The 219183-nt window shown below is 49.5% G+C and overlaps 1 protein-coding gene and 1 long non-coding RNA gene across 13 annotated transcripts; both read left to right on the top strand.

Annotated features, from left to right (window-relative positions):
* Positions 1–44899: 44899 nt before the first annotated feature.
* LOC141411416 (uncharacterized) lies at positions 44900–57084 on the top strand. 5 transcript variants are annotated; one of them, XR_012436129.1, is made up of 7 exons: positions 44900–45079; positions 48680–48819; positions 50173–50280; positions 53569–53725; positions 55185–55297; positions 55646–56000; positions 56474–57084. It is a non-coding gene; the product is annotated as an uncharacterized lncRNA (long non-coding RNA). The 5 variants fall into 5 exon arrangements; XR_012436128.1 differs by having other exon boundaries at positions 44901–45079; positions 55185–55721; positions 55862–56000; XR_012436127.1 differs by having other exon boundaries at positions 44902–45079; positions 55185–56000; positions 56474–56561; positions 56807–57084.
* Positions 57085–86046: 28962 nt separating this feature from the next.
* Positions 86047–216284, top strand: Atp11a (ATPase phospholipid transporting 11A). Of its 8 annotated transcripts, none has more exons than XM_074042964.1 (30): positions 86047–86182; positions 151470–151592; positions 159223–159312; positions 160005–160085; positions 161982–162089; positions 165011–165139; positions 167275–167378; positions 167729–167779; positions 170939–171003; positions 171587–171668; positions 172867–173017; positions 173962–174159; positions 178284–178457; positions 179714–179886; positions 181242–181313; positions 182295–182368; positions 187182–187285; positions 191634–191815; positions 193401–193652; positions 194977–195151; positions 196994–197096; positions 197286–197431; positions 197954–198013; positions 198455–198582; positions 200060–200195; positions 205545–205610; positions 206154–206257; positions 208099–208264; positions 212757–212860; positions 213843–213982. In XM_074042964.1, the coding sequence occupies exons 1-29, from the start codon at positions 86144–86146 to the stop codon at positions 212847–212849; spliced, it is 3429 nt and encodes a 1142-aa protein (XP_073899065.1). In that variant the 5' UTR covers positions 86047–86143; the 3' UTR covers positions 212850–212860; positions 213843–213982. The 8 variants fall into 8 exon arrangements, 7 of the variants coding, with proteins under 7 accessions (XP_073899065.1, XP_073899067.1, XP_073899069.1 ...); XM_074042966.1 differs by lacking the exon at positions 212757–212860 and adding an exon at positions 210365–210449 and having other exon boundaries at positions 213843–213979; XM_074042968.1 differs by lacking the exon at positions 212757–212860 and adding an exon at positions 210365–210449 and having other exon boundaries at positions 213840–213974.
* The last annotated feature ends 2899 nt before the right edge of the window (positions 216285–219183 follow it).

Below are 219183 nucleotides of genomic sequence, written 5' to 3'. Positions count from 1 at the left end.
TTGGATGGGGAGTCTAAGGCGATCACGAGCTTTTAAGGTTTGTGACAGTGGCATAAGGTGACACCTGCTGCTTCTGCGGTACTCGCTTCGTCAAGGGTGTGGTGCTCGCCGGCAGGAGTTTGGCGGCTCCGAACCTCCAGCCCCAGGTAACCGTGAGGTCATCCGAGAGCATTGGCGGCACCTCGTTTCAGATGCAGTGTAGACGCTTGCCCTCGGCACTTTCTGGCGGGAGCCGCAGCGTTCAAAGTCCAGCAGCTTGCAGGAAAGCTGATGAGAACCGGCCACATGGACAAGGAAAGCCTGCGAGATGCCGCGGGGGGACAGGGCAGGGTCCCCGCGTCCCAGCCGCCCACCTGCCGGGGAATGGCTGCCCAGAGCACGCAAGGCCCTCCTGAGTGTGACCCAGGATGCAGAGTAGTCACAAATAAAATGCGTGTTCTCGGGCCGGCCGTCCAGATGGGGGTGATTGTGACAACAGTAGGTAGCAAATGCAAACTGTCTTGCTTGGAGAGGTTCGGGCACAACCTCTCAGATCCCACAGCCACTCTTCCCTGACCTGCTCTGTGCAGCAGAGAAGATGGTAAAGCTCCCTGAATAACCAGTACCTGGTGGGTTCAGTCATTGGGGGCCAATGGTAGAAAACTAGAGGGAGGAGGAGACAGCCTTGGTTTTCAGCCCATTACACTGTGGGCTATTTGTGCTGGAACCCTGGTCTCCATGGCAACACCTCTGAGGTCAGCCCCTTCATGGCTTCAGTCTGCTCTGTACAGACTTGTGGATGGTACTCTATCAGAAGCTTCCAGAATATGGCTACAGTGACTAAGGTTACCTCTTCCTGCTTCTCCACCCTGTGGGCAGTACCACTTTTGCACTGCTACTCTCTGAGGGCCCTGCTCTCCTGCTGCCATCACCCAAGTAGCCAATAGTTTCTGCCTTGCTGACTGGTCCCAGATCTAAAGCGAGGAAAACATTTTGAGGGTGGCCTGTGAGGCGGTAGAAACCCACGCATATGAGACCACCAGAGTGGTTTATGATATTAGATGTGGCTGCTTGAAACACAGTGCTGGCTGATAGCAAGACTTCAGAAAATTAAGTACCTGCTCCATCCAGGTGTTTGGGTCGTGACTGTTAGGACCCGGAATCCTATTCCCCCGAGAGACAGAGAGCCAGGCGTGAATGCAATCAACAAAGCAGAGTTTATTGGACTGGCTAGCCAGGGTCGAGCTCCCACACGGACACGCAGGACCGGTTAGGAAAACACGACCCTGAGCCTCTTTAGGGGAAATCTTATATAGACCGCGGTGGCATGCATATTTTCGTTATCAACATTGGGCAAGCAGGCAGAGCACATCTTGCGCGTACCTCACATCTTGCACGTACTTCACATCTTGCATGTACCCCCCGCTCACATTTCCCACATTCTATATGCCCTAACTGAGCCCTGCCGCATTGCTTATCTTATCTACATGAGGTGTTTGGTACTGGTTTCTCCAACAAGGGGGTTGGGGCCCGCTGAGACCTCCTATTCCTTTCATTCCCCCCTTTTCTTACGGCCTAAATTGAGGAATTATTCTCAAGGGGATGAAGAGCCTGATATTGTTGGCGGAGGACCAGAAGTTGGATAGTATTAATTCGACTTTTGACAAAAGTCATAAGTCGGTTTAGAATCCAGGGTCCTATGGTAACAAGTAATAGGATGATTATTATTGGCCCTGCCAATGCAGATAAAAGGGTAGCCAACCATGGGGACTGGTTAAACCAAGACTCGAACCAGCTTTCCCCGGCCTCTCTTTCTCGTTTTTTTTGTTTTAGGCTCTTTCGAAGTTTAGACATGGAGTCACGAACAACTCCAGTATGGTCAGCGTAAAAACAACATTCTTCCCCTAGAGCAACACATAGTCCCCCCTTTTGGAGGAACAACAAGTCCAGACCTCGTCGGTTTTGAAGTACTACCTCAGACAGGGAAGTGAGGGATTTTTCTAGGTGGCTAATGGAGGTTTCTATTTTCTCTATATCTTTGTCTATGGCTGCACGCAGCGAAGACATCCCTTTCTGCTGGGTGGCCAAAGAAGCTATGCCGGTTTCTGCTCCCGCTAACCCTAGGCTGAGTAGGGTAGCAATAGTTACTGTGGAAATAGGTTTTTTTTTTCCTTTTTTTAACCATTTTTGTATTCCAGTATGAATATAGACTCTCTTCCGAATGATAGAGGATGCGGGGCAGCACAGTCACTATAACACAGAATTCTTTAGAGCTGTTAAACACCTTAGTTGATAGGCACGGGGTGAGTCCAGACCGCGAGCATAGCCACCACCCATTGTCCTTTGGAATTACCCATTTAATAGCATTTTCCCAGGTAGAACTGGCGTTAATAACAGTACATAAGTCCCGTCTGTTCTTTGGCACTTTTCCTAAGCAGGTTCCTTGGCTGCTTACCTGCTGTATGGTCAGACCTCTCTTACGGTCTCCCCAGGAACATTGAGTAGGGTTTTCCTCAGATGAGGTATCGTGAGTGGTGTTTAGCCCTATTGCCTCATAGAATGGGGGCCTCACATCATAACATAACCAACAGGAGTTAGTCATGTTAGGGTTGGTGTGGTTTAACGTCAGGAAGGCAGCACCCACTAGCTCCCAGAGGGGGGTCTTTAGATGCGGTCATGAGACTGGGCCTCACCAGGGGAGGGCTGGTTTCTGATGGTCTTGGAGTTGTAACATTAGCCCGGGCTATGGTTGAGGGAAGGTGATGAGCGAGGTCCAGTATGAAGTTTGAGTTTGAAAAAATTTTCCTTGTGGTGGGACACCCTTCTTGTTGGCAGGAAGCCTTTCTTTATAGCTACCGGATCTGTCGGTCTGATGTGGGTGTAGTGGACCCAGGTGATAATCCCATTCTAGGAGGGCTGCGGAGCATCTGGAGTGTTTTCGTTTTTCGGAGCATCCCGTATTAGCCGGAGCTTGAGTGGGTTTGTTGGATGCTTCCGTGCGGACCAATTTTCCTGTTTTTTCTCCGGAGGGTGAGCCCGTCTTACATGGGAATGGTGTACCCATGCTGCAATCCCGTCGACCTTGAGGGCGGTAGGGGTAGTAAACAGTACAACATAAGGTCCTTTCCATCTAGGCTCTAGGGTTTTGGACTGATGCCTTTTAACCCATACCATGTCACCCGGGACTATGCCATGTTCTGGAGCCGGGTCCCTCTTAACAGCGTGGTATGCTTGAATTAAGGGCCAAATCCGTTGTTGCACTTTAGCTAAAGCCTGCAACATGGTCAGGTAATTTGGGGCCAGATCACCTAGTTCTGGGCTTAAGGTCCTCTGAATGATGGGGGGTGGAGCCCCATACAGGATCTCAAAGGGAGTTAGCCCATGGACATAGGGGGAGTTCCGGACTCGGAAGATGGCCAAGGGAAGGAGCGTCACCCAATCACCGCCAGTCTCCAGGGCCAATTTGGCTAAAGTCTCCTTTAGTGTCCTATTCATCCTTTCTACTTGCCCTGAGCTCTGGGGGTTATATTCACAATGTAGCTTTCAATTGGCCCCCATAGTCTGGGCTAGTCCCTGCAGGACTTTACTAACGAAAGCCGGACCGTTATCTGACCCAATTGCCTCGGGCACCCCATATCTGGGTATGATTTCCTCTAGCAAAGCCTTTGCCACTACCTGACTCGTCTCCTTCTTTGTAGGAAAAGCCTCCACCCAGCCTGAAAAGGTATCTATGAATACCAGCAAATATTTGTACCCAAACTTTTTCGGTTTTACCTCAGTAAAATCCACTTCCCAACTTCTTTCCGGAGCCCTCCCCCGTTCCCGAGTACCTGTATGGTGCCCCTCCCTTCGTCCTGGTTTTATGATTGTGCAGCTGGCACAATCTTTCACAATTTGGCGGACTGCTATGGTCTGGTTTGGAAATCGGAGCTGCGCAGATGTCAACAAGTCTAGTAATTTTTTCCGCCCCAAATGGGTGGACTTATGTAAGTTAGCCAACAGGAATCGTCCGAGTTTTTCAGGCAGAATTAACTTGCCTTCCAAGTCGCTTTTCCATCCGTCTTCCCCTTCTCTAAAGGGGGAGTGGGCTCTCATCCAAGTGAAATCCTCTGTGGAGTATTCTGGTCGGGGGGGTAGCGGAGGGAGCTCTGGGACCGGCACGTCTATTGCCGCAACCGTGGAAGGTTGCCCTGTCTCCATGGGAGGACTCTCCATTGCTACTCTCTTTGCTTCTTGATCTGCTCTGTTGTTACCGACAGCTTCCGGCGTCTTGGCAGACTGGTGGCCTGGGACATACATCACTGCCACTGCCTTCGGTTTTTCCACTGCCATTAATAGACGCTGGACTTCGGCTAGGTTCTTTAGATGTTTTTCTTCTGCTGTGCGGAATCCTCTTTCGCGATAGATGGCCCCGTGGACATGGATGGTACCGAAAGCATAGCGGCTATCAGTGTAGATATTGACTCGCTTTCCTTTTGCCCTCTCCAGGGCCTCTGCCAAGGCAATTAATTCCGCTTTTTGGGCTGATGTTCCGGGTGGGAGGGCGCTGCTCCATACCGTATTTCCTTCTTGGTCGACTACAGCTGCCCCTGCCCTTCGGGCTCCATCTTGGAAAAAACTGCTTCCATCCGTGTACCAGTTTAATTTGCAGCCGGACGGGGGGTATCCTTTAGGTCAGCCCGTACCTGTGTAACTTCAGAGAGGAATTCTTTGCAGTTATGGACAGGTGTCTGCAGTTCCGGGTTAGGCAACAAGGTGGCAGGGTTTAGGATTACGGGATCTGTGAATGTGATCCGAGGGGAATCCAACAAGAGCCCCTGGTAGTGGGTGAGCCTGGCATTCGTCATCCATTTCCCAGGGGGTTGTTTAAGGATTCCCTCCACCGGGTGAGGGGCCGTTACCCAGAGGGCCTGTCCAAAGGTTAGTTTATCGGCTTTTTTCACCAGCACGGCAATGGCCGCTATGATGCGGAGGCAGGGGGGCCATCCTGCCGCTACTGCGTCTAATTTCTTGGAAAAGTATGCCACTGGTCTCTTCCAGGGACCTAGCTGTTGGGTCAAGACTCCTTTGGCTACCCCCTTTTTCTCATCTACAAACAGAGTGAATGGTCTTGTAGGATCTGGCAAGGCTAAGGCAGGGGCCTGCAAAAGAGCGTCTTTTAGCTGATCAAAGGCCTGTTGTTCTCTCTCTCCCCAACTCCAATCTGGAGCTTCTTTGGTGGCCTCATATAGGGGTCTGGCTATTTCCGCAAATCCTGGAATCCAGAGTCTACAGAACCCCGCGGAGCCCAGGAATTCTCTCACCCCCCTAGTGGATGTCGGGGATGGGATAGCCAGAATAGTCTGTTTCATAGCATCAGTCAGCCATCTTGCCCCATCTGTAATCCGATAACCCAAATATGTCACTGACCTTTTATAGATGTGAGTTTTCTTGGCACTTGCCCGATACCCCAGCTCACCTAATTCCGTTAGCAGGTGTTTAGTAGCCTTGATGCACTCCTCTCAGGTTTCTGCTGCTAACAGTAAGTCATCAACATACTGTAATAGAGTGACTCGTGGGTGGCTCCGACGAAAAGGTTCCAGGTCCTGGCTCAGGGCCTCATTAAACAGGGTGGGAGAGTTTTTAAATCCTTGCGGCAGTCTGGTCCAAGTGAGCTGTCCGGATTGGCCCCCATCTTCTTGCCATTTGAAAGCAAATAGCGGCTGACTAATTTTTGACAATGGAATGCTGAAGAAAGCATCTTTCAAATCAAGGGTTGTATACCATACTTGCGAGGGGGGTAGGTGGCTGAGCAAGGTATAGGGATTCGGAACGGTGGGATGAATGTCCTCCGTCCGCTCGTTTACCTTTCGTAGGTCTTGCACAGGCCTATAGTCCCCGCTTCCCGGCTTTTGGACAGGGAGCAGAGGAGTATTCCAGGCAGACTGACAAGGTCGCAGTACTCCTTCCTTTATTAGCCTGTGGATATGAGGGGCTATGCCTTTTCGGGCCTCCTCAGGCATAGGATACTGTTTCACCCGAATGGGGAGAGCAGAAGCCTTTAATTGTATAACTACGGGCGGGAGGTGTTTGGCGAGGCCGGTTCCCGCAGTCTCCGCCCAGGCCGTGGGAAATCTTTTTACCCAATGAGTCATGTCCCCTCCTGGTTCCTGTTGACTTTCAAACAGACGATGCTCGTCAGCCAATGATAGGGACAAGACATGAATCGGGCTCCCTTCTCGATCAGTCACAATTATTCCATCTGGTTTAAAATGGATATGGGCCCCTATTTTGGTGAGTAGGTCCCGTCCGAGCAGGGGAGCGGGGCTCTCAGGGACGACCAAGAAGGAGTGTGTGACCTGGTGTTTTCCTAAGTTCACCTTTCTTTTGGTAGTCCATGTACATAACTGCGTACCGGTGGCCCCCTGAACAACACTTGTTCGTGCCTTGTTTAAAGGTCCATGTGCCTTGTTTAAAACCGAATATTGGGCGCCGGTATCCACCATGAACCCCATCGGCTTCCCCTCCACATGCATTGTTACCCAGGACTCGGGGAGGGGGTCTGAGCCCCGTCTCCTTCAGTCCTCTTCTCCGGCTAGGAGGACTCTGGCCTGCTCTACTGCTCGTTCCATTTTCCTGTTTTTCCCCGGTCTCCTTTCAAACCCTCTTTTTCCCTTTAACTTAGGACATTCTCTCTTCCAATGCCCCGTTTTCTTACAGTAAAAACAGTGTTTCTTATCCGGGGTCCTGGCGTGGCCCCCTCCCCTGGGTTGGTCCCGGACACCCGCTAGGAAAATACGAGCCATTTCTCTCTGTTGCTTTCGGTTTTCCTTAGCCTGGAACTCCCGGTCCTCCTTTCTCAATTTCTCCTGGGCCTCCCTGTCTTCCTTTCTCTGTCTTTTCTCTCTTTCTTTTGGAGTTTCCCTAGCGGTAAAGACCTTTTTCGCTACCTGCAGCATTTTCCTTATAGTCATCTCCCCTAAGTTTTTCTGTTTATTGAGTTTTCTCCTAATGTCTGGAGCTGCCTGATTAATGAATGAGAGTACCACAGCAGACCGGTGGAGGTCCGCCTCAGGGTCAATAGGGGTGTACTGACGGTATGCCTCATAGAGGCGCTCTAAGAAACCGGCTGGGCTTTCGTTTTCCCTTTGAACGACTGCTTTTACTTTTGCAAAATTGGTGGGCCTTCTGGCGGCCGCTCGGAGACCGGCCATAAGAGTCTGGCGGTAGATCCGAAGACGCTCCCTACCTTCTGCGGTCCCGAAATCCCAATTAGGGCGGCGTAGGGGAAAAGCCTCGTCTATGGCCGGTTGGAGAGTTGTGGGTCTCCCATTATCCCCCAAGACGTTCTTCCTCGCTTCGTTGAGGATGCGCTCTCGTTCCTCCGTCGTAAAAAGAGTATTGAGCAGCTGATGACAGTCATCCCAAGTGGGACGGTGTGTATGCATGATGGACTCCAGGAGATCTATGAGACACTTGGGGTCTTCAGAAAAGGGCGGGTTCTGCGTCCTCCAGTTATATAGATCACTGGAGGAGAAGGGCCAGTACTGAAACTGTTGCCCTCCTCCCGGTCCCCCTTGGCCCACCATCCGGACTGGAAGTGTAGGGACAGTTTCCTCCCCCTGTGTTGATGAGGAGGGCCCGTCTTCCCCCTCCCTTTCCCGGATCCCTCGGGGGCGAAGTCTTCGACCCATTCCTCCTCCTGCTGCCAGTCCTGTTGAGGAGGATGAGGAAATTTCCTCCTCCGGGGCACTGGCTTGGCCAGGGGGAGTCACGTATGGAGGCGGCCGATCTTCCTCTGCCCCTGCGAGGGATGGGTAGAGGGGGGAACTCTCTGGTAAGACCGGAGATGGTGAAGGAGATGCCCTAATTTGAGGACCGGTCAAGGTGGGAAGAGGAAGTTTTTCCTCCTCCTTTATGACCAAGGCGGGCGTGACTGGGGTTTTAGCCCCGGGGGCCGAACTGGAGGGGTGGGTCAGAAAAACTGTTAACCAAGGGGGAGGGTTCCTCACCAGATCCTCCCAAACCAAAATGTAAGGAACTTGGTCTGGATGGCCTCGATTGTCTGGCTGAAAAATGACTGCTTTAACCTTAGTGATCAGGTCTAGGGAGAGGGAACCTTGAATGGGCCACCCGACTCCAAAGGTGGGCCACTCTGCAGAACAAAAGGTGTCGAACTTACCTTTCTTGATGACCAGACCCGCATTTAAGGCCCTTTCTTTAACTTCTGGAAAGTGAGAAAGGATCAGAGACTTTGGGGTTGTTTGTCCCTGTCCCATTGTGGAAGGAGACTCAAACACCAAGAGAGATAGAACAAAAAGGGTAAAGGCAACAATAATTCCACACACACACAACACTCTCCAGCACTCGCTCGGACCGGTCCTTCTCTCACACTGGTGCGCACCCCATTCAACCTCCTCACCGTCCAACTGGGATATCAGGCCGAAAGGCGTCCACTTGACGGGTGGTCGGTCGACTAGCTCAATTAGTTCTTCACCTGGCGCCAGGGTTCCTAAAATGCTCGAGCCCAAATGAGAGGAAAGCCTCTCCCAATAGGACCCTGTGGTCCTCCTTGCGAGATTCCCAGAATGAATCTCCCTGGGGATTGGCCGAATCCCCGCCGCGGCCCAAATGGAACACTCAAGTTCCTCCAAATGAGGGTCTGGGATCCCCTCCCAACGCCTAGGACTTGGGATCGCCCCTGCTTTCTCGCAGGCAGGTTTTGTCTCTCAAGAAAATGAAATCTCGGTGGAACCTCCAAATGTTAGGACCCGGAATCCTATTCCCCCGAGAGACAGAGAGCCAGGCGTGAATGCAATCAACAAAGCAGAGTTTATTGGGCTGGCTAGCCAGGGTCGAGCTCCCACACGGACACGCAGGACCGGTTAGGAAAACACGACCCTGAGCCTCTTTAGGGGAAATCTTATATAGACCGCGGTGGCATGCATATTTTCGTTATCAACATTGGGCAAGCAGGCAGAGCACATCTTGCGCGTACCTCACATCTTGCACGTACTTCACATCTTGCATGTACCCCCCGCTCACATTCCCCACATTCTATATGCCCTAACTGAGCCCTGCCGCATTGCTTATCTTATCTACATGGGATGTTTGGTACTGGTTTCTCCAACAAGGGGGTTGGGGCCCGCTGAGACCTCCTATTCCTTTCAGTGACCTGACTAGAAGATAATGGGTTAGCCTGGACTGTATAGAGTGCACTCAGGAGGCTTGGGTCTTTATACTTGTAGCTCCAAGTGCAGTCATGTAGCCAGGGAGCTCCCACAGCAGCCCTAAAAGGGCCTCTCATTCTTGCACCTCACAAATGATAACCTTACCTATACCAGTAAAGTATGAGGCAGGGTGAACACCCAGTCCTGCCACATCTCTTAAATTAAGGCAAATAATTACCTGAGAAGATGAGGGACCCTGAGAATTGATGGAAACCTTTGGGTAAAACCTGATGTCCTAACTAACCCAACCCTCTTAAATGTAGCATGCAGCTGTCCTTTCTCTGTTCCAGGACACTGGCCTTTCCTTGATTTCCAGGAGCAACCAATTACAAAGCAATTACAGTGAAATTCTAAAGGAGTCAAATAATCCAGCAAGAGAGAGAGGACAGAGGAACAAAAATCAAAGCAGACAAGCAGAAAATCAATTTTTAAAGTAGTATACGTGGACTGGAGGTGTGGCTCAAGTACACCTGCCTGGCAAGTGTGAGGTCCCAAGTTCAGAGTTTAAACCCAGGACCACAAAAAAAAAAAAGGTATATGCAACCCCAGGCATACTGATCGCTACAAAAAATGTCAGTGAGTGAAACATTCAAATTAAAACAGAGATTGTCAGATTAGATTAAAAAAAAAAAAACCTGAACATAATCAGATGCTGATACAGCATAAAAAAAAAAAGTCTAAAAAAAAAAGACACAAGTGGATTAAAAGTCAAACCAGGAGTGCGGACAAGGTTAGCAGGAGACACATTAGCTAGACTCCGAGACAGGAGTCTTTCCAGAGATGAAGGAGCACATCCCATAATGATGACAGGGTCAGTCCATCGGGAAGACACAACAGTTACAAATGCAACGTGTGTAATGACAGAGCTTCCGAGTGCACAAGCATGGACTTCCAAACACAACCACACACACACAGACCATAAACCATGCACCACAACACACGACACATCCACCACACAGACACCACACATGTACACAACACATCCACCACACACACAGAGACCACACATGTACACACACACCCCACATGCACACACCCTACGTACACCCCATGCACACTCCATACATACACCACACACACACCACACATGTACACACCATATGTACACCACACGCACACAGCATAAAACTAAAAACCGAGTAAAAGTCAAAGACAGTCAATCAGCGCACTAGGAATGAAGCAGACATGACAAACTGGCAGAAGTGATGGAGCCTGGGAGCCTGCAGCCCTCTTGCTCCAGCCCTGGCCCGTGGCCACCCAGCCAGAGCCACAGTGTCCCCCGGCCAGTGACACAATAAGCAGGCACCAACGACCAAGAGGTTAAAAGCCATGATTGCCACAGAAGGAGGGTTTGTTAGGAAATGAGCAAAGGACACTCCAGCCACACCACACCACACTGAGGGCAGGGCCACTTGGTGCTAGTGACAGCCAAGGAGAATGTCAGTGCTGTGATGGGTCATTCTTGGCTGGGCCACCGTGCCCAGACACCTGCTAAGGTGATCTGGGTGCATCTTTGAGGGGCGTTTTGGACAACGGTAACATTTGAATCAGTGGGTAAGTTAGTCATCGTTCCATCACTGTGACAAAATACCTGAGGGAAGCAATTTAAAAGAAGGAAAGGTTTACTGCAGCTCATGGTCTCAGAGGTTTCAGTCCACATTGACTTGGCCAGTTGCTGTTAGGCCTGTGAAGACGCAATACATCACAGCGGGAAAGTGTGACGGAGGAAGACTGCTCACTTCATGGCAGCCAGAGAAGAGAGAAAGGGACTTGAGACACCCTGCAAGAACACACCACCAATAACCTACTTCCTCCAACTGCACGCCACCTCCTAAAGTGTCCACCACCTCCCAAAAGCCCACTAAGCTAAGACGCCATCAACAGATCAACGCACACATGACCCAGTCACCTCTGAACACTGCTGCATTGGGCACCATGCTTTCAACACATGAGCTTTGGGGACAAAGCCAATTGCACTCCCTACTGGGGTTGAGCCTCATCCAGCCCAGTAAAGGCCTGAGTGGAACAAAAAGATTGACCTTCCTAAGCAAGAAGGTCTCTGCAGAGCCAGCTCCTCTTGGGGTCTCCAACCTGACAGCCCACCCTGCAGATCTCACCCCTGCCAGCTCCTCGGTTGTGGAGACGTTTTTCAAAGTAACCTCCTGTCTCACATGTACAAACACAAAAATGTCCAAGGGGAGCTTCCCATAAATGTCTGGCCGACAAGGAAACCATGTGAAAGGCCCTGACAGAACAGCAAACCCAAGAGAAGACACGAGACTAGTTTGAATGTATTTCCATCCCACACAGGTCCATCAGTGGAGGTGGAAGTCTGACAGGCCTTACCGGTGGCATGTGTTATGCAGACACAAAGACAGGTCCTAAGAACCCACACTTAAAAAATCAAAGTGAGAATTTTAAAGCAGAAATACCAATGGTTACACGTGATCAGGAGACCATTTCCAGAAAAATGCACAATTTGCACACACAGAAAGAGAGATGATGTCACTACAGGACCCACGAAACCCAAAAGGATGCAAATAAATGTTACCGGCAAAATTATGGAAACAAATTTTACAATGTGGATGACAAGTGCCAGTCCCTTCAGAGATACACCTTAATGAAGTGCAAGAAATGGATACTGGAATAACCCTGTATCTATTAAGTTTAGGAAAAAAGTTTTCCTTCCAACAAGGAAAACCGCAGGCCTGCCTGGCAAATTCTCTCTTAATATTACAGGAAGAAGTAATATCAATTCACTCAAACTCTTCCAGAAAATTTAGGTGGGGAATTTTCTGCTGTGGTTTAAATGTGTCCCCCAGAGGTCCATATGCTAAAGGATTGCTCACCAGACTGTGGCACCTGGGGAAGTGATGGAACTTTCTGCAGGTGGGGCCTCGAGGAAGGAAGTTGGGTCACTGAGGGGGATATTTGGGCCCTGCGTCCTCATTGTTTCTGATGGCTCCTCGGCTGCAATGAGCCAAGCAGCCTCCTCCAGCTCACCATGGGTTCCACCTCACCACAACCCAGAGCAACAGTGCCAGCCAACCATGGACAGAAACCATGAACCAAAATAAACATTTCCTCCTTTTAAGTTATCTCGGGTATCTGCTCACAGTGACGAGAGCCAGCTAAACTTCCTAACTCATTCCATGAAGGCAGAATTATTGTATCAAAATCTGAAAAAGACAGGGAGTCATCACCCAGCCCCAACATCTCTGCGCGCTTACAGGAGAAGTGAACTTGGAGGGGTGCCTATAGTAAAGGCTCATAATGAACACAAGAAGAGCTCTGATAGCATTTGACGGTGCCCTGAGGATGCTCGGCTCCTGTCTGAGTCCCAGGGAGAGGTGGGCACCTTCCCTCTGTCTGCAGTGGTTATGGTGCCTACTGTACTGTTGCACACAGTGGATTTACCATGTTGCAAATAGTGCATCAAGAGTGTGGTGCCCAAGGAGCTGAGACAACCAAGAATGGTCAACAACGGATTTAGAGAATCAAAAGAAGGGAATGACTGTAGAATTGAGAAAATATAGCTGGAAGTATATTTTCTCAAATCGAAGGGTGGGCTCAAGAGCACTTTTGATGCAACCATAGGTAAGGAAGGGAAAAGAGAAGAAAACACAACAGAGAAAAAGGACTGAGAATACGGGAAAGATGCCTGGGACAAGGGTGGGGAAAACGCAGCATTTGCATAATTGGGATCCAGGAGGAGAGGAAAAGAAGTAGGGTTAATGCTGAGAGCACCCCACAAAGACGTCACCACGCCCAGGAGAGAAGTGCTGGAAGCTACCACCACACAGCTGCAAGGAAAACCGTTCCCGAGCAAGGCACGCAAAATCCCTGAGAACCAATGCCGGAGAAATCTTAATAGCCAGGAGGAAAAGAGACAGTGAGTAGCCTGACAGCCAGCGTTTCAGTGTGTAAGGATTCTTCCTCTAGTCTTCAAAATTGGGATTGATTTGCAAAGGCTGACATTTGACAAGACTCTTCTTAAACATCACTGCTTTTTGCCAGTCTCTCCAGGTTAGCAAGCTACTCCCCCTTTTCTAGACTTCTTTGCCTGCATTCTGCTCAGTTCTAGGGGTACAGCTTGTGAAGTATACTGAGCTCTTTAGTATGGCTCAGTTGGACCATTTCTTCTTGGATTCTCAAAGTACTTTAACTTTAAAATGCTGTTTTTAAAAGGATGCACGTGGCGTTTCATAATGGCCATGAAATACCTTTGTTAGGACACAGAACTCTGTGACTAACCTTTTCATCTTCTCTCGCTCATTTTCTCAGTTAATAACCATCTTCCTGTGAAGTCTGAATCCATTGTTAATTCATTACCGGTGGTGGTGGTCTCCTGGTGTCTGGGCAGGTGGTGGGGACAGGTGAATTCTCTTGGTAGATTCAACAACTTCCTGGAGTTTTTTTGACACTGATGAGTGCTGTTGCAAGGAGTAGCTCAGGTCATGTGAGAGCATATCTGTGCTCTTCTAGGTGGACGTCAGGTCCTGGGGTCAGATGGGACATTGAGGAGTCTGTTTTGCCAGGATGATTACAACACCTTCTTGGTCAGGTTCAAGGTGATCGCTGGGCAGGCCTCATCTGTCAGCCCTCCCCAACATTCATCTCCAGGCAGATGTGGTGACTTTGATGTCCCTAGGCTTATAAAATTTTCAAAAGCCTGTCCCTGAACCAGGCCCGAACTGGTGACCATTCAAGTCTTTGAAGCCTCTGGGAGCCAGATATGGGTTGTCTGAATTCATGAAGGCCAAGCCCCTGGGGCCACAGCCACAGGAAATGCTGCGGACTGGAGGTCAAGGTGACCTTGCTCCCTTACACCACTGTAGCCACCTAGGACATCATTGCTCTTTCCACACAAATTGTGACACCTGCCATACCACCCTTGGTGTCAGCACTTTACAGTTATACAGCTGACTTCACACAGCTTCCTCAGGCCAGCCTCACTCTCCCCATTTCACAGAAGTGCAAACCACAATCTGAAATGTCAAGTAACATGTCCAAGTTCACAGGTAGGGGAAAACCCAGGGCTCAAACCACAAAGCAAGACCCTCGGACCTGCACATTCCAGCTCAACAGCAGGGTCTCTCATTGACAGACACGTCTGATCGCTGAATATATTTACATAGTAAATATACTTTCAAATGTCTTCAGTTTTCAGCCCCAAGGAATCAAGGAATGAAAGAAGTTAGTTAGCTTCCGGTGATAAGAACACTCCCTCCCCATTTGCTTGAGCAAACGTTTCACGAGTGAATAATGGAAGGCAGGCTGCCCTTTTCAGCACAGAACCTTCAGCTACACCTGGCCGACCAGCCCGAGCAATCAGAGGGCAGGCACCGTGAATAGCACTCGTCTCTCCGCATTTTCCTCGGATTGATCCGAAGCACACGAATGACGAGATGGATCATTTACTTCTATAATCACCGGGGGTCACCGTCAGTTCCTCCCTGCATAGCAGACAAAAACAGTTGTTCTGTCACCCTTTCATACCTAAGGTGCCTCGCAAAAACAATCGAGGGGACCAGTGACCGGCCACGCATGACCACCACGGTTAGTCATTTTTCTTCACGTGACGGGGCTGTATGATTAAAGGTACAGCTGGAATTTACAGGCGAGTCTGTGACATGGGGCACAGAACCAAGGACACGCCCCAGCAGTGCCTCACACATAACACTTCATTTGCAAAGTTGTTTTCTTCCTGATTCCACTTAGTTGGATGATATAAACATAAATCACTTTGTGGATATTCCCCAAGCAAAGTCTGCACTCCAGAATTCCCGTGTGCAAACTCCAGTTGCAGTCAAAAGACTCCAAGACCAGAGGCCAGTGGCTCTGCTGCTTGGGGCAGCAGATCACATGGTGTCTTCAGATTCTAAAAAGAATAGTAAAGTTTATTAAGAAAGAAATTTAGTGTAACAGAATAAAAGTGGGGGGAAAAAAGGAAGAGACATTTCCTGTTCCCATGCAGGAAATGGGAAAAGAGACTCCTAATTTCACATCCTTGTTGGAAGACCCAAACGGATCCATCCTATAAATGGTGACCTCACCTGTGTTACACTCCCTCAGCAATCATGGATTTGCACACCAGGGACCACTGCCGTTACCTTTGCAGCTTCTAAGGCTGTCTTTGGGTATGAGGGGGTTTCCATGTAAAGACTATATTCCACCCAAAACTGGGAGAGCCTCGGTTCTCTCACGATAGATTTCCTTAATTACTAAATCTGCAGTCTTTGGTAGATTTGTCCCTTTGGTTTTCTTTTTCTTTAATTCAGAAGATGTGAAGAATTCCCCAAGCATGGTGGCACCACCTGTAACCACAGCACTTGGGAGGCAGAGGCAGGAGGATTAAAAGTTTGAGGCCCACCTGGGCTACATAGCGAGAACTGTCTCTGAAGAAGGAGAGGGAGGAGAAGAAGCCCTGAATTCTGAATCCCAATACGAGGAGGTGGAAGAGGAGGAGGAGGAGGAGGAGGAGAGGAAGAGGAAGAAGAAGAAGAAGAGGAGGAGGAGAAGAGGAGGAAGAGAGGAAGAAGAGGAGGAGGAGAGGAAGAGGAAGAAAAAGAGGAGGAGAGGAAGAAGAAGAGGAGGAGGAGGAGAGGAGGAGGAGGAGGAGGAGGAGGCAGGAAGAGGTATTGAGAATTCAATGTAACAGTGCTAACATTCATGAATTTGACACTTAACTTTTCTATCTCTGGCTTCCAGAATGGGACCAAAGTTAACACATACAGAAAGAAAGGAACCAAGGGCAAGAAAAGGGAGGCGAGGAAGTGGGGAGGACCAGGAGCTGCTCTCACTCACCTGACATTGGGACTTCTCTCCTTCTCTGCAAATCGACACCCCGGTTCTCCTGCTGTAACTGAAAGTGTCCTCCTTCAGTCCCGTCTCGCGGCAAATGCGGCAAATGCGGCACATGCACAGGTGAAAGAGGCTGCCTCTGTTCTATTGCCAGGATTTCCAAAGCTACGCGAGGGGTCAGCTAGGACCCCGCCATGTCCCTACATCTAAGCAACTCAGGCCGGCCAAACGCTCTGCGCACTGACCCACTGCTTCCTGGTTCCACTCCACTTTCTTTTCCTCTTTTGCTTTTTTTATTTTTATTTTTTGGCAGGGGTGGGGGAGGGAAGGTGGTAGTAGAATTGGAACCCAGGGCCTCCGGTTTGCTAGGCAGGCATTCGTTTTGAGCCACATTTCCTTTTCTGCTTTAGTTATTTTTGGATAGAGTCTTGAGTTTTTGCCTGTGAGCCGGGCTCAGATCCGAATCCTCCTACCTCCACCCCCTGCCCTGCTGGAGTTATAGTGTGAACTACCATGCCCAGTTTCTTTGTTGAGATGAGGTCTGGACAACTTTTTTGCAGGGGCTGCCTTGAAATGCAATCCTCCTGATCTCATCCTCCTGAGTAGCTGAGATTACAGGCATGGACCCCCAGGCTGGGCCCTCCATTTTCTTTAATGCCTTGGCATCATGATTGTTTATTTTAAATTCACACATTCTTTTCACATTTTCAAGGTTTTCTTTTGATATCTTTCAGTTTGGAAAAACATCTTAACATATTCGCCTGCAAACTTGCTTTTATTTTATTAGCAATGTTATCGACACACAATTCTTTATGTTTGGTGGTGCTGGGTTTGAACTCAGAGCCTGGTGCTTGCTAGACAGGTAACTCTACCTCCAGATTTTTTGGCTTTTACTTGTTTTTTAAATAGGGTCTCAAATTTATGCCCCAGCTGGCCTGGACTAGGATCTTCCTAGTTATATTTCCCAAGTAACCGGGATGACAGGAGGGCACCACCACTGCCAGCCTTTTATTGGTTGAGATGGGGTCTCATGAACTTTTTACCCAAGCTGACTTCCAGTTTTAATCCTCCCAATTTCCACTTTCCAAGTAGCTGGGATGACAGGCATGAGCCTTCACACCGGCGTACACACGATTCTTTAAAAATACCTTTTCTGCTCCTGAGATAACAAATGTAAAGTAAAGAAACTACAAAAACCCTAAAGGGTAAAACTCAGGCTTTGCACCCACAGAGAGCCACGGTTAGCGTTTTGGTGTGTGCACACCCAGTCTTTCTCTACACACTTATGTAATTGTCCACGCACCGTATTTCTAACCTCTCTTTTCATTCAAGATGGTGTCTCGTCTCTTCCTGGGTCATAACCTAGGCTAAGGCCCTGACAGTTAAAGGTTGAGTAGTATCCTAATGTATGAATATACAGAAACTTATGTGATTCGTTTCCTTCTTCACGTTCTTTTTAAATTTTATTTATTGTTTTATTATTCATATGTGCATACAAGGCTTGGGTTATTTCTCCCCCCTGCCCCCACCCCCTCCCTTACCACCCACTCCACCCCCTCCCTCTCCCCCCACCCCCTCAATACCCAGCAGAAACTATTTTGCCCTTATTTCTAATTTTCTTGTAGAGAGAGTATAAGCAATAATAGGAAGGAACAAGGGATTTTGCTGGTTGAGATAAGGATAGCTATACAGGGCATTGACTCACATTGATTTCCTGTGCGTGGGTGTTACCTTCTAGGTTAATTCTTTTTGATCTAACCTTTTCTCTGGTTCCTGCTCCCCTTTTCCTATTGGCCTCAGTTGCTTTTAAGGTATCTGCTTTAGTTTCTCTGCGTTAAGGGCAACAAATGCTAGCTAGTTTTTTAGGTGTCTTACCTATCCTCACCCCTCCCTTGTGTGCTCTTGCTTTTATCATGTGCTCAAAGTCCAATCCCATTGTTGTGTTTGCCCTTGATCTAATGTCTGCATATGAGGGAAAACATACGATTTTTGGTCTTTTGGGCCAGGCTAACCTCACTCAGAAAGATGTTCTCCAATTCCATCCATTTACCAGCGAATGATAACATTTTGTTCTTCTTCATGGCTGCATAAAATTCCATTGTGTATAGATACCACATTTTCTTAATCCATTCGTCGGTGCTGGGGCATCTTGGCTGTTTCCATAACTTGGCTATTGTGAATAGCGCTGCAATAAACATGGGTGTGCAGGTGCCTCTGGAGTAACAGTCTTTTGGGTATATCCCCAAGAGTGGTATTGCTGGATCAAATGGTAGATCAATGTCTAGCTTTTTAAGTAGCCTCCAAATTTTTTTTCCAGAGTGGTTGTACTAGTTTACATTCCCACCAGCAGTGTAAGAGGGTTCCTTTTTCCCCGCATCCTCGCCAACACCTGTTGTTGGTGGTGTTGCTGATGATGGCTGTTCTAACAGGGGTGAGGTGGAATCTTAGTGTGGTTTTAATTTGCATTTCCTTTATTGCTAGAGATGGTGAGCATTTTTTCATGTGTTTTTTTGCCATTTGAATTTCTTCTTTTGAGAAAGTTCTGTTTCGTTCACATGCCCATTTCTTTATTGGTTCATTAGTTTTGAGAGAATTTAGTTTTTTAAGTTCCCTATATATTCTGGTTATCAGTCCTTTGTCTGATGTATAGGTGGCAAATATTTTCTCTCACTCTGTGGGTGTTCTCTTCAGTTTAGAGACCATTTCTTTTGATGAACAGAAGCTTTTTAGTTTTATGAGGTCCCATTTATCTATGCTCTCTCTTAGTTGCTGTGCTGCTGGGGTTTCATTGAGAAAGTTCTTACCTATACCTACTAACTCCAGAGTATTTCCTACTCTTTCCTGTATCAACTTTAGAGTTTGGGGTCTGATATTAAGATCCTTGATCCATTTTGAGTTAATATTGGTATAGGGTGATATACATGGATCTAGTTTCAGTTTTTTGCAGACTGCTAACCAGTTTTCCCAGCAGTTTTTGTTGAAGAGGCTGCTATTTCTCCATCGTATATTTTTAGCACCTTTGTCAAAGACAAGTTGGTTTTAGTTGTGTGGCTTCATATCTGGGTCCTCTATTCTGTTCCACTGGTCTTCATGTCTGTTTTTGTGCCAGTACCATGCTGTTTTTGTTGTTATTGCTTTGTAATATAGTTTGAAGTCAGGTATTGTGATACCTCCTGCATTGTTCTTTTGACTGAGTATTGCCTTGGCTATTTGTGGCCTCTTCTGTTTCCATATAAATTTCATGGTAGATTTTTCAATCTCTTTAATGAATGTCATCGGAATTTTGATGGGAATTGCATTAAACATGTAGATTACTTTTGGGAGTATCGACATTTTTACTATGTTGATTCTACCAATCCATGAGCATGGGAGATCTCTCCACTTTCTATAGTCTTCCTCAATCTCTTTCTTCAGAAGTGTATAGTTTTCCTTGTAGAGGTCGTTCACATCTTTTGTTAGGTTTACACCTAGGTATTTGATTTTGTTTGAGGCTATTGTAAATGGAATTGTTTTCACACATTCTTTTTCCGTTTGCTCATTGTTAGTGTATAGAAATGCTAATGATTTTTCTATGTTGATTTTATATCCTGCTACCTTGCTGTAGCTATTGATGGTGTCTAGGAGCTTCTGAGTAGAGTTTTTTGGGTCTTTAAGGTATAGGATCATATCGTCTGCAAATAGGGATATTTTGACAGTTTCTGTACCTATCTGTATTCCTTTTATTCCTTCTTCTTGCCTAATTGCTCTGGCTGGAATTCCAGTACTATGTTGAATAGGAGTGGAGATAGTGGGCATCCTTGTCTGGTTCCTGATTTTAGAGGGAATGGTTTTAATTTTTCTCCATTAAGTATAATGCTGGCTGTAGGTTTGTCATATATAGCTTTTATAATGTTGAGGAACTTTCCTTCTATTCCCAGTTTTCTTAGAGCTTTTATCATGAAATGGTGTTGGATCTTATCAAAGGCTTTTTCTGCATCTATTGAGATGATCAAGTGGTTTTTGTCTGTGCTTCTGTTAATGTGGTTTATTACGTTTATTGATTTTCGTATGTTGAACCACCCCTGCATCCCTGGGATGAAGCCTACTTGGTCGTGGTGAATAATCTTTTTGATGTGTTGCTGAATTCCGTTTGCCATTATTTTATTGAGGATTTTTGTGTCAATGTTCATGAAGGAGATTGGCCTGTAGTTCTCCTTTTTGGAGGTGTCTTTGCCTGGTTTTGGGATAAGTGTAATACTGGCTTCATAAAATGTGTTTGGCAGTTTTCCTTCCCTTTCTATTTCGTGGAACAGTTTAAGGAGGGTTGGTATCAGTTCTTCTTTAAAGGTCTGATAGAATTCAGCAGAGAATCCATCAGGTCCTGGACTTTTCTTTTTAGGGAGACTCTTGATTGCTGCTTCAATTTCATTTTGTGTTATAGGTCTATTCAGGTGATTAATTTCCTCTTGGTTCAGTTTTGGATGATCATATGTATCTAGAAATCTGTCCATTTCTTTAAGATTTTCAAATTTATTTGAATATAGGTTCTCGAAGTAGTCTCTGATGATTTCCTGGACTTCCATGGTGTTTGTTGTTATCTCCCCTTTTGCATTCCTGATTCTACTAGTTTGGGTTTTTTCTCTCCTCATTTTAGTCAGGTTTGCCAGGGGTCTATCGATCTTGTTTATTTTTTCAAAGAACCAACTTTTTGTTTCATTAATTCTTTGTATGGTTTTTTTGGTTTTTATTTCATTGATTTCAGCTCTTATTTTTATTATTTCTCTCCTTCTATTTGTTTTGGGATTTGCTTGTTCTTGTTTTTCTAGGAGTTTGAGATGTATCATTAGGTCATTGATTTGGGAGCTTTCAGTCTTTTTAATATATGCACTCATGGCTATAAACTTTCCTCTCAGGACTGCCTTAGCTGTGTCCCATAGTTTCCGGTAGGTTGTGTTTTCATTTTCATTGACTTCCAGGAACTTTTTAATTTCCTCTTTTATTTCATTGATGATCCATTCTTCATTAAGTAATGAGTTATTTAGTTTCCAGCTGTTTGCATGTTTTTTGTCTTTACTTTTGTTGTTGAGTTCTACTTTTACTGCATTGTGATCAGATAGTATGCACGGTATAATTTCTATTTTCTTATATCTGCTGAGACTTGCTTTGTGTCCTAGGATATGATCTATTTTGGAGAAGGTTCCATGGACTGCTGAGAAGAATGTATATTGTGTAGAAGTTGGATGAAATGTTCTGTAGACATCAAGTAGGTCCATTTGATCTATTGCATATTTTAGATCTTGGATTTCTTTATTGATTTTTTGTTTGGATGACCTATCTATTGATGATAATGGGGTGTTAAAGTCTCCCACAACCACTGTGTTGGCGTTAATGTATTCTTTTAGGTCTTTCAGGGTATATTTGATGAAATTGGGTGCATTGACATTGGGTGCGTACAGGTTGATAATTATTATTTCCTTTTGGTCTATTTCCCCTTTTATTAGTGTGGAATGTCCTTCTTTATCTCGTTTGATCAATGTAGGTTTGAAGTCTACTTTGTTGGAGATAAGTATTGCTATTCCTGCCTGTTTTCGGGGGCCATTGGCTTGGTAAATCTTCTTCCAGCCTTTCATCCTAAGCCTATGCTTATTTCTGTCGGTGAGATGGGTCTCTTGTAAGCAACAAATGGTTAGATCTTCCTTTTTAATCCATTTCATCAAGCGGTGCCTTTTGATGGGTGAATTAAGTCCGTTAACATTAAGCATTAGTACTGATAGGTAGGTGGTGATTCCTGTCATTTAGTTGTCTTAGTTGTTTGAAGGTTTGATTGTGTGTACCTAACTTGATGTTACTCTCTACTGTCTTGCTTTTTCTTTTCCTGTGGTTTGGTGCTGCCTGTCTTTTCATGGTTAAGTTGGGTTTCACTTTCTGTGTGCAGAATCCCTTGCAGAATCTTTTGTAGTGGTGGCTTTGTGGTCACATATTGTTTTAGTTTCTGCTTATCATGCAAGACTTTTATTGCTCCATCTATTTTGAATGATAGCTTTGCTGGGTAGAGTATCCTGGGGTTGAAGTTATTTTCATTCAGTGCCCGGAAGATCTCACCCCACGCTCTTCTTGCTTTTAAGGTTTCTGTTGAGAAGTCTGCTGTAATTTTGATGGGTTTACCTTTGTATGTTATTTGTTTTTTCTCTCTTACAGCCTTCAATATTCTTTCCTTAGTTTCTGAACTTGTTGTTTTAATGATGATATGTCGTGGAGTAGTTCTATTTTGATCTGGTCTGTTTGGTGTCCTGGAGGCCTCTTGCATTTGTATGGGAATATCTTTCTCTAGATTTGGGAAATTTTCCGTTATTATTTTGTTGAATATATTACGTATTCCCTTCGCTTGCACCTCTTCTCCTTCTTCGATGCCCATGATTCTCAAGTTTGGTCTTTTGATGGAGTCAGTGAGTTCTTGCATTTTCTTTTCACAGGTCTTGAGTTGTTAAATTAATAGTTCTTCGGTTTTTCCTTTAATTACCATTTCATCTTCAAGTTCTGAGATTCTGTCTTCTGTTAGTTCTATTCTGCTGGATTGGCCTTCCGTTTTGTTTTGCAATTCTCTTTCATTCTTTTTTCTGCGGTTTTCCATATCCTGGGTTGTTTCCTCTTTAATGTTGTCTATTTTTGTCCTGAGTTCATTTATCTCTTTATTAATTGTGTTCTCTGTTTCACTTTGGTGTTTATACAGTGCTTCTATGGTTTCCTTTATTTCTTCTTTTGCTTTTTCAAATTCTCTATTTTTGTTGTCTTGGAATTTCTTGAGTGTCTCCTGTACATTTTGGTTGACCCTATCCAGTATCATCTCTATAAAATTCTCATTGAGTACTTGTAGTATGTCTTCTTTTAGATTATTCTTGTGGGCTTCATTGGGTTCTTTGGCATAGTTAATCTTCATTTTGTTGGAGTCTGGATCTGAGTATCTGTTCTCTTCATTCCCCTCTGGTTCCTGTACTAATTTTTTGCTGTGGGGAAACTGGTTTCCCTGTTTTTTCTGTCTTCCCGTCATTGCCCTTGGTGTTGTTATTGTCCCTGTACTGTGTGCAATTAAGTATTTTCTGGCTTGTAATAATAGCACTATCCTTCTTCACGTTCTTGGATACCCAGTTTGTTCTCAAGCTTTTTGTGTCATGCATAAAGAACATGAAAGCCAGCCTAAGCATGGCTTGGGCTGCAAACCACTGGCTGAAGCCACTCATGAATTCAGTCACGAATCATGGTGATGGTGAACTCACTCCAGCTCTTCTCAGGATGTCTCTCTGAAGACAGAGTTCTTCTCTATTGCAATAACAGGGGCCAGCCCTATCCCCGGTTCAGCTGTGCCTTGGGTCTTTGTCCTCCCCATGTCTGCCAGGCTGGACTGGGACCTGGAGAGGGCAGGACTTGCAGCCAGGCCAGCCTGAATCCTAGCTGTGCCTCACCCTCTGTGTTACTGTCACAAAGCACAGCCAACCCTCCGAAACATGACTAACTGGTCAGTAAAGTGATGGCAGCAGAACCTCGAGGTAAATAGAAGGTGACGTAAACTGCACTCTTTGTTGAGGGGAGCTGGGATTTGAACTCAGGACTTTGCACTTGCAAAGCAGGCGCTCTACCCTTTAAGCCACACCTCCTCTCCAGTTTGCTCTGGTTATTTTGGAGATGAGGGCCTTGCGAACTATTTGCCAAAGCTAGCCTCAAACCTCCATCCTCCTGATCTCAGCCTCCCAAATAGCAAGGATTGCAGGCGTGAGGCCCCTGCACTCCTATTAACAAGCCTGAGCCCTGTGAATGGATTCATTCCCTGAAGAAGAGCTACAGATGAGTGCTTTTGCTCACCCAATGCCGTGACATGGCCTGGGTGACCCCAGCGCAGGGCCCAGGGATGCTGGGAGCTTTCCTGAAGCTCACAACAGCAGTGAATGACCATGCACAGCTGGCCAGGTCCACACTGCCACTGCAGATTCCCAGCCCATGGTGACCGTGTTACGGACAGGAACTGAATTCTAAATGTGCGTTCAAATCATGAGTGCAGTCAGATGCATTCACACTGCTTATTTTAACACTATCAGTAAATTAGGAGCTGAAGAATGATACAAAGAAGAATATTTTTAAAGTCTTGCAGGCAACTTCTGTCACGTCACCAACTGCTGTTTACGTTATGTTACCTCCTGTGTTCTGTAAAAGGCAGCATTGCCATCGTCCCAAAATCGCAGGTGTGCTGCCTGGAAAGTCAAGTTCCCTGAGTCTCTTTCTCTAGCTCCCAGGAAGTCATTTAACACTCTTGGCACAGTCAGAAACATTTTGTAGGGTGAAGTTTTGCACGTTTGCTGCAGGGAACCCCACGCTCACAGCTATCAACAGGCCCCATGTGGAATGAGTGAGGTGCTTAAGAAAACTTGCACTTGGTTCAGAATTTTCCCAACTTTTCTCTTTCCTCCAGGGGAAGCTAGAGAAAGGATGGAAAGAAAGAAGGCCCTCTTCTCCCCTAGCCTGAGCCCTTGCACCTGGGCACCCAGCTTGTCAGTTAGGCCAGCAGGTGCTGCTGTGCCCACATGGGCCTTTCCTCCAGGTGGCTGAGTGAAGAGGCCACTGCAGGGCCATCCGTACCCCAGCCTGTGCTGCCCTCTGCTGGCCGTGTGGCTGAACTGCCACCCTAATTTATGGCTTCAGAGAATAAACCCAGGGAGAATTTGATCATTAATGGAGCGTTCTCACAGCTCTCTTCCGTACCGGGCCCCAGTCTTGACCTTGCTGAGGAAAGGTAAGGCCGGGTGACGTGTCTGGATTTCAGAAGTCTGTCAGACCCTTCCACTCTGTCCTTGGGACGGGAGACTTAGAGGAAGCAGAGTGATCTGCAAAGTTCTTTAGAGGCCTTGGGTTCGAATCCTGAACCAGCTGTGTGACTCCCACAGTAGCTGGGAGAAATTAGAAACAGCAGCTGTGAAAGAGGCTGTGCAATTGCTACTAGACTTCAGCATGTGAAATTTCTCAAATTACATCAGAGACCAATGGAGAGGCCACTTAAAAATAGGCTTAGCATTACACAAGTGTGGACATGGTATTATTTCATGCATAAAATAGATCAAACATGAAAAGTAGCAGCACTCAGGGGGCTGAGACAGGAGGACCAAGAATCGCGGGCTAGCCCAGGCTATGTAGTGAAATGCTGTCTCAAAAAAAAAAAAAAAGAATTATGTTGAAACAAATGAAAAGTAGAAAATCTTAGCAAAAAAAGGAAGTTATTTAAAAAGGACCAAGTGCCAATTGTAAAATTGAAAAGCATAATAACAGAAATGAAAACACAGAGGGGGTGAAAGAAGACAGACCAGTGCCTTGGTCACGGTCAACAATATTCACTGAAGCTGGACACTAGACGGAGCAAGTGAACTGGGCTTCACTTGCACAGTGAGAGAGCTGACATTCATGTCACCAGAGTCCTGTAAGGCGGGGAGGAGGGAAACTGTAGCTGAAAACTTCCTGAGATTGGCAAAAGACAGAAACCTACAGATTCCAGAAGCCAGGTGAGCACTACTAGGAAGAACAAGAGAAACCCCTCCAGGACGCACCACAGTGAACGTCTTCAAAGCAGGGACAAAGAAACAGCCCAGAAACACCAGAGAGGAGGGTGTGCTTCAGAGGAAGCCCAGGCCAGCTCCTACCCCAGGCCAGGTCCAGGAGGAACGAGCACTGGGAGGAAATCGCTGCCAGCCACACCAGGACAGACAGCAGGGACACAGGCCACCGACCCCAGGTGTAAGACAGCAAACACAGCCCCAGGCCCTGCAGCCATCAGGGCTGCAGCGATGCTCTGAACAACTGAGATTCATTAGTCAATGAAATCGTCAATCCTCAAGGAGCATGAACTAAAACCAATGTGCAATCACTAGAGAGGCCAAAACTTCTGTTTCTTTGCAACAAGGTCTCACTATGTAGCCCAGGCTAGCCTTGAATTTGAGCTCTTCCTGCCTCAGCCTCCTATGTGCTGGGATTACAGGTGTGAACTACCATGCCTAGTTTCTAAGACATTTTACTTATTTATTCATTTATTCAGGTGGAACTGGGGTTTGAACTCCAGGCCTCATGCTTTTGAGGCAGGCACTCTCTCTTGAGCCACACTTACAGCCTAGGAAACAGCCAAAATTTTAAAGACTGACAACATTACATGTTGACAAAGGGTGCAGAGCAGCTGGAACTGTTGCTTGGAAAAGGTGTCAGAGATTGTTATGAAGCAAGACATCCACCTGCCCTGAGAGAGCTGCTCTACTCCCAGAGGAATAAAAACAGGGCCACAAAGACTGACCACAATGCTTAGAGCAGCTGTATTTACAGAAGCACCAAACTGAAAACATGCAAACTCCCACAAACAGAGCAGAAAACCAAACTGTGGTGTCATCAAACACCAGGATTCTATTCTGCCACTAAAAAAGGAAAAACTACCAGAAAGCACAAACACATCTCAAAGGTTTTATATTGAGCAAAAGAAGCCAAACACAGTGACATGTTGTCACCTTTAAGGTTGAAGATAACACAAATTTAATCAACAGTGACAGAAATCAGAGGTGTGGATGCCCATGGGGGGGCGGGGAGAGGGGCGGGTAGGGGCTTGGCCAAAAGCAGACGAGAGAGGAGAGAGGAGAGGGCCTTCCCTGGTGACTAGGTGTCTGTCTCTGGATTGCAGCTGGCTTTATGGGGACATGCATTTGACAAACCACGGGATAAGACACTACGAATTGTGCATGTCACCAGGGGCAAACTTTACCTCATTAAAAGAAAGTAGACGCACTTGACTCTAAAGCAAATGTTTGTAAATATCATTAAATATATTCTTAAGGGGACACTTGCATAAAATCCTTACATCGGGAACAGAGCAAAGATGCCCCTATTGCAGCTGCTGATCTACAGGTGACCGGAGCCCTGAAAAGCTGCAGGAAAAGAACACAAGAAGGAAGACACTTCACTCACTTGCTATCAAGTTTGTAACTATTGGGGTTTTCACGGAGGGGTCTCACACTGACCTGTGCTGACGGTGTTCCATGCTGGCGGCTCTGAGGACCTTGGACCCGGGCTCCTGAGCCAGCCAATCAAAATGAAGTCACGCGTGACGAGCAGGCCACAGTGCCCTTGGGTTTACTGCTATGATTTAGAGCCTGCTGCCTCTTAACACACAGTTACACACAGATGATAGAGGACAGATAGACAGATAGACAGACAGACTGACAGACAGATACATGAGAGATAGATAGATAGATAGATAGATGATAGATAATCTCCAGGTAATTCAAAGGTCTTTTCTTTTAGGTTGGTGAGGGATCGCTTGCTCAGGGCACGTCCTTGCTGTCCACCTCAGGTTCCTTTTAGCGTCTGGTTGAGATGAAGGGGAAATGGTCCTCTGATATTAAATCAATATCCGAGCAGGATGGAGGACGGGTTTCTGTCAGCTCTCCACTGTGCCAATGTCGGCTCAGCGATGATGCTTAAAATGATGCTGCCACTCTGCCAACAATAGACTGAAAAGTGCAATTTTGGCAAAATAAATAAAAAGATGGTTTAAAAAATGATTTTCTTTTAGAGTGACCTCATAGGACACAACCATTGAGAAACAAGGACAAATTTCTTGCAAGGCTTGGAGAATTTGGGGACACTGTTGAAAAGAAAGTCCCTACTGTGTATTTAGATAGTGTGAAGGAAGGTAACAGATGGAGGGCGACAGAAACTCTGTGTGCCTACTAAGTGCAGGCACTGCCAACACCTGACCCCGGGGCAACCCTGCCCACACCTTAGTCCAGTGGGTCCAGTCCTGGCTGCGTTTGCAACACATTGGGCTCTCTGGGCCCAGGACCGGTTCTGAAAACCCCCAAGGGATTTTACTATGCATGCAAGGGTTGTCTCTTGGGACAGCATTAAGTCCCCCGTCCCCCAGGTTAAGCTTCCGGCTCTGCGTCCCCCCTCTCCCAGCTCTGACTCAGGCTTCCTTCAAGAACCTAAGGCACTTCCCACATGCACTGCAGGCCAGTGTCCCAGGTCAGCCCCTCCCTGCCCCCCAGGGCCAGCCTCCCCAGCCCCACCACCCTCCCCAAGTGACTGCAGCAAATCTCAAGGGCACACGGGTCCCCACCATCTCTTCCTAAACAGATCCCGGGCATTCAACCAGGAGAGGAGGGCAAAATGCAACTAACGTCACAGCACTGCCTCTTTTCTGTGATGGACCACCTCCCAGAACCGGGGCATCAATGGCTTTCTGGTCTCCTCGCAGAGTTGTGACAAGTGTGCGGTAGGGGTCAGTGCAAACCACTGTCATGTGCAGAGCTGCTGACTGGCCACTCCCAGAGATGCCCAGTTTCTGGCGCACTTCGCGCGCTTTCTCTTTTCTCATCCTCTGACAGTCACTGCTGGCTCTGCCCCAGGTCACTGTGCTCTCTAATGGCCCAGAACAAAAGCTCATGCTTCGTCCTCACCCAGCTCGAGTGCCCCTCAGCCCTAGACCATGCCATACCTCTCTGTCCTTGCCATGGAGAGCCTCGTTTTCCAGTTGATCAATGGCTCCTTCTGTCAATCATCCCTGGAAACCTGGCTTCTGGGTTCCCATCCTGGGGCATGGTTTGTCTTTTATCTGCTCCCCCGGACTGGCTGGAGTGATGAGGATCTGGGGTGATTACCCACCAACCCTCAGTCCCCTCAGGCTGCTGTCAGGGACTGAGTGGCAGTGACAGCCAGCGTGCCCTCAGGAGGGAGCCCAGGGCCTGCAGCAGCACCCACACCCGCTGACTAACTCCCCGGGGGGGTGGGGGCTCACTGTGAGGCAGAGCCCAAGGTGCCACCGTGTCACTTACCCATTGATTATGAGCTCCTTGAGGGCAGGGCCACGTTTTATTAATACCTGTATCTCAATGTCAATATTTTGCCATTCAGTAAGTGTGGCTATGAATAAATAAATGAAGGCTTAGCACACGTGATTCTAAGGGTGCCTAGGGAAAGACTCAGAGAACTATAAGTGTTTAGAAGAGAGAACAAATGAGTGTGTACTTCAGCACTTTATGAGGCTAAGAAAAGACGTTTTACCCCCCAAAAATAACCGAAGCGGTGTGGGATATCCATTTATTGGACATAAAACAATTATCTAGAAAGTTATTTCTTCAAATTGGAAAAGCCCTCAGTCTACATAAACACTGCTTCCATGGAGATGGTGGTGGCCTCTCATCTCAGGTCATCCCTGCAGTGACCTGGGGTCACCCTGTGCTCACAAGATAACCAAAGAGCACAAGTGTCCTCACTGCTGGCATCAGAGCATGAAAAATCCCAGCTCTCCTTCATGGCATTCTGTCCATGGGCCACCAGGTAACTTACTCGATTCTTTTAACTAGTTACAGAGCAAGGAGTTCCATGGATTTGCGTACGGTGAAAAACACATGCCTTCCTGCAAATCAGATAATTTGTCTCCTCCAAACTAAAGGAAGATCCTGACATTTCTGGGGTCCTGAGTTGAGTAAGCAGCCTGTGTGCGCTCTGCTGTGGTCTTCAGGACGTCACAGAATTCAGCCCTGCCCTGAAGGCTTCCACCTCCACACTGGTAGCTCCTTCCCTGCGCTCTGTCTCTCTCTTTTCTCTCTTCTCTCCCTCTCTCTCTCTCTCTCTCTCTCTCTCTCTCTCTCTCTCTCTCTTCTCTCCTCTCTCTCTCTCTTCTCTCTTCTCTTTCTCTCTCTTCTCTCTGTCTGTCTCTCTGTCTGTCTCTCTCTCTCTTGCTCTCTCTCTCTCTCTCTCTCTCTCTCTCTCTCTCTCACCTCCGCCCGTCCCTCACAGGCATGGAGTTTTAGCTCTTAGGAGTTACCGTCATTGCCTTTTTGAACAACCTAAAGCATTCGGATTTCATCATAAATTGGCATTTGTAACCGACCAAATGCAGACCATCTTGTGTTACCTGAGTGACCTCAACGACAGATGCAGACGGATCACACAGGTCTTGCCAAAGCCCAGCCATACTTTTCCGCTTTACAGAATGCGTTCTGAGTGGAGCCTTCTTTCTTCCGAGAGGTGGAGAAAACAGTGTCTTGGGGAGATGAGGGCCTTAGCCTTCACTTTGACGCACCCTCTATTTGACTGACCTCGGCAGTGGAAATTAATCCTGTCTTTAAAGACCTTGGGGAAAGTGACTCCACACCCTTCCCCAGCCATCAATTCTTACTGGAACGTCTCTTCTGTGCGACCTGAATACCTCAAGCCTATCTTGAAGAACTTTCTTTGCCAGAAAATTTCTCCTCACCTGTAGCCTAAATCCCACGTGGGCATTTTCTCTCACTGTTTTTTTAAATTGAGGTGGTAACCATCCAGTCCAGAGGCCGGGAGTCCATGTCTGTTGTTGGGCTTGTCACTGTCGGTTCATCTTTGCTGGAAGGCACGGGCTACAGACAGGGCTGACAGTGTGTACAACAGTCCTGCTCCAAAGTGGACTCCGCTCTTAGGCCTCCAGATGAAGGTAGAAAAGCCAGACCTTCCCGCAGGCCCCCTGCCCTTCCAGGAGCTGAAGCAGATGGGAGGACAAGGGAGAGCAGAGGCTGCCCATCACACCTTTACTAAGGTGTAGACCCAGGAGCTGAATGGGCAGTTAATGATTCTGAGTTCCCACCCAGGGTCAGCTTGGCCCTTTAGAGGAGTCTGGCATGGTCAGAGCCCTGGGAGGACTGCTCCAGGTCTTAGAGTTTGCCCCAAGTCTCCTTCTCCTCTGATGACTCCAAAAGCTACCCTGGAGTCTGGAACTGGCCTCCTTCACAGGAGGGTGTGGGGTTCTCCCCGTGCACCAAGCCTTTGATCTGGCCGCTTGGCCCTCTGTCTCCTGAGCAGCATGGTATGAAAAGAGCCAGGGATTTGTGGCCATTTGGTCCACACCCATCTTGTAGTCATCCAGCCCTGACTGAGTTACTGGACCTTCCAGAACTTCAGTATCCTCAACATGAAGCTCCATGTCACAGGTTGTGACAACTTAGTGACTTCTACTGTTAGGGAAAGATTCCTTTCCCTGCCGGTCACCACCAGTGAACACCATTGGTTTGGGTCAACACTGGGGTTGTCTTTCTGTGTGCGTCGCCATCACCAAACATGGGTTTTCCTAAACCTTCAGGGTTTATGATCAATGGGCTAGCTGCCTTATAAAATCACCAAGATAATTGAATTAAATAAAAACAATAAAGTGAACATAACCTTCTGACATGTCCATATTTTAACAGAGTCATTTTAACTAATGTATGCACAATAACCATTCTGTATTGTTTATTGCTGAAAAGTAAAGGATAAAAATTCAGCTGGGCCCAGTGATACTCACCTATAATCCCAGCTACTCAGGAGGTAGAGACAGGAGGGTGGAGGTCCGAGGTGGCCCCAGGCAAAAACACAAAAGTAAAAAGGGCTGGGAGTGTGGTTCAAGTAGTAAAGCACTTGCCCAGCAAGCTCGAGGCTCTGAGTTCAAGCCCCAACACCATCAAAAAGATAAAAAACCTCTTTTTTGTGAGAATGCATAAGTAGTCACAGCTAGGCACAAAATCCTGAATGCTTTGCATATATTAGCTTACAGATCCTCACAACAATCATACAAGTGCTATCATTGTCTCTGCTTGCTTTCATTTATTATTTTTCAGTACTAGGGATTGAACTTAGGGCCTCATGCTCGCCAGGCAAGTGCTTTACCACTTCAGCCACACCTCCACTCCTGTCCCCATTTTATTTTACTTTTATTTATTTTTTGGTGGCACTGGGGTTTGAACTCAGGGCCTCACACTTGCTAGGCAGGTGCTGTACTACTTGAGCCACTCTGCCAGCCCGTCTCCATCTTAAAGATAACAACTGGGGCTCAGAGAAGTTAGAGTGCCCCAGATCAGGCCGCCGGGATGAGCCAAGGCTGGGCAGGTGGCCCCGCTCCATGGAGGTAATCAACACCCCTACTTAGAATCTTGAGTAAGACCCACTCCTAAGAAGGTTCTATACAGAAATGAGAGAGACAGAGTGGAGGGGGGAGGAAACGAGACAGAGAGAGGGCGGGGAGAGAGTCACAGAGAGACAGAGATAGAGAAGAGAAAGAGGGAAGAGAGAGAGGGGGAGGGAGAAGACAGAGAAAAGAGAGAGGGAGGGAAGCAGGGTGAGAGACAGAATGTGGGGAGACAGAGAGACAGAGGTGAAAGAGAGAGACAGAGATAGAGAAGAGAAAGAGAGGGAGGAGAGAGACAGAGAGAGGAGAGACAGGGAGAAAGAAGACAGAGCGAGAAAGAAGAGAGAGAGGAAGGGAAACAGAGAGAGAGAGAGAGAGTCTACTACACCTACACAATGTGCTCCTTGCCCCACTTCTTGTTAAGCTGAGAGCCCGCTGCACCCCTGGCTCATTTTTGCTGCACCTTAGAAGCAGGGCCTCCGCAGCCTGTCTCTACCCAGGACAAGCCTTGTATCAAGCCCTCTACAGGGAGCACCCAAGAGACGCTGTCCAGCCTCTGTGGAGTAAGGGGGTCTTTCCTTCTCCAGCTTGATGTGTCTTGAGTTCAGGTGAGGGTTCCCCATTTCCAATGTACATGGGAACACCTTTGACCAGTGTGGAGTCAAAACTTTTTGTGGTGAAAGACATTTTCCTAGAGTTGTCATTTATTAAACAACTTTCATTTGACACCATGAAGACAACTGTCATGTGCAAAGTGTCGAGAGATGGAAGTGAAAACTTAACACCCAGTGAGATGGATGCCACAAAGACCAAGTGCCACAAAGTACTCCACACAAAAGATGGCTCCCAGGAATTTGAATGGAGCCCTGTGTGCTGTTTTTAAAAAGTGCATCTTGGTTGCATGGCACACTCACTTTACGAGTAGTCGTTTTGTGTGGATGGTTTTTGCTTGGACCGGCATCCTTGAAGCAGTTGCTTTTATTTTTCAACATTGTGCTCTAACAGTGCATGGTTAAATTGATTAGCTCGTCTAAAGAATGAATCCGTGGTTAAAATGAACTCGTTGAAACAAAAGGAAAATGCTCATGACAACTGAAATGACGACACCTCGTGCTCACAAACAAGCAGATTGTCAGTGTTTTAGGTAAACCCACACAGCTTGTCACCATGAGGACTGCTGTCCATCAGGATTGCCGATTGCAGTTTGACTTATTTGACTAGTTGTAAAAGGCATCCACACAAGTTTTTTACTGGCTTTTATTTAATTACGGCATCATTGCATCTTGATTATTTTAAAAGGAATCCCTTTTTTTTGGCCTGCAAAAAGTAACATAAAGTAGCTTGAAATATTGATTCCAATCTATCATTTGGGGTTAATAAATTTCATTCTTTTCTGCTGAATTGTATTAAATAATACTTCTTTTGTTTTAAAAGCTCTGCCTGCCTCCACTGGGGTGGCCGGGGTAACTTTGGCTCTCTAGGGCTCGGTCTACCCAGAGTTACACTGAGACAATACACATCTCCTTACGGGATCTGGTGAGCACTTCATTTACGCTGTGCAGGACGGTAGGTATCCCTGAGACGTGGCATGAAGTGAGCTCTCTGCATGGGCACCCGTGTGCATTCTTTTCCTGCATTCATCCATGTTGAGCTTATGACTTCTGGCCTGCTCTCCACTGTACCCACGCAGTATTCAGTGCCAGGGGCCCACTCCCACAGGTTCCTAAGGACACCTTCTCTCTTGTCCATTCCAAGGGAAAAGTCAAATCTTCCCCCCATTCGTCTTTTCACAAAGATCCCTGTGTTCTTGAGAGCACTAATTGCTATCTGGACTTTTCCTGGCTCTCAAGGTCGGCTATCAAAAGAATGTATAGATTTCCGGGTGCAGAAACTGGTCGGAGGCTATTCTCTGTCTGTTTCCAGCGTCCTTCCTGATGATACTCAGCAATATTTGTGGCATTTCGTTGACCACAGCAGTCCACAGGGTTCGATTTCTCTGCCTGAGCTGGAATGCATCACTCAAATGCTTCTTTTGACCTCCCCCCAGCCCATCTGGAATGAGTCCCATCTCTCCCCGACCTGCCTTCCTGCAGCCGTGTCTTGGCCCTTCCTCTCCCCAGTCCAGAGCTCGTAGGTCTGCCTTTGATCCCTCTTTGCTCAATTACTGTCATCCAATTTATCCATCCTTCCTTTGAGTCCCTTCCAAGTCCCCTTTCCTGTCCCCTTCTGTTGGCACACCCAACTCCTTCACCCGTTCATTCAGAGTGTCATTTATTTATGCCCACAGCACGCCAGCATTCCGCCAGAGCTAGGGTCCAAACAGAACTGAGCCACAGTCCTGCCCTCCAGGGCTCACAAGTTGGGCTCAGTGACACACAGCTGCTGGCTAACAGGACAGCTGTTTTATACTGTGGAAACTAAGGTCGAGCACCAGTTCCGATCACAGGGCTCTACACTGCCTCCTCATCTCCGACTGTAGAGACCCTACTTGGGAGCAAGCCACCTCCTGCCCCTTCCCCAATGTCACCAGATGGTTTCAGCAGATGTCACCACCCTGGGTGGACACATGGACAGGACATAGTCCTGAGGGGGAGGGTGCCTTATGCACTCCACGCTGGCCTGGCTCCCTGGTAAAGGACACAAGCACCACTCCTAAAGCCTATGACACACTGGGTTCTGCAGAGTCAGAACAGTGGGTGGCCCTGTCACCAGGAGGGGGGATTCAGAAGGCAAGTTAGTCACGTGAGCGATGATGGATGCTGAAGGAGGAAGGTAGGCAGGGCAGCAGTCAGGCTGACGTGGGACCAGGTCACCACAGACAGAGCACAAGGCTGTGTTCCTCAGGGTGTGTAGTCGCAGGGAGGGAACAGGGCTCTGTCAGGACTGGGGGCAGGCAGCTGGGCTCTCATGGGCCAGTCATACCCTTGTGTGGAGGAGCACAGACGGAGCCATCGTGGTGCCTCTGTCCTCCTCGGATACCACCTCTCAGGAGGGCCCTCGCTCCACTCAGCCAGTCCTGAAACCACGGTCACCTTCCCAGCCCTGTCCTCTACCTCCTGGGACTGGTCAGGGCCTTGGCGTCAGGATGGTGGAGGTGGAGGATGCCAGGCCTCCTCTGGGCTTGGGATCAGCCCCCACCCCTCTACTGCCTATTTCTGCCCACCAGATACTACTCACCTCTTTTATAAAGATTAAGAACCCACCTTCCTGACTTAGGGTGGGAAAAAGACATTTTGGGGTATATACGACCAGGGACAGCCAGTACATCACCCCAGAAGAACACCTTCCTAAAGAAGGGTCCAGTCCCAAACCAGATGTCCCCTGAGCAGAACTGAGCCAAAGGCAGCAGACATAGCTGAGCATCTTCAGCAGGGAGGAATTCTGGGAGGCTCCCCTTCCCTGGGAGGGCTGGGCAGTGCGGGATTTGCTCTGAGTGGTAAGGGCTGAGCCAGATGAACCGTCTGTCCGAGGACGGATCAGTGGTGTACCGCACAGCACCAGACAGGCTGGGGCTCAATGAACCCTCCCTTTGTCGGCTTTCTGAACCTTCTTCAATCTATAATTCTGATACTGGGCTAATAAGGCTCACTCCTGAGTGGGTGGGTGGGATGCTCGTGTCTGAGAATGGGCTTGGAGAATCAACAAGCAGGTGGGTAGGGAATCTGTGGGGGTGGCAGTGGGAAGCACTGAGAACTTAGTACACTGAGAACTTTTAAAAATGGAGGAGTCTGGGTGTCAGGGAATGACAGGTGTCTTAAAGAAGCAGAAGAAGAAATAAAAAATACAAGTCAGGAAGGAAATTATTTTTAGCTCTCCCAAAATAAAAATAGCTTTGGACAGAAGAGCTTTGCCAAAAATAGCCAGGGTATTGGTGAGGGAGATTGCCCACATCTCACTTGGTTGGAGACATAGCAATGGTGGTGCCACTGGCCCTCAAGGGTCCATGTCTCTGAGGAGCCCCCCAGCATATGGGCAGCTGGCCATGGGGCATGACCGAGGGTTAGGGCTTCCAGAATGGTGCTCTCATGGACAGTTTTGGTTTTGTTGTTGTTTGGGGAGGTACTGGACTTTGAATTCAGGGCTTCACACTTCCAAGGTAGGCGTTCTACCACTTGAGCCACTCCACCCGTCCTCATGGATGGTTGAACATGAGAGAATAATCTGGTAATCAGCCACTCACCAGTTCTTTTTTATGTTGGGTATTTTCAAGATAGGGTTTCGTGAACTGTGTGTATGGGATGGGCCTCAAACCGTGATCCTCCTGATTTCAGCCTTCCAAGTAGCTAGGATTATAGGCACCTGGCTCTGTATTCTGCTTTTATCATCATTCTATCATAAAATCATTTCCATCCTCAAATATGAAGAAAAGTGTTGGGAAAAGGCAGGGCTTCCCCAGAAAGGATGGCGGCACAGCCGTGGAACACAGCGCACTAAGCACAGCACTTGGTTGTTTGCACTTTGCCATGGGCCTTCAGAAGCATGAGAGACAACCCTGAGAGTAGAAGGAAGCACAAAAGAACTGGGTCCAGACCCAGCCATGGCTGTCCCTTCCTGTGCAGCACTGAGCTCATCATTTGTATTTCCAAATGTCCTGTGTGAGATGAAAATACTAACACCCACCCTGCCCTTTCTGGGAATTGTGTTGAAAGTCAGCTGAAGTCCTTGGCCTAAGTGTCCTCTGTTCTCTGAGCACACACAGCACAATGAGCAGGACTCAATGCCCTGTGTGCCAAGAGGGTGAGCAGAAGAGGGGAAGCTCAAACAGGATGCCAGGACCCTGGCTAGAACACGGCCCAGCCGATGAGCCTCACTGTGTGTTTTGAAGATGTTTGTTTATAGGGAGTGGGGGGGAGCTGGCAAAGTCACTCTGGAAGTCGGTGTTTTGTCTAGAAATGTACGTCCAGAGGAAGGGTGCATGAGCGTGGCACTGTAGCCAATGCCTTTGCTTCCATGGGACGTGGGGAGCAATTCTGAGTCTGCTGCATGCACACTCTGGGGTTGAACACGAAAGTGTGCGGTGCACAGTGGAGCCTGGTTCCCACTGTGGAGTGTGCAGGGATGAGAAAGGAAATGCTAGAATGAGCCAGGTGGCACCGGATTAGTGTCAAAGACATCAGCCTGATCTCATGTGTTTGTTAGTCAGGTTTTCCCCACTGTGACAAATATCAGAGGGAACCAATTAAAAAGAAGAAAGGTTTATTTTGGAGCACAGTTTCAACTGTTTCAGTCCACGATCAGCTGGCCCCACTGCTGTGGGCTTTTGGAGATGCTAACCTGATGGTAGCAAGTGTGTGTGTCAGGGAAAACTCGCTCACCTCATGGTGGCTAGGAAGGAGAGAGAGAGAGAGAGAGAGAGAGAGAGAGAGAGAGACTGCCTACTCTACAGTCTTCCTTCTTCTTACTCTTTTATTCCATCTGGATCCCTAGCCTAAAGGATGATGGGTGCTGCCCACATTCAGGGTGGGTCATCCCCCCCCTTAGTTAATCCTCTCTGCAAACACCTCACATACACACCCACAAGTGTCTTCTCAATCCAGTCGGTCAAACTGACAAACAAGATGAACTATCACAAGTCGTCACTTGTCAACTGGACACTGAAATACATTTCCTTAAGTCATATTTAACCTCCAAATGAAGACAATGAGGTCCTAACTCTGCCTAACATGATGTAACTACCTTGTACAATTACAGACACACCAACCCCATCCCTGAAATTTTGGCAGTTTTAGCGTTACTCAAAAGTCCATGTCCAAAGTCTCTACTAAGAATCAAGTTGTGATCCCTTGTACAAAAAATAAATAGATAAAAACAATCTACACACTCCCAAAATACAAAGTCAAATAAACATCACCATTCCAAAGGGGAGAACAGGGGCATAGAAAAGAAAGATTGAACCAAACCAAGACCAAACCCAGCAGGACAAACACTGTATCATGTGGTTCCACGTTGGACACCCAGGGCTCACGTCATCGTGACGTGAGCTCCGAGGGCTTGGGCAGCACCACCCTAGGCCTTGCCGTTTGCAGCACATGGCCCCTCTCATGAGCTGACTCTGCTCGCTGCTTACAGCTTCCCTCGGTAGACGTTCTGCATTCCTGGTATTGCTGACTTCCTGGGGTCTCCATTGCATCTTTAGCTTCAGCCTCAGTTTTACATAAGACACTCTCAGGTGCTCCCTTCAGGATCCCGACCCTGCCACACCTTGCCTGGCCTCCCAGACTGTCCTTTGAAATCTGGGTGGAAGCCTCCATGACCCCCCACAACCCTTGCATTCCACATGCCTGCAAATCCAGCATCATGTGGATGACACAACCGTCTGCTGACCCACTTGGTGCATGGCTGCAGCAGCCAGTGTGTGCCTGGGCAGCTGGGCACAGTGAAATAAACACTGGGGGAAAACCTGCTAAACAGCCCATGAGAGCAGAGCAGCCGTGATGCTCTCTACCCAAGGAATCTTTCAATTGAGTTTACACCTCTGTATCCTTGAGCCTGGATGGGTGGGGCCTTGCTGATTGCTGAGATGTCCTCAAGGCATTTTTCCTATTGCCCCATGCAATCTCTTCAATTCTTTCTAATGGGGTTAATCACCTTAGCAACCACACTGTCCATGACCCCTATTTAAATAGGCTCCAGTTTGTCTTCTGCTTTGCTTTTTGCTCACAATTCTCACTGTAAATCTGGCTAAATGCAGCTAGCAATATCCATGCCACAGCCTGAATGCTGGGCTGGTCTGTATCTCCTCCAGCCGATTAATTAGTCCATCACCTTGAAATCTAATCTCACACAAAGTCTCAGGGCACGGACAAAATGTAGACAAGTTCTTTGCCAGAATGTACACAAATAGCACCTGGTCCAACTCCCAATAGAGCCCTCATTCCCATCTGGAGCCTCATGAGCACCGTCTTCACTGTCTGTGATCCTATCAGCATTCTGGTCTCTGAGCTTCCCATTAACCTCTAGGTACAGCATTCTAGGCTTTCTCTAACGTGCTTCTCCAAGCTTTCCCAATTTTTTTCCCCACAAACCAGTTCCAAAGGCTTCTGAAGCATGTGATCAAGTAGTCACAGCAACAATCCCACTTCTCTGGTACCAGTTTTCTGTATTAGTCAGCTTCTCATCACTGTGACAGAATGCCTGACACAAACAACTTAAATTAGGGAAGATTTACTTTGGCTCTTGACTTCAGAGGGTTCAGTCCATGGTTGGCTGTCTCCATTGCTATGAGCCTGTGATGAGGCAAAGCATCATGGTGGCAGGCAGATCAGGTGTGGTGGAGCAAAGCTGTTCACCTTGTGGTGTCCAGGACACAGACAGGGAGAAGCAATACCTGCACTAGCAGGTCTCCTCTTCTTCCATCTTGGCCTCCAGCCAATTAGATGGTGCTACCAACATTCAGGGGAGATCTTCCTCCCTTTATTAATAATGCTTTCTGGAAATAACCCCACAGTCACACCCAGATATGTGCTCTACTAATCTCCTAGGAAGTTCTCAATCCAATCAATGACCATGTGCCTTTGTGTGTATACCCATGGGTGAATTTGGAAACAATCACAGGTGGTGTGTGTGTACAGGAGTCAGTAAGCACACACATATTTACTTGCTCCATTGGCTGAGGCCTCGAGCAGGGAAACCCCTGTAGCACAAGGATACCCCAAACCCAGGTTGCAGTTTCTGACACTACACCTGATGAGAGGAGGCAGGGCTCCTGGAAGAGACAGTTCGTCTCCCACGCCAGGGCTTGGAAACACAGCATGAGCGTCCTGCAGCACCAAAAACTAAGGAATTGATCTGTAAAGAGTGGGGCAGATCCAAGAGAAATTGCAGGAGCCCATGGGAGCCCCCGGGATTAGAGCCAGAGCCTGCGAGCAACACAGAAACTGGCCTTCACTCAAAACAAAGTTAACACGCACTGATCTACATGATACAAATAGCTGACAAGTAAGTAAATAATGGAGTAACAGCTGTTCCTCACAGATCACCGGACAATGTGTGAGGTACTGCTCCACCCGGGTCGGGCAGATCAACCCCAGACCTTGAATGCGAACTAGACCTTGGATCACTTCCAAAGAACATAGCATGGAGAAAGACAGACAGAAGCTCTCTAGCCGAGGAAGCTGGCAGGCACCACCTTAGCCAGGTGAAGAAAGTTGAATTCTAGAAAATCAGGTGCCCCTGACATGATGTGATGGGGGGGTACATTTCCTTCTGAAATCCATTAGAACCCCATCTAATCATGGAAAATACAACGGATGACCCCCAGGAGAAGACATTCCTCAGAACATACGCGGAACACACCTCGAAATTCCCAAGGTCGTGAAAGGCCAGAGGACACTGTAGTCATGACAACTAAATGCAGTGTTATTCTTCGGCTGGGATTCTAGAACAGAAAAAGAACCTTTGTGGGAAAACTGGTGAACTCCATGTGAAGTTGGGCTTCAGAGCACACTTGTGCATGGAAACCCCTGATTTCGTCCTCTGCTTCCAGAGCTAACCTTTCCCTTTGGGTTTCTGTTGCACACGGCCCCACCCAGCGAGCCCAAGGGCCTGGCCTGGGGAGAAGGGCTTTTAGAACATGTGTCAATTCCACAGGCAGCAGTATTTGATGCTATTGGGGTGGACATGACCCCTCAGTGGTTAAGATGGGGTGCAGTGTCAATGCTAATGTTGAGTGCCACCAGGAAGTAATCAGCAATGACTCCGGCCATTGTCCAACAGTTGCCAGCCAACAAGAGGATTTGGGTAGGCCTGGAGGCATGGCATAAGTGGTAGACTGCCTGCCTGAGAAGTGAAAAGCCCTAAGTTCAAACCCCAGGACTGCCAAAAAAGAAAACCTGTCCTGAGTGGCTCGCACCTGGCTGGCAAGCTGCACATACCCTTTCTCCCCACATTCCTTCTGGGGACATACGTGTTCTTCCTCGTTCACATGGAGTCAGCCCATGCTCAGCTGAAGGCCCATGGAGTTAGGGTTCTGGAGTTACAAAAGGCTGAATGCCTGCTGTAGAGCCTCGAGTCACAGCCAGGGCCTCAGACAGACACTCCACCCCTGTGCAGTGCACAAAACACCTCAGTCTCACAACAGGGACGTTCTGTGGAGTAAACAGGGCTCAGTGTCACCCCACAGGAAGAAGCAAGGCAGGTGGGAGCTGCCGCAGCAGTGAGTAGGGCACGTTGAAACTCCACCATGCTGTGGACTCACAGAACGCTGGGTAACGCAATTCAACACAAGGCTCTGGCGAGATGAACTTGAGGAAACAGACAGTAAAGCAGCAAACAGGTGTAATTACAAACATGAAAACTGGTAAGAAGGAAGTGCCCCAAAGAGGAAGGGCAGGGCCCCTGTGGGGCTGGGTGGTCAACTTGCTGAGACCTGCAAAGAGAACAGAAGCCAGCAGGTGAATGGTGACCTCTGCCACCTGCCTCACAGCCCCTCGTTCTCCTTCAAGTTCTCCTCCTGGATCTGCTGTCATGTCTCAGCCCCAGTTGCCTGTACCTCTCCTCTGTCCTGTGGGCCTCCTGACTCAGAGCCACGGGGTGGCAGCCCAGACACGTGAGGGCACCAATGCTCTCTGCAGCAACCGTTGACAACGGGGATGGGAGCTGGAGGCCCAGAGCGCTCCTCCAGCCCATCCTACAGTGGAGGACTCGGTAGCCCACTCTACAGGGCTCCTCAGAGCTGCCAGCTAATCTGACTGCTTCCTTGCCTGCTTCGTTCCCCCACTTTCCTCTCCTCCACCAAAGAAACTGCCTTCCGGTTGAGCCGTGACCACCAGTTCTACTCTCTGGGAACCCCAGGGTGAGAGACAGTGCTGGAATGGCCCTAAAAACTATGTCCTTGGGATAGGCTTGAGTGACTGAGTGGACTCAGACTGCTGTGACAAAATGGCACACCTGGCTTGGTTTATTTCTCAGTGTTCTGGAGGAAAACCTTCACGCCGAGGGTCCTCTTGCTAGCTTCATCCTCACATGGAAATGAGGGAAAGTGGAAAGAGAAAGAGAGAGAGAGACTGAGCTCTGGCTTCCTCTTCTTTGGGGACGCTAATCCCATCAGGTGGACCTACTGTCATTATACATCTCAACCTAATTACATCCCAAAGGCCTCACCATCCCACGGGGACGAGGGCACCAGCGTGAACTTGGAGGGAAGCAAGCATCCAGTCCATAACAGGGGTGATGTGCACCGATATCAACTGTAGCACAAACCTCAGCTCCCCCCAAGGTGTGGCGGGAAGGATGCATTAGCGTCTGCGGCCACGATGGTGGTGGACAGAGGGGAAGACAGCATTAAGGAGAGTGTGCGGTCAGCTGGCTTTTAGAAGCCCTAAAAAAGGAAACAAAGGGCTGAGGCTAGCCAACCTCCACTCAAGGCCACTGTGAAGGTCAGGAGGTTCCAGAACTGTTTACAGAGGCTTTGTCTCCTGCAGCTGCAGTTCAGACTGCACAGGACACCGGCACCAGGATGGACAGCAGAGACCAGACCCACAAGGAGAACAGCTCCAGCCTTGATGGGCCGCCCACCCAGGGACCAGCCCTGAGACCTGGGAAAGGACCCAACTATTCATGCACTGAGACTCCTTAGGGTCAGATGTCCCCCAGTCCCCAGACTGGGCAGAGAAGCACCCTCCTCTGCTAGAGGCCTCCAGAGTGGACAGAGGCCCCAAAGTGCGTGTCGTGTTAACACACTCCAGAGAAGAACGCCACTGCTGTCTTTGAACATCTGTGCCCCTCAAACTCAAATGCTAAAATTCTGCCTCCAAGGGGATGGAATCAGGAGGGAGCCTCTAGGAGGTGACTTTCTATAGGATGAGTGCTGTTGTAAAAAGGACCCTAGAGAACTTTGTCTCCCTGTTTCCACCATGGGAGGACGCACGAAGTTGGCGTCACCAGACGCCAATGTGCCAGCACGCTCACCTCAGGCTTCCCGCCTTCAGCACTGAAAGCAACAAATTTCTCCTGTCGATAAACCACCCAGTCTAAGGTATTTCTTATGGGGCCCAACTGGACAGACACCAGGAACACAGAATGGCAGCTGGGGATGTCACCGGGCCCTCTCCGTCACTGGTGCCCAGTAGCATGTGAGCAGCTGCAGTGGTAGCAGGAAGGAGGTCACATGTGGGCCCAGCAGCCACGGTTCCCTCTCCCTGAGCCACGCCAGGTTCTGCTCCAGGTGAAGGACGCCTGCCAGTAGCAGAAACCAACACCTATCCCTGATGTGCCCGTCTGAAAGAGTCATCCATCCATCAGCGTGCAAGGACCAGCCTCTCTGACCAGAGCTGATGCCCCCAACGTGAGGGCTCTGCCAGTCATGGCCTCGGGGTGCACATGCCGTCCTGCAGGCTGGCCCCTCGGCTTGGGAACCTCCACAGGCACCACACTGGCCGTGTCACCCAGAAGCGGTTGGCGGTGCTCTGGGGAGAAAAGTGTCCTGAGGCCCTTGCACTGTGTGGGAGGGGTACGGTGTCACTTGTGCAGGCGTCCTGTGAACCTCGGGAGAAACACGAGAGAGTGAAAGAAACTAAGAAAGCATGTAGAGAAATTTTCTTAATCAAACCAGCATCAATAAAAGAGAGTGTGAAAAGCAGGAAGCAGAGGGAATGAGGGGTTTAAACTCAGCTGAGCACACAGAGCAAAAACCAGCCAGCTAGCTACAGCCCGAAGGAAAACACCACAACAGCTGTCTGTATCTTCCTTAAAAAGATAGACCATAAAAATAAGGACCAAGGATGAAGCAGAAAAAGAGAAAAGGCACAGAATGGAAACCCGGCCCCAGGAGAGCTGGTGCAGTCCCTCGCCCGTCACGTGCTCAGAGCTCAGCCAAGACACTCTGCTGGAAGAAAGGGGTCACGCGATGACCCTGTTAAGATCTGAAACAATGGTGCATTCTGCCTCCTACCGACATGAGAGCAGCAGGAGAGGATTCTTCAACAGCTCATGTAAGAACGTTTGAGCCGGGCACTGTGGCTCACATCTATAGTCCCAGCTACTCAGGAGGCAGAGATCAGGAGGATCTCAGCCCCAGGCAAATAGTTCACAAGACCCTATCTCAAAAAAACCCATCACCAAAAAGGGCTGGTAGAGTGGCTCTAGGTGTAAACCTTGAGTTCAAACTCCACCACTACAAAAAAAAAAAAAAAAGAAAGTGTGACAACTGAGTTGTCACCCATAATTTAAATTTTTCTCATAAAGTCCAAACACAAATATGGCTTCTCCAGAAATTCTTCCAAAAATTTAAGGAATCACAACAATATCTCCTATGCTCACGGAGAGCAAGGAGGAAGAGAGAAACATTCACCAGTCCACTTTTGAAGTCAGGATTTGTGTCACCCTCTTAGAGACACTGACAAAAACAAACAACAAACAACCAAACTGTCTTGTAAACATAGGTGTTAAAGTAATGAAACCACGTGTAGCAATTCTTGAAAAAGTGACAGAACATAACCATGGGCTTTCAGATTAGTCTCAGAATTGCAAAGTTGGTTCAGCGTTAGAATTCAACGTAACCCACAACAGTAAGAGAATAAAGGAGTCAAGTCATCTCAAAAGATGGAAAACATCTTTTGAAAAAATTCAACATCTCATGATAAAAATTCTTGGTAATTAAAAATACAAAGAAGCTGGGGATTACACCTGTAATCCCAGCACTCAGGAGATGGAAGCAGGGGAAGATTGCAAGTTTGAGGCCAGCCCAGCCTACGTGGTGAGACCTTACCTCAAAAAAAAAAAAAAAAGGAACATTTTTTAATCCAAAAAATACAGTTTAAAGACCAACCATAGCCTTACACTTAATGATAAAATAGAAGAAGCCTTCATTTGATCTGAGAACAGAAACAAGCTACTTACAGCTGACTTTTGACAGGAAGTCCTAGTCAGGGAAATAAGGGAGTTAATAGTGAGAAATTGAGGATTGAGATGAAGAAATAAAACTGAGATTATTCACAGAGAATTGATTTTGCATATAAAAGTCCAATCATCTACAAACTATTAGAGTTGGTAAGAGGTGACCAGAGGTCAACATTTCAAAACAGGCTTTGAAGGCCTGCGCCCAGCGCTGACCTCGTGAGCTCCACCAAGCCGGCCCTCGTACAGAAAATCACTACACCCCCAAGACAGCTTTCCAAAACATCACTGCCCAAGGAGTCTGAAGATGGACTCAAACCAGGAGTCTTCTAGAAGGAAGGTGAGGCTGAGGAAGGGAGGGGCTCCTGGGTGAAGGGTTTGCAGGGGCCTCACTAACACAGTGCCCAGCTGGGGGTGTGAGGACAGGAGCCCCCCTCACAGGCCAGCTCAGGGCAGGGTCTCTCCTGGGCTTTGAGCTGGCCATCTTGCCCTGTGTCCTCCCCGGTTCTCCTGGACTTTGCGTTGTGAACGACAGTGGGTGGGAAGATTGCCACTTCCCCCCAGGGACAACAGACACCAAAGGGACTCCGAGAAATGACCCTTCCTGTTTTGTTAGGAAGCAGAACCTTGCTATTGGTGGATTAAAGCGTTTCTGCTGTTTTTAATCACTGAGAACTTTCCTCACGAAATGTGGACTCCTTTAAGCAGCTGGAAGAGAAGCAAATGCGGGGCTGTCTGTCTGGTGAAAGGACCTGTACCAGCGAGGTCGATGTCAAGTGTAAAGTCCAAATGCACAGATTTCCAGCATAACTCTTTTGCAGAAGTCCTATACTCCAGGACTTTGACAGCAAAGAAATCATATCAGATGGAACCTCAACCCCCAAGAAATAGTGAGAAGCCCTTGAAAAACTCGGTACCGGAGTAGTCCGTTATCATCCCCCTGTCTTACTGGAACTCTCATGACACATTGAGTACCATGGTTTGCATTGGGCGCGCCTGCAGGACCTGAGGCAATCCAGCCAGAGCAGCTGGGGCGGAGGTGGCTCATGGTTCTACACAGTGTCACCACCGTCACCGCTTCTTTCTACATTTACACGAAGTGCTACAGTATTACCTCTAAGTACACCTGAAATTTTGTGTATTTAGTCCCTAAAACAACTACTAGAAAAATTCAGATCTAGATGGAAAGCTAATAGGTGATTTGAAATGAAATTCCTTATTAAATTGAAATATTCCAAAAGAAGATGGGAAGAGGGGAGAGAAACAACCAAAAAAATACTGACTCCCCAACTCCAGTCTAATACGGGTACCCTCGCTGCTGAGCCACGCCTCCAGTCCACTGTGCTCGGGAATTTTGGAGATGGGTCGTGCAAACTATTTGCCTGGGCTGGTCCTGAACCACAGTTTTCTCCATCTCAGTCTCCCAAGTAGCTGGCATTACAGGCATGAGCCACCATAGCCCAGCTTAAAGCAAATCTTGACAGAATGAAAGGGAGAAGCAGACAATTGCAAAATCGTGGCTGGAGATTTCAACAGCTGGTATCAGTGAGAGGTTGAACAACTGGACCCAAAGAATGGTAATAATCCTGCAAATAAGAAAATGTGCCAAAGACTGAGGCAAAATATTTACAAAAATATGTGTGGTACAGGACCATTATCCGAAGTATACAAAGAACCCTTAAAAGTTGACACAAGAAAATGAAAATCCTGTTGGTAGCTGGGGGCTCAGGCCTGTAATCCTAAGCTATTTGGGAGGCAGCAATCAGGAGGATTGTGGTTTGAGCCCAGCCCCGGGGCAAATACTTCACAAGACCCTATCTCAAAAATACCCAACACATAAAAGGGCTGGTGGAGTGGCTCAAGAAGAGCACCTGCCTAGCAAGCATGAGGCCCTGAGTTCAAATCCCAGTACACCCAAAAAAAGATGGCAGATCCTTAATGTACACTGCTAAGAGGAAGAGGAAAGAAGCCAGTCTGGAAAGGCTGCATTGTGTGAGATTCCAACGAGAGGGCAGCTTAGAAGAGGCACTGAGCACATTTGAAGTCCCTAGGAGCATGAAGAGAGAGTGTCTGCCGAGGTCTCTCTGGCTGTTCTGACTGATGACCTGTGTGTGCAAAGTTCTCACCTATTTCCCCAGCGAAGTACTTTCCATACTATCAAAGACCCTCAAAAAGACAGGGCTATGACCCGATTGAGAGATATATGACACCTTCTGCACCCATCTACCCAAGTCTCAGAGAAAAGCTCCTGCATCAGACATCACACGTGTTTTTACCTCCATCAACCAGCTCTCCAAAGCTCCAGACACCAGCAGTCAGCACAGATGTCACAAGTTGAGGTCTCAGTCCCAAGATGCTCCCTTCACACACCAACAACAAGTTCCCAGGTGACCCCCACTTCTGTACAACTTGGCTACAAACTGGGGGCTCCCTGACCCCTTTCTCGGGCTTGGTAATTTGCTATGATGGCTCAGAGAACTCGGGGAAACATGCACGACTGCTGGTTTGATACAAAGCGTATAGGTGAACAGCAGAGGAATAGGACAGAGGACAAGGTCTCAGTTCCACGGAGCTGAGAGGTGCATCTTCCCAGCATGTGGACAAAGCTACCTAGCCCCGAAGCGCCTCGAACCCTGTGGTGCAGGGGAGGCTGTGGAGGCTTTACCTGTGGGTCTGACTGATTAACTTCCTCTCAAGCCCCTCTCTGCTCCCCAGAGGATGGGATGGAGCTGAAAGAAGTCCCAAGCTTCTGACCATGGTTTGGACTTCTCAGTGGCCAGCCCCATTCAGGTGCCACCAACATCCACCTCATGAAAGCAAAAGATGCTCAGATCACCCGTGTAGGAGGTCTGTGTCAAGAACCAGGGACCCCATATCTACTTTTGTTATTTCACCACATCACGTCTCAAACTAACTTTGCAAGTGGAACACTCACGAGACACCTGCCTTGTCACGTGTTAGAATCAGACCTGGAGGTATCACTGAAGGAGAAAAATGCCGTGGGCGGTGGCTGAGGCAGAGTTTGCTCCACTGACAAGTCACCATTCAGCCCAGAGACTTCAAACTTTTTATTCATAAAACTTGGAAACTTACAGAAGATTTTCAAGGAAAGCACAAAGGACTGGACACCAGTGACTCACACCTACAATCCTAGCTACTTGGGAGGCTGGGATCAGGAGGATCATGGTTTGAGGTCAGCCCAGACAAATAATTTATTTTTTTCTTTTATTATTCCTATGTGCACACAAGGCTTGGGTCATTTCTCCCCCCTGCCCCCACCCCCTCCCTTACCACCCACTCCACCCCCTCCCTCTCCCCCTCACTCCCTCAATACCCAGCAGAAACTATTTTGCCCTTATTTCTAATTTTGTTGAAGAGAGAGTATAAGCAATAACAGGAAGGGACAAGGGTTTTTGCTGGTTGAGATAAGGATAGCTATACAGGGCATTGACTCACATTGATTTCCTGTGTGTGGGTGTTACCTTCTAGGTTAATTCTTTTTGATCTAACCTTTTCTCTAGTTCCTGGTCCCCTTTTCCTATTGGCCTCAGTTGCTTTAAGGTATCTGCTTTAGTTTCTCTGCGTTAAGGGCAACAAATGCTAGCTAATTTTTTAGGTGTCTTACCTATCCTCACCCCTCCCTTGTGTGCTCTCGCTTTTATCATGTGCTCAAAGTCCAATCCCCTTGTTGTGTTTGCCCTTGATCTAATGTCCACATATGAGGGAGAACATACGATTTTTGGCCAGACAAATAATTTGTGAGACCCCCATCTCCAAAATAATCAGAGCAAAATGGACTGAAGGCGTGGCTCAAGCAGCAGAGCACTGAGTTCACACCCCAGTTCCACCAGAGAGAGAACAAAGAATATCCAAATATCCTTTGTCAGGTTTACTATCGTTTGCTTCCTAAACTCTCTAATGGATGTACACTTTCCCCCAGATTGTCAGAGAGTGAGCTGCACACATGGCAGCTTGTGAATACTTCGTCTGCCCTCTAACCTTTCACCTTCGAAACGCTTCAGTGTGTTTCCGAAGACCAAGGACACGCTGCGACCTCACTGCGGCACACCCTCCGTTCCAGTAAGTGACTGCACTCCACGCTCATCCCTGACCCACGCGCCCTCCAGTGCGGGATCTATTCTAGCCTGTTTCCTTGGTTTTTAATCCTCAGCTCTTCTCTGGCTTTGGTGACATTGACAGAGTGCTGGCTCTAAGGGTCACAAAAACGCAATTATACTGCAGCTATTCCCGTGAGAAGGGAGTGGCCGGCACAAAGCTGCCGGGGCTTTGGTGTGGACATGAGCCTCCACACCTCACCGGTGTCTCTTCCCTAATGCTTTCCTGACGAATGCAGGATGTGCCATATGACAGAGCCCTCAGGACACCTGACCTGCAGTCACAGGGCCTGTCTTGTACCCTGGACCAGCTAAGCTCTCTTTTGCCTCCCTTTTCTGCCCTTGGTGGACAGAAGGGAAAGAAAGTGAACTTCTTAGGGACCCTAAGTCCCTGACGCAAGCTCAGAGGAGACAGGACTCAGCCATGTCATACCCGTCAGTCAAAGTGTCAGAGAGAAACACAGAGAAAGACGAGGAACCGACCTTGCCCTTGTCTACGCACTGTGTTTTCTGTGTCCTGCAGCCACCTGGCCTCCCGCCATCGAGGGAGACGTGGGGTGCAGGCCAACTGCTGGGCTGAGCTGAAAGAGTCCGAGAGAACTGCAGGCGATCTGTGGATGAAAACATGCAGTCTTCAGGGAATATTTAAGTTATTTCAGGCTATCTGAGCTCAGACAAATTTTAGAATTAAAAATCTCCAAATCACATGACAGAACGTGCTAATAGAACACAAGTGACTTTAGCTGAGATAATGTTCAAGAAACCAGGTCTTCAAAAGAAGTCACTGGGTGTACACCTGTGCTGGGGTCAAAGTCAATTCTGCTTTTACGTTCCTCTGACGGGAAAATCAATGCTTCCTGAATTTAGTGCTCAGATCACTGTCCTGCCCAGACAAGCTTTTTCTGTCATGCAGCAGCCTTTTCCTCTCCTGCAGCACTTGTGTGTTTCTGGTGCTCAATGGTTCTCAGTTACGTGCGCAAATTAACCGAGTTGCCAGTGCAGAATCAGAGCTGGGGCTCCCTTTTTATTTTGAGATGGTGATAGAGAAAGCCAGCTGTCTGTCCACATGCTTTCAGACACACGAGTAGAAAATCAGCTGGGGCTGGGCAACAGCTCTCCATCCTACATGGCAGGTCGAGAGCAGGCTGGGAATGAAGCCAGTGCTGGCTAATTGGGTGACTTCAGACCTCCAAACTCTTGTCTCCACTCTGGGTGTCAGCTCCCCATTTCTTGGGGATTTACAGGGGAACTTAGAGACAAACTCATACAGTGGCCTTGAAGCCGGAGGCAAAGTTCTGCTCTAACCTTTGTCCTGCAGTTTGGGGCAGAAACATCCATTGAATTCAGGTGAGCACCACTTCTGAGACCCCCTCGCTGTTCCTGGCATATTTATACCGGGCCTGGGAATTGTGAACAACTCCACCAGGTAAGTCAGCATCTGCCAGGGCTGAGAGCCACCACACCTGGGAAACATCTCATCTCTTCCCACCAGGGGTTCCTGGCCCATCTACCTCTTCAGCCGGCCCATAAACTAAACACGCGGCTTGTTTGGGGAAGGGAGGACTTTCACAGGAAAGGGAGAGTTTAAAGCCCCAAGCCGACTCACCTGGATGTCAGGCAGCCTGGCTCTGCCCTGGCAGATCAAGCAATATTTTCTTTCCGAGAACCACGGTCCCTTTACCCGGTCCCCTCGTGGTTGCTGAGTCAGCACTGCATAAAAATTCTATCAAATCAATTAATTGCTGCTCTGTGCTATGGCCATGGGTGGGCAGGGGCCTCCATCCATTCAGACACATGGTCACGGTCACTCCAGGACAAAACTGCCCAATAAGCAATGCTAAGAGCAGCTTAGCCGTCTCTCCTTGCAGCTCTCTCTCCTTATCCCACAACTCAGAAGCCAAAGCCCTCCTCCTTCCCTTGCCCACATCTTAGCTTAACTCAGCTAACTCCAGTGGAAAAATCAGACCAATTAATTTTCTTTAAGCTATAGATGGATTGATAGAACTTTGTCTTTCCACTCCATTACAACCTTATGTTGGAGGGCTTGGGTGATCTGTAGGGTGTCAGGAGACAGCACGCCACAGGCCTCTCACTTCTCTGCACATCTCACAAGCCAGGCCTGATGCCTTCTGTCTTTCCCAGACGATTCCACAGCAAAGAGTGATGAAGGGCAGATGTGTCTCCTCTGGTGCAAAGGGTCGGCATGCTCCCTGCCTGTCTTATGCGATCCTGGTACCCAAATCTCAGTTCTTCTCAATAATGCCCTCTGTGTGTCCAGGCCTCCCCCAGGCCCGTCCACACCACCGTGGGATGTGCGGGTGATGATGTTCGAGACCATGCTGCCTGTTCCGCCATGCTAAAAAAGTCCTTCCCCTCTGACCTGGGTCTCAGGCCTCCCACCAGCTCTCTGTGAGCCAGAGCTGGGCCGCCGCCAGCTTGCAAATAGACCAAGTCTTGGTCACTCCCAGTCCCACAGCACCTGCACTCACACATGGCAGTCAAAGTGATGCTCTGTGGCACAACACCTCAGCATGGTGAAACTTGGCAATTTTTTTTTTTGTGGTAATGGGGATTAAACTCAGGACATCCCATCTCTACCCCCAGTCCATTTGGGATTTCTTTGTTTTTTCTTCCCCTTTTCTCCAGTTGCTTCATTTCTAGCAATACTATTTTTTAATGTTTCATTAGCATAAATCATTAGTACAAGGGGTCTCATTATGATATTTGTATCTATGCACACAGTGTAGTTGATCAAACTCACATGTCTGTGTTCCTCTTTCTTAGCCGCCCCCTCCCCGCCCCTCTTTTTACACCATTTTTGGTATTTTCACTATTCTAGTCTCATAATACATACAATGACTTTCAACTGTATTCACCCATCACCTCCTCCCTCCCTCCTCCCCTGCTGGTTCCCCCAAATAGTTCCCTTTTACAATCATGTCTTATTTATTTATTTATTCCTAGATCCCTCATATGAGTGAAAACAAGCAATACTTGTCTTAAATGTCAGAGCTTTGCTTTGGTTTTCAATTTCTTTTTCAGGTTGGGTCTTTGCTCTAACTTTGCTTAGGCTGGCCTCGAACCTTGATCCTCCTTCTGCTGCCTCCCGAGTAGCTAGGATTACAGAGATGGGCCACACGCCCAGTCCCTGAAACTTACAACGTAATAAATGAGAAAGCTTAAACTGACTACAGCAAATGCAGTGCCCCTGAAGGAAGTTAAACACACCTGGACTCACACACACACTTGTGAGGAGTGCAAAACCATACACAAACATAGAAAAGAGAAAGCACTGAACAACCAACCTGAGATTTAGGATGCTGGTTGCTCAGGGTGGGAAGAGGGAAGAATCTAGGTGGGGTGAGGTGCAACTGTACAGATAAACGAGGTTGTGCCAAAGCCTCACCTTTCTGTTTGGGCTGGCAGGATTGTAGATGTTCAGTGTATTATCAAAAAATGACCAATGAGTAGCTGACATCGTGGCCAGTGACTGCCACCCAAGACTGCTCAGTCCAGTGTGCTCCCAGGAGATGGGCACTGGTTTAAAAGGACTGAGTTCCAGGGCAGGCAGAGCAGCCTTTGTGCAGACCCCTGTGGTAGTGTGTATTGTGTCTTATGCTTCGGTGCCCAGAGACCCCCTCCCTGCCCCCAGCCTAGGCTCTCTCGTGTGGCCATGGGCTGGTAGACCCATGCTCCACATTGGAAAAACTTCTGGGAAGGCAGTCCCAAAGAGGCTGAGAGGACCTAGACATGACCCAGAACTGGGGCCCTTTATTCAGGGTTCTCTAGGCCCGTGCATGATCTCATGAAAAACAGGCGGCCAGCAGGGGGAAGCCAAGGTGGGGTCACCAGATGCCCTGGTACAGTCCCAGGCCTCATGGTGTCGGGCTTTGCATCCTGAGCTGTGCTCATTCCATGCCCCCAGAGCAAGTTCCATCTGTGCCAACTTCCCCAGAGGAGGGATGCAAACTTAGACTTTCCTGGGCCTGGAGGCAAAGTAAATCTCCAGAATTAATTTCCCTGAAAGGCACAACTGCCCTGAGCTGAGAAGCGAGGAATTAGGTGTGTGGTTTAGAATGAGCTAATGAGACATAAAATATTAAGTATCGCAAGGGGCTTTTCAAGACTCCATGCAACCCAGGACCTTGCTGGGGGATTTGCCACTGTGTAACTCAGCTGTCACTACAGTGAAACACCTGAGGCAATTACCTTATAAACAGAAAAGGGCCAGGTGGGCGCTCAGTTCTGGAGGTTCCACTCCAGTGTCCAGTGGTTCCGTGGTTTTGGGACTAGGGTAAGGCAGAACTTCACAGCAAAGACTGTGGTGCAGCAGAACTCCACCTCATGGCCAGGGAGAGAAGAGAGGCCGAGGAAGGGGCCAGGGTCCCACCTCGCCTTCAAGGACACATCCCAATCACCTAAAGACTTTCTACCACAGCACCACCCTGGGGACCAAGCCTTGAGCACATAGACCTGTGGGGAGTCGTCATCTAAACCACAGCAGCCACTGGTAAGCCTCGTGACCCCAGAGAGGCCTGGACTGCTCTCAGCTTCCTTCTGTGTACATGGGAGGCCGCAGAGTTGCCTCCTGATGTTGCAATGCTGTCTCTTGGGTGGAAGTCGGTATCCATTTCCCAGGCTTCACCAAGAGGAATCAGGTGCGCTGATTTACTTCAGGTGTGCTGACCACGTTCTTCTCTCCTCATCCATCCAGAAATCACACTTATGTCATGGAAGCTCTCCCAGGCTGCTGATTTTCATCTGTGGCCTCTGGTTCATGATACCCAGCACCCACCAGTCTGGAAGGATTCCTTAGACGATATTTGTGAAGTGCCTGACCTCATCAAAGGAAAGTGCTATAGGAGCCCAAGGTATTAAAAATAGAAGTGAAACCAGAAGATGTTTAAACTCAAGGGTAAAAATTTCCCGTGCGGCTCCTCCTGTGCACTCAGAGAGGAAGGAGTGTGAGCATGCCTGAAGGTGAGGGGCAGGTTCCACCGTGGCAGCTGGAAAGATGGCTAGGGCGGCATCAGAAGGAAGACAGAGTGGTAATCAGACGCCAACCGTTGACAGGAAGGTCTCAGGCCAGGCGTGGGTGGCTCACGTCTGTAATCCTAGCTACTTGGGAAGCTGAGATAGGAGGGTCATGTTTTGTGGCCAACCCAGCGAAATAGTTTGGGAGACCCTCATCTCTAAAATAACCAGGGCAAAATGCACCAGAGTTGTGGCTCAAGCGGTAGAGTGCCTGCTTTGCAAAGCAGGAAGCCCTGAGTTCAAAGCCCAGTTATGCCAAAAACAAAAAAAGCCTCAGGATCACGCATCACGCAGAAGGGACATGGATGGCACATCACCAGATCTTCCATGGGTCACCTTGCATGGTGGATGTATTCTGCAACAGAGCCACTGAGGACCAGGTCTAACCCTGCCCAAGACCCTGGGCAAGTCAGCTCCCCTTGGGATGTCCTGTCAGAGGGGAGGGCTGACCAGGTGACTTCTTAGTGTCCAGGGAGGCCTCTGGTAATTTTGCAGCATGAGTTTGGTTGAACACTGTGAGGGAGCCACTGCTTGGGCTCAATCCTGTCATGGAACAATGTTGTTCAGTGAGCAGTCACATGTCCTCCCCCACAATCGCCACTCCGTGCACTTCTGTCCCCTGTCCATCCTCGGCTCATAACGAACCTGAGTTCGTTATTTCAAAATGAACTTCAGACACCAGCATCCCCTTTTCTTCTGCAGCTTTGTGTGGCGTTTCGGGTGTGTGATCCTGGACAAGGTCACCTCGCTTTGCCGGCCCCTCGTCTTTACCGGCACGTTGTCTTTCACAACAGCGGCTGGTGTGTAAACCACTGCTAAAGCTTTGGTGACAGAGGCTGTGCAGTGAGCCCTGGAGGTGGGACTGGGGTGTCAGGAAAATGCAGGCCTTGTGGAGCTCGACTCACTGCTCCAAACCCCCTCTCTCAGGAAGGAGCAGAGTTGATGGGCTTCGCTTTGCTCTGAGGATTCTAGATTAGGGAATGGGGAAGTCACAGGCTCTCCCCATGTGCCCAAGTGCTGTCACTGAGTGGCTAAGGCATGTGTTTCCAGGGCCCAGTCCAGGGCCTCCAAGGGACAGGGCCTTTTTGCGCCGCAGGCAAGCCTGACAGGACCCCTGAGACGGTGGTCTTCTGTCTGCACCAGGGAAACAAGGTCCAGCTCCCTGATCAAGTGCTCTCTGGATACTTTTATTTGTCAGACTATTTTTTCAATGTTTCGCCATAACAGCCTTGCACTTACTGGAAGATTGGCAAACATAACTGATTGCCTAACTGCATTTCCTTTTCTTTGTGGCAGATCCACTTTGTGTAGACATCACGGGAATTCACCCCAGGGAACCTGAATGTGTCTCTGGAAAATAAGGACCTTCTCCACACCATCAAAACCCATCGTCACACCTGGGAAAATGAGTAACATTCCTTTGTGCTAACTCCTGTCCAGTCCAAACTCACACTGCCTCCTATGCCCAGTCTTTCCTTACATAGCAGCCAAGGTTCATATTGTATTTTGTTTTTCTATTTCTGTGTCTCCTCCAATCCAAAACATTCTCCCAAACTTCTCTCCTTCCCCTCCTTTCATGGGGTTGGCATTTGGAGAGATCAGGCCAGTTCCCGAGGAAGGTCCTGCCTTTCCTACATTCACCAAGTGTTTCCTTCTGTCTTCCTTTGTCCCTGCCCTGCATTTCCTGTGAGCCAGGGATAAGCTGTGGATTATGTCTGAGGGTTGGATATAACAACATATTTTCTTTTTGCTTTTAGTTTTTAGTACTTGAAGATTTTTTTTTTCTCTTCTCATGAGAAAATTCAAGTAAGGTTTTAAAAATGCAAGTATGAGGTGAGTGGAGAGGCATGGCTACGAATTAATTTACCTGTTCACAGATGCAAAAGCGCCTGTGTTCATATAGCACAGTTATTCTATTTCCAGTAAGTGGGATCTTGATTGTCCCCCCAAAATCTCACTTTGGTGTTACTCAGAGCTGCCAGGACTGCATTCCTCCCTGCGTGAGACACTGGGCAGTAGGGAGAACCTCCCCCACCGGGCAGAGGACTGACCAGAGCCAACTTCACCTTCAGGCAGACGGGATATCCCCAGCATGTCCTCTCTCTTTAAAAGGTCTTTTTTCTTTCGTCGTCCTACTTTACAGATTATTCTTCCTCATTATTTTTGACCTGTATGCCCTTGAAACAAGAGGAAAAGAAACAGTTCATAGGAGCTGAAAACCATGGAGCTGTGAGCAACAGGCCAGCCACTGCCCAGGCTGGAGATCATGTCCCCTGGGTTTCTTTCAGTCACTGATAAAGCAGGTCCCTCCAGGGGTGGCTGTTATTAACAGTTCCCCAACACCTCCTTCATGAAACGTAAAGTCACCGTTCACTAGGAAATTTAGCAAATTGTTTGAATGTTGCTGTGTCTTCTGCTGATATTTTGAATTTGCCTTTCATTATGTAAACCCTACCTTTATTTAAAAATGAAAAACGCTATTTAAATTTACCCAACGTAATTCTATTAAGGATACATTGTGTGACTGCAAATGGCTCCCTCAGTCCACGTCTAGTGGCTAGGAGCAACCCCCTTCTTTTGACCAGGCCCCACCTCGGAAATACGCTCAGGTACCTCTGCGGTGACGGGAGCCAGAGGCAGTGGACTGCACCAGCGTTGACAGAAGCAGATCAAGTGAGGATTCCTTTCCGGCTCTCCCATGCCCTGTCAGCATCTCTCCCTTCAGCCTCTCTCGGCTCTCCAGAGAAAACATCTGCTTTTCCTCCCCAAGCACAGTCCCCTGCCCTGAGCCCACCTCCTGCCCTCAGGACTGAGTCATGTCCTCTGGCTCCAGGCTGCTAAGACTGGGAGGTACACAGCCCAAAATCATGCCCACCAGAAACTGTGACTGACCTTATTTGGAAACTGGGTTTTTACAGATGTTGCCAAGTTAGGCTGAGGTCACACTGTGACCAGGGTCCTTCTCAGAAGAGGGAAATTTGGACACAGTCATACAGAGGGGAAGACAGCCATGTGACATGGAGGCAAAGGTTGGAGTGATATGTCCTCAAGTCAAGGACACCAAGGATATCCAGAGGCCACCAGAGGTTGCAGAGGACCGGGAAAGATTTTCTTCTGTGTTGCCTTCAGACAATGAAGGTTCTGCTGACACCTTGATCCTGGGTTTCTGTGATTAAATAAATATTTGTTGTTTACCCCCCAGTCTCTGCTACTTCAGTATGGAGGCCCAGGAAGCCTACATGGGAGGTGTGGGTGACAGGTGACAGAGCCCTTTTAAGAACGTTTTAAAGCAAGACACTGGCTCCACACAGGAGAGGGTCTCAGATGGTGGGAGGAGGTGTCAACCTCAGACCAGAAGAGGAACACTTGAGGAAGCTGTCTCCATTTGCACATTTTGAAGCAGCCACAGATTTTTTTGTGTGTGTGGTACTGGGGTTTGAACTCTGGGCCTCACACTTCCTGGGCAGGCACCCTACCACTAGAGCCACTCCTCCAGCCCTCAAATATCAATGTCCCTGTTGGGAGCAGGGGTGTCAGAAGTGGCCATGTAGAAAAGTGACATCATAGCTTTCTAGACAGGTACTGTTCACCATAGACCTTCCCTGGTCTTTCTTTGCCCTCACTCTGCCTTGTACCTCCACAGTGAGGAAGGAATGGTCACAGAGGGGGCAAATCCACTCGGTCAGGCAGTGACTGACCAGTCAATAACTTTAACAGGCAAATAAATATCTTCCCCTTGCTTTGGTCTCCTTGCTGACATGCTAAATCTGAAAAACAGGGCGCACATTTCTTTCAATGCTTAGCAAAGACCACTCTCTGGCAAATTGTTAATTTACAACTAACTTGCAAACGAAGTAATCCTATCTATATTTTTTTGAAAGGGCAGGGAGAGGAAAAAAACAAGTGAAAAGCTCTTTTACTTTACCCTTTCCCATTGGAGTAGGCCTTTTAAAATTACTGCCCACCAAACCCAGATTCTGTACTGGGGTGTCATCCTCTGTGGTGTGACCACGTAATGCAAGCCACGGTTTGTGGGAACCTGGAATCTACATTTTCTAATGACCTACCAGTTTGAGCTGGATTAAATATTGAAAGGAACTCCAGAAATATCTGAAAGGAAACGCACGGCAACATTGTATCGATCGCGCTAGACTGTTTAATAATTGATGCTCCTGCTTGGTGTTTGAATGTCACTGTTTATTCTTTCCTCTGCGCCAGAAACGCCCCAAACAGTTGAGCGAGGGGCTGCTGCTGGCTCCTGTCTCCACCTGGTGCTTCCAGCTCTGAGTAGGGCACTGTCTGGCCTTTGTCTGTCTACACTGCCTACTAGCGAGGCCCGAGCACTTAACCGGAGCTCTCTGCAAAGCAATGGCAGTCCCCCAGGATTAGCTGGAGACGGCTGCCCTTTCACACACGCTCAGAGCTGGGGATGAACGCCAGAGGGGACAGTATGAGTGTCCTGGCTGATTCTGTGTGGCCTTGCTACCTGCTGATCAGCACTGTGGCCGATAGAAGAAGGTGAGCCCGGGTCTGAGGCCCTGCCACATCAATGCTGAGTCTGTCTGGCTTGCACACATGGCTTCAAAGTGCTAAAGCCAGAAATGCAGGTTTCATGTCCACGGTTCTGCTCTACTGCAGAAGTGACCCGTGTCACCCCAGCACACTGTGGACCTAGCGAACAGACCCCAAGGAAGAGAAAGGCAACTCCTGTGCACACGCCGGGATTCACAGTCAACCCCGAGCCCTCAGAAGAGCTCTGGGAGGCCCAGGGAGGCTCTGTTTCCTGGGGACTTACTCAGTTCTTAAATGGCCTCATGGAATTACAAACTCCACAATTTAAAATTACAGAAACAGCTGAACTAGAGAAAAAGGATCTCACTAAAGGACTCTGCCAACAGGAAGGGCACTGGATGATGCCACAACTTTGTCCTGTTTCCTCAACACATACGAAGAGATGGTGGCTTCCTCATTCCCTGGATACTGTGGGGGAGGACTGGCCTCCTCTTCCCTCTCTGTGGGTCTCACAGTGGCACACAGGTCCTCAGGGTACCTCCTGCCCCAGGCTGGGAACAGGGCTCAGCACCCAGCTCTATTTCAGGGACTCACGGGGATCACAACACACCCAACAAAGGACTCAGGTCAGGGTGCACCCGAGATCACTCTCAGATGACTTAGATTACTGGAGAAGCGTGGGAATGGGGAGCAGAGGTGCGGATTTATAAGCAGAGATTAGAGGTGTGGGAGTGGAGGTGAGCAGCAGGACCTCCAAGATACAGGGGCCAGACATGGCCAGCTTGGGCCAAGAGGAAGAGGGTCTTGTTCCGTTTCTCTAACCTTTGTTAGTGCCAGATTAAGTATCATAAATGTTAAATTTGAGGTCCTTGTGTTACCTGGGATTTGGGGGGTTATGCAATCAGAATGTAGAATACAGGCCAGGAGACCAAGGAAAGCAACAGCTTGTACCTTCATCTGTCCATCCATTTAGTGCATATTTCTCTGGCGCTAGGCAGGAGACTAACACTGTATTAAGTGTTCAGATTCCAGGAGTGTAGCACTGACAGCACACGTAGGGTCTGAGCCCTGGTCTCTATGGCTTCGGCACTTGTCTCCATTGCCCCAGCCTAATGCTGCCTCAGCTGACACACCTCCAATGTCTGCGTCTCACAGGAGGAAGAACGTGAGACCTCAGGAGCAGGAGCTGTGTGTTGATTTCCCCATCTTATGGCAAGTAGAACCCCAGGAAGGTAGAGCACCAGTCAACCAGCCTTGGGAAGGCAGGGGTGGGGTTGGAAGATAAGGTCTGGTTTATTCCGAACCCTGTGTGCTCTATCTGCTGCGTGGTCCTGACAGTAAATGTCATGAGGTACTTAGAAACTCTGGGGGACTTGCTACAAACCTGCACACAACACTTTTGGCAGTCCTGATTTTCACACTTGTCAAGCAGATCAGGCCTTGAGGAAAATAGGGACAATGAGTGACATTTTCCCTTTCCAAACCTCAAGTGAACTCCAATCTTCAGACAGCAGTCTTTGAAGTTTATTGTCATCAGGCAGCCTCTTCAGCTGCAAAGCTTAATGTCCTGAAATCTCAGACTTTACAAGGCGCACCGTGAAGGCACAGCTTTTGTGGAAAGAGAATCAGAGGAGCAAAAATGCGTATGAAAATGGCCTCAAAGTACCCTCTTTACCGTCATGTCTTATTCATGGTGCAACTCATCAGCATTCAGACCACAAAGAAATTTGTGCTCTAAGTAGAAATTTTAGAGAAAATGGCTAACTTAAAATTTCTTCTTTAACCAGCTCTATGAATAATGCATTGCGTATCATCCAATATGCTTACCAAGTTTGACTTAGAAAATGAGAAAGTAAATTTAGTGAACTAAAAAGGAAATGGAGAGCACCCAACCAAGTACTCTATATCACAAGCACTTAAAACACTGACCAGGAGAAATTCCTCTCCTTAAGTCCTGTACCATGTGGGGAAAATTGTTGTCATTTATGTAGAATGTCACTTAGGGAAACTGGCTTTCTGTGTGTGAAGCACCCTTCTTTTCTTGGTCCATGCACAAAATAAAAATAAAATTCCTTCCTGACACCAGATGCCGGGAGACCCTGCAGCCCTTCTTTCAGCTGGCCAATAGCACTGTGCAGAAATTCTCCTCCAAGAAATGGAGAAGAATCTGAGAGACCAACAACATTCTGCTTCGGAAAATAAGGATCTGCAATTCTCTCAAGGCAAATGGGGATTTGGGAGCCAATCTTCTGACATATCAGAAGGATTATATCCCTTGCTTCATGTGATTGGGCCAGGATGCAAGGTCTGTCTAACATCCAAAAAATGAAATAAATGTTTACGCCTTGTCAATAGAACAAAGGACACAATCACCTGACCACCTCAGTGGACACTTCAGACAGGCATTGGACACACTCCAGTATTCTTACAGGACAAAAACACTTAGCAACCAGCTAAGTGTGTGGGTGTGCTCAACCTGATAAAAGGCACCTATGAAAACACATAGCTAACGTCGTGCTTAGCAGCAAAAGGCAGTACACTTCCTCAAGATCAGGAACAACAACACAAGGTGTCTACTCTTGCCACTCATACTCAGTTTGTACTGGAGGCACAATCTAGGCTGATTAGCCAAGGGAAAAAAGGTATCCCAAATTGAAAGAAAGAAGTAAAGTTATCTGCATTTGCAGATGACATTATATTGCACGTATAGAATCCTAAGGAACCTACAATAAAGGATTAGAACTAAGCAATCAGGAAGCAAGGTTGCTAGGTATAATTATGAATTATATATTGCATTTTAGAACAGTTGAAATATGAAACTAAAACAATTACATCAAAAATCAGCCGGGCACTGGAGGCTCACCATCTGTAATCCTAGCTACCCAGGAGGCAGAGATCAGGAAGATCACAGTTCGAAGCCAGTCCCAGGTAAACAGTTCATGAGACCCTATCTGAAAAAAAAACCTTCACAAAAAAGGGCTGGTAGAGTGGCTCAGGTGGTAAGGTGCCTGCCTAGCAAGGGTCAGGCCCTGAGTTCAAACCCCAGAACCACCAAAATAATACTTAAGACCTAACTAATGAGAAGGCACCCATGTCCATAAGCTGAAAGACTTACTATTGCTGTTTGCCTTGAGATGGGATTTCCCTATGCTGCCCAGGCTGGTCTAACCTCCTGGGCTCAAACAACCCTCCTGCCTCAGCCTCCCAAGTAGCTGGGATGACAGGTGTGTGTCCAGTTTATTATTAAAATAGTAATAATCGAGATAGCAATAATTCCCCATTTGAAGTATAGACAGCATGATCTTAATAAAAAATACTCAGCTGGCTTTTTTGCAAAAGCTGCAAAGTTAATCCTAAAATTGAGAATAGCCAATGTTGAAAAGAGAAGAACCAGATCCGAGCGCCAATACTTGACCGTTCCTAAACTACTACAAAGAGGCCGAAATCAGGACTGTGTGGAGCCAGCACAAAGATAGCCACATAGATTAGAGGAGTAGAATTGAGACTCCAGAGTGAACTCAGATTTACTGCTCATTCCAGCAGCAGTGTCCCTGTGTCAACAGGGAAGGGATAGTCTTTTCAGAAAACGGCGTTGGAACAGATATCCACATACAAAAGAATGAAGGTGTACCTCCTGCCTCACGTGAAGTGCACCAGTTAACTCCCACTGTATTGAGATGTAGGAATTGAAACTATAAAGTGCAGAAGAAAAGTAAGAATGAACTTGACTCCCGAGTTGTAGAATCCCCAAGGAGTAGCATGCATTGTGGGTTCTCATCACATATTTCCCTGCTTACCCACACCCCCATTTCAGTAGTGGATTTGGGGATCAGTGACAGGTTTCTTAGGTTCTTCTGGATGTGTGTGTGTGTGTGTGTGTGTGTGGTACTGGGGCTTGATCTCAGAGCCTACACATTGAGCCACTCCACCAGCCCTTTTTTTTGTCTTTAAAGAAAACATTTTATTTTCCATTTAAATAATTTGATCACAGGATGTTATTTTACAGAAATGGAAGTAATTTGTAAAATCTCCACTTAAAAGGCCTGTGTCCGAGTCTGAGGTGGTAAAAGAACACGAGTTTAGCTCACAGTCTCCAGCCCACCAGCCCTTTTTTGTGAAGGGTTTTTTCGAGATAGGGTCTCTCAAACTTTGCCTAGGCTGGCTTTGAACCGCGATGCTCCTGATCTCTGCCTCCTGAGTAGCAAGGATTACAGAATGAGCCACCAGCGCCCAGCTCCTTCTGGACTCTTATGAAAAAACAAAACATAATAAACTGCACCTAACTCCAGACTTGGAGACGTTGTCCTCACCGACAAGGAGTAGATAGGCAATTGCCCCCACCCCCACCCCAGTGCTCTTTGAACGAAAGCGTGTCTGTGTCACATTCAGGAGCAGCAGGTACCTTTCCCCAGGGCCAGGCCTGATGGCACAGGTGGCCTTTCCTGGGCTCAGCTGACAGCACTGGGAGGATTTTAAAGGTGGCGCTTGCGGAGGCTCACCTCACGTTGTGAAAAGCACTTTCTATATATGAATTCGCTTCTTTGTTCCAGAACCCCATGGTAACAGTATTGTCTTCATCACACAGAGGAGGAAATGGTGACTGGTTGGTGTCTCTCAGGGAAGGATGGGGGTCAGAATCCCGGCTTCGGACCCCATATTCACACCACATCAACATGTGTTCACCCCATTCTCCTACCTCCAGAATTCTCATGCCTCTTGGGATAAAACTCAGCCTTGCCCACCACCACCACCCCTCCTCTCTGCCTCTGCCTGGCAGCCCGGTGTCCTCACACAGTGGCAAGTGATGAAGATTCACAAAACAGTGCAGATTGGGGGATTCTTCTCTGCAGTGGGGGGCAGAGGGGCAGGGAAAGGCCTCAGCTTAGGGGTCTGTCTTCAGCTTCAAGGACTCAGTGGCACCTTCATCTGAACACAGGGGACCAGCCTTCCCCATTTGCCTCCAACCAAGGGTCTCAGCAGGATGACATTTGCAGTACTAAAACAGGAATATTCCAGGGAGGTCAGGACGAGCAGGTCACCCAGGGTCCAAGCCTCCAGCCCTTGCGTCCCTCAAGTCTCACCTCAGTAGCTTTTGGACTTACTCCAGCCAGCATGAGGGGAGCATTTCCAGCTGTGGTTTCATCCTCTATGTGCTGCTGGGCCCTCCCTGTGGTGCCAGGGGACTCAGTCACACTGGATTCATACCATTCACCTAAAAGGGGTAAGCCTCAAATCCCACTGTCATTTGGGGGTGTTTATGGCAGAAGTGCATCTTGGAATGTGCACGAGCAGACCCAAACACTGACATAACTTTGCTATCAACTTATTGGTGCTTGTGTGACTAGAGCTCCCAGGTTCCACGTGTGAAATAACTCACAGCACTGGCACCCAACGAAAACACTGCATTTGAAGTGCCACTGGCTCTAGTTTAGGGATTTTTCAGACTTTGGTTTGAAAGAATAGTTTGAAAAAGTTTCTTCTTCCCTCAGTTAATGGTTTTCCCTCAGGTGGCCTGAGGGACATTGCTTGAAGTCAGGTGCAAGAAATAAAGTGGGAATTTGACACTTGTAGTTGTTTTGGAGAAAAAGAACAGGAAGGAGAATGGGAGGGAGAGAGAGAAAATGTAGAAAAAAGGAGAGGAAGGAAGGAGGGAAGCAAGGGAGGGAAGAAAGGAAGTAAGGAGGGAAGAGGGAGGAGGAAGGAAGGAGGGAACATAGGTCACAGATTTATGATACGTGAATATGCATGTACACTCCCCTGGTATGTCCAGAAATACAGAGGTACTGAGACCCAGTGGACAAGATTCACTGGTGTGAGACCCACATTTTATACTTGGAAATAACAGAGAACATGATATGAGTTGTATTTATGTGATGTCGTGTCCCAAGGCGACAATATACGACATACACGAGTGACAGGAATGTGAAGCGTAATACTGATGAGCTGCTTCTCCAGTTATGGGTGGACTTGGCAGATCACAGCTCTTCAGCCCTCTGAGACCACTCTGTATTTTGTCCAACCCATTCTGTAGGAAAATTCCAGCACGCTCCCTGAGCCACTGCTTTCTTGGGGGATGTCAACCCTGGAGGACCCATGTAGATCCCACTTGCCTCAGGGGCCTGTCCACCCCTGTGACTTCCAGGGTTCCTGTCCCAGCCCCTCCAGACCAGATAGACTGACCATTTCCTCCCAGCCAGGGAAGCGCACCACCTCTCGATTTTCCCTTGATTCCTCCCCTCCTTAGTTGTCCCGTCATTGCTCTCTGCAAATCTCCTGGTTTGGTTGTGCAACTGTGATACCTGCTTTCTGACCAAGGAGAAATATGGCCAATAACTGAGGACCATGCATTTCAATATTGTTGAGAGTGTGAAGTTCAAGTGCTCTCGTTACAAAAAATGTTGAATATTGAAGGTGATGGATATGTTAATCAGGCTGATTTAATTATTCCACGTTGTATTAAAATCACAACACCACTTCGTACCCCATCAATCATACAACTAGCTGGGCACCTGTAGAGTCCATGCCTGTAATCCCAGCTACTCAGGAGGCAGAGATCAGGAGGATCGTGGTTGGAAGCCAGCCCAGGCAAATAGTTCACCACACCCTATCTTGAAAATCTCTTCACCAAAAAGGGCTCAAGGTGTAGGCTCTGAGTTCAAGCTCCAGCACCACACACACAAAACAAACAAACAAACAAATGCAACTATGTCAACATAGGAGAAAGAAACGAACGAACAAGGACAGAGGAGTTCTGTGGGGACATTGGGAAGTCCCGTTTCCAGAAGGAGAGAGCTCTAGGAAGGAACAGGCCCTCTTCCCCTCTCCTCTCACCTACAGCCCAGTCCTGTAGGACAAGATGCTGGGAGCTTTGCATTCCTTGCAGAAGCCTGAGGAGGGACCTGATGTGGGCGGAGCAGAAAAATACAAACAGATCTCAGAGCACAGGCAGCTGTTGTGAGGCAGGATGGATTAGAGGAATGGACGTGGGACTAATCAAAAGCCAGGAACTAAACAAACGCTGTATTTAGGACCAGTTTGATTAAAATCACACAGCCATTGCTTGCTTAGCTTTAAGCTTTACACTGCCTCACTGAGATGCACCGTGTAACCGACAAGCGCATCCTCCCCTCTTTCCTTGCCTGTTGATAAAGTTGATAAATGACCTCCGAGAAGATGCACAAGCCAAGAAAACCGGCTGGTACAGCCCCTCCTTCATCTAGGGGCTGCTCATTAAAGTTACAGGAAGCAATGTCTACGTGCAAGGACCCCCACAGGGAAGGCTGACCAAGACACAGAATCGCAGGCCTGTCCAGTGAGGATGAAACCCTGTAGCAGCAGGAATGACCACAATGTGTCAGTCTGGCCTGAGCCTTGAGGTGAGCTGCTTACTGAAAGGTTAGTCCACTTTTGCTAAGATTAAGCTACATTCTAAACTTCAGCCAGGTCCAGCACTGAGCGTGTACTTGACAAGACAGTGGCCCAAGCCTCGCAGCTGGGTAGAGCAGAGGTTGGGAATTTCAGACAGAAAATCTCTATCAATTACAGCAGAACTGGTAGTTTGCATGGGCAATCTGTCTCTCAAAGACCCCAAACCCAGGAGATCATGCTAGGGCCCAAAACCCCCAAAGCTTTAACAAACATTCCAATCTTAAAGTGTAACCCCATCTTCCCTCCCTTGAAGCCACCTGCCCCCAGCCTGCTGAAAGTGCATTTCTTTCTCAATTAACTCCACCACTATTTTTATTGTAATCTGTGTGTCTTGCTTGAATTCTCCTGTTGGACCCAAGAACTCCAGGTATTTACCAGTGCTATTTTTCCGGTAAGATACTGGCTGACTTCAATCACTCCTTTATGGCCCCAGCCCTAACCGCCTGAGATCACACTAACTCCTAACAGCGGGACACCTTTGAAGCGGTCAGTATATCATAGATCTTCCCTGACGTTGCAGGACACTGAGAATCAGTTTTAATAAATACTGTTATAAAGAAGATTAACGTGTGATTTTTGGTTCCTTTAGAAACTATTAGAACAGTTTATCAGATAATCAGTCAATATAAACAAACCTTACTGGGAACAAAATAATCACTAGCTTATGTAATACAAATGTAATTAACTTATATTTGTTGTTTTAAGTGAATGGATAATTTGTTGGAGTTAAATATTTATAGTTTCAACTTTAAAAATGTGATCTCTACTTTTCGTACTCTAAACCTGAGAAGATGGGTATACTTGCCCCACCTCATTCTAGAAAAATAGCTGTGTGCTACCTGGCACAGTATGTTTGTTTAGTGCTTTGTGTTTTCCCAATTGTATTGCTGCTTTTAAGTTTGGACATGATTTCTTCCTATACATATTTTCTTTTCAGCCTGTTCTGAGACACCTAACCAGGATTTAACTGATAGAGTCAGAGGCAGGGCAGCGGCAGCATTTCCACATTAAAGAGGCAAGTGGTGCCAGGTCTGCAAATCCCGTTCCCTGCCTAGGCATTTCTTACTGCCACCTTATGTTTATTGGTCTTCCATCTTACCAAAAGGAAGCTGAGGCTCAAAAAAGTGAAGTGGTTTCCCCTCAGAATCCACAGGCATGTACAACAAACCCACAGGACAAGGTATTTCCAGTGTCCCAAGATGTGACCAAGTGGGAATTCCGACCAGCAACTGGAAGCCCTCCTCTGTCAGCATTTGTTTAATAACAGAGGGAAGATAGGGGACATGTGATGACGTGAGAACAGGGGATGCCTAAAGTAGCTGGAGGTCACTAACTGAAGGCCAAATCGGACAAGCAGGAGAGCCCATGGGGGACAGGACTGCAGATGCCCAGGTGACTGTGTCTGACTGGGCAGGACTGTTTTGCAGACTGGGGGAGGGGGGCCCCGATGAGCAGAGCTCTGCCCTGAGGAAGAGAGGCTGAGGGCAGAATGCACACTGAGCAGGACAGAGACACTGGGGCCAAGGAAAGATAAGGCCCAGGTAGGAGGGAGGGAAAAACAGGAGGCTGAGCTCAGAACACACACACACCATCTTTGTCTTTCCACTCTGAGAACAGAAGTAACAGGAGATAAGTACAAGAAGACAACTTGCATGAGATGGCCAGTTTCCCAGAAAACAGAAACTGCTAGAAGTGACTAAAGAAGGAATGGGAACTCCACATAAACTACGTCTTTGGTTAGTCATGAAAACTTCTCGAGTTAGTAGTGAAAACATCGCAAGCTGAGGCCCAGATGGCTTCACGGGTGAACTCTACAAAACATTTATTTAAAGAAGAATTAGTGCCAAACCTTGACAAACTCTTCCAAAAAAAAAAAAAATAGAACAGGAAGAAACATTTCCTTACTCATTCTATGAGGTATTACCCCAACACCAAAGAACAAGAAAACCACAGATTAATATCTTTAATTAGTATAAATGCAAAAACCTCAAGAAAATGCTAGCAAAGGAACATATAACAAGGATCATACAACCATGAGCAAGAGTGCAAGAATGCTTCAACATTCAAAACTGAGTGCAAGAGGTCGCTCTCATAGAATAAGAGAGAAAACCAACGCGGTCGTGTCAATAGACACAGAGAAAGCATCCGACAAAATCCAGCGCCCGTTCGTGAAGAGAAAACCAGGAACAGATGCTACAGCTAGCATCATCTGCAGTGGTGAAGTCAGAACACTGTCCCTCTAAGATCAAGAAGACAAGGACAATCTTTTTCTTGACAATTCTGTTCATCGTCGTAGTGGAGGTTCTAACCAAAATTAGTCAGAGGATCAGAGAGAGGGAGGGAATGTGGGGGGGAGCAAAGGGGTGAAAAGAGAGAGAGAGAGAGAGAGACCCATGCTGAAAGTAAAGAAGTAAAATTATCTGTGTTTGAAATTTCCTGAGAGTAGCGCGTGGCTGTGGGAGGGTGATGAGGCAGGGACAGGTGAACAGGACAGGATCGGTCATCATTGTTGACATTGGCTATGAATTCATATTTGCTCTCATTTTTTATATGTTTCAAATTGTGTGCTTTCTTTTTTAAAAAAATTCTCACCTATCATTATCAATGGAAGAATGTTGAAAAGTAAAAAGGATAACAAACATCAAAGAGCAAATGGACATTTGATACATCACTTATCCTTGTCCTTTTTGTGGCAGTTTAGACCTAAGTAACAATTTCATTATTACACCTTCATTACTTAAAGCAAATCAGAATTCATTCACTTTTTATTTAACCTGGGCTTATCACAAGATAGCTAATAGAACAGTTACTGATTTTATTTTATTAGTAGAGAAAAACTCAGTAGTTCATATTTAGAACAAACATAATTTTTATTTTTTAAAGTTTTTTTTGGCAGGACTGGGGTTTGAACTCAGGGCTTCACAGTTGCAAAGCAGGTGCTTTACCTCTTGAGCCACGCCCCCAGCCCATTTTTCTCTGGTTATTTTGGAGATGGGCTCTCATGAACTATTTGCCTGGGCTGATCTTGAACCTTGATTCTTCCAATCTCAGCCTCCTGAGTAGTTAGGTTTACAGACATGAGTCACCAGCACCCAGCAGAACAAACACTTGTAAAGATCTAAGTTATTTCTACTTTTTTCCAAGTCATTCTGCCTTAGGAAATATGAGCGGTTCACCAATTCGTTCCCTCTCCTTTTCACCCAGGTTGGCTGTACTTAACCTAATTAATTCCCTAGAATCTCAGTCCACAAATCCCTCTTCTCAGGGTCAGCTTCTGGCCCTCCACACTGGGTTGCATCCCTCTGTGACACATGGGGGACAATATCACTTCCAGTCTGGGCTGTGTCCCTCTGGTGTATGGGGACAATATTACATTCTTCTGGGATTGACTGCATCTCGCCGACGTGTGGGGGACAATGTCACTTCCTTCCAGTTCCCACCCTAGTGTGTACAGCAATTTTGTTTCACTGCTCACGACAAGGCTTGATGGGCACAGCTTGGTGTCTGTCCTTACCCCAAGCCCACCCTTGCACAGTCACATGCTGAGTGCTGACCACGCAGCTGTGGTGAAAGTGGACGTAAGGATCAATGAGTGCTGTTATGGACTGGTGCCTGGCCACTTGTTATTTTAAACTTCAGAGTATAAAAAATGGGAAATTTTGACTTTTTTAGTAGCTTCTCAGTATCTTTATGAACAATATCAAATTTAGCCATTTAAATGAGTCTCTTTGGGTTATGATTCGTCTGTAATCTCTAGTATACTCTAGTATACTCTGTACAGTTCTGACATCTCATATCTTCATCAAAGATATGAGTTCCTCGCTTATATCAGGGATAATTTTCGTATTTATACATTTATTTATTAAAATGGCCCTTTATCAAAGCAGCCTTACTGAGACACTGAATAGAAACTTAAAAGCACCCTTATTTGTTTGTTGTATTTATTTCATCAAATTGGTTTGCATTTAAGAAATTCTCATTCTTGGCAATAGTGCCATCCTCTTAGACACTTCTGCAACATGAGAGCCAAGTGGAGGACGAAGTGAATGTGCAAGCTGAAGTGCAAAAGAAGAAAGATGAGGCAGAAGTCCAAGCAAACAACTGTGCCCATGGAGACCAGAGGAGCAGGAATAAGGGATGGTGGAGGCCGGGATGCTGGTTCAAGTTGTTGGACTCCATGCTTCTGTCTGCAGTTTGTCTCAGTAGATCTGGTGCTTCCATCGCCAGGACCTGCTCTGAGAGACCCACCTTGCTCATGACCAAACTGTTCCTTTTGGTCGTTTGTCCTGGACCTGTGGCATTCTGGACTAGTTCCGTTCTTGGTTGTGGCCGAAGTTGACATGTGTACAATAATCCATGTCTTCTGTCTCAGCTAAAGACACAAACAAACAAACAAACAAAAAATCCTCTCTGAAGCTGAGGATTTACTTCATTTGTAAGATAGAGATCAGTGACTTTGCCAGAAAAAAACAAACTTGTGCTGTTACTACATGAGTGAGCAGCAAAAGATTAAAGATACTACATAATTAATGCACACAGCTATTAACACATAGCCATCTGTGCTTCTCACAGTCTTAGTGTGTTAATAATGCATTAGGAATTGTTTGTATCTCAAATAAGTTGCAGCCAAGAAAGAAGATCAGAGCTCACGCCTGTAATTCTAGCTACTTGGAAGGCTGAAATCAGGAAAAGCATGGTTCCAGACCAGCTCAGGCAAAAATTCTCCCTCCAGACCTCATCTCAATAGAAAAAGCTGGATGGACGGTGCATACTTGTCATCTCAGCAACAGCAGGAAGCTTAAATTAGGAGGATCACAGTCCAGGCCAGCCCAGACAAAAAGCATGACCTTATCTCCAAAATAACCAGAGCAAAAGGGTTGGAAGCATGGTTCAAGCTGGAGAGCACCCACCTAGCAAGCATGAAGCCCTGAGTTCAAATCCCAGAACTGTCAAGAGATCAGAATATGCACTCTGTTTCATGCAGTCTCTGCTGCTGTTGGGTATGGATAACAAGGAACTTGTTGGCCCATTTATTAGGAGGCTTAGGCCTGGGTCAGAGTGACACAGCTCCAAACCCAGGGTTTCTAATAAGAGGAGCTTTTATAACTCCTGTCATTATGTCACAGAGTCTGCAAATCAGCAGCCCAGGCCAGGAGCCAGCTTACCCCATACTGTGCCAGATCTTGCGCTCATGGGACAGAAAGCCCCACTCCACCTCCCTGGGCAAAGCTCCTGGGACCAGCCAAGCCACAGCTCAACAGCATCCTCTTGGCCAGAACACCAGTGCATAGCCACCAGCTGCTAGGCACACCTGAGGATTGTCACCACCGTGTGGAAAAGGAAGCCAGGACGAGCCACTTTGTCAACCCCAGCCTAACTGTGACCAGGATGGAGGTTCCATAGAAGGGGCTGAGCTCAATGCTTTGTGGCAGCCAGAGGTCAAGGAGAGCCTGATGGTCAGCCTCCAGGAACAAGCCTGGAGGCACAGGCGGGGTCAGTGATGCTCACCCATTGCACCAACACAGATGCACAGGTCCCACATTCAACACACCAAGGTACGTAAAGGATGGCCACCATCCCAGCTGCAGGCACAGGCTGAAGATCTGCCAGCCAGGGGTCACCAAAGCTGGTAACAATCACCAGATCCAGCTGTTCCAGGCCAGCAGGGATCTGGGGACCAAGGAGACGAAGCAGCTTAAGATGTGGTGGCAAGCAAAGTGATAATGAGGGCTGACAGTGACTCTCACGTCCTTATTCTGTACAGATGCTGTTCAACCCTATAAGCCCAAACCACTGGCGCTGGGAGCCTGGCACACAGACTCAGTGTGGATTCCATGAGCACTGCATTGGGACCCTGAGTGAGCCTAGCCCGGGGCAGAGGCCACTGAACTGTAGGAACTAGTGTAAGTACCAAGTGCAAGTGTGGCAGAGAGCTGATGCCAGGTCCTCTTGGCAAGGTTCAAGAAGATATGTTTGTGTGTACTGCCCCCGCCCCCACCCAGTGCCGGGGCGCAAACCCAGGGCCTGCTTGTGCTGGGCAAGCGCTCTATCACTGCTCACCAATACTGCCTTTAACATGGCGTTAGCTTTCCTGTTGAAAAATGGGGAGTGGGAGGTAAAGGGGTAAGGGAGAGTAATGGAAGGGGTTGAATGGACCAAAGTAGAGTATACCCTCAGAAAGCACTCATTGAGAAACCTCTTTGAACATGGACTTAAACCTTAATAATGAAAGACGGGACTGCAAAATACGCAGTGTGTGGGGGGATTGTGGGAAGTGGGGAGGAGGGTGAATGGAGGAGATGAAGGTGAGGGGATATGGTTGATGGACTTCTTATACGTAAATGAAATAGAACAAAGAGACCTCCTGCAACTACTTTAAGCGGAGCAGAGAGGGGGTTGAGGGGGAGAGACGGTGGTGGTGATGTAACCGAGGAACAATAGAAGTTATTTAAAATTGTCACTTTGAGTCCCCCTTGTACAATGAATATCTACTAATTTTTAAAAATGTAGAAAAAAATTTTAAAAAGAAAAGGAAAAAACCAATGGTGTTAGCTTTCCATCACTGTGAGAAATACCTGTGATGACGTACAAGTTTCAGTCCATGGTCACTTGACCCCGTTGCTTTGGGCCTGAGGTGAGACTGCACATCATGGCGGGAGGGTGGTGGAGCAGAGCTGCTCACATTGGGCCGGCGGCGGAGGGTAAAGGGGGGTAGCAGTGAGGGGGAGCAAGGGACAAAATAACAGCCTTCAAGAACATGCCTGCGGTGACCTACTTCCTCCAACCGGGTCTCACCTCCCAAGAGCCCATTAAGTTATGGGTCCATCCGTGGATGAATCCATTAATAAGGTCAGAGGCTTTGTGATCCTATCATCTCCTGAAAGCCGCATCACTGGACACTGCTGCGCTGGGGACTCATGAGCTTTGTCTCTTACTGGTCACCTGGCTCCTAAGCAGCCTTTGGCGAATTTTCTCACCAGTCCCTTAGTGTTGCCCTCACACAGTATAAGACCTGTTTTTTCACCCACCAGATTTCAATCCTTGCCTCTACCTTCTCTAAGATACCCCTGCTTCCAGCTCCTCCGACCATGTGGGAGTTCCTCATGGGATCTCATTTCCTCCAATTGCTGCATGGAACCCCCAGTCATGGGGTGACTCAAAAGTCTGGCAGGTCCAAAAGAGTGACAGGTTGCTGTCTGCCTCTATGCTGCCAACCCTCTCGTGGAAGTTCTTGTCCCAGCTGGCCATGGCTGTGACCTGCTCTCTGCTTTTATTAAGCCATCCTGAACCCCTGACATCACTGTCCTTTTCCACTGTTCTACTCCCCTCTGTCCATCCCCTCTGTCCATCTCATCCCCTCCCTTCTATTCTTGGCAACATTAGCCAAACTTCTGTTCTTCAAAGTGCCTCTGTCACCATTGCATTCACTTATTACGTGAAGGTCAAACTTAATCATTTATGATCCTTTAATTTCCTTGTTCCACTCTGGCTGAAGTGCTGTACTCAGTCCAGCTGATGGGCGATGACATCTGTTGTTGCTCTGACGCTGTTCTGCTGTTCCATGTTTTGAATCTCTCTCCAGCTATGTTAATTGGCCCCTAACTGTGCTCCTAATAGATTCGCAGTCCTGCTTTCCCCAGTCAAAGGGGACAGCTGTCCGTCTGTGTGTGAGTCACCTGTGCTGAGGACAGCCTGAGAGGTGATTTGGTGTGGGGCAGGGAGGGTGCACCGGGCTGTGAGGCAGAGTAGCCAGTGAAGACCACGTAACCCAGCAGAATGCAGGAAAACGTGCAGGTCAGAATCTGCAGGAGCCGAGCCTTCTCCAGAAGAAAACGCGGACTGCACAGAGCACGTGCGTGTCGGTGGCAACCTCCCAGGAGAATCTCTGGGAGGGTTCTGAGGTCCCCGGGTGGGTGTGACCGGTCGTGGACTCCATGACACCGGTCCTATTCACTCTGAAGGGAGTGTGGAGAACAGGCCTTACTCAAAGTCCCTTACCACTTAGTTGGGGAAAATAAGAATACGATGGGAGTCACGTGTGCGTAATCAAACAGGACGGGGGAAACAGTAACAGTTACCTGACGGCAGTTTTGAGAGCTTCACTTATGCCAATCATGCGATTCACTTCAAGGCTCTGAGAGCACGCTCTTAGTCAAAACCAACCAAAACAAATGTTCCGTCTTTTCGCAATTATTAATGCGCGTTAATCGTACACATCATGGGGTTTTCCCTGACATCTCCATCCATGCCTGAATCACTGTGTCTTATCCACACCCAACTACCCTTTCTTACCCTCCCCCAGTCCCCTTGCCCTTCCACAGTACCTCTACAAGCAGTTCTTCTCTTATGCTTTTTATTCCAGCTTCCACGTACGAGAAAATACGCAATACTTCTCTTCCCTATTTTGCTCCACATGAATCTCAGTTGCATCCCTTTTCCTGTAAATGACATGATTTCCTTCTTTATGGCTGAATAAAACTCCACATTCTTATAATCCATTCATCCGTTGACATGGCCTAGGCCGATTGCCTAACTCGGCTGTTGTGAATAGGGTTTTGATAGTCACAGGTGTGTAGGGAACTTTACTGTGTGCAGACTCCATTTCCTTCAGGTGTGTTCCCAGAAGTGGCATCTCTGGCTCCTGTGCCGGTTCCGTGCTTAGTTTTTTTTTGAGTTCTATGCTTAGCTTTTCAGTTTTCCACAGCACCTGTACGAATTTACTTTAATAAATTGTTGGTGTTTTTCAACAACAATGTATAAGGGCTCTACGCCCCCATCCTCAATATTTGTTATTTTTTGTTTTGGGTTTTTTATTATACCCGAGATGGAAATTCATGCATTTTTTATTTGCATTTCCCTGATGAGGTTTAGCCTCATGTTTCCTAGGCAGGTGCTCCTTTCTTTGTGATGGGTGATTTCCAGATAGGGTCTCACAAAATATTTGCCTAATCTGGCTTCAAACCTCGACCCTCGATCCCCCTGATCTCTGCTTTCTGAGTAGCTAGGATTACAGGCATGAGCCCCCAGCACTTGGCTTTGGTTTTTTTTTTTTTTTTGGTAGTGCTGGGGTTTGAACTCAGGGCCTCACGCTTGCTAGGCAGGTGCTCTACCATTCGAACCACTCCACCAGCCCCATGTTGGGCATTTTTGTATCTTCATCACCCATTCCCACTTCTTTTGAGAACTGTCTGTTTTGACCATTCGCCCATCTATTAATTGGATTTCTTTTGTTGTTAATTTTCTGAGTTCTTTATATATTCTGGATATTAATCCTCCATCAGATAATCGGCTGGCAAAGATTATTTTCCCATTCTGTAGGCCATCTCTTTATTTTGTTGGTTGTTTCCTTTGCTGTGCAGAAGCTTCTTAATTTGATGCCATCCCATTTGTCAATTCCTGCTTTTGTTTCCTTGGGAAGGGAATCCTGTTCAAGAAATCATTGCTTGTACCAAAATCTTGAAGACTTTCCCCATGTTTTCATCTAGTGGCTTCAGAGTTTTGAGTCATACATTAAGGTCTTTGATCCATTTGGAGTTGATTTTTGTATAGGGGAAACAAATGGTGCTGGGAAAACTGGGTAACAGCAGTTAGAAGACAGAAACTATGTCCCTGTCTCTCACTCTGAACAAAAATCAACTCAAAATCATTCAGTCTTAAGAGACAACAGGAATTAATGGTGAGGATAGAGGGGCTCACAGAATTGGAGGCTACAAGGCCTGTATTAAAAAATGAGCTTAGGCCCACATGACCGTACCAAGGGTAGGTTGACCTGAGACTGGACTGCAAATGCCCCCTCTAAATGCTCCCTCTGCCTTTGGGACACTCGTTCAAGAACAAAAGTTACACACTCTGGCCAAACACCACCCATTATCTGTTCCAGGAGCCAGCGGGAGTAAACTCACATTATGCTGGTTCCACACTAGTCCCCTCCCACTGCAGGTGAGAGGAAGGAATGAACTAATCTGAAGTTAAGAATTCCTGAGGCAGTAAGAGGTGCATGACAACAAGGACTTACCTCCTCCCTAGACCTTGCACAACGGAAGAGGGAGATTAGGGCTTGCAGGAAGGAGGCAGGTGTTTGTGATCATTGCTAAGCTGCCCAAACCAGCCTCCAGCCCCTACAACACCTCACTACCACCTTTGGCCCTGTGAGGGAGGCTGAGCCCAGGCTGGCGGGTAGAGGGCAGGCCTTCCAGTCCTCAGGTGAGCAGGGAGGGCGTGAAAGGCCATGGAAGGCCACCAGACAGGTCTGTCTGCACCCTGGCCTTTATTCCCAGGTGCTGCTTGCAAGATGGTGGTGATGTCCCCTCACCGAAGGAAGATGTTATGAGAAGGCCATACTGAGGCAGGCTAGGGACAGAGAAAGTAACCCACATGGGACTCCATCTTCTTGAGTAAAAGGTTGACTCTCATACCCACAATTAAAGACCTTATCAATCACACTTGTCGCTCACTCTAGCCCCTCCTGCAAACACGGCCCAGATTTTCCCCACCATTTGCCATTACAACTTATAAATTGCTCTTTGAACAAAGATATGTGCCTCTGTCCCACTGCTTTTTTTTTTTTTTTTTTTTGCTGTGCCTATGCTTTCCTTTTCCTTTCACTAAAACTACTATGAATTTGCAATCTGTGCCTCCATCCAGTTCTCTGTTATGGAGTTGTAAGAGCCGGAGATCTTTGGACCGGGGTCTTCTGAAGACCACCCATCTGGTAACAATACCAAGAGCCATCAGCACCTGCTCTGGTTTGTTACTTCTGCATAGCGAATGATCACACACTTAGGTGCTTAAAACAACACACATATGTCATTCACGGTTTCCAAGGGTGGAGAGTCTGACTTCGGCCAATGGGTCCTGCTCAGGAGCTCCCAAGGCTGACATCAGGGTGCTTCTGAGCCCAGGGCAAGCTCACTGAATACTGACAGGATTTGGTGTCTTGTAGCTGTAGGACTGAGGCTGCTGTTTCTTGCTGCCTGCAAAGTGGGGACCATTCTCACATGTAGGGGCTATCTGATATTCCCTGCCAGGTCCTCCCCATGACGTGGCCATTTGCTCCTTCAAGGCCAGGAGGAGGAGCGCGTCTCTGCTGCTCACATCCCTCTGCCTGCTTCCATTGTAACAGGCACTTGAAACTGCTTTTACTGAAAAGCACTGACTCTTTAGTTGGGTCCACAAATTAACTAGAAGCAGGAAAAAGGCTTGGTATCGCTCCTCCATTTTGCATCTGTATTTGTCTAAGCCATTCACCTTACAGTCATCTTGGAATCCAGGAAGGAGAGGACTTGTCAACAGCACGTTCACAAGGAGATGTGGAGCAAACTGCCCCAAAGGAAGGGAGCAGCAGAGCCTCCCCAGAACAGGTGATACAACTTCTCCAGAACTCCCAAAAAAGGACTGAGATAATGACCACCAGGCCACACTTGTCACTGGGACTGTAACTGTGCATACCTTTTGTCTCCTGCCCTAATTCTTTATCTATTTAAACTAAAGCTCATGCCTGTCATTGCATGTCCCAAGCTGTGTGATAAACCTTTCTCTGCCTTCACCCTGCCTCTTTATATAGGGGCAGGTGGCTGACCTGACATGTGGAAGCCCAGGAGTTTGGGTCTGGGTCCAAAATTCTGGTTATGTCATCTTTGATCTAGACCACCCAGGAGCATCTTCCCCTCAAAGTCAACAGATGAGGGGCCTTAATTACATCCTGTAACTCCTCCACCTTTGCAATATAAAATAACCAATGCGGGGGAGAGGATCTCTCCCACCTAAGGAAGTGACTGCATGGGTGGGGGTCAGGTACAGCAGAGTGTGATTCTCCAGAGCTACTTTAGGATTCTGCCCCCTTCAACACCAGAGGAAGAAGCAAATGACTAACAGAGGGGTCTCAAAGACTGCAAGGGGTTTGCCCAGGGTACAGGAGGAAAGAAGTTCCTGGGGGAGAAGAGAGCTGAACAGGGAGTTGTTGACCAGACTGTGAGAGGCTGTGAAAACTTGGTGGAAGAGTTTGTATTTCCTGTTATAAAAAGACAATCAGAACTAGCCAGGTGCCAGTGGCTCACACCTGTAATCCTAGCTCCTTGGGAGGCTAAGATCGGGAGGCTCACCGTTCTAAGCCAGCCCAGGCAATTAGTTCAAGAAACCCCATCTCAATAGGAAAAAAAGCTGGGTGTGGTGACATGTACCTGTCATCCCAGTGAAGGTGGAAAGAAGAAAGAAAGAGGATTGCAGTCCAGGCCAGCCTGAGCAAAAAGTGATGCCCTATGTGCAAAATAACCAGAAAAAAATGGCTGAAGGTATGATTCAAGCAGTAGATACCTACCTAGCAAGTGCAAAACCTTGGGTTCAAACATCAGTACCACCAAAACCAAACCACAACAACAAAAACTAGCAACCAGATCTAATTACTATTTTACCACTGATATGGTGATCCTAAAGCCAGTAATAGTATCAGATTTTTATAATAAAATGCAGAAGAGCAATGTAACAAATAATATGGTTGAAAAATAGCTCTCCCCCAAACAAACAAACAAACCTGGGCCTTAAAACTAAGAGGCCACCTTATATTCTGAGGGGCCAGAAAGCCACAGTGCTCTGACACTCAATTGCCCACACTCAGGAAGCCTGGTGGCATTGGTTCTCTTGACACACAGAACAATGTAACCTAAAGCCCCTGTTTCTCTCTGCCTGCCTCCCACACAGACTGAACCTAAAGTGGCCCTTCACCCTGCCCCGTTTGTTCTGTGACTTGACACAGGCCTTCAACGGGTCAGCCAGGCAGAGAGAGAAATGGAGGAGAGGAAGAAGCAGGGGAGGGCGGAAATGAGGTGGATCAGGGCAGAGAGAAAGCACATGACATCCTGCCACTGTGGGATTCAAGGGACCAAGAGGTCCTGAGCACTGCATGCTGAGGCCCAGGGTTCACATGGTGACCTGTCTCTGCTAGGTCTCAACTTTTTATCAGTGACCACAACGGAGAGTTAAATCATTCTGTCGTCCACTACTAATTTACATGGGACTCTGAGCCATGGAAAGCCAATGCCTCTGTGGTAACAGGGAGCTCAGGAAGCATCACAGACCCGAAAGCACCTTCCAGGTCACCTGTGCTCCCCTGGTCACAGGCAGGGTGTCAGCAGAGTTCCTGTGTACATGACCATCTTGTCCTTCCTGCTTAGTAAACGTCCCCTCCAAGGGTTGGACAAAACTGTGTGTATGAATGACCTTGCAGATGGAAATTCAATGTGGAATCAGCCCAATGCCCATCAGCAGATGGACGGATAAAGAAAATGAGGTCTACATACATAGCAGAGTATTATGCAGCTACAAAGAAGAGTGAAATGCTGTCATTTGCAGCAAAATGGACAGCGTGGAGGACAGTATGTGAAGTGAAATAAGCCAGACACAGAAGACAAGTGCCACGGGTTCTCTCTTATGTGGGGCCTAAAAAAAGTTGAGCTGAAAGTGGCACAGTGATTACCAGGGGTTGGGAAGGGTGCGGGGGTGGGGGTGGGAAAGGAGGGTGGCATGGATCCATGCATGGTGTGCATGTCTGGAATTTCACACTGAACCCTATGAATATGTGCAATGTACTAAAAAAGTCTTCTTCACAAACTTGGTCTTCTGAGACTGAGTCAAAACTACTAAAGGTTAACACATGAAGTCATCTCTGGTTCTGGAACCACTGAATTTTTCCCCATTTGCTTTTGTTAATGTGGTAAACAATTGTATACCATAAACTTGACCATTTTAGTCATTTTTTGTTGTTTTTCTGGGGGTATGTTGTGATATTTACAAAAGTTCTCACAATTTATCAAATATATCTTAGCTGGTTTCACCATTTTAGTCATTTTGAATGTCAGTATCATTAAGTACAGTCACACTGTGACACAGCTGCTGCCACCACTGCCGTCTCCAGGGCCTTCCCATCTTCCCCCCACCCCGAGACTGTCCCCATTGAACAACTGTCTAGTTCCCCTCCCCCACTCCAGCACCATGTCCCCTTTTTGTTTCTGTGACCACTCCAGGCTCTCAGGTAAGTGGGATCGTATTGTATTTCTCCTTTTGCATCAGGGTCTTTTTACTCACCATAATGTCTTTAAAATCTTTTCCTTTTTTTTTGGCAGTACTCTGGTTTGAACTCAGAGCTTCACACTAATGAGGCAGGCATGCTACGGCTTGAGCCTTGCCTCCCAGTCCTTTTTGCTCTGGTTATTTTGGAGGTAGGATTTTACTTTTTGTCCAGGTCTCCCTGGACTGCAATCCTGTTTTATTTATTTATTTATGGTCCTGGGGCTTGAACTTAGGGCCTCTACCTTGAGCCACTCCACCAGCTCTTATTGTGAAGGGTTTTTCAAGATAGGGTCTCTCCAACTATTTGCCTGGGCTGGCTCTGAACTGCGATCCTCCTGATCTCTGCCTCCTAACTGGGATTACAGGTGCCTGGCTAGATAAAAGCCGTTATGTGCACAGTTGCCATGGGCTGGTCCTTTCTGGGCCCCTCCCTTGCCCCTGGAGTTTCTGCTTCTTCACCCTCTCTTGAAATACCCCCACCAATTCTGGGAGCTCAGCTCTCCCCACTTTACACTTTTCTATCTCAATAAACTCTCCCACTTCACTTGCTCTCACTGTCTGTGAAGTTCATTCTTCAATGTCTTAAGACAAGAACCTGATCTTCCCTCTGGCTAAATACCTAAATTAAGTGGATTTTCTTGGCCCCACACAAATCCCCTGTTTTTTAGCCAGGCACTAGTGGCTCATGCCTGTAATCCTAGCTACTCAGGAGGCACAGATCAGGAAGGTCCCAATTTGAAGCCAGCCCGGGCAAAGAGTTCGTGAGACCCTATCTCAAAAAAAAAAAAAAAGCATATACGAATATAATAAAAAAAGAAAAAAAAAAAAGATGGTAGTAGTGAGAGGGGTCCAGCTTGGATGGAGGGGGCCAGGGTCTGGGGAAAGGGACATTGCAAAAAAAAAAAAATCACAAAAAAGGGCTGGCGAAGTACCTCCAAGTATAGACCCTAAGTTCAAATCTCAGTACTGCAAAACTAAACAAAACAAAAAATAACAAAAATAAAAAATCCTTCATTTCAGGGGTATCAGTCATTGTGGTCATCCTCTCGCATGGGAGACAGACATCCAGACTAGTGGGCCTCAAACCTGCTGTGTATGGGAGCCTTACTCCAAACCAACAGGGCCAAAATGTCTGGCAGGGAAGAGCCCTGGAGAAGCACTATTTTCTTTTTTTAATCCCTAGGTGATTGTAAATCTAACAGGGCTTAGACATGCTGTTTTGAACAAACAACCAAGTTTTACTCAGCTAAGGGAGGGAGTAACTAATGGCCACTGCAGAGAACTGAGGAAGATGGAGAGACAGCATTTATGCCTAAACAGAATGAACAAGACCTTCTTGGAGACATGGGGGAGAAGATTACAGAGAAAAAGGACCAGGAAGTGGAGGGGCTGTGGGAGGCATAGGATACAGTTTCTCCCACTGAAGAATTTCTAGGACCAACCCAAGGAGACGTGGCCACTTCAATAATTCTGGGCCTGTGGAAACAGCCACTCTGGAGAGGTGTGTGCACAATGTCCCAGAAGCTTGGGGCGGGGGACTGTCCAACTCCCGGCTATGTGGCGATAGCTCTTTCTGCCCAGTCAACAAGTCACGCTTCTCTTTCTGTTCCACGGTCAGCTTACCCAGGTTTGTCATTTTGAGGCAGGCTGCACTTAGGAAAAGCTCAGGACTTAATATTGTATTTCATAAGACTTAACATCGTATTTCAGGTTGAACGTATTTCTCTTTCTCTGAGCCTTCTTTTCAATTGCAAATGTGTGTAGGTTATTCACACCCAAGCCCCTTCCCACTCATTGATTTATTGATGGTTAGGAATTACCAGGTTTTTCCTTTCCCGTAGGTCACCATAAATTTTAAAAGCAGCTGGTAAGAGAAAGATCCTCTCTCTGCTTCCGGCTTCCACCTAGCCCACCGTTTTGTAACTCCTTTCCTTCATCTTTAATAAACTTCATCACCTTCCTTACTACACCCACGTGTACTGCCTGGATGCTTTGTGTCCAACTGGACACATAGAATTTGGGAATCTTCAGACAACAATTTGAGGTCTCAATGACAATTTTTTTTTAACTAGGTCTCTTTTTAAATTGTGCTGGCTGTGGGTACATTGTAGCATTTACAAAGGTTCTTACAATGTATCAAATATATCATCCTTGAATTGCCCCACAATATTGTTTTGAACTATCTTTACAGTTCAAGACCTCATCCTGCCCCTCCTATTTCCCAAAGCCTCTCCGCTTAGGAGTCAGCGAGTCCACAGCACTTGTTCTCCAGCTCCCAGGTGTGGGTGTGGGAATGGGCACGGCCTGGGACATCTGGCCACAAACCCACAATTTCATTTAAGTTTTGAGGTCTGCTGCCTCTGCCTCCTCCTCGTTCATGCCCCTCCTCTGCCATTGTGAAGCAGCCACCGCACTGCTCGTCGGTCGGGTAGCCTAATCATTCCCCTCAGACACTTATTAGCTCCATGATTAGAACCTAACCCAGGCCCAAGTCAATCATCTCCTGGATTCCACCACCCCGTGACAGGTTTCCCAGGAATAGGTCAGTGCCTTGGCTGACCCAAACAAAGGGAAGCTTTTCTTTCCGCATGGAAAATCATTTCACTTTTGACAATCATTTCACTTTCTGGCAATCATTTCACTTTTAAACTTACAGTGGTAAGTGCCAACACATTCCTACATTGTTTGAGCCAGTAGATGTTGCCCAAAGATGAGTTCTTTCATCCCTGTCTGCTATGCACACGGCCCTCCTACTGAAGCCCCAAAAGTGTTAGGGTGTCCATCTTGACCCTCTGGGGATCCCGCTACCTTGTGAAGAAGCTCAGAACAGGCCAGAGTTCAGAGCATCCATGTGAAGAGAGGAGCCAAGCTGCCCCCGGCTCTTTGTTAGCCTGTTGGGACACTGAACATGTGACTCACAGCCACAGGAACAACCCCAGCCAACATGGGAGGGGCCAAACCACCGCCCCATCACACAGCCCCAGGGCACAATGACTTCCTGCTGTCTAAGCACCTGTTTGTGCTGGTTTGTTACCCAGCAATGCCTAACCAGCTCAAGGGTGACATGGATTTTCCATTTTAATAGAGTCGTCATTGATTTGTTTACACAGGTTTATTGTTAGGATGCTGACATCCCTTGGTAACAGAAAATTCCGCTGGCCTGGTTTAAGTGCATTTTATTACTGGCCATATAACAAGAACTGCCAGGTTAGGGCAGCAGCAGAACGGATGGGATGGCTGTATTGTTACGAGCTTGTGGAGTCTGTGATCAGAAGACTTTCAAATTCTTTGTGTGCCTTGAGGAAGAATCCATGGCAGGACACAGGGGTGCAAATGGAGTTTATTAAAAGTGAAGAAAGAGAAATATAAAGGGAGCATGTTGAGCACAGGTGGCGTCTGGAGGCTGAGAGAGCGAGCTTCTCTTTTTTTGGTACTTTTAAAACTTACGCTAACCTATGCGAAAGGGGAACCAGCTGATTCCCATCAAACGATCAGTGAGTGGGGAAGGGCATGGGTGGACCCTGAGCCACAGCACAGTCAATTTAAAATGTAATATTAAGTTTCTATGAGTCCTGAACTTTCCCTAATTTTAGCCTGCCTCAATATGGTGTCACCAAGGACCTACACTCTTCCAGCGTGAAGATGTTCCTCTTTGCCTCTGCAAGAAGGCTGAAAAGAACAGACATCACCTCCACACAAAACATCTAGCAGAAGAGCATCTAGCATTTCCTCTTTCCTTCTTTTTCTTTTCTTTTGGCAGCACTGGGATTTGAACTCAGGGTCTTGTGTACAGCCTTGCTAGGCAGGTGCTCTGCCACCTGAGCCACACCCCCAGACCTGTTTTGCTTTATTTTTCAGGACTTGAGCTTTTGCACAGGGCCAGCCTCAGACCACGATCCTCCTACCTACTACCTCTGAAGTAGTGGAATTAAAGATAGACACCACCACACCCGCTTACTGAGTGAGATTGGGGTGGAGGGTCTCACTATCTTTTTGCCTGGGCTGGCCTCAAACCATAATCCTCCTGATTTTCACTTCCTGAGTAGCTAGGATTGTAGGCATAAACCACCATACCCAGTTCCTCTTTTATTTGATAAGAATGAGAAAATCGTTTCCAAACAACCCCCTGCCAGGTTTCTTCTTAGTTTTCATCAGTTTGAATGTTTTAAACCAGTGGTTGGAAAAAAGAACGGAGCTGCCAGGATTAAGCCAGAGTTCATTCCTTGCTCACAGAGGATGGAGACCTGGGTGAAGATGGGTTTCCCCCAGTAAGGGTAAAGAAGGCATTCTTGCTGCACTGGCAACCAAGTGTCTGTCACAGTTTGAAAAATGATTAACACTTAACTCTGAATCCAGTGGCCTTGGACAAGGTCTGCTGTGCTCCCACTCCACCCTAAATGTCACAGCTCACACAGTGGAAGCTTAAAGTCTTGCTCTAGCAGTCAGGAACCTGGCAGGAAACAAGCATATGGGGTGGGGTCTGGAAGAACCAGCTGGGGGGACTATGGCTACAGTATGGTCAGTCCAGGACCAGCAAAAGGACAATATGAAGGATAAAGTGGGATGCTGCCCTACTCTAGGGTTAGACACACGGAGGTGTGTCATTCCCAGCACTGAGATTGAGTCCACGCAAAGAAAAGGGATGACCAACAAGAACCACAGTCCCCGAAGGACACGGGCACTGCTGGGTCCAGAGCAAGGCTGGGAAGGAGAGGGAAGAACCACCCCAGCCTCACCCTCTGCCTGAACTGCAGCTGGTGGGGACCCTCCACCACTGGCACATAGAGCAACACTGACAAGGGGAGGAGATTTGGGTGGAAAATGGACAGTGAGTTAGCTGACAGAAAAGGGCACATTACTGTTGTCACTACTTATTAACTACTGCTGCTCCCTCGTGCTCCATCTGGTCATCTGTGCTGATCCAGAAGTCGTCCGATACCACTTCTCTTCTGCACCCAGACAGGACCTTCATGGTACACTGTATTCCTAAACCCGGGCTCCCCGGGCTCCAGCGGGCCACTGAGGGCGTTGTCATCACTTGAGGCAGAAGCAGGGGAACTGGAGCCAAAGCACACCAGCTAAATCAGGGCTGAGAGCAGAGAGGAGACACTTTGCAGTCTGCCTGCAAGCCTGACGCGAGGGAAAGCAGAAACACTCCCCCGAATTGGGGCTGCTTGTGTGGTGACAGTTCTGTGCTGTTGGAAGCTAGCGGCATGAAGCACTTGCCAGGGAGCCTGCCCGGGGCTCCTCTCCCTGGGCTGGGACCGCCCTGTAGCCTTGGCCTTGAAGCTGGGGAGGCCCCAGCTGGACGAAGAGAGGAGCATCTAGGCTGGCGGAACAGGTCGAAGGGCAGATGCTAACCCCTGCCCCCACTGGTTAAAACTGCTTTTGACTGTCACAGTTCTGGGGACCTAGGCCAGGAGGACGGGCCTTAGGGAACCGCTGGCTTTCCAAGGGAGCGGGAGAGACCCTGCCTGTGCCTTCTCCCAGCCGCCTAAAGGCTGCGCTCCAGGGCAGCCACCTGAGGAACGCGTCTTCTGTCCACGCGTCCCGTGCCGGGCCGAGACCCACACCCAGCTTCTTGGGGGCTTCCCGCTCCCATCGCGCCGCCGGGCAGCCCTGGGGCGCCCAGTGAAGTTTTCCTGCGGAGTTCCGAGAGGGAGGCTGCGTGGCTGCAGGGTGCACGCGCCCTCCCGTGGGGCCCCAGGTGCCGAGCGCGCGGCTCCGCCCCGCCCGGGAGGCGGAAGCAACAGGGCGGCGACCGCGGCGCCTCCGCGCCCCGCCCCGAGGGCCCAGCCGGCCGCGCGGGGACGCGAGACGGGAGCGGGCCTGGCGAGCGCGCGCGCGGGTGTGCGCGCGTGTGCCCGGGGCGGGGGCTGCGGGCCGGGGCGCATGCTCACACGCGCCCGTGACGCGCCGGGCGGAGCGGGCAGAGTAGGCTCCAGAGGCGCGGCGGCGGCCGGGAGGAGGAGGCAGCGGAGCAGCGGAGCGCAGGCCGCGCCGGTCCGACGGGAGCAGCGCCGGGTCCCGGTGCACCGCCGCCGAGCCTCCGCCTCCGCCTCCGCCTCCGCCTCCGCCAACGCGCGGCCCGCGTCCCCTCGGCCGCCGGCCGAACGGGCATGAGCGCAGAGGGGCCGCGGCCGCCCCCCGCGCCGCCCAGGCCGTGACCGGGCGGGGGGCGGCCGCACGCGCGCCCGGAGCCCATGGGCGCGCCGAGCCGGGCGCAGCGGCGGTGAGCGGCGGGAGCAACCATGGACTGCAGCCTCGCGCGGACGCTCGTGCGCAGATACGTGAGTGGGGCCCGGGGGCGGGAGGCCACACTAGGCTCGGCGCCCCGCTCGTCCGGTGCTTGGGACGGGAGCCCCGTCCTCCTGCGCGCGGCCCGGCTCGCCCCTCCTCGGTGGGCAGGCGCGGTGGGCAGCGGGAGGCGTGGGACCGGAGATGGTGTTGGCGCCACTGGGTTCAGAAGTGAACTTTGCAAGCTTCGCTGCCTGACAGTGGCCAGTCCAGCGGGAGGGGCAGAGTTCGGTTCACCGCGTCGGTGGTGACCCGGTGGACACTGGGAGGCAAGACTAGGGAGTTGATTTTGTCTCACCCAGGGGAGGGAAAGCGGAGCCCCGAGAGTGGCGCCATCCGGATGTAGGTACCAAAGGGGTGTGTGCAGAAGAGGAGGAGAACTGTCCCGGGCAGCCTCCTTCCTGTGTCCCGCACAAGGCACTATTGTCCCCGCAGCTGGCGGCCCCTGGCAGTCACAGGTTTGGCAAAGCGCGGCCGGGCTCCACGCAGAGGCGACCGTGGGCTCTGCGCTCTTCCTGGCGCGGAATTGCCTTAGGCGGCCTCCTTTGAGTGGGAGACCAGGTGCAGGACTGTCCCCTAGGGGAACGCCACACCTGCGCGGTTCCCCTGCTTGTATCCACTGACCCGAAGACCGGAGTCAGGGCACTGTGTGCGCTCTGGGCAGCCACCCGATGGCCAGGAAGCTGGGGAGTTCGACCCGCGCCACGTGCCTCCCATGCGTCTGTGACTCTGGCGGGGAAGGGGACTTAGCAGGCCCAGGTTGGCCCATAAGTTTTGTATGTAATGTGAGTGGGTGGTGAATGACATGACACCCATGTTGTGGAAGACCCCATAGGTGATGGTAGGGACCAGGTAAGTGAAAGAGGAGATTTTATTGGGCAGGGGTCTTATGGTCTCAGTCCTGCCCCTCAGGCGGTGAGGTCTTCCGGCAGGGGAAGTGGAGAAAGTGAAGTAGCATTGCTGAAGATGTACTCGGTGTTCCTAGTTGATTCCATTCCCTTCCAGGAGTAACGGCAATAAAAGAGAGCCCAACTGTGGGAAATCCTTGAGAGGTGATGGGTGGTCTTCTTGGCTCCTGTAGACTCCCTCCCTGTGGTCCTCTCTTCCCACCAGCCTGACTACTGAGCAGACTTGTAGCCCATGGCGGGGAGGGGGCCGTGCTGTCTTCCTTGCTTCCTCCAGGCCTCTGCCGTTTTATGTGTATCGATCTAGATAAACTGTCATGTTGTGTACACTTTTAATTCGCTTTTGCTAAATTCTTACGCCCATGAAATCACATTTTCTCTTGAACCTAGCAGGTAAATACTCTTTCGTGAGCTTTTCTGGCACATGAATTATCTGGTGATGTTCCGGAATGTGAGTTATTCTGTCTTCTCATTGCACATTGTTACTTGCATCTGGCTCCTTCAACATACACACTTGCACAACCATTCATATCTATGACTTTAAACTGATGTCTGTGCTATTAAACTAATTTGACTTTTTCCAGAAACAATCATGATCTGTTTTCTGGTAATTTGGTTATCTTAATACGTTGAACTAACTAAATCATATTTCCCTTTGCTAGAGAAAAAAAGTCTAGGATTCATGGCCTCAGGGTTTCCTTAGGCAGCTTGTTTTATAAAAACGAGTGAGTACACCTCCTTCCCTCCACTGTTGGCATCGGCAGTCCTGGGATGGAGGGAGCTCCCCAGCTCCCTGTGAGCCCCAGGGTCGCAGAAGACAAAGGAGTTGTTGGAAAAATTTTCTAGGTGCTTGGTTCTGGGTTTATCCAGAGCACCAGAACATATAGAGCATTCTGCTCTGGTTAGGCCGTTGTCCTCCAGAGCCGGTGTCACTGGTGTTTGTTGGACATAGGCTGCACAGAACTGTTTGCACTGATCAGTGAACTGTGCTTATGTGCTAGGAAGTAGTTTACGTGCCCTGAGGTAGTTTATCCACAGTGTAACTTTTTAAAAACACGTAAAGGGCACGATGGAGAGCGAGTGCTGTCTCCTTTTTAGAGACTTGAGGAGGAAAGGGCGGTTCAGGCAGTGGGGGACATCCTGAGAGGAAGCAGCCTGGCCTCGTGAGTTACCAGCAGATCCTGGGGGAGGCTGCCTGACGCCAGCCTGTGTCTCACTGCAGCCGTGTGGTGGGGACAGGTAGCGAACACTTGTGCTGCCTCAGTGCTCTTGTCTGAGGATAATAGGGACCCTTGTGGAGTTATAGTGAGGATTGAGTTAGTACAGGAGAGGAGTCTGGCTCCGAGGAGAGTGTTCAGCCAGTTTATCACCACGGGTGCTCATGGGGTGCAGTACCTCTACGGGATCTCTTGGTGGACTCCGGCCACCAGCAGAGCCTGGGCTATGGTGAGAGATAAACTGAGCCCCCTGTATTGAGCAGTGTGTAGGGCTCAGGTGGGGTTCGAATTCTTTAAAGCAAGGTGTGGTGTTGTAGCGTAGGCCAAGCAGAAACATTTGGCCATAAACTCTATTTGGGGCTAGGTGCTAGTGGCTAGTGCCTCACGCCTATAATCCTACTTACTCAGGAGGCAGAGATCAGGAGGAGCATGGTTCGAAGTCAGCTCAGGCAAATAGTTGGTGATCTCCTGTCTTGAAAAACTCTATCACAAAAAAGGACTGGTAAAGTGGCTGAAGTGATAGAGCACCTGCCCAGCAAGCATGAGGCCCTGAGTTCAAACTCCAGTACCACCAAAAAAAAAAAAAAACAAAAAACAAAAAAAAAACATCGTAGTTCAGGCCCCTTTCTTGGATGACACGCATCTCTCCCTCGTCCTTCATGCTTCACATGAAGGGGATTTGATTTTTCTCCACATTTCCGTAGGTCAAGAGCGTCATTCTGTTGTGTCTGTAATTTGTGTTGTGTTCACCCTGGGTGCAGTTCCTTCTGTTTTGTTGCTTCTCAAGAGTTCCTGCCTCTACCCTCTCAAGTGTTGTTTTCCTGAACATTTTTATCATTCTGAGAGAGCAAACTTTGAAAAAAATCTGAAGGCTTTCCTTGCTGACAGTAGATACTTATTTTTGGAACAAGCTGTGTGTTCCACTAGAATTTCTTTATAATAAATAGAAAAACATTTTTAGTTCCTGAGGACATCAAGCAAACAGTGCCTTACTCCTCCTACAAGTTTAACCCTACGTGAAGATGTTCCTGCTTCTCTTTATTTTTTATTATCAAATGGTTTGTAACAGCGGACATCCGTGTGCGGCTGTGAGCTCGCCCGTGCTAATACACTTCTTTGTTTGATGCAGTTGTGCCAGTCCTTCATGGTTTGGAGTTGCTTCTCCTAATCTATCATTAGGTGACACAGGGTCTGCCTGTTGTCATTCTCCCAGAGTCTGCACTCCAGGACACGGAGTGAAACCACTTTAACCACCAAGGCCTTCAGGTGTTAGAAATAAGTGAATCCTTAGGCAGATACCCTCAGACTAATGGCTGGTCTGTCTCCGGCAGGCAGAGAAGACTTGTAAAGTTTATAATTAACACACGTTTAACTAGGCAGCAGTCAGACGAGTTTGTCGAGTGCCTGCCTGTTTTCAGGGGCTCGGCTTATGTGTTTCAGAGCTGTGTAATTGAACCTTTAGGTTCTAGCTGCTGCCATAAATCCTTCCCTTTGTCCTGCACCTCTCCAGTGAATGCGTGTTCATTAGAGCAGTTGATCCTCAGGTGTTTTTATTTTGTGCCAGAGACTAAATTTAATAACCTAGGGGAAAGAGGTTTATATAATTACAGCCAGTTGTATTTCTGGGGATGAGGGCACTGTCCTCAGTTTACAGTTAGTTAAAATGACATTGTATTCGCCAGGAAACACACAGTATCCCACTACCCAGATGTGCTGGGCTCTCGAACTCAAGTACAAATTGTTCTTTGGTGCTTGGGCCCTGCAAAAGCAAGGCTAATGCAAGCTTCCTGAGTCCCACTTGCAAATGCTTTCTTGTCTAAGGTAAACGCAGGTAAAAGTGCTGTTTATTTGCAATACAAATCAATAGAGAGCCATTTTTACAGTATAGGAGTTCAGCAAGATTGAATCAAGGACTGTTTTTGCTTTCCCTTGGATGCTGCTGCTGTCTGAGAAGTGCAGTTTTGGATCACTGGTTCAGGCATTGGGCTGGTGGAGTGGCTCAAGTGGTACAGTGTTTGCTTAGCAAGCATGAGGCCCTGAGTTCAAACACCAGTACCAACAAAAAGAAAGAGTTCAGGCATCAGAGACCGATGGAGCTGTGCTCACATCCTCCCTGGGCCACCACCTGCAGTGTGTCTTGGGCAAGCTGGTTGATGTCCCTACATTGGGGTCCTCTTTGTAGAGCTGGATCATTAATTGTGCCTGAGTGTTGGACTGAGACACAGCACCTGCATGTGGCAGTGCTTAGCCGGTGGGATACTTTGTTGCCAGTGTGGCCACTCTGCAGTGCTTCTCAGGACACTATTGCCTCTCAGACCTCCCTTCTGCCTCTGCACCTGGCAGACAGGGACCCACCTGGACTTTTGCAGAGAGCAGCAGTCAACAGCATGCCCCTGCCATGTACCCCACAGCCCTGCTCTGTTCTGGTGGGGGCAGTTGATAGAGGCCAGTCCTGCAGCATGTACTGTGGAGGTGACATGGTCTGCCTGGTACACAGTCCTGTCTTCACATCTGCTTTTCCTTATGGCTTATTGAATGTAGCTGACCAGCCTTTCTCTTCTCCCACTTCATCTTTATCCCACTCAGGGTTGCTTTTCTCAGGGTCTCTGTGACCTCCTCCAGGGCCCCTCTGCCTCACACTTGACCTCAGCAGCATCCATTGAGGTTCACATATTCACAGCTTATCTGCAGTGAGTGTACATGAGCACATGGACACATCAGCAATCCCATCCCGAGGAGCTCACCCTGCAGGGACAGGCAGGCAGAGAGCGAGTAAAACAAGCAAACATCGGTGTTGGCAGGAACTAGAAAGTGTTGAGCACTGAGGAAACAGTGGGATGGATGAAGTCAGAATGGGGGTGGGGGTGTTAGTTTTTTACCACTGTAACAAATACCTGAGAGAAACAGATATTTCCCTCTTTAGAGGAGGAAAGACTTACTTTGGCTCATGGTTTTAGAGGTTTTAACCTGTGGTCCTAGCTTTACTGTTTCTCAGCTGTGGAGAGGCAGGACATCATGGTGGAAGGAAGAGCATGGAGGAACAGAGTTGCTCACCTCATGGTGACTAGAATGAATAGAAGCACAGGGAGGGATGGGAACAAGATTACTCTTTCCAGGTCAATCACCCAGTGACCTGTTTCCTCCAACGAGGCTCTACCTTCTGGTTTGTTTCTGCCTTCTCTCAATAATCCATCAAGTCGTGAACTCATGAGTGCATCAGTCCACTAATCGATCCCATGACACAATCACTTCTCAGTGATTGGCTCCATCAGTGGGGGGCCAAGCTTTCTTTGAGCCTGTTTGGGGCGACACTTCATAGCCAGACCATCACATTGGGATGGCACCCCTGGCTAAGCAGTGTCCTGAGGACTGAGGGATAGACTAGACCAGTATTGGGTGATGCGTCCAGTGGAAAGAAAGGCAAATGAGGGGTGTGGTGGTGGCCCTGGGTCTTCTCCAGTGACTTTCCGGCTTTCTGCTGCATGCCACTGCCCCTTTTGGGTCTTTGTGGGCTCTCTGCCCTCACCAGGGTCATGGCCTCAGCACTGGTGGGCTTCTGCCTTCTACATGGACACCCTTATCCTCGGATATCTCACATTCACTCCTCTGCCCAGTTCACTCCCCATGTGCCTGAGCACTTCCTGTATAGTTGGAACCCTGTGACATTTGATAAGAGTCACAAGGACCAGGACCATCATGCCTGTGGCCCCAAGGAAGCTGCCCCAGGGCTATTTGATGTAAGCCTCGTGGTATTTCCAGGGACTTGAATGGTTAACATCTTTTAACACCGCTTCAAACTTCTGGATTCTCTTTCCTTGTTTCACTTCATAGAGTCATGGGAATGGAGAGGTGGATGGAGCTCTGTCTGATGCTCTGGTGCTTCAGGCTAAGGACCCAACCCATGGCCTCTGCTCTGCGCCAGTGACCTACTGCAAAGCCTTTCTGTGCTCAAGACAGCTGCCCTTCCTGGGGACCCTCGCTGGTCCTGCCATGACCGCTCTTCCTGGGCTTTGTTTCTGTTTTTTTTTGCATGCGTTCCTTGGACCTCAGAGCCCCAGAGCGGGGGAAGAGCAACGACGCCCCTCTGCTGAGCCTGGTAGATAGAGTGAAGCTGTGACATCCAGATCGAGGCAGTTTAAAATTATGAGTTCTTCAGAACTGGCCTCGGCAATCCCTTGGAACACTGTAGACACTTACAGTTCTCCTTAGCCTCTTCCAGTGCCGGGTTCTGGCACAGCAGGGAACTGGTCCTGGTGTGGTTGCCTTGGCCACCCAGTGGCTTTAAGAGCAGTTGAGTTTCTTGTCAGTACTTAAACACAGGCTAGTGCCCATTAATATCCACATTTCCCAATTCTTTCAGGGTCACCCTCTGGCAGTACTGGCCAAGTTGTTTGTTTCCCTGTTGACCCAGCGATGGAGGGGGTGGCTGTTTAGGGACATCCAGTGCTGTTCCCCTGAGTGTGTTGGCTGCATGTGACCTGTTCCTCTCCACCCCCCCCCCAAAAAAAAAATGGGGATACAGGCTTTTCTGGTTTGGGCCTACATCTAAGGAATCTAAAGTTGTTTTTCGAGTTCTTAATTGTGCTTTTCTGCATCTTGCTTTGTCTCTCTGTGTATGCTTCACAAGATAGAGGAAAGGAGCAATAGGGAAGAGTTCTGCTCATCACACATCCTAAGAAGGGAGGGCACTGAGACCCACCAGGTTGGGACTCAGTAGGGAGGACTTGGGCTTTCTCTGTCCACTCCTCCTAAAGGCCTGGGCTCATGCTGGACCTCAGCATCAAGCTAATTGCTAGCTGTCTCTTCACATCAATCCTTTAAACATTTTCAACACTTCTGGATGGAGTGGGAGGGAAGCTGGGTTTATGAATGACAGTCGTGTGCTCCCTCTCATGTGACATCCAGGGACTTGTCAGTGACATGTGTTTACTTATTTTCAGTTGCCTTTCCTTGAAGTTCTCATCACTCCTAAGAGCTGAGCTGGTAGGGTAAAGGTGACTTAGAGACATGTTTTCAGTTCTCATTCCAAATGTGTTTAATAACCACCTTCCCCCTTCCTGATTTTTTGTCCTTGCAAAATGCTTATCTGTCAGTTCTCATTCCAAATGTGTTTAATAACCACCTTCCCCCTTCCTGATTTTTTGTCCTTGCAAAATGCTTATCTGTTCTTCACTTTTGTGGTTATCAGGAATGAGACCACTTCTCGGAAGGCATAGTGAAAGGTTTCTGTTGGAACCACGGACTTGGCCACTTTTCCTGGGAGGTCGCATTGTGGCTGTATTGCTGGGCATCATGGTTCTGTGGCTGTGGCTGGTTGCACGAGGGGCTGGTGGCTCACTTAGAGATCAGAAAGTCCAATTCGTGTTTTGAGGGCAGAGAATTTTCACAAAGGTAGGCTGACACGGGTAAGAAAGGTCTGGCCCTGCACGCGCTTTGCTTTGCCAGATCGCGATCTGACACATCTGGCAGCCCCGTGTGTGATTGGCGCCCTCTGTGGTCTTTGGTGCTGGGCAACCTGGTGGGTGGCACCTACTGTTGCCTTCTGTGGCCAGCACCCTCCTGGGTGGTGCCTGACGTGGTCTTTGGAGGCCAGGCAGCCTACTGGGTGGCACCTACCTGTGGCCTTCTGGTGGCCAGGCAGTGAGCTGGGTGGTGCCTTCTCTGATCTTTGGAGGCCAGGCAGCCTGCTGGGTGGTGCCTATCGTGGTCTTCTGTGGCCAGGCACCCTGCTGGGGGGTGCCACATCAAGCACTCAGAGGCAGTTGAAAAACGAGTTCAGTGGTCTCTGCCGACTTGTCCCTGGGTAGTGAGGATCAGATGCACTGTGTACACGAACACAGTCTGTACATTGTAAAGTGCTATAAAAATAACTCAGCCGAGGGCTGTTGATTTCTTGTGTCTCTCATGTGACAAAGGTAATTTTTTTTTCTTTCCGACCTGAGGGGAGTGAAGATAATTTTTTTTTTTCTGGTTGGAGGATGAGAAAAGCCTTGAAAGAAGTTTCGCTACTTGTGAAAAAGACAACTAGATGGAAAGCCAGTGAGTTATGCATTCTGCAGAGCTGGGAAGAGCTGGGGTTGGAGGTTCTCCATGCTCTGTGCAGCTGATCCCGAGCCCAAAGAAATTAGAGGGAAGGGCCACCATGAGAGGGTGTGGACAGACTGTCCCAGAGGTCCTCCCCAGAGCAGCCCGAGCCATGCTGGTGGCATCTCAGCGGAGGGGGACTGGATTCCCTGCTGTCTGGTACAAGGGTTTGCCCGCATCTCCCACTCAATCTAGGATGGAGCACTGTGTCCTTCTGCCACAAGAAAACTGGGTTTTGTCCAGGTCACCACAGTCAGGATTGTGGTTAGCTGAGTGGGTCTTTTGATAGCAGTGATGCCTGCTCTCACCCTGCGAGGTTTCTCTAAGGTAAGGGGTGGTCATTCACCCACTTTGCCCCAGTGATGCCCACCCTAGGATAGTAGTCACAGCATCCCTGTCTCTCACAAAAGTGTCACATTTGCATAGAAAGTTATGCGCCCTCTCCCCAGGTGGGGCGTGACCACACAGGACCTGCGCCTCTGCCTTGAGTTCAGGGCGACCCTCCACTAACATCCTTCTCCCTCACTTTGTTGGAGAATTTACCTTCATGCATGTCTACTTTCCTTGCATTCTTGTGAAGTCCAGCACTGTGAGACCTCTGGCCTTGGGTTTGGAGAAGAGCTCATGTCTGACTGTGAGGAGTGCCGGCCCCTGCCAGGGCTGCAGCCTCTTGGGTGTCTGTGGAGGCAGGGACAGGTCAGGACTGGAGGGTGTGGCTGTGCATAGGCAAGGCACAGAGAGATTACCATCCCTACCATCACCATAGGCCTTGGTGCCCTGATCCCCGTGCCTTCTCCTTGAACAGACCCATGAGGAGGAGAACCTTAGGGTGTTGTTCAGAAATCACAAATGTGTCAAGTGTATTTTGTCTGCCTATTTAAAGTCTCATATGGCTACCGAGAGGGTGCCTGGTGTTTGGTGTACAGCTAGAGCTGTGTTTAGTTTTCCCTTGAAGGTGAAGAGTCGGGGTTGTAAGCAGCAAGATGGTCCTCTACCCCCAAGAGCACACTCTGAGCTTGCCTGGCTGAACTGCAGAGAGCTACCGAGACACTGAAGGCAGAACCAGAGTAGGAAGCAGCAGGTGTCTGGGCAGAGAGCACAGCCATGACACGTGGCTGAGGCACAGGACAGCATCACCACGGCAGGGAGTCGTCTGGGGCTGCCCTCGTGTCATCCATTTGTTGCCCCAGCCTCATTTGTGTTCAGAGCCTGGCAGACTGCTGACCTGGTCCAATGTCATCACCTGTAGTGATGCTTGAAGTCTCAATGGCAGCCCTCTGTGGTGTGTTCAGACACCTTGTGAAAGTGACCGGGGAGCCCTGCAGAGCCTGGCTTTCTCCTGCTGTTGCCCTCCATTGTGGTTACAGTGGAAGCAGTGCTGGGCATCTCCTCCAACCACCCGTGCGTCTGGCCCCCATCCCCATCCCATGCCCCTCCTGGGTGTGTGCCCTTTTCTCTGAGTCTTTGCACTCATTTTGCAGCAATTTCTCCCACCTGCCTGCATCTGTCTCCTCACAGTGAACACAGTGTCTGAGAGCTGACTAAACTTGTCAGATTGGTGCAGGAAGCGCAGAAGGGCCGGAGGCAGATTGAGGGGTTTGTCTACGCCTGCTAGTTTGTGGACTCTGGGTGCCTCTGCTTCAGGTTCAGGCTCTTCCCTGAGTCCTGGTAGATGGGACCAGCAGCTTGACTTTCTGAAGTGGCGATCTGGTGAGTGTGCAAGTTGGATTGTCCAGAAGACTGGTGTTAGGAATGTGACCAAGGGAAGAACAGTCCTCACTGTGGAAACAGCCGTGTTGCAGTGTTACTCGCTAAGACACCTGGGGTGGGTCTGAGTGCACCTGGCGGTGGTTGCTGGTGCCCTAGCACCTCAGATGTGAAGCTGAGACAGTGCACCTGTACCTCAGTGACCTTGGCGCCATCAGGACCCCTTGGCGGGAGTTAATCAAGGCTGGATGTGTGAGCTCGGTGTCCACAGGGCTGGGCTTTGACTGGGTGCTTTTTTGTGTCCTCATGGGACTAGGAGACACTTCTTCTGCCTCTTGTGAGGACACCAGTCCTCTCCATTTAGGACCCACCTGGACCTTGGTTGCATCTTTAAAGTCCAGTCTTCAAGTCCAGAGGACCAGGGCTTCAGCACATGAATGTGAGACATTGCATTTGGAACAGTTCACCATTGAAGGTAGTGTTCACAAAGATGGGAATTTCAGAGGAAATCCACTTTGCTCATGATTTATTTATCAGATTTAACATGTTCTACACATCTGGAAACACTCGGCTTAAATGAATACTTACTGGGTATTTTTTCAAATTTCGAAACAGGTGGGAATAAGCCAGTTTCTGCGAATTAGTCTGACTGATTCTTTTCTTTTTTCCTTCCTGGAGGGATGGGCAGGGAAAGGTGGGTGGTGGTAAGACAGGGCTGCAAAGCACTGTAGTCCAGGTACTCGGCATCTGGCTGATTGAGGGGACAGATGTTATGGCTTATGTCATGAAAGTGAATTGAGCATGGCTGTGCAGAAGGTAGCAGGCTGCTGGCTGGTGAGCCAGGTCTCCGAGAATGGAATTGCTCTTCTGGGATGCACAGGACCACTGTTACCTGCGTCAGTCCTATAGTGGTCCTATAGTGGAGCCTCAGGGGGTCTAGTAGCACCCACTCTGCCCTCCAGGCCAGCAGAAAGTCCCTGCTCCGCTAGCTGCTGTCTCACTTTCAGTGGGAGGTTTTTTTGTTTATTTGTTTTTTAAAATAACCCAAGCTTTCTTATCAGTCATTATTTGCTGAAGTTAGGTCAGAATGACATACAGTCTCTGGTGTAGCCGGAACAATTCTGGAGACTTCTCACTGTTCTTACTCACTGGCTGAGAGGGCCCATGCTAAGCAGAACCCCCATCAAGTTTGGTATTAAACCCCAGACTGCAGAGACTGATGCCCGGTGGCCTGGAACTTCTGTGCAGTGTGGACTGAGGCCCAGGAGCCACCGCTGCAGATCTCAGGCTCCGCTGACGTGGGGTCTGGCAGTCTTGCCCTCCTGCCCTCTGTCCTTGCTTCAGATACGGGACCGCTTGACTGTCCCCTTCATTCTCGCTGCACCTTCCTCCTGCCTGGGGAGGAGGCGGTGTTAAACAGTTAAATAATCTCCTGCCTCAGAGAAAAGAGGATTTCCACTGACCTACTTTGAGCAGAGGATTGGGGACAGTGAGGTCCTGCAACAGGACATCGTCTAGGTTTCGTGTAATTTTTCAAGATTGCCCCCACACAGAGTTGCTGATGATGTCGTGGGATGGTCGTTGTGACTGGAGGGCAAAGCCGACCTAGGCCTGTCCCTCACCTTCAGAAAAAACACGTCAAATGCCGGTAGCACACTGCAGCTGCCTTCCCTCTTTACAAAGGGAATCGACGTGTTCGCTTCGATACAGACGAACGTAAACCGTTAAAACACTAGGTAACCCTGAATTTATTTTTTCAGTAACTCGAGCGTTTTTTCAGTAATGATCGATGCTGATGTGAATCTGAAACATCAGGCATGTCCAGAGGACATGGCTGGAGTCATGTAGTCCTCGTTTCTGATGTTATTCAACTCATTTCACCATTCCTCAGATGCAAAATAAAAACAAAATGTCTTGGAGATGTGTCAGAGGCAACCAATGTACAGTCCTGTAAAGAATCCTGTGGGTTTAGCACGTGCCACCTGCTTCACACTTGGTGTCCCTTGGACCCTTACTGGGCACCTGTCGTAGCACTGGGACTCAGTTAGCAAAGGGGATAGAAATGGGGGGAGCACAGGGGTGAAAAGAGAGGGAAGGGTGAAGCAGGGGATGGGATGGGAGGATGGTTGGAGATGCTGTGTTGGGAAGGGGCTGGGCCAGTGGAGGAGGACTGAGGGCACGTGGACAGGCCAGGTGACTGGTGCCCACTGGGTCTGGAGGAGGAGCCGTGGTGGGAAGAAGTGGACACCAGATTGCCCCTGATGTGGCTGCACTTCACAGGGTTCGTGTTGGCTGCCCCTCAAGTTTTATGGTCTAAGATTGGAATAGATGTGTTGCACTTTGATAAAGTTTTAGACTTGTTTTAAAATAATATGGCCACCGAGAGAAAGTGTTGCATAATATTAACATTACAAGTGTTAATGTTTTCTGTTAACGTTCTTCTCAGTGGACACATAGAGATTGCAGGTGTGTTTGTGGGGCACAGTAGGACATCTTAGTACTTTTATAAATTGTGTAGTGATGTGATCAGGACGGGTGGCCTGTCTCTCACCTCAGACTGGGAAGCTGTTTTGAAATATCCAATCAGTTATTGTCAACTCTAGTTTCCCATCCGTGCTGTGGGACTTAAGTCATTCCTCCTCTCAGTGGCATCTCTGTGCTTCTAACCTTCCCTTCCCCCAACCCCCCAGGCCCTGCCACCTCTGCTCCATTCTCCACTCTGGTTCTCCAAGGTCAGTTTTCAGCTTCCAGGTGTACTTTCTGAGTGTGACTTACCTCACTTAAACAATGCTTAGCATTGTGAAGCGTGTGAGGATTTACTGAAGAAACAGCGATTGATTCTGCAGTTTTTTTTAATTGCAAAATTATATGTGTGACATAAAATTTACTTTGTACTTGCCATTTTATGTATGTGACGTAAAATTTGTCATTTACCGTAAGCTCATAGGATTAAATGCCCTCACCGTGTTCTAAGACCATCACTACCATCTACTTCTAGGACTTTTTCAGCATCCCCAACTAAAATTGATTTATGGGCAGTTTTAAGTACGGAATTTATTTTGGGTTTGATATTGTATATCTTGCTTTTTTGGGAACATTGTTTTTAATCAATAAAAAGACTGTAGCGGGGTAAGGAGATAAGTTACTGAAACCTAAGCATCAATTAAATTTTAATAGAAAATGGACCCAGGTAGGAGGATTTTTTTTTTTCCTTTTAAATGGTTGGCAGTGGCTTTTTAGGAGGGTAAATGCTTGGGTGAGAGGATTGATGTGAACCTCACGTTCTGCCAGCTGAGGACTGAGGTCCAGGAGTTGAGATGATTATCCACAGAGAAATCCTGAGTTTATCTTAGCGCAAATAATCCTTTAGTAATAAGAGAAAAGGATCAGGGAAGTCATGCTCATCAGGGAGGACATCAGAGTCACCGCGCAGGACAAGTTCTAGTTATCACTGTAGCATTATGACGTGAGGTGGTTGCCTGCCCTTTTCCTAAGTTGCATTTATGGAAATTGAAATGATGGGTTTTGTGTGAGCCTGCACTCCAGAAGCTCTGTTCTGCTAATCGTTTGGCTTGAACAAGTTTTCGCTTTTCATCTATAACATTGATTCTTTTATTATTGAAAACATCCCTAAGAAATGGGCTGATTCAAATAACATCTGAGTGCTTTCCTGCAGAAGTATTGGTTCCGTGAGAACAATTTCCTGTTGTTTCTTCTCAACGGTGGTCTGAAATGTTTCGTTCTTAAGTTGACGGTGATTCTGTGAGTAAACTGCTGTTGCTTTTTAAGGCAAGGCGTGGTTTCAGAAGTGAAACCCGCTTCTTATTCCTGCTTGCTTTGTGAGTGAGCAGCGTCCATTGTAACGCTGAACAACTGTGTCTGTTGAACATTGGGCTCATCTAGAGCCATGTTGTAACATCAAGCTGGCCAGCTGCCTTTGAAATCTTTGGAATTGATGGGAGAGTAAAGGTGAAGGTGCAGAAGTCTGTGGCTTTTCCTTAGCACCGTGATTTTACTTCCTGCAGCAGTAGGATGAGGTGCTCAGCAGGTTGTCACCTTGCACATCTGGTGGGCAGTTTCCATACAAGCCAAGAAGACTCTACAGCCCAGATGGGGCTTTCCCAGTGTGGGGTTGGCATGTGGTCTCGAGGACTTGTCACGACCTTGCCGTGGTCAGGTCACATTGAGTTTGAGTTTACATTTAGGATTATTTTATTTGTTAATGGGCCTGACCAAAGGAGAGAGTTTGGTTCATGTCTTAGTGTCACAGGGCTGAGCTCTCCAGAGCAGCTTGGGGGGCAGGGTGCCAAGTGTTTATCAGGGATCCAGTTCACGGAGGGCGGTCACAGGAAACAGGACGGGACAGTGGGAACCCACCATCACCATCAGTCCCATAGGGAGCAAGAATTGCCTGTCGTGGGCCTCTCCTGGCTCCTTCACAGGCTGGAAATGGGTTGTGACTGAGATGGGCTGGGGAGCTGGGCAACAGGGGCCCTGAGCTGGGCAACAGGGGCCAACAGTGTGTGTCCACTGTGGCCCACGATTGCCACAGGTGCTTGGTGCCTCCTATTCTCCAGCCCCTTACAGTTCCTTAGAGCTGAGATCAGAGTTGTGGGGAGCACCAGACCTCAGACAGCCTGCTCACATAGTTTTCAGAGCACCCCTGGGCAAGGTGGGCCAGCCAGTCGGATGATAGCATTGGTACTTAGTTCTGTAGGTTGTTTGTGGTTTTCTTTACAGACATTTGGTGGGCATGACTTTCAAGTTATACCCACTAGCCTCATGGGCCCTTCTGGGAGAGAATAAAGGACAGCACATGGTCCTGAACACTCAAACTCTGAACAGGCATCACACCATGAGCAAGGGTGTCAGCATTTGGCATTACTGATGGAGTTGGTCTTGGACCTCATGAGCATAACTCTTACTCACATGTGCATCTAGAATTTGGTCTGAATGCATCTGGAATGCACCTGCTATTGCGCAGTTGCCACCCCTGTGGCTACTCAGTGCAAAATTAGCTTTTTCCAACAGGATGTAATGAACTTAGAAGAGGCAGGGCACAGCCACGCCCCAGCAAAACAGCCGTAGGGGATTTTCCTGTCTCCTCCCCATGCCTGCCCTGCGGGAGCTTTCCACTCTGTCAACTCAATGCTGTAATTTTAGCAATCAGGAAGGAACCCAAGGGAGGAAGGAGGGCTCCAGGAGGAACGGGGAGGCCCTTCGTGGTCAGCATCAGATGCAGGGACTGGCAGGGCTGCTGCGGCAAGGTGGTCATGTGCAGGCTTCCTCCGGCCAATGGCAGCAGCTTCCTCCAGTTCTCAGGAGCTGTGACTCTGACTCCTTGGTTTGCATGGTGTTCTCCGAACCCAGCCAGTTGTTAAACGTCACCAGGAGTGACAAGGGAGGTTGTTCATGGGTGGCTAGCATGGACAGTGAAGGGAAGAAAGAGGCCAGGTCCAAACAGAATAGGACAAGTCACAGCCATCTACTGCTTACATCTGCTGTTGCTGAGTGGTGTGGCTCCCTGGGGGGCTCCCAGTCCCCTTGTTATGTGACTGGTGGAGTTCGGACAAGACAAGGCTCCAGGGGAGGGAAGCCTGCGAACCATTGTGCAGGGCCTGCAGGTCAGAGCCTCTTCTGCTGTGGCTGCAGATGAGCTCTGAGAGCTCTCGGTGCTGGTCATCTGTCATCACGTGGCGCAGTGGGTGGGTGGTGGGCACTCTGTGGGCTCTTTTTTCTTGTCCCAAGGACACTTGTTGAAATTTGGAATTTAGTATTCAGTGTGCAGTGTGGTGGCTTAAAAACATGAGTTGGAGTAATAAGGGGAGAATTGTCCCAAGTCACAAATAAATCTGTTAACAGTAAAAACTCAGAGGGGAAGAGCCTGAGTCAGGTCAAGTTCTAAATCTGTCTGGCGAGAAGAGAGGAAGGAAAGGAAGAGGAAGTCATCACCAGGGCTGCCTTCTGGGGTGCCGTGCTCTGACTGCGGTGGTCCTCACGTGCTTTCAGTTTACAAGCTGTCAGAGCTGTGCTCTGCAGCTCAAACCCCAGTTCTTTGGGGAGCTGTGTCTGCAGGACTGGAGGCTGCCATCATTCACCTCCAGGTGAGTTTAACTTCTACCTTGAAGTGAACAGGCTGGTGGGGAGGCCCACCACTCTGCAGGGAACGGAAGGAGCCTCATGACTCACGGTGGGAGTCCCATGTGGACTCGGGGGAGCCTTGGCTGACAGCACGGTTCTGTAGCCTCTGACTGCGCCCTGGAGACACAAGCCCTCCTGTTGATAGTTCTAAACCATGCACAGAACAATCGTGCACGGCACAGGCTTGCTCTTGCTTTCAGGTGCTCTGACCCCCCCATCCCCCCAGTCTGGCCTGAGTGGCACAAATTGAATATACTGCAGTTGCATTCTGCTTCTCATAGGCCTGTGGCCCCCAGGCGTAAACAGTGTAGTGGTGCCCACAGGTAAAGATTAAGCATCGTTTCCCTGAATGTAGAGCAGTCCGTTCATGGCTTGGAATTACTGGGAATAAGGGAGCGAGGGCTTGTTTCCTGCAGCCCTGTGGGATCTGGGTGGTGTCATATAAGTGGTCCTGAGATGGAGGCACAGTGGAGGAGGGATGGCAGCTGGGCCATTGTACCACCACCACTCAAACCCTTACCAGTGGACAATCTTGAAATGATTTTTAAAAGTTTTATGGTTCTCATGCATGTAAAAATTTGTATCATTGAACATGTTTAAAATAAAAAGGAATGTTCACTGCATGAATGATGGGTCATTTTACAGGATTTTTAAGTGCCATTGTTTGACTGGGGATCCTGGTCAGTTTTTAGCTCGTGTGAATGCTGACTTTGGAATCTCCAGTTCCAGGCAGAAGAGAAGTGTCCCTGGTTTAGTGCGTGCAAAGGTCATGCGGTGCCATTTAGTCTTCTGATGACAGATAGCTGACTGCTGATAATGGCACAGTAAGGCCAGTGTCAGTTGGTTCCTGTCCACTTGGGGGATGGCAGGGAGGCTGATGAGCACCTGTGCAGAGAGAAGTGGTCACGGGAAGGTCCCCCCACTGCACCGCGCTGTCTGCTTCTCTAGCTCACGCCTTTCTCCATGATCAGCCTGGCCTCTCTCACCCTCCCCTCCCCCTCTAGCTTCACCCACTGCCCCAGGGAGTGTCTCCTGGCTTGGGGTGTCCAGCAGGAGCCATGGGAGCCTGCAGAGAGACAAGACCCTTATGTTTGCTGTGACTTTCCTATGTGTTGGGATGGAATGGAGGTGACCTCTCAGTGGGCATCCCTGACCTCTTGCTGCCCCACCCAGTTCTGGCCCCTAGTGTGGAGGCCAGGTGGCCATCCCTGGTCCACATTGCTGGCCTCGTAAAGCCTCTTGCACTCAGCATGCTCGAGGTGCCCCATGCTGACAGTCGCCTCGGTTTCTGCTGGGTTGGTGAGGTGGTGATGCTCAAAGCTTGACTATAAAATATGCATATCACAGTTTTTCATCTCAGCCGCTCCTGAGCTGTGCTCTCAGAGGCCTTAGCACACTCACGTTGTTGTGTCACCATCTCCAGAACTCTCATCTGCCCAAACTCGGCTCTGACTCCAGTCCTCACCGAGCACTGACTCCTCCGACTCCTCCCTCAGTCCCTGACACCCACCATTCTACTTTCTGTCTGTTACTTTGGTGACCCATGGACTCCAGTGAGTGGAACCAAGCAGGTGTGTCCTTTTATGTCCAGCTGACTCCTCAGCACAGCTTCCTTTGCTCACCCATGTTGTTGTACAGTGTCAGAGCCCCTGCCTTTTTAAGGCTGGGTAACTCTGTTTAGGTAACACTGTCCTCTGCTTTCCTGCTCATCCAGGGTGGACACTTGGGCTGATTCCTGCAGCAAAGGACCAGCGCCCCTGTGTTGCTCCAGACTCCATCCCAGAGTGGGCTAGCCCACTTCACATAGTGGAGAGCTGCAGCACGTACATTGTCAGCTCTGCAAAGTGTCTAGGCTGATGCCTCCCACACCTGCCCTGTTCCCCCATACCTGGCTGGTCCCTCTCACCTGGCAGGTTTCCCCACATCTGCCTTGTTCCCCCACACCTAGTCAATCCCCCCCATGGCTGGTCAGTCCCGCACACATTCCCCCACACCTTGCTGTTCCCCTTCACCTGACCAATCCTGTCACACCTAGTCAGTCCTCCTACACCTGGTCTGTTCATCCACATCTGGCAGGTCCTCCCACACCTAAGGGGGTTCCTCTATGCCTGGTTCCCTCCATATCTGGTGGGTTCCTACCACCTGGTTGGGTCCTCCCACACCTGGCTTGTTCTCCTTCACCACCACCTGGCTGGTTCTCTCCATACCTGATGGGTCCCCCAACACCTGGCTTGATCCCCCCCACCCCCACACCACCTGGCTAGTTCCCTCCATACTGGGCAGGTCTTCTCCACACCTAGGCAGATCCTCCAACACTGTCACTTCTCCCAGTGTCACCCCATCTCTTCTTATACTTTGTGAAACTGTCCTTTCTCAGGAATTCTTACAGCATATTCTTCCTCTAAAGGCAGCTTTCCTTGGTGCCATTTTGGCACAGGTGTGGCTGCGCTGCATAGTGTTCATTGCACCTGTCTGTTGCTTGTGAATTCCCCAGGTAACTTCAGGGTGGCGCCTTGACTGGTCTGAGGACTTCAGCCCCAGGGCATTCCTCCTGAGCATCCCCAGGCCAGAAGGAGGGTGTCCACCTGTGAGAGGCAGAAGAATGGTTTTGAAGGATCGTTCCTTAGAAGCACTGTGTGCCTTCTTTTCCCCTCCATCTCCAGTTGATATGGACGGCAGTGTGGAGTGGGGTTTTTGTTTCTCCCCAGCAGCCCTGGTGCAAGGTATGGGGGGGAGCTCCATGTGGGCTTGAGAGTTGGAACACGACACAGACACTTGGGGGACAGATTCCAATTCAATTCCCAGTGGCTGTTTGTGTTTTCTGGGCCTGGTTCCCCTGGTTTCTGTAGGTGTCGTGAGCCATGATGCCCTGAGGTAGGTTGTCTGCCAGAGCTCATAGTATGAGGTTCTAACCTAGCAGCCTGGCCCAAACCACAGCATAGTCGCCATGCAGTACAGGGCCTGACACGTTCTGTTTATGGGGAGGGAATTTAGGAGGGGGTGCTGGCCCTATTCCCCTGATGTGGTCAGTCCCCTTGGGCTCCTGTGAGCCCACTGGAGCTGCTGATCCGGTGCCTATGACCCCATTTCACTTCTCAGGACTCAGAGAGACTCAGTGGAGCCACCAAACTGTGGCCTGTGGCTGATGCTGCAGGTTCAAATCTAACTACAGGGCAGGGGTGTCCAGTGTTGGGGTTCCCCCCCCCCACCCAGGACCCAGGTAGACAGATTGTACTGCCTTCATGTAGTTCAGGATCCAGCGGGGAGCAGGGTTGACCTAGGTTGGCTCTTAACTCCTGTGTACTGTGTTAGAGGCTGTGCCCAGGTGTTGGGAAGTGAGAGCTGGGGTGGGTAGAAGTCCAGAGCCTTTACCCTTTATGGGGAGTGGGCTTTGTCCTCTGCAGGTTCTGGTGTTGGAGCCCAGCAGAATTCTGGGTGGACCTGAGAAACTCCTGTGGGAACCTTGACCCTAGGTTCTTCCCCCTTTGTGCATTCTAAACAAGGTTACAAGCAAAATAAAGGCACAATGACAGACATAGTGCAGTTCAGGAAGACACTTGGGCTAGGGCCTGTGCATCTGACCTTTTGGGGTGGAGGAGAGTGGGGATGTCCTCAGTACAGAAGTGGCACCCACCGCACCTGTGGCCTGCTGGTCTGCAGATGACCACAGAGGCTCTTGTCTGCCTGGGGGTCAAGGGCACAGCATCACACATCTAGATGAGAAAGGTGGAGGCTTCTGTTGATACTTCTACCACAGCAAGACTGGGAAACAACCAAGAGCAGGTGCTTCTGCTTTGAGGAAGATGCTTTTCAAGTATAAAAAATGGAGTGATCAGATCAGAATTAAATGCAAGAAATAGCTTCATTTGGTTGTACCAAATGAAGGCTGGTAAAATCATTGACGAGCAGGTCAAAGCTAAAATAACACCTGTCTCCCAAGCCACATCTGGAAAAGCTGCCTCTTTTCCAGAATAATACCTGAAAGCCAGGGTAGCCTCTTCTTTTTTCCCTCCTCTCTCTTCTCCCCTCCATCCTCTTTTCTTTCTCCTTTCCTTTCTTCACTCTCACCTCTCTCTTCTTTCCCCTTTCCTCTCTCTGCATCTCTAGAATCTGCAAGCTGCAGTCTCAGTCAGAGGTACCCAGGATTCTTTTGCAGACACATTTTTGGAAAGCACCAAACATGGTTTGGTTGAGCATAAATGTCCCCAGGCACTCAGGTGGTGTGTGTTTTAGATTTGGAGCTGCTGGTCCGTGTGCTCCACCCTTATATCACTGTGCATTTCCAACACTACTGTGAAGTTTGCAGATTCGGGGTTGATTTATCTGTTCATTTTCAGCTTCTCTGTGCTGCTTGTCATCAGGCAGACTGATTACCTTTCTAATATCCATTGATACTGAATTGATGAAATAATGTTGGTAGGTGACAAAACAACACACGTGAAAGGTTTGTCACCAGCTCCCTCAAGCTATGGACAGGAGCCATGTCTGCCTGGTGACTGAATATGTGAAGGGACGAGGGAGCTTCAGATGCAGATGCTGGTGCTCACAGAGGAGAAGGCGTTGTACTGAGGGCCAGCCCAGCTGAGAGCTCTCTTTCCTGTCCAGCCCTCCATCCCGCACACAGACCAGCCTGCTCAGCTCAAGGGACCCTACTCAGATCCAGCCACCTTTGCTGTGTGTTTCTGACTTGTGGCCCTTCACGAACCCTTGTGTCACTTACCTGGTGACAGACTGTGTCTCCAGGTGCTTACTATATCCACCAGGGTACCTCAAGTCCTGAAGCAAGTGCATGGTGTAGTCACTGACACTGAGGGCCCGGGGCAGCTTTCCGTCCATGGGAACTTAGAGGCACTGTCGGGGTAACCGAGCAGCTGAGATGTGAGGTAGAGCAGGTATGCTCCCCACCGCCCCAGTGCTCAACAGGTAAAGGGTGCGGGTCCAGGTAATGGACCTCATAACCCCTCAAGGGGTCCCTGTCCCTTGAGACCCTCCAGGATTGTGGAGGGTGCAGCCTGTCTCCCTGAGGATGGACCTTTGATTATGAAGGTCTGAGGTCCTGCTGTGAGGAAGGTGAAAAAGGGGGGTAAAGGGTCAGCAGAGACACAGGACCCCCAACTGTGGGGGAGGCATGTCCAGCTGCAGGGCACCAGGAGGGAAAAAGCCCTGTTCCCAGGGTCTCTCACTGCCCTGCCACCAGAGCCTCATGCCTTTTAGTCTTGGTCAGCTCTGCCACTGTGACCCCTGAAGAAGGAGAAGGTATCTCCAGGGGACCATGTCTGTCAGCAGAGTTGAGAGCTGGCGGGGGGTGGGCTCTGTCTTCTGTCTGTGGGGGTGTGGGTGGGCATTGCAGGAGGGAAGCAACCCAATGGTAGTGACACTTCCAGGATCTCTTCCAAGCAGAGTCTCAGATCTGCCCAGTAAATGAGCACAGACTGGTCATTAGTCTGGCCCCTGGCGGGAACTCGTCTCCCTCAGTCTGTGTTGCCTGCATGCCTTCACTAATCCCTTAGTGACCCCTACCTTATCCTTGTAAACTGGAAGAAACATCCATTTTGGGGAAGGGAGGGGTGCGATTTGAAGGGCTAAGAGGAGCAGAGAATCCGTGGCAAAGTGTGTTAAAAGTGTATGTTTTGCAGTGTGGGCTCAAAGCTTAGAGTTTATGCCAAGGGAAAAGACTATTCTGAGCAGAATGAAAACTGCAACCCCTAACTCTGCATCCTCAGACTTCCAGCTCTAATGCCTTTTCCTGCAGACATGGCAGGGAAAATCTCATGAAGACTTGGGAGACCTTGCACACTTTTTATTTGATGTACAGCTTTCAAACTCATGCATGTGTTCTGTGAGTTCCTGAATGTAGCTTGTTACTGGCCTCTGTAGCATCTGTGCTGCTCCTAGTGAGAACCTCCTCTTAGCAATGTAACCACTGTGCTCATTTGCTTTTTTCAGCCCGTAATTACCGCGCACCCTCTAGAGATCGGGTGTTGTGCTCGATGCATGCTGGGAATACAGAAACAAAACAACAAAAGCGGGAATTGCTCCCTTCCTGCTAGAGTTTAAAATCTAGTGGGAGAATCGGGTGCCATCCAAAAACTATGAGAAGTGTTAGGATCCCACAGGGCAGCTTTCTTCTTTCTGCTCTTTGTGTGAGAAGGATTCGGGTGCCCAGTGGAAGGCCTTGAGCTGCCTGTTTCCTGAGGCCCACTGGCCACGTGGAGAGCTTTCCTGGCCTTGGTCTGCTTCTAGAACTAAACTGGACTACAGGTGGTCAGTAGCTGGAGCAGCCAGGGCAAGTGGGTAAGGTGGAGTCCATGGTTCTCATTGTGTTCATGGAGTTGTTTTGACTCAGTGGTGGGGAGGCCTGAGCTTGAGGCTCCAGACAGAACCTTTCTCTGATAAGCAAAGGAAACACTTGTCTCCTAGACTGGGGGAGGGTGGGGTGCAAACTTGCTCTGGAAAGTGAAGGATAGTAAGTTTAGTAGGGGGCCACACGGCCCATGCAGGAATGCAGTGGCTGGGAGCCAAAAAGCTTGGTTTACGACGTAGTTCACTGATGTGGCCCATGCGAGAGGTATGGCCAAGGGGCCATGAGACTGTGCCCCTGGGCTCTGTGTGTTACCTGTGTCACACTGTCAGCATCCACTTAGCTCTTGTTAAAATGTCGCCAATGGCCTCCAGTGTTCCTTTCCTCCACCACCATTCACCCTTTGGATTTAGTGAACAGATAAATGTACACACAAAAGCCCCAGGTAAGCAAGGACTATACAGTGACATCTCCCTTTGCCTGGGCCTCCCGTGCTCTTCCGTGCAGGGCCAAGGTGGCTGCCTGCATGCCGATGACTAGTGCATGCACACTGACCTCAGCTTGGCTGAAGCGGGTCTGACCCAGGAGGTTTTCAGAATACTTTGTTTTGTGATGAGTGGAGAGCTTAGGTTGGTCCAAGGCAGGGGCCAGACATCTTCAGAACCTGAGCAATAAATCTTGAGACTGGACGGTTCTTAGCATAGCATCCAGGGTAGTCCTGCATATGGGAGTGTCCAGCAGGACTGGTGATCCTCCAGGCTTGGAGTACAGCGTCCTGTGACTGCCACCCCGATATGACCAGAGGCTGTGTTTATGACCCCTCACCAAGTTTGCACCTTCCTCCCCATGGCTCTTGGGGCCCTTCTGACTGCTTCCTGAAGAACGCCCAAGCCAGGCTGGCTCTTCCTTTTGCGTGTCTGTGTAGCTAGCGTGCCTGTGCATGAGTGATGTCAGGAGGGGCCGCCACCATGCTTGGCTATTTTTTACTGACCCTGCTATCTTTAGCTGATGTCGTCAGGGCCGGCAGAGCCAGCAACTGCTGTGATTCATGGGAGCTGTAAGAAGATGGCGACGCTGGTCCTTGATCCTTCTGAAGCCAGCAAAGGAGACCTGGGCACTATCGCTGTTATTTGGAGATTCTTGCGGACTGTTACTCTGGTCAATCTGATGAGACCAGAGAAATGATTGCTTTTCAGTCTCTCATGATAAGGGTTTGGTAAATACCTACAGTAACAGTAATATATGCTTCTCTAATAGCCAAAATTTACACTTAAGAAAATTAAAAGCATAGTTTTCAGTTACAGATGTGGAGATTGGAGCAGCTGTGGAGTTGTCATTTTTCAGTGTCTGTGTCCACACTCAGTGTGTGCTCCTGGTGGCTGTAGACAGGTGTATTTCTTTGTGGGAAATAGAAAACTTCAGTACCAATAAATGTAGATTGAGGGCCATGCGGTACCTTGGCTGGATGTCCTTGGGTGGAGGCCATCGTGTGCGGAGGGGTCCAGGCGACGGGATGTCTCTGCACTGCCAGCAGTGCAGGCAGCCACAGATGTTCTTCTCCTGGATTGCCTGGATCTGTGATGGCTGCTGAAGCCTAGTTGAGGGAAGACTTGGGTGGGGAAGATGAAGACAGCAGGTTCCTAAGGCAGGGCAGTGTGTTCTTAGAGCGGGGTCATGGGGCATGGTTTGCCACCGCTGTCTAGCAGAGATGGAGATTAGGTAGAAGACACTCCGGGACTGGGCTGAATGGGATCAGTGAGGTGGATTCACAGCGGGAGGATGGAGGTGACTCACAGGGAAGGTGGAGATCGCGCACGGCATCATCACAGAAGTGGGCTTAAAGTTGGGGACTTCACAGGCAGGCTCACTGTAGGTTTAGCAAGGCAGCTCAAAGTGGTGTTGGGGCCCACATTGAGATCTGAGAGGCGGGTCACAGTGCAGGTGGCCTCCCCAGGCACCCATCTGGTGACTAGCTGCAGCTCTGCCTCCCACATGGACTTGCGAAACGCAGGCACTCTGGGGAGGATTGCTGAATAAACACCCCTGGATTTGCTTGCACAGATGTGATTAGCCACACACACACCGCACCCTTCACTTTGGGGTTTTACCCAGTGCCAGAGACAACTGAGGCTTCTAACGAGTCACCCACAATAGAGTTTCTTTTGAAAGTATCTAACGTGTCACATGATGTTGGTTAATGGACAGGAGTCCAGGGTGGCTGTGGAGAAGGACTCTGACTTGGCCGCCAGGCTCACACAAAGGCATTGTATGCGGCTTTGAACCATATTTTCCTAGCAGAGGGCTGTTTGTTGTACAGTGTGTCTTACACAGAATGTGCAACTTTGTCTTGAATGGGTTCTGCCGATTATGAAGTGGGGAAGTGTGTAGCGCTCAGCTAAGCTGGGTTTCAGACTCCTGTGATGGCTGTACGATGTGTGTGCACACTGCGCTCTGTTCTCGGCCAGGAGTTCCAGCTCAGCTCAGTCCAACTAGCTGAGGTTTCTCCGGTTTGCAGCCAGTTGCCTAGCATCTACAGGGTTTTTCTTACTTACTAGATAAGTTTAAGGAACCACTTAAGTGTGAAAATACATGTGAGAATTTGTGAGCATCTGCTCATTGCCTGTCCATGTGCGGCCAGGCAGGGCCAGCTCTGCCCAGGGGCACACAGAGAGGGAAGTGGCTTGACTCAGATTCACATCTGTCCTATAAGTGTTACCATGTTGTAAGACTTGGAGCGGGTAGAAGTGCAGGTGGGGAAGAAAGACAGCTCATAGGTATCCAGGGAGCTGCATAGAGTCAGGGTGGTGCCTCACAGTTGGAGAAGTATAGAGGACAAATGGACACCAGTATGAGGAAGTGTGGGTTACAAGCACTGTCCGCACCCCCAGAGCAAGGCAGTGGCAGGGGTGACCTCCTCTGGGGGCAGCTGTACCGAGGTGCATGTGGCAGTTAAAGACTCCAGCAGAGCGACAGATCCTATCAGAAGGGTTGGTATGCAGTTTTGGGTACACAGTAGTAATCACCCTTGAACTGTTGCTTATGGAGGTGTGAGGGTAAGGAGCGGGTGGTAAAAGCCACAAGACAAGTCTCTGTGTCTTCTGATGATCCCAGCTTATTCAGAGGTCAGCAATTTTAGCATTTTAAAATTACGTCAAATTCTGATTTTTTGCAGAACAGAAAGAAAGTTTGCACAAGAATGTAAGAGTGCACACAAATGAAAAAGAAGGGTGTGTTGTAGTGGATGGTGGGAGAACCGGCAGCGGGGGCTTCCTCCCTGCCTGCCTCCCTCCCGCCCTCTCTCTTCACTCCACTCTCTTCCATGTGGACCCTGGGAGATGAGAACACGTTGGAGTTCAGATCGGAGCACATCTCCCTTCGGTTTGTGTTCACGTCTGATTTGGGTGGCGGATGTGATTAGAACCTTCTGTGCTGGGGATGGAGCAGTAGACACCTTGTGTTTACATTACATAAAGATTTCTGTGCACATTTGCTTCTAAAAATACCTTTCATTGTTGAAACTGAGCATTCGGAACACCGTGGTCGTTTCCTAAGTAGCTGGCTGTACAGGTGAGCACAGTTTTGAAGCAGACCTAGTCCAGAGTCCACACATCTGCACGCAAATGCTGAGAGCACGGCCCTGAGGGTCTGGGAGCTGGCGTAGGGCAGGGCACTTGCTTAAGATAGTGAGGACAGCTCCGGGTGCAGGTGCAGCCAGCACACAGGGCACAGCCTTCTAGACACAGGACTACTGTCCTGTGCGGGAGGAAGCCCAGACAACGAGCTTGTTCTCAGGGAGAGGTTGTAGGCAGGACACAGGAACCCCACCCCCCCACCTCATCCTGGGTGAGCATGTCCCGGGCAGCTCCTCACACTGGCCCTCCCAGTTACCTGCAGATGTGTCTTGTGAAATTTCGTATTCACTCAGCAGTTCTGGATGACATGCATTCGTGGTTGATTTAGTGATTCTGTTGCACATTAGGTTTGTTTCCGTTTTGGGGCTGTAATAAATTTTGGTGTAGCAGCACTTGTGTACTTTAAGGTAGCTTCTCAAAGGGAGAATTAATTTCTGAGAGAGAACGGTTTGAAGGCCATGACTCCCCAGTTTCTTGCAGGGTTCCTTTTGTGTAGCAGCCCACAGGTAGGTGTCAGGTTCTATTCTTTTCCTGCTAGCATTGAATATTGACATTTTTAACTTGAAAATAATATCTTTATTGTATCTGTTATACATAGACTATTATCGGACTATTGAAAATATTATCTTTGTTGTGTCTGTATTATACACACATTGTGTGAAAACTGGAAAATCTTCTAAAGGGAAGTGCATTTTTCTTTTTTTTTTTTTTTAATTATTGTTATACTGGGGGTACATTGTGACCTTCACTAAAGTTCTTATAGTATATCATAGTTAAATTCACCCCCTCCATCATTCTCCTTTCTCCTCTTGCTCCCTTTCCTGGAACAGTTTCAACAGGTCCCATTTTTCCGTTTTCACACTTGAGTACATTATATTTCACCATATTCACCCCCTACACCCTTTCCTTGTATCCTCCCCCTTCCCACTGGTACCATTCTTCACAGTTGGGTATTGAGCCTAATCTTACTGTTGACTGGCTTTGTGCTGAAATGCCTGCAGGTGGAATGGCTTATCCAGGACTTTTCCTGCCCGGCCCCCTTGTCACTCTAGACCCTCAAGCGTGCATTGTGGAAGAGCGTTGCTCTTTTCTTCCTAAAATGCAGAATGTACAATTGGAGCCTACTTTAGAAAAGGATAGCTGTTAAGTATAGTCATAAAAGTTATGTATTTATACTTATGTGTATTTCAGTTCTCTGTACCAGAGTCAGTGGAGAGCCAAGCACCCTCCTGACTGCTGTGATTTGTTTCTTCAGTTTTCTGGGCTGCACAGCAGTGTTCTGTCTTTTACTTTCTTTCCAAATCCCACATTAGCAATTCTGTGTTTCAGTGAGAAACACAGCTAAATACTCATCGAGTTCCCACCATTAAGCCAGGCTGTTGTGTGATTTGGTGATCCGGGAAATCATTTTATACAGATTAATGAGTTAAAATGGCTCTTAGGAAATCAAGTCACCAGGAGAGCAGGGACATGGGGCATCAGGAGCTGTACCACGAGGCAGCCACGTGTGCTTTGGGCTCAGAGCATAGCACACTGAGCGGGACCAGCCACGGGTGCACTGTGGCTCCCGGGCATGGCTGATGAAAGAAGAGAACTGCTTATTAGGAGGTCTGGCCTTGCCATCTTCCAGGAAGGATTTGAAGTCACTTAGCAATTAAGTGTGACATAAAAGGGGATCTTTTTTTTTTTTTTTTTTTTGAGGAAAATGTTAGGAGACTTCTGTAATGAATTTAACTAAAGTAAAAGAAATTTCCATCTGGGCCTGATAAAAACACTTGCATATTTGTTTGGGGAAACAAACTTTTATTATTATTATTATTATTATTATTATAGGGTGAATCAGCCATAAAAGGACACTAAGAAATCTAAATTGCACAAGTTTTGGTTTTGCTCATGTTTCGAAAATGTTCAGATTGTGATTATTTTCTTCTTTAAATAACAAGTTGATTTCTCTGAAGTTCTGAGCAGCATTCTTGTGTGTAGGAGACCAAGGGCCTGGTTTGCTGACTGTCAGAACTCACACAGGGCTGGAAAGTAGAGAGGCCCCAGTGGTGGTGACAGAGGCGTCATTCAGTGTCTGTGTTGGCCCCGTGCATCCTCAGCAAGTCCATGGCAGGCAAGCACCTTGCACCTTGCTGGGCCTGGCTGGCACACCAGGACAGTGGCCAAGACAGAGGTCAGACCTGGAGTTCCGTCCAGCTACCCCAATTTGAATTTGACCCTGTCACTTAACAGGCGTCTGACCTTTGGGATGTTACCTAATTTTCCTGAAGCCTGGTTTCCTTGTCTCTAAAAATGAGTATTACAGCAGTGCCTTTTTGGTGGTACTCCCCTGGTGATGACTAAGAGATGCACATTCAGCGGGAGGCAGGGTCTGACGTACAGCAAAGACACTGGAGTCTTAGCTGATTTTATAGGAAGAATGGTATCAAAGTGTTTGACAGGACACATGGCACTTCCTCCTACAATGGTGGCCCCCCTGCTGTCAGGCATTCTGTGAAACCTGCCTCAGTTCTAGGTTATAGGAGGAGGCAGCTCACCGGGAGGGCCTGTCTTCCTTACACAGGACCAGGATGGCCCAGAGGTAGCCAACGGGGTTTTTAGAAGCAATGTGGAGCAGTCAGCAGTGGAGGAAGTTCTGTTCCAAGGCGAGGCTGCATTTAAAATGCACCCAGCTAGTGATAGGCTCCGGGCTCAGTGGTTCCTGGCACATGGGCGTGTCGGCACCATCAGCATCGCCTGACCAGTTCACATGCCCGGACACCTGAGGCGTTCACCTCAGCAAGTATTCCCCAGCACACAGCACGTGGACCGGTGCCATCCACAGTGGGTTGTGGGGCTGAGCCCTGCTGGTGCCACAGACACAGGTTCTGTAGAGAAGGCATAACAGTATAGAGAGCCACAGGACACCGTGGATAAACCAGCTTCATGAAAGGTTAGGACAGCACTGAGAAAGTGAAAAGGCAGCCCGCAGGGTGGAGAGGGCATTTTCAAAGCCTAGATCCCGTAAGGGATTACTATCCAGTATACATAAAGAGTTCTTCCACCCCAATGCGTAACTGGGCAAAGAATCCAGCAGACATTTCCAAAGAGGAGCACCTCTGTCAGGGAGCACACGAAGATGTTTGACGTCACCATCATCAGGGAATGCAGGTGGTGACCACAGTGAGAACATTCTGTGTACTGGGAGGCTGCGGTGAAGAAGACAGATGCTAAACTGGGGAGGACGTGGGGAAGTTGGAAGCCTCCTGCAGTGGTGTGGGGTCTCTGGAAAACAGAACCACATGGAGTTACCACGGTGATCCAGCAGTTCCACTCTTTTGGTACCCAAAATGGCACACAAATGTCTGTGACAGCATCTTTAACTGTTGCCCAAGGTGGAAACCTCTCCCTTCCTTATCAGGGGATGAGGGCGGGGCAAAGTGTGACTTTTCCTCACTGTGGGGTACCATGCAACCGAGCAGTTCCGAGTCAGGCTATAGTGCAGATGAACCTTGAAAAAAGTATGTTAGTGGGAAGAAACTGGAAATAAAAGCTGGAATGAAGGTGGACATGTCCAGAGCAGGCAAATCCACAGAGACAGGAAGTAGTTTGATCTGGGGCTGGAGAGGGGAGGTGGGGTGGAGGGGAGAAGCTGCTCATGGTGCTGTGTGCCTTTTTGGGGGTGATAAAAGCATTCTGGAATTAGTGGTGATGATTGCACAACTCTGCAAAATAATAAAAACGCTAAATGGTACATTTTGAAGGTGAATCTTACAGTATGTGGATTATAGCTTACTATTTGAAGAAGGTAAGGGGGTGTGATGAGATTTTTTTGGTAGCATTTTGAAGCTCTGTCAGTTGCTAAGAGGTTGGATGTAATTGGTAGCCAGGTACAGTGACACATGTTTGTAATTCCAGCTACTCAGGAAGTAGAGCTTGAGAGGATCAATGTTTAAAGCCAGCCTGGGCATAGTTAGTGAGACCCCATCTCAACAAAAAACGTTGAGGGTCATGGTATACATCTGTGATCCCAGCCATGTAGGAGGCAGAAGCAGGTGGATCTCGGTTCAGGTTGGCCCAGGCAAAAAAAAAAAAAACAAAAAAGCAAGATCTATTTAAAATAATTGAAAAGCGAAAAGGGCTGGGAGGGAGTCGCTTGAGTGGCAAAGCACCTGCCGGGAAGCACAAAGCCCTGAACTGCCAAAAAAAAGTAAGTGATTTGTGCCAGCTGGTTCCTAATGTGTGTGTTGAGACTGCAGACAGTGCTGTACTCAGTTCCAGGATGGAGCTGTCTTTAGGGGATCAAAATCTTTCCTTGTTACTGAGCTTCTAAAAACTTAGCCTGGCTAGCAGAGGTACCACATTCTCGAAGGAGGTGGTGTCAGGGCTTCCATGTGCAAGCCCTGCGCTGACTGACCCAAGGCAGATCAAGCATGGAGACTCTGGGTCACTCTGTTCTCAGCTTGGAAGGGCAGATGGAGGCTGGTGGCCTTAGGACAGGACAGGAAGCTGGTGAAAAGACCCCTGTTCCTCCTGCAGTGGCTCAGGAGAGGATGAGTGAATGCTCGATGCTGGTTGGGAGGAGGCAGGTGTGTGTGTGACCATGAAATAGTGCTCAGCAGGAAGTGGGATGTGGGCTGGACAAGCCTTCCCTGGGACTGGGCTGCACAGCTGCTGGACAGTCCAGTCCAGTCCAGCCCATGGGGAAGCCTCGCAGCTTTAGGTAAGATGGATTTGCTTCCCATCCTGAACGTGGGCAGCAGGAGACCTGTGCACCATCCACGCTGCCTCCCAGGCTCTTATCATAGCCCGTTGGCATTGTTTGATGTACTAGAAACTCAGACCAAACCTACACTGTGGCCATCCCCAAACAACCACTGCCACATTTCAGCAGCAGGGAGACAGCGAGTGCTCAACCATGGTAGTCCAGGTCTTCACTCTTCAGCCTCTGGCTGATGGATACTGTAGGGGACATTGCTGGTTTTTAACTTCTATGTGGTGGACACCTGTGGACTGTGGCAAGTTCCCGAGTGGACAGAGCATTCTATAGGTGACAGGAGACACCGCACACAGAAGGGTTGTTCTGAGACATGGAGGTGCTTTTGCAATTAATCATATATAAAACTTAAGTTTAATCAAGTCAGTGAATTCAGAAACTTTGCTCAGGCAGCTGGAGCTTGAGCAATAACTCACCTTTATCTTCTGCAGATTTTTGGCACCACAGAGGCCTGTTTAAAAGTCATATGAACCACCAATTTACATCAAGAGAGTGTGTGACACCACGTGGCTTGGCTTCATGGAAAAAGCCAAGACTCTGTAGCTTTAATTGATCAAACAGAATTCTTTTGTGGCCTCTAAGTTATGCTGACACAATTTTTAAAATCACACGTTATTTCAAGTTGATAAAAAGTGATGGAGGGCACTTGTAATGACCTGTCAGGTCTGTCAGCATGGGTGACACTGCAGGCCTGACCTGGTTCCCGCCCAGCTGCCTGCAGAAGGCAGGAAGGCAGGAAGGGTGGCAGCCATGGTGGTGTCTCCCTGGTTGTGAGGTGAGCTGTGGGCTGGGTGGAGCTGTTGCATCTCAGGCAGAGCAAAGCACAGTGGGCTGTGCACAGAACTCGGGGTCCGGGGTCTGCCAGCTCAGGTTCTGTGCTCTGCGAGCCATGGGGTCTGAAGTGGTCTTACCGATTCTGTTTTGTGCCTCAGGTTTATGATCTGCAAAAGGGAAATCTTAATGGTACAAATAACTGTTTAAAAATAACTTCCATAGTCACAAGGCTTGGCCGAGTCACACTCAGAGTGCTTAGCCCTTTGCACTCAGCTGTATTGATGATATTACTGTTTCCGTTATTTATAAGGGGTGCTCTTGAGATTTTGTTTTCTCCCCCATGGAAATGCAAGTTGTGGTAAAATGAATGTTCTTTAATAATGTCAAATAAAACTGCCTTTAATAGAATCTTTCCTGAGTTGTCAGTTTCTGGTCCTCAGCAGAAGTGGCTTAAGGCCTAGGTAAAGACCTGTGGTCCTTCACGTGTCTGTGGTATGTGGCTTTTAAGGTGACTCCCACAGAGGGCGTTCAGCCTGGGAAGCAGGCTGCTTCCCAGGGAGCTCATTCACCTTGAAATGGGTCCTGCACCTCCCATCCTTGTCCCTGCATATGGCAGGGTGACTTCCTCTTGTCTCTCTGCATCACAGGGTGACTTTCTGTTGCCCCTTAGTATTGCAGGATGACTTTCTGTAGTCTGAGTAACACATTTGATGTCCTTCCCATTAGTGGGTGGAGCCAGACGCTGCAGGTGCCCATCCTACAGACTCCAACACCGTTACACACTCTCACTGTCACCCCAGTCGGGCCCTGCCACCCCACCCTGAACCCTGAGCTTAGGGGTGGTAGCCAGCTACCAAATGTAGTCCAAATGTGACCCCATTTGGACTGTGTTCTGCCTCTGCCACAGCACTGCAGGGCACAGACTTAATGGCTGCCTTGGGACCCAGCTGTAACACCAAGCAGCATCATGAGCTGGTGTCCCCAGGCATTTCCAGAAGGAAATGAAGCTGACCCTGTCCCTGCAGGGGGCTCCCCACAGTTGTGCTGCGAACAAGGTGGTGGGCTCCTTGTCAGGAAGCCCCCTAGCCCTGGCCCTGGCAGCAGCAGGAATGCTGATTCCTGGAGTAAGCAGCATCAGGAATGCTGGGGTAAGCCTCATCCCCTTAAAGTAAATGTGGGGTTGAGGCTGAGTGGTGGATTGCTTGCCTAGTGTGCACCAGGCCCAGGGTTTAGTCCCCTGCCCCAAAAGAAATGATTAAAAATAATGCAGGTGCAGTCTCCATTAGAGAAGGCACTCAAGGTGGACTGGGACAGGTGTAGGGCCAGAGGACGGCCCAGGGTGTCCACAGCGCCAGCCTCTGCCCTGCGTGAGGCCCTGAATGTGGTCAGTAGGAGCACGGCTGAGGGGGGCTATCCCTGGGAGGCCCTTGAGCCCTAGCATTGAATTACCTTGGGGTCCCCTGTGTGAGGTTCAATAGGTGGGACTTGACTTGAAAGTCTGTGGAATATTGGGGTAAAATTGCCATTAGCACTAATTTTTAGGTTCTAGAGAATCAAAAGGAGAAAAGGGGCAACTAAATCTTGCTGTCTGTAAAAACGACGCTAACCCCAATCGTTTGTATGACGCTTGTTCATGCCTGTTGTCCATGCAGCATGGCCGTGCCATGTTTTCTGTGGGCCCTGTAACCCCACATGACCTGGCCTTCAGACAACACCCCACAGGGCCGGGGAGTCTCGGGGCTTCAGAGCATCCTCGGCTGAGAGAAAGCACAGTGTGGGAGCCTGCCCCTGGAGAGCTCTGGCTTTCTATTTACGGAGCCTGTGTTTCTCAGCTCTCCCCGTGTCTGGAGGAGGGGAGGCCTCCCCTGGGAGCTGAAAGGTCTGCGTGCACCTTCTCAGGGTCACCTGACCAGCAACTGGACATGCCCTAGGAATTTATGGAGAAGGGACTCACAGTCGTGCCTTGCCTGCCACCCCACATGAGCGTGGGTTTCATGAGCTGTGCGTGTCCACCACCGTGAAAGGGACACAGCTCCAGGAAGGTGCAAGGGCAGACCACGGGCCCTGGCCGAAGCAGGCTATCAACACCTGCTGTTCGGATGTGGCAGGCGAATGGCCGCTGGTGTCAATGTTTATACCCTGTGCGCAGGGGATAAAGTGACACAGGAGGCAGTGTCCCCACCTTAAGAGACACTTAAGTTTGGCTTGGTAGTCTGTGGGTGGCCCTAGCTGCAGCTAAACGTTGGAGTCTCGTAAGAAGCTTAGGAAGCAAAGAGGCCCAGTCCTGCCCCAAGTAAACGAGAAGAGTCAAGGGCTGTGCTACACTGTTGCTTTATTTTTAATAACTTTTAAAATTTTTAAGTTGTGTTTAAACAAAGACATAACATAAAATTTACCATCTTAACCTTTTTTTTTTTGACAGGCCTTGGGTTTTGACCTCAGGCATCGTGCCACTGCTTGAGCCACACCTTCAGCCTTGCTTTTAGTTTGTCAGATAGGGTCTTGCTCTTTTTTCCTGTAAATGGCCCCAGACTGTGATCCTCTTACCTCTGCCTCCCGAATAGCTAGAATTATAAGCTGCCAACACATCTGGCTTGTGAGATAGGGTCTCAGTAACTTTTTTTTTTTCCTGGGACCCTCCTCTCTCTGTCTCAAAGTGGCCATCTTAACATTTTTAAGTGTGCAGTTCAGCTGTGTTAAGTAAGAGAGCTCCAAAACTTCCATCTCGGCACCCTTAAGCCAAGAGTGCTCTATTCCTCTGCCCTTTACCCCTGTGACACCCCCCCACTCCAGCCTTCAGTTCTGTCTCCATGATTTTGGTCGTTCTAGAGGTATCTCATCCAGGAGAATCTCACAGTGTTTGTCTGAACAATATTCTGTCTCATGGCTAGGCCACATTTTGTTACCTGATCACCTGTTGGTGGACACAGGGCTTCCGTCACTGGGGCAGTGACCAGTGAGTGACCGTGAGTGTGCCTGGGTCTCCACGGCCTGACTTCAGTTCCTTTGGGTAAATACCTAGAGGCAGGGTTGCTGGATCACACAGTAGTTCTGTTTTTAATTTTTGTCTTGTTTTGTTTGTCTCATTATTAGTTCAGGCTAGCCTCAGTCTCTCGGTCTTCTTGCCTCTGCCTCCCAAGTGCTGGAATCACAGGCCCATGTGAACATGCCGACTCTTTTTAATTCTTTGAGGAAGCTCCGTGCCGTCTTCCTCAATGGTTGCACCATTTTTCATTCCTAAAAGCAGCACACGGTGACCTGTGTTTTCTCTGTATCCTCCTCATCCTGGTTATTCTCTGTGTTTTTGGTGCTCAGGGGTGCAGATAGCATCATGGTGGTTTTGGTTTGCATCTCTAATTATTACTGATAATGGAGCATTTGCTTGACCATTCGTGCATCGTCCTTGTAGAAATGTCTGTTCAAGTCTTGCCCATTTTTCATCTGGTAATTTATTTTTTTTGTTGGGCTTCTGTCTTTTAAAAGCTCCCCAAGCAGTACTGGTGCACAGTAGCGGGGGGGGGGGGGATGTCCCTGCTTGTTTTGCGGTGCCAGCTGTGCGGAGGGCGCTGGGGGCTGGGTGGAGAAGCTGCTGTGGGAGGAGGGAGCCTGGTGCCAGGGCTCTTGAGATGAAGCAGATGGGGGTTAGAAAGTGCTGCCCAAGGTCAGGCCAGGTGGGGCAGGGACACACAGGTATGACAGAGCCTTGCTGGAGCCTATTTAGGGAGTCGGGGAAGGACTGTTGAGTGTCCCCAGTACCTGAGCTAGGTTTGGGAAAGAAAGTTGGTACTGAGGGAGGTGGTGGCCCTGGGAGCCTGCAGCCTTGACAGGTGCTTGTGCAGCTCCCTGGAGCACAGCAGCATTGCTCCATATGACTCCTTTCCACTCAGGGGTAAACCCCATCCATGCCAAGAGACTGCAAAGGCAAAACAGACTTTGGGCAGGTTTTCAAAGAAACAATCCATTTCTTAGAGCATCGTGTGTGTTTTTTAAAACACTTCGTGTAGTTTTTTGCAAATACAAAAAGGTAACAGGACTGTGTGTGCAAATAGAAAGGTGAAATTGAAGAGATGAGATGAATGTCTAAAGTGTTTATAGACAGAGGTTGGAAGGTCTCCTGAACTGAGATGATTTGATGACTATGAATCAGATGTATTTATTCTATGAGGTGGTTGTAAATATGGATGCAACTTTTAAAATTTTGGGGATATTTGTGATTTCTGTTAGGGCAAACAAGCAATTGTGGTGTTTGCTGGGTAGCTCCAGAGACTGTATAAGGAGTGTCCTGCATGGTGGTACCAGGCAGCAAGCCTGTCGTAGGTCAGTACCTCTGATCTTGCCCTTCAGTGTGCACTTGGCCTTGCTAAAACAGCATCCAGATTGGGCAGGTGTCTGCCACCAAATACTGCTGTCCCTGTCCACTGCTGTGACCACCATCCCTGCCTTCGCTGTGGGCCCTATAGTTTTTCTGTTGCAGATTGGCATTTGAACTGTACGTGGTGAATGGTCAGGCAGGCTGTGCCTCAAACACTGGCTTGAGGCTAAACTAGCCCAGCTGGCCCCTGCCCTGGGACTGGTAGCCCCAGCACACCGTGCCCCTCCCTCTGGCATGCCACCTGCACACCCTCTGCTTGTGTGAAGGCTCAGTGCCCCTTTGCGGAGCTCGTCCAGTGCCCCAAACCCCCAGGCTCTGCTTAAATCCCGCAGCATCGACTGGCCAGGGTTGGAATTGACCTCATCCTAGCCGTTCATTTCTGATGGTGTGCTGGTTTTCTTTTCTTTCTTTTAAGGAGACTTTCACAATATTTTTAAATACTCACTTTGAAGTCTTTTACTACTGAATAACTCTTCTTGCCTTACCAGTTCTCATAAGATAGACCCAGCATCAGTCAAAGTCTTAAGCATTTTTTCATGAAAAGAATCACAACTTTTTGAGTAAGAGAAGTCCTACAGGAAGAAATAGGCAGAGGAAATCTTCCAAAGCTAGAAGAGCCACAAGCACCTTTCAGTAGACAATCAAGCCTGGAGATTCACCTGGTTCTGGGAAAGCAGGTTCTGTGTAGTAAGAGCAATGGAGAGTTGTCTGCGTCCACCCAGGGGCATGGCGAGGACTGGCTGGGGAAGAGGCAGGCGACTGTGCTGCCAGTGAGCTGTGGGTCACCCCTTACTTTTTCAGCACATCAGGCAGTGTTGCTTACCAGTGCTGCGTGGATGAGGTTTTCTTCTGGGAGCATGGCAAGGCCTACTTATGCGTGGGGGGAAGTGAAAAGGGAGCCACCAGTCCCAGAGAGCCGACTTCCCGTGTGCCAGGCCACCTGGTCTGGCTTCCCTCTCTTGTAACAATTAGGGTTAGGGTTATAATTTCTCACTGTTACCATCCAACCAACGTTTATGGAAAGTTAATTCTACACTGTAGTTCCAGCACTGAGTCTTCACGTCACCCCTGAAGGTGGAGTGACACTGTGTTTTCCATTCCGCAGATGGGAATTGGGGCACAAAACGTAGAAAGTTGCCAGATGCGGAGACTCTTGAGCCATGGCCGTGGGGTTCCAGAGTCTCACTGACCGTTGTAGTGAGGCTCAGCATTCCCTTCTCTGGACAGGACATCCCTTCCCCAGCAAGACGAACCCGTCTGTGTGTGCCTGTGATCCTCCCATGGCTGTGTCTGCCCAGGACGTCTAAGGCGCTTCTGCAGCTCACGCCCGCAGAGGACATTTGGAGCGTCGGTCTGTTGTGTCAGAAGGCATGCTGTGTTGTTATTTGTTTACTGCTAACGGTTTACACACCCACCACTGCTGGGCAAGGCTGCTCCATCATCCTTTACAGCTCCATGTAGGGAACCGGCTGACTTTTCTTTTCCAGTGTCCTGGGCGGAATACGGCGTTGCACTCACGTGACTTAGCATTTCTGTATTTGGGAGGCATGTTGACCTCTTTTCTTTACTGTTGACTCGGTGTTTCTTTCCCTTGAACAACCTGTGAATGTGGTTTGGCATTTGCTAGGTAGGAGCTGTTCCTTTTTTCTCTCCATTTGTGAGAGGTCCTTTTATGTTGGAGAGATTAGGCCTTTGGGCTGGAAGTGTGGCTCAGTGAGCACTTGCCTACCACGTGCAAGGCCCTGGGTTCCATCCCAGCACCACAAACAAATGAAAAAGGCATCAAACCTTTGAATAATATGCATGCTGCAAATATTTCCTTCACCTTTTTTTGGGGGGGATGATGCTGGGCTTTGAATTCAGGGCTTCACACTTGCTAGCCTGGTCTACTGCTTGAGCCACACCTCAATCCTGGTTATTCTGGAGATAGGTGGGGGGTGTCCTCACTTTTTTGCCCGGGTCTGCCTGGACCTTGAATCGCCTATCTTATGTTTCCCGCAGTCACTGGGATGACAGGTACATGCCACCACACCCAGCTTTTTTCCATCAAGATAGTGTCTTGGAAACATTTTTTCCCAGGCTGGCCTGGAATTGTGATCCTTCATCTCAGCCTCCCAAGTAACTGGGGTGACAGTTGCACACCACTGTGCCCAACTGTTGGTTGAGATGGGGTCTCCTGAAGTTTTTGCCTGAGTTTGCTCTTTCTCAGCCTCCCTAGTAGCTAGGATTACACCCTTGAGCCACTAGTAGCTGGCTTGGCAGTTTTTCATTAGAGTATTAGAGTATGCACAGTTTATGTATATGTGTTTCAGAAAACACACTTATCTCTCCTTGATCTCTGGGAGGGTCTTTAAAGGCACCACTCCCCACCCCCAACAGATCAGCCCCTCTTAGAACTGATCTGTTGTGGTTACCCCATATCACTCTTCCCTGGGCCTTTCACTTTGCTAATTGTGCTGTGCAGTGCTGGCCTCCTTCAAAGGGATTTTGTGTTTGTAGCGTGAATGACCAATCGAGGCTAAGGTCCTCTGTGCCCTCCTGGTGGTGTTGGCTGTCCCTGTTTTGCTGTCGCCATGCATACCTTATCGGTGGCTGTGGCCAAGGCGGTTATCTAGGCTGTGCACTGTGTGCAGAATCCCTGGTGTTAGCCTGGGGGACTGTGGACCCTGACAATTGCCTGTGGTGCTTGTGAGAGGGGAAGAAGTGTTAGAGATGAGTACAGTGTCAAATGTGAAGAGGGTTGTCACTAGCAACAGTAGTTCCTGTGGTTCATTATGGCAGCAGTGAGCCTCCATTTCTGTTTTGACCTCGTTTTAGCAAATATGAACTAAGTGGTCACCCTACCCACTGTGTACCTGGCCTCTGGGAGAAACTGAGGCCTCCCCCCTGACCCATAGCTGTATGGGGTCGTATTTGACAGCAGCAGGAGGAAGAAAGTTGGCAGGGCAGTGAGGGGCGGGCTGGCAGGAGGCCACTGACGTGTGAAGTGGTAGGATATCTGAGAAGATGCTCACTGGCCCTACAGGCCCCTCATGGCCCTAGGCAGAGATGTGGGGCTGGAGGAGGTCTCTGTGGTACCACGAGAGCCTGGTACCACCACCCTGGTTGGCATGAAGCCCGTCTGACTGATTGCATCCTCCTGTGAGCACTCTGACCACGTGCATCCGTCCCTCTAGAGGAGTGCATGGTGTGCAGCTGTCGTCAAGACCATAACCCCAAGGGTCAGCAGGGTGCCACAGCTCCCGCTCCCTCCTAGATGCTGGAGCATCAGATGTTCAAGGGAGAACGCCTTCCACCTGCTGAGGGGCAACTGAGCATTTCCTGTGGGGTCTGTTTATGTCCATGTGCTGGGGTCTCCTTGGCCGCATAGGCACCAGAGGTTCCTGCAGAGTGGAAGGTGGAAACACAAGGACCCGGTGAGGTAATGAGGTTCCTTGTTTACTGCTTACCCAGCAGTACAGGCTGTCCACCCTACAGTGTGCTTTCTTCCACCACCACACCCCGCGGGCGCTCTCATGGGGTCACGTGTGGCCGCTTCTGCCCTGGCACGGCTGAGTCTGCTCAGCTGTGGGTTCAGGAAGCGCCGTACTCCACACACTGATGCCCACCTTGTCACTACGATCACAGAAGTCACCGGCCCTGTGAGTGCAGCAGGTGCTGTGTTGTTACCAGAATAGTTTGGAGATAGATTTGTGGGTGGGGGATTTCCGAGAAAGGGGAAAAACATGGTACTTTCACTCTTTTGCTTGGGACCACACGAGGACACCTGTTCCTCACCACCTCTAGAGCTCAGACTCATGGGCCTCTCTCCAGTGCTGGATGGAGCTGTGTCGCATGGGGCTTATTTTTGTTTCTCCTGAGCATCAGAGGTGGAGACTCTGTGTTCAAGTCCCTTTGCTGTCATATTTTAGCAGCCTGTTTACATTTTTGCCCAGTTTTCATTTGGGTTATAGGTCTTTTTGCTGCCTAGTATTAAGGAGGCGTTTATATATTTATGTAGCCTCAATGTTTTTGTGTACCTTTACATTTCATTATTAGTAATGACAAAGGAGACTGATTCTAAAACCGAAGCTGTAAATGCTGAACGGCAATCAAACAAGCTTATCTTATGAACACTTTCTTTGTTCAAAAATCCAGTATGGAACTATCTAAATTTTTAGCTGGGCACCATGGTTCACACCTGTAATACTAGCTACACAGGAGGCAGAGATCAGGAGGATTGAGGTTCAAAGCCAGCCCAGGCAAATAGTTCAAGAGACCCTATCTCAAAAAACCCATCACAAAAAAGGGCTGGCGGAGTCGTTCAAGTGGTAGAGGCCCTAAGTTCAAATCCTAGTGCTGCCCCCAAAAAAGAATTACCTAAGTTTTAAACATGCTTGAAAATTAAAGGAAGATAAAGTGTGTAGTATTCCTCGGAGTTGTTTGTGATTCCTTGCCAGGCCTATGCATTTAAAATATGTTACCTGTTGTGGTTCCTGGTCACTGGCTGATCTTGGTTGGGACCTGTACATTCATAGGTTGGAGTCTTAATGACTCGTGGTCACAGGTGGAGACCCTGTGGGCGACTGTCTCATTTGCCAAACCTGGAAAATTCCTCTTTGCTCATTTCAGTTTGGAGACTTTTATCCTGAGCCTTGTCTGGCCCCATCCTTCAAATCCTCAAAACATGAAAAGACCTGTGGTAGGTTCTGGGAGAGTTGTTTTCTTGCAGAGAATGACAGCGAAGGCTTTTTGTGATGGGCTTTATTTTATTCTTCTGCACACCGTCCACCTCTGTGATCAGATCCTCTGCACCCTTGGCTGATCTGACCTGGACTGCTATGGCGAGTGCCATGTGTCTGGCACCTCGCCTCAGAGTGCCTCCTGAGCAGGTATTACCTATCAGTTGCTCCATTTTTCAGAGGAAGAACCTGTGCACCCGGTCCCTCAGCCCAGTGCAGAGTTCCCGGGCACCTTCTATAGGACCTGTGGGGAGCGCGTGCCGCCCCCCCATGCTCCATCTCTTGGGCAGACCCTCTTCTGAAGCCTCAGGTCTCACTTGCTGGAATACCCCAATTTGAGGGCATCAAAACTAGCTGTATGTCACAATTGAAGTTGTGGGCCCTGTTTCCGGGAGGCTCTCCAGTGTTCTTAACCATGCTGTCCTCAGCTCTGCTCAGGCAAATGGCCACAACCTCCTCGTGACAGGGTCACAGACTGTCGAGGACCACCAAGGAGGGTTCCAGACTTCACTGCCTCAGTCCTGACTGCTCAACAGTGCTCTTACATGCTAATGGCCATAGACCACCCACAGATGGAGGCCACTGCGGGCCAGTAGCACTTGGTTCTGGACACTGTAAATTTTCACATCACGAAGTAAACTTTTGATGTTTTTCAATCCTTTAAGAATGTGAAAAATTTGTTATGGTGGGCCACGCTAAAACAAACAAACAAACAAAATGCAGGTCGTGGGGATTTGGGCTTCAGGTCATGTTGGTCAAAGGTCACTGGGCTCAGGCTCTTCTGAATCTGTCGCACGGCCCGTCCTTTCCTCAGATCCGACAAACTGTTCTGCTGTCGTTGTCTTGTCGTTGTGATGACAAGGGACTGAGTCCCTGCTCTGGATCTGACCCTTGTGCCCTCGTCCACGCTGGCACTATGGGTAGACTGCTCACCACTGCCTGTGGATAGCCAGGGCCTCTCTGGGCTCCCAAGGGGTCACAAAGGTTAGAACTTGAGGCTTCTGCTGCTGACCAGGTGTTCAGAAACGGCAACCACACTGCTGTAGTTCCAGATTTCGGTCTGTTTTTCAGAGCTGGGCTGGAAGGGACTTGCTGTCCACATGGCTACTGTTCTGGGTTCTGCTTCAGACATCAGCTGAGCAGCAGTTCCGAAGGCGCCATGGGACAGCCTAACCACGGGACTCACAGAGGTCATTGGCTGGTCCTCCTGAATATTTCTCAGTTGCCTCTCTGGGGCAAACTTCATGTATTTTTAATTATGTAGAGTGTTTTTTTGTTAAGACTTTTTGGACAGCAAAACATCAGATGCATGCTTCTAGTAGAGAGAAATTTCTAAACAGATTCTCTGTGCTTTGGGGGGCTTTTTAGTCATTAATAATAAGAAACATTAAAAACCATGACTGTTGGTGGAGGTCTGTAAATATCCTTCATCGGGGAAATTTTCACTTGCAATCCAGCCCTGGCATTGCTCAGCAGCCAGCAACAGCATCACAGTCACTGTGCTCCGTTGAGGTCCAGAGAACAGACAGAGGGAGGGGACTTGGGGCTTTTCCCAGTCTGGTGACAGAACAGAGAAGAGGAGGGGTGTCCCAAGAGTGGAAGGATGGTCCCCAAATCTTTTCTTTTCAAAATACCAGCTTCCAGAAGTCTCTGTGGGCCAGGTGACAGATGAGGACGTTATCTGACTATTGAGTCCCTGATGGAGAATTTTTAAATATGCCGAGGAGATGGCGTCAAGAATGAGAACTGAGTATCTTTAAGGGAAAAGTGGAAGGTAAAAGGTAGCCATGGTCAGTGTGGGCAACTCTGATGTTCATTAGTTCCCTCAATTATTGTGTACCATTTTTTTAAAGAAAATGATTACATTTCACAAATTAGCTTTATGTCGATTGACTCCACAGCCATGTGAGCACCACTGTATACCAGCTAGTGTGCCAAATTGCCTGCTGTTTATTTTGGCAAAAGATGAAAGTTACTGAAGTTATTTGATTGTCAGTTATTTAAATGACGTGGGGACCTTAGTCCCTGAGCTGACGGTTCTCACACCAGAAGAGGCAGGGTCACACAGATCAGAGGAACCAGAGCTGTGTTTTCTGTCCCTGTGTCTCACATTCAAAGAATAGGCAGGTGAGAGATTCCTGACACCACTCAGTATGGCCTAGAAGGGAACGTGTCCTATCCTGTCTACTGAGTGTCACCATCCTTGTCTTCTGTTTTTCCTCACATCTGTGTAACGACCCTAACAGGTGTTTGTGAAAACTGGAAGGTGTATTCAGATCAAAACTGGTTTCTCTGTTCCTTCATGTTTTTATTTGGCGTTTTTCCAAAACCATCTGAATTTTTTAGATGCTCAGAGGAGAATTGACTTGAATCAGGAAAGGCCAAGGTCCCCACATGGAGCTGGACCAGAACATGGTACCTGTTCCCTCTTCCATCACTGCGACAAATCCAACTTAAACCACTTAATAAGAGAAAAAGTTTATCTTGGCTCCTGAGCTCAGAGGATTCAGTCCATGGCTGGTTAGCCCTGTTGTTTTGGACCTGTGGAGAGACAGAACATCATGGTGTGGAGCACATGGTAGAGGAGGTAGCTGAAAGGAAAGAAAAAGACAGGAAGTGGCCAGGTTCCAGAGTCTCATCAAAGTCACCAGTGACCTACTTCCTCTACTTGGCCCCACCTCCTGAAGGTTCCACCACCTCCCAATTGCCAGTGGCAGGGGCCTAGAGGGGCATTCCAGATTCTGACCAAAACAGGTCCCAGCCCGGACTGCCCTCCACCTGGCCCGTGGCCAGCTGGGAAGCGCCAGCTGTGCCTTAGAGCCTGGCTCACCAGGCAGTTGCTGAATGTCCAAGTCTACCCCTGAATAGCTCAGTGAGTTTCGTTGAGAACAAAGGTGACAGACTTACTACTCCTACTCAAGTTCCAGCATTCACTCATCTCTGCTTCTGAGCTAAGGAGGTCCTTCTGGTCCATAAGGTAGGAGAATATCCCCTACTGTGACTACGAGTGTCCTCACTGTGTGCATATGGAGAGCTAGAAACCAGCTGGTGGCCTTCAGAAGACAAGCGTTAGACCCTCCTGGTGTAGCCCGGCCATATTTCCCAAAGTGAACCCAAGGCTTGCATCACTTACTGATCAGAGCTGGACAGACAGTGCCCACTGATCATATTTCACTCAAATCTCAGCCGTAGTTAAAGGTCCTTGAAATAGAAAGGATTGATCGATATATACTGCACACCTCTTAAGCCTGTCCTGCTAGCTTCCCTCACACTTAATCAGAGAATCCAGTAGAACCTGTAGGGCATTTCCAGATTTTTACCTACGCAGCCAGCCTCAGATTAAACCAAGCACAGCTCAGACCATTGAAAAGAAAAAGATGGTGCCTGTACTGGAGGTTTCCCTGTCGTCCCTGAAGTAGTAGTGAAATAGATTAACATACACAGGAGTTAAGCACAGAGACTGTGCCATTTTATACAAGGGACCAGGGCATTCCTAGACCACCCCTGGGGGCGAGGGACACTTGTATCTGAGAGTGGCTCCTTACGTTAGGTGTGCTCTCTTAAGTGCACAGATGCAGCATTTAGAGGGAAAATTGCCTTTAGAATTTTGTTTTGTAGTTTTTGGTTTTTTTTTTTTAAGTTTACATTTTGAACAACAATGTAAACAAAATCATCAGACAAATTAGCAAAACATTGAGAACATTCATGCTTTGTGCTTCAGTGAGTAACTGATGTCAAGTGTGTCCCTTGTAAAATGGCAACATGTGGACTGGGGATATGGCCCAAGTGGTAGAGCATCTGTCTGCCCAGTGGACTCAACACTGAGTTCAAACCCCAGTACCACCAAAAACAACAAAACTGGCCAGTACAGCGCTTATGCCTTTAATCCCAGCTACTTGGGAGGGAGAGATAAGGAGGACTGTGGTTGGAGGCCAGTTGGGCAAAAAGTTGGTGAGATCCCGTCTTACCTAATAAGACTGGCAGTGGTGGCGCACCTGTTGTCCTAGCTCCTGGGAGGCATAGGTAGGAAGATCCCAGTTCCAGGCCAACTTGGGGCAGAAATCCAAGACCCTGTCTGAAAAACAACTAATCACCTTGTGTTGAGAGGTCATTGAACTTGTCACATGCTAACCAAACTTCTGCATCACAAGTGGCCCAGCACATTTACTTCCTGTATCGAGACAAGAATCGGAGATGGTACTAAAGATGTTTCTAAGATTACCTGGCAGGGGTGCATTGACTGCTTTATAAACTATTATTTTTGTCAATTGAACTTCTTTTTTTTTTTCTGTTTTGCAAAACGGACAGAAGGAAGTCAACTCTGAAATGGAGAGTTCCTAACTGAGTATTAGCACATCAGTTTTACAAAGCCTCCTGTGCATTGTAGGGAACTGTCGTAACCTGCTCTGTAATAGGTTATGCATTTTTCATGTGAGTTGCTCCTCAGTTAAAAAAAAAAAAAGATAAACGTACAGTGGAATGCATAACCTCATCCAATCGATGTGCTGTGCTGATTCCTGTCCTCTTTGTCCTGGCGGGACTTGCAGGCAGCCTCCATCGTTACAGAGATCGGAAGACGTCGGGCAATGGGACGTCCCCAAGCTGGGCCCCATTCAGTATGCCTCCATCAAAACCTCAGGCTCCTAGTGTCTCAGTCTCGTCTACTTCAGAAACCCAGAAACTGGGGCTTGTTTAACCCGCTGGGAGCAAAGTCAAAGGAAAGGCCATTGGATGGGAGGGCCTGCTGTGTGCAGGCCCCGTCTCCTGGGGGATGGCCAAGACTGTCACAGAAACTCCAAGAGGCTGGAATTGTAGCTGAGCTGAGGGACAGGGAGGGAGAAGAGGCTTTGGTAATGCAAGTAAAAAAGATCTTTTCATACACCACAAAGAAACATGCACAAATGCTATGAATATGGTTTTAAGGTCAGGTTATTGAGTTGTCCTTTAAATACTCCTTTTATTTATTTACTTGTTTGCAGTGCTAGGGATTGAAACATTCCTTTTTTATAATACTGTATCAAGCACCAGTGGCTCACACCTGTAATCCCAGCTACTCAGGAGGCAGAGATCTAGAGGATCATGGTTCGAAGCCAGCCCAGGCAAATAGTTCGAGAAATCTTATCTCAAAAAAAACCCCTTCACATAAAAGGGATGGTGTTGGCTCAAGGTGCAGGCCCTGAGTTCAAACCCCAGTACCTCAAAAATAAATAAATAAAAGACAATACTATATTAACTTCAACACATCTACCCACTTTTCTTTCAGGCAGTTCACCCAGACGTGAATACGTGTTCACGGACTGTTCTTTCCTTGCTCAGAGACCAGGGCGCCTGGCACACTCGCTCACGGTTATTTAAATACAGTTATGAGTGCAGGAGGTTATTCACAGTATTGCCAGTCAATATTGCCTTACCGAGTTTGATAGGAACTCAGCTGAGATGTGAAATATCGTGGCCTGGGGAGGACCAGAGGATTTTCTCTAGGAAAGTTTTTATTTGTGCATTCTTCAGGCCTTTTCTTAGTTGCTGGTGTGGTACGAAGCCCATCCCACACATGCTCATCAGCTGGACGCCATGGCTGGTTCTAGGTGTGATTTTAGTTAAAAGCCGGGGGATACAGCTTAGCTGGGTGGATGGCAGCTGGCTCGGGGATGGCTCAGGACTGCAGGGTGACCTGCTACTCTCTGTGTGGCCCTGTGTGTGGAAAGATCCTGATTTCATCTTTTTTAAGGGCACGAATGCCCATTTTATGGGAGCTCTTTAATCTACCCTAGATCTGTTTTCATTGCACCCTGGCTCCTTGCAGTTTTTCTTCAGCTTCCCTTGGTCCTGGTCAGCCCAAGCAGCATCTCGCCTACCCTCTAGGTTCTGCTCTCCCATGCCGGGCTGGACAGGACAGAGACAGGGACAGAGCTCTGGGTTTGCCTGGACCCTGCTTCTGCTGAGGCATTCAGCTTGCTGCTTTTACCTTCATTGATCATCTCAGGTGGTTGGGGTGGTCATCTGGCTGGACAGTCAGCCATTAAGTCCATGTCCTCTGAGAATGGGGCATTGGAGGCCTGGTAACATTTCCTGAGAAGTATCGAGGTATGCTGAGTGTTTTCAGAAAGACTGGTGGAGTCTCCTGCAGCAGACATGAAACTGCTGTGATGGACCTGCGGAAACTGAGAATTTAAGGCTGTTGTGCTTTGCAGAGAGAGCTGTACTGTGTGCGCTATCAATTGTCCATCGCCCATTAGGACCTCTAGACTCTGGGAGAAGAGGAAGCCCACTGTTCAGAGACCTAAGTCAAGTAGAACAAGAGTAATGTTTTCGTCTGGATCTGGGTAGCTGGTAGCAGGTGTGGGGGACACATGGACAAGTGACCTATGTGGAGGACATCTTAGTCACCTGTAATTCACCATGCCATTGGTTCACAACCGCAAATCTCCTGGCCAGAGGTAGCCTGGAGGTGACCAGTGCAGATGCACAGGGAGGGGCCAGGTCTTCCCAGTAGTGTTGGTAAATGACAAAGTTAGGGGGACAATCTCCTTTTGTACACACGAGCAAACTGTACACTCACCTGATGGAACACTGACCACGGGTGAAGAGAGTGGCCTTGTGTCTGTCTGTCAGTGCACACAAAACTGTTGTAACTGTGATGCTACGTGAAAACAGCCGGCGGAAAGTTGTTGCAGCTTTCCTGCAACGTGGTCATTTTCTCCCCATGTTTGCCCCATCTGCGGTGAGTCCTGGAAGAGAAGATGAGAGGAGGGGCTGCGGTCAGCAGAAATCCTGTGCTTTGTGCCTCCTGGCAGGGGAGGCTCTCTGTCCTTTTCCGTTATCATCCATTTTTAGGGCATCAGAGGGTCAAGTGCTGACTGTCCACTGCAGGTGCTCTCAGCAGGGCCAGGAGTGTTGTTTGGGGTGCTTGGGTGTCATAGCTGGTGGCATTTAGTGGCCAGGCAGAGACGTTTGGCATCCTGCAGTGAAGAGACAGCTCATGAACCTCGTCCTCAACTCCACACAGGTGCCACCTGGTTTTTTTTGCACTGTGTGTGGCTGTATTTGTCATTTTTCTCCTGTGTTTCCATTCTGATGTGGTGGGCAGGGCTGCTAAGGCTCAGACAGCTACTCCAGGGCCTCTTCTGAGCATGCCCTGCGTAAGCAAATCCACGGTCCAGAGCCCTCAGCCTGCCACTCTTCCCTTCTCTACCCATCAGGGCAGCACAGACCCCTAGGACAGCCCCTGAACCCGTGCTGAGTTAGCCAAACCAGCCACTCCCAGGCTTCATGTTCTTCCCCTGGAAACTGCCATGAAGGTGCTTGCCGGGCAACCTCCCTTTACCCTTGATCAAGTCCGTGCTTCCCGGTGGCCTGTGTAGCAGCTGTGCCTCCTATTTCTAGGGAGCAGAAAAAATGAAAACCTTTTTGCTTCATGACAGTAATTTCCATGTGCACATATCTTATCACACCTGATTAAAACAGATCCCAGGCACATTCAAAACAACAGCTGCTGGGTACTTTGTGGGGATGTTACACGTTTTATTCGGACTCTACCAGAAGTTGCTATTTTTGGATGACAAGACGTACATCCTGCAGTGGTGCGTTCAGTGGCATGTGTCGAGCAGAAGTGGGAGCGTCAGTATGGGTCGTAGCTCAGCACACTCAGGGATGTCGTGGGCAGTGGCGCCCACGTTCATACTGACATCCCTTCTAGGATGCCATGCCTCCTGCGGTCATCAGGGAACCTCGCCTATTTTCAGGGTGCCCCTGGCCGGGCATCTTAATCTAAGCTAGGGCTCTATCATAGCTAAGATCCAGGAGCAGCTAGATCCCATCCTCAGAAGGAAGGCGTGACTACCATCACCCTGCTGTGCCTGGCTGTTCCACTTTGTGCAGGCATTTCCAGTCACCAAAGAAAGACCAGACAAAACCGAGGCACGGTGGGTGGGAGAACTAACTTTGGCCTCCCGCCCGGGAGGGTTTTCTTGAACACTGTTCAGTTGCCTTCCTTTCCTGCCTGGTTCTTTGTCTATCTGTGAGTGGTCCAGTATTTCCCTCACTACAGTGTGAAGTTAAGTGAAGTTACCATCTTCTCCCTCTTGTTGGCCTTACCTCAGGCAGAGATGCACCTGGGCCATTCAGTTTGAGGGTCAGTGCCACGTTGGAGAGGTGGAGAAGGGCAGGGTGGGAGGGGGCTGGCAGGCAGCCTGGGCTGCACGTGACTTGGAGGAGCATCCTGTGAGGCCCACACGGTGCTTCAGGGCACTTTCAGATTCTTTTGTGACCAGGCTGGGCCAGGATTCCCTGGTAGGCGTGTCTTTCTCGCTATTATCCCATTCTCATTCCCCTCCACCGCCCCCGCTTGGCCCTTTCCTTGTGTCATTAGCATTCCTCTCAGTGTGTTTGTGTGGCACAGTTAGGATTAAGAAACAGCCTGGAGAATGAAAAAGAAAATACTGGAATTTCTTAAGTAAAGTTCAAACACAGGAAGAAACATCTTGTTCTAGTTTCATGGTGAGCCTTCAAGGGAGGAAAGAACCACTCGTTCTGAAAGGTGGCCTCACTTCAACACAGACCCTGGGTGAACTTTTCCACCTGGGCACCATTGGATTCCATCCAGATAAGAGAAACTCGTGGCAGCTTACAGCCAAAAGGTCCCATTTCCTAGTGCTGAGTCTCATGAGCCAAAATCAAGGGTTATTTTGTTTTAGGGGCTGATGGGATCACCCCCTTTTCCTCACAGGAGCTATGAGGACCTTCCATTCTGGGGGGCTGGTTTCTGGTGCTGATCCCCTAGCCTGTGGTGCCTTGTGGTCAGTGTTTGCTCATGAATGTGGATTTTAGGGATACACCATTAGGGTTTACAGACACTGACAGGTTTTCTGATGTGTCTGCCCAGGAGTGAGGGGTGGAGATGGGTCTCCCTGACAAGAGCCCACCTGGTCTCCTTGGTAGTATGTATGGGGCTTTCTTGTACTAGACATCCCCTCCTCAGGTCAGTGTCCAGAGGGATACCTGTCTGAACTGCCCCAGCATCACCTGAGGTTAGGGTCTGGGGTCAGGGTGGCCGCTGCAACAAGACTCAGGCTCTTCCTCCGGTGGTGGCCGTCAGCACTGGGCTCTGCCTCCTCCTCCCTCCTCTCTGCAGTGTGCCCAGAGTCTGAGTCCCTGTCTGCAGGGACAGAGGGCAAGGGTGTGAGTGCAGGGAGGTCATGGTGCTTGATGCACATGTCAGGAGATGTTGGGCTGTGATGCTGTCACCACAAAGGCCCACGTTAAGGCCCAGGGCCCACCTTTCAGAACCCCTGTGAGGAGCGTTTGAAGGTTGGCAGCCCCAGTGTGGAGTGACGTGTAACCACAAGCCAGCTGCTCCCTTCCAGAGTCTAGAGGAGGCTTTGCTGTGAACTGTGAGCAGTCCCAGTGTCCACTGCAGGACCCAGGAGGCTGCAGGGCCTTCCCTGTCCAGGAGGACCCCTGCGAGGGCTCCAGTGTGTGCATGTGTGCCTTTATACATCCTAGCATCACGGTTAGAGTAAAAACAAACACAGAAAGTAGACCTCAGTTTACCTGAAATACCATTTCAGCACGCAGTCGTAAAGGGTCATTAGTGAGGTATGTTCCCTCAAGAGGACTCCATCTCAGTGGCGTGTCTCACGCAGGCACATCTCCACCGGGTCACTCTGCCTGGGGTCCAGCCCAGCCCTGAGCAGTGTCCAGCAATAATGGCCTCTCCCCTCGCTGAGCCATTTCCTCAGCTGTCAGCCCCCTATACCTGGCTGGGGAGGTGTGGAAGTGTGCCCACTTCACTGCTATGAGGCCTCTGCACCCCGTGGCCCCCTCAGCCCCGCCCTGGGCCCCTCCTGCCTCCCATGTGCCCCCAGCTGCTGCAGTGGGTCCTGACTGTGCTTTTCCGTGTGAGCTCTGAGTTTGGTGGTGACTCAGTAGACGTGTGAACCTGAGGGGTGGCGGTTGTGGACCGACGAGTGACGTGGAGTGACAGGTGGTGATGACTGAACCCTGAAGGGAACAGCATGCAGCGAGGAAGGGTGGCGGGAGGTCTGGCTGTGGGATGGGGTGCCCCACAGGCTTTGATGTTCTGCCATTTGAAAGATGTCACTGAGGGAGCCTTGTTTGCCTGAACTCAGAATTCCCAAGCTTCTGTCCCAGCCACCCCTCATATTTGGCTTTAAGAATGAGTCTGTTGTTCTGAAGAGAGGCAATTTTTCCTTACATCCTATTCTCAATAAAAGGCTGGGGTCCTACCTGACCCCCAACTTGGCCAGTGGTAGCAACAAATTCTGAAATCCTTCAGAGCCCTGGACTAGAACCCATGGCAAGGGGTGACTTTGACAGCTGTTGACAGCTGTTAGGTGGCTGTACATGTGGGTGAACATGTGTGTGTCTGTGCATGTGTGTGCATGATCTCTGTGTGCATATTGTGTGGATGTGTGTCTGCATGTGTGTGCATGCTCTTGTTTGCATATTCTGTGTGCGTGTGTACATGTCTGTGCATGTGTGTGTGTACACCCTCTGTGTGCATGTGTTCGACCACCTTGCAGCTTGATCTTAGGTTCTTGGCTTGTAGTTTCCCTGCAGGGCTAGGACCTTTCCAGTCCTCCACTGGGCGTAGGACAGACACTTCAGAAAGACACATCTGTGGTCAACAGAGGAGTAACTGCAGCCCTGTGGAGGTGTGGGGAGAAGTTAGCACCAGCTGAGAATCCCCTGGGGCATGGGGGGGGTGTTCTGTGAGTCCCACCCTCTTCCTCCTTCTGTACCCCGGGGCAGTAGTGGGTTTCCCCTCCATCCGAGTCTCAGGGCTGGGCCTGAATGGCAGTGTATGCAGGGGAGAAGAATGGTGTTTGCAGACCAGACACTTCTTCCGTACGCTCAGTGTACTGCCCCTTCGTCCAGGGCGAAGGGTCAGTTCAGACTTTGCTGCATTTTTAAAGGGGGAGAAAGCCAAGTTGTGTGAACGGGAGTCATTAAATGCAAAGTGCAAAGAGTGGACCCACACCAGAGCCTGGTGTCATAGCCACTGAGACTCAGTAGCTGGGAGGAGAGGAAGACATGAGTCAGTGAGCAGGTGCACTTTAGAAATCCACAGAGCACACTGCCTGATGGTCCTGTGCTCCTTACCAGGTCATCACCATGAGCAAAAGCACAGAGTCCAAGGGCTGGCCTGACCTCCCAGGCCTTTGTTCTCTGTTCCAGCTTGGCCCTGGCTCTGGTCACCTCTTCCTCCCAAGGCTTTGCCAAGCAATGTTGCTTTTGGGGTTTCCCTCTCCACCTTCATCCCATGTCCTCTTTGCTTGTCCTCCCAAGGTGGTATTTGTCCTGTGCTGTCAGCACAGCCCCACAGTGAGATGATCAGGGGTGGGGGATAGCAGGGGTGGGGGATAGCGGGGGGCTGGGGGGGTGGGAAGGAAGCCCCAGTCCCTCTGCCAGACCATCTGTCTGTTCAGCCTGGCCTGCTGCCTGTGATGTAGCCAGCTGACGCTGCTTGGCGGTGACGGTCAGCGCTGGGGCTAAGCCCTAACTCCAACGCTGTTATTGTCCCCAGGTGGAGTCTCAGGCTTGGGGTTTCAGGAACTCACACCCATCACAGGCAACTTGATCCCTGAGCCGTAGCCCGCCAGCTGAACTGAGGTTTCTGAAGTCATTCTGTGTGTGTTGTCACCCAATTTGTCAGTATTTTCACTAAACAGTGTGTGTAATTACTGACTCAGCCCTGCACTTGCTTTCATTAGATATATATTCAATATTTTGCAAATATGCCTGCAGTGCAGTTGGAAGGTATGTAATTTCAGCTTTTAAAAGCCCACATGTACACTGACATGGTTTTGTTTGCGATTTCAGACATGTTTGCGTGGTGTTCTGGCTAATTCATTTCCAGTACACAGAGATAAATATAGATATCACTTGCTTTCCATGCCTGGCTTCTGTGACTGTTTCTGGTAGTGCCTCTGGAGAATTTGGGGGCTGGAGGCCTGGTGTGGGGCGTCTGTCCTGAGCCGGGCAGCATCCACCGCCTCTGTACTGCGTCTCCCGCCGGGTGGACATGTGCCCGGCTTGTTGTCAGTGCTGTGTTCTGTTGTCTTCACCCATGTTTTGCTCTTGGGGCATGACTGGAGACATGTTGTAATTGTAACAACTGGGACAGGGTCTGTTTCTGTCAGGATGAGTGGGCGCATGGGGAGAGGTCTGTGGTGACCAGTGACAGTGGATTCGGGAGCAGGACAGCAGGGGCACTGGTAGCTCCCCGTCCTTCTCTGAGCTCCTGGCCTTCCCCTCCTTCATAGAACAGCACTGCCTTCCGCGCCTACGTTGGCAGTGAACTGACCACACGCTGTGGGCCACAAGGTGCGGCACCAACCTTCCGGACTCCAGCCCCGTTCGTGGGAAATACAGAAGTCACAGTGCTGTGCTGTCTGGGGCTTGACAGCCAGGAGGGCTCTGCCTGCCACTGAGGCACCAGGGATCTTAGGGTGGAATGAAGGAGCTGGCCTAGGACCTGTGGCTGGCGGTTGGGCACCGGGGCCTCCAGTCCTTTCTGGCCAGTGTCAGACTGGACTCTCTCTTGATACTGAGGAGGGGAGCCTGGCCCCAAAGCTGACACTGGGTTCACAGTCCTCCAGTGTCCCCCACCAGTGCAGGGCTCAGCAAAGTGAGGCACAGTGTCCCAGGGTTTGGGGAGAGTCGAGTTCTTGTGTAACAGAGGTGTATAACGGATGTGTTACTTCCAGTATCCTAGCATGACTTTAATCTGACTGCCACATACAGATGGCTATAGTACTTTCACCAGCACAGGTGAAGGAAAGTTGCTAACATTTAGGCATCTGCATGGATGTTCGAGCCCTCTGTGAACCGTGGTTAGGGGGAGTTCTGTCCCTGTCTCTACAGGTGTGATCATTACACTCTATTTAAAATCATTCAGAGGGCCAGGCACAATGGCCCACGCCTATAATCCCAGCTACTTGGGATGCAGACATCAGGAGGATCGTGGTTTGAGGCAGCCACCAGCAAAAGGTTAGCAAAACCCCTGCTGAACAAACAAGCCAGGCATGGGGCACATGTCTGCAGTCCTAGCTCTGCTGGAGAAACAGACGGAAAGATCGCCATCCAAGACCAGGCCCCAGTCAAAAAGCTACTAAAGCAGAAAGGCCTGGGAGCATGGCTCAAGCGGTAGAGTGCTCGTTAGGCCAATGCAAGGCTCTGAGTTCAAACTTCAGTACCACCAAAATAAAAGAGGCTGTCAGAGCCATTGCGGGAGACTGGGTGGAAACCAGGTCTGTGGTCACTTCCCTGCTGTCTTTGCCTGCTTTCCACGCGAGGTTGGCCGGACCTCCACCAGCCCAACCGTTTTCACATATGTCTGTGAAACAGGCTGTGAGCCGTGGTTATTCTGGCCCGCCTGTCCATAGTGTGCTCACTGCCCTTCTCTACCTGCCTCACTCACCCCGGTACCTGAACCCTCAGGCCCACTTCTCGTCCCTGCTGTGGACTCTGGGGACTGAGGCAAGTCAGGAAAGCAATGTCCTTTCTGTTTCCAGTCCAGCTCTGGATCAAGTAAGTTTTGACTTAGGTCAGCCAGTGTTCGTGGTTTCCGAGTCAAGTGGACAATCAATGCTCTTTTGTGATCTTAACGGTCTTGGGTTTAAAAATACCCACACGGCAGAAAGATGCCACCGAGAGCCTTACAAATACCCAGGACTTTTAGGGGAAGGAGAAAAACTCCATTCCTACCATTGAATATGGTGACAGCAGCAAGCAGGGTGTAGTTTTGACCCTGAACTCTAGCAGAGGCTGACTCTGGCAGAAGACTGTACAGATCTATGAAGAAGTGAAGGGGTGGGCTTGTCAGGGGTCCCGTCCCACCCCTGGAGCCTCCGCTGGGCCTTGGCCATGAGTCCAGAGCCACCCCCAGGAACTCCCTAGGCAAGGATGCTGGTCTCCTTAAGACCACTGATGGCTGGCATTCCATATAGGAGCATTCATTTTTACTTCTTATACCTGAGCCTGTCCTGCAACCCAGCAGTGAAGACAGGGGGGTGGAGGGGCCCTGAGATGCTGGCCCTGGGCTCAGTGGCTTCATCACTGGAAGTGAATGGAGAAGGGTCAGGAGGCAGGAGGGTACTCATCTTAATGATACCTCAGTGCATGCTGCCTTGTGATGCATGAGACGGGAACTTTGCAGACATCACAGCAGGGGCTCTCTGTCATCCGATGCCTGTAAATTTGAGCATTGTCCTCTGGGGGAACCACCTCAATAACAATTGATCTGTAATTGCGGCTTGATGACATGCTGGTTCTCTCCCCGCAGTCTAATTCGGTTAGTGGGTTTTGCTTGTTTCAGCTGAAACTTAAAACTGCCATTAGGTGACCAACACCGGATAAGATTTCCAGTTTCTCTTATAAAGCTGGCTTTTGTCCTTTGTACTTCTAACCCCACCCTAACTGGTCAGCTGCTGACGGGACTGCTGGGGAAATGAGGTGACTTTCAGTAACTCGGCCATTTTCTGGTTGAAGTTGGAATTTGGGAACGTCTTGTCCCCCTGGTGCAGGAAGGGATGGCCATGCAAGCATGGCAGGGGCCACTGTGACATTCCCTGTTCCTGTTGACCTTGGGTTTGAGGGGAGGCTAGAAAGCGACTGCCACCTTTTAACCTGCCTCACTCCACCGTGGTCTCTGCTTTCCCATTGTCTCCCTACGGGCACCTGCTGAATTCCGTTCCATGCACTGTGAATTACTTTATTAAAAACTGTAGAAATGTTACTTCTAAATGTTCTACTGAAAACCGAGCTCTGTTTTGCTGGAAGGGGTGGGAAGGCAAAGGTAGTTCTAGCAAAGAAAGGGCGATAGTGCAAGACTGACTGCAGGGCTGCACTGATTGAGGACCAAAACCATGGTGGTGTTTGGATCCGATGGGACAGGGGCGAGGTGTTGGTTGAGATGGGACCTGTGTGTCCTAAGATCCACTGGTCTGAAGGGTCCAGTTCAGGACCTTTGTGTATTTACCAAGATATACAATCTAATTTGGAAACACATCTCCCCCAAAAGGAACCCTGTGCCCATCCTCACTCACTGTTCTCTCTCCCCCGTTGTCCTCCCAGCCCTGGGCAGGTGCTGACCTCGTCTGTGACTGGATTTGCCTGTGCCTGTAAATGGTGTCCGACAGCCCTGGCACTTAGGGGTGTGGCTCCACCTTGACTAGTGATGGTGCACAGCCTTCCTCTGCCTCTTAACTATTTGTGGATCTTTGGAGAAACATCTGTTCAAGTCCTCACTGTCTTGTCTTTTTAATTTTTCATTAAAGGTGTTTGGTAGTACAGAAGTTTGAATTCAAGGCTTGTGCTTGCCAGGCAAGCGCTCTCTACCACTTGAGCCCTTTTTGCTTTAATTTGTTTTTCAGATAGGGTATTGATAACTTTTCCCTGGACTGGGGTTAAACCACAGGCGTTCTATCAATGCCTCCCTGGTAGCCAGGATCACAGTGTACACTCAGCCTGTCTTTATTTTTGAGTTGGGATGGCTCTTCCTATGTCCTAGGTACCCATCTGTTATCAGACAGATGATTGCCAGTGTTTTTGAAGGGCTCCAGTAAAACCCTAACAGCCTTGGCTGTGTCCATGCTGGTTGCACAGGCAGACTAGACCCAAAGCCACATGAGTCTCATGGACTGTGACCCTATGGGAGCAAAAGGGGCGGTGGCCTGGGAGGTGCTGTTCAAACCTTCTCCAGCCGCCTCCTTCCTTCCCTGGGGTCCCATGAGTTGCTTGTCATCACCCCGGATTCTGATGAGGTGAGACGTCCTGCTCCTCTAGCCCCAGAGCAGAGCTGCAGACTGCGACCTCTCAGTCGTATCTGGACGGGCCTTGGTAATGAGGGGTCTCACCGTCCCCATGACATCCCTGCCCCTTGGTTTTGGGCTCAGGGACATAACACCACATGGACTTACTCACTTATATGAGCAGAGGACCCTCCACTGTCCTCCCACTGACCTGTGCCTCTCACCTTTCTCCCTCCATGGCTTGTTGTTTCTCTGAGCCCTGGGGTCCAGCAATGACCGGGAGATTCTGGTTTGCCTTTCTTCCCTCTGAGGAGAGCAAACCCTTTTTGCTTTAATTTGTTTTGCTTTAATTTGGAGCTTCTGGCCATCGTGACATGTGCGTTTGCTGCCTTCAGATGGCTGACATCATTGAGGGTTAATTGTACCTCCTTCTAGAGAGTAGATAGACCCTTTCCTGATCTGGCCCCTCCTTACCCCTGAAGAGAGATGACAGGCTATGGAACCAAGCAGAATTGGAACACTGTCCCCCCAGTCATGTCCCCCCCCCTGCCGTGTGTGTCTTGAGAACCACCAGGAGAGAAGGGCTGGCTGCACACCTCAGGGACCTCTGCCCTGAAGCTCAGCTGGCTCTCTACCTGCAGGGAGCCCTCCACACCTGAGTTGGGTCCAGGAATCACTTCTGCCTGGTGCAGGACACTACTGTTGGGACAAACAGGTGAGTGGACAGGTTCATCTAGGGAGTTTATAATTTAAATTTAGTGGAAGCACAGAAACTCCCCACGGGAAATTGGTAAACGTCATCTTGCATTTTCTGGGCTCAGCTTCAGGATGTAGGTGCCCATGGGATGCTGAGGTTCCGAGCTGACTTCCCTCACTGTGAGCCCATGGTGGGTGCATTAGGAACCTCAGGCTGCCAAGGCCCTGCTCTCCAGCTTGTCCCCCTGTTCAGCTCCAGAGGGTCCAGAACTCTCCACCAGAGAGGAAGGAACCCATCCAAGAATTGCACTGAGCATTGAAGGCGTCCAAGATGTGCCTGCTCAAAGATCAGGGCACAGAAGATTCCAGTTTTGTTAGCTTTGTAAAAGAACTTTTATGAGCAACTCTCCCATGACTGTGGCTCTAAGACCTTCCTTCCCTTTTCAAAATTGCTGGCTGCTGTTTCCCATCTTGTCTGCCCCAAAACTAGAAGTCGACGTCCTAAAATCACAGCTCTGGTGACTCCGGCTCACAGGTGGGCAGACCATGCAGGGAACTGACTTCCCCATGTGACGTCCTGAGACACTGTGGGCGTCTTGGCTCTGTTGTTACATCTGGTGAGATGGAGACAATGACAGTTGGGGAGAGTGGAGCCCTGTTTCAGAAGCTATTCTAGTCAGGCACTCGGGGGAGGCTGAAATTTTGGTATTCAGGTTGCAAGCATAAGGTCATTCTGTACCCCACTCACCTAAACAAACAAAAGCCACCTGAGCCCTGGAGGACACCGCAGGCCAGGGCTTTCTCTTCCAGTCACCAGTGCAGCTCATTCGGGGAAAACCAGCACAGCAAAACAAAAAACCAGTGCAGGAAGCAGAGTGTCGCCCCCCAGCAAGGGCTCTGAGTACCCATATCTCTGTGTGGGTCCTGGGTTGCAATTTTTTTTTCCTGTGATATTGGGGTTTGAACTCAGGGCCTCATACTGCTAGGCAGGCACCCTTAATGCTTGCACAACTCCGTCAGCCCTTTTTTATTATAGGCTTTTTCAAGATAGGGTCTTGCAAACTATTTGCTCAAGACTGGCTTCCTCCTGATCTCTGCCTCCTGAGTAGCTAGGCGTGAGCCACTGGTTGTGGATTTTTTGTGCCGGGCTCTGGGTTGCGATTTTTGAAAAGTGCTTCTCACTTCAGGTCACAGTGGAAAGGTTTGAAGACCATGATTTCTTGTTTGCTCTAAATCAGCGTTCTTGTCTCTTCTTAGCGCTCTCTGGTCTTGTTAGATTGGCCAGCCGGCACAGGTGCACTGGCTTCTGTTGACTGTGTGATGCAGGCCTTAGGTGGCACACAACCATTCTGTCTCCCCCATCACCTGAGGCCTTGGCATTTTTGTCACTGGGGTTCACCTGTCATTGTGGGGTGCTGTGCCAGTAGGGATTGTGGCATGGAGTAGGGGTCAGAGGAGAGAGCAGAGGGGTCAGAGCAAGGGGAGAGTCTTGGACAGAGCTCTGGCCTGACGTGTCACTGCAGACGTTTGCGTGTTGAGTGCTCAGGGGATGTCACATGGCTCTCCTGAATTTCCTATTGAAGTGGGGTTCACAGAGCCCTCTCTGCTGGGCCAGCATTTGTGGGGAAGCTCGTTACCAGTATTCAGGATTTTCATTGCATTATTCGTGTTTATTTATGGCTCCCCTCCTCCCACAAAGACTGGAGGACATGTGCCTGTGACCTGCTCTCACTTGACAGTCTCGGACAGCATTGGCAACCTCACACGCACAGTGACACTTTTGTTGAGGAAATGTGTTGATCTGTCTGGGTGCACAGGGGAACCTGTGTGGCAGAGGTCATCGCTGTCACCACAGCCCACTGCACAGTTGGTGGCTGGATCTGCTCCCTGATTCCTGACCCAGGCATTTGGCGAGGCCCCTCCAGCCTGGAAAGTTCAGGTCTTAGTGAGGAAATGGGGTATCATGGCGATTGGAAGGAAAATAGAAAAGCACGAGCTTACATGGGGTGAGGGAATGTTAGAAGGGGTGTGCCTGTCAGCTGGGTACAATGGTACATGCCTGTAATCCCAACTGCTTGGAAGGTAAAGGTGGGAAGATCACAGTTCCTGGCCAGCCGGCAAAGTTAGTGAGCCTTCATCTCAAAATAAACTAAAAGCAGCCAGGTGCCGGTGGCTCACGCCTGTAATCAGAGCGGCTCAAGACCCTATCTCGAAAAACCCTTCACAAAAATAGGGCTGGTGGAGTGGATCAAGGTGAAGGCCCTGAGTTCAAGCTCCAGTACTGCAAAAAGCAAAACAGAACAGCAAAAAAGCTAGGAAGTTGTTCAAGTGATAACCCTGAATTTAATCTCTAGTACTATTAAAAAAAAAAAGTGTGCTGCTCCACTGGGGCGAGGAGGGAATGGATGGGGTGTCCACTAGGAGGATGGGACTTGGCACCCGTGACCTTCCCAGCACCACCAGAGATAGCACAGCTCCAGAGCAGCCTCGTTCTCCCTGAGGCCTCTGACCACCGTGGTCTGGCCGTCCTACCTTGGGTGGAGACTAAAGAGACCACACTGGGAGTGAAGCGGGGATGACACACTGCTTTTCTCCGGCTCATGCGGTCAGCACTGGTGACAAGGGAGTCCACTCCTGAGCTGTGGAGTCGACTGGGTGATCGCGCTGGGCCTTTCTTCTCTTGTGAATTAATGTGTCCAGGGGTGCCTTGCCCCTTACAGCACATCATGGGTTTTTTCTCTCATCCTCCTTACCTACTGCCCAAACTTTTTAAAAGAGAGAGGAGGTGAATACTGTTAAATGACTTTATAAGAAAAGTCTGCATTTTGAATTAATTTCCATCAGAGAATTTCTGAAATCTGGGTGGCTTATTCTGAGCTCCGGTTTTCTGTAGGTGAGTTGTTTCATGACATCCCTCCTCCAATCTGAGTGGAAGAATTTAAAGAAGCGTGGAAGTGATCAGGGTTGGTGGCCAGACCTCAAGAGATCATGGCTCCTGCCAAAGCCTTGGCTGCCCGGGGCAGGGGACAGTCAGGACTGACCAAATGACCACCTATTTTGGGTCCCCACTACCACCTTGGAACCAGCTCAGGAAGCCAGATGCTCTTCCCACGCCCACCACAGGCTGCCGAGCTTCTGGAACCACTGGCTTCCCAGGCAGCCCCTCACGGAGGCTGTGCTGCTGTGCTGCCGACCCCATGGACTCTGCTTGCCTTGGGGTCTTCACCTGATCCATCGGTCTGCGTCAGAGCACGCCTCCCGCTATCCCGTCACCTCAACGCTGCACAGGAAGTAAAGGCGCAGGACAGAGCCGGGGTCCTTGGTGCTGTTCATGAGCTCATTGATTTTGGCCTTGTCTGTTGAAGTTCATTCCTTGGTGCTGCCACTTCACTGTCCTCTCAGAATTATTGATCTCCTCTTAGTACTTCATGAATTAGTCATCGTGGGTAAGGTCACGTGACCAGCCAGACTGGGTTCTGTCACTGAATGTTTACCCTGGTTGAGGCTGAATTCTGTGAGCCTTCTTGCTCATCAGTTGCGTGTGGCTTTTTCAAGTTACGGCCCCGGCTTCCCGGTGGTCTGCGTGGTGTGCGTTACTCTGTCAGGGAAGTGATTTCAAGCTCCATTTAAAGAGAAAATCAGTCACATGACTCAGAGGAGCAGCTCAGGCTCCCGGGCTCAGAGGTTAGGAAGAGCAGGAATTAATATTTAACTGTATGAGGCTCCAGCACACAGCCAGCCTCTGCCTCAGATCTCCCAGCCCAAGTGTCATGGCCCCCACTGCCTTGCAGTTTCTTCTTCCTGGGTGAGAGCTGCATAGCTCAGCTCAGAGCCCTTCCCCAGCCACCAAGCCCAGCGCTGTGCTCCTGTCAGAGTTGCCCTGCCAAATGTGGGAAGGAAAACTGGGGTTTTCCAGCAACATCTGATCATCCCATTGTCAAAAATGTCCTAGAAGGAAAAGAATCAAGGGAGGGAGCCACGAAGATCCCTCCTTCCCTCTCTCTGGGGAGTGATAGGAAAGTGGCTCCCAGGACATCCTGTGGATACTCATTTCCTGAGAATGTACGGTTAGGGGAAGCTGGCGCCTTTCAGGATGGCCCCTCCTGCTCCTGCCCTGCCCACTCCTCCTGCCCCACCCTTCTCGCCCTGCCTAGCCCTTTTCCCTCAGCTGCAGTGCTGGATGCTTCCTGAGCTCGGATGCTGGCTGGAGGAAGGTGGTGGCCAGACAGATTCTGGGGTGCACCTTCCTGTCCCCCAGTCCGCGGGAGTTTCCTTCCATCTTCTGCAGTCTTATGTGAATCTTAGGAAAGGGCAGGACTGATATTGGGCTCATTCCCCCCAAACCTTCTGCAAACATGTTCTTTTCTTGGGCAGGTGAGCAGCTGAGCAGTGTTGGGAAGCCCCTGGAGGCTGTGGCGGGCCTCACATCAGCCTCGTGGTGCCTCTCGTTGGTGTTATGTAGTGTGGTAGGACACAGGTCCTCTATACCAGCGATCCACGGGGCGAGATGGTCCAGTTAATAGTTGAGAAGCCCCTGCAAACCCCAGCCTTCCGTTTTGTGCTGCACCGTAGGGCATGGTAAAAGGAACACATCAAAGCTGAGTCGTCTTTGCAGCGTTACAAGGAAACCTGATTTGGTTACTGTCGTGGCCTCATTTCTAGCTGTGGTAATTTATCACATGCTCACAAACTGATAAAAAAAAAGACTATTTACTCTGGACACAGGGCCTTTTGTCTGAGCTGCTGCCTGTTTACAACTCTCAGGTTTTTTTTCCTTCCTGGAAGAGCTTCATTCCTAGGTTTCTAGAATTTCCTTGGAAGCCTGAGAAGGGGATGTAATTTAGACAGCTTCAAATGACTGTTCCCTCTAAGGGGATGAAGCAGAAAAGTCATTTGCAAGAGAGCCAAAAGCAAGGAGAAAGTGATAGCAAGTTACGGCATTCATGCAGACAAGTTAACTGGTCTTTGATGTAAACGCTACCTGTTTTGTTCCCACAAGGACAAATAATTATTTGCATGCAGATTACATATGACTTTCCCTTTAGCAAAAACCAAAAAGTACATTATTTTTCTTAAGGTATAATTTACATACCATAAAATTCATCCTTTGAAATCTGCAGTTCTTGTTTTGGTTGGAGTATACCCACAGGGCTGTGGCAGTGCTACCCTCCAAACCAGAGGCAACCCAACGCGTGGCAGCCACTGTTCATCAGTGTGCCGATCCTGGACCCCCTGTGGAATGCGATCATTGTTCTTCGACTTGCTGGATATGTCCAGGACTTCTCCCCGTGGTGATCTGGACCAGCCCCCTCGTTCACTCTGTGACTGATCAGTGCACCACTTTGTGGCCATACTTCTTCTGCCTGTCCTTTTGTGGGGTGGTGGACATGCAAGAAGCTTCTACCTTTTGGCCACGGTGAATGCTGCATCCATGAGAATCCGGGCACTCGCTTCCGTGTCCCTCTGTGGTCAGCTCAGGCGTTTTGGATTCATGTTCTTGTCTTGGACTCACATTCTCCACAGTGTTGCTGATGACAGTCCAGCTGTGTCCAGGGCTCAGTTGGTGTGAATTGTGTGAGGCTGTGGTGTCCTGTACAAGCAGCCCCCTCCCCAGAAGTCAACATTACTGTCTCCATTCTTGAGCCTTCCATTTTGTCCAAGACTTCCATTTTGTCCGTGTTCCATGGTGATTGTAGATGCTTGGCTGACACTGGGTACCATCCCAGCTAAGTTAAGAAATGAGGCCACGTGACCTTGTAGATAACGATCCTATCCTTACAATCATGTAGACATGACTCCAGACATGGTGGTGCCTGGGGTTTTCCAGGGGCCCTTTCTGCTGAGTTCCTGAACCTTCCCAGCATTTGCATTTAGCCTTCCAGAACCTGACCATGTGGGGGGAGGCAGTACATGGCACATGCCGTGGTATAAAATCTTTACCCGAATTTGCCCAGAGTCTACTCCCCATGCCCTGTGTGGGACCACCTAAATGACCTCACAGCCTCATCTGCTGTCCTTCTGTCCTCACCTCTGGCTCTGTTCTGGTAGCAAGGTAACTTCTCAAGTGTCCATCACTTACTCTGTCCTTTGGGTGGTCACCTGAGTGCAGCAAGGAGCCAGAAGGTGTCCTTTGGTGGCTACTTCTCTCCCTGTCCTTGGCCCACTAAGTGATGGCTCTCTTGTGCAGGGCTCAGCTTTCACTTGGTGTGCAGGCATGCACTGCATGGGACTTGTTCTCCAGTGAGTTTTGTCTTGAGGCTGAAGCAAGTTCTGCACCGTGGTGGGCAGTTTATTTTCTGATCCTGTCATACAGAAATGGGGATTCCTCTGTGTGTTACTTGAGGCAGCATCAACTGTCGTTATATTTGAGTTGTTTTAATGCATTTATTTAACAGTGAGCATCTCCTTGACAGTGTTGACCGGAAGCAGTCTTAATAAACCATCTCTGGCTGGGAGCAGCCAGCGATGCCAGCTTCCCCTGAGTAGGACCTTGTGAGACTCAAGGGGAGATGTCAGGTTTCAGAGTCACAGTGGCCTGGGTCATGGCGGGCCCCTGCAGTCCAGCCGCTGCCTTTGAAGCTTAGACGACAGGTCTCTAGGAGGCCTTGTGTGTTAAGAGACAGGCTTGTGCGCTTCTATTCCTGGTTATTTACAGCATGGTTTGTCAGTGAGGGTCTGAACAGGATGATAGGAAGGGAGCACAGCTTCCTGGCTTTTTGTAGGTTTGTTTGTGAAGCTGCTAAGAGGGTTTCAGGTCACGAGCCCTTGCACTTGTCAGCCTCACCACGAAGTGCGTCCTCCTGTGCCATGTCCCAAGCAGAGAAGGCCATCCTGGCTGGGGTGGGGGGAGGAGCGGGCTGTGGGCCTTTGGCCTGGCCAGGCAGTGCCGTTGAGCAGCCCCCTCACTGAGGAATGTTTGGGCAGCAGGTACTGTCAAGCCCACAGCTCCCTCCCAGAAGCCTCCGCCCGAGTTCCTACCAAGGAACAGTGCTCTTGGCTCCTTCTGGTATGGAGCCCAGTCACTGGCCAGAGAGCAGCCATATCCATGACTGTCCCAGGGCCTGGGAAGTACCGGCTGTCCTGGAAGTGAAGGTCCTGTCTTTGCTGTGAGTGTCCTGCTGACTGCCTGCAGTTCACTGGGGTCAATCTGGTCTTTATCCTTTAGTTACACAGACCACTTTGCAAAGCTGGGCCCTATCAAGAGAAGTTCAGGTGGACATGTGCACAGTGTGGGGACCTGCAGGAAAGGCTTTTTTGTCCCCAGAAAGCACACAAATGAACAGGAGGGCTGATGGTATAAACTGGACCAAAAGAGCCAGGAGGGGACACACAGCCATGGAGCTGTGCACAGAGATGTAATTGTGCTGTCTCTCTTGCTAGCTTTGGCCTGAGAGAGGCCTTCTGTGCTGCAGAGGCGGCCTGCCCGGTGAAAAGACTGACCCAGTTGCTCTAGGTCTGTTGGGTTGTGCCCTTGCCATGTGGTTTGTGACCACTGCCTTGATTGGCCTCTGGACAGCTCTTGAGTAAAGCACCTGCACCCTCAGGGTGACAAGGCTGCACATCTGGAAGTACATCTTGCCTGCAGCTGCTCTACAATCTCTTGTGCCTGTAGAAGAATTGGGGTGCAGGCCTGGGGCCCTGGGCAAGGCCCTGACTGATGGGACGTGATGTCTGTTTGTCACTTCAGTGCACCCAGCGTATGGTCTGGTCATGAGGGTGGGAAGGCCTTTCTTGTCCTTGGGATTTCCTTCCTGCTTCCTGAGTGCCACACTCTGTACGTCATGCAGAGTGGGAGGATCCGTGGCCTTCCTGAGTGACAGCGCCTGTGGGGCGGAGCAGTTCCCATTTGAATCAAGTTTTCTTTCTTACATCACTGGAGGCTTTTCTTGTGATCTTTGTCTTTTCTCCTCCAGCAGCCTTAAGGCTTTGCTGCTGCTGCTATTTGAAATGCACCAACCCCTTGCTTTGTGCATCACTTTTATAGGTTCCTGGGTGTCACCCTGGGAACAGACAGCCACTCCTGGTGTCTACTTGGGAAGTTGGCTAGGGAGCTGAGGTCCCTCACTAGTAGGACCCAGCAAGTTGGGTGCTCCATGGGCTTCGTGTCCACAGGGTGGAGCTCTGTTCTGATGATGGGTTCTGGGGGAACTTGGGCAACAGGTCTGAGGCTGGTGCTGATGCTCCTTCTCTCTCCACAGTGTGCAGGAGAGGAGAACTGGGTGGACAGTCGGACCATCTATGTGGGACACAAGGAGCCCCCTCCAGGCACGGAGGCCTACATTCCACAGAGATACCCCGACAACAGAATCGTCTCCTCCAAGGTAGCTTTGTCCCCAGCTCTGTCTGGTCCTGCTTGCTTGAGGGACACTGCCACAAGGTGTAGCCTTTTCTGAGTAGCCACAGTGCCATCATGGCCACTCTGCTGTCAGGAGGACTTAGGCCAGGGCTGGGCCGAGAGCCTTCACCTCCAATGTGCCTCTGCCTGCCCCACTCACCTCAGACCTGCTGAGGTGCATGGTGTGCCATCTTTGCTTCTCTTTGGGTCCCACCACAGCAAAGGGTCAGAGCCTGCTGCTGCTCACACATGCTCTGTCTGGCCATGTGCTCATCATCGAACACCCTGGGCTCGAGTAAAAGAGAAGCAAAAGCAACTGCCCCAGGGAAGGGGCAGGCATGCCAGCGCCCCCAGAGAGAGACACTGAACAGAGAGGAGCTGTCAGTCAAGTGGGCCACACACTGAGGAGGAAGAGTGACTCAGAGGCCACACCTCCGGGTTCTTTCCAGGCAGAGTGGGTATGGAAATGCAGATGTGTTCCACACATAAAGAGAAATCCAGAAATGGGGCTGGAGAGCAAGGGTCAGAATTTAGTGCTGGCTTCAAGTGAGAGGCTGAAGGGCAGCTTCCCAGGTGACAGGGAACACCTCCCTTCAGGTGCACACACCTACATGTCTGAGAATGCATGTGTGAGTGTGTGGAGGTGCAGTGTGACTGAGCAGTTCACAGCCAGGTGTCCTGGTGTGCAGACCCGTGGGGGAGACCTGCTTACAACACATGTGGGTGTCCTGTGTCTAGACCCATGAGGTAAATCACTGAGGTCACATGTGAGTCCCAGGTACTAGGTCTTCTTATTTTGTACCTGGTGTCCTGTGTGTAGACCCGTCTGCAAGGTCTGTGTAATACGTGTTAAAAAAGTTCTGTGCAGGCTGCAGGAGAAGCCTGTGCCACACAGAGTTCCCGACTGAGCATGTGTGAGAGTGAGTGCATGTGTGTGGGGGAGTGAGGGAGTACGGAAGCTGAGGGTGCTTTGCTTCCTATAAGAGCCCCAGCCAGTGTCCACACTGCAGGTCCCAGGGGCCATTTAGACAGGATTTCCCTCATATGAAGGATTTCCTTCATACCAGGAAGCTCTCAGCAGGAGCCAACAGAATTGAGTCCAGTACACTGTGGAGAACAACCAAGAGGCGAGGCCTGGCCTGGGCCAGAGCACTTGAAATAACTTTCATTTCAGCCTCAAGTAGGTTCTCGGCAGGAGTGAACACTGAGAACTCTGTCCTCAGAGGTGGGGTCAGCACTTAACCTTGGTGCCAAGTAGACAGTGGTGTGAGGTGTTGGGGGACAGGTACGGTATGCAGCCTGGCCCTCGAGAAGACCAGGGTGTTGAGGGAGCTCGGAACTCAGCTAGCACTGGGTTGGCAGTGGTGTGGGCTTATACAAGTTGGAGCAGAATTGCGCAGTGTGTGATTGAGGATTTATAAATGTTTTTGCTTAAACAACAGCTTACGTCTGTGAAGAGTAATATTTAATTTGTAAAACATAAATTGACAACAGATTTTGGAGGATATGTATCTGTTTTCATGGAAGGAAATTTTTGCTTCCACTTTACAAAAATAAAAGACTTAATAGTTGGAATTCTCAACTGCCACGGAGCCTGTGCTCAGCAGGTTTACTTTCACTAAGCAGATGGTTGGGAGGTCCTGCCTTATGAGGTGCTGGGGCTCGCTGAAAACGCTGGTCCAACCACGCCAAGCTCTCACTGTGTGGTAGAAGTGCTGTTCCTGGCGGTCAGCGATTGGCGAGAGTTGTTTCCTTTTGAGGGGAGACAGTGTCTCATAGAACAATAAATGACCTGTATGGTGCCCACCTTGTCTCCTGCCACGTGCAGATCTCCCCTAGACCCCAGCACCCCTTTGGGGAGACCCTAAGCTCAGGAGAGGGATGGCTTCCCGCTTGCTCCCCTGTGAAAAATTGTACTTTGGGGCACCAAATATGTGTGGTCTCTCCGCTTTGCCCTCACAAGGCTGTGGAATTAAATACTGGCTCAGTCTATTCTGTCACTCCATGCCTTCTAGAAAACTGAATTACTTTGGGTTATTGGGAAGGGGGGAATTACCTCGGTTGGTTAGTGAATGTGGACAGTGTTTTATTGAATGATATAAATGACTTCCACCATCCTATCATGAGACCACAACTACTTACTATTCCCAAGTGAGGAAACTGAGGCAACAATGTATGGAAGGCCACAGAAGGGGAGCCCTCAGTGTCACTGTTCCTGAGCTCAGAGTTCCCTCTGCATATTCCAGTGCTCCCTCCTCTGCGGCCCTCACGATGCACCCTCAGCCACCAGCACCAGCAATCCAGAACTGTGTCATGACCCCTGCCTTTAAATCAGGTTCTCGATCACAGTTGACGCCTTGGACTCCACTTGAGTAGATCACCCTCCAGGTGGGCCAGTGTCCTGTCTCGTGTCTTCTTAGGACAGTCACATGCACACCTGGGGAGCTGGATCCATTTCAGGTGAATGATGGCTGAGGCTTCAGGACAGTTTCCAAGTGCTTTGTACTCTGTCCTGGCTGCTGGGAGAGCACAACAATGTCCAGTTCTTGTGTGTCTCACTGCCATGTGACCACAGGTAGAGAGGTGGGACTTCCCCGAGCCTCACTGCGGACCGTAACCCAAAACCAGAGATAGGCTTACCCAGAGAAGTAGGCCACCCCACGCAGACTTGGAGCTCAGGTGGCAGCGCAGAGTTCCCAGCTCAGGGTGGAAATACGGAGAGCCTTGTCGACCTGGATGTGAGTCTTCGTGAGTGAAGATGCACGGGGCTTATTAATTAGTTGTCTTGTGATTCCAGTGCCTCATCGGAATGAAACATCTCTGTAGTTGTAGATTCTGTGGTTTCCTACGTGACCCAGCTTCCTTTCCAATAAAACAAACAACCGCTGTATTCCTCACCTGTGGCTTTGATACCCAGAGTCTTCCAGGATTGAATACTCTCCCTGATGGCATCAGAGTAGAAGTAGGACTTGATACCTGAGTGCAGGGCAGGTAGGACATTGTATGGTGGCCCACGTGACCAGGCAAATATTTAGGCTGCGGGAGATCAACAAAGATGAAAGATGTGTCTTGCACTGGAGGCCCGAATACCGCCATTGTTGCCACCGTCATGTCTCTAGTGACCCCTAGAAGTTCCAGCACATTCCGTGAGTCCTCAATACCACCATCGATGGGCCCTGGAAAATGGACTTGCCACCATGCATTAAGGGTGTGGATGAAGAGATGTTCGTGATGTTGAGGAAAGCAGACACTGACCTGCCCACTCACCAAGAACGTGTGAGCACTGTGACACACAGTCCGCGCCGTGCAAGACCTCAGACTTGTTCTTGAACAGACAGAAGGGCATAAAGGATGGAAAACACAGCCAGGTTCTGGTCAATGGCCTGGACACCAAATTCTATGAAGACCTGGGGCAATGGAAGATTAGAACCCATAAAGGCCTGGTACCACTTCTGGGACCTTCACGTCAAAGGCCGGCACACCAAGACCACTGACTCCTGGGGTCATGCTGTGGGTGTGTCCAAGAAGAAATGAGTCTGGGCCTTTCTGTTAATAAATAGTTTATATATCTTAAAAAAAAAAAAAAAGGTGAAAAATGTATGGTCAGCCCTCCTGGTCCGTCTGCCAGCTCTTCACTGCATACGTAGCAGAATGTTTGTTTTGTTTTGCTTCACCCATGTGTTGCATTGAGTGCATTCATAGAAATTTAAATTATTTCACTGGGTTTTCACTTTTCTCATCTATGTCACCAGGAATTAATAAACATCTTTTTTTACCACATTACTAACTAGCAGTAATAACTTGCACAGTGCTTTACTCCGTGAGCCATGGAATTGCAGAGCAAATGGCTCTTAGCTGCAGTGGGTCCTTCAGTGTCTGCTCAGAACATGACCAGTTGAGTGGTACGTAATTCCACAGCAGGCCTGGTTTCCTGGTAGGTGGTAGAATTTGGGACTCTGGGCGTCTCGGGTCCTGGAACGGTAGTACTCAGATAGCAAGAGGCCAAGTGATGATGTAGCCTTCCAGGTGTGGAAATCCACTGTCCACACTCAGGACCTCTTTGCAGTGCAGCCGAGGGGCTGCAGGGGAGAAGGCTCAGCACACATTTGCCGCCTCCTGGAACCATCTCACAGAGCCGACTGACCAGATGGGGGCTCTGCCTTGAAAATGATTTTTTACTTAGCAGTGGGTAGCAGAGCTACCAACTGTGATCTCAACACTAGTTGTACATAGTACCGGCCACAGCTCGTCAGACCTCACCAGTGCCAGTGAACTTCCTTCATGGTGACCTGCAAGTGTTCTCTGTCCTGATAAAACCCAGCCTTTTCTGCAGACACACCAGACCCCTCCCAGCCTCCGCATGTGACCCCAGATTGCACTCCTCTTTATTCTCCGATAAACCTTCCTTTGTGGCAGTTACATCTCCGTGTTTTTGTTTGACTTTGGCACCTGAAGAAAGCTTGGTCTGCACTCTTAGAAGGATTATAAAACATGATTTATCTCATACAAGGTCTCAAAACTTCTCAAAACAGCAGCCAGCAGTTCCCAGATAAGCAAATGCCCATTTTAGATAACAGTTGATTGACACCTGGAGGTATTTCAGAGGACAAAAAGAGGAATTTTAAGTAGGAACTTTTTTTCTTAATTCATGTGACTTGGTCATTGAGTAATGTATTCTAGATATCTGGGGAGGTGTTTCCCCTGGGTGCAGGGAGGTAAGGATGGCTTCGTGGAGTAGGCTCTAAGGTACAGTAAGCCTGCCTATGTGTGGATTTATTACACATGGTTTTGACCAAACACAGTCAGAAATAACGGTGAATCAAAAGTACATCACACAGCTCAGGTGATGTGAAGGCACCCTCAGTCGGTCCCGTGTTATCAGCTGTGTTTAAATCATGTGTGATCTGATTGTTTCTCTGCTAAGAAGCAGTCAGTGCCCAATAAGCAAGATGAAGGTGAGTGTGCTTAATTGAAGTGATAAAGTGAAAATTTTAGGTTTACTGGAAGGCTGCATGTCTGTGGCAGAAGCTGTGTAGTATTCTGTGAAAAATGAATTAAATATTCACAGTACAACACTGGACTCTGCATCCTGGGCGCTCATGGTTTTGCTTCAACAGTGGACTCCTTGGAACTATATCCCATGGACACCAAAGGTGTACTGTGATTCCACTTTGGGATTGGTACCTCTAGGAAGAATTAAAAAGATTACCCTAAGTTAGTCACAGCAACCTGAGGGTGAGAGATAGATACTGTGATTACATAAAATCTTTTATGTTTCTAACATCTTTCAAAAGTTAATGAAAGCAACTGACTTTTTCTTTTTGGTCCATTTAAAGAAAATATGTCTTCCATTAAAATTGAAGGAGACTGACGACATGTACAGAATTTGTCAAGATCTAGGATTTCAGTCTCCCATCATTTTTGAGTACTCGCTTTAGCCAGGACTCTAAGGTCATCACAGTTCTTCCAGGCACAGCTGGCATATTCAAGACAAGAATACCAAAACTCAGCCATGAAGAGGAAAAATGTAAGACTCTGATAAGAGAAATTGAAGAGGGCCTAAGGTGATGGGGAGCTGTCCCATGTTTGTGGATCAGAAGACTTGGTGTTTTCAAGATGTCCTTTTTTGCCAACTCAGTCTACTAAGCCAAGTCCCAGCAAGTCACTTGGCCAACTCAACAAAGTATTTCTAGATTTATGTGGAAAGGCATAAGACCCTTGGGTAGCCAACACAGTATTTCAGAACATTTGGAAGACTGGATACTGCCCAACCCCCAAACGTTCCATCACCCTACATAAGGAAGCCGGTGTGGTGTTGCTGAAAGGACAGACAAGTGGATTAATGGAGTAGAACAGAGGACAGAAATAGACCTGCTCAGGTGTGCTTAGCTGATCTTAGAGGATGAAAGGCATTCTGTGCACAAAGCAAAGTCTCTTCAACAAATGGTGCTAGAAAAACTGAGTGTGCAAAAAAATGGATCTAGACTCCTTTCACAAAGATTAACTCACAATGGGTCGTAGACTTAAAGGTAGAGCATACAACAATGAAAGTCCTGAAAGATAACCCAAGGAGGAGAGCTAGGTGATTTGGTTTTGATTGTACCTTTTTGGATACAACACTAAAAACACTTATCCATGAAGGAAAATCAGTATGTTAACTTTGGTAAAATTAAAGCCCCTCTCTGCCAGGACCCTGCTAAGAAAATTGAAAGATGGCTCCTGAATGGCAGAAAATATTTGCAAAACTCTGACCTAATAAAGAACCAGTATCAAGCAATATGGGGAGATAAGGTGTTAGGCTGGGTATGGTGGGGATGGGTTAGGAAGACCTAAGTTGATTTAACTGTGCAGACCCTTTTCGAAGACCTCTGACCCCATCTATTGGGCCACCTGAAAAGGGAACTGAAAATATGATTGTCATAGGTTGTCACAGTTGTCATAGGATGAGGTGAATGAACATCGTTATAAAAGGTAAAATCACTTTGTGAATATGGACTGGAATAGAACTTGCAGATTGTGTACATACTCTTAAGGAATTGCAAACTTAAATCAGTGAACCTCTACATGAGGTAGGCATCTATAATCCCAGCACTTGGGAGACTAAGGTAGGAGGATTGCAAGTTCTAGGCCAACCTGGGCTGCATTAGTGAGACCCTGCCTCAAAAAAACAAAACAAAACCAGAAACAAAAGACACATGGATTTCCTCTGAAGTACATGTGAAAGCCAGACTCAGAATATGTTGTGTGGTTTAGGGCCATGCTAGCCTTGGGTTATCATAGTGAATTGTGAGGACGGTCTTGTGATCCTGGCACTAGAGGATTGTGGGTGTGAGAGTTTGATGGCCGATGTGTAGAGGCCAGTGGTGGCCAGCCCTATGAGTGGGAGAATGAAGCCCGCTGTTGCACACCATACATGGTGAAGGTTGTGGTGCAGGGATGTTCTCCATTTTCAGTGTACTGGCTTCATCAAAGGCAAACAAGTCATCAGAAATATAAAAACAGTTTCCAAACTCAGTGCTTACTACTGTTGACACCTGGGACCTTGTTGTTCACAACACAGAAGTAGAGTGATAAGTTTGGAGACAATATGAGGGCCAGAACTGTCCTCCCTTGCCTCCCAAACAAAGAGAAAGGGCCCTTGCCTACAGCGACGATGCCAGGTACCATGTCCTGCTGTGTGGACACTGCCTCCAGGCCAGTTCAGGCCCTACCTCACGTGTTGTGGACCCTGTCATACTGTACAAGAAGTGATTGTGAGGAGCCCATGGAAGTGGGACGCTGGGCTCGTGTGCCTGAGTTCCTCCTTGGGCTTGTACTTGAGGTGGGGCATCTGCACAGTAAACTCCTGCTGAGCGACTTTGAATTTTATCTTAAATCCGCTGGGATTGGGTAATTTTTGCATGCTAGTTTTGGAGCACACATTCTGTTCAGCTATTTGTTTTGTGGTCAACAGATTGATAAACATCACCCTAATGTTTGAATGACAAGTTTGTGTGTAAGACTAAACCTCGTGTGCTCTGAAATCCAGCGTGGCTCGTCAGGTAGTACATGATCCCTACATAAAAGTAGACTCTGGTCAACATTCAGCATGCCTGACTTGCTTTTCTTTTATACAGTACACATTTTGGAACTTCATACCCAAGAACTTATTTGAACAATTCAGAAGAATAGCCAACTTTTATTTTCTCATCATCTTTGTGGTACAGGTAAGGACAGTCCTGGTTTTCTGTCCCATCAAATGTAAACGCATAAGAGATGCCTTCTTCTCACGTTGACTTGTGACTTGCTAATAAAAAGCAAGGAGTTGGTACCCCTCACTTACAGTTCATTCCTTTGATTCTCTGAGACTGACCTTGGCTAAAACACACATGAGATAATTCAAGCTGTTCTCCCACAACCGAGGGGAAGTGGGGTAGGCTCACCACCCTCGCCACACATTGCTCCACACCCAGGAGATTAAAAGAAAGATCACAGCAAGGGTGTGGATTAGGGAGAAACACGTCAGATATGTATTAAAAGCAGCAATGCAGTTTTCTAAGTCACGATGAAGTATGGTCAGCTGTCAGCATTAAATTCCTCCCAACAGTGTGATTGAAATGTGACACCAGAAGCAGTGTAATAAATTAAAACAAATGCATACACCAGCATCAGACTGTGTCTTTGTCACATAGTGAACCTGGCTTCCTTCATCTCGCCCCTTATTTAAAGGGACTTCCATGGCGTTAGTCGGTAGGACAGGCTGCTGTGACTCCTGTCCATCGTTCCTCTGGTGTCAGGACAGAGAGGAACCAGCAGAGTGCTTCGAATAAGTAAAAATGGCACGAGGTGGCCATGGTCCAGTGGCACTCAGCAGTGTCACGATTGATTGGTGACCGTACGGCTCTCTTTTTCCCTGCAGCTGATCATCGACACACCCACGAGTCCAGTGACAAGCGGACTCCCACTCTTCTTCGTCATCACCGTCACAGCCATCAAACAGGTAAGAAGCTCGCACACAGCGTTGCCTTTCAAAGCAAGGCAGTCTGATTGCTTCAGCTCTTCATGGAAAAGGTCACCTACTTCAGATTGAGTCCGAGTCAGAGCTGGGCTAGTTTGGTGCCTTTGAGTTTGAGAAGAAGACAGGTCTCCTGTGCCACCCAGAGGCAGCCCCAGATTCAGAGGTGCTGTTCATCGTCCGGGGCCCAGAGCGGCCTCTCCCCAGAGCACACTCCTGAGAGGTCTAGGCACGTGTGCTGGCCCTCAGGTGAGGGGACTGCTCCTGACAAGTAAAGCCCATGACCAAGAGAAGACTGTGTCTCAGGCTTCCCACTACCCAGTTTCCTTGTGTGACCTCACCACTGTCCAGCTCCAGAAAACTCTTACCATCCCATAAGGAAACCCGAACTCATTGCAGTCGCTCCCAATTTGAGAGGATTCTACTGCCTGACCCTCCGGATCTGCCTGGTCAAGGCATTTCGTATGAAGAGTCATGAACACGTGGCCCTTTATGGCTGATCTTTTTCACGTAGCACAATGTTCTCAAGGTCTATCATGGTATAGCCATGTTGTGGACGAGTAGTTGTCCAGTGTGTGCTTAGGCCACATTCGTTTATTTGTTGATGGACATTTGGGATGCTTCTACTTTTCGGCTATTACGAGGAACACTGCTCGGAACATCTGTGTATGCGTTTCGTGTGAACACGTATTTTTCTTTCTGTTCCCACTTATTTTTAGTTGAAGAATAATGATTGCTTATATTATGTATTTATGGGTGGACATGGGACTTTGGTGGGGGGAGGGTCCATACTGACGGGTAGAATTCTGAGGAATTGGCCATGTGTCTCCTGGAGTGACTGCTGCACCATTTTGCCCCTCACAATCTGTGAGGGTTCCCTAATTGTCAACGCTAATACCTGGCGTCACCCAGCCTTTCTGTCTTCGCCAGCCGGGTGTGTTGGAACGGTGTCTTGCTTTGTGTTTCTCTGGTGGTCATGGAGCCAGGTGTCTAGTCATATGTTTGTTGGCCATTTGTGTAACTTCTTTAGAGAAATGTCTTCAAATCTGTCACCCATGTTAAATTATCTTTTTTATGAATGAGTTGTAGGAATTCTTCATATGTTCTCCATAGGAGTTGCCTAGCTCTTACAAATTGTTAACCCCATGAATTTGCATTCCAGTGTTTATAGATCAGTTTTTCATTCAGGCATCTGAATAATTTATGTAACCATAGCTTCTAGCTAAATTCTTGATGGTCAGATTCTTGCATGAGACATGGAGTGTAGCCCTCAGCTGACAGGTAGTGCTGCTGTGATTGCAACAGGTGTTGGGGGGGAGGGTCCCCATGTTACCTGGCACATGTGTGTGTGTGTGTGTGTGTGTGTGTGTATTTAGGAAGCCTGCGTTTTCCTCCTGGGAGTCTAGTGAAGGTCTGGATTTGTTTTTTTAATATGAGATTTCTAAACAGCATTTAAGATTTACTTAGTGTTAACTTGAGTCTTACTTCTCACTTGATAGTAATCTGGAAATACAGGTTTGCTAGGTGTCCTGTTTCATACCTGTTAGGTTGGTTTTTAAAACTCTGCAGATCTAGTGGGGGCGAGTGTGGTTGGCAGACACTACCTGTGTCTGGGGCCAGCAGAGTCACCATGGGACTTGGCATGTCACAAAAAAAGCCTAAACGTCTTGCTCATCTTTTGACTCAGATATTTCCTTTTTAGGAATTTGTCTTGAGACTGTGTTATGCATATATATAAAAGGATAGTTACAAAGTTACAGAGATTTTTATCAAATTTATTTATTACTTCAAAAATGCATGTCAAGAGGACCTGGTGGAATCCAAGACACCCAGGCTGACTTTCTGTGCTTAACTCAGTTTTCTTCCCTTCCTGTGTTTCAGGGCTATGAAGACTGGCTTCGCCATAAGGCTGACAATGCCATGAACCAGTGTCCGGTGCACTTTATCCAGCATGGGAAGCTAGTCCGGAAGCAGAGCCGGAAGCTAAGAGTGAGTGTGCGATGACTTGACTGGCTTTACCTCAGTAACATCCAAAGTAAAAGTAACGGTTTAAATAGCTCTGCAATGAGCTGTTAGAGTAATGAGGGTGTCAGCGAAATGTTTAGTATGCGTTTAGATTGTGTAAGTGACATCTAGCAGCACCTGTGTATGTGAATAATGAGCGTGACTTCAGCCACCCCTCCTTTAGTCGTTACCTGTCTGTGATCCTAGACTCCAGCCCAGCCGGCCTCTTCTTCCTCCATGTTCCCTGGCCCTGTACAGGCCTCTCCCTCTCCTGGCAACTCTGTCCTGCATCCAGCTGCTTCCCCAATGGAGCCGTTGGATTCCCTTCAGGGACCTTGGCCAGCCTGGTGTAGGACAGCTCCTGACCAGCCCAGCTGACACCCATCAGCTGGTCAGCAGGAGTTCAGGACATGGACACAGCCTCCTGCCTCACTGCGGAGTGGGACAGCACCCCCCCAGAAGGCGTGGATCACAGAGGCCCCTTAGGACAGCTGTGTCCTCAGTCTGTGTGTGTCTGTGTGTTAGCCTCATTCCTCTTTCAGTGTTAGTACATTACTGTGTGCCTGGTTGTTTCTGAACAGCCTCTTTAGAGAACTTCCTTCTGGTGGTTCAGCTTGGGGGTGTTTTCCCAGTTGTCCAGGGGTCAGAGAGACACTGAGCTGGGAGCAGCCAATACCATGGCTGGGAAAAACAGCTGGGCATCACATCCACGTGGACAGATCAAATCTGAGGCTCAGCACAGCTGTCTGTAATGCTTACATTTCCTTCACTTTTAGATAAGCATCCTTAGGAACCAGCTCTAGTGTCTTCTGCAGAGAAGTGAATGCTCCATGCACTGACCTCCAGGCCTGCCTGCTTGGCGCATCTGATCTGACAGGCCAGAGAAGACTAGGGTCTTCTGGGGCCTATCCCCAGCCCTGCTCACTGTGGTGCCTCAGCCTGTGCGTGCACAAGAGGTCCTGAGGAAATTGTACCTTTCCCCAGGGCCAATTTGTTTTCCTTTCTTGAGTTTTATTCTGGATGATTTTAGAGTCACGTGGTTGTAAGCAGTAATAGGGTCTTTCTGTTGGCCCCCAGTGTGGTCCTTTTCTAAGATTTGTTCTTTTCAAGGTCCTGCAGTCAGAATCAGTCTGTCCTTTTGGGGTGGGCCTTTTCACTCAGCCCCATCCCCTAGCCTCACCTGTATCTCATGTAGCCACAGCCCCTCCCTCCTTGCTGCTGAATTCTGTCCTTGGTGTGCACCTGGCACAGTGCAACACTCACAGGTGGAAGATGTGGGTATTTCATACAGCCTGCTGTGAACATTTTGTGTACAGGGTGTTGAGAGAAGGTAGATTTCACTTCTTTGGCCTAAAAGCTCGTGAGCTCAGCTGCTGGCTGTATCTAGAGGCCATGTTTAGGTTTAAGAGTTGCTGCCCAGCACCTTCCAGAGTGGCTGCTGGTCCATGTTCGCACCAGTGTGCGAGTGGCTGTTTGGCCTCCTCCCCAGCCCATGGCGCCTCTGGCGTCGCCGTGATTTGGGCCTGCTTTCCTATGACCGTCTGTGCTGCTTGTTTTCCTGGGTGCTCATTCACCATCTGGTAACCCCGTGCAAAGTGCTTCTTCCTCTTTTATTTACCCTGTGCTCGTGGGTAGTTGAGAGTTTTTATTCTGTGAGGTGACATGTAACACCCTTCACAAGGTATTCCGAGAAGCAGAAGTTTTTAACTCACTCGAGTCCATCTTCTTCCTTTCTGTCTTTCCATGCTTGAGAGCCATTGCTAGCCCCGGAACCCAAGGATTTGCTCCTGCGTTTTTTCCTAAGTGTTTTCTCGTTCCATGCCTTACATTTTGAATGAGGTTTTAAACAAGACGTGACGTTTTAAGTCGAAGGTCATTTTTGGTCTGTTGCATCAACATCTGTTCCACTGACTGGGTCCCGTCCCTAGCAGCACCTCACTGCTGCCTGCTGGGCTGTGTGGTCTCCTGCCCTCCTCGCCTGGCTCCCCCACTGCAGTCCACTCCTTCCAGACTGTCCTGGCTGTCCAAGGCCTGTGCCTTTCCATTTGCACTCACACTAGTAAGTGTATCTGCGTCTCACAATCCTTGCTGGGATTTGATGGTCCATTTGGGGGCAGTAACCCTGTGATTTTAAAGTTCTCAGTCTTGCCCATGATGTGTGGTAAACCTCATTTTTCGGGTAGATGGGAGCTGTGATGTCCTGACTGGGCATGCTGCTCAGGGGTCAGCAAGGTTGTTCATGTGATAGGGACGGGACACCTTGCAGCCTTTACTGGCCAGCTTGAGCCACTCACCATGTGGGTTTGGTAATCATTTACCTTCCTGACCACAGTCCATGTCACAGTGGAGGAGAAAGATCCCCTCCCCCCACCTCTCATGAAGACGCCCTCGTTGGCGATGACATGGAATAGTACAGATGTAAAGCTGGGCAAGTGCGTTTTATATGGAAGTCCACGCGGGGCACAGCTGCCTGTCAGTCATACTGTGGTAGCCAGGACCATACTGACTTTTGGTGTTCAGGGATCACTGTTTTGTAAAGCACAGAGTCCAGTTGACATCCTCCAAAGGGACACTTCTCACTCGGTCACTTCAGCAAACACCAGAACTCTTCCTGCCTGCTTTGAGTCAACAGTAATCTTGTTGGGGAGGTCTGTGTTTTTATTGTAACACATTCTGTCCTGGGAGTTCTCAAATGTGGGTCCCAAAGACCCAGCGGGGTTTCCTTGTTTCAGCAGAAAGTCTCGAGGGGGCCTTTTCTTGACTCATGTCAGTGTCCCTGTCCCAGCCCTTAAAACACGGTGACAGTGTCTCAGTGTGGACTGGACACTGCGGAGGGAAGAAACCCAGCATGGGCTGCTGTCCTGCGGCGGGGCCTCTTGGTGATGCCCTTTCTCTTTGTCCTGCAGGTCGGGGACATTGTTATGGTCAAGGAGGACGAGACCTTTCCCTGTGACTTGATCTTCCTTTCCAGCAATCGGGCAGATGGGACCTGCCACGTCACCACCGCCAGCTTAGATGGAGAATCCAGCCATAAAGTATGGGCCTGGGTTTGGGGCACGTTTTGGGGTCTCGGCAGCCATACCAAGCTGTTGGCTGCGTGTCACATCTGTGCACAGACTTCTTTCAGGCAGCAGGGAACTTCCCTGGGTTGCACCCGCCAGGATCCCCCTAGCTTTTGCTTTCCCTATTTTCTATTTCTTTCCACCCTCAATGTCACAGCTCAGGGGAACAGAAACAACTGCCATTTTAGCTTGGGTCATTTAGCTGAGGTACTAAATTAAAGACTTAACACATAGATTTTGGAATTTTAAGGTTTAATTCCACTTTACTGGTCAAAGTTAGTGTCTCTTCTAGTATAGAATTATGTGAAAAGTCACACACACAATCACAGATTTTGCCTACTTTTACTGCAACAAGTGTTTTTTTGTTAGAATGTCGTTAAAGGGTTTTCTGAAGCTATCGTTAATTCTACGCCGACAGCTGCTGCTGCAGAATTTTTTCACAAGAGGACAAATACAGCACTGTTAATTTTCAGGGTTTTTTGCCTAAAGTACCTGGAAATTCTCGGAGATTGTGAGAGTGAGTGTAGTTCATTTTCATAGCAGCTCTGAAACTGCCCAGGTGATGCCTGTGGATCGAGGCAGTTTCTAACATGGGAGAGACTTTCTATACACAATCACCAAAGCATATGAATAGTTTATGGTGTCATTGTAGGAAGGCCTGCTACCTTTTGTGAGAAGCATGTCCCAAGAGAACTGACAGTCAGCCCGAGCAGTTGTAAGCAGCAGTACTTCTGGGCGAGGGAGTCCCTGGGTGACTCAGGGATTTATTATAAGCTTGAGGGGGTCAGGGTCCAACTGTCCTGTGACCTCAAGAGCCTCTCATGCTCTGTTGGCAGAGGGGTGGCTGTGTTCGCACAACCTGGGGATGGAACCTAGTGGCCATTGCCCTCGCCCAGAGCTGAGGGCATTGCAGTTGTTGCTGCACGCTGGCTCCTGCCATATTTGCATTATGACTGTGCTCTCTGCGGTTCACTTGGCTGGGTTCTGAGGACTGGAGTTCAATGAACCCTTCCCTTGAAGACAGAGCAAGACAGGGGAGGCTCCAGCCAACCTCCACCTCCTTGGAGTCCTTTGCTGCTCATGTGACCTCAGGTGGCTTCTTCCCCCGCCCAGACTTACCCATCTGTAAAATGGGGACAGGCCTGTCTTTCAGGGGCTCTGGTGAGGGTATGATTAGAAGATTTACACGGCAAGAGCCCTAGTGTGGTGGTCACTCCTTTTCACTTGGATTCACTGCACGCTCGCTGTCCAGGGCTTCATTATTAGAAAGAAGCCCAGGAGAAGATGCAGTTGCCCACTCAGTGCCCTGGACGTGCACCCTTCTCTCCTCTCGTCCTGAGGCACATCTGCCTGTTCCCGCTTACACGTGCTGTCTAGGCTAGTGGGTGTCACCCTGTGAACCCAGGCAACAGCACCTTGTCACCTAGGATCCACTTAGAAACGTGGTTCTCAGGCCGTGCCCAGACCCGCTGAGTGGAGAGTGTGAGGGCGTCCCTGCAGCCTCCAGGTGCTTCTGATAGACACCAGCTCGAGGACCCTGAACAGCTGTGTGTGCAGAACCTGGGCTGGCCCAGCAGTGACGGGGAGGGCAGTTTGGGGCAGAGAAACAAAGTCATGCCTCTGGTAGCTCCCCAGGCTTCGTATTAAAGAAGAGTTTAGAGTGGTGGAGTACGTCACGCGGTAAGAGCACCTGTCTAGCAGGTATGAGGCCCTGAATTCAAACCCCAGAACCACAAACAAAAAAGAACGAAAGAAAGAAAGAAGCGTTCAGTCTCTGAATCCTGTTCCTAACAACAGCCGCTGCCAGCACAGACACGTTGCAGTGTCTGGTGTTGGAGAATCTCCAGGCTCGCTCTTTGTCCTGCTGGGTTACACAGGGTAGGCGTGGAGAGTTCGAGGTCCTGGCACCCCACAGGTGAGGGACTAACAGAGGGCCTTGCCTGTTTGTATATTCAGCATTCACAAACTCCCTGTCTTACACGGGGGTCTCCAGGCTTTGTAGTGCCCTAAAACCAAACCCCACAGCAGCCCCTGGAGGTGGAGGGAGACACACACAGCCAGGCTGGAGTTGAGGCTTGGGTGTGAACTCACTCTCCGTCCACCTGCAGACTCACTATGCGGTACAGGACACCAAGGGCTTCCATGCAGAAGAGGACGTGGACGGACTTCTCGCCACCATTGAGTGCGAGCAGCCACAGCCTGACCTCTACAAGTAAGCGAGCGCGGCTTGGAGAGAATGTGTTCCCGCTCGAGCGTGGAGACCCAGCTGACGTGGGTCATGGGTTCCACAGACTCGCAGCATCCACACCTGTAGCTTCTTACACGAATACTTGAAGTGGCTTAATGACATTAAATTTCTGGAAGAAAGACTAAGTTCCCTTGGCTTTGAGGAAGTAATTCGTGTACTTTGGGGTGAGGAGGACCATCTGAGCCACGGGCAAGGAAGTAAGAAAGAGAGCCCAGGGTGGGATGCAGTGCAGAGCTGGGTCCACCTGGCCATAGCTCATGTCGGGAGGGACCTGTTGGGGTCGGGAGTCAGTAACTGGGCTTTTCTGTTACCAGGTTCGTGGGGCGCATCAATGTTTACAATGACCAGAACGACCCTGTGGTGAGGTGAGTCTTCTTGGGACCCCCGGCCTGTTCCTCTCCGTTGTTGCCTTAGAAGATTGTTCTTCATTGCTGCTCTGTTCAGTTTTGAAAGTGGGGTTCCATCTCACAAGAGCACAGGCCACACTGTCTGCCTTTTCTCCTGGGTGCACGTCTGTGTGTTAGCTTTCTGATTCTCCTTAGAACCTCTCTCACCAGACTGCTCCGAGCATGGCCTCCCAGGACAGGCCCTGTCAGGAGCCCACAGGACAATACCCGGGCAGAGATCAGGGCCCAGTGCCCCCTGGGAAATGCCGTCTCGTGAGTGACTGCAGATAGGACGTCGGCTGTGAGGTTGGGAGGTTTCCAGTTCAGAGACCATTTACCAGAATGCATTAGTCTTTCTCGGTTGTCACCAGGGCAGGTCTTGCTGAGGGACAGTCCGGCTGGTGACCATCTGGAAAGGTGGGCAGCTGTTGCTGGTCAGAGTTACGATGGGCGGCTGCACTGTCTCTGTGTCAGCAGCTGCAGTCACACACACACGTCCACCAGGACAGAGTGGCTGTCAGATGGCCTGTCCAGCCCTGGGCCACCAAGTGACGATCCTGGGCACCACCCTGAGATGTCCCCTGCCAGGCGTATTTATCTGACATTGTTTCAACATTTGTAGCGATTTGCCCAGGAGGGATGTGATCTTTACAGTCCAGGAAACTGGCTTTTAGTCCACTTGGTAGAGAAATGACCTTTTCTGGAGGTTTGAGCCGTCTTGTGGCTGTCCTGCTGCATTGCATGTTAAGGAAAACATTTGCCTAGAACTAGAAGCAAACTCAATGGGAAACTTCTGCCAACAAATAGTTACTGATGTGTCAGTCCTGGGGCTTGCTCCTCGTGCAGCTGGGGAGCGATCACTCTAAGGAAGCGGTTTGTCTGCTCAGCTGTTCCGGCCTCAGTGTCCATCAGCAGGAGGGTGGGACGCTGGGAAGCACTGTGTGGTTTTCTTGAGCATATATTATTCCAAAGCTCAGTTCCTGCTTACTCTGGTGAATCGGTCGCTTGCATTTCTGTGTTGTGAGAACTACTTGGTGGTGGGTTTTTGTTTTTTTCGGTCCTGGGGATTGAGCCCAGGGCTTCACACATGCTACGTGGGTATTCTACCACAGGATCCACATCGCCAACCCTTTTGTTTGTATGTTGTTTTTGAGATAGGATCTCAATAACTTTTGCCCAGGCTGGCCTCCAGCCCATGGTCCTTCTGTCTCTGCTTCCCTGAGTAGCTGGGATTAAAAGTGTGCCCCACCATGCCTGGCTTCCTTTATTTGAATGAGTGAGTGGGTTAGGTTTATCCCTGTTGCCGGTGGGATGGGTCTGAAGAGCGAGCTGACTCTGGACTTTCCACAGGACTGAGCTTACTGCCAGCAGGTGGGAGGATGGTCACTAAGGCGCTCTATTACTCTAACTTCACCTTTTAATATTTACACGCTTCAGTAAACTTAACTTTCAGATTTTTAAGGATATTTATAAAATGCTGGAAATACATAAATTGTTGGCTTTTGTTTTTTTGGCTGTACTGGGGTTTGAACTCAGGACATCACGCTTGCTAGGCAGGCACTCAACCACTTGAACCGCCAGCCCCTAAAGTAGGAGACTTTTTTTTTTTCCAAGTACTTGGGCTTGAACTCAGGACCCCAGTGTTTGAGGCACTGTACCATTGAGTCACTCTGCCAGCCCTTTTTTGTATTGGGCATTTTCAAGATAGGGTCTCCAAACTATTTGCTTGGGCTGGCTTTGAACTACAGTCCTCCTAATCTCTGCCTCCTGAGTAGGTAGAATTACAGGCACCCAGCTGGAAATGTACAAATTGGATGAAAAGGTTTGGATGTTATAAGTGGTCCATCCAGGTTCTCAATCCATTCACTTCTATTTTCTTCTCCTGTCCAATCTAGACGCAGAGTTCTTCGTCAAGTTACTTATTTTTAGACTTCTCAGAGACCCATTTTGAATGGGCCATTTGTTTTCGTCAACGCTTGTGACAAGAGTTATCATAAGCACATTGCTAACAGAAGCTGACAGCCCCCTGCAACCCAGGGCGCTGCATCTTTAGTGGCTGTCAGACCAAGGGAGCAGGCGGCCAGCTGCGAGCCCCAGCCGCGCCTCTGCGCGATGCCCCGGGCAGCTCATGGCCTCCTCCCTGCCTCTTCCCTGCCTTGCCTCCAGCTGGGTGCTGACTGAGCTGCATCACCCAAATACACTGAGCTCATGTTAGGTGTATGACGACTGTCCACAGTAAAAGGAGATTAAATACAAATGTTTTCACCTCTTTCCTTCTGCTCTCCAGAGAGAGTATTAGCATGTTAGCAATAGCAAATTTGTACATTTGAATCCTACTTCTTGTTTGTCCTTCCCTGCTAGAGAAATGAGAAGAAATGGTGCTTCCATCAGCAAGGGGCTCTGCAGCCCCTCACTGCAGCGTCTGTGTCTGCCCTTCGCTGTGTTTGGAGCCTAGAATGGCACTGACTCTTTAAGGATTGGCTCTTAAGGTGCTTGGCTTGTCCCCTGGGGTAACCAGGCGTGGATTGCAGCCACCTGCTTACAGATAGTCTGCAGCTCGACTATTAGGGTTCACAGAGCCTGGGTGACCTGGCTCTTCACCCTTAAGATGGGATGCATCAGTGGGACTGCTGAGCCTCATGAAGATGTGACAGACATGGCTGTAGGCTGAATGAAACGAGCTTTCAGTGTTTCCAAAGCGTTCTGGGGCTCCCTAGCAGAGGAGAGGCTTGCTGCCCGCCCCCCGGAGTCTCTGATGCAGTAGGCTGGGGTGAAGTTTCTGACATGTCCCCGGGTGCCACTGGTGGGGACCTCACTGGAAAGATCCCTGTGGCGGGAACACCATTGAAACATTTAGGCTCCAGGTAGAGGCCTGGGATTTGGCTTTCTCCCAGGCCCCTTGGACACTGTGATGGCCGCAGGAGACAGAGGACTGGAGCTGGGCCCAGCAAGCCACGTCTCCACCCTGGGCAGAGCCCACAGGCTCCACGCAGACGTGGCTAGCCTAGCAAGGTCAATAGGAGGGCAGATTTGCGTTGGAGTTGCTGAGTCTGAAGACAGGTCTCTGAGACGGCTGAGCTGCTTTCCATCAGTGTCTTGTGTTTCATCACGCTGCTTGGGTCCTCCCTGTCTTCACAGGCCCCTGGGATCAGAAAACTTGCTTCTCAGAGGAGCCAAACTCAAGAACACGGAGAAGATCTTCGGTAAATATATCAATTAGTGGGTCAGTAATAATAGCTTCTAAAATAAGGCTGCAGTAAGAAACCTAAAATTCACAGTGGTGGTCAGAGCAGTGTCGTGTGTATGAGTGCCCCAGACTTCACGGCAGTAGTGACACCGCCTCACTGATGGCTAACTGAAGTCCAGGACAGTGACACCAGAGACTACGGCTTGCCCGTTAAGTGCCCATAGTACGTGGCACAGAACAGGAGGTTAATCCACAAAGGAATTGCAAAACCCGGTTCTGCAGAACTTTAGGTGTTCGGGTCTTTGCTCATCTCCCGTTTCTAGGGTACTGCTTCCTATGTTTTAATTAAAGGAGACAGCTTTTTAAAATACACGAATGTGCCCCACTGTCAGAAAATCTACTCTATTGAAAACTGGACTAGAAAAAACAAAGTCCGAATTGCTTTTTATGCAGGAGGAAAGTCCTCGCTGTGGAGACTCCCATCCCATGACAGCTCACTTCCCTAGAGGAATGGGACACGTAAATTCCATGGCTGTGTGGAGTGTGAGCATGAGGCCAAGATGTGTCTGTGCCATCCTCACGCTCTCTTCTCCTTCCAGGTGTAGCAATCTACACAGGCATGGAGACTAAGATGGCCCTGAACTATCAGTCGAAGTCCCAGAAGCGGTCTGCTGTGGAAAAGTAAGGCTCCTACCCGGTTACTGACTTACAGGCATCGCTATAAACAGGGCACTGTTCCTCCTGGGTCACTCCCTTCCTCCAGGGTCTAGAGACCCACTGTCACACTGACTACAGATAATTCAGGTGGACTTTGTTTTACTGGCATGGTAAATAGCCATGTGCCTCCTTATCTTACTGTTAATACCCAGTGGCCAGCAGACACGTGGCCTCTCAGCCACTGTCCAAGGTCCTGGTTCCTAGGTCTTTCACAGACACCCCACTACAAATACATGCAGTCGCTTTCATGGGGTCCCTTTTGAGGGTACTGGTGATTGAACTCAGGGCCTAGGCAAGCACTGTACCACTTCAGCCCCAAATGGGGTCACTTTATCCCAGGAGCCTTGTGGAAGCCAGCACTTCCTGCTTTGGTTTTACTGAGAACCTTAGTAGAACAGGTGGTCTCTTCGCTAAATAGTAAATCCTTATGACAGCATGTTAGGGTGATGGCTGGGTCTGTAAGAAATGTAGCCGGGGGGTGATCTTCTTTGGCCCTTGTTAAAGTTTATCCTTGCTTGAGGTGGATAGCCGAGTGGTTTCCACACTGCCAAGTGGAGCTGTGTGCTAGTCACTGACCACCTAGGAGGCTTGGCCTGTCTGTGGTGGACTTGCCTGTGCACTTAGACTTGGTGTCACTGGGCCTCTGTGGCCTGTGTCTCCATCAGGTGTAAAGGTGGAGACTGGCTTTTCATGAATTTTGCATCCAGACCTCTGCATATGACAGATGGATTCAGGAGCAGACAGTAGAAAGCAGAACTGCTTCCCAAATCTGCAACACCTGGGTTAAGGATTGGATTCTTCCACCCATGGGCGTCCCACCCAGGGTACTCACTTTGCTGTCCCCTGTCCTCCAGGAGGTAGTCACTCATTTTGGACTTACTTTTTCAGGCTGCATGGTAGAAGAAGTTGGCTAGGTGTTCTTTTAAGTGGTAGAGTTCCAGACGCACGGAAAGGTTGTCACTAACTAGTATGGCTTTTCACAGCTTCTCTCCTGCTGGTGAACCATCCCTCTGTGACTCTGTCCTCCCAGCCCCTCCCACTGCGTGAGGCCAGGTGCCACCTGCCTTTACTGCTCATCACCGAGCGAAGTCCTGAGTCTGCGTGGAAGGGCAGGCATTTGCTCAGGGAGTAGCTCCTGATAGTCACCTCCCTCTGTGTCCAGGTCGATGAACACATTCCTCATCGTGTACCTTTGCATCCTGATCAGCAAGGCCTTGATAAACACCGTCCTGAAGTATGTGTGGCAGAGCGAGCCTTTCCGAGACGAGCCCTGGTATAACCAGAAAACCGAGTCAGAGAGACAGAGGAATCTGGTAGGAAAACCCACTCTCTTACATGATCTGAGGTGACCGGTAGGCCGCTGTTACAAAAAAAAATGGCACCAGAAAACAGTGATGGTGAATTTGCTGCAGGGCTAATGCTTCACACACTCACTGATCCTTACAAGTGACCGCAGAGGCCCCTGTTCCTGCTGGCCTTGTGTCTGAGAATGTACAAGCCTGGGATGCTTTGGTGCCTGTAGGAAATACAGAAGAGCTGTGACTGAAATTCTTCTGTTGTCTGTAAAACCCAGCACGGTGTCCTCTGTTTACAGGGTGCTTAGTGAATAGTTACTAGTGACTGGCACAAAAGGTGCATATGTGAACAAAAGGGCCTGTGCAAGCCCAGCCTGTGGGTAACTGAGGGCAGTGCAAGGCCATTGCTACCCAGTCAGTCCTGTGCACCGAGGGCAAAGCAGAGCCATGTGCAAGCCCAGTCCTACAGCAGTGGGGGCAGAGCAAGGCTGTATGCTACCCAGACCCATGTCCCAAGAATTTGCTTTTTGAGTCAGCCTGCCCCTCCCTAAAACCTAACAGCCTAATATGGCTTCAAACACAGGAATACGACTATACAGAAAAGTCATTTTTACCAGGCTTTTTTATTTTGGGTATCTTACTGGTTCTTTCTTAGCAGGTTTGATAATTTGTCAGTCACAGAGGGAGGTCATGAGTACTCAGAAGTGACGGTCTCTTTGGACCCTAGTCAGCCTGGCTTCCTGCCTGGGTAGTGCGGCTATTTTATTATGCTCACCCCTCTGACAGTGCAGCCATGCAGCTCAGCTCTTGATCTGGGGTAGGGCAAGACAGGCTAGTGCCTGCACCACCCCCCAGATAATCCTCACCCTGGGATTTTGAAATCCTTGTGTTCCCATGCCCAAGTCTGATGCTTTCAGAACTTGCCGTGCGATCTGCGGCTTGCTAATGCAGTCCGCTCTCAGTTTCTCAGGGCCTTCACGGACTTCCTGGCTTTCATGGTCCTCTTCAACTATATCATCCCTGTGTCCATGTATGTCACCGTGGAGATGCAGAAGTTCCTGGGTTCTTACTTTATCACCTGGGATGAAGACATGTTTGATGAGGAGACAGGGGAAGGGCCCCTGGTCAACACCTCGGACCTAAATGAGGAGCTGGGACAGGTTGGTGTCTCCCGAAGCATCTTCCATAATTGATTAGTCCTGCGCTGGTGCAGGCTTCTGGGTCCCCTGGTTACTGCTGCTCAGGTGAGTCATCCAGAGATCAGATGACACCTTTTCCATTGTAACGCATGTGTTTAAATACACCTGTAACCAGGAAGGACAGCAGCAGGGTTGGTTTTGGACTTTATTTGCATAACAGTTGGCGATGGTAGCATATGTCAAGTTCATTGCATTAGCTGACTTGTATAGCTCACCCCTGGACTTTCTTACTCGTTTTGGGCCTTACCGTTGTGAGTGACAGGTCGCTGAGGATCCACGTGTCACCTTTCCCCTGTGCCTGCCCTCCTTTTTCTATGCAATATTTAATCCTCACAGCGAGCTAGGTTTCTTCCCTGTAAAGACAGGCAAATAGAGACTTGAGAGAGTTTCCGTGACGTGGCATGTTGCAAAGAGTTCAGGACACCCGTTCAAACGCCAGTCCTCAGTGACAGCCTCAGCTTGGGCAGACAACCTCGTCTCTACACCTCAGGTTTCATGCCTGTGCAGTGGGGACCTGGCCAGACCGTGGTGCTGATGACATGAGATAGTGGATGGGAGGCGCCCACCACAGATGAGGGTTGCTGCTGCTGCCACCTGTACCCCACCTATAGCTGCAGGGTCCCCAGAGTGTGAGAGCAGGGCTGATGTGCATCCACACCTGCCACCACGCAGACACTCAGTGTTGCTCACAGGACAACGGAGCCACAGAAAAGCCGGTCCTTTCTATCTTACATGGCCTCAAGGGTGGTCCTAGGCCACCCTAGTCTGACCCCTTCCCAGCCTTTATGTTGTAAAAGGCCATTTGGTAAGTGTTGCTTCATTACTCTTTAAAAAGGATCCTCATCTGTCACCCAATACCAATCTGGAACTGGCTGGGTAGACTCTCACACACGGCAGCCATGACCTCTAGAGAAGAAGCATGTTACCAAAAGCAAAGACTTTGTCTTTTGGCAGGTCTGACTTTGATGTGTTCCCCATCCCTCAGGATGGGCTGTTTCAGGCAGTAGTGCCAGGAGAGGGCTGAGGTGCACAGGACTGAGGCGTTTTACCTCACAGTGCCTGGTCTGTTTTGTGTATTCCTGAGAAGTTCACTGGGAGCACTGCTTGGTGCCACAGATTGCCTGTCCCCTACCTGGAGTTCATTGTGATAAGATGTGATCTGTGCTGCTCTCCCGAGCAAAGCCAGGGTGCAGCCAGAGACAGAGTTGTCAGAGTCAGGGGAAGTGGGGCCCACTGAGGTCAGGTCTGATGGGCAAGCCCACAAAGCAAGGATTCCACTTGACTGCCCGTATGTAGCAAGTAAGATAGTTCTGCCTATGAAACAGGAGCCTCCCCGCCACCACGTGTCTGTGTCCACAGCAGCAACGACCACCTTCCACAGGGATTGTGCCCCACACAGCTGGTGTGTTTTCCTATGTAATCCTGTCGAGCTCTGTGAGGTGGGTACCACCGCTTCCATTTCCCAAAGGAGAAACTGAGGCTTGAAAGCTTTGCTGTGCTGCCTCCGAGTTCAGGTCCCTGTGTGCGGTCTTGCTGCAGGCTGTGGAGCAAACCTCTGTTCTGAGCACTGAAGGTGATTGCAGCGTTGATCAGCACTTGACTTGTGTTGACTACTACACTCAAGAAAGAAAAAGAGCACTGGCCCGTGTCCCTGACTGTCATAGATGCAAACGTCCTCAGCGAAACACTAGCACAGAAATCCAACTGTCCACTGAAAAGGTCACTTGCCTTAATCAGTGGGATTTATCCATGGGATGCCAGATGGGTCAGCATATACAAATCAGTAGCCATGACACAGCCCATCAGCGGAAGGAAGGACAAAAACCATTTGACCGTGTTCTGTGCAGAGATGGCATTTGACACAAGCCAGCCTCCTTCCATCCTTCCCTAACAAATTAGATGTGGAAGGAATGTCCCCTAGCACAGTACAGGCCACATGAGGCAGGCCCACAGCCAAAGGTTCATAAGTGTGGAGGAATACTGGAAGCATTTCCTCTGAGATCAGAGGACGCCTGGTCTCAGAACTGCTGCTCAGCACGGCCCTGGAAGCCCCAGCAGAGCAACTGGGCAGGAGAAAGAAATAAAGGATATCCCAACAGGGAGGCAGGGCATAACCTGTCCCTGTAGATGTCACCTGTAGGAAACCCTAAAGCCTTCACCAAAGTCTGTTAGAACCAGTAACAAGATTCAGTGTAGATGAAGGATGTGAAGTCAGTCACATTTCTAAACAATCACAAACTCTCTGAAAAATAAATCAGAGACTCCCACAGGCAGGTCTGGTCATACCAGAACAGTGTCCCTGGCGAACAGAACCAGTTCCATTAGCATCCAGCATTTTTTGTCTTTGTTTCCAGGTTTGTAAAACTGGGGTGATAACACTGTCGATGTGAGGATTAATGAGGTAAAAATGCCCAGTGTGTGCCTCATGCTGAAAGTTCGATATGTGTGTATGATAATTACGTTTTTATTGTCATTAATTGTCATGGTCATAGTCTCTAGAAATAGGCTGCCTACTTGGCTGTGCCTAAGCAGGTTGATAAACCAAGCTTAACGTTAATTTTGTTCTTATCCACTTATCCTTTTAAAAATGGCTTTAGACTAGCTAGCATTTGTTGCCCTTAATGCAGAGAAACTAAAGCAGATACCTTAAAAGCAACTGAGGCCAATAGGAAAAGGGGACCAGGAACTAGAGAAAAGGTTAGATCAAAAAGAATTAACCTAGAAGGTAACACACACGCACAGGAAATCAATGAGAGTCAATGCCCTGTATAGCTATCCTTATCTCAACCAGCAAAACCCCTTGTTCCTTCCTATTATTGCTTATACTCTCTCTACAACAAAATTAGAAATAAGGGCAAAATAGTTTCTGCTGGGTATTGAGGGGGGGAGCGGGAGGGGGTGGAGTGGGTGGTAAGGGAGGGGGTGGGGGCAAGGGGGAGAAATAAACCAAGCCTTGTATGCACATATGAATAATAAAAGAAAAATGAAAAAAAAAAAAACATAAAATTCACAGAAAAAAAAAATAAAAATAAAAATGGCTTTAGGATGTAATAATTCTTCATCCTAAATTACCTCAAGTCTTGTGTAAAAAGGCAGTGCAGGGATTTGTCAAGCCTTCCTTTGCTGACCCAGGGGAAGTCTGGTAGCTGCTTGTCCTGCAGGAGCCTGGGTGTCTGGAAGTATGGGCATCTGAGATGTCCTGTGATTGCTGATGCTCACACTGACACCAGTTGAGGAGCTGTTCACTGGACCTTGAGGTCCTGCAGGGCTCTCAGGGATGTGGCCAAAGCCCCTGGCCCCTGGCTGTGTGATGTGGAAGAGGTTCCACTGGGCTGGCATTCAAACAGCATTGCTGTGACCTTATGGTTTATTTGTTGCAGCCATACACACAGTGGTGGGGCACTTTCTGCTGTGGCTCTGTGGGAACACGTTCCTGGAAGACCCAGTAGAGCACATGGGTGGGTCCTCTCTGGCCCCGTGTGCTTCCTTCCAGCTCCCCACACAGCTCGCCTTCCATCCCTGGAGCTGTGTGCCCGTCACCCAGCCGCATCCACCTCCGGCTGGTGGCGTGGCCCAGACACGCTTCCCATCAGCTCTTCATTCTGAAATGCAACCTGCATGTTGCCTGAACTTAGGGTTTAAGCTGGATGCACCTTTCCCACTCCTCAGTTTGCTCTCTGAAGTGTGTGTTGTCCTTTCTCCCATCTGGGTCCCGTGTCCTAAACCTCGTGGTCTTGTGAGCCTTGACTGCCAGGCCTTAGAGAGAACATTCTAACACTCTATCCCAGCTTTTTATTGTTCAGTGAGGTTCAGGATTTCCCATTGCCCTGCTCTTCCCAAACGCAGGGAACTTGGCTTCCTGGAGGGAAGGCCACATTCGTCTCTGTTGTGCACCCGTCACCAACGTGAGGAAAGCAGGGCCTCCTCTCTTCCTCCAGTGACCCCTGTCTGGTGGCAAGGGTAGCAGTGGACACCCACCCTTGGCATGGTGTGTGTTGGGGGAAGTCCATGTCCCAGTAGAATCCTAACGGGTGCTGGTGAGAGGCTGAGTGTGCAGAGCCTCACTGCGTGTGCTGGGCCCACAGGTAGAGTACATCTTCACGGACAAGACGGGCACCCTCACAGAGAACAACATGGCCTTCAAGGAGTGCTGCATCGAGGGCCATGTCCACGTGCCGCACGTCATCTGCAACGGGCAGGTCCTCCCCGACGCCTCCGGCATCGACATGATCGACTCTTCCCCAGGCGTCAGTGGGCGGGTAGGTCACGCTCCCCGTCAGGGCACAGACGTGCCACAGTGTTGGATGAGAATGTGTGTGTGCTCTCCCCCTCCCCAAAAGTGTCCTCTTTCATTCCGGGTGTCTGGGAAAGATAGGAATCCCCTATGGGACAGACATGAGGTCTCAGAGGCCACCATGTCCCCTTGGGACAGCGATTCCCACACTAGAATTGACTTAGACACCGGACAGGCAGGGCTGGCCATGTGTGGAGAGCAATCTGTGCAGACACAGTACACGTGCACGCACATATAGATATACGCGTGCATACAGGCACATAGCTGTGCTCCCATCCCCTACCCTAAGTGGCCCTAGATCTGTGGCCCTAGACCTCAGCATCTATGCAGGGCTCTAACCCTTGCGCTGGTTGTCTGGACACTTTGTTATCAAACATGTCTTGACTGCAGAGCCCTGCTGGGGTCCACCAAGAACTGGAGGTGACCTGTTTGGTGGGTTGTGTGGTCACCCCCTCACAACCAGGACACTGCGTCTCTCTTACGTGAGCACAGTTGGTGTCGGTGCAGCAGCTGCCATTTTATCACAAAGAGGAGAGAGGAGCAGTCCTTTGACCTACCCTGGTATATCCACACCCTCCACTCACCCCAGCTCCCACCATGCACACTGGGTGTCAGGCGAGCTCTTCCTCTGCTGCCAGGCTACACGCAGGCTCCCAGGAATCTCCAGGCCCCTGGACTGCAGCATGGAGGAAGCCATGCCTGATGGTTGACCCTGAGTACATCCCTTCTTCCTAATACGAATTCCCGCAGTTGCAATGTGGGGATAACGGCTCCTGCTTAGAAGGTCGTGTTGACGTTGACTTTTAGGTGCAGGTGCACAGCAGGTGCTTCAGTCCTGTGGGGTGTGGTGCTCATTGCTGTTAGGAGAGCATGGCACCAGGTTAGGAATAACAATGTCAGCATGTTTGTTAATGTCAGTGTGGATCACATGTGTGACTCAGTCTCCCCCACCGTGACCTCCCAAACACCAAGCATTTGCTTGCCCTTCCTAAGTGCACTCAGCTGTGCCTCTTTTCCTGAGTTGAGCCTATTCCTCTAGTCTCCATCGCCCATTAAACTCACGTGGTTACCCGGAAGCCTGGAGGATGGAGCCAGCCATGCATGGACTCTGTTGTGACCATCAGGACACTAAAGACCGTGCCCCTCCTGACTGTGCTCTTATCTGTGTTCCTCCCATCCCAGCAGACACACTGTAGGTTTTTCTTGCTTGCTTTTTAACAGGAGAGGGAGGAGCTGTTTTTCCGGGCTCTCTGCCTCTGCCACACCGTCCAAGTGAAAGACGATGATCAAATGGACCATGGGGATGGCCCTGGGAAATCGCCAGACTCAGGGAAGTCCTGTGTGTACATCTCGTCCTCACCAGATGAGGTGGCGCTGGTTGAAGGCGTGCAGAGGTGGGTAGGGTGCGTTGGACCTGGGTTTCAAAGAGCAGGTGGTGTGCTCAGTATCCCATTCCTTCTGGAAAGTCCAGCCCCTTGCCCTCTGTGCTCGTGGGGCTGAGTCCTCCGACTCAATTGACCAGTGAGAAGCAGCACAAGTTCTCTCTCTTTTTTTCTTTTCTTTTCTGGCACTACTGGGGTTTGAACTCAGGCTTTGCACTTGCTAGACAGATGCTCTACTGCTTAAACCACACCCCAGCCATTTTTTCCTCTGGTTATTCTAGAGATAGGGTCTCACTTTTTGCCCAGGGCAGCCTGGACCAAAGTTCTGTTTCGAACTTCCTGCAGTAGCTGGGACAACAGATGTGGCCACTGTGCCCAGCTCTTGTTGCTCTCTTTTTGGGTGGTTTCCTCCCTGCCATCTGCAGTGAGCTCCAGGCCATCCCAGGTGGCCCCAGCCCTCTCTTTCAGGCCTCCTCCCTATCCGAGATCATCAAGCAGTATCAGCGTTCCCAGAGTCACCTGAACTGGAGAGGGAGAGCTGGCTGGGTGTCTGCTGTTCACTGCCTTTTCTCCGTGTTCTATGGTGCTAACAGTGCTTTTGTGTCCAGCGTGGGGGTCTTTTCATCGGGGGACTTGCTACCTCGCAAGACCTGGAATTTTAAACAAACCCTTGGAAAGATACTTTAAATGTTGTGGACAGTGGCACAATTTCAAGTCAGGGACATTCTTAGACTCTCCTGGCTTAGGATTCTCACAAAGCACTCAACACCTGACATCCCCTCTTCCCTGCCAGTGACAACCAGACACTGCCGTAGGGCTGACAGAGTGACACACAGAGCGCTTTGCACCTCTCACCCTTTACGGCGACGTTTGATTCCAGCTACCCTGCTGCTTGTCCCCTGTGTGGCTTGAGGAGTGGCACAGCCCTGTGAAGGATGTCACCTCGGGCCTCATTCAGTGCACATGCAAGGAGCCCAGGCAGGATGGAGACAGAAAAAGTTAGGACAGGCTGTTCCATCTTCCCCTCTGGCCCATGGTTTTTGCTTCCAAGGGCCAATCTCACTGGGGTGAGCTACTTGGGAAGCCCAGGTAAATAGTTCGTGAGACCCTATCTTTAAAAATAACTGGAGCAAAATGGACTTGAGGTGTGGTGGAACACCTGCCTAGCCAGTGCAAGTCCACAAGGTCAAACCCCAGTACCACCAAAAGAAAAAAGAAAAAATTAGTCTCCTGACTTCATACTGTAGTTTATAACCTCTGTTTTCTTCAAAAAATAGAAAGCCTTTCCTCCGTGTAACACAGATACCCTGTGGAGGAATGGTGTCCAAATTTGAGATTAAGCCCTGGCTTTCCTTTTCCTGTTGCAGGCTTGGCTTCACGTTCCTGAGGCTAAAAGATAACTACATGGAGATCCTGAACAGGGACAATGACCTTGAGAGGTGAGGAGAGCAGTGACCGATCCTCTGCCTTCTTCCTAGTGCCCACCCAAGGACATCATGGAACCTTCTAGACACCTAGACCATGCAGCGAGGGGGCAGAGGGCTGATGTGTCACAGGACCGACACCACCTGAATGCCTTGGAGGCATAAATGGGCGTGCAGCGGAAAGAGTTTCTCGGGTTAAATCAGGGTCTCCTGTAGCGTGTAGAATATTCTGGCCTCCCGAGGCCCCCTGGCTGTCTCCATAGGGGAGGAAGTGAGTGACCATCCCCACCTATGGCACCAAGTGCCAGGTCGTGGAGCATAGGAACCTCTGCAAGTAGTTTGCACAGGAGCGTTTGAATGACTGACTTGGATTTGGGGGCCGCTCAATGTTGAATTTCTTCTTCCTGAGACAAATGACATTCCTCGAGTTCTGAGTAAGGCAGTTGGGGATCACATCTCCTTACAACTGAGCAGTTGTGGAACAGTTAAAGACCACAAAGTGTAGTATTGATGACATCAGAAAAACTGGATTTCAAAATTTCATTCTTAAAAAAAAATCCCCAGGTGAGTAGGAAAGGGTGGGGGCTCCTGGCCATCCACTGCTGCCACTTCTTCCCTGCAGAACTGGGCCTCTTGGGGCTCAGGACCCCTGTAGTATGCTGACTGACTGGCTTGTTGCTGCTGGCTTTGGCTGGGAGGTCTCAGCACTGCTGAGGACCTAGTGTGGGCAGCCTCGACCCCCAAGACCCCAGCTGGTCTCAAGCCCAAAGAGTTTTCAGAGCTAGCGGAGCTGTTTTCGACATTGCAAATGCCACACAGATGTTGTGAGTCTTGAGGGAGGGGCAGAGCCTAGCTCTCTATCACCCAGAGCACGGCGAGCTGCATGTTCTGTGAGGTCCGGAGCAGTCGGCGGGAAGCCACTGTCCTGCGCGGAGTCTCCCTCCTTGAAGCGTCCAGATCCAGAGGAGTGTTACACTTTTTACTTTTCTTTTTCAGATTTGAATTGCTGGAAGTTTTGAGTTTTGACTCTGTAAGAAGGAGAATGAGTGTGATCGTAAAATCTGTTACAGGTAGAGGCTTCTCTTTCTCTTGATTGCTGAAATTGTACGTGGAGGTGGTTTTATTCCAAAGGCTAAATTCTATCGGCCCTTAAAGGTTTAGAATTTAAGAACCGTTTATTGTTTTTATAGAAGTATAGGGACACCCTTCCATAAAATACTGTTGTGTAGAAATGAGTAGTGGGTAGACACCCGGCAAGTTCTTTGTGCATCTCTATGATGTTAAGCCAGGGCCATTGCACTGCAGTGGGCATCTCACCCTATTTATGAGGTCCATATCTGCTTACGTTATACAAAACATACTTTCTTTTTCTTTTTGGTGGTGCCGGGGTCTGAACTCAGGGCTTCAAACTTGCCAGGCAGGTGCTCTACCCTTTGAGCCATGGTTCCAGCCCCAGAACCTACTTTTAAATGACCATTTTTAAGGAACTGTTACAGGTGTCTGTAGATATTTGTATATTGATACTGAAAAGCTACATCAAGGGAGTTTTCTTGGTTGGCTGGTTGCTGTGGCAGTGGGTCTGCGTGGGAGAACAATAAACTCGGGTTTGTGCTCTAGAGTGTGAGGAGATGAGCGAGTGGGTGCGGTCAAGTCCCCCTGGCACTGTGACTCTGGCTGACCTCTGCCTGTGAGCTCCATGCTTGTTGGTGTTTGGCTCCTGGACCTCACTCAGTCCTGGGGCTGTCCCTGCTGGGTCAGCTCCTCCTGGCCTGAAGGTTCTGTAGTGTCCTCCTCAGCATCTCTGGAGGAGTCTCCCCCTTGGAACATACATGCACAGGTGGACACCGTGCCTCACATCTCACTCCCTGCCCTCAGCCTTGCCTGGCTCTCATAGGGCTTGGCTTACACAGTCCTATGGCCCTGGCCCCTCAGTCTCTTTTGGTCTTTGGCCCTTGGGCTCTTGAACCAGTATGCCCTGCAGATCTGGCTCCATTTGTCTTTTCACCTCTTGCACAGCCCCACCTGCTTCCTGGCTCTGCAGGACCCTCACTGAGGCTCTCAAATGCCTTCCTGGTTGCTGACCCCATGCCACCCCGACCGTCCACATGGGGAGCTGTCTCTCGTCCCCACACCCTCCCGGTCATTTCTCCTACCTGGTGTATCTCCCACCTGCAAGGCCCTGTTGCTCTGTGCCTTTCTGGGGCCAGCTCGGCAGCCGCCTGGTGAGGACACCATCCCCTGCTGTCTCAGGCATGCACCTCCCTGTCTGCAGGCAACTGGATGTTGTCCTCATTGGAGCTGTCCATCTGTCCTTAGCCTCTGCACTCTCCAGGAGTCTTCTCCCCACAGCACTGCCCACTGCTGAGCTCTGTGGACACTGTTGTGTTCTGTTTGCTGAACGCAATGTCAAGTGACATTTTATCAAGAGATGACAAGCCTTGTTTTTGGAGTTTCCTAAAGCTGGATAATACCAGCTCTGCTTGTCTCCTTGGAAAGGTGCCTGGCGAGCAAGCAGAGCTGCCACCCTGAACCACACACGTCCAGTGTTGGAGAGACTTCTGTCACTGCATCACATCAAGGGAGTCTCGTTGTCCACATGAAGTGAGCAGAGCCACCCTGGCATTCTGGTTGGGAACAACTGAGCCTTATTTTCCTTCGAGGACTGCTGACAACGTGGGCAGGAGTTTCCCTCGGACCTTTTAGCAGATCCAGTGAATTGCTGCCCACACACTGAGGTCTAAGTGTTGGCTAAGAGGCCTCGTCACGGTGCTGTGGCTGCCTGCCATTTGTCTGTGCCAGCTCCCACTGAGTCTCAGAGCGTCACCCCTCAGCAGATGCTCGTGAGGAGCAGAGCCTCCTCAACTGCGTGAGACTTGAACTAAAGTCGTAGGGCGTCAGCCATTGAATGCTGCTCGGGGAATAAGGTTTCACCACCCAAACCACGCAGCCAGCAGGAAGGGTGGTAGAGAATAGCCCAGGGGCTCTGACACCAGCTGGAGGACGGGAGGCTGTCCACTAACCCTGCTGGGACTTGTCCTGCAACTTGAAGACATTCAGAATTTTCCAGAATGGGAGCGTTGAAGGGTGAGAATTTAACCGATCGATTTTATCGCAGGAAACCTAGTTGAGCAGCATTGAAGGCACTGTCCCCAAGCCTGGGTGCTGACTGCTTTACCCTCCATGGAACGGCCACTGAGGTCACCATGCTTATGTAGGGGGCTTCACCCCATATCTTTGTAAACACCCTCCATTATCCAGAAAGCTCGAACTTTTGTCTGAGCTGGGCGTGATGATGGACGCCTGTAACCTCAGCTCTTGGGAGGCTGAAGCAGGAAGTCTGAGGTCAGCCTGGGCTACCCACTGAGACCCTGTCTCGAAACACGAAGCACTGAAGATGTAGTCAAATGGTCAGGTACTTGCCTAGCATGCTCCAAGCCCAGGATTGGATCCTCAGCACCTCAAAAACATAGAACTTAGGTCTGAGATGCAGTGTCCCTGTCTACAAGGACACCACTGGATTTCCTGGGGCCTCTCTGGGGAACAGTGTGCTTACGAGGAAAGCCCATCTGGAACAGCCGCTTCGTCAGTTAATTTTAATAGAAGTTTGAATATTCCATTAAACCAGCTGTTCTCTGAGTAGTAGGACATCTCAGGGGGTGGACACTACCCACACAGCCACTTGGGCCACTTCTCCAACTAAAGGGTGGGTGGACCCAGGCCTGACCACAATCAAAGGGCTGCCCACAACTTAGGAAGACTTGTCTCAGACGTCTGAACCTCTGTGCTGTGAGCTTGTATGGGCCTCACCAAGACTGAATTGAGGAAAGGACATCAGAAGTCCACGGCACTTTCTGCAGTGTCCATGCCACCCGAGGTGAAACACAGGACACACCTGACGTGGAGAAAGCGTAGTGACAGCTGTACTAAAAAGTTCCTTTGGCCTGCTCAGCTGACGCTGTTTTCCTCCCACACAACAGCCGTTACTGAGATGTCTCTGTCATGCGTGGCTTTCCACTCACTGAGCCAGCTTGTGTGGGACACAGTGAAGGCCACTGTGAGCTTTTGTCCCTGGAGTGGGTGGCCAGGCACAACCGACAGGACCGAGTTGGTGGTGGAGACCAGATCCCCACGTGTTCAGTCAACGTCACTGTGTTTGTCCTGTGACCTCACTCTTGTCCACAACCCGGAAAAGCAGGATCTAAGACTTTTCCCGGACACTGCCTGCCTCTGTTCTAGAGACCACATGCGGTCATTGAAGGTTGGTTCTGAAATCAGCCTGGATGGTGTCAGTAACCCCAGCGGCTGCCATCCATGGCGAGTGCCTGGGCACCTGTAGTAACCCTGTGGCTGGGCAGATGCTGTCTAGGGCAGGACCTGAAGCTTCCTCAGATGGCTATTTCAAGGGCTGGTTCTCCCAGCCTTTGTTCAGCCACCGGCTCCACCCTGGCACTCACAGCACCACATTGCCCTGTACTGACCCTTCTAGCCTTGGTTGATATCAGCCTTGGCTGTGACCTCTGCAAGGAAGTGTTGCGTCTGTGTTTCAGAGGCCTTCCCTGTTTGTGCACTTCGGGAGTTAGTTCTTCCCGGGAGTCAGAAATAAAAGGTGGGCTCCTGACATACCCCTGAGTCATGGACCTTGGCCCAGTCATCAGCCCAGGAGTGTCCCTCTCCCTCACCCCAGCCTGGGAGGTGATCAGTTCACCTGCTGACCTCTGGATTTGATCCCTGTTTACGTCTAAGGGCTGTCAGCATTAGGGACTAAGGAGCCATCTCCACCAGGGACCTGGGCCTCCAAGCCTCCTGGGAACTTCACACCAACCATGGTGTGCCCTTCCCCAGCCCTACGTCCATTGTGTGTGGCATTTCCATGGCTGCCCCATAAAGACACTGCCCAGCAGGGAGCTGCAGGGCCCCTCAGCCTGAGCAAGGCGTCGAAGAGTCGGGAGTGTGCTGCATCAGAGCTGGTGTCTCGTCTCAGCTGCTGCTTGGCCGTCTGCCAGCGTCTTCCTGACTTGTCAGAGAGAGAAGGCTTCATCTTGAACACTGAGAAGCATGTGTGCACAAGGCCGATGGACATGAGATGGAGATGTGGGGAAAGATCCACAAGCGGTGTTCTCCTGACTCTTGCTAAGACAAAGGATGCCTGTGCCGTGTCAGGACACACTCTGAAAGGGATTTCGTGTCCACTTAGTGGCCCTCCTCCTGGTCAGCCATGCGCCCTTTGTTTTATCACATCTCCCCTAGCTTATTCTTCATTTGTGTCTTTCCTGGAGAGAAGAGGGAGGCTGATACCCAGGGGCTAACTTCCATTCTTGACCCCCAACTTTCTCTCAGAGCTCTAGGTTTTAGGAATAAAATGAAGCTTTGGGATATTCTGAAGAATTAATTGTTACTGATCTTCATTTGTTAACTGATCCATTCAAATCTCCCTTAAAATGGTCTCAGGACCACTGCCCCTAGTTTTTGTCTTTTAATATCAATTTGAAGCTGGGCACAGTCACTCACAGCTGTAATCCTTGCTACTTGGGAGGCAGAGATGGGGAGGATTGTGGTTCAAAGCCATCCGAGGCAAAAAGTTTACAAGTTACTATCTCAGCCAATAAGAACTTGGTATGGTGGTGCTCACCTGTCATCCCAACCGCATGGAAAGCATAAGTGGGAAGATCGCAGTCCAGACCAGCACCAGCATGGATCCGAGACCCTATCTGAAAAGTCACTAAAGCAGAAAAGGACTGGGGTTGTTCCTCATGCAGTAAAGCACCTGCCTAACAAGCACCTAGCCCTAAACTCAACCCCCGTTCCAAAAAAAAGCCACTGAAAAATAATCTAGTCTTCCCCGTATTGTGGTTAAATCCAGCATTGTCTGTTCTCATTTTTCAGGGGAAATTTACCTGTTTTGCAAAGGAGCAGACTCTTCCATATTTCCCAGGGTGATCGAAGGCAAAGTGGACCAGATCCGATCCAGAGTGGAGCGCAACGCGGTGGTGAGCTGCTGACTGTGCTCCATTGATCCCTCTCCCTCTACGCACATGGGTTTCAGATGTCTCCTTCGACTCTGGGGCTTTCTGACGTTGCCGGTGGCCTCGGCTTCCTGTTGGGAGGCTGCTGGGTTCACAGCACAGTCAGAGACAGGTCTCCAGAGAGGCGATTGCTCCCTCGTAGCACGTCCTCCCAGGGCCAGGGGCCAGGGGGTACACAGGACCTCGATGCCCTGGGATGAGGCGGCATTCCACTCCTGCTTCTGTATATACTCTTTTCGTTTGTTTGCTTGCTTGTTTTGGCGGTACTGGGGCTTGAACTCAGGGCCTCATGCTTACTAGGCAGGCACTCCGCCACTTGAGCCACTCCATCAGCCCCACTCCCATTTCTGAACGCTTCATGCTAACGTGAACATGTCTTCCCTACAGCACCATTTACACCACCTCAAAAGAGCGCCGTTAATGGCATTGCACAGCTTGGGTTGGGTCTCATCAAACTTAGTAGGGCGACATTCTTGAAATCCTGCTGGTAGCTGCATTCTCACCTGGGCACATGGAGGATTTTGCCTTCTCCTTCCCAGTGTTCCCCGGGACACTGGAACCTTGGTTGTAGTTGGCAAGCAGACTGACACTGGTTATACTTCCATTTGTTCTGCACGTTCTCCCTTACTTATCTGAAAGAGAAATGTTTTTGGGAGAGTAGAAGTTTACATTGTGTTTCTTATGATGATTTTAAAGTCTTTCGTTTTTTTAGAGAGCGTGTTATTAACGTATAAGTGACATACTTACAGGACTATAAAGAGTGTAAAAGTACGTTCAAGGGTGGGAAAGTGGGGCAGGACGGGGAAATGACCCAAACAGTGTATGCACATGTGAATAAATGAATAATTAAAAGAAAAAAAGGAGGTACAAGTGGATGCCTGAAAGCATTGCCCCTGGAGTTTGCCTTCCTTAAGTCCCCCAATCCCCACCATAAAAAACAGCTGTTTGCTGCCACCTCCTAGCGTTTTGTATCAATAGAATCACAAAATCACAGAATCTTCATATAACTATTTGAGATTCGGTCAGGTGCTGCATGTACCAATAGTTCCTTCCTGGTTTTGCTGAGTCCATTGTGTGAGTGGATCACTGCATCTCATTTACTCACTCGTTAATGCACATTTGGAATTTTTCCACCCTGAGATTGAGCAAAGCTCCATGAACCGTCTAGAGCGTGCATCTCGGTTTGAGTGGATATTCCCTTTTCTCTTGGGAACCTGATGTCACTGTTCTTGCTCCTCTGTACACACCATGTCTTCTCTTTCCTGCTGCTTTTAAGATCTTTGGTCGTGTTGTGCCTTGATGTCTGATGTCCGTGTTTCTTCTGCTCAGGGATCTTACACACCTTGCACCTGTAGGTCTTTATCGGGGTTGAGAATTTTTAATGGTTATTCTACTATTATTTTTTCTGCCCCTCCCCCCTCGACAGCAATTCCAATCACCCATTGGTCACATTTTTTCTTACGTGGTATCTAATCTGCCATAGTCCTGCCTGGGTGCCCTTCCTTTTGGACACTGGAGTTTTCATGTCTGGAAGTTCCACCAGGTTTTTTTTTTGTCCCCAGCTTCTCCTTAGCTTGGGTCATGAGTGATGCAATCGAGGTGGCTGTCTACACTGGGTCACCCGCAGCTGATGGGCTCATCTCCTGGTCTGGGGTGAGGGCTTGGCCTCTGCATGCTGGATACTGCCAGGAACTTTGGCTTGCTGGGTGCTGGGTTGCTTGGTGTTCCTGTAACTCTTGGGTTTCATTCTGGGATGCAGCCGAGTTTCTCAGAGATAGTCTGCTCCATCAGGCACGGCCTGTATGCTCTGTTGGTGCTCTGCGAGGCCCCTCTGCTCCTTCCAATGGCTGGTGCCTGGCCTTCCAGTGCTTCTTCACCCGTGCATGCTCCTCTGTTCCCTGCTTGCACATCTCAGTGCTGAAATCACAATGTATGATCCTTCAACTGTGTTCTTTTTTTTTGGTGGAGGGGGAAAGCACTGGGGTTTGAACTCAGGGTCTCACACTTGCTAAGCAGGTGCTTTTACTGCTTAAACCACTCTGTCGTCCTTTTTTTAGTGTGTGTGTGTGAGAAGAGTTTTTTCGAGATAGGATTTTGTAAACTATTTGCCTGGGCTGGCTTCGAACCAAGATCTTCCTCATCTCTGCTTCCTGAGTAGCTGGGATTACAGGCAGGCGTAAGCTGTGAGTGCCCGGCTCCAACTTTATCTTATTTTGCAGTAGTTTGGTTATTCTGAGTGCCTTGAAATTCTATATGACTTTTTGGATAAGTTTTCTGTTCCTACAGAGGATGCCATTTGGGTTCTGATAGAAATTCCATTGAATCTATAGATTGCTTTGAGTAGCATTGTTGTCTACAAAATATGTCTCCAATCCATGAACACACACACCTTTCCTTATGTAATCTCTTTCAGTAAACTTTTGTAGTTTTCAGTCTGTGAGTCTTTTTCATCCTTGATTAAATTTATTTCCAAGTATTTTTTTTTTTGGTACTATTGCGAATGGAATTGTTTACTTAATTTCCTTTTCAAGTTGTGTCTTGGGGCTTTATGAAACGTAATTGGCGTTTGTGTGTCAACTTTGCACCTGCATCATTGCTGGATTCATTTGTTTGCATTGATGGTTCCTGTGTGGCGAGGTATCCATTCTTAATGGTTTCCCAGCTATAGGATCATGTCTTCTGCAGATAGTCTTTAGAAAGTTGTCCTTTCTACCCAGGGTGCCTTTCCCCCATTTTTTATTGTTTAATTGCTCTGACCAGACCTTCCAAGACTGGGTTGAACAGAAGTGGCAAGAGCAGGCTTCCTTGTCTTGTTCCCGATCTTGGGGGAAAGCTCTCTGTCTTCCTCCATTGAGTGTGACGGTATAGCGGCGTGTTGTCCATGTACAATTTTTCTGGTGTTGAGGAGGCTCCTTCTGATCCCAGCTTGTCATGAGGGCACTGGATCTGTTCAGACATCAATTCAGATGATCTCACGGATTTTTCCCTTCAACCAGTGGATGACTGGTTTTTATCCACTGAGTCACCCTTGCATTCCAGATAAGTCCCAGTTGGTCACAGTGTGTCATTCTTTCAATGTCTGTTGGGTTCAGTTTTGCAGGAGAGGATCTTGCATCCTTGCTCTAGAGGATTTTGTGCTGTGATCTCCTCACAGGGCAGTGTGACTGCCTGATTGTTTGCACACTGGCATTACTTGGTGTACACCATGCAAAACGTCAGCAGTTCTGAGCAGGAGGAATGGAGAAAGGACTTCCACCCACACGCCCACAAGTGGAAGTCCCCAATCTCCTTTAAAAACAAGCACTTCTTATTTCTGAAAGCCTCCGCTTACCACCCCCACAACCCCACGCTCTGGGCAGCTCTGGATTATTACCCTCAGAGAACCATTTTCTTGCCATGTGGTTTTTCTAGCTTGGGAACACAGCCAGCTAGCTCACCTCATGGGCCTTCCTCCCTCTGGCTCTTGAGAGACATCAACCCAAGTGGTGCTTGTGTCCTTCAGCTAAATTTGGAGGACAAGTTTGGCAGTCTGAGCAGCGAAGAGAAGTCTGAGGCATTCCCCCCAAGACTTGCAGCACGTTTCAAGATGAAATGGGAAATCTTTTTAGAAATCTTAAAAACCAGTTTCACCCAGGTTTTGCTGGCTTATTTAGGAGGCTTGGGTTCTTGCACTGTTGAGTGTCTAGCTGGGGATGGAGGAACAGGGGAAGAGAAGGGAGCAGCAGCACAGAACCTGTTATTCATAAATTCTCAGTAATATGGATAAATAACCCTGCAGTCTTCCCTCAGTGACCACAAAATAAGATCAAACTACTTTGCAGAGCTCCCCCAAAATAACATGTTTACTCTAGAAATAACCAATTGATATTTACCATAAAATTGCAAAGTATTGTTGGGTGTGGTGGTTAACACTTGTAATCCCAGCAGTCAGAAGTCTAAGATGGGAGAAATCTCAAGATCAAGCCCAGCCTGGGCTACATAGTGAAGCCCTGTCTCAAAGAAGTCAAACAAAACCCCACAAATTATTATGCTTTTAAAGAAGGCTTAGATTGCATGCTGCATTTGCCAAAATGAAAAAGCAAAGACTCTTCTGATGTGATGGCCTGACGTTAGTTACCTGCGGGCCTCCTGGTTTGGAAGTTTTACAATCCATATTGACGATCTGTATTTAATGTGGATTTAATTCAGTTGGGATTGCCTGACTCCTTCAGTGGTTCGTCGTTCTAATTAAGGGAGCACTGAGGAAGTGCCTGGAGGTGACATTCAGTGGACAACACGGGGTTTTCCTTACACGCTGCCTTGTACTCTACAGGAGGGGCTTCGGACCCTGTGCGTTGCCTACAAAAGGCTTATCCCGGAGGAATACGAAGGTGTCTCCAAGCTGCTGCAGTCTGCCAAAGTGGCGCTTCAAGACCGGGAGAAGAAACTAGCAGAAGCCTATGAGCACATCGAGAAGGATCTAATTCTGCTTGGTGCTACGGCCGTGGAGGACCGGTAACGCCACACGCCTGCCTGGTCTCGGTTATAGATAATGATGGGGCAGGGATGGAGGGCCTGTTGCCCAGGTGCCCAGGGCAGGGTGTCCTTCATCAGGACAGAGAGATGGAGCAGAGAAAACCCCCAGCTTATAGGATGCAGCGGGAACTTAGGGAGATTTACTGAGTGTTACCTCCTCCAAGCTTACTGGCCTTTAAGGTCCACTTTTGTCCAGAACTAAGTCCTCGTCCCTGAACCCATTTCCTTTTACAAACCCTCCTTATTTCTCCATCCCGGTGGAGTGTTGGGCAACCTGGGGAACTTGGTTGGTTTTCGTTTTGGAAACAGATGAATGCCCTGAGAAGCTGCCTTGTCTGATGAGTAAAGTGCCAGGTGGCCAGCGTGGTGCTGGTGCCACGGACCCTGCTTGTTGTGGAGAAGAGGGGTCCTCCGTAGGACAGTGCTGGCCGGGGAGCAGTCTGATTGGCCCTTGAGAGCAGTGGGGTTTAGGAAGAGGAGGCTGCTGCAGGGAGAGCCTCCAAATGGGTGTACACGTTGCTCTGGGATGGTTGACTTGGCTGAGGTTGGGACACAGAACCCTCCGTGGGTGGGATGATGTGGCTAGAGAACAGTTTTAGATGACAAGGTTTTCTTTAAAATTCTGAGTCGGTGTCTTCACAAACCTCTGCAGACCACAGATTCCTTTTCAAAAATGTCTAAAATGAGCTGGCTTTTGTCACTTCTAGAATTCTAAGCTTGTAGGGTCTTGACACTTTGAGCTAGGAAGTTCCAGAGTGTCACCAAGTCATTCCATTTAGGATTTAACCTAGAAATAAGGCACATTACCTCCCAAGCCTCTCGAAAGTTGAGACTATTATCAAAAGAGAGTGCAGGCTCCACACTTGAGGCCATTCTGCTGTGACACCAGCCCTCTGTGGATGGCGACAGCCTGACTGTCAGGACACCATTTGTCCTCAGCTCTTTTTGAATGTTTGCAAGCTTTGTGTTTTCCACACACAAGACAGGCGGTGGTGAGGTCTGACCCCATGGGGTTACATATAGCACCTGGCTTCTCTGATGCACGTTAGCTAGCTGTGGGGCACTGGCACGGTTACCAGGATTTGCTATTAGTTAGAGACAGCTGTGCTCCATTAGAATAGTTTATACCAAAAGGAAAGGTAATGAATGTTGCTGGCACCTTGTTTTCTGATCCCATTTTTCCCTGCATAAGACTTATGGATTCTTCTTACAGCTGCCTAACTGTAATGATTTGGTGAGGCTCTGGGAGGAACTTCCTAGCTCAGAGTATCAACGGTCTTGCGTAGGGAGAGCCAGCGAGGCAGGGAACTGGGGTGTGGCAATTGGAGCTCAGTCCTATGACACAGCTTCCGTCCTACTGAATGCTCCCCTGCATCTGTCTGTTGGGTTCTGCGAGTGTGAATTCCTGAGCTCAGGTTCAGGTTCTGTACAGCAAGATCAGGAATATAGCAGTACTGTGCTTCTGCATCCCCAGGGCCTGAGCTACTCTGAACGACTTCATTTCTGAAATTCTCCTTTCGCCGGCCTTCGCCAGCCCTGATTCCCGTGTCATACGCTTTCGCAGGCTCCAGGAGAAAGCCGCAGACACCATCGAGGCACTGCAGAAAGCAGGCATAAAAGTCTGGGTGCTCACTGGGGACAAGATGGAGACAGCTGCGGCCACCTGCTATGCCTGCAAGCTCTTCCGGAGGGGCACTCAGCTGCTGGAGCTGACCACCAAGAGGATCGAGGAGCAGAGCCTGCACGATGTTCTTTTTGAGCTCAGCAAGACCGTGCTTCGTTGTAGCGGGAGCCTGACAAGGGACAGCTTCTCGGGGTAGGCAGCATCTCCTTCCGTTCACAAGTCAGAGCCTTCTCAGCCTGCATGCACCTGGACTCTAATGTCAGTGGCCTCATGGTGCACATGAACACTGGGACCAGCCGGGGGCCCTCTCTCTGAAGCTACTGGGCCTGTCATCCTGCATGCATGTATGCATGGTGCAGTTTCAAAGTCAGGAGAAGGGACACAAAGGGACATAACTGTACACATTTTGACTGTGATAGTTCCCATCTGCTCCTAAGACTTAGGACCCATTGCAAATGCCTTCACAGAGAGGCCAGGGTATTAATAATGCAGGCTGTTTGTCTGACACACAGCAACATGCCCGGGAGTTAATTCCTTCCAAGAACATTCAGCATTTTTGCTGACGTGTCTTATCAGTGGCTGTCCTTGCTGGCTATTGGCACCTCCTCTGTGATTGGGTCTTCCTTGGATGGGTTCGGATTCTCGTTAATGTCGGCAAAGCAAATCAGCTCTCTCATCGTACACAAGCTTTAAATTATTCAGCGGCAGCACAAAGCTATTCCCCTGTGACTGCTCTGCCTTTTAGGGATTGGAGGCGTCTCTGTAGTGTTGAAGCCCAGCAAAGGGGAAATTTTGACCGTGTTTTAACAGCTCAGGTCGTTGGGGCAGAGACCCCAGGAGATACTAGCTGTGCTGTCAGACACACAGGCTGGCCAAGGAGGCCGGCAAGACCAAGAACAAAGGCCGACCAACATCTTGAGACTCCCGTGAGGTGGTTAAAGTCCCAGAACTCACAAATTGCATTTGCTTCATCTGAGTGAAATGAGAATGTGTCATTAAAACACAATTTTACAATGTGAGCAAAGTGCTACAAAGGTTATATTGATGAAACAAGAGATGCAGCTTTTTTTATCTTTTTGTATTGTTGTACTGTTGTGGTATTTGCCAAAGTTCTTACAATATGTCATAGTTGAATTCACCCCTCCATCATTCTCCTTTATCCCTCCTCCATCATTTCCTGGAATAGTTTGAACAGGTCTCATTTTTCCATATTCATACATGAGTGCATAATACTCCACCATATTCACCTCCTACACCTTTTCCCTATCCTTCCCCCACCCACTGGTACATACCCCCAGACTGGACCCGTTTTACCTTCCTGTTCCCTGTTTTTGAAAAGACATTCTCGTTTAAGATAGCTACGCAGAGTTTCCTGTGACATTCCACGTATATATGTAAATATGACCTTCCCAGGCCCACGAATTTGTAGCATCTCCCAACACCCAGAAGTGTGCAGGGCTCTCAAATGTATAGATTGAGTGACTAAGTGATCTTCCTGGTCTGTGTGCTCCCCCAGACTTTCGACCGATATGCACGACTATGGTTTGATCATCGACGGAGCTGCGTTGTCTTTGATCATGAAGCCTCGGGAGGATGGGAGCTCTGGCAATTACCGGGAGCTGTTCCTGGAGATCTGCCGGAACTGCAGTGCTGTTCTGTGTTGCCGTATGGCACCCTTGCAGAAGGCCCAGGTACCGCCTGCCCGCTTCCTGGCCACAGTGTGCTCGGCGTGTGAGACCTTTCCTGGGCCTCACAGCTCGATCAGGGAGGTGCCACCTTTTAGAAACAGAGTACAAAAGTGAGAGAGACTTTAACCTGGATTCTAGACCACCCTCAGGAAGTAGTGAGCGTCAAGAGTCAGTTTGGCCCTTGCTACAGATGCCCTTGCTTCCCCTGCAGGTTATACTGTCACATTGCTCTCAGCCATCTGCCCTGAAGGTGCAGGGAAGGGAGCTGGCTTTTTTTTTTTTTTTTCTGGTGTTACTGGCAGTCTACAGCTTGAGCCAAGCCTCCAGCTTTTTCGCTCTGTTTATTTTGGAGACAGGGTCTTGCTTTTGCCCAGGCTACCCTGGACCACGATCCTCCTGGTTTATGCATCCCACACCTGGGATGACAGGTGTGTGCACCACACCCAGCTTTTTTCCATCGAAACAGGATCTCATGGACCTTCCTTTGCCCAGACTAGCCTAGGACCACCATTCTCCTCATCTCAGCTTCCCGATCTCCCTCAACCACTCAGCAATCTGAGATGAGACCCAGGCCCCTGTGCCAGCTGAGGGCTGACACTCCTTGAGGACCTACCCTTGCCACCCACAGGCAGCAGTGCTTTTTGGCCTTCAGAATGTTGGACGAGTCAGGGTTTCCTAGATTCCAAACTCAAAATGCTTGTCCCAAAGCATCCAGCTGGAAATGATAGTCAGAATTTGACTCTCATCTGTCAGGCCCCAGCTGTGTCCTCCCCCACCCCCATGCTCTTGTGGGAAACACATCTAAAGTGTTCTTTTCTTTTTTAAGCACTTTGAAATGTGTCTGGAAAACATCTGCAAACGTGTCTGTAAGCCTGGAAGAGATCCACCTTCATCACAGCACGTTTTAGGTTCAGTAGGCCAGTTTACCTTGAATGTTCCCGGAAGAAATCTGTGACTTCTCAGCCTGGCCCTGCAGTTAAGGTCGAGTGCACCTTGTACAGACTGAGAACCGGGTACAAGGCACTTTGTGGCATGTGCTCTGCCAGTCTGTCATTGTCACCAAAGCCAAAGTGTCCCCAGGAGACTCAGAGAAGACAAGCTGAAACAGGAATTCATATACATCCCACTTGGGATGAAATGGCTTTATTACTACCCTCCCACTTACATGGTCAAATCCATGTAAACCTTGATTAATTACTTCCAGGATGGCAGCTAAGGATTTTCTATACTGTCTTTAGGTTGTCAACTAATTTTGAAAAGTTTTGTACAAAGTCTTTCACCCTGAAATGAGAAGGGGATCCAGTTTTCCATCTTTCTATTCTCATCCCTGTGCTGTTGCACTTGGGCACATGAATGGAGGGAAAAACTAGAAAGTAGCTGGCTACTTTCTGGGAGTCACTGGGAGTCATTCATTGCATTCATCTACTAGACTTGGTTTTTTTACATGTGACAAATCTGAAGATTAAAACAGCATTGGGAACAGTTACTTTACAAAGTATTTGCTTGATACCAAATAGCATAGAGTCACATTGCAAGTAGCTTCTCACGGATTGTGTTGTTTTCATCCCCCTCTGTGTAAATACATACATGTGACAGCCACTCTTCCCTTTTCAAATCATGTCACCATGATCATATCTTATTAACTTTTACTTTGTTTCGTATGAAAAAGTTTTTGTCCTTTGGGGAGAAAATAGACCAAGTATCATAAATTAACTTTATACGGTTTTCTTCTCTTTCCTAGACCTCCTTTATGTCTTCTTTAGTTCTGCCTCCTTAATGGTTGATTGATTAGTGATTCTCTAATGAAATACAGAAAATAAATGCTGCACTTAATTTCTTTTCCAGATTGTTAAGTTGATAAAATTTTCAAAAGAGCACCCTATCACGTTAGCCATCGGTGATGGCGCAAATGACGTCAGTATGATCCTGGAGGCCCACGTGGGCATAGGTAAGCATCACAGCTTCAGTCTGGGGTCAGCATGTCCTGGAGACCAGGTGTGTCATTTCGGCAAGACAAGGGCGGTATCATAGCACCAGAGGGCCACCAGGCCTCCAGCTGGAATTGGTGTTCACACCGGGACACTCCTGGTGATGGTTCCCCGGCCTCGTCACCCACACGTCCACTCCTTCCTTGCAGGTGTCATCGGGAAGGAAGGCCGTCAGGCTGCAAGGAATAGTGACTACGCAATACCAAAGTTCAAGCACTTGAAGAAGATGCTCCTTGTTCACGGGCATTTCTATTACATCAGGATATCTGAGCTCGTTCAGTACTTCTTTTATAAGGTAGGAAGCATTTCTCTGCTCCTCGTGTGACCTGCTTGACAGTGTAGCCTTTGTCAGGGGACTCGATGCTGCTGTGAGGGTCTTTCACCTATAAACAGAAGTGACTGTCCTGTTACCAGGAGAGGAAACCCTAGCAGTCCTGACCTTCCCATAATTTGACGTGGAACCAGAAGGAAGGTTTGGGTGTGGGGTGCCTGAGGAAGGGCAGTCTTGTCAGCTCCTCTAGCACTGCCTCTCCACGAGGCAGGCCCTTCCTTCTCGATCCGCCCTCTGCCTCCCCCGCCTCAGCTAACACTCCTCCCTGTATGTTTTCTCTGTTGGCGAGACCACAGTAGGGTCGTGCGTACATTGTAGTTACCTCTGTAATAGGAGAAGGACTTCTGAAGCCCATTACGCGCTTTCTGTAGGATGTGGGGCACATTTGTTTGAAGCAGATTACATTGACGATAGCTATGGATTCTAGGACAGGCAGTGATATCTCCCACAGAACATCACTGAGTAATGCTTGTGCTTGTCTTTCAGAATGTCTGCTTCATTTTCCCTCAGTTTTTATACCAGTTCTTCTGTGGGTTTTCACAACAGGTCAGTCCTATGTTTTAAATTAGAAGCTTGCTTGATCCTTATTGTCCTTTCCCCAGTGGGTGGCTTCTGTGGGGAGAGCAGACTTTGGGAATGTGCAGGTGAACCCTTGGAGGGAGGAGGTCAACACCTTTCATCCAGGGTGGCCAGGGCCAAGTGAATCAAGGCTGGAAGGTGGTGATCAGAACTGCAAACTTTTTATATAGCTTTTCAGTTCACAGTGGTAGAATTGAGGGATCCGAGCGGGGCCTTCTGCCAGTTGTAGTTTTAATCCTGACGGGTTTACATCATGAAGCTTTTGGAAGTTGTCCTGGTCCTTCTGTGTCTGCAGAAAGATGGCTCCCTCATGTGTTTTAGCAGCCTTCTGTGCTCATCTGTGCTTCTTGCAAATGGAAACCTAGCACTGAGTCATGTCATGGTTCAGCCTGACTCTCCTTTCTGCAGACTTTGTATGATACTGCATACCTGACTCTCTACAATATCAGCTTCACCTCCCTCCCAATCCTGCTGTACAGCCTGATGGAGCAGCACGTGGGCATCGATGTGCTCAAGAGAGACCCCACCCTGTACAGGTGCGTGCCTTGGAGAGCAGCCAGGTAGCAGTGCTGTTCCTTCCAGGAGACACCTGTGGACAAGGTTGAAAAGCCAGAAACACTTGGTACAGCTGGCAGGCTTGGATCCACATCCAGCGTGGACACAAGAAGCTATATGGCTTCTGAGGGGGCCGCACCTTGGGTCAGTCTGCCCTTCACTGTACTGCTTGGTGACTGTGGAAGAACCAGGGATGGGCTGTCTCTCCTGCTGTGACCCCATGAATTTAGGCCTAAATTATCCTATCATAAGCTCTGTTCAGAAAAGTTCACAGATTTAATTTGTGTGGTCCTTCCTCCTCAAGGCTTTTTTGTTTTTGTTTTATTTTAGTAAGAAGGAAAAGATTGTTTTCTACCATTTCAGAACTGGCTCAGGATCTTTGGTGGATGAGAGTTTCTTTTCTTTGTGACACTGAGGTTTGATCTCAGGGCCTCTCTTGTTGGGTAGGCTCTCTACCACTTGAGCCATGCCCCCAGCCCCTTTTCACTTTCGTTATTTTTCAGATAATGTCTTGTGCTTTGCCTAAGACTGGCCTCTGACTGTGATCCTACTACCTATGCTTCCCACATAGCTGGAATGACAGGCACTCACCATTACACAGGGCTTACTGGTTGAAATGGGGTCTTGCTCAGTTTTTTTGTCTAGGCTGGCCTCAAACTGCGCTCCTCCATATCTCTGCCTCCTGAGTTTTGGCACCTGCCTTGTAGTAGACTTTTTAATTAAACATTTATTTTTCAGACAATTTAGATGCACGTGTAGCTGTGAGAAGAGGATATTCCTGGGCTTTTGTCCCAGTTTCCGCCCCCTGGGGTGGGGTAACAGGTCAGAAGCTGCAACATGGCAGCCGCCTGGGGTGTCAGTGTTGGCGTCCTTCACTCACCTCATTCATATTGCCCAGGGTCACTTGTACTACTCATGCATGCGTATACACCTGTTCTCCTTGGTCTTCACGTGTACAGTTCCCGAGGCCACCACCACGTCAGAGACCACTTGCTTCACCTGTCCAGGAACCCACACCAAGCTTCCCAGTCTTCGTGAGAGTATTGACCGTGTATGAGACCCTAAAAGCTAAGGAACGGACGTAGTGCACCGTTCCAGACACGCATCTGAGGGAACACTGCACACGACCTTGTGAAACTTACAGGCCAAAGAAGCCCCGTGGCAAGGGAGGCAAACCCAGGACCTAAGACTGTTGTAGCTAGCTCAGGTCACACCTTGCATGTTGTGATTAGTCACCTTCAGGAGACAAGCTATGCCCTGGAGCCTCTGCCCATACACATCACATTCGAATACGGGCGAGAAAACCGTCAGGCGAAAACCGGTGGAGGCCACTGGTTATGCAGTAAATTCGCAATCTGAGTGTGAACTCATGTCTGTTGGTGACGCGCTGCAGTGTGGGGGGAACCTGTGCTGATGTCACAATGTCATGACAATCTCTCGCCCCTTTTCCTCACACAGAGACATCGCCAAGAATGCCCTCCTCCGTTGGCGAGTGTTCATTTACTGGACATTCCTTGGCGTGTTTGACGCGTTGGTATTTTTCTTTGGTGCTTATTTCATGTTTGAAAACACAACTGTGACCAGCAACGGACAGGTCAGTACCGAACGTGATTTTGTTGACTTGGTTGCTTAGGAGTGAACAACCCTGCGCAGGCGTTGTGTTTTGTGAGGACAGTAGCCCAGCACAGCCCGTGGTCAGGACGCACGTCTGTGTGTCTGTCGTGCACGCTGCGTTAAGCGCGCACAGTGTCAGCAAGTGCCGTGCTCCACAGAGCCTCCGGTAGCTGTCGCGAGGTGCAGGTCGGTCCTTAGGGCTTCTGACCGTGTTTTGTAACTCACGTTCCACCATGAGCCGGTCACCTATGACTGATTGTCTCGTTGTTCCCGCCTTGCCCTTTCCATGGGATGAAGTTCATATTACACACGTTAGTGTTTTCCCTGCAAATATGTCTCCTTTGCAATGAGTAGAGTGATTGGGTTTTTAGAGAAAGTTCAGCTCAGGTTGTTTGCAAACTTTCTGGGGTTTCTTTTATTCGTATCTTGCTTTTTTTTCTTTTTGCTATTTGCTTCCCTTCCCACTCTCAGATAATGACCACCAACACACACATGGTAAGACAACGTGGGTTTGTCCTCTGTGTTTTTTGGAGTGCATCACAAATAAAATATTTCTTGAAAATATTTTCAAACGTGACTTCCTCTGTGTGCTTTGTTGGTAGAGACGCTGTTAGCTGCTCCTGCCCTCTGCTGGCATCAGTCACTCCTGCGTGTTCTGCCCACCCCAGGTGCCCTCTCCTGGGTCTCTGTGTCAGGGCTGCAGAGGCTGGCCATAACCACATGTCCCTTTGCTAGGGGACAGGAGGCCTGTTGGGGACCTTACTTTGGTTGCTACCTGTAACACCCAAGGGAGCTGAGAGGCATCAAGTAGACCTTAACACTGTCCCCACTTAAGGTCACGGGTACCGAGCTGGCTGCTGACGTCAGAGGAAACTCCTGCTCAGCTGCCCCTTTGGGATAGCAAACAAACAGAAGCGCTTCCCGTTTCTCATTTAACCCAGAGAAAGGTCTCCTCCCCCTGTCGTCTTATCCAAGTTGATCCTTTAGCTGTTGAATTGAAACCCAAAACTCTGGCTACCTGTCCTGCCAAGTGTTTACCCATCGATTTGTTTCTGTTTTGTCATTACTAAAAGGTGCTATTATCTTTCATCATAGCTTACTCAGATTTTGCTAGATCGATCCCAAGAATACAGCTTACTTCATTGTTCTGAGAACTTTACACTTTGCTGTAATTTACTCTTTGTCTCAGTTTATTTTAATTGAATAGCTCCTGAGTGCCACCAGGCCATAATGTAATTAAATAGAGCCACCATTAATTCTCACATAGCTCTTATGCAGTTTTCCCTCGGCTCAGGCCTTAGGTAAGCACGTCGTGGTGTCTTAAACACTACACTGTCTAACACTAAGCCCTGAGGACTTGACCCAGAGTGGTGGCACTGAGTCAATGCCATGGCAAGGACTGTCACTTGACACTTTACTTTCCCCGCACATCCTGTCTCAGTACGGTCTGCTCGTTTGGAGGTTGCGGGCATGCAGAGGATAGGAAGGGAGCTCACTAGCGTGTGAGGTCAGGCGATGGAGGGAGGCAGGCCCAGAACTGGGACTCCAACTTTTGCCAGCTGTCCTGGCACCCGTCTCATCCCCCACTACCTGTAATAGCTGTGGTCTCAGGATCTCAGAGGACAGTGACAAGGCTCCCCAGGAGTGCCCTGGAGACCAGTTACAAGGGAAGAATGCAGACAGCTCCCTGTTCTAGAAAGGCAAGCAGCATGCTCACTTCTGAGTGTGGAGCAGACACTCCACAGAATCTCTACCATCTTTCATATCTCTTGATGTGTCTCCAGACACTACTGCTGACAGTTCCCCTTCCCCATACTCCTCACCCTCTACTCCCCAAACCTCATCCTTCATGCCTCCTTAGGCCACCAAGAAGCCTGTATGGTCTCCTGGGAGGATGCTGTTCAGTTGCCTATTATGTCCCTGCCTGTCACGTACATTCCTGTCATCAGCTATTATTAGACAGAAGTTTTCATTAGAACTTGAAACAAGGACAGAGTCGAAGGCAGAGGGCATAGGAACCAGTTCAGCCCAGCTAAGTATCCCACGGGGCCCTGCCATTTGTGGAGGGCTTTGGTGGCCCCTCTCCCGTGCACGCTGACCTGTCAGTGGAGGCTTAGCATTTTGTCCCATAAGAACTCCTGAGGGGCTGACATCAGCAACATGACCAGTCTTGGGGAAGTTGGCACTAATTCAGAGGATGTGTGTGTCTAGTCAGGCATGAAGATGGGAATGTGCTCTAAGCCACCCAAGCTTTGAACAGGCAAAGGAGCCAAGAGGCTGGGCCTGCATGTCCAGGTGGCACAGGGGAGTGTCCTGGTGAGGAAGACATTGGAGGGGTTGGGATGGCTGAGGCGCAGGCGATGTGAGGCCAAGGGAGACATCTGCAGCCCCACTGTGCTCAGGCCTCTGGGAAGCCCCTCTCAGTCTGAGTTTAGCTTGTATGTGTTTGGGGTGTAAGGGTGTTAGCTTACACTACTAAACCAAAACCGCAGTCGTGAGTGGGTTCTGCAGGGGATCTAGGAGAGCGGGGCAGCTTGGGATGGCGCCCCTCCTTGGTTCTGGGACCACAGTTTGCTATTGTGATTCTCAGCGTTTCCCGAGGATTCAGACTGCATCTTACTATGCTTCAGTTCAGAAGCCTCGCTCCGTTGATGGTTGGTAGGGCAGAACTATTTTTTTTAAGTCCTAAATCACTGTACATGAGTATTTATAGGTGACATGCAATATTACGAGAATGATAGAATTATCGGGTTTTTAAAAAGAAAAATTTACTTATGGAGAATTTTCTGCACAGATATCAAAGGCCACAGTTTTCTCTCATTTTGATGCCACAAGGGCAGTCACCGTCACACACTTGCTGGGTAGAGTGTCCTGCATGGACACTCAGGTGTGGGGCATCTATAGTAGAAGTCAGGAGACCAGAGCGTGGCTGAAACAGGGTCATCAGTGCCAGTCATCACAGGTGCACAGCTGACTGATGGAGTGCGGAGCTGGTGCCAGGTAGATGTAAAGGTGTCACACCCTGACCTCGAGAAAGCACGTGTCACGTCTGACGTGAGTGTTTCTGCACTTAGAGATTAAGTTGTCCTGGGTTCCATGCCTCTGTGAGCAGAAGCATCCTATACAAAGCTTTATCCTCAGAGGAGGGTCAGGCAAACAGATGAGACTGGACTGACTGATGCCAGCTGGAGACCTGCTGAGACACTGTGACTGGGCTGAGCAGTTGACCAGGTCATAGGTGGAGGCACACTGTGGAAGTGTGAGTCAGGTCAGTGGAGGTGCACTGTGGAGGTGTGAGTCAGGTCAGTGGAGGTGCACTGTGGAAGTGTGAGTCAGGTCAGTGGAGGTGCACTGTGGAGGTGTGGGTCAGGTCAGTGGAGGTGCACTGTGGAGGTTGCGGGTCAGGTCAGTGGAGGTGCACTGTGGAGGTGTGGGTCAGGTCAGTGGAGGTGCACTGTGGAGGTGTGAGTCAGGTGGGTTGTCAGTGGAGGTGTACTGTGGAGGTGTGGGTCAGGTCAGTGGAGGTGCACTGTGGAGGTGTGAGTCAGGTGGGTTGTCAGTGGAGGTGCACTGTGGAGGTGTGGGTCAGGTCAGTGGAGGTGCACTGTGGAGGTGTGAGTCCCGTGGATCATCAGGGGAGGGTATGGTTAGAAACAGTGTAATCGAGGTATTGATAAAAGACCGTCCCTCTGGCCAACCTGTGCCCTAGAGACTTGTCCCACCTCCCCTTGTTCCACCTTCCTGGTGGAATCATGGCAAAAACCAAAGTGACCATTGATAACAGACTGGAGGCTCCTGCTGGGGACAAAAGAGGAAATAGGGACAGCTTCCCACCATCTGTCCCAGTGAAGCTGTCACTAGCTGAGGGCTGTGGGCAGGGAGGATTAGAAGTTCGTTTTTTCTGAGTTCCTGGCCAAAATTCCACATTCCACATTCATGATGGGTGCACCTCGCCATTGTCTGCCTATAGAAATGACCCATGTCATGTGTCTCAGGTGTCCAACTGGACACGGGGCTAGGGTGTGTGCTAATGTGCTGCCCCAGGCCCTACCATCCACCAGACCCCAGGATACCCGGCTGTGAGGTGGAGGGACTCTGTCCTACCGTGCAGGCAAGTGCTGAGGGCGAGCTGTTCAGCAGGTTGAAAGGCGACCCGTGTGTGCTGCCGTTGTAATTCAGTGTGACCCAGGCACTCCATGTCCACATCCCACTGCTTCAGTTTTTTAAGGCACTCTGCACTTGCAGCTGAGTGGTGGCACAGCCCACGCGGCCCTGCAGGTGCTCCTCCCCTCACTGTGTGGCTCCATCTGGCCAAAGACTGCAGCCTCCAGTTAACCAGCCAACAGCTGCTCGCTCTTTCTCCAGCACCATGTTGGCAGGCGTTGGCAGGGTTAATGTTCTCAAAAGTCCTAACACACTTTTTCTAGAATTCTACATGTAAGTCCTCACCCCTGGAGGTATCCAAGGATTCGTGTAGTCTAGGCATATTTCTTTGGAAACGAACTGTGAAGAAAGTCATGAGGATCTAGCTTTTTGATTCTTTGTAAAATAAAACTTTAAAGAAGTACTGGGAGCTCTCTGAGAATCACTGGAAGCTGGAAGTCGGGCCCCTCGTGGAGCGTAGCCCTCTCAGAGAACCATTTGGCAGAAGGCGGCTCCTGTCAACTGGGTCTCACTGACAGTCTCAGGCTGTGATGTCTATGGCTGGGAGACGTGTTGTCCTCCCACCTGTCCCCGCTAGGAACAGAGCAGCTTCAAAGCCCACCATAATTCCTCTTCTTGTGGGTTTGGTTGTTCATATTGGTGGCTGTGATTGTGGGCCTGATTACCGGAGGGGCAGCCTTTGTCCAGCTCTGTTCTGTCTGTATGCTTCTTCTCTGTCCCTCAGTTTTGGCTGTCCTCCTCAGCAGTGGGCAGCTGTGTCAGCAGACGCCCTGAGCTTATTCTCAAGACAGGCAGAAGCACAGGAGGGGACCAAGCAAATGTCTCCTCTCTAGGAAACAGTGTAGGAGTCGCCCGAGTTTGCCCTGTGTATTTTTAACACCACCCATGTCTGAGATGTCAGGACCTTTGCTTGCCGTGTGCGAGCCCTGGGTGAGGCTGGCATCAGCAGAAGCCCGAGTTTGGTTCTGCCCCAAACCAGTCTGAGTCACTGCACTGGCGAGGGGCCTCCCTGAGCTCTGACTCCTCCAACCCGATAGGAAACCATAGTCCCTGTGTCTCTGGGCTGATGTGCACGAGCTGTGGGGTGTGCTCTCTAGAACACACGCTTCTTGTGTGAGGATGGGTGCTTGTCCACCGGAGCTCACTCAGACCGTTTTCCCCACAGATGTTTGGAAACTGGACCTTTGGGGCACTGGTGTTCACTGTGATGGTGTTCACCGTCACGCTGAAGGTGAGTCCTCATGGCCCATGGACAGGCTCCTCACCACAGCACCTGGCTCACAGCAAGTCTTCCCCTGGGCTCTCGAACCCCTGTCGAGGCTGGAGGCCCCTGTGCTAAGCCAGAATTGCTCGGAAATGAATGAAGGGACAAGTCACTTCTTGGTAGAAGGGTTCATATTAATTCTTTTATAAGAGGTAGCCCCATCCCCAATCTAGTCCAGGCAGTTGTTTGAACAAACTGCTGTGTTTTGGAAAACCCAACCCTGTTTAAAGTCACGTCAGACTCTCTGTACAATGTCATTGTGAAAGTCCCCAAACCTATCTCGAGCGGCAGCGTAACCACCACGGAGAAAATGCTTCCACTTTCTGCTCCCCCGGGATCCCAGAGGCCCACCAGGGGTGACGTCACAGCTTCTTTTTCTCCATCGGAAGCCTGGGGTTTGCTTTGGTTTCTCCTAGAAAGCTCTGTGTAGGCATTCAGCTCTTGCATTTTGCTTTTGATTTCTCATCCTGGATGTGCTGGATGATGCGGTTACTCGCCTCTCTCTCACAGCTGGCGCTGGACACACACTACTGGACTTGGGTAAACCACTTCGTCATCTGGGGGTCACTGCTCTTCTACGTCGTCTTCTCCCTGCTCTGGGGGGGAGTTATCTGGTAAGACCATGACAGACCTCCTGTGGTCGTTAATACTGTAACCTTTCATTGAGGGTCAAGACTGCGGAGCCTATGTGTGCCAGCCTGGGCTGCAGACTGTTTTCTGTTGCTGTAACAACACCCAAGGCTCAGGGGTTGCTGTCTCACGGCTCTGGAGGCTGGAAGTCTGAGAGCCTGGTGCCAATACCTGGGGAGGGCCTCGGGCTGCACCATAATGTGACAGGGACATTGCACACCAGACAGCGTGTCAGCTCTGGTCTCTTCCTCTTCTGTAAAGCCACTAATGCCACCACAGGGGCCCTCATCCAATCCTCATCACCTCAAATGCCACTGACACAAATTGGGGACCGAGTGTCCAGAGTGAACTTACAGGACATGTCGAGTCCCTCCTGTAATGATGTACACTCCCAGCGGAGGGCCACACTAAATGATGAGGAGTGCACTCTGAGGCTACCAGGAGACAGGCAGCCCGCAGTAGCAAGGCTTCATTGGACACTGGAAGGTCAGCTGACTTTTCAAAAAGTCATTTAGAATGAAGCCTGTGGAAAGTCGATCACTGAATCCGCCACGAGGCTCTGTCCTCTACCTGACAGGTGGTCTCATCTGTCCCACTGCACACCACACATCCTAGGCTGCCGAGCAGTGGGGACTCCGGTCAGGGAGCTGGAGTCGGCTATAGCAGCCCAGCTGCATACACAGCCCAGCTCCTGAGGGAAGAAGTGTCAGGTTCCATAGAAGTGGCTGCACGCTCAAGGAGTAAGTCTCTGTGAGCACCTTGGAGAGGGTCAGCCACAGTCGACCTGTGGCTTGCTCGCATTGTCCCTGCCTTTGGGCAGGCTGGCCTCACCCTAGTTCTCGCAGGCTATGAGGCCAGAGCCAGTGTCCTCCTCGTTCTGTATCTGCAGACCCCAGGGAGGAGCCACGCCTGAAAAACAGCAAGACTGGGCTTTCACCATCCTCTCTCTCCTCCTTCCCAGCTCAGCCAGCTGGGGACCTCTTGTGGCCAAAAGGCGGATTGCACAGCTCCTGGAGCCCTGGCAAGGCCAATGGGAGATGAGCTTTTGCCAGAGAATCCTTAGGTCCCAGTGACCTCAAAAGCTGCGGGGGAAGAGCCATGTGACTTCTCACATCCTCTCCTGAGGCCATGTCACCAGCCCTGTGTGAGCCACAGGGGCCCTGCCTACCCCAGGCCATTCCAGCAGCTTCTGGAATGGCACCTGTGGTCTGCCAGCCCTACTCACCCCTCCATGCTGCAGTCACATCGTGCCTTTCTTTGTGTCCACACCCAGTTCAGCTGCCCGTCCGTGGAGGTGGGGCTTAGCTGGGTCTGCAGTGCTGGTGTCATCACAGGCATCGGGTGGAAATGTGGCAAGTAGAACCACTGTCAGTATTGGCTTTAGAACCATGGCCTTTGCAGGTCTTCCACGGAGCCCGTGCAGCGTCTGAAGGCATTCCGTGCTGTTCTGTCAACTCTGCAGTCACTCTGTGTTGACATCTCGGTGACCACTGCTGTCTATTTGGGATCTAAGCTGGGAGCATCACCATCTCCATCTTTTTCCTTTTGCTGGATTTCGTGAATTCCTGCTTCCCTTTGGGATGGATTCACATAAGTCCTCTTCCCTTTCTTATAAGATTCCAGCATTACCAAGGAGGTCACCATCCCATTTTTCCCATGACAGAATCAGAACAGGCAGGCGAGGTGGCTTGCCTAGTGATGGTCAGTGACAAGGGTGACAATCCTCAGCACAGATAGCCTCTTCGTGAGGATTTGGGGAGTGATAATCAGATGTCAGCGTCCATGTTGAAGAGGTCTAACCTGCACGGCCTCTCCCTCACTGCAGGCCATTCCTCAGCTACCAAAGGATGTACTATGTGTTCATCCACATGCTGTCCAGTGGGCCTGCCTGGCTGGGCATCATCCTGCTCATCACGGTCAGCCTCCTCCCGGACGTGCTCAAGAAGGTTCTGTGCAGGCAGCTGTGGCCCACGGCAACAGAGAAAACCCAGGTACGGAGCCCTGCCTGGCTGGGCACGTGCACCTTAGTCTCCCAGTCTTCAATTGATAAATAATAACTGAGAAGGTGGCATGAGAGGCTTGGGTGTCACAAAACTCTGATCCCAGTCCACATCTCATAGTGATGCATGATTTTAAACATTAAGCAGAATTCAAGATACTGCTTAATTTGATGTTTAGACTAAACATCACCTGAAAGGAGAGAAAGAATCAGAGAACAACGATTAATACAGAAGATTAACTTTTCTGCACATTCACAAAAAATTTGAATTAATCATCACTGTGCAAGTTAAATCATTTTTGAGGATGGTGAATTTGGCTTGGGTGTTTGCATTTCCATGAAGAAACACTGGGTGTTGGTACGGCTGCTTGTTTTCTGCATTCCCAAACTGGCCGCCAAGCTGATGTGGGTGCAGAGGGGAAGTGACACATATAGCCACTGTCCCAGAGCACTGCATGGGTGGAGGACTCGCCCCTGACCCCTATGGGCGGCAGTCCTAGCTCTGGTCTCTCCTCTGAGGGGCCCTTTACCTCCCTCCCACTGTCTCACTAGGACCCTGTCACCAGGGCAGATGGTGGAGTTTTCAGATGTAGCCTGCCTGGGTCATATCCCTGGGAGGTCAAGGTCACCCCCCAGAGTTTCCAGTCTTTAGATGAAGTGGAGCCCTGGTATATGCACTTCCAGCAAGCTCCCCATGACTTGTGATTTTTGTGCCCTTGGAAGCACGAGACCCCCCAAAGGGAGGCTGAGGACAGAGTCCACATCGGCTCCCATGAATGGGAGGGTGGCCAGTAATGGAGTGAGATGGAAACTCATGACCACTCCTCGCATTCAGATTCATGGAGCTCCAATCTACAGGTGGTGCCAGCTGGCCATGTTTGGGTTGGAAAAACAGGTAGCCCTGCCTTGGGGTGGCACGGCCCCCCTGCCACTGGTCCCACGTTTAAGTGGGATCTTGAATTGCAAACTTCGCTAGAAGTTTGTGCTCACCAGTGCCGCCTGCTCCAGCCATCCCTGCTTCATGCCTCCTGCCACAGTTGGCAGGACTCATGAGCACAGAGCTCTACTCAACAGCAGTGGACACTCCCTGCATGACAGTTACCACCCTCCCACCAGAGCCATGCAGGGCTGGGCTTAGGACTCAGAGCCACCTGCCTCCCAGCCCCTTGGAAAGCAGTGACGCTGTGGTCAGTGTTCAACTGCCCTGGCTTCCGTGGGAACATCATTGTCCCCAGCCAGCAGCCCTGCCTGTCTGGGACCCGGAAGGAGCCATCCAACAGCTCCTTTCTAAATGGGAGCCTGAGTGCCTTGGCTCTTCAGCAGTGCAACTCCAGGATGGACATGGGCCCCCAACAGCACCATGTCCAGGGATGCAGGTGGCACCCATGTTCACGACACCGTGCATGGGGAGGCAGCCAGTACAGGCCTGACCCTGAGAAGGCAATGCAGCTTGGGATGTCCACGGAGTCCCCTGTCACAGCCACAGCCATGCGACTCAGCTTTCACAACAGCATGTTCTGTGCAGCACCGGCGCAGGTGTGGGTGGTCATGAGGTGCATGGACACACCTGAGCCGGGAGAGTGCAGCTCTGCAGGCATCACAGCCCTTCCCCATGCCCCCAGGATCCCCAAGCTCTGCTGTGACGATGTATGTGACCTGCACAGAGGGAGGGCAGCCAAGTGCACCCCAGGTTCTGACCACAGACCCCACTTTGCGAATATCTTCTGGGGGTGGGTGTCCTTCTGAGGCATGGGGATGCTGGGAAGGATCTCCTTGCTCCTCCGTTAGCAGGGGGAGTCCACATTGCTGCTGGTGTGCTTTGCGGCCATGACCCGCAGCCCAGGAGGCACAAAGCTGGGAGGAGCCAGCGGCATCACAGGGGGGGACGAGGAAGCCCCCGGGCCCTGGTCGCAGGTCTGTCTGCTCAGGGCGATGGAGTTAATGTGCGCTAGGATGTGTTTGCCTGTAACCGACTCACCTCTCTTGTCTCTTTCCTCCTCATCTCCTTTGTCCTCTGCTGCTTTTCCTAAATAACCACTATTCACTTAAACGCTCCCGTGCGTGCGTGCATGGGCTCCAACTGCGGCCCCAGGCCAGGAACCAGTGCCTTTCTGTCGAGCAGCCCACCGTCTTTATGCTTTCACAGACCGCCAGTGGTCTCAGTTTCTGACCAACAGGTGACCTTCTCTGCCTTTCGTATGTTTGGGACGGTGGCCATGGGCCACAGGGGGAGAACTTAGTGCCAAGGTCTCCAGTGCACTTTAGGGTTGCCATTCATTGTAATTACCAGGCCAGGAAACAGGGGGACGACACATCACTCACAGTTGCATGCCATCCGAGGGCTGGACGACAGCTGCCTCGGGCCGGGCCCACCCTAAACACAACCATACACCGTCACAAGAATCATAGCCCTGAGCACGGCAGCTTCGGTGCAGCCCTGTGAGTCTCCTTCTCAGGGAGGGGGAACCCTGGAAGGCCAGGAGGAGGTGGTTTGTTCTACACACATACCTGACTCCCTTCCCACTGTGTTTAAAGAGACCCGACGGCTCAGAAAACCCTTCTCAGGTGCTTTCCCTGACCGTCAGCCCCTGTCTAGGGCAGCTGCTCGTGGCCATGCCTGCCCCTCCAGAGCACAGTGCTGTCGCTACTCAGCTGTTTCACACCCAAGTTCAATGACACTGGGAGGAGCCTGCTTGGTATTACTGCTTTGCCACTGCAGCTCATGTGGTAGGAAAAGCCTAAAGCAAGAAAAAGGCTGTTTTTTTTTTTTCCTTTAAATGACAGTTCATCTTCTGTATCTTTATTTGTATTTTTTTGGCAGTATAAGACTTTGAACTCAGGCCTTGCACTTGCCGGGCAGGTGCTCTGCCACTTGAACCACATGCCCAGCCCTTTTTGCTTTAGTTGTTTTTGAAACAGGGTCTTTTGTTTCAGCCCTGGGCAGCCCGGATTGCAATCCTCCCGTTCATGCTTCCCGCATAGCTAGGCTGACAGGCGTGTACCACTACACACTCAGCTTGCTAACTTTTTGCCCAGGCTGACCTCAAACCACAATCCTCCTAATCTCTGCCTCCTGAGCAGCTGAACTACAGGTATGAGCCACCACCCTAAGCTCTGTACCTCTTAAACACTGGTGTTTTTTTTTAAACTAACAAGATGATATGTTTTGAAGAGCAAGTCATTAATTGCAATCAAAATTTTCCTAACCATCAGAATTTGTTAGAATAAATGACATCATTTTACCCGTCGTTTACATTCTTGAAACATTTCAGACGAGGTTATCAGGAACACTGATAAACACAACTCAGGCTGGACACAAATGTTTGGCTTCATGAGCATTAAGTTGCTTCTGTGCATGTGCAGAAGCTGGTCCCTGCTGCCTGGGAGGCCGCATGCAGTTCCTTGTCCATGGGACAGAGGGTACCACACCTGCAGACGCTCAGCCACCACCCACTCCAGGCACACACAGTGGACGCTCTGTTGCTCTAAAGCCCTGTGGTCCCACAAAACTTTAGAGGAATAAACATGCACAAACCCTCAGTCGGGTGGACTTTACCTCCCACAGATGGACGGATGGACGGATGGATGGATGGATGGGGTTTCCTTTTGCCCTGTTCCTACTTAACAGAAAGCGTCACAGACACCAGGTGTGCATGCTGTCTCTGCAACTGTGTACATCACAGATCACAGTGTACATGGCCTTTGCTTCTGTCTGTCCTCTGCCACTGACTCACGCAGCTTACGCTGCCCCACTCGGCATGAAGGATAGCAGCTCTGCCGCCAGCTCCCTGTCATTCGTCAGTTCAAAGCTGCACTTCTCTGATTCCAACCTGTACTTCTTCAGCTCCTAAAGCTTCTTCACTCCTCCTTACTGAGGAACTGGTAAGACAGGGCTGGAAAACCTGTGTTCAGATGCCACCCTGGGCCCAGGCCCCAAGCTGCCAGCTTTCAGGACACACGTCTGAGCCGGATGCCCTGTCTGCAGGGCAGGATTGGCAGAATCCACTCCTTGGCACACTGGCAGCTCTCTGAGACTCCAGCTCTGCCCAGGAACCATGCGCTAGGGTGACAGCTACATTGGGAGTGGGGACCTGTTGGGGCCTCCAGCTGGCAGATCCTGACCATCTGCCTCTCCCGTGGGTGCCACAACCTGTCCTTCGATGTTTTTGCCGGCTCTGCTGCTTGTGCAGTTTTCTGACCTGAGCCCTGTTCAGAGAGCCATCTGTTCCCCCAGGAGTGGCTCGGTACCCCCTTGCCGATAGGCAGCCCCGGGAGTCCTCTCTGGCCACTCTAGTGGCTCTGTGACAGCTACGTGCAGACACCTGCAAGCAAGGCTTTATAGAGCCTGCCGTGGCCGAGAACGTGGGGACAGTGCAGGTTGGTGTGAACGTAGCCACAGGCCACAGCACCTGGGGTGCAGGCCACTGGCCTCCACCACCTCCCCGCTGCAGGCCAGCATCTCAGTGTCTTTCCTCGTCTTGCAGAAGAGTATTCAACACAGAGCATCGGTTGGTGCCATGCCAAGCAGCAACAGGCCACTGCTGAAGGACTTCATACCACGGCTGAGGCACGATTAGCCCAACGCTAGGTAACGGAACGGCCAAAGCCCGCTGGGAACGTGGCCGGTGTGCTGTGACTCTTTCAGACTGTTTTTCCTCCAAAGTTTTGCTGTGCTGTGCCTCTTTTTTTTTTTTTTTTTTTAATAACAGAGGTTCATAATGAAAACGTAACACCCCATTTTTGCACATGTACACACACTTTCTGTCCCAGGTAAGTGACACACCTGACAGTGAGCCAACCACATAGCAGACGTGCACACACACAGGCATGATGGCCAGTGGGTCAACTGGCAGGACACAGCCCACCTCAAAGTCAAAACAGAATCTTACTCAATTGCCCTGGACGTGGGGCTGGCCATTGTCCTGCTGAACTTGTGTGCTCCAACAGACCCAGGGTGTTCCTGACCTGGTGTCACTCACAGGTGTGCCAGGCATTCGCCATCTAGTGGTTCTCGGGGATGGTCACCCACTTTAGCAGCCTGTGCTGTTCAGCCTCCTGCCAGCTGGCTTTCTGATGCTGTGTGTGCCTGTGGTGGCCACAGTGGGCTGTCTCAAGAAGCAACACAGGCCATTCCTATCAGGTAACAGGCTGACAGCATGCAGGGTGGATGTGGTCAGCACTGGTCCAGGCAGGTGAGCCCGGTCCTTTTCGGGGCAGTGCGTTCAGAGATCTCTGAGGCTTTTGAGCTATTACCACCCTTGGCGATGGTTATGGGGAGGATACCTTGTGTGTCTACAACCCTAGTTGCCAATGTCCCCACCCCCTTTGCTCTTAGCTGGGACATGGCGGGCCATGTACGAAAGCAGAGGCATCCATTCCTAGTTGTGGGGAGTCACATAGCCTCTGTGGGTGGCCCCTGTCCCTCAGGTGAAGGCCATAACTTGAGACAGGCGAGTGCTCGTGAGGGAGGACGGTGGTTAGAACATCGGGCTCCTGGGGGTGACTCGGGTCAGTATTAGGAGGCTCCCAGGAGGCTCCATGAGACTGACCGTGTCTTTTTTTTCTAGCAGAACCTGCAGCTTTGGACCCGGGTCTCAGAATTCACCCCTCTTGCCTCTTTGCAAAGCCTGGGCTCTCAGAGCCCTGGACTCCTGACCGTCCCACGCGGCTCCCCCTTCAGAAGGCAGCATGCCTGCTCTGGAGGAGTGAGGAGCACAGGGTGCCCCCACCCTCCCCGGCCTCTCTCACCACTGCTGCAGGTCCAGCACAAGGCTCAGCTGCTGGGGGTCCAGTCTGAAAACCCCGTGTGATGGACGGACGGTCCCCAACACCAGCACCTAAGGGCCTGTGTGTACGTGTGCTCCGCGCCATCCCCAAGGAGGAGAGGTGAGGGGCACAGGTCACTTGCCCAGGTGCGGCACACTGCAGTCTGTGTGACAGTTGTCACTTGTCCTGGGACCTGTGGCTGCGCATCCAGCTGGACTGTCAAAAAGGACATTTTGCCTGGTCCCATCTTGTGCACTTCAGCTGCAAGACTGGCCCTCTGCCCAGCCCTGGGCATCCACCATCACGTTAGTGTCACTGTCTGCTGTCCCCTGAAGAGAACAGCCGTCCGCTGTTCTGCAGCTTTGTGCATCCAGTGACTGTCCGGCACTTGGCCACACTGTCGCGTCCTGCTGCTCCAGGCCATCTGTTTTCCCCATAAACCCTCTACACTTCTTGTTTGGGAAGTGACCACATCAGACACTAGACGGCTGTGTCTGTCCCTTGGACCTCGCTCTGATCGTATTCACCATCCACGTCGCAATGCTGAGCTGCGGTGACCCTGTGTAACAGGGTCCATGTCCCCATCCCATCACCGGCTTCCCTGTGGAGGAAGAGGAGGACACTGTCACATGTGGACTGGTCCACACTGTTGGCCAAGGCTCTCAGGAGTGTTATATAGTCTACTGCCACACATTGAGGTGACGTGGTCAGCTTACCTGATTGGGAAACTTTGTTACGTGGCTGACAGGACAAGGTAGTGGTTTGGGGCACCCAGGGCCAATCTTGTCCTTACCAAGGGTGGCTCCATCCTCTGAAGCCTACCTCGGGCTGACGTTGGTCCGCTGGTCCCAACAACAGCTCATCCCACCTCCCACACTGCACAGCCTAATAGGCGTCTCCTTTTCTGAGCGTTCCATGCAGGGTTTTATGTGGGGTGGGTGGACAGTCAGGAGGCTGCTGGACTGCAAAGTCCCTGTCACTACCCATGTTTCTGTTTCTAGAAGAGTATCTGGCGTAGCCTTACTGTTCCTAACCCACAGAAGACGTTCAGTGTGAGGCTGAAGCCTCAGACATGAACACGGAGGCCTTTCAGAAAGATCCAACCCGTGGCTGGAGGAAAAGCCAGCACTCTGCAGGCTTATGCCATGGGCCGGGGTGAGTGGGAAGGGATGCAGGTCTGTCTCCAAGTCCTTGAGAGCAGATGTGCTGAAGTGCGGAATTTGCAGTTTGCTCGTATGCGATCTCACCTGTGAAGTACTTATTTGACAGCAAGAACGGAGCGCGGAGGTGGGGTGAGCGAGGGGAGAAACAGCACCACACCAAAGATGAGGGTAATGGCGCTTGGCCGAGCACAGACAGAGAAGACCACGCAGCCCTGAGCTGAGGGTGGGCTCCTCGGCTCCGGCCACCCCTCAGCGCCCACCACCTCGCTGTCATTGTCAGGTGGTGTCACCTCCTCCACATGTGGCAGGCAGCTTGTGCTTGGCGCCCCGGTCCACACTAACCCCACAAACAATGGTGTGTGCATTTTTACAGCCCCTTCTAAGAACCCAAAGTGGGTTCGATTTTAACACCTGTATGGGGACAGATTCTCTGTATGTTTAGTTAACAAATTATTTGTAACGTATTTTTTTAGGAATCTTCAAATTGCCTTTGCACTGAAGTATTTTCATAGCTGTTTATATTTCTTATTCATTTGCTAATGCATCTTCTAATTTTTAAAGTATGTTTTTAAAGCTTTCATTTTTTAAGTTGATGAAAAGTTGACCACTTCACATTTAAATTCTGGCGAGAGTTTGGCTGAATGTTGGCTCTCTGATGAATGTGACTTTTCTCTCTGTGTCTTGCTATTTCTGGAGTCTGATCGGCAGAAGGGCACGTTAAGAGCACATTTTCTCTGCTTTTCGTCGCAGTCCTTTGCGATTTCGTGTGTTTTTTAATTTCCTGCAGCCTTAAAAACAGAAGATTCTTGCTCGAGGGCTCAGCACCCCCGATCCCGCCCTGGGTGGGGACAGGACATCTTTACTGCTGAGACCTCAAGTCTCAGCATGAAGGCACCAAACTCGGACATTTAGGAACTTGGTTGAGAAATTATTAAATAAATGCCTAATAATTTGAAACAGACAAGGGACACGAAATTTAAAAAAAAAAAGAGGGAAGGAAGAACCCCAATGAAATGATACTTCAGATAAGAGGACAGCTTTCCACCTCACGGGAACGGGAACTTATTTACCTTAAACTGACTTAAGAGCAAGCAACGTCAACTGTAAGCATTTTTCTTCATTTTGAAGATTATTTGCCATTGCACATATCAGTAAACTATCAACTTGTGATTTCCTGTTCTGCTGAGAATACACAGTTCCTAATTCACACTTCATCCCTTCACATGTGCACGAGGGGGCCTGGCCACGTTTGTGTTCTCTTACTTAGGTCCATGTTGAATCATAGCTGTGCACATGTGTGATCTGTACAGATGGGTTCACACGTGCACACACCCCTCAAACACACCTGCACACGTCCTGTGCAGCCTGCCTTCTCCCTAAGGGCTGCACTCGCTCGCAGGCTCCATGAGCCACACCACAGCTCCTGGACTTGAGCTCTCTCCCCGCTCCCAGGGAAATGCAGCTCCCCAGCCAGAACCTCCCCTCACTCAGTCCCCAGCCCAGGTGGCCAGCAAGCAGGCTCAGGACCACCGAAACTGCACACGTGGCCGTATGCCTCTGGGAGCAGGGGCCGGTCCCCTGCCACTTGCCAGCTGGGAAAAGGCATCCTTGTCCCCAAACTCCAACGACCCATTCCTGAGCACAGCAGACCAAAGGGCCCTGCCCAGGGAGGGCCTGGCCAGAGCAGGCGCTGGAGGCTGAGATGGAGGAGGAGTGTAGCCCGGCACCGTGTGTAACGGAATCACTTTTAGTTGTTCACTGAGCATTTTGCTGCTTCAACTGCAGAATGTCTTGTGGGCTGTCACAGCTGCTCTGAGTCTCTGAGCCTCAGCCAGATGTCCCATGCAATCTGGAGAAAGTTCCAGCCTGGGCATTTGAACTTCCAGCTCATGTGTTCCACACTGACTGGTGCTGAGCTAACTCAACCACTTTTATTTTAACTTCCTATTATTTATTGGGAATGTAGCATAACAGCAGGTCCTTGTAGTCTGCATTTCTTCTGGAAGTTACCCGTTTGTAACTGCAAAAACAGGGAAGGTATCTGTTGATGAGTGCAATCTTTTTATTTAAGCTAGACAGTGGGTGAACAGGAGCGGGATCCTTCTGGTACTGTGTCGATAAATAAAGCTTTAATGAAGATAATGCTGCAAGTATTCTGAAAGTGATTCTACTTTTGCAGAAAAAATATAAAGATCAGTTTATATAGCTTTATTTTTTACCTTATCAAGATATACAGAATTTTAATATGCATATATTGTCTGACTTAAAATGTGTGTCTGCAGTAGCGTTTAAAATGTCTATTAATGTAACCAGAGAGAATCTTCACAAATGTGTTTAACATGAATGATGTCTACAGCCTTTATCATCAAATACTGGAATTTATTTTTAATTTATCAACTATCGTAAGTACATTTAACATAAATCATTCTCCAACCAGTAATGTCTCACTGATGATCCATTAACCTGCTTTGAGAAGTTCATTGTGATTAAACCAAATCAAACACCTCTGATTATTTAGTACTCCGTTTTTAATTTCCATCTCTGTAGGTGAAGTGCCACTTGATAATTACTTTAGACTCTTCTGGGGATCGTCTAAGGAGGAGACCTGAGCCTGCTTACAATAAAGAAAAACCTGCCTCCGATTCTTCATACGCACACGAACTCTCATGAACGCACATTTTCTGACAGAAACCAGACAATGGACTCTCGATGCGTGTTTCTCTCTGGGGTAGCAGTGGACCGGGCACTGTGAGGGTCAGAACCATCGACCTCACTGAAGATGTGCGGGGTGGGCTCCTTACCTCTCTTCTGTTGCTTGAGCCTCTGGGGTCTCTCTGTGGCCAGGGTACAAGGCCCCAGTGTGACAGCTCAGTGTCACTGGCCATCTCCACCCTGCGTTTCTCATACCCAAGACCCCAGCCTGTTCCCCGCCCCCACCCCCATTCTGCTTTCACTGTTCTGCAAACTCCGGGCTCCCTAACCCTGTCCTCTTGAGCGGTTAGCTCTCTGTTCACCATTCCCTATCCAGGTGGATTTTGGGTGCTGTGTAAGGAGCTCCAGAGTGCCCCCTGGGGTACATAATCTTTATCCACTCAGGGCTCCTTACTGTCCATCACTTCTTCCCTCCCTCCCTCCCGCCCCTTGCGTCCCCTCCTCCTGGTCTAGGCTCTGTGCAACTGGACGGCCTAATGCAGATGCCTCAGGTCCCACACTAGGCTCTTGTGTCACTGGGACACAAACAGCTGTCAAACAGCCTCCCTGTGCCTCAGCCAGGTGCTTGATCCCTCCTGGGCCAGCAACTTCAGAACAGACTCCCCCAGGAGCCAGGTCAGGCCCTGGCTCCCTGGGTGGAGCTTGGACCTTCTGGTCCTGAAGACCATGGAGACGGAGCCGCTCCTGGTATGTCGGTTCTCCACCATGAGAGGCGTGGTGGGCAGTGGGCTGCAAGCCCACAGAACCACACTGCATGCCCTTTCCAGCTGTTCTGGCCACCAGTGGCTTTGTGCTTTTGACGCATGAGCCTGAGGCCTTGTTCCCTGAGGCCACCTCCTCCTTGGCAGCAAGAGGAGCACTAGGGCTATGTGCGTCTGGAAAGAGGAAGGGGAGCGTGCAGGCTCAGAGGTGCCTCACACATCTCGGGGACACTCCAGCTCAAAGGTGCTTGCTGCTCCTGGCCACTTAAGTGGGGTGAGGGTGAGCCTCCCCTGCAACTGCCCCCCTGCAAGCGCACCCCAGGATGGGCAGGGAGCTGGCTCTCCAGGTGTCCTGTCACCTGCCAGAGATCTTTTGTGAGTAAAGCTGTAGGTGCTGCCATTGGGGAAAGTTGAGGACGTTCTCTTGTCAAATCCTGCAGATGTGGGACCTGAGCAGGCGCCTCTGGCTGTAGACCCCCTTCCTCAGGGGAGCTGACAGCACCCAGGCTGCCCATGGCAGTCAGGCCTCGAGGGGAGACAAGCTGGGGATGAGGGACTCCCAGGACACA

The sequence above is a fragment of the Castor canadensis genome, chromosome 10, assembly GCF_047511655.1.
Source record: "Castor canadensis chromosome 10, mCasCan1.hap1v2, whole genome shotgun sequence".
NCBI lineage: Eukaryota > Metazoa > Chordata > Mammalia > Rodentia > Castoridae > Castor > Castor canadensis.
Note: the sequence above shows the minus strand (reverse complement) of the source record. Positions and strands in the feature narration are given on the sequence as shown.

Coding starts and splice junctions, on each gene's coding strand:
- Atp11a (XM_074042962.1), top strand. CDS start 86,144: ATGGACTGCAGCCTCGCGCGGACGCTCGTGCGCAGATAC. Junction 171,669..172,866: donor AAGCGGTCTGCTGTGGAAAA/GTAAGGCTCCTA, acceptor CTCTGTGTCCAG/GTCGATGAACACATTCCTCA. Junction 173,018..173,961: donor CAGAGAGACAGAGGAATCTG/GTAGGAAAACCC, acceptor GTCCGCTCTCAG/TTTCTCAGGGCCTTCACGGA.